We start from the raw sequence: 209,442 nt of genomic DNA, 5'->3' as shown, positions 1-209,442 counted from the left end.
GTTTTAATTGAGAGACCATAGTGGAAGTTACACAGGCCACAGTGACTTTAAGATGTTATATAGCTAGTAGGCTAACAGTTATGGGATTAAACGGATAAATTCTCACTGACATATCTACTTAAGGGGTTGCATTAGACACACCTGCCAATAAGCTGATACTATTACATGATTGATCAGTGTTTTGCGAATGTTTGGGGGCATATTAATGTAAAGTTCATAACTTGTGTTGTTGAGATAGAAAAGTATCCTCTGATTTTAGGTTCAAAGTGACACAAAGATTGATGTGTGATATTATTTGCCACTAAACCAAGTGATCTGATCTAACCCTAACCCTAACCCTTTACAACAGGTCAAGTCAGATTTTACACACACACACACACACACACACACACACACACACACACACACACACACACACACACACACACACACTGACGTTAAAGAGCAGCCCAACATTTAACTAAGCCTGTGCAGAAAGCAGACTCTCACTAACATGTGTAATATGAAGTCATATTAACGTGGAGCAGGTTTTCCTTCATCTGGACTCGGAGGCCCCGTCTGGACCGCTGCCAGCCCCCCACCCTCCTCTGTTCCCACATCAGACCGCCTTACAACCTGGAGGTAGGTGGGGGGCTGTGGGGGGGTTGGAATGTATTTTGCCCTGTGTGATGTGATTGTTTGCAGAGAAATGGGTTGACCTTGCCCCCTGATGCCACACACACTCGCTCTGGTCGAGCTGGAGGTGTGTGTGACAGACCTGCTGAGTGCAGGAGGTCTGGGACCGCTTCGCCACTTCCTCCAGACAGAGAACAGAGGGTCCAGTCAGCTGAAGCCAGGATGGGACAATAATGAGCCGCCCAGCCGCCACCACCACCTCATTTCAGGTATTATTGAAACCTTTGCCTTCTCTCGCTCTCTTGCTCCTGCATACACCAAACAACTCGCGGATAAGAGCCTGAAGAGTTTGATTCCAAAAAACTAAACTCAGTTTAAGAATTTTTATTCAATCAAACTGATACGATTTTAGCAACTTTGCAAATAAATGAAGTCACTTTAACCTTTATGAATACCACCTCTGATGTGAAAATCTTAATATTGAGTGTCAGCCTCTGATCTGTCAGAGTAAATATTTCATTTTGGAAAAGTGATTTTTACATAATTAATGGACAAGGTGCAATCAATGGCCCATAAACAATTAATTATCCAGATCAGGGTTTTATACTTTAGATTTTTTTGTTTGTCGGTTTTATGGAGAATTTTTTTAACATGATTTTCTGTTATGTTGGTATGATAAATCATACAAAAGTTGAATATTGAATATTTTCCATTGGCTTGTTTTAAATATTAACACCACCCCCCCTCCCAAAAAATAAAAAGAAGAATGATTAATGTTCAGCTATGTTATTATTGAGCAGGAGACGATTGTCAATTTTACATTTGTTCAAAGAAAAAAGTAAAATCGAAAAGTTTTAGTGTGGCCACAAAAACCTGTGTTTTTGACTCGCGGATTAAAAAATAAAAAAACAACCACAGGAGTTAAAACGTGCAGCGTCAACTCATGACGTAATTAGACGAGTTATAGGTTGTAGTCTGTTTTGTCGGTTCGGTTGTTTAATTGTAACGAGCAGCAGAGCGGGTTTTACACAAATATTAAATGGCCTGGAATATTAAAAACATACACATTTTAAATGAAATAATGGATGGTATCGATCTTTCGTGATAAGCTCATAAACAGTGACGTGAGTTTTGCCACACTATTCATTTTGAATTATTTGTTCAAGAGCAGTGTGTCCACATTAACCTTTAGGATTATTTTGTTTTTGCAAAAGAAATGCTCAGAATAATTCATCCATATTGTATTTATTTCTGTAAATTACTAATTCATATGTTCAACATTTTGGATGTGACTCCAGAGTCCAGAGAAAAGTTAACTCTGAACTTCGAAAGTTTTCTTTACAGCTCTTTTAGAGGCAAATCATCTTTTTTGAATTATTTTATTTTTGATGCAGTCACATAACATACACCAAATATTTAGGTCTGTGTTTTGTTTTCCCTGTTGTCTGTTTATTTCTGCTCAGTTGGAAATAATTCAAATCGCAAATTCTCAAGTAGACCTCCAACAAAAGTCCACTGTAAACACATGTAATGAATGTGATGGGCTAAACACACAATATTTTTAGGATTTTCTTATAAACTGGCAGCTAAACGCCATAATATATCCAGGCTATGGTTTGGTTGACATTGTTAAAACGAGCTACTGTATTTACTCAACTGCTTTTAAAAAACATTTAAAAACTAGTGTAATTAAGACAGGCGTCACTCTTTTTTTTCTAAATTGGATACCTCATATGTGTTTTTTATAAAATGAAGTTGTTGTTGTTGTTTTTTTTTATCAAGTCAGCATTTCTGTAACCTGTAGGCACTTAATTATCTTAAACTTTGAACTTTACATTGACCTGATGATAATAAGCAGAAGAACAATAAACAATTTACTGAGTTGCATTTAACTTAAATGATCCCGCGCGGCGTGCCAACTCTCAAAATCATAATCTTAAAAACAGCAAAGACAGAAATTGACGAAGAAAGCGATAAACTTGCGCGCGAGCAAAAAAAAAAACATGCACGGACACACGAGCACGCACACAGGTCCAATCTGTGCCAGTGGCCGCGCGCTCTCACTGCAGCACCCGCGTGCCGCGCTTTGCAGGAGAGGTTGTGCGCCGCGCGGCTGTGAACCGGAGGTCTCTCACCGGGGACCCTGAGGTCTCAACACGGTAAGAGGCGAGCAGCAGGTACCAACGGCTTTTCAAGCAAGAGATAGACACGTACATGCAGGTGCGCCAAAACCGGGAAATTCTCACGCGCAAAACGGCACATTTTACGCACAAAATGTCCCACAGGCTGTATTTGATTTCAGATTGATTAAGCCTTAATTAAAATATCTACCACTCTATTTCGTTATGTCTGTGTTTGAATTAAACAAGGACACAAAATAGCAGCAGTTTTCACAGCGGGCTATCTCACACCATGTGCACCTGCTGTGTATCTCGACATTACAGAGGCGTAGTAAACGTCACCCACATCTCGAGTATAATAATTAATCTGCGAGCACTGAATGAGCAGCTCACCCTCATCATGGGTGTGATGGGGGTGAGTGGAGGCGGAAAAGAGAGGACACGAGGCTGGAGAAGTAACGGAGGGATCCGGCATGTTGACCCGGCGGTGACCCCTTCAACCCTGAACTCTGGATGCCTCCGGGATCTACAGTAATAATCCAGTCAAAGTGATGCGCACTCGAGTCAGTCCGCTGCTGCTATATAGGCCTCTGTGCTGCGTCGAGGCTGTAATCTACTATGAGATTGTGTGTGTGTGTGTGTGTGTGTGTGTGTGTGTGTGTGTGTGTGTGTGTGTGTGTGTGTGTGTGTGTGTGTCGGTGTGTGTCGGTGTGTGTGTGTGTGTGTGTCCCTCATGAGATTAGGCCTGTGGGTTTTCACTATTTTAGATGCACCAACAAAGTCCACCTTACATCTGGGGGTATTGATAACAGGTAGCCAAACGTTTGTTTATATGAAGCCACAGTATATAACCTAATGATGACAATTCTAGCGTCCACTCCTCTTTTTTCTTTTGTCGTTTATTGCCATTTTCTTTAGGTCTAAATTGTGATTTGTCTTGTGGTTGTCTTCCTCTCACATCAGTGGTCAAAAGGTTTAATTAATGCATGAGAAATATATTCCCACTTCCAGACTCTGACCAACCAGTGAGAGTGGAATTTTTTTAAGGGGGTCGACGGTCACTTTGGGGCGTGCGTGACACAGAGATATGAAAAGACACAATGTGAGAATTGAACCTAATATTTTTGAGAAATTAACAATGATCGTCCGAGTGCGCGTGCGTGCATAGTCTGCGTGTGTGTTTGTTTGTGTGTGCGCGTGCGCGTGCGCGCGCCAGTGTAAGAGCCACGATGTGGCCTGCAGATACCGATGCACTGTGCAGACCTATTGGAGAGCAGAGGAGGCAGAAGGGGGAGGGCAGAATATCTGAGGCGGACTTGACTCCATTTGTAAGGAAGGGTCTGATCTGAGGGGGGGTTCAGATCAGGGCTGCCTCTGCGTCCGCGAGGGCAACAAGGAGAGGAGCGAGATAAATGAGGAAGAAGCTGCGGCCGCTTTGACCGGCTCTCAGCCTGTGGCCGGCGGTGCCGGTGGCAGCGGGGCGGACGAGCCGCCGTCTGCGCTCAGGACACCGCAGCGAGACACGAACAACAACCCGGTGATATTTCAGAGCTGCACGGGGGAACCGGTGGATTTTTTTTTTTGAGTCCAACCACACGGCAACATTTGGACAGCTGGATTTAAACCTAATATTATACATCAGGAAATCAAACCCAGTCTGCAGAGCGCGCAGGAGCAGGATGAGCGTGGTTTCTGAAGGGACAGCAGAGCAGTGCGTTTGAGGTAAAGGGCCTCAGAGCGACCATCCAAAATACACACGCACGCACACACAGATCCAGGATGGACTGTAGAGGCTGTAGTTGGCTCATTTGATGTTAATGAAATAATGAAATGCACTTTATGAGATGCACCCATTTTAAACACCATGCAGACTAAAGACATTAAATAAACTGTAAACACACTGGAATTTAAAGCAGGTAAACAAATCTGGCGTTTGAGATGGTCCATAATTATAATATTGTATTTACCGTAATATAAACCCACTCAAGATAAAAAATAAAATAAATAAAAAAGGTAATCCAGCCTGTTGTCTGGGATTGATAATATCAAACTCAATTTTCCATCTCCTCGAAAACAGTGTTAAAGTTTAAGTCCATGCATGTTTAATCTTCTTTTAAGTGGAAGCCTGTAATTAGGTTATTGGATCAGTCTGTAATCCATTGTAATGTGGGCGAATGTGAGCCATTATCCTTATGTTAAAGAGAAGACCCTATGTTATTAGTAGTTTTCACCAATATCAATGAGCACCGGCAGCCATAGGTAATAAAAAGCAAACATCAAAACCTAACAAAGACAGTGTCTCCACCAGATGTAAACTGTCTGGCAGTTTGGCCTGATTATTATTGTACTTCATAGATTATAGTTTGAAAATCACTGTTTTGTTCCATGCATTGCAAAAATAGCTTCATACTGAACTGTGTGTGTGTGTGTGTGTGTGTGTGTGTGTGTGTGTGTGTGTGTGTGTGTGTGTGTGTGTGTGTGTGTGTGTGTGTGTGTGTGTGTGTGTGTGTGTGTGTGTGTGTGTGTGTGTGTGTGTGTGTGTGTGTCAGTGGGACATGGCCAACGGAGGGGACCAGTTCGGCCTTGCAGAGCGTCCGGACTCGGACTGCATGGATTCCCCAGAAGAATCCAAACAGGAAAATCCCAGCTTCACCTTAAACTCACCGGCCTCACCGCAGACAGCGTCCAGCCAGCAGGTAATGTCCTAATGTTAATATTGATTTATTGATTATTGAGTTAAGACAGCCTCGTGTCTGCGCTCTTTGTCCAAACTTATTGAAGCACGAGTTTATGGATGCTTTATTTACATGCATTATTTTTTGTTAAAATTCCCCCAAATCACTAAATCATCATTTCAAATACCAATATAATTTCTATAAACAACATTTAATTTGGAAAAAATCGAGTCGAGTGTTTATTTCATTTGCATCCTGCTTTAGTTTTATTTTAAGAGGACTTGTTTATGTTTCCCTGCAGGGGATGGAGGGAATCAAAGTTTTCCTTCATGACAGGGAACTCTGGACCAAGTTTGATGAAGTGGGAACTGAAATGATCATCACTAAGGCTGGAAGGTAGGGAGAGGAAAACTGTTGACTAAAATAGTTTTGGACTGTATTTGATTTGCGCCGGGCCTATATTATTATTGTCTTTAAATGAAGCCTTGTACTTCACTAAAACTCCGTGGTAGGGTTTAATGGACTAAATTTTTTTTTTATGAATCGCAAATCTGGCCCAGCAGTTCTTCTGGGACAAAGTGTGATATATGCACGTCACAATCAAGTCCTCGAGGGACCTTTTTTCTCAGACAAGCGCGAGGCTTCTTTGTATTTTTGTAGGCCATATATTTTTTTAATATTAGGTGATATTTTTTTTTTATTTTTTTTTATTTTCTTTTATTTTGTAAATACAAATCTTTTAAACTTCTTCTCCCGTGTGCCCCAGGAGGATGTTTCCCAGCTACAAGGTGAAGGTCACAGGCCTTAACCCGAAAACCAAGTACATCCTCCTCATGGACATTGTCCCCGCCGATGACCATCGCTACAAATTTGCAGACAACAAATGGTGCGTGTCTTTTACAACACTTTTTACACCGTGTCATACAACACTTAGGCTACTACAAAAACACAAAACAAAGGTTATAACCTGATCATATGCTACGGCTTGTATTAGCCTACTAGCCTGCGTCCAGTGCTTGAGACTCCTTGGAGCTGCAGCCTGTGTGTTGCACAGGTCAGTTCTCCATCACTCACTCATCATTATTATAATATTTAACCTTGTTGGTGGGCGCACAGAAAACGAAAAAAAAAATCAATGGCCTAATAGTTATTGTTATTGATCAGTTATTTATTTTCTCCACATTTTCACGTGTGAATCCGCCGCATTGAGCCTTTACTACTTTACTGTGACATGTGGCCATGGATGTAGGTTATGTCAGAATTATAGCTGCGTTAAACAAGTCAAAGGAAATCTATATAGCTTGTTGTTGTTGTTGTTGTTGATGATGTTGTTGTTGTGGGTCTATAGCTACCCTTCCCCTGCACGCGCCCTAAAGGTCGGCTCCCTCGTGCAGACCGGGGGTGGCCTAGTTGCCCGTGTTTCCCCCTCGGTGTTTGGCCGCCGGTTGAATCAGAGTGTGAAGGGTTCACCGGGCGGACAGACACAGACCGGATTAGAGTCTCCCGGTCGGCTGTGTGTTGGTGCTGAGGGGGAAATCCGTGCAGAGCAGCGCTGACTGAGTCAGTCACAGTGAGAGCCGTCGCTGCTCTGCCTCCTCACTGCGCTGCAGCGGCCGGACACCGGTTTGGTGGATGAACTGAGTGTGACATAAAGTCCCGGTCCAGAGCCTCGGCTCGGACTAATGGAGACACGGACTGTAGAAGTTGGTGCAGGAGCCTGGAGGCGTGTTTTTCTTTCTTTTCTTTTCTTTTCTTCTTCCTTTTAATTTTTTTTTATAAGAGGGATAAAGTTGTGTTTGTGAGTGTGGGAGAATATTCCACTCAAATATATCAGACTGTAAATTACTGTTTACAAAATATCATGTCATTTTTTTTGTTTGACCTTAAGGCCTCATCAATGCAGTCAAAGCGCTGAATAGGCCTTATAAAAGGCAATAACACACTCACGGTCGGTATTTCTTCAACTTGGCACTGACTTCACCGTCCCTCAGCTACTGTGATCAGTGAGAAAACTGACCCCGGATCAGATGTTTGTGCTCCTTGTTTTAGTTCTGCGCGGATGTTTCTCTGCAAACAACAACGTCGCTCCTGCAGAGAATAAAAAGAAGCTGTAACAGCAGGTCTGGAGGACAGCGAGCCCTAACGTCCAGATGTGGCTATCTGTGTAAACTTCGACAAAAACATGGTGCATTTTGAGTCTGTCTAATTAAAGCAGCACACAACCCAGACCTTCTGCAGCCGGCGGCAGCGCACGCGTGCAGGCCTCCTCCTGCGCGGCGGCCGCTGCAGACAAACCACTGCGACCCACTGAGCGTCATTGTCTGATCGTTTCCTGATCCGATCCCGTTGTTTTTATTTATTTTTGGCTGTTTAGGTCGATATCAGGGAAGGCAGAGCCCGCGATGCCGGGGAGGCTGTACGTCCACCCGGACTCTCCTGCCACCGGGGCGCACTGGAGCCGCCAGCTCGTGTCTTTCCAGAAGCTCAAGCTCACAAATAACCACCTGGACCCATTTGGACACGTGAGTCCTCTTTACAACATTTTCTGAACTGTGCTCAGTTTCTACCTTTGCGCAGACAAAAGAAGAAAAAATGTGTGTGGATTGAAAATGTAACATCCTCTCAAATAAAAAACATTTAAAAGCTGCATCAAGCCAATATCCACAAGATTCAACTTGTGCATTTTTTTGTATTAATCGCTAGGCTATACCTGAGAAAGGTTTTCTTTTAATTTAAGAAGAAAGATCAAGTCACAGGTCCAGACATGTAGCTATAACCCGTGGGATCCAGTCACTCCTCAGCTGGCAGCACAGAGCGTGTAACTCAACAGACATCACAACACAATATAAATCACCAGCAGGGCAGAGAGGACACACTTCAGACTGAGTCCTTCCCTCCAATGTCCAGCGTGTAGCTACATACACTCCAGCAGCAGGCAGCACAGTGACAGGCCGGCTGCTGCTGCTGCTGCTGCTGCTGCTGTGCACCGAGCTGCAAAGATCAGCACGACGCGCCGGCGCTTTTTTACGCAACCCTGCGTGTGGATGCGCAGAAAGCAACAGAAACAGCATCCTCAAAGAGTGGGGGAAATTAGAGGTAATGATTTCAGTGGCTTTAAAGTCCATTAGCTAATGCGTGTCACAGGCGTACAGCGTCACTGAGATTAAACTGAGCCCCCCCCAGCACAGCCCAGCCCTAGGCTACCTCCTCCTCAGGCACCCTGGATAAACAAACGCGCTCCAATTAAAAAGCACTTGTGGAGTTGTCGGTGTCGTGGGAAACAGTTCAGACCGTGAGTTGTTGTAGTTTTACATCACTGGTACATCCAGACTGAGTTTAACAATGTTATGGCCTGTTGGGTTGAAGTACGAAGAGGTCACCACTTACACCGACCCTTCAAGACGTTACTCACAACGTGGCTGCCAAGTAAACAAGGGTGTAATATAGGTAATGTGATGTAGTGTAGTGTAAAGGCCTGAGAAAAAACCCTCCTGTGGATTCTGGTCTTACATAACCACTTGTTGTTTGGTTTCGGGTCTCAAAATGGTCACAGATGTCATATTTGATCAGTAGATTCACAACAAACAGCTTGTGATATGATTCACTAATCAGTTTCATAAGATTAAGTCTTTTTTTTGGTCATTCCTCTAACCAGAGCAGGTAAAAAAAGAAATCTGTGTGATCCATTATTCATGCAGCAGAGGATTTGATCACGGCAGCTCCAGTCCTGGAGGGAGGCCATGTAAACAGAGATCACTTGTTTGTTTTTCATGTCGACTTCCATCAGTTTCTATCCTGCTCACTTGTGAAGCATGAGTCTGGGTATCTTGACCTAGGTGGGCCCGTACCCTCCACGCGGTCTCCAGGTCAGCCCAGTCCAGGTCCCAGCATCTGCTTCTGCTGTTTAATGAGACTCAGAGACAGCTCTGTCAGCCTCACCCTCTCAATCTCCTTCTCTCCCTCTCCGTAGATAATACTCAACTCCATGCACAAATACCAGCCTCGTCTCCACATCGTCAAGGCCGACGAGAACAACGGCTTCGGCTCCAAAAACACGGCTTTCTGCACCCACGTCTTCTCCGAGACCGCCTTCATCGCTGTCACGTCCTACCAGAACCACAAGGTACAGGCGCTGCTCACTGCTGAGACGGTGTCAAAGGTCATATTTTTGAGAGGAGCCACTTAAAACTCCTTTATGGAGGAAACCACGGGAAAATATTGGAGGTTTCATAACGCATAAATACTAAAAAGATCGCTTTGAGTTTTAAATAACACACACACACACTACAGGCCCCATAATAATTGATGTTTGTACATCAATCTATGTTTGAATATGAAGCGTAGTTATCTTCCAGGCCTGTGTGCAGATTAGATCTTTTCTGATGTCAGATTTGTGACCGTTTCTTTGAGAGCATGACATTTTTGGTTCGTTCACTGGACACATTCAAACTTCAGACACACAGACACACAGACACAGAGACAGACATACACAGACACACACGGACACAGACTCTTTCTCTGTGTGTATCACTGTCTGTATTTTGTGTCCAGAAAGTCAATTTGCAACTTCTTTGTTTATGTGTCCTATTCAGTATTTGTAAATATGTCTAAAAATAAAGTATGTGTGTGTGTGTGTGTGTGAGAGAGAGAGAGAGAGAGAGAGAGAGAGAGAGAGAGAGAGAGAGAGAGCAGGTTTTTAAGTGTCGGTCTGTAATGACCTGTTTCTTTCCCTTGATCTTGGCTTCCCTTGACCCAGTTTCTTTTGATATACATACGTACATTTCAACTACAATTTTTCTACAACTTTTTCCATGATTTTTATAGCTACGTTAAACCTACTAAATATTGTATTTTAATCCTACTACTTCTTTATATTTGCATCAGTATCTGTGGCACTAAGTGAATTAGTTTTAGGTTTTAAAATTATTAATAATTTCAAACAGTTATTGTATTTAGTTATTGTGTAAAAAAAAAAAAGCTCTACGGTTGTATCTTACATACAGAAACACATGGATGTGATACCACTTTTATTCACTAATAATAATACTGTAATCTTGCACAGTATAGAAATGGTAGCCGTTGAGCCAGTGGTGTGACATCAGTATTATTGACACCTCAGAATTTGTTTGGACCTGAGCTGGTGTCAGGTCTCCAGTCCACTCGCCTGCTCTGTGGTGGACGCGGTCTTTGGCCAAATGAAATCCTTCAAAACGCGAAGGTCTCCCTCCATGACATCAATGAGAAAAGTTTGAGGACTTAACATCAAAGCTCTCAGCTTTGGACCTCTAAAAGCTTTGGCCTGAAATCCTTAAACCTGGCGAGTGTTTGGGTAAACAGTTTATTCAGTGTCAGCTGGCGAGAACACTGTCCACTCCGTTAGAAACGTCAGCGGCTGAGGAATGTTGGCCGAGCACAGTTTCAGCGGAGCTGCTTTTAACATCTGCAGGGCCTCGGACTAATAGTAAACTATTGACTTTCAGTCAATGGAGAGAACAGTGGAAGGCTGAATATGCTTTTGCGCTTATGTGTTTGTTTGTGTGTGAAATGGAGCATTGTCTAAGCCTGTGAGCGTCCTGTGGTGTAATACCAGTGTTGTAGTGAAAGGTTTTATGTGCTTCGTCCTCAGATTACGCAGCTGAAGATCGAGAATAATCCTTTCGCCAAGGGCTTCAGAGGCAGCGACGACAATGAGCTGCACCGCATGGCCAAGCTGCAGAGGTGAGTGCAGCTTTGTTAGCGTGTGTGTTGGTGTCTGCAGCGTCCGTGTGCGTGTGAACATTTAAAGGAAACAAAATCTGTTCGGCTGTTCCCTCCCTCCTTCATCCGGGGGGAGGGTCGTTATGATGGGGTACATATGGTCTGAGATGCGTGTGTGTGTGTGTGTGTGTGTGTGTGTGTGTGTGTGTGTGTGTGTGTGTGTGTGTGTGTGTGTGAACAGAGCTAAGTGATACAAAGAGATGTGATCCACTGTCACCTGAAGGTTGATCTCAGCCCCAAAACTCATCCAAAGTCGTGAGCGTGGACTCCTGCGCTGCTCTGAACGCTCACGTTGCTGTTGGTCTATCAGTCACTGCTGATCAGCTGATGGCCTTACATGGTGTCTGCTCGCGAGCCGAGCTAATCTCCATTCAAGCGCCATTGTGGCAGGCAGTTTAGAGATTTTTAGCGAGCCAATGGGAGAGGCTTTTACTGAGCGGAGGGAGAGAGGGTTGGCATTAAACGTTGCAGCCTTGTGTTGTTGTGCTGCTGTGGCGGAGAGGAGAGGAAGTCTATCTGAAGTGACACACGGATGGATGTTTATTTTTAGAGCAGCGAATTATCTCACAAACAGCACTGACTGCGTGTGTGTGTGTGTGTGTGTGTCACTGTCTCAGCGAGAGTCAGGGAGATGTGGCCTGCTGTCCCCTACATACCACAGAGTTCACCAAGAGGGCAGTGTGCACAGAGATAGAGAGAAATCAGAGCTGAAAGGATGGAGACTTCAAAGAAAAAAACAAACAGTACAATCCTGCACAACTGAATCCACAAAAAAAAAAACCTGCACAGAGTTGAGGAAGAGTTTTGAGCAGCGTACCTGAGGCTGTAACAACAGATGCAAATTGTTGCTCCCGCTGTTATTCTTTTATTAGAAGTAGTAGTAGTTTATTCGATCTTTTACACAAAATTGTTTACAGTTGAGCATCAATCACAGTCAGTCAACCTTCCATAATACCATCATTTGTTCAACTAGTTCATAAATAGATCGAAAGGTGTAGGCTGAAGTTATATAGCTTATAAATGCCTACCCTTTAATTCAATATTCCATTTAATCCATTAGAGCTCTTCATGGTTTCAGAGTCACAGAAGGAAATAAGTATCCAATAATTAACAAGTGTAGCCAAAAAATAAAAGGAATAAATAATTAAACAGCATTACAGTTGCAATCAACACCCAATTAATCAATCCTGTTTATAGCTTTCTATCTACATCTACATCTGTACTACGTTTGAATCTATTTTTAAATTGTGTTATGTTTTTGCATTGTTTGAGATCCTCTGTCAAGCTATTCCACAGTTTTACTCCCGCCACATTCTCAACCCACCTCTCCCCGTTCTGCTTCAGCAAGGACTACCCAGTGGTCCCCCGCAGCACCGTCCGCCAGAGAGCCTGCTCCGCCGGCAGCCCGTTCAGCGGGGAGGGGCGGGGTCTGAGAGGCTCCCCAGAGGCCGTCGGGTCCCCCTACAGCTGTGAGAACGGCATGAACAGCAGCAGCAGTCCCCAGGAGCTGCTGAGCGCTCCCCCCACGCACTACACCCTGCCTCAGCCTCCCCCGCAGCACGGCCAGCAGCCGCCGGTCTACCACTGCGCCAAGAGGAAAGGTAGGAGGGAGAAAATTACCGCCCAAGTCTCAAGATATAAAAACAAGATACGGCCCATTTATTTTCATATTACCTTTTAATACTTTTTCTGTTCTTGTGGAAACAAACGGTGTTATCTCACTTTGGAAATGATTTGTGGATGTTATTACACCCCCTAATGTTTCCGTGTTCGAGCCATAAAACTTACTGGTCTTTACAAACTGATTACAACATTACTGCTATTTCTCACCTGTGGTTAAGCGCCAAAATATACAGTGAAAAAAAGCTGCTGTGGGTAATTAAGTTACTGTGTTCAGGTTTCTATAAGGACCATTACAGTGGTTTTACTTGTTTTTGCCCCATTGCTAATACACACAGTGACTGCTGACTATTACTGTGTGTCAACTTTTAAATCATCATCTCTATGAGTTAGGATTAAAAGTTTGGATTTTCCTCAGTCAACCACAAAAGTAATGATGGTCTTCATATCAGAATTAACTTTTTTTTAGGGTTGGGGTTCATGCTCTTTAATAGGCCTCCAAAATGAATGATAATCATACACAGGAAGCCCTCATTTGGCGTTTATGAAGGTGGTTTGATTGAAACACAGATCAGGCGATCAAGTCAAAAAACAGATTTATATCGATTAGTGTTGTGGCTGGTGATGGAATTAATTCATTTTCGTGTTTGTCCATGTATTTACACACACACACACACTCACATGGTTTTACATTATTCAACAACAAAAAGACAGTCAACAATGAGGCGCCACACGAATAATACAGAATAATGACTGACATCAGAGACATTAAAGGTCAAAGTTCAAGCTAATCAATAAACTAACAAACACATTTTCTAAGTATGCAACTAAAGTCAACTTTGTGTTACTCTTGATCATCCAATCATGGGTCTGACACCCAGATGTCCGGTAACCACTGATCTCAGGCCTGTGAGATTGTTTAATTAAAAGAACATGAGCTCTGCTCCTCGCCAGACTTGGCTACACTCAACATAAGTACAGCCCACACAACTTTGTATTTAATAGAGCTGGGTGTTGTTGGAAATGTATTATTGCAAAACAATTTATTCAGTTGGGAATAGCAACATTTTATGATCAAGATCAAAGAAATCTATTTTTATTACCTCATTTTCAGATGGAAAATTTTACACAAATTACATAAGACACACACACACACACACACACACACACACACCCTTTTCCCATTTAAGAAAACAAAGCAAATATTTTAGATATTAAATATCTAAATATTTTTGATAACAATGAGCTGTACAGACAGAGCCCTCATATAAAATACAGTAAAATAATGATTTACAGATGAAACTATGACCATGGAATCAGTAAGTCATCAAGTTGAAGGTTATTGACAAGCAACAAGAGACTTTTCTACTTTTCTAAATCAATTACATAAATAGTCTCAATTTAGCCAAGCTCATTCAGCTTTCTTTGTGTGCACATTTTGTTCTTGTCTCAGCTACTATAAATGTCAGAACATCAGAGCGGGAACTTTTCCACGTCTCCCTGAACGTCACATGTGAAACCAACACAGTATTTTCTCTCTGTCTGTCTGTAGCGGAGGAGCACTGCCCCTCAGGAAACCGCCACCACTCATACAAGAAACCCTTCACTGGTAGCTCGCCAAGTGAGGGCGAGTCTTACTACCACCCCTCCTCCTACCCTCCTCCTCCACCTGGTCTGTCCAGCAACACTGCCCTGGGTCTCACCGACTCCCCCTACAGCTCAGACATGGGACAGCGTCAGGCGTGCATGTTTGCCAGCTCAGAGCCCAGACTGGATGAACTCAACTGTACATCCTGGTCCTACACCTGTCCGCTCCCTCCTTCCATGACCCCGATGGAGCCCTACCCACCGTACACCCCTCACCCTCCCTACAGCTCCAGCCCGCAGGGCTCTCGACTCAGCGCCATAGCCCACCAGAGCTCTCCGCCGTTGGGAGAACACATCGCCCACGACCCCTATCAGAGCCAGAGCTCTGGACCTCCATCTCAGAGCTCCCAACACATCCACAGCAGGCAGCTCAGCCCTCCTCTTAGAGAGTATCCTCGCTACACGCCCAACCTGTCTCCTCCTCTATACCACACACTAGAGACACACACACACATCAGGTGTGGGGTACCAGAGTGGAGCGCAGCCTCTTAACTGACCCGGAGGACATGGCCAAGAGACTGATCAGTGGACAGCGAGTCTCAAACTCAGTGGGCCTTCTTTCTGCTCCTCTGGAAGATGCTGCAGCGAACACAGACTGAATATGATATTACCTTTGTAACATAATTGTGAAAAGTGTGATTTTGTGCCATGTGAAGAGGTCTCATGTATTAGCCATGTTTCTCCCCTGTGCTGGATGGAGCAGTGGATTGTTAAAAAGACTGGACTTGGACAGCCATATTGCTTCGGAAGTTTGAAGAAAAAAAAAAAAAAAGGGCAGCACAAATACAAAAAGTTGTAGTTTGTCATCTTTTTCATAACTCAAAGACTGGTGTCATCCAAATGTTTGCACTGTGAGCCCCGTTAAGGCCTGACTGTGAACAACATTAGGCTGTTATCCTCTCAATGACTCCCACTCTTTGCATTGTCAAGGATGTAAATTGTGACCCAATGTCAGACAGGCAGTAACATTTACTGACCAAAATAATCTCAGCTCTCACAGCAGAGCCCGGGGGAGACATTTTTCTCTTTAGTGGAGCAAAATACAGCTCCATGCTCAGTCTCAGTGAAGGAGAAAAGGCATGAGTTGTCCGTGCGTGCGTGCATACGTGTGTGTGTCTGTGTGCGTGCGTGCGTGTGTGTGTTTGTTTGTATGTAAAGCCTATGTCAGCTCAGCTCAAGGATGCTATGAGTTAATTTCCGATGAGACAGGCAGTAGTAGCTGCAGGCGCTGCACCGTGGAGATAAACAGTTTGTTTAGACCATGCTACAGGCTGAAGGACCTGTAAACACTGTTTCCACTGCATTCTGGGTAAATGCACAACTCAGCGTCACGCAGCTGTCACCACTGTCCTCTCAGTCACCCCCAGCTTGACCAATCAGCTTTCTCCGCTCAATGACAGCCAACCAATGAGCACGCACCACTCTTTTATCCTTAGCTGACCAGTCAGAGCCGGAGTGTGGCGTGCTGTGTGTGTGCGTGCATGATGGCCCATTTTTTGTTTGTCTCTGAATTATTCATGAGTCCAGTGTTGACCCTTGACATGCAAGGATGTCTCAGCAAATGTGAAGAAATACAGTGCAGTAAATGTGCTCTTTATTAGTCTCCTAATTTAAATCCTAATTGGTCTCTGTCATATCCACACACCATTACTCTATTCATTGCTTTGACCAGACTGGGTTGAGTACATTTCCTCTGCACATTTGGGTTTTACTTCCATCCTTGTAGCGAACTGTAAAGCTCCTCTCATGCACCCGAGCTGAGATTTTATTTTTTATTTTTGTGTCATGAAGCAGTTTTGATATTTCTGCCCAGGTGTTATACATGCAGTAACATGTGAGAAGGTGCTCTATCACTGTGTAGAGAGCAAATCCTCATCATTCCTTCTTATGTATTTGATGTGCGTGTGTGTGAGTATGTGTGTGTGTGTGACAGTGAGCTGTAAAGATGAAAATGTTTGTGTTTTATAGACTTTTTTTCTCCTGCCAATAGTATTTATTACTCTAGATTTGTAAAGATGACCTTGTTGTTAACTTGTGAAACAAGACGGTAATAGAGATATTTGTTTCTCTTTGAAGGTTTGTTTTTGGTTTCACCCTCCATCTCCAAATGGTGATAAGTAGTCGTGATAAGCAAACATTTTCTGTTCTATGGAAATAAAGACAGATTTATATACAGAACTTGAATAAATTTTAGAGAATTTTGCGTAAGTCAATTGGTTGTAGTGCTCTTCTTTGTGTTTAGACGACAAACACAGCAGAGACAAACTATTAACATTCCCAGTGGGTTATTTAAAGTACGCTCAGCACCTTGGGAGTGGAAACTCTTTTAAGTGCAGTGCCGCTTATCATTTTCAATGCATGTGTGAATATGAAGGACCTGATAAAGACACTAGCCTGCACCTTTCCCCAAATATATGTTCCTAAAGTGTCCAACCATCTCATTCTACAATGAAAAGTATCCTTTAAAGCCCTATAACAGAGTGCACCGTGCTGTCTTATCAAGTATAAGGGTCCTCACCGTCTCCAGCTCTTCCATTTAGCAGCGAAACCCCTCCAGAGTGGTGTGGGTGCTGGGGTGCTGTGTATACCCCGTCCGCCTCCTCTTATCTCTGACAGGTTGTTTGGTATCTCCAGTCTTCAGCAGCTGGACCCCCTCACTGACGACCTGCTGCCCAGAGAGAGGAGGGGTCTGCTGGGACGGAGGACAAAGAAAGGTTTGGGGTGTGTTGGTGGTCCCCCCCTTTCTCTTATATTCCCCTATAGGCCGCTCCTCTCTCTCTCCTGGCATCTCATGTTGTGTGTCTCACAGCAAAGCTAACTTGTCATGCCGTACACCTGCTCAGAGTTTACAGCACACATATTTCTAAAGAACAGATGGACGCTAGCGCTGGAAGATTTATTTGCAAAGGTTGTTAAATCATTAAACTTCAAACCCGGTGTATTTACATTTAATTACACAGCTCTGTGTGTGTCAGAAGTTGTCAGGTCTCCTCTCTCTTCTTTTTCTCTTTCTTCCTTTCTCTCTCTCTCATACACCATGAGGTCAGAGGTTAAGCAGGCAGCTCTTCAGAGGGTCTGTTCCTCCTTAACCCTTCGTCTCCAGTCAAACCCCGGGCAGGACGAGGAGAAGGGGGGAGAGGAGGTGGGAGAAAGAACGAGATCTCAGGGGCCTTCAGCTCAAAAGATGGATCGCATTGCTTCATGCTTGCTTGTACAGTAACAGGGCTCTTTGATGACCTCTGTATGGCTGGGAGTTAGCTGGGAGAATAAAGCTTTGGGTAAAGTGGTAAGTAATATTAAACACAGCCTGCATTTGTGCGTGTGTGGGTGTGTGTCTAATCCATCTATAGAGGACTTTCTCAGACATACTGGTGGGACAGTAGATTGATGAACCTCTGTGATCAAAGAGCCTAAGTGGTGCTTATCGTTATCTCCCTGACACCCCCCCTCTCCTCTCGCCCGTCACCCCAACATACACACACAGTCCTAACCCCTCTGGCTGCCCTCTGCATTTTCTTCTTTTCTCATCCAAAATTACTAATCCGTGATCGTTTCTAGCAGGCACAGAGCACAGACGACGTGACGTGTGTGTGTGTGTGTGTGTGTGTGTGCGTGTGCAGCCGAGGCACCACATGTTAAAAAAAGAAAGACTGACATTTTTAAATGTCACTCAATTTGGCCTGCAGACCTAAATTTTTGTTTAGCTAAACCAGGAGTGCTGCTGAAGACGGCTCATGCTTCTGCTGTTTTGTCTGCTGAAGCTACTGCGCTGCTATGCAGAGCAATTTCTCTTGCCAAACAAGCTTCTTTTTTTTTTTAAAGAAGAAGAAAAAAAGACTTATTTAAAGCTTATTTCATTACAGACTGAAGTATTGGTTTGAACATATAAATGTGTATTTGGAGTCCCTTGTAGAACTCTGAGAGGCACTTGTGTGATGTCTGGCATTAGTGAGACCATTTTGTGTGGAATAAGTGGTCTGAGATGGAGTGTAATTGGTAAAGTTGATTATGGTTCCTCTCTATAGGTCTGATGGTGCTTCGTCTCTATGGCAGTAAAGAGAGACAGCTCCTTACTGACTAGTTTGGTACTAGTAAAACAGCAATTACACTGACATGCCGCTTTGAATAGAGCAAGCTCGACTCTATATAATTTTCTTTTATGGAAATTAATATTAAAATTGCATCTGTTTGAGTCTATAGGATATTTTGTTCTGTCTTCAGCGGATTACATATGTTACAAGTGTTTGCTGTTTTTAGAGCCTCATCAGACCAAATGCAGTAGAAAAGCTGAGAGGACACCACTGAAAAATAAGTTGATGCGTGTTTAAAAACCATTTTTTAGCATATCTTTACACACTAAACCATAAGTATCTGTAATTAGAATCAGTAAGCACAGTATAGCACTAAAAGGACAGCACAATGGCAGCACAATTATGGAAAACAATGGATGCTTGGCCATTACATATGGAGCAACAAAGTAGGATGGTGGAGGTTTATTTGAATGGTACTATCCATCCTTGTTGTTATTTAAAAGCCAGAAGAATGGTCTGATGCTGTTAAGCACAGTTTAGTAACAGGACTCAGGCCCGAGCTAATTTCCTCCTAAATGAGAGTTTATTGCTGAAACAGCCCTGAAATCACTGAAGTAGATCTTAATATGAGCATAAGAGCTGTCAAGGATAAGAGGCCAAGTGTGTGTGTGTGTGTGTGCCTGTGTGTGTGTGTGGGTGGGTGGGTGGTTGTCCTGCATGTTGCGTCTGAAAGACAAAAGGAGAGGTTAAGGGTCAAACTAACAGCAGACAGGCCAGTCCAGGGTCAGAGGGCTCAGACTAACTTGATCAGTGATGGTTGTTTATCTGACGACCCTCAAACCGTCACCCTGAAAGAACGGCCTCATCGTTCCCTCTCTTGCTGGACTCTCACTTTTAGAACAATTGAATAACAATATTAGCTTTGATGAACAACCCATCCCAGTGAACGAAAGAAACATGCAAAGATCGTGTTAGAAGAATATCACATGAAGATTGTTGTCTCCCTGATTTCCCATCACTCTCTCCTTTGGAAGCCACTTTTTATTTAAAGAAAGCACACAGTGATGTGAGCAAGAATAATTGTTTTAACTCCTAACATACTGCAAAGGTCCCAAGACCGGCAGCCAAATACACATGACAGGGTGGAGGGGATAGAGGCCCTCCCACAGTGGGTGGTGGTGGGGGTTGTGGACCGTCATGGAGCCAGTGTCCCGTCTGATTACGGCCAGAGGACTGGAGAGGCACGCTAATCCTCCACACACACACACACACACACACACACACACACACACACACACACACACACACACACACACACACACACACACACACACACACACACACACACACACACACAAATATGGATGCACACATATGCTCTCTTGGAAACAAAGACACACAACCAGCAGGGCAGAAGGACACACACACACACACGCACAAACCTATTCAATGAAGAGATTACACCCCGTACCCCCCTGACCTCACTCTGGTCCCCCTGTCCAGACAGGGCACACAGCATAATGATATCACTACCAGCAGGACTTCACTTTGCAGCTCTGCTAGTTTGCTCACTGTACAGACCGACTGCAGCCCCTCACTGGTTTCTAGTTTTGAATAAAGGACACGCTGTTAGGTCAGTGTTGTGCATGTGCCCGGGCTGGGACCACAGCCAAGATAAGAGAAAAAAAAGAAAAGAAAAAAAAAACATTATCAACATTATCCAGTTATTAAGATTTTAATAGATCATAAATAAAATAAAATAAAAACTACCTCAGTGTGAGGAATTAGATTCTGGTGGGAAAACACTTAATACTAGTTTGCTTTAGTATATTTTTCATTAATAATGCATCAAATGACAATGAGGTAGAAATTAACATACAGATAATTATCAACTGCTTCCTTCAGGGTTATAGACTATTTAGTTACTCTACCCATAGCTCAGCTGTTTGGTTCACACCATTACACTTTTGATCCACTCTCATTTCTCCCACAAAGTCATCCACCATGCTCCACCATGCAGCATGTTTTCAGTTCAATAAAAAAAAAGAGAGAAAAAAAGAAATCAATGATCACAAACAACAGACTGACTGCTGGTGCTTTGCAACTACTGGATGTGTAAACATGCACATGTTTGCTAAAAGTTCACCAAACCAAAGTGATGAAATATCAATATTGTTTTCACTTGTTTCTGCTGCCCCCAGGTGGCCACAAATATCAGCTACTTTAAGTTGTGGAATAGCCTATAGATTCAATACTGGAAGCAGTTAGCATCATATTCAATTACTCAGGAACAAGGCTAAGAGTCCCGGCTACTGCCCTGTTTACCCTGTGCTGTGCTTAGCCACATGCCAATGATAGAAAGCTAACATGTTGCATGCTAAGTCTGGCTATTTAGCAATAAAAACAATCAATTGCTGGGACTGATGGAAATGTAAATCACTACTGTATTGACAGCTTGATATTTTAAACTAAGCTGCTATAATTTATCCTTAGGAGAACATGAATGTTTCAGTTGATCTGGACCATGGCGGACTGACCAGCAGGCCAACATCGTCATGACTCTGGAATATAGATTTGACTTATTTCTGTGCTCTCCGGCCATTTGGTTGGTGATCATCTAAAATCATAGAGCTATTACAGCTTTTCAGAGATGTACATTTTATGCAGTTACACATGGTTGTCTTCTTCAGATCTGAGACAACCAGCCAAATACAGCATACAAAAAACACACACACACACACACACACAAATGAAAAATCCATTCACAATCAAAAAAAGAAATAAAAAATGTTTTTAAAAAAAAAACAAAAAAAAAAACTACATGAGTCATAAAAACCACCAACCTTTGAAACTGACAAGGGTAGTGACACTAGGAAGCAAATAGAACATCCCTGACTCTTTCATTTGAAGGTTTTTAGTGGCCTAAAGAGGTAAAAAGAAAGAAAAAAAAGTAGTACAGAAACTAGTACAAGGAAAATGGCAAGTGCTGATTCAGAAGTAATACCACATCATGTCTAAATTGTTTTTGTGATCTTTTTAGTCATGACCCAGGTAAATCTTATAAATACAATCAAATGGCACACATGTTTTTTCAGGGACCCTAAACAGTAGACTATGTTTTGAGAGCCAGTGGAAGTCTCATGTGCCTCGGCACCGCCACACAGGCTTTCCTCTCTCCCTGCATCTCAGTCGCTCGTGTCCTCCTGTTTGTGGCTTGTCACCACTTGTGTACAAGCGTGTTTGCAAACAGGCCAGACAAGACCACTGCTGTGAGACAAACACAAACATCAATAAACAAACAAATCCATTCATACTCTCCACTCCCTCCAAACACTGCACACACACGCAAACCGATTTCATAGCACTCAGTCAGCCCGCTGTCAGGTCCCACTGTTTGCCAGAAGCAGCATTGTTTGGTTCATACCCAGTGCACTTCTGTAATCTTGTCTCATTATTAATAGATGGTGTCAGAGAGTCACTGGCCTCTCTGTCTGACAAGGCATTAGCATAAACACAGACTTCCTCTCAATATCTGTTTGCACCACACTGTTGACCTTTAATTATGGATGGTCTAAATGTTTGTTACCTGTCCACTCAACTGTGTCACCGTGCGTGCGTGCGTGCGTGCGTGCGTGTGTGTGTGTGTGTGTGTGTGTGTGTGTGTGTGTGTGTGTGTGTGTGTGAAAGCTACAGTAAAGGTCTTTTACTGGTATAAGTATTCAGTTATGCATTTTTATTCCTATTTTATTTTAAAAGAAACATGACAATTAGAGCAATAATAGTGTGCAACATTGTGTACGATTTTTCCAAGCAAATTAAAGCTGTATAAAGACAATCATCTGAGAAAAGTGCCAAAAAAGAAACAGGATAAGTTAGGAGCAGCAGCACATATAAGCAGAATATGCAGAGGGGGGGCCAACGTCAGTACAAAAAGGGACTTGAGAGTGTTCAAAGCATCATGAGGTAACTCACTGATCAAGACGCATCAGTCAAAAACCTGCACAGAGATAGAAATTAAACATCACATCATCCTGTCCGTCCAAAAAAGACACATAAGACCACAGGACGTGATCAAGACATCTTAAAACCATGGCTAAACAACACATCAACTTTACGTGTTTAGTAAAAAGTTTTTCACATTTTCTATGCATGAGATCAAAAGATATCATAAAGTTATTAGGTTTTTTTTTTTTTGGGGGGGGGGTTGCCTTTAATGGATAGGACGGTTGAGAGAGAGAGACAGGAAATGGGAAGCAGAGAGGGGGGGAATAACACGCAGGATAGGGCCGCTTGACGTGGGATTTGAACCGGGGCTGCCTGCAGCGAAGACCATAGCCTCAACACATGGGGCGGGTGCTCTACCAACTGAGCTAAACACCACCCTGTTGTTGGGGGGTTTTGTGCAGTAAAAATGTCAAGGAGGACATGGGTGTTGCACTTACAACAACTTGCTTGTGTTTATTTACACAATAAACATATTTTATGTCTTGTTATGCGACCATGTAATATATCATGTTATACACCAATCAGGCATAACATTATGACCACCTGACTAATATTGTGTTGGTCCTACTTTTGCTGCCAAATACCCAAGAAACTACCATGCACTGTCTCATTCTATCAGAACCAGCATGAACCTTTTCAGCAATTTGAGCTGGTCTGTTGGATTTAACCACAGCCTTCGCTCCCCACATGTATCGATGAGCCTTGGCCCTGACCCATGACACCGTTGCCGGTTCACCCCACAAGAGCTGCAGTTTTTCAGATGCTCTGACCCAGTTGTCTAGCCAATCACAGTTTGGCCCTTGTCAAACTGGCTCAAATCCTTATCTTGTCCATCTTTCCTGCTTCTACCAAATCAACTTTGAGGACAAAACGTTCACTTGCTGCCTAATACCCTAACCCCACTAACAGGTGCCATGATGATGTGTTATTCACGCACATGTCAGTGGTCATAATGTTATGCCTGATCAGTGTATAACTTTTAAAAATAACAGAGGGATTGCCTAGTTTTCAGATGTGCTTTATGAGCCCAAGTCCTCCCTGTGTTCCTACTTCCTGCTGTATATTATCCTTTTATCCTTTCAGTTGATGAATGTCAATATTTAGCTTCAGCACCACCATGTTTGAGGGTTAGTCTATAACTGCATCCTTGTGTGCTGTACAGACAAGCTCTGTTCAAACCAGCAAACCTTTGATTTAAGTACAATCCAAGATCCAATTATAAACACTCAAAATATTGTGTGCAGTAAATGATGCAGAGAGACAATATTATCTTTACATTTGATGCCATTCATTAGATTTTTGTTATGCGCTAATATATGTGGAACTTATGGGACATTTCAGGGGAAAATTAGTAACATTAAGGTTAATAAAGATAAACAGTGCAACCGGTAAGTCTTATTGTCTTAATGGGCTTTGAATCTGCCGATACAGAGCCTGACCTATCTTCTTCTCCCTGCCCTCTTTAGCTGTTAAAAGCTCTGCTGGTGTTTACATGGGTGTGATGCCTCCATATCCACAACCTCACACTGTACCCATCACCTGACACAACACGCTTTTATTATAATAGCATCACTCCATTAGTATTAATAAAGTACTGTGAGTGTGTGCGTGTGTGTGTGCAGCAAGCCATTAATTCACTCATTCATCAAAAATAGATACAGCAGCATCTCTGCCTGCAGCTATCTGTGTTGTTGTTTTTCCCCTTCATTGCCTTTTGGTCATCTCTCCCTGCTCATTTTGTGTGCGTGCGTTTCTGCGTGTGTGTGTGTTTGTGTGTGCACGCGCATGCACGCAGGCATTCGTGCATGACACACATTTACATCAGATGCATTTATCCGGTTCTGCTACTGTCTCTGTCAGCATCACCATCTTTGCCACACCTGGCAATTGTTATTCAAAAATAACAGGACACAGTATTTCCATTAAGTGCACTAATGCCCCCTGCCTTTGTCTCCATGTGGCCCTGTGCTCCTGGTGTCAACATGAAGTGTCTAAGAAGTCAATGGGGATATTTGAGGTGTGAACAAAGTCATGAATGTCCTGCTGGAGTGCTTACATGATGATATTTGTAGGTGGATGAGACTGAGACTGTTTTCATGAACCCTTTTAAGATTGATGGAGTAAACAGTCCCACCACCACAAAGTTTGTTCTAGTAGCCGTTCAGTAACTGTCACTCAGATCTCAGGGTCTTCATACTGAGCACCAAACAAAACCTCTCATCCAAATTGGCTCAAGAGCTGAGGTTCAACTTTTGCTGTTGACCCAAAATGAAGAATCAGTAGCTGCTCTATGCTTTGTAGGCTATCTCACTGAGGTCAGCTTCTGTTTCCAGTGTGAAGAATGAGCTTTAATCCTCAGTTTAGAAGATGCGTTGTCTTCAGGGACTTTTTTTGGCCTAGCCTATGAAATCATCCCTCCTCCCGCATTTCCAGTGGCCCATCTCATAATAACAGTAAAATATGCTGATGTTTTGGTTAGACAGTATGACCCAGTGACCGCTCAGTGGGGTTTTATTTCCAAACATGTTTCAGAATGTAAACAACTTGTCAGACTCAAGTGAATCTTCTCATAAATTAGGCCTACATATTTTGATCCAACCTGGCCTGAACAATCTCACACAACTGATCCGGTTTATGACATGTTTACTGCAAAGTGTCATCATGTGTGCCTGTGTCTGTCAGTCTTATGTATGGTGGAGGAGCACGGTGTGTAACCATGCACTGTCCAGTGTTGTCAAAGAGCCAGCAGGCCAGAGGTGTGATTCAAAGTGTGAATTTTGTGCTTAAAGTGGAAAAATCACACATCTCCCTGTGGTAACACTTGTCAATCAAATGTCTGAAAGATAAAAGCCCCCCGCAGGCAGAGCCATGTTTCTCTGAGTAGTTTTTGTGTTTTGAGATTTTGGGGGTTGATCATAGTTGAAAACTGCATGTGTATTTTCTTCACACATGAGATGAGGAGAGGCTAAGGAGAGGCCACAGATAATCTACAATGACACTCATCCCCACAGACAAATAAAATACTGTGGGACAATGTAGAAAACACTCAAATGAAGCTTGTAATAAAGGAGCAGAGATACTCAGCAGTCAAGCTCATAAATTGCTTTACTGATTTTGACATCGCCTGAAGTAAGCATAGACAGTGTTGATGTATTAATGTAGATGGTAAGATACTCAGTATAAAAGAACTCAGATCAAATCACAACTAATGAAAATTAGATCAAGCCTTCTGCCCCCCCCCCCCCCCCCCCCCAAAAAAAAAAAAAAAAAAAAAAAAATCCCACAGGCCTATGCTAGTGCCTGTTTGGTCTTCATTCATGGTAGTTAATTCCTGGTGGTATAGCCTATTGATGCTATTCAATAATGCCCAGCAATTGATTTGCTGATTATTTTTCTTGACAAAAACAAGAATACAACACAAGAAAATGGAGAATCCAAAACCCCAAGGATGATCACTTTACAATAATATTAAACAATATTAGACAGGCTTTTTTCAATGATGAAATGCTTTCTGCTGAATAGAGAAATTGTTTGTGCTCACATTAAGTTGGAGACACACCTATAAATAAATTGATAGATTTTTAATTGTTATTCACACCATGAAACATGAGGAACAAAATTCAGCACTCAAGTCTCAGTGCTATAGCTTGTAATAAAATAAATTAAAGTAAAATTGAGTTAAAATATATTTGATTTCTCATCAAGTGTTAGGTCAGGTGTAAGTTCAGAGGTGTGGGAGTGCGGAGCAACAGTCTCACAGCAACCAGGAACAAGCTGTTATTGAAACAACATTAGCATATTTGCATATTCATAGACTCTGAATTGACCAAAGGGGGAATTTTTAAGGATCTAGTTATCTGAACGTTTTTGTGGGGAAAATATAAACCAAGAGCTGAGTAGGCGTAGGCCTTTTGCCTATCATAAAAATGTCTGAAAAACACATTTGAACATGGGCTAATAAATAAATGAAATGTGTTCAAAGTGATAAAGAATATGTTTGGAAATTTCAAGTTGTTACATTCATTTTCTGAACTCTTTGCACTTAACATTTTTTGTTATTACTAAAACGTTGCATTGTGCCTTTAAATGTTCCCCGATTTGTGTTGCCATGGAAACAAATGGTGGTGGAACGCTGCTGGGGGCGCACGTTCACAGAAAAACTTTCACAACAAACTTCGGAGGGAGAGCTCAAACTTCAACCAGTGTGTCCTATGTATCGAGAGTCTTTGAGCCAAGGAGCCATGAGTCTGTCCAAACCTCTGCGTGACTTCTCCGGGTGAGTTGTTGGACTGTGTGAATGTAACGTTATGTGTGTGTGTGGAGCCACAGTGGCTCTCGGAGCGACCACTGTCAGCAACTTTGTACCGTGGTTGTTGTTGTGTGAGCAGGCAGCAGCAGCTGGAGGGAGCCGGTGGCTCGGTGGCTGGAAAACACAACAAGCTCTCCGTCTTCTTTGATATACAGAAGAAACGCCGGGAGGAGGAGGAACTCACAGCCGCCATAGAGGAGCGCAAACAGGTGCGACAGGAGCTGGTTTTTAAACTCACACCAGGCAAGCAAACCGACCGGCATGATTTTAGCTTATGACAAAATATGTCAAATTCTTTCAAAACATTGTATGGAATAGCAATAGGCTATCAATAACAATTTATTACAAATTTACAACAATTTATTTAAAATTTAGCTAGTAAGGAACGGTCTAGGTGTTGGGAGCGATCACAGTGATTCTCTGTCTGTCAAATATATTCTGGTCTGGGGGTTCCTGATTGGTTGAAAGGCTGGCCCTACTCTGTCTGAGGCCCTACCTACTCTGTCCTACCGATTTGAACAGAGAGGGTTTTTTTATTAGGCTATTATTTAAAAAAAAAAAGGCAATTAATAAAATTAGATCAAGTTAAAATGCCATCATCTTCCCTTTGGTGATCAAAGATGTGGAAAGAAAACATCTTTAATAGAAAACAAAAAAATCCAGTTGAGAATTAGCTTGTATTTGACCTATGAGTGTGTGTGTTTTTTGTGCAGAAGTTGCAGAGTTTGCACCAGAAGCTAGATGAGTTGCACAAGGACCATGTGAAAATGAAGGAGCTACATATGAGCTTCGATATGTTTCTGAAGGTACGGTAGGATACCTTACTTCACACAAGACTCCTGATGTATTAGCCTGTAGATATTGGGCTGCAGTTTCATGACTAGAGCTGGAGGACAGCAGCCTGCTAACTACCCCTCTCTCTGTCTACTTCTGTGTATAGGATGAAGACGCTGATCAAGTGGTTCTGAGAGCAGAGAGGGAGCGTAAAGAGGCAGCTGAAAAAAAAGCGGAGCTGGAGAGGCTGAAGAAGGAGAAGATTGAGCTGACAGAAAGGAACTGGCAGCTAAAGCTTGAAGTTCAGAGTCACATCCTGTACAAGGACATGATAGGGCAAATGCAGAAATTTACTCAGGTACCGTATGTAGGCTGCTGTGGGGATATTTTGGCAGAGAAACATGTAACTAAATCATAAGCCTTTTAAAAAAAAAAAAACTCCTAGGACCACCTAACATGTCAGCTCCTACCAAAGGAAGGAAAGCTGTAGGCCTAGTTCCTAAACTATCACAAATAACTCTCTTTTGTTGCTCTACAGGAATTAAATGCACAATGGCTTTCCTCACACAGTCGCTTCAATATAATGAAGGCCGAAGTGAAAAATTCCACTAAGCGCCTAAAGCTCATTTTGACCTCTGTTGATTTAGTCATGGTTGTGATTTTGATTAACCTTGTCTTTTGGTGATGACTGAAACAGTAACCTACAAATTAGCGTTTTATTTTAGAATAGTATCATTTGTGTGATTTCATTAGGAGCGGTCCAGTTTCAGATGACGCTGCCTAACTCACATTATGGAAACTCTTGGTGTTGTTGTTGCAGTTCAAAGATGTGGATGCAACCATGGAGTATATGAAGAGTCTTATCCACTGTAAAGAACAGCTGGTTGAGAGAGAGCGACGGGCACAAGAGCAGGTTGACCTGATGAGAAAAGAAATTGGGGCAGTGAAAAACCAGCATCAACTGCTGCAGATGCAAAGAAACAATGAACTGGCCCGGCTCAAGACCGAGCTGGACGACACCCGTGCTGAAGCTCTACTCTTGGTACCACACAAATCCCAACTCATAGTTCAATGTTAGAACATAAAGAATCAAATGTTGAACTACTATGTCCCTGTCTTCATACAGGAAAGGCAATGGAACCACATTCAGGAAACGGCTGCGCAGAAAACTCTTGAGCTGGGACAGATTAAGATCGCAACCTTCAACCTCTATCAAATGATATGTCACGGATTAGACGAAGAAGAGGATGTTTGGATGAATGACACAGAACAACATCTGGACAAGGTATGTTCCCTGACAGCGCAGCAATGGTGATTTGGTGACAAACATCCATTGAAACAGAAAATGATCATCACAACACTCTGTTTCCCATTTTCTCCCTCTCAGATCATAACTTTCATCGACGACTACTCAGATGCAGTGAAAAAACATCAGGTTTCCACAGAGACACTTGGCATTGAATTTAATTTTGACAGGAATACCAAGCGTGTCGGAACTCGCTCCAAAAAACGATGACATTTCAATTTCATATGCTGCTTTAAAACAGGATTTACTCAATTAGGATTGAATAGTTGATAAAACGTTGTTGCTCTGTGAGATAACTGAACTTTAAATTTGAAGACAAAGAACCTGTTGACAAGGATTCCTCTGTGGATCTTCTTTATGTACAATTACTGTATATTTATTCTGTCAGTGTCAAAGAAAGATGTCAAGGTGTTTTTTTTGTTCTAAAAGTGGATATATGCCTCAATTAAGATTTGTTGTAATAAAGATCTATGTGTCTGAGACATCCTTTTTTAAAAATTCAGGATTTAGAAACTTTGCTTGGTTGTATTCAAGTTTGAAATCCCCTTCATAGTTTTCACACAGCAGTAGTCCAATGTTCATGTAAAAGAAGAAATGTTTTTTTCAACATCTGTGTACTGGAAAGCAGAAAACAGGAAAAGTTGTGTCTTGTACTTGTCATCACCCACAGGAAAATTCTACAGTTTTCTCTGTATCTATAGACTACACAGACATCTGAGCATTTCTTCTCTCACTGTGTGAGAAAAGTTCCTTTTCAATAAATACATACTTGACCACTAAAATTGTTTTCACATGCAGACTTTCAGGTTTATTTAACAGATCCATAAAATTTTGTTTAAACTAGTAACTTTGGAAGTATTTATATATTGGGATGGTTCAGTCTGAGTGACTGACATCACACTCATATGGGTAATAGTGAAGTAGTGGTATCTATACATTTTGAGATGACTGGTTTGAAACTGGAATAACACTGTCTTTCTGTTGTCATTATTAAGTAACGTTATGTTACCCTAATGAATGTAATGTACTGTAATCTAAAGCCAATACTGTCACCCTGTGGGCATTAAAGAAAACAGCAACTACCAAATGACTTCACCCCTGTTTTGTTTCAGTTTAAAGTTAAATAGGAAATTTGATGTGGTACACCCCAAAACTGTGCGATCAGTTTAGCCCAGTGTTTATTTTACTTATTTGGTCAAATTATCATCAACAGATTTCCGGGGCCTGATATTACCTGTAATAATAAAGGTGACAGTCACTTGTGTAGAGAGAGAGGGTAAATGTGAGTCAGGTGGAATGGAAAACCCCTGCTGTTTGACTGTATTTCACAGGTTCGTAGTTAGTAAAACTTATTCAGCATTCACACTAATAATATCTGATATCATAGATTGTGTGTCACACAGTTTTGAGGTGTAGCCTACTAAAAAAGAGAATTATTAGGCTATTAATTGTTCCCCCATAACAGGTTTCAAGTATCGAAGTTGCTTCAGTAGCTGCTGCTGCTCAGTTAGTCAGAATTCAACAGCGCCACAATATCCAAATATACTGTATAGTAGTAGTTCACACAAACAGAATATATGAGTTTAAAACATGAACGACTTTATTTTTGACATTAGAAATAGTCATGTTGAACAGGTAGAGTGTGTATTGGTGTAGCAACAATGTGACAAATGAATGTGATGTCTGTGGTTTATTTCTTCTTGCCTTTGCCCTTTTTGGGTTTTGTGTTTTTGCTTTTGTTCCTCAAGGCCTTGCGAGTAGTATAGCCCCTCCACCAGGCTTGAGCGAGAATAGCAGCTTTGGTCTTCAACTCCAGCTCCTTCATCTCCTTCTGTCTCTTTTCCTCTGCCAGTCGACGCTTCTCCTGGATCTGGCGGCACTCCTCCTCCAGGGTGGTAAAGGGTTTCTCCAGCCTCTTAAATTCCTCTTCCTCTTTTTCATATTCACTTTCATTTAGGTCCAGGTTGTCCTGAGAGTGGTGATAGTGTTAGTTATGGTGACAAGGAGTGATAAGGATAGAAAAGAGAGATGAGGACAGAGGAAGTTAGATACGAAACAGTGATAGACCCCATTTTTATTCCATCAGAATCTTTATCCATTCAATTAAATAATCTTTTACATGTTACAAAAAGTGTGTATGCATCACACCTGGATTACAAATCAGACCAGCTTATTTAAGAGTTATGCTTGAATGCTCTGCAAAGTGCTGATAAATGGACTTTGTGTTAAGAAAATTTGTTGAACTACTGCATCTGAGATTTACTTCTTTTTTTCTTAATTTTCTTAATTGTATAATACACTTCCTATTTTTCTAGTGTCTTTGGACACCTTGTGGGGTTTGAGTGTGTACCTGGAGTTCTTGTATTTCAATGTCAAACTTTTGGAGCAAGAAATCAGTGTCAGTCTTCACTTTTTCACATTTCTGCCAAGGAAGAAAAACAGTAAACATGTTACTAACAACTGGATATTAAATATGTACTGTAAAATACTGCAGAAACTAAATTTACCTCTTGGATCTCTTTCTCTGCTGCTTTGTTCTTAAGGACCAAATCGTTGAGTTCAGTGTTCAGTCGTTCAGTTTCCTTTGCCATATTGGCCTGTTTTTCTGATATGTCGGTATCTACTTTGCTTTGGGTGGCTGCTAGTGACATATCTGCCTTTTGCATTTGAGAGTGCAGAGAGTGCTGCAATTTTTCTATTTTAATTTTCTTCTGAGAAATCTGTGATTAAAAGAGAAGGAAACAACAGGTGAGACAGGGAAAGGGTTAACAGTAGAGCATATTGTTAAAATGACATGTTTCTGTGACTGTTGCTGCATCTAAGCAAATTATACATGTAACAGACTGGATTTGGTAAAGTCTTATTTTTCAACACCCATTGTGGCACTGGTGCCTCACCCTTGCATCCACTTCCTTAGCGGTTGCGGCTATGCCCTCCTCCTGTCGAACCATGTGCTCTGTATAGCGTGCAAGGGATGGAGTTGCTTGTCTGCGCAGGACCTGCTGTAGCTCTTCTTCAAAACCCGTCAGCAACTCTTCTACCATATGGCTGTGAAACATCTTAAGCCCACTTATGAGTTTGTATTCACTCTCCCCTACTTCCATGCCTCTCTCTCTAAAACTATCAATGGCATCTGGATGCGCTCGGAAAAGCCTGAGCAGGTCTCTGACAGAGTCCTTGATATCCTTCTCAAGCTGAGCCATCAACCTCTTCCTTATTTCTCCATCTTCTCCCTGTGCCTTTTGACCCTCTAGCATCTCCAGTCTTTCACCTAATACTTGATGCTTTTGAAGTGCTACTCTCAAATCCTCCAACTCCGCAACACAACATGCACTAGAGGCACTATTTAGGTGAAGGATAGCAGGCAGAGCTGCAGCAATCTCAATTTGCCTGATGCAGTTTTCTAATATGTTTGAGATGTGCAGAGCCTCAAAGGAGAGCTGCTTTTTCAGTGAGAGGTTGTGTTTTTTTTCAGCATCTTCTGGCTGGGTCTCTGCCAGCACTGTTGCATCCATGGCAGACATACTGGATGAAAGGAAGAGAATAAAGCACAACAAAACAAAACCCAAATGAATGCTGTACACCTAAAGGCTAGTTACTTTGTTTGTATAGTTATTTTCTATGATGGTCCTTGGTTAAAAGTGGAAAGTTGCTCTGTGTTCTGCTTAATTCTTTAGGCACAGCTATTTTGTAAGCCACAAACTCAATAGTAAGGGCATTTTAGCAGATATTTGACCAATCTGGGAACTAAATCCTTACCAAGAAATTTCTTCACAGTTGTCTTTAGGAACATGCGTAGTATGACGTCTTAAAATGTTGAAATTCAACTCCCGTGGGAAACCCCCTAAAAAACGACTCAAAGTTGGGGTACCCGGTAACTGGATTTTTGAACATTCCGAAATGTTAAATTTGGCCTTAAGTAACTTGTGAGGGGTCAAACTAGGGGTTTTTCATGATTCTGAGTTGATTGCAAACATTAGTTTTACACCCAAAACACTCCTTGGTGGAGAAAAAAACAGCCACACCCACTTTTCTTGTTCATCGGAACCCCCATCACCACCACCAATAGAATGTATTGCAGAGAAGCCATTCCTTATCATTGCAGAGGTTGTGTTACATAATACTACTAAATACTCAATATAACTTTCTACCCTTTTTTCTATTTTTTTTTTCTATTATATTTCTACAGACCCTCCAGGATTTTGGGGTGTCGCTAAATTTATTAAAAAAGTTATTATAGATGTAATATATTATGCAGATCGGTAGCAAGCAGCGAGAGAGAAAAGACAGTGGACATGCACCAGATTTCACATACCAGCAACAACTGAAACAAGTTTGTTCGAAATGAAGATGGGAAAAGTACAAAAAATACACAGTGGTGCTACATTGATTGCAAACATGATAATGTTAATCTGCACACACACTGAGCATCAATCTCCATCGAGCATCCAGGCTCTAAGAGGTCGTTTTTGAAGAATGGAAAAAGATGTTGCAGTGTGTCACAAACTTGTTCATTCCAGCTTGGGCCTATTGCTTGGTCATGGCCGTGGTAGCTGTTGTAGTGTATTATGGGATTTGTAATGTGAGTAATGTGAATGCTATATTGGTGGGCCATTATTAACATAATAGGGCCATATAAAAGTGTCGCAGGACAGATCTGGCCCCCAGGTTTTTGACATGACATTGACGTGTGTGCTAGATTAATGTCCAACAATGTAAAAAGGTAGAATATAAGTTATATTAAATATTCAGTAGTAATAGTAGAAGTTTTTTTGTGACATTAAAGAAAACCTCTGTCATACACAGGAATAGCTGATCTCTAATGTATTCTATTGAGTATAGTAGATCACCTTTATTATAATAGCCTAAACCGTTCTGCAAAAATCCTTGCGATGACAATAGGCCTACGCCATGTTTTCCTAGCTTGATAGCTAATGGGGCAGTCAGCTAGCATTTAGGAAAATAAAATGGTCAGAGATGGTCATCAGATTCAGTCGCACATAGGAGTTGGCTAACTAACCATATTATTTACTGTTATTTACCAACTAACAGCCATTTTGGTAAGACTTTGACGCATATCTCTATAATGCATTATAACCATACTGAGTTATAATGTGGTTATAGCATTGTATAACTATAATTATAAACATTCATAAATCATCATAAGGCTTTATAACAATAATCATAACACACTATAAAACATTTTATGATGACTTATAAGGTCAGGTATAATAATACGTTATAATTGTTAGTAACTGGCTGACAATGCCCACGTCGATAATACATCGTAAATATAGTTATAATGTGTTATAATTGGCTTATAAAAGTGTATAACCATCATTATAAATACTCATAAATGATCATAAGGCTTTATAACAATAAGCATAACACATCATAGAGCATTTTATAATGGCTTAAGGTCAAGTATTACAATAGAGTTATAATGGTCTATAATATGTTATGCTTATTGTTATAAAGCCTTATGGTAATTTATGAGTGTTTATTATGATAGTTATACACAACTATAAGCCAATTGTAACACATTATAACTATATTTTAATGCATTATCAATGTGGGCATTGTCAGTGAGTTCCTAATAGTTATAATATATTAATACCTGACCTTATAAGACAAGATAAAATGCTTTATAGTGTGTTATGATTATTGTTATAAAGCATTATAATCATTTATGAGTGTTTATAACCATAGTTATACAGTGCTATAACTGCATTATAACTTTTATTATTATAACCCATTATAAGTATGACAATAATGCATTATAGAGATAGGCATCAAATAAAGTGTTACCACAATTTTTAAGTTTCTTATGCATGTTATCAACGCAATGACATGACATATTTCAAGTTCTTATGCTCTCACATAAGGTGTAAAAAGTGTCTGTCAATGATCTAAGGTTGTATATGGCTTCAACATGTCTAGCACTAGCTAACTCCAAAATTCCTCACTTTTAATGCTAACCAACTACAACTACCACTAAACAATACTTAGGCCGATTTACCATGGCAATAAATAAAAAGTAGAAGAAAGCAACCTTTTAATGTACATGTACCCAATAGTGAGAAGTGTGTGTCTGTGTGTAGGCTATGTGTATGTTTCCGTTTTTACTGGTATGTGAAATCTGGTGTGCACCTCATGTCTTTCCTTCTCTCTCGCTCCCGATCCGCATACAACTTAATGTTATATGAAAACAATAACTAGTAATAAAAACACAGACATGCAAAAAAACGTAATGGAAACACTGTGGCCACAGCTGACCACAGCTAGTAGCCACAGCGGTCTATGATAGCAAATTTGCAGAAAAGTTGCAGTGGTAAGGCCAAAGAATTCATGATTGAATTTGCATTAAAGTAACATTGCGGAGTTTTTCGGCCTTAAAATAATGTTTCCAGACTCATTGCAATGGTAGAAAAATGGTTAATAGGATGAATGGTGCTGCCGCTGCAGCCTGAGCCGGGTCGCGTCGGCTGAAACTGCACTATGGAACTTCCCTGCACCAACATTCTATTGGTGGTGGTGATGGGGGTTCCGATGAACAAGAAAAGTGGGTGTGGCTGTTTTTTTCTCCACCAAGGAGTGTTTTGGGTGTAAAACTAATGTTTGCAATCAACTCAGAATCATGAAAAACCCCTAGTTTGACCCCTCACAAGTTACTTAAGGCCAAATTTAACATTTCGGAATGTTCAAAAATCCAGTTACCGGGTACCCCAACTTTGAGTTGTTTTTTAGGGGGTTTCCCACGGGAGTTGAATTTCAACATTTTAAGACGTCATACTACGCATGTTCCTAAAGACAACTGTGAAGAAATTTCTTGGTAAGGATTTAGTTCCCAGATTTTCATATGTTGCCCTTACTACAAAGCCTGTTTAGTGATATGGGAGATATCCTGAATCAATTAGTTATAAACTAACGTTACTGACATGAGAAATGCACTCAGGGAAAGCATATATTCAAGCAGTATGTGTGTATGTGTATGTGTATGTGTATGTGTAACTTATGTGTGTGTGTGTGTGTGTGTGTGTGTGTGTGTGTGTGTGTGTGTGTGTGTGTGTGTGTGTGTGTGTGTGTGTGTGTGTGTGTGTTTTATTTTTAATAAGTTAGTGAGTATTTAATGCACCATGGCTTCAAGACACCACATTGGTAGATGACATGTGACATTAGTGAGCTAACGTTAAATAGCTATCCTTGAGAGAAGTGACCAGGGCCAAGGTCAGGACTCAGGAGTAAATTAATCAAGGGAGAATTACCCCGGACATTCTACATGTTATCTGTAGACTTCACAATAAGTGGCTGTCACTTTAGCTCATCTTCATTTAGGTGAAGCCGTGTTCAAAATGCAATAAGCTACATACCTGTGGACTCGTGCGTTGGCGACCAGTAGAAAATATTGTTGACCGATATTTTGCCGTTGCTAGGAAACCACTAATGTGCGTGCTGTGTCAAACCACTGACGCATACTGCGGATAGCACGTGGCACAGAGAGGAAATGCACGAGTATATAGTTTATTTTATATAGTTGATGAAGGAATTCATAAATCTTTGCATAATATCTTTCGATTAAAGGAAGTTACACGGAATTTCCTACAGCCACTGAGTTTTATTTTGAAAATCTGGCGACACCGAGCCTGCTCAGCAGCTGCCGTGAGTTGCTCCAGTGTCGCGAAAGTTTGTTGATGTAGCGGCAGCTAGAGCATCTGTAGAGCTTTGGTAGTGTAGTTGGTGAGGGCAGGGTGTTGTTGTTTACGGAAGTATTAAGCTATATATAAAACGGTTGGAGTTAAGTATCGATTAAATGTTACCAGAGCGCCAGCAGCGTCTGATATGCAGCAGGAAGCTCTGCTCGGTGCCCTGAAGGTGCCGTAATGGACACGGACGGACTGTCGGGGCTTGTTATCCAGGCTGACAGAGGAGCAGTTGAATCGGTGACAGATGTCATCCGTGTCAGGACAAAGACCGACTCTGCAGCCAGCAGGCCCTGCCCGCCTCACACTACTTGAAAGCCGCTAGTTTCCGCCTCGCATGTCGGTCCCAGAGACATTTAAACTTGTCCTCAGCTATCATCTGGGCTAGCAAAGCATAGGAAAAAGTACTCTGCTGGTTAGCCAACAACTAAAGGTTAACGTCGTAGCTGTGGCCACTCAAGATGTGCAGTTGTCTTGCGGTTTGTACGACAGAGCGTATGGTTATTTAACAAGTGTGCGTTACTTAGATTATCTATAACTGAACGAGGGCAAATCCAGGCGGGCTGCAGCCTGTTTATCTGCTGGTATGGAGTCCGACGACGACGTGCCTCTCATCCTGACCTGGGACGAAGCAAACAGCGGTCTGCTCAACGAGGAGACAGAGAGGGGAGACGAGAGTAAGTATCAGCTGTGATACCCTATATGTGTATACTGTGAATCTATGTGTGCTTGACGGTGGTATAGCACACATACTGTATATAATTACAACACAATACAATACACTGTTGCCAGTGACAGAAATATATAGCCTAATGATAGTAATTTTATTTATAAAGCACTTATCAAAACAATGTTACAAAGTGCTTTACAAGACATTCATTCATTCATTTTCTATACTGCTCATCCTGCACTAGGGTGACGGGTGAGCTGCAATAAAAATAAATAACAAGATGAAAACAACAAAGCAGGTAAAAACAGAACAAAGCAAAAACAATCCAAGTACAATAATGATGGCAAAACAAAAAGACAAAAAGAAAATACAGGATAAAATGATTATGTATCATAGAAGGCGATTTGAGTTCAAGTTTATGGTCATTTGTATAGCCTATATAACCCTAACCCTTTATATTAGGGTTAGGGCCAAACATTAGACTTAACATAAGTACAAACTGCATTCTGCAAAATGATATGAAACCAAACCAACACCTCCCTCCAGTTATTGTGTCCATGCATTGTCTTTGTATTTCAACTCAAGTACCATAAAGTGTTGTTTGTTGTTTCAGCAGTATATTTTGTCATATGAAGCAGATGCTCAGCTACTTACCAGGTTTGCACTGGTGCGGTCCTAAGCAGTCAAAGGCTGTTGACAGTCAGCTGCATGCATGCTGCAGGTCCAGGCCACACTGCTTTAACTGAGAAAAGAGATTGTCCACCAGGCTCTGCTGCGATCACGTGTGTGTGTGTGTGCAGTATGTATGGGTATCCATGCATCCACTCAACATAGTAATCCTGCTCCCTTTGTGTTCCTCACATATAAGCTACAAAATGACCCATCTGAGAAACTGCTGCCTCAGCAGACAGTGGACCCCCTCAGCCCCTCCCTGTTGCTCATGGGCAGCATGTGTGTGTTGTGTGTGTAAATGTCTGTAGCCTGTGTGTAAGTGTGTCTCTGTGTGTGTGAGCTTACTGGATCATTTTCTCTGGCTCTGGAGGTGAACAGGAAGAGCAGAGGAGTGTTTTTCTTTCTTTCTTTGGGACTCGGGATCTCTAGGAGTGTTGGATGAGGAGGAAGTATCACACTGTGCTTGCTGGTTATTGTTGGAGCTTTCTGGAAAGAGAGGGAGTTTGAACCTGGACACTGAGGAAGAGGGCTACATTGTGTCACCTTAGTGACAGATCACATGCTTGGACAGGAGTTTGGAGTTGAGCTTTTACTGCTGGTGGTGATAAGGACCCGTCAGATCACCGCAAAACTAGATTTTGTTTATCCTGGGAGGAACGGTCATGACTGCTGAGTTTGTTTGTGTTTCTGTGAGCCTGACCCCACCGTGTTATTGAGTAGGAGCTCCAAACGTTTTATTGTTCTCACACAAATGACGGGCTGGAATGGCACACGGCAGACACGGGGTGTACTCCTGTCAGGATAACAGGCAGGCCGCCGCCGCTGGACTGGAATTTGATCTTCACACTTGAGCTGAATTTGCTGCGGTCACGGTGGACAGGAAACGTCTGTGACTGCAATTTTTGAGACTCATAGGGTCTCCTCTGAGTTTTTTTTAATTTTTATTCCAAGGGGTTGTGCCTGAAGCAGAAACATGTGATGTGCAGTGTGTGGGAAGATCACCCAGATAGACTTGCACAGGAGTGAAATATGCAGCTGCAGCAGGACACGTGGAGGGACTTATTACTTAGAGAAAGAAACTGTATTTATATTTATGTGAGATCCTGCGTAAATCTGTAAATATAAATGATCAGAGAATGTTGAGTTAATCCAGATTTCATCTATTTTACTTTTGGGTTCATTTTTATTGACAGTCGAGGTTTAAAAGAAAGTGTCATTTTGAAGGTAGTCAGTACTTTATTGTGTCATATGGAAAACTGTTGTTGCACTGTTAGAACAAATCTAGATGTCTTCCCTGTGGTGTGAAGTCAGGCACAGTCTGTCTTGTAACACGGGATTAATTCCTCCTTTGGGTTGTCTGTCTTCTGTCTGTATCCTGTCTGTGGCAGGAAGCAGACGTAATAGGCAATGTGACATCAGTGCAAACATGGCACTTTCTCACTGACTTATTGTGAGCTCAGTTCAAAGTTCAAACTGGTCTTACTGGTTTTTAAACCACAGTTTCTGTCATCAAGGTGACTGTAAGAGAGGCTTTTTTTTTTTTTTTTTTTCAAAAGAAGCAACCAGCTGTCAAAGACGTCCTGCCTTTAGCGAAGCACCGTCAGTTGTTTTGAATGGCGTTCTGTCTCCAGTGTCACTTTTAGGTCCTAACTTACTTAAGCCTGGATATTTGTGGATCTGTGAGGACTCGCATCAGGACTCAACTTGCGACTGTGTTTCTGGAGTTTGCATCAGGCCTGAGTGGAATGTTTGGCCATCTGTATCTCCAGATGTGTGTGGATGCTGGAACAAGACCAGCGTAGTGTGATTGACACTCACACACACACACACACATACACACATACACAGGCACACACATACTTGTGCGGTGGACTTCAGGGACAATAATACATCCACAAATCCGGTCTGATCAATGGAGTGCTTATGTGGACGACGAGCAGCAGCTGGTTTCCATGAAGATCAGACCTTTAACGAGAGTCCAGTCGTGATCTCCTCCTATTCCTTAAAGACAGAACTAGACGGCATTGGTACGCACACATACAATACTCCTCTATGTACTGTGTTTGTATGAGAGACCTATATGTGGAGCTATGCAAAGAATAAGCATGGAAGCTCCATTGTGTTGTGCTTTTTTCACACAATATCAATACACTGACACATGACTGTTTTCTTCTTCCAGACGGAGGTGGGGGCAACTATGACATAGTGAACAGTGCTGTGATCTCAACACCTGGGCCACAAAACCACAGAGCCCAAAATGTGTCATTACGACAAAGCTGGGAGATGAACTACCAGGAGGCGGCCATCTACCTGCAGGTACAGAGCAGCTTGAACAGAGTAATCATGTGTATATGATGGTTTTTATTACACCCTCTACACTCTGTCACTCGTAGATGATTAAACATTTTGCTTTCACATTTAGATCATGGACAGCTGCAGAATGTAATAAAATGTTAAGAGAGAATTGTACTTTATGAAAAGGGGGGAGGCACAAATATGGAATTTCTTTGCTAATAATAACCAAGACCAGACATGATCTTGTAGGTGTTTATTTGTATTCAAAAAGGCTGAAGTTATAATTAGCTCAGTTATGATGAGATGAACTACAACTTTGTAGACAGATACATTCACCTGCCACAGTGATAACAACATGTGGACAGTGTGGGGGATGGTGTGTAGTTGGTAGCTGGTCTTAAGTCTGAGCTATAGCAACGTCTCCACCAAGCAAAACATTCTTCATATCATGTGTAAGTAATTTGGCAAAGTCTGAGGAGTCAGCACAGGAAACATTAATAATGGCTCTGTTCCAGCAATTAATGCGAAGAAGCAGTTACTTATGTGAGTTTAACTCAAGTTTCACTGCTTCATCCTACCAGTGTGTCAGATTTAAGTTCTTTAAGTAAGTTCTGCAGCGTGTTTCTCCGGCCACAGGTACTGCTTGGTTTTTCATACGCTCATGCTCGACATATGGTTCATCATGTGTGTTTTATGGATTTCAAATACAGGAAGGAGAGAACAACGACAAGTTCTTCACTCATCCTCGAAACCCAAAGGCATTGGCAGCCTACCTGTTCGCCCACAACCACCTGTTCTACATGATGGAGCTGCTAACAGGCCTGCTGCTGATGATGCTGTCGCTGTGCGAAGCTCCCGCCGTGCCCTCGCTGCGCCTGGATGTATACGTGAGTGAGCGCATACACAAAAACACACACTCAGCGCACACCCGCAAGATTGTATATTCAGTGTCCTGTGTGTGTGACACCTCTTGCAGGTCCATGCCACTCTGGAGCTGTTGGCTTTGGTCATGGTGGCATTTGAGCTGTGCATGAAGCTCCGCTGGTTAGGCTTCCACACCTTCTTACGACACAAGAGGACCATGGTGAAGGTAACTAATGCATGATGGGTAGCTTTTCTGATGGCGGTAGTCAGGGCCGTTGCTAGGAATTCTGGGCCCCCTGAAAGAATACTTAAGTGGGCCCCCTAACCCCCTGACTTTTCCACTTTTTTTCTTCTTAGCCTACGTATGTATTATCATTTTTTATTTAGCCTATACTTTGTCTATGGATATTCTCATTCATCCAGGTCATCGTTCTTTTCTGGGCAAATTGAATCGTAGGCAACTGGACTTGTATTTGTCTGGGAAGACGTTTCGCCTCTTATCCAAGGGGCTTCATCAGTTTGTACGCAACGTAAAAAAAAAAGAAAAAGAATTAGCCTACTTTGTTTTGATGCTATGCAGCATTACTATGAGTATTCGTCAGGGTCTTATACAGAACTAGAGAAGAAAGCTGCTGAATGCTGAAAGCAGAATAATTCAGTCATACTGTACAAAGATTAGACTACTGGGGTTTTTTGGGGCCCTACTACTGGGTGCTGGGCCCCTAGAGGTATCATCACCTTTCTCCCCTATACAACGGCCCTGGTGGTAGTTCAGCTGCTGATGTTGTTTGTTGCTCATGTTGCCTCTTGTACTCGCGCAGACGTGTGTGTTGCTGCTGCAGTTTGTGGAGGCCATAGTGGTTCTGATCAGACAGACGTCTCACGTGCGAGTGACCAGAGCTCTCCGGCCCATATTCCTGGTTGACTGTAGATACTGCGGTGCCGTGCGCAGGTACATCACGACCTACACAAACCCTCACACACACGGACACAGTCGGCAGGTCTCTGTACTGATCATCCACATTTAGTTTAGTTTGTCACTACTTTGCGTCAGTTACGTCATAGTTTATATGCTTTTTTTTGTTTACATGTCTTTTTGCTCCTTGAACACACAGACGCCACTGATGTAACTGTTGAACTCACTCTTCACTGACACAGTTTCTCTCATTCAATCAGAAACTTGCGTCAGATCTTCCAGTCCCTCCCACCTTTTATTGACATCCTCCTGCTGTTGCTTTTCTTCATGGTTATATTTGCTATCTTGGGTAAGAATATATAGTTATTAAATATATATTACATAAATGCTGTTGGTTCTGTTCTGACCTCTTTAAAAGAGAAGTTAGGAATCAGTTTTTCGTTTTGCTCAGTGTTTGATTTGCCTTTTTCATCCTCCAGGTTTCTGCCTCTTCTCTCCAAACACCACTGACCCGGTATGTTGAGTTTTTAGTCTGTCTGACATTCGTTTGTTTGAATTATGTAAGTCTGGGGACTTGTCCTCGGTGTGGTTCTTCTCTCTCTGAGCTTTCCTGACTTAAACCCTCTCTCCTCTCTGCAGTACTTCAGCACTCTGGAGAACAGCCTTGTCAGTCTTTTTGTGCTGTTGACCACAGCAAAGTAAGTAAAGCAGTGCACATACAACGCTTCAGTGTTTTTTATAACACACGTTGCATGCGAGCGGCACTTCTTCTTTTACATCTCAGTAGGTTTTTTTCACCCATTACGTGTGTGTTAAAGCTGATCACACAGTTTTATTTGGTATCCTCTGGTTTCCCTTTCTCACAGTTTCCCTGATGTGATGATGCCAGCCTACTCCAAGAACCGCTGGTCCTGTGTCTTCTTCATAGTTTATCTCTCCATAGAGCTCTACTTCATCATGAACCTGGTATTGATATCTTCTAAAATGTCCCACCTGATGCATTCATGCAATAATGGCAACTGTCAGTGCCAACTTGCATATGAGAAATGTTGTATTCGACTCCTGCATGGCATTTAATAAGCTGACGACTGCTCATCAGCCTCACTACACTGTCATCTCTGTTCCTCCTCCAGCTCCTGGCGGTCGTGTTTGATACATTTAATGATGTCGAGAAGATGAAGTTCAAATCCCTGACGCTTCACAAACGCTCTGCCGTTGACCATGCCTTCCAGCTGTTAGTCAGCCGACAGGTATGACTTCACTGCTCCATTAAGTGCAACACTCTGTATGTTTAGCGCAAAAGATTGATTTGCTTTACTTTACAAAGCACTCATGGCCTCTTTTTTTCTTTTTTTTTTGCTTTGCATCACTGCTTTTTTCTCTCCAGAGGCCGATGGGTGTGTCGCTCAAACAGTTTGACGGTCTGATGCGTTTTTACCGACCGCGCATGTCTGCAAGAGACCGCTTCCTCACGTATAAAGCTCTTAACACTTCAGGGGCTCCCATGCTCAGGTAACGACCACACCAGATGCGACCAGATTTTTAAAAATCTTCTTTTTCTCCTACGTCTAATAACCCTGTTACATTTTTATTTCTGCTCTGCTACAGTCTACAAGACTTCTATAAGTTCTATCAGGTCACTGGTCTTAAATGGAAGGTAAGCAGCCTTACACTTTGACTGTCTGGTCAAACTTTACTCTCCCTTGTATCCCTTTTGCTGTTTTTTCAAAACGTGCGCTGTCTATGTGTGTGTGTGTTGTTTAGGCACGACGCAGTGGAGAACATTGGTTCGATGACCTCCCACACACAACCTTCCTCATTTTCAAAGGCAACCGCTTTTTCCTCTTTTGGTTATTTGACTAAACAGATCTGTCTCTCAGTTCCTCATTGTAAGTGTGTTCCTCTCTGTTCTAACAGGGATCAACCTGCTGGTGAAGTCTAAGGCGTTCCAGTATGCCATGTGTAAGTGCAATCATTTACATTCTCCAGCTGTCTTGCGAAGATATTGAAGGCAAAGTCTCTCATCATTAACTTTTCAACCTTTTCCTGTGACTGCAGATGTGGTGGTGGCCATCAATGGAGTGTGGATCCTCGTGGAGACGTACACACTGAATAGTAAGACCTCTTTTGTCCACATGAACACACTGTGGGGGAAAAAAGGTGTTGAAATCCAGATGTCTCACCCTCCTCTCCTCCTCCAGGTGGATTTTCCTGGTCCAGATTTGTTCCATGGAGTTACATTGTTTTCCTGACCAGTGAGTAGAAACTCGTAACAGTACATATGCTGTGAAACGGTTCATAAAGACCCTCAGTTATTAATTCAAGATGTTTACATGCACTTACACTAACATGAACTCTGCCTCTGTCTTTCCACTTTTAGTTTATGGTGTAGAGGTGTTATTGAAAATAACAGGTTTGGGGCCGATGGCTTATTTCAGCTCTGGGTGGAATCTGTGAGTAATAACAGGGTTTTTTTGTTTTCTTTTTCTTTTTCTTTTAAAACCAAATTATTGTTGAAGGTGATTTGAACAGGGACCACACACTGGTTCTTACTTTGCCGATCTTTCCAGGTTTGACTTCTCAGTGACAGTATTTGCCTTCCTGGGCCTGATTGCTCTTGCCTTCGATATGGAGCCATTTTACTTTATTGTAGTGCTCAGACCACTTCAGCTACTCCGGTGAGTTTTCATTTCTACTGTTCAAATTTGTAGCAAACAATTTACATAAGGTACAGTATGTTGCATACAGTATATTCCCCTATATTTCAACCTTCGTGTGTGATCTTTGACAGGTTGTTTAAGATAAAGCAGAGGTATCGCAACGTCTTGGACACCATGTTTGAGCTCTTCCCCAGGATGGCAAGTCTGGGGCTGACTTTAATCATCTTCTACTACTCCTTTGCAATTGTGGGAATGGAGTTTTTTGCAGATGTGGTTTACCCCAACTGCTGCAAGTGAGTCTTACTTTTCCTGTAGCTTGACATAGGAGGATGATTTAGATTGACTTCTATTCTTATCACACCATCCATTTGTTTCTTCCACAGCACCAGCACGGTGGCAGACTCCTACAGACTGATCAACCACACACATGGCAATAAAACAGTGCTGGAGGAAGGCTACTATTATCTCAATAACTTCAACAACATCCTCAGCAGCTTTGGTAAATCATCTCTTATCGATGGTATTGTCTACCACAAAAAGACCAAAACACAATCTATAAGTCCGTCTCCTTGTAGATCACAAGCCCATTTGTTCCCACTGCTACTTTAGGTCCATTAATATATCAAATATTTATTTAAAAATCTAAATAATAATAATCCTTTTTTGGCAAATCTCAGGTTAAACATGAGTTAAAGCAGAAGTAAGCGATCCGGTTGTTTTGGCTAACTTCTTGTCAGCCAATGGAGTTAGCAGTCCCCGCCCTCGTCCCTACGTCACCACATTCACTCGCATCCCTTGGCTGCACACACAGAGAGGACCGCCCCTTTATGCCGTTCTCTCTCCTCATTGGATAAAGGTTGTAGGATACAAGGAAAGTTTTCTCCTCGGCTTACAGCAGAGCAGAGTGACTGACAGACCCGTGTTTCAGACCAAACACTCTATATAAGTGATTGCCGTCGGAAGATATAACTATTTAAGACTTATATTAACACAAACATTCCGCTTACTTCTCCTTTAATATTGCATTTTAGGGGCACTATTTAAGCTCTCCAGTCCAGGATTAACAAATGTCTTGTTTTTCCTTCAGTGACTCTGTTTGAGCTGACTGTGGTCAACAACTGGTACATCACCATGGTAGGATTGAGTCATTTGTCTGTGCTGTCTGTTGTCAGTCTCCACTCTGCAGTCTTGTCATTGGTCGTTAGGTGTCAGTGTTTGACTGCTGCTGTGTTCACTCTGCCACAGGAAGGAGTCACCTCCATGACGACCCACTGGAGCCGCCTGTACTTCATGACCTTTTACATAGTTACCATGGTGAGACCTGTGTGGCCACATTGGTCACATTACACTGCATTTTCTGCCTTTTTTAAATTCTCTATGCGGGAACGGGTCTGTTGACATGTGTGATATTTTGTCCAGGTGGTGATGACCATCATTGTGGCGTTCATTCTGGATGCTTTTGTGTTCCGCATGAACTACAGCCGCAAGAACAGGGAACCACCACTGGAGAACCCAGAGGGTTGGTGTTTACAAATCTTATAGCACTGAAAAACATCGTCAATTATGTTTGAACATTTGTGTTACTTCTCGCACAGGTAATTGGATACACAGCTTGGATTTGATCTTTAATCCATACTGTGTTTAGCTGCCAGTCTTGTGTAGGAAGGTAGATTCGCCTACAAATTAGGAATCAGTAAGTCATTTTAAATTCTGTGTGTGTAGATGAGAACGGGATCGTGTTTGAAGTTGAGGTGAGCCGAGACGAAGCTCTCGCCACTTTAGAGCTGTACAAGCAGACGTGCCCGGGACAGTCCTCCCTCAGCTCTCTGCAGGGGGTCCTACAAGCTATGGACAGGAGTGGGGTAAGAACACACACACACACACATAATAAATAACACATTATAAACCCCTTTTCCTGTGTGATCTTCACTTGACGTCCCACTAATTAACTTTCCCTCCTGCTTGGATGTGTGCAGCACTCGTCTCTGGTGTATCTAGGTCGCAGGTCGAGGACAAAGAGTGACCTCAGCATGAAAATGTACGAGGAGGAGATGCAGGTAAGAAGCTGTAGAAATAATCCTGAATAACGTGTCAGTAGTTTGTCGGTTCTTCTTGACCTTTTTCCATTTCAACCCTTCTCTCCGTTGTGTTTCCCCAGGAGTGGTATGCCGAGTATTCAAGGGAAAACCTGCCTCAACCAGACCAAAGCCCGGAGCGGAATCTGGACAGTCCCGTCTCTGACCCGTCTCCCGTCCCCGAGCCGCAGCTCAACTCACAGACTGGACCTCACAGCATCAACTAACACACAGTTCTCAAGCGGGACATGCACACCACCATGTCAGCATTTTATTCATTCTCAGAAACCCCATCACTCCTGGTCTCGTCCAGTTTCCCCCCACTCACTGTTTGTAACAGTGGAGAACTTTCCTGGGGCCTTTTGGACTGATATGAGAGGGACACGAGTTAATGTCACAGCACAGACACGAAGGCAGCAGTGCAGGTCTGTTGCTCTGATGGGAGCGTTGAGCGTTGCCCTTTTTCCTGGCCTTTTCAAAGACTGCAGTAAATGTCATGAGGGAGCCTGTACTACTACAGTATGTTGTGTATGTGTACTGCTGTAGGCCTTTTGTGAATTCTAGTAAATCATGTAGTACTTAAACCTGATGCCTTAGATAATGGCTCATCTGATCAGTATTAACACAGACACTACAAAGTTGTCTTAAGACCAAAAGACTAAAGACTCACACTCCTTTAAGCTCAAAACAATTACAGTATATCTCCTCTAACCAATGTCTCAGCTGACTCAAAGTGTTTTACTTTTATATAACTTCTTATTCTGTAATGTATTTGAGTTAGTTAATAAGGGATTTTAATAAACTGTTCAAATTGTCAAGTGCATTGATGTATTTCTGCTGTGCTATAATACTGCTGGTAACATTGATTAACACTGTTTAACAGAAAACAAAGTATTTGACCTGTAATTACAAATACCAAACCAAAATGATTTAATTCTCCAAAAGCAGCTTTTTTACAAAGTTATTTTTTACATTTTGATTTACAGTACATTTGGTTTCTTCTCAATATTTTAAAGTATAAATTTCAACAATCTATGTTTTCCCTCTAGAGTCAAAAAAAGTAGCTTCTCAACTCCAATGAGCACAAACAAGAAGTTGACTTAAGGCACAGTGTGATTAGTTTCAGCTCTCCCTGAGCAGAAAACGGTAGTTTTTCATTAATTTCCCTGCTTGGTTCCACAAACCACTTACAGCTCGGCTCTGGGTTGCAGGCAGGTGTACTGTTGATTCTTTTATAAATAGTGTGTCAGTATTGTGTGTAGATGACTTGGTCAGTCCTCTGCATTCAGTGCAGCTTCTGTTCCAGTGTGTAGTTTTGCATTTCAGGAGGATGTCCCTCATTTTCAGACTGGCCTCAGTGTTGGGTCTATTCAATGCTGATCTCGCCAAACTCTGTGAGTAGCGCGATGAGAAGGAAGATGGCGTAGAAGACGAGAAGAAAGACCCCGTAGGTTCGACCCAAGTGGAACCGGCACAGTGGAACAATGATAAATGACAGGACCAGAGACAAACCCAGAGATCCTGCCAGAATCCACGTCAATAAACCCTCCGATTCAAACTGAGGAGACAGAGACAGAGACGCATGTTTACTGGTTACAAAAAAGTCTGAACAGCAACATGTATTTTGTGTCTCTTTAAATTTGACCAGAACTGTAACATCTTCTTTTGTGTGTTTAAGGAGATGATTACCTTCACATCAGAGTGTGTTTGAACCATCTGCATCAGACATCCCAAACCCACTCCAAAGAGCATGTCTCAAAGAAATATAGTCAAGGATTCAGACAACAGCCTCAACATGATTTTATACTGGAAGAAAACAAGGATACTGTTCTTTTCTGGGCAAATTGAAAAGTAGGCAACTGGACTTGTATTCATCTGGGAAGACGTTTCGCCTCTTATCCAAGGGGCTTCATCAGTTCGTATGCAACAAGTCTCACTAGTCCGCACTAGCGAGACGACCCAAAGTTCTCAGCAACATAGTTAGTCTAGCTAGTGCGGACTAGTGAGACTTGTTGCGTACGAACTGATGAAGCCCCTTGGATAAGAGGCGAAACGTCTTCCCAGACAAATACAAGTCCAGCTGCCTATGATTCAATTTGCCCAGAAAAGAACGATGACCTGGATGAATGAGAATATCCATAGACAACAAGGATACTGAAAATGATGCCTCCGAAGCAGGCGGATATGGCCATACGTGGGTAACCCTGCCGGGCGATGGTGATGTCAGAGAAACAATCTGAAAACCAGATGCATACAGATTAATTGTCACAGGTTATAACTACATCATATATCTGCAGATGTTTTTGGATAAGGAAAAAAAAACGTGTTTGCAAATATCACCTCCTATGCTGTTGCCCCAGGCCAACAGAGTGAGCCCCAGCACGGTGTTGCTGAGACTTAGCACCACACCGAGCATGTGCAGGAGACTGACCACTTCAGAGGCGGCTGCACTGATCAACACTGCGCTCGCCACAAAACCCAAAAGAGCAAACAGCTGCGGAGACAAAAAACAAGACAAAAATTAAAACCACATGCAGAAACAGAACAGAACATCTTTCACCATCACAGCATGAAACAACACTACATTAATCCAATCTGGTGGAAAAAATGTTTTAGGAACAGCGGTTTTAAGTGAGTACTATATATCTCTAATATAATTTTTATTTTGGCCCATGCTGTAATCTGGACTTCAGTATCTCAGACATTCATGGTCCTCTGAGGAGAAATCCTACTCACTAAAGTAAGTAGGATTCATGGCACCATTGTTATATTGTATTGTAAATTAATTTATAATTCATGACCCAAAGCCTGTACAATTAATGGCATTCACAGCATGTTAACACTGTTGTGGTTCAGTGGAGCCTCACAGCTGCTGGCATGGCCGGCTGTAGGAGCTTAATATGATGTAATGCTACCTTAGTTATCATTACATTGTCCTAGGAGGTGAATATTATGTGGAAAGGGTGACACCACATTAATCTCAACCCCTCCACCCTTTAAAACAGACGCATGTCCAGCATATTTTGGAAAGCATTTTTTCTTTTTTTTTGAACATCCACAAACACATACTGGATGATATTTGGGCGGGCAGTCATTGGTGGTGGTGAAGAAGACAATGCCGGCCACAAAAAATCCCAGCAGGAGAGTCAGCACCCAGACGGGAAACTCCCCTTGGATCATGTGACCTCCATCTGGACATTAAGAAAAGCAAGAAGGATATTGTCAGGTGATGATTTAACCATCTATTTGATCTGATTCACAATGCCACAGAGTGTCAGGCTGCCTTTATCTTAAAAGGTAACGCACTTACATTTCCCAGACTGGAAGGTGAGCACACATGCCAGTGGAGCAGTGATCAGCTGGAGACAGTTGAGTGGGCGTCTCCAGTTTTTATCTTCTTTATCGGGGTCGACTACAGGGATGCAAAGCAGCAGCAGGACCTCCAGAGGCGTCTGATGAGCAGGGTGCACAATTACAGGATAATTAACATGGGGCGAATAGTTAGTAAGCAGCTTTGACTCCCAACTCCAGACATTATTGTTTTTTTTTTACACACACACACACCCTTAGTACTTTGAGCGCTCTCCACCTCCATGATTTCCTCCTCCACTTCCTGTGGTCCACTGGGTTCAGAGAGCTCAGCAGGATCTGATTTGTAGACTCAGCATACGGTAGAAGTGGCCTGTACTCTGACTCTGAAACACCAACACATACTGTACATGAACCCACGTGCATGTTACAGCCGCGATCACGCAGAAGAAGAATCCTGGTGTTCATTAACTTTTATTCTAGTTCAAACAACGCTGCTGAATGCCTACCATATTCCTGCTGAATTGTCCCGTCCGCCAGGCAGGGAACGTCATCATCAGATGAGTCAGATGAATGAAACTCTGAGGCAAAGAAATAAATAAATAAAATCCCTGGCAAGTATGGAAACATGCATTTTTGTTTATGTGTATCTAACCTGGTATTTGAGGAACATTTGGTTGGACACTTGCGTTCATCGAATGTTTTTGCCGGTTGTAGATGTACGCACTGATGATAACAGTCAGTACATACACCACGTAGAGGCTCAGGTAGCCTAGAAAAGGGAAATAAATACTGTAAGTTTGAAATGAAACGGCATTGAAACTTGGTACAGTTGCTGTAAAATGTATATAGTCTGTTTATTCCAGTTCTCTACATAATTTATGAGAACAGTGAAGTTACTGCAAACAAAAAAATGTTTAATTCTTAGATAGACACACACAAGAGTGACTTTGCAACCTGAGAACCACATCTCAGGGTTATTTTCAGTCAGAAAAACAGCTGACTGCAAGATTGCAGCTGAACTGTTGACATTGGCACCAAAAAAAGAAAGACATTGTTTGTATTTTTCTATCTTGACTGGTTTGTACCAAAATACACACAGTGATAGAAAACCACAGGACAGACCCTCCAGCGCCAGATATTTTTTTGTGAATTATATGTTTGGATTTAAATGATAGTGACTTAAATGTATAATATTATATTCACAATAATTAAAGCTTAGTTAGAATAATATCATTATTTTGAGTATTGAATATTATTTTATTTTATTATTATATTATTGTTTAGATACATTTTTACATTTTTAAATTAAATTCAGTCATTTAAAAATGTGATTTAATCAGCATATAAAATCAACAAATTGCAGTGAACCACACCAAGTTTTTTTTATTTTATTTTTATTTTTAAATTAAAGTAAATATAGTAATTGAAATTCAATCAAACTGAGTTGCATCTATAACTAAATATTTCAAATTAAGTCACATTTTGTTTACAATTTCTTTACTAAAATAACTTAAATGACTCACTTTAAATAAAGTTAATTTAAATGAAGTTCCCTCCTCACAAGTGCTCACAAGAATAGGATTAATGTGAGGTCAGGTGACAGTAACCTTTAACCTGTAATCAGTTCATCCCTGAGTCTCGGTCAGTGTAGGTACAACGTTTTAACAAATTCCCTGTGTGTGTTTCAGCTGTGGTCACAGAAATGGACTAAGGTATGGTGGTATGGTGTGTGTGTGTGTCGAGGATGTACCCAGTATTTCTCCCAGTGTGGTGGTTCCTCTAAACAACATGAGGAAAGTCCAGAAGACTGCCACCATGTAGAAGACGACATCACGCAGGAACGGGCGGGAGGCCACCGCAAAAGGTTTGACCAGCGCCACGCTGCCTGCAACGACTGTGGTGACAAATATACCAGCTCCTGTGGAGGGAGACGGAGAGATCAGACCAAGTCCAACCAGGTGTTCACACTAAAAAGCTTGATATATTTATTTATCTTGGTGTGTATGTGTGTGTGTGTGTGTGTGAGTGAAATAGAGAGAGAAAGAGTGTGTCTACCAAACAATGCTCCAACAGCGAGTCCAGCAGTGTGTGGGTGGGAGAAAGCTGCCATGGCACTGAAGATGTCTGGAGCTCCGTTACCAAGAGCTAGAAATGTAACGCCCTCGGCACGAGTCAAAGAAAACATTCCTCTCAAAGCAAGAACTTTGATTGATGTAAAATGTCAGAAAATCCAGACAGGAAAAACAGAGATAAAGGATACAGCCACGTTATGTGTGAGGTGCAGACTGGTGGAGATGGCTGACAGGTTGGGACAGAAACTGTGGGGAAATTATTAAAAACAACCAGTGAGTACGTTCCTGAGAAATATAAAGGGTAGAGTATTTTCATAACATATTTTTATTTAGTTATTAAGGTTATTCCATGTAGAATATACAACAGTTTACTGTTTTAGTCCGTGTTTGGTGTATGTGTGAGTGTGTGAGTGAGCGAGTGTGTGGTGGAAATGCAGAACCACCATGCTTCCTTTGAGGAAATCTCACAATCTCACAACTCAAGTGAAAAATCATGAGAAAAAAAACTCTCCACAGTCATGTGACTTCTTCATGTGACTGCACTGAGTTAGGGCATGAATGTGTATGTGTGTGTGTGTGGTCAGCACGTGTGAGGCCTATAAATGAGTTTTTTTCACTTGAGAGTTAACTGTGAAAATGAATTATTTATGCAAGCTGCTGGGGGCTCCTCTGACACATAAAAGGGGAACTTGTGGAGCATGTATTGACACTGACAACATAAAAAAAGAAATACTTACAACTTAGATGCTGTGAGTCCAAGAATGACAAACAGAAAGAGCAGCCATATAATCTGTGGAGAGGAGGAAGAAGGTCAGAGTCAGCTGCATTCAGACACACACGTCCCCTACACAAAATATTAGGGTTGAACAAGTTCAGCCTGATAAACCTGGCTTAGTTTGAACACAGTGATCCTATTGTTTCTAATCTCTAACTGCAGATGATTAATTTTTTTTTTTGCACAACAACATGTTTCATGGGGAAATCAAAAAGTTCATACATCCTTATAAAAATCCATTATTTAGCAAAGAGTGAAAGAACAGAGCCTGGTAAGTCAGATATGTGATCGTCACTGCTTCCTCAAAAGATCAGTGGTGCTGCAGCTGCTCACACACACACTCTCACACACACACTCACACACACACACACACACACACACACACACACACACACACACACACACACACACACACACACACACACACACACACACACACACACACACACACACACACACACACACACACACACACACACACACACACACACACACACACACACACACACACACACACAGAGGTCTTACACAGAAAGTGATGGTCAGGGGCATGAGGTTTGGAGAAAGCAGGCAGAAGGCCACATGAAGGTAGTTGATGAAGCCGTCTTCCATCTCACAGTCTGGGGTTTTCTCCACAAAGGCACAGCGGTCCACGGCACTGAGGTTCATCACATCATCACACTGACCACAGACACACAGACACACAAACACAGATATTAGTTTGCCTTCTTCTTCCTTTTAACACACAAGCAGATTCATATTGAAAGTGTCTTTCTCACATCTCTTTCTCGCATCATCATACTGATTTATTAAGGCCAAAAGAACAATGACTTAGTTGTTAAAGCTTCATAAATTCAAGTAGAGTGAAAGTCATCAGCACCACAGTAACTTCCTAGTGGGCAAAACCGATCAGCCGATCTCTACTGACCTCATATTTTCAAAGTGCATGCACAACACACTGCAGACAACATGCAGCAACTTTGACATGTTTTCTTAAAAATGTGTGAATGTGTTTGGGACATACAGCATATAAACATAACAACAACAATATTAGGAGTCGCCAACAAGGATTCAATTATAATTTAAGCCTATTTTATTCTAGTGAAAAATGTCTATGGATGAAATGATCATGTTAGATTGTCTGTTTTGTTGTTCCCAGAAAAATAAATACCTGTCAGGAAAGAGGAACTTCATCGCATTGTTGCACAAAAAAAAAAAATCCAAAATGGCCATAAAGCAGTCCTGCTCACTGATTTGCAGCATAGCTCAGTCTGCTCAGATGTAGTGAAGGAATTGCTGCCACAATGACACGATTGACATTGATATGATGATGATGATTAATACTGTCTCATTGTATATACAATAAGTAATACAGGTATTTATATGTATGTTTATTATTAAAATTGTAGTAATTGCAGTGGTGTTGAACTGATCTGTAGTAAATTGAGAAGTGTATCAGTATTACGTCCCTGCTGACTATGACCTCACGCACTGAACATAAAGTTGAATTAACACTTCTCGTAAAGATTTGAGACAGTCTGTTCTGATCATAAACTAATGAAATGCATTCAGATAGATGTACCCAGTGAGAAACCAGGAAGTGTACACCATGCCAGATATAGATCTAGATGAATAGATCTTTAAATTAGACACAAGACACTGAATGTGACAGCACCAGCTTGACATCAGGGAAGGTTCTGACTTCACTTTGCCATGAATAGTAAACTTCAGTGGTAGTTAAATATTGTCTAGCAACATTGTTAATCAAATGACCTACACAGGTGAACCTCCAGTAGGGCTTTCCCTTGTTGAACAGGGTTGATGAAGCAGGATGGGAATGTCATTTAAAAAAAATTAATACTAGTCTCATTAACAAAAAGCAAACATACAAACAAACATTATGGCCTTCATCATCACATGTAACATTACCTACATTTACATCTTCAGTCAGCACAAGAAATGACACACTGTCACCTACTGTGCATCCCCCGCCCTCACTATAGATTATCAATAAAACACCTCTGCAGGGTGTTGACACTTATTTGTTCTGATGTGCAAATGCACACATCAAATTAAACACATATATGTCAAACTTAATTCATGTGGCCACTTACCATGTGACAGCTGGGAAATCTGCTGACAAACACACACACTCTCTCTTAAACACACACACACCTGACCACTGACTCTGACAGTATTTCATGTTCATGTAGCGACCCAGATCTCACCCACCTGGTCGCCGATGCTGTTCGCAGACATCATGGCCAGTGTGTTGGGAGCAGAGATCTGTCCCGACCGGGTCCTGAGGACATCGGAGCCAGAGGTGGCCCGGTGGTGACACGACAACACCAGCAGCAGCAGAAGTGACAGGAAAGCGTCAGGAGACATGATTCACTTTATCCTGGAGCCGCGTCCATTCTGGAGACTGGGCTGCGTCGATCCGGACTCTCGGGTTGAGTTTACAGCCACAACGAGCTGCACCCCGCCGCTCTCTGGAGAGGACGTCTTCTCTCTGTTGTTGTTGTTGTTGTTGTGGCAGCTTCACTTTAACATGAGCGCTGTGTTTGTTTGGGGCTCTCTACATGTCTGTGCGCTCAGATTCAGTGTCCGTGTACATTCTGTACACCTTCGGCTGAAGCCCCTCCCACTGTTTATCCAACCGGGCGTGTGCTGCGTTCAGGGACTCGTCGTAAAGTCGGGAGTGGACAGATCCTCAAATGTCTCTAAAAACAAAAACAAAAAACTACAGTTAAGAGCAGAAATAGAAATAGTGTGTAATTTAACGGGGTTTTATTTATTAATTTGTGTAATTCTATAGCACTGTCAGTTAGCCGTCATTTAATTTCAAATGTACAGCTCCTTGCCATAATATTACATAGTAGGCAAATTATACAATTTTGAAACATGAGATTTGATATAAACTGTAAGAAAATGTATCAATTATACAATAAAGAAATATTTTTTTCCTACAGTTCTTGAAGGCATCATGTACCTGCGTCAGTTTGGGCTCCTCTTGCCTCTGACCTGTGCTCTAGTTAATTCGTGGTCTGGTGTTTGTCACCTCTGAAGTCTGTAAACTATCAGAGTGAGTATCACAGTTCATGTTTTACTAATCCACATCACAGGCCTCCACAAATTATTGTCATATTGAAAATTGTGAGTCAATAGTTCCATATTTATTGCAGCCAAAAATACAAATACATTATATACATGTGTAATTATCAAAAACATGAAACAAACTAAATGTTTTACAAAAATACATTCATTGTAGTAGAAGCTTCATTTTTAGATTCACTGCTCAACTACAAAAACAGTGGGGCACGGTTGTGAGTTCGGCCATAGAAGTAAAATCAGGCATAGAAATGGCAGAAAAACAAGTGTCACGTGTATCTCAGTGAGCGTTCAGTCTCAGGTCGGACGGTCATACACCAGCGCAGCATCAAGAGGTGGAGTGTGAGGTTCATAGCTGCCTCTCGCCTGTTTAGTCACCACAGGACACAGATCCTGTTCACACCATCTGGAAAAATAAAAACATAATATGAATGAATGCATTGTTTTTTAAGTGAACGTTTATTAATGTATTTATTTATTTATTTTTTACCTGATTGCTGCATAGTTGTCAGATGGGGAAGCTCCTTCCCAACAAGCATGGTCAATGAGAAGGGCACCTGTTGACATGTTGGTGTATGAAGTAAAACATGATTTTGTTTAGGACTATTACTAATAACAGGTTTTATTTCTCAATGTATCGCCTTTTTGGTTTATGAAAAGTCAAAAATATATAATCTATGTTTTAAAATATCATCCTAAAACTAAATAATCGTTGCAGCTGTGAAATATATACCGGTATGTCTTAATAGCACCTATACCTGTGTAGATGCGAGCCAGGCTGTAGGCCAGGTCTCTGGCTGCCAGCTCCAGGTAGCTGGGTCCTCTGGTAGCTGCTACTTGAACAAACTTCTGCAGCTCAGAGAGGGCACCGTCAACCGTCTTTACTGCTGGGCCCAAAGAGGAAACACTAGATGCGCCTGCGAGCAGGGCCTATAAGGAGAGGAAAACAAGTGCACCTCATATTTCTGTTCAGCTCTGCCATAGATTGGCTACTAAACCGGTCAGACAGGGTCGTTTCCTGACCTTGACATGGTTGAAATATGCATGAAGAACCATTCCTGAGCTGCGAGACACGCAGCGCAGCACGTCCAGAGACAGAACATTTGTTGTACCCTCCCAAATACTCAACACCTACGAGAGAAAGAGATGTTTGAAACTTGAATAAAAATTAACAATAAATTTGATTGTTTTTGGTATTGACCTCACCTGTGCATCACGAAGCAGCCCAGGCAGCCCGGTGTCCTCGATGTAGCCCTGTCCACCGAAGCTTTCCAAACCCTCCGACACTACAGCCACCGCCTGAGACCAAACAAACCACATACAGTCAGAATCGTTATGAGGAAGACCAAGTGACAGTTTATTACGTGAAAATGTACTTGAACGAGCCGTGCACCTGCTTCCCAGTGTACAGTTTGACCACAGGAGTGAGCAGACGCAGGAGGTGGCTGTCCAGCTGAGTCGCCATGCCGCTTTCCTCTCGGCCCAACAGACGACACACATCCATCACGAGAAGAAACGCCGCACGAGTCTCCACCTGTGCATGACAGAAGTGAGCGTGGGTGGGGCACGAGGGGGAAACAGGGAGTAGAGTTTGGGTAGTTTGTTGGCTTACCTCCATCCTAGCCAGAGTCTGCATGTGCAGTGGGTGGTCTTTAAGCAGCTTTCCGAAGGCAGTGCGGCGGGTGGCATAGTCACGAGCTAACTGGACCACCCTGTGAACGCAGCATGTTATTAACAAATCAGCTTATTTGTGTCATGATTTTTAGAAATGATTGCAGGATGCTGCGCAGGGGTACGAGTCGTATCCTGCCTTCTCATCGCGGCTGCCGCAGAGACGCTGTTGTGGATCCTGGTTACGGTCAGCATGTTAGCGATGGACGCCACACCTCTTCCTTCCTCTGAGAGCTGTCGATGTAGGGAGGGAATACAGTTGTCAAGGATTTCAATTTCATGAATCTCTCTATTGTGTTTCCAGATGAAAATGTGACATGTCACATGAATTAGACTCCAGACACTGTGTCCACTAGAGATGGCTGATTTCTGATTGTGTTGTCGATTGTGGAAAGATAATTCAACAAATTCAACAAATTCATGTTTGCAAATCTATGATATAATTTCAGTTAGCAGCTTGATTGACATCTGATGACACACATATTGCATAATTTCCTGATTGTAAAAAAAAAGGTCAAGTATGCTGATTTTTTTTAAACAAACTGCTACCACAGTATAATGTGACAAGTATGCAATATATATACTCTATAAAGTTAGAAGGGAGTTTTTATGGATTTCTCGTTATACTATACATTAAAGGGCATTTCCAGTCGTAATCAATGTTTACCTCAGATATCAGGTCACCTATGATCAGTTCATTTCATACCATCCATACTCCCAACTGAAGCCTGTGGACGTTTATATCCGTTTTTGTTCAAGAATCTATTGTTTTTTCATTGTTCATTAATGGGCTCCAGACTCATTTTAAAATTGTTCTGTGGTCGCAAGTAACGTCCTTTTGACCATCATTTAAATTTTAAAATTTGCTTTACAATTAAATTAAATCAAAATTCGGACTTACCGCAGCTTCTGCATTGTTCCTTTCCGGGTCAGAGAACAAAGGCCTCAGAGTCCCTCATGGAGTCTTTCTACTGTTGTGTTCTCTGACCCGGAAAGGAACAACGCAGAAGCCGCGTTAAGTCCGAATTTTGATTTAATTTAATTGTAAAGCGAATTTTAAAATTTAAGTGATGGTCAAAAGGAACGTTACTTGCGACCACAGAACAATTTTAAAATTAGTCCTGAGCCCATTAATGAACATTAAAAAAACAATAGATTCTTGAACAAAAATGAATATTAACGTCCATTGATTACGACTGGAAATGCCCTTTAATGCTAAATATCGAGTATTTCAATAATGTATTAATGAGTTATTATCAATTTCAAAATAAGCTCTAATATTTTTGATATCAACACTAATCAATGACTAATACAACTCGATGCATCTCTACACTGCTGTCAGCTCAATGTTCTGGTTTGTTTGTTCTGGTCTATTTGACTCCCTTCATGTGAACTCTTGTGTTAGTTTGGTCTATTTGTAGCATTTGTCAGAGAAGATTAGTAAACAGGATTACTGTGAATGTTGCACTTAGTAGGATAACACCAGAAATGTTCTGTTTATTTCCACTGCATTTGCCTTTAGTGTTTTAATAAAGTGAGTTGTATGTGACCCTGTAGCTTTGCTGTAAGATGAATCTGCTAATTAACTCTGCATTAAAAAGCAGAGGGAATCTGAATCCGGTGATGAATGATAATGTTAACTGACCCTGTGTGCTGGTAGACCATCCAGCAGTAGCTCAGCGGTCGGCATTTGTCGTGTGCCCAGCTTGTCCTTGAGTCTTTGAACCTCTATGCCCCTCAGACGGCCATCCCCATCTCGACCCACCTCTGCGTAGAACAGAGACAGACCCCTGCTGCCCTGTGGGACAGAGACAGACACACACACATACACTTTGCAATGGAAACACACTGATGTATAAGGAGTCCAGGTGTGAGAAGAAGTGAGTCGTACCTGTGTGGTCGCACCCGTTCTGTCCTGCACTCTGGCCAGTGTGAGGGTCATGTCCGCATCTGTAGCAGAGGTAAACCACTTGAAGCCGTGGAGTTTGTATGAACCATCTGACTGGGGAACAGCCACTGTTTCTGTGCCGCTGCCTGGTGACATGCGAGACAACAAGTAGAACATACTCATGATGCATTAAATACTTATTCTGCATGACAAAGCCAAAGAGTGAACTTAATTCTTCAACAGATAATTTTGTGGACTGGAACAAAAGTTGGTCCAATCCAACTCATGAGCTATGAGCTCTTCCAAATATGGGACGTAACCACTTCAGAAGTAGCTTCTAACCTACAGCACAAGGTTATGAGTGAGACTACTGACCCACATCCGATCCTCCCTGTCTTTCAGTCATCCACTGTCCAGATGTCCAGAAACGTTCAGGCTGACGAGTGGTCAAACGACGGTAGGCTTCATCCACTGGCCACGATGCACCTATGGACTGTGGACAGAGCCAGACAATCACTCACTTCAGTTAGAGCTCAAAAACAGCAGGTTATTGGGAGAATTAAAGAGATAGTTCAACATATTGGCAAATTGGCCCATTGCCATAATCATAATATACAAGACAGAGTTGTTTTCGAGGCAAATTCATGCAAAACCGCTGATGTGCATTCCCGGCAGCAGTTTTCCGGCAAGCGGTCTCTGCATTTGTCTCGAAAACAACTCTGTCTCGTAACGTTCCGTTATTATCTCATGGCGTGGTGAATCTGCAGGTCACAACTTGTCCACGAGAGCGTTTTGGAGTTGTTGGATTGTGTATTTCAGGAGTTTGATGAGGGAAGCCAAGAAATCCCATTAGCCTCTGTAGATTAGCTCTGGGCAGATCGCGGCTCTGCTCCGCTGTTCTAAAAATAGCTTGCACCGACAATTAAAGGTAATGAACCTACTGCTATGACTATAGGGATTATGGAAATGGGCCAATTTGCCAAAATGTTGAACTATCCCTTTAAGTCTAATTTCTTCAAATCCTGGATTTGAATTTTGGATACACAAACTAAGAAGGATCTCATTTTATTTAAAACACAATGGCCAAAACAATGAATGTACATACTGGTATATAAGACAAAATGTACTCAGAAACTTAATTTTTCTGTCACACCTGGATGACTTTAGCAGCTCCATCGGTCATGGCCAGAGGACAGGTGTAGAGACCAGAGGAGGGAGAGAAGATGTACAGTTTGCTCATTTGGTACACACGACTGGAACAAGAACACACACACGTGCACTCTTTGAGTTTCCCATCTGCAACAATGTATTCTCATGTGAACTGAAAACAAAAACTGTTTTCTGAACTGAAATATGAGCTTGGAGGAAAAGTGCAGCAATCCTCTCACCTCCACTCCCCCATGGGCCTCTCGTATCCAATAGCAACCAGTCCCTCCTGCGCTGACAGGTCTTTCATGCGTTTCCAGGCTGGTGAGGTCACTATGTGGTCCACTCTGCGACCCCACGGGTCAAAGTGCACCAGCCGTGGAGGGGTAACCTCACACTCTCTTCCCCACTCGTCCACCTCATTGGCCACACGCTCTCCGAATGCACACAAGTCTGAAAGAGCTGCCTGTAAAGTGTACACAAAGACATTTAGACAAACAAGAGAGATTCTTCCTGGCTGTTTACTACTGGAAACAACAGAAAGATAATCACGGCTGTTTTCATCTCCTGGGGCAGGTGTCTCCTCAGGTACCCTCTGAGCAAGGCATCCTCCAGAAAAGGGTTCCTCAGCACGGCCCTGTCCTGAAAGAAAGACCCTATCCTGGCTCTGGAAAACAGCACATCATGGCTCACTGCTTCCCACAGATGCTCTTCCTCAGATCTTCTAGAGCCTGACTCACCTACACTGGCTGATCTGATGAGGACGAGCGGTTGGGGAACGTGACGCCACGCCCTGCAGCAGCCTCCAGCTATGCGGGAGTTCAGGAGGGCTGTGGGCACGGACATGGCTCAAGACCTGCAGTTTGAGATGAGAAGATCAGCACAGATACAGAATTTAGCTGATATTGCTTGAGGAAAATGATTGATTTCATTCAATCAGTCAGTTACAGGAATCTAAAATATAGTGTTTTGTGTCTGGGACCTTAGACCTTAGAAATACCTTTTTTCTAATGCGACATTTAATGATGTTTTTTCCCCAAAATAAATTATTCAGCTTGAGCTTACGTTTGTAGCAGTGTTTTCCCATATTTGTAAACATTACTTATCTGACTATTCCCTCAACACAAATTATCTTCACTCCATCAATGTGAAGACTGAAAGAATGGGCATATTTATTTATTATTTATTGGCTTTAGGGTAGATCACAATTGTGCTGACTGTTACATGTGCTTACATTTTTAAGGTAATAACAATTACAGAACCCAACCAGTGTTCATGAACAACACTGGAGAGCAACACATTGTCACTGGGTGAAACTCATGGGCACTGCGCTAAATGACTTTTCCTCTTTTTGTAACCTGACATTATAACAACCTGGTTGGAGTTATGAAGACACTTCTCAGTGCTAGCGTTTCACATTCAACTGGTATGAAGCCTTAGTTTTAAGTATTTTTAGAGAATTTATTCATGTGAGGCATGTACAGTGTTTAAAGTTATAGTAGCCTACATTTACTTCCATAACACAATTAGGCTAAGTAACTTACCTACACAATATCAGATTCAAACATGAAAATATTTAGCTAATTTAAGTTGAAGATTGTTTCCCTATTGAGCCAGAGCGAGAATAAGAATAGGATCAAGTAATCTAAAAATGTACGTAACTAATACTCAGTAATACCTCCGTTAGGGATCATCCAGACTGGTGTTTACAAAACTGGGTTAAAGTTCATTTGATTCCGCTGTGCTTTTTTTTAAAGCGGATATTAGTCTTACTTTTTAATCAGTTATTAAATGTTAAGGCATTTTATCATAGTCTATTCTGGTTACTGTGGGGAAAGATGCCAATCTCACTGTTATTCTTGCACTTCTCAGTCAGACAGCCTGTATCGATCAATCTGCAGACAACCACAACAGCTACACACAAGCTAACAAGCTATCAGACCACACCGGGTTTCATGGCTGCACATTTTACTTTTTGCTCATTCGCACTGATAATTCACTTTACAACATTGATTAATCCACACATTAAACCTGGGTGTTTGTAGCTGTAAAGGAGAAACTCAGTCGTACCTGTGGTTTGCTTGGCAGTGTTTACATGAGCAGAGGTTGTCGGTGGATCAGTTGTCAGCGGATGGACGTGGTCGCTGCCTGAGACCACCAGGGGGCGCTGGCGCTGCAGACAGCAGGGTGAGTCGGTACTGGTGTCTCCCCTCTCTGGACATGCCTCAGTCATTTCTTCTCCGCCATCAGAAACATGACACTGGTGGAGGTTTTCTTATCATATTCTACGTCTCAGTTTATTTATATTGTCCAGAGTTGGTTAAAGGCTCAGTTACTATGTGACTTATGTAAGTGAAATACTTTAAATATTCCCAGTAAATACAAAACAATATTTGTATCTCTGCATCAGATACTTTGGCTTTTATTTGCCACATGTTACTGTGATTTACTCCCATCAGTTTAGGTGAATATAAAAGCAGTCGAGTTACTTACGACACCGAAAACTCACCATGATAGATTGATGTTATATACAAGAGGCACTGTTGGATTTACAACTTCATCTAGATTTCCATTCACTTTTATTTTAGTGGGATGGTGTCAGAAATCTCAAAGAAAGCTTTTGAGACTTCCTGATTATTAATATTTATTATAGACAATCCAAAACTAAAATGTTAATTCCCTAAAACCTAGACCAATTTAGCAAATATAGACATACATGCGTCAAAGATGTTACTGATCCTGTTTTATTGTCTTAAGTAAAGATTTGTCAAAAATACAGAATCCTTTGTTCCAACCAGAACAAGAAGACTGAAAGCATGCACCGTTTCATAAAACATTTCCATGACATGTTAAAAATCTGCTCAAAAGGAAGAACACAGGCACTGAATAATTATGAACACACAACTTTTGTATTAAAGTGAGATTTTTTTTCCCCCTTCAAAAAATAAACACAGAACAGTCATAGATTAAATGCAGGAGTGATTTGGGGGAATACTGATAAAACCCAGTAAGTAGTTCTTGTTTGTGGGTGTGGTACATCACCCAACCATAAAAGATTTACTTTGCTTACCTAATAGTCAGACCAGGATGGAGGGAGGTGGTGGGCAACACTGATGTGTTTTAGTGTACAAAATTAACAGTTAAAGTAAAGGTTGCAGCTCAGAGCACGGCCCAGTCAAGCCCAAGCTCTGCTTACCTCCAAGTCTCACCTGATAATCGACTAAAACAAATACAGTCTGAAACAAATGTAGTCTGCAGTTTGCCACAGCATTAGTTGACTAAATAAACGGAGCATAAATTCTATTAAATCTACACAAATCATTTCAAAGGTCAATCAGGACAGGATGGCTTAAACATAGCTTAACATACAGTATATAAGTGAGAATATAAAAAGGACTAAAAAGAAAACCACAGGCCAACAATGTAGAAACACTAAAGAACCTGCCCAACCCAAAGGCATGCTGGTGCTGCCTCAACGCTAAAACAATCAAAACAAAGACGAAACTCATGACGATCTGGTAAAACAAAGACCAAACTCTTGACGATCTGATTTAACATGTGGTAGAATCAACAATGAAAATTTCCCTAAATATTCACAGCCGACACTGCAAATGGCGTTGAGTCTTTCTGGAACCGTCAGCAAGTAAGTGGCTGGAATTACAACTGCCAGTTTGTTTATGTGCATGTGTATGTCCTCTTCTTTTATATTTGTCTTTCCTCTTCTTTAATCGCCCTTGGTGAGGAGGTCCTCTATGTAGGCGTCAAGCTCGTCATCTGTGTTAATGTCAATGTCCTAGGAGTGTGATAAAAGAAAACAAAGAAAAAAAACAAACATTATTTACCTTTCAAAATGTTGTGCTCCTTGAGCCACCTATAATGTGCAGTGAGCAATCTTACCTCTTGTACTTTCTGAAGAAGTGCTACAATGTTTGTTCGTAGTTTCTGTAGTTTCTCGTCTGCCTCCTTCAGTTTTAACTCGGAGCTGCTGTTCTTCTCTTCCACAGCTTTGGCCCTGGCATCAGCTCTGCTCTGGTACGAGTTACACAGTGACTGGAGACCAGACTCATATTGCTGGAAATACTCTTTCTACATGGAGGTAAATAAAAAATACACCATTAATACACCAGCAACACTAAATAACACAAGAGTAAGAATTAAGAGGTCAACTGACCATGGATTTCTAAACTGCAATATCATAATGATAGATTGGAGCAGGAAAAGGCTGATTATCAACCGAAAAAAAAGAAGAAGTTCTAAATGAACAGTCTTGGATTTTATTTTGAACTTATTTGAACAATAGAGTCTTCATAAATGAAAAAAAATAACAGAGCACATCAGGACATTTTTAAAAATTTAAAATTTAAAATCGAATGCAACTGGACTTGGTTATTTGTCTAGGAAGACATTTCACCTCTCATCAGTTCATGTATGCATCTGACTGTCGTTGGCATATGGAGCACAAAGGGTTCCCCACTGACATCATCGGTCTTGTGAAAGCCCTCACAGAGGTTAAACTATCCACACCAGATAGTTGGACCAGTCTCAGCCTGGTCAGATGCGTACATGAACTGATGAAGCCTCTTGGATGAGAGGTGAAATGTCTTCCTAGACAAATAACCAAGTCCAGTTGCATTCAATTTAAATTTCCTTGAGATAACTATGACCTGGACAAATGAGAATATTTACAGGCTTAATTCTGAGAACTATTAAAAAAAAAAAAAAAATCAATGTATCAACTCATCCACAATCTATCTCACCAAGGGAAATGCCACTAACTCCTCGGCCGTCATGCTGGTAACATCGTCCTTTGGAATCCGGAAAGCGGGAGGGAAGAAGTAACGAAGCATTGTCCTGAAAACAAACAGCACAGTGAACACACCACACAGGAAGAATCAGTAATGGGTCCTGCCTATCTTGATTTACAAGGTGGCCTGCTAACCTCAACATGGTGACCAAGCTGTCCGTCACTTCTCGACTGGTTCCAGGCTGAGTGGTGTCTGGCTCCATGGGTGCCGGCCCCCTCTCCGTCTCCTGTTGGGTGTCAGGGGTCTGAGAGTTCGGGGACGGCGGCCGCATTAACCGGACTTCATCGCTACCCTTGAACACCCTGCTCAGAAACACAAACATGTATAAGATGTTTATCACCTTGCATGTCAACCACACGCGCTGTGAACTCAGCAGTGCACAGTATCTCACCATCTGTCTTTAGGGGTGGATCGAGGCACATAGTCAAACTTCACTTTCCAGCGAACACTCTGTTTATTTGTCTCCACAGCGATGACCTTGCCTGTGTACCACTCCTTATTGACACGAACTTCCACCAGAAGACCCTTATCTGTATATGGAAAAAAATCATGGATCAAATGTCAGCCTTTCTTTCATGTTATGTGCGATCCATCTTACTGAGAGCAGCCCAGCATCTCACCTTTGACAGAATTTTTATTGTCACTCTCTGGGTCCTGCTGTGGAGCCTTCTCAGTCGCCTGCAAGCACAACAACCGTTATCACCACAGCAGGTACAGAAATGCCACTTGAAGAAAAGAGAATGAGGTTAAGAGGTCTGTTAGTTGAGGAAGTGAAAACCCGAGTGTGACCTCAGTCATTGGTTGAGAATGGCATGCTTGGGTGCAGAGAGCCGCTAAAGAGGAACGTCTGTTTAAAGAGATTGTTAGAAGGGAGAAAAATTATTTGACAGAACACCCAGATCAGCAGAGAGATTAAGTTCCCGTGACTGTTAGATGTTGTGAGAGCGGATGCAGCCCAGAGTTATTTGGGTTAAGTAGAAGAGCGACTCAGCGATGCTACCTTGGCTTTAGCCCCATGCTGTTGTGTGGAAATGGATTTAGGGACAGAGGCTGGTGTGGTTGGTGTCTGCCGTGTGGGAGTAGACACCGCTTTCTTCTCAACGTGGGAGGGTTTTTTAACCTGTAAGGTCGACAGCAGACGAGCTCTGATTGGAGGTCTGGTAATTGATGTCGGCACCCAGGAATGCCTGCACTTTCTTTGACATTATGAACCTGAAATTTATTTCGACGCCATTATCTCACTAGCCGTCCAAATAGTGTCGGAGACTTGTGAAGCAGAGCTCACTGTGGTTTAGTTCAAAGTCTCCTGTTAATATTTGCTGACAGAAACGTGGGAGCATCCAAACACAAATGCCCAGATAACCTGATATTTTGAAGCTGTACAAATGACCTGTAACAAATGAATACAGGTCAATCTCTGCTCTGACAAACAACATGGCAGATAAATAAAACTTTGCATTATCCAGGTCTTTCCAAATGTTTTCTAAATTAATAAAATCTTAATGGTTGATAATGCCCATTTATACACATATAACTGTACTGAAGGTTGGAATCTGACTAACGTTTATCAGCCAGTTTTAGTTTTTTATACACACACAAACACATAACGATGCTGCCAGCAGCCTCAGTTTTGTTCTCTGACTTACACAAGCAGCGCTGTGCGTGGCAAGGCGACACAGTAGAGGAAGCAAAAAGACTGCAGCACAGTTAAGCACAGATAAGTTGCACATATCAACACCGTAACATTCAGGCCGATTCACAGTCTGAAGCCGACAGAATGTAGCTGTGTTTTAGAGTTCTCACAACCCGAGCCCGACCCGAGTGACGGGTAGACAACTAATGCTGGTGTGTTGGGCTTGGTCGGGTCCGGGCTGAAAAACCTGCGGGCCGGGTTGGGTTGTAATGTTCAGGCCTGTTGAGAACTCTACCATGTTTCTTTCGAGTGTTGTGTGAAAACGTTACTTCTGCTTCTGATGTATTTTCAGTTACATTACAAATTTGTTGAAGAGCATTTTTAGCCTGATGTCAAGAACAATCCACTCTCACATGAACTCTACTGTGCATTTACCTCGTCCAACTTGCCACGCTTAGGGGGTTGGACCTTCTCTACCGCTTTCCCAGAGATACCAGCTGCTGCAGCCATCTTAGATTTCTTTGTCTGTGGTTCTTCCTCTTCACTCTCCTCCTCTTCCTCCTCCTCCTCCTCCTCATCCTCCTCCTCCTCCTCCTCCTCTTCCTCCTCACTTTCCTCTTGCTCTATAATTCTCTTGCGTTGACCAGCAGTTGTTGCTTTGGCGGGTGATGCTTTGGCAGATGCCTATGAAGGGTTAAAAAAATAACTTATCACATAGTTGTTTTGAAGAAGGTTACCTTTGGTTTTGGTTTTGTGGAACAAGCGACTGGCTTCCAAAAAGCCCGTAACTTACCCGTGAGGTGCGGCTGGGTGGGGGTGTTTTGGCAGTAGTTTTGGGTGAGGGCTTTGCTGGAGGTGGAGGCTTCACTGAAGCTCTGGACCTGGATGGTTCAACTCTGGGTGGTGGAGTGGGAGTGGCAGGTGAGCGGGTGGTCCTTTGAGAAGCGGCACGAGAGGGGGGGACACTTGGGGCATTTTTGAGGTGAGCTGGTAGCGGTGGAGAGCGGGGCCTTGTAATGGTCCTCTCAGAAGATCTAGTTGCCTGCACCAACAACACAGACACAAGAGACAACAAAAACATGTCAGGGAGAGAATGAATTAGAAACAAATTCGGCTCCAGCAGCACTGTTGGGAAATGCTGAGGATGAGAATCCATTATGAACGCGCCAGACAAATCTCAGTCCGAGTTTGTTCCTACTTTTTTTTATACCAAGAAAACTATTTATTTTCTAATGTATTCATTTAATTTAATGTCAGTGTAACTATGGTGAACAATATCGTCTTTGAGAGAAATTTTGAAGCTCATCGTTGTCAGCACAGATACCGGCGAATATGAAAGGAAAGGAATATGAAAAGTTGGTTTATCTATTAATAATGGACTAAGTGGCCTTTTCTGCTTGTTCTTGCCAAATCAACCAAAGTGGATATAAGTAAATAAATGAAGAACATTTTTAATAGAAAATAGAAAGGTAAATAAGCACCGAAGCAAATGCACAGAAATATGAGTTTATCACGTTTTATTAATCAACCAATGCATGTAATTTTATCTGCAGCGTTTGAATGTGTATAAATCCATTATGTTGTATATTTTTAATTTATACGCTTTTATTTTGGTAGTTTTAGTCTGCCACATGGTAAGTAGAGTTAGTACCTGAGAGGAGCTCTGTGTTGGTTTCATGCTGACCTCCATCGGTAGCTTCTTTATATCTGCTGTAGATTTGACAGTGCTGGTTTTCTGAAAGGGGAAAATGTAACAATGATGTCTTGATAAACACAAAACAGAGAGCAACAGGGAGAGATAGTGAAAGACAGATAGGGTACCTGCAAGGCCTCTAGTTTCTCCTGTTGCAGTTTGATTTTATCCGCCAGCTCTTTCTGCTTATCCTCAGCTGACTGCTTGTCTTTTTTCAGGACACCACATGGCAAATTCTGTTTCTGCTCAAGAGCATCACACCTGAAAAAAACAAAATATACAAACCATTGCACTCATAACAACAACGAAGGGACAAACCTGACATAACTATGTGAATACTTTAACTAAAATTAAAACCGGGGTTGCAAAATTCAAGCTATATCCAATAAGACAACACTGTGTGTACCTGTCCTGAGTGCTGTCAGGGTTCATGAGACACACCCAACTGTCTGGGTAGCGTTTGTCCACAGCATCCATCTGGAATGGTAGTGTTCTCCACTTTAAACATTTGTCTGAAAAAAAAGAGCACAACCAATGAGTATGTGGTAATAAGCTGGTTTGTTGGATTACAGTACAATTGTGTGTATGGATCTAGTACTAACCACACTGAATAGTAAGTGGTATCTCCATGGCTCGACGTCTCTTGTATCTTTGCTCCGATGATGGAGGTGCAGACCAGCTGGCAGACAGATATCCAAACTCATCCCAGAATTTCACTATACCTTTCTGGGCTGCAGGGCGGACACAGATAATATAATGTAGTGTAGTGTAAATACACTTAGTAAATGTTTACAACGTAAGCATCTATAAAGTAAACACTTTCCTACTTGATCCTTACTGCACCTGCGACAATACTTTTACTTACACTTCTGCTCTTGCTCAAACATTACACTACCTCTGTCTTTCCCTCTCTTGATGTCTGACTCGCTCATGCCACCTGAATCAGACGGGACAGTCATTGGTTACAGTTCGGGGTGGGACCAAATCCCCTAAACGTCTCACGATGCTTCAGGCTTTTTGCCCCGTCTTCCAAATATGGCTATACAGAACAAGTAAGGACCCGATTCAATTGGAAAAGGACCCTGTTTTTTCTATCGCCATATGACAGAAAAGTCTATCATATGCAACTCCTCTTTGTTGCAAGACGCTGGACACTGATTGGAAAGAAATCAACCACATAACTACAAATCATAGCTAAAGCTAATGCTGCATTACTAATGAGACGCTATAACCTCTTCTGGCTGATTTAAGACAACTGCATTTTGATTTATATAATAATTTTTTTAATAATAATATTTTGGTGCATCAAAAGCACAGTGATTTGAATGCTTCAATACTGACTCCCAACAACTCGACAATCGGTGTGATGACTTGATTTTTCTATTGTAACTGTATAGATCAGTTGTTGCTGAAAAAAGAAAAACAATAACGGTGACACTCACCAATGTTACTGTCCTTCCAGTACTGAGCCAGATGTTCCCCCATGGATTTCAGTAAATGTCGATACTCCTTAGCATCTGCAAAGTCCTGTTTGTTGTGAGTAGGCTCTAGAACTACATATGGGACATCCACTACTCCAACCACACCTCCACAGGCCCTAAAACACACACACACACACACACACACCATGTAACTTCAATAAACTTCAAAAAACAACAAAAATTTTTCTGTCATTTTAACATTTTTCAATTTGTGTACATTTTACTCACATTCCTCCCTCCAGCTGTGGCCCTGTTTTCTCATACATCTTGATCAGACGAGAGCAGTTGTAAACAAACATCCCATCCAGATCCCTTTGTTCAATGTTCACTCCAAATATAAAATTCAACTCCTTGGGCTCTTTTAGTGCTCTGAGGGAGAAGAAAGTATATGAGTCTGTCAGAGCGAGACAGAAAAAGACTACTGCCTTCGTTACATGCAAGAGCATGCAAGAACATATGCTTCATATCTGAAAACATTCAAATAAGCATTATATTACATTTGTGTTCATCAATCACTATCCTAATTTCTTATATTACCAACATATGGGAGGGAGAATAAGATCCTGATGTCAGTTGATTATAAAGCCATTCACAAATGACACATATTTTACAATTGTGTTAATCAGACCTTTGTTTGGCCTCAAGAATCCTTTTCTTCAAGTCAGCATCGCGCTGAAGCATCATGGCTGAATCCTGAACCTTTCTCAGAATTGCCTAGAGAAAGATAAGAGGGGGAGAGACATCACAGATTTCACATCCCAGAGCAATACCTGTCAATCAGGTTTTGTTTAAGGTATGGGTTTAGAATTGCAATTAAACCTTTAGAAAACTTTTTAAATGTATGTGCCAGTTGGGGCCTTGTTTATTTCAACTCATCCGTATTTGCATTTCAGAAATTTACCAATTTACCCTCTTTGGCTTACCCGGGAATCTTTTGAGACATCCTCTCCTAATCTGGCCTCCAACGCCAGGCGCTTACTCTCCGCCTCTCTGGCTTTCTCTTCCGCTGTGATGCACAACACAAACCATCACACACAATCAAGTCAACTAAGGTAAAACATAATTGGATACACCGCAGACTTACCAAGCTTAGCTTGATGATCTGCTTTCTTGACCTCTTGCTCAGCACGAGTTTTAAAACGAGTTGATGAGTATTTATAAACCCTGTGAACAAAATGCCGGTGAAAGGTTAGTTGTTGAAATACAAAGGTTTAAGTTATTAGGTTTTACTGTGTTATTTACATTACCTTGGTTTATAAAGACAGCAGGAGAGTCTTTTAGTCCTGACTTTATGTCCCTGGATAAAAATCCTCATGCGTGGGTCAATGTACAAAACAGCCGCATACGCCCTGAATGACCTCCGCTCTGGTTTCCTGTGAGAGCGGGAGGAGCAATCAACATCAAATAAATGTACAATATGTAATTCCTTTGACCACGGGGCTTAGTTTTGCTTTACAGAGGACTTTTGGCAAACCCACATATGGTAATGGGCATACTTACACTCCTTCGGAAGGCGTCCCTGCCATTAGTATGTCTTGGTGATCTGTCTCTACATCAAGCTCTGGTTCTCTGTTGTCCATCAGCTTCAGGTTATAGACGATTACAAGAGTACCTTTAAAAAAAAATGCAACACAATAGTCAGCATCGCAATCATTGTCACATTAGAAATAACATAATTGACAAGGACTTTTTTACTTATTTTTTCTAAGCAGTCACAATAAATATGTCTAATTGACATAACAACATTTCATTACATGAAGGCACACATTAATATGCTTACCACTGCTGCTCTCTATTTTGTTGAACTGCTCCATGAGCTGCTGTTCATTTTTAAAAGGCGAGTACTTGAAGATCAGCTCGGTTTCTATGGCATACCTCTCCGGATCAGAGGTCAGTGGCTCCTTGGTCTTCAGATCCCAGGAGGGAAGGGGCACTATCACCTGAAATTAGATTTTTAAAAGTCATAAGTGCAAAATCCAGAAATGTTTCAGAAACTCCAATTACAACAAGCTCCTATTACACTCATGTGCACTCACAATAAATAGCAATGTACTAATGTGATATAACCAGCAACCAATAATTTTGTTATTTGAACTCATCCTCTACACAAGACATCCAGTATTAAATAGCTTTGTCTAACAGCTGACTCTAACCTCATCCAGCCCTTCTTCTTCATGGAAAGTTCTTGACAGGAAAAGGCAAGTCAGGGAATTGCCCTTTTTTGTGAACAGGATGAAGTCCTTGCCAATACGCATAGAGCCACTGTGAAACAAACAAAAATGATAGTTTAATTGTATCAACACTTGTGTAAAAACTGCAAAATGTCATAATTACATGGGAATTGTGTTATGGTCTTACGATTTCAGTCCATTTCCATACTGGCCAATCTGAGTGGACTCAGGTGAACGTTTGTTAGACTTTCCAAATTGAATCACATGGGTTGCTTCATCTATAAAAAAAAAAATAATAATAAAAAAGTACATAGTACACACACAAAACAAATAAACCATCAGAAAATCCCACAAGGAGCACATTTAAACATGAACCAAACTCTAGCTTGAAGTTATTTCTCTGCTAATAAGTCACACTCACTGGGGTCCATTCCGATACCATCATCCAGAAAACAGAGCATGTAGCCGCCCCGCAACTCTGGTCTTTTTTCTGTTAGAAAAGTAAGAAGGCCAGAGAGCGCCATTAGAAGCGAGGAAAGGATGTGCATGTTTCAATTGACGTGAACCAGGCGAGTTATTCTGAGGTGTACCTGTGTAGATGTCTATTCGTGTTGCATTAGCATCTCTGGAAAAGAAATAAACCAACTGTGAGACTTTTTATATACTACAAAACAGATATCTGACATACAAATAGTAATAGGCTGTGTTGCAAATCATCATGGGTAGGTACCTTGAATTGTCAACAAGCTCTGCCAAGGCCCCGAATAAGAACTCGTGGGTTGTCCTGAAAAAAGATAATTCATTTAACTTATTCATTATTATTTAAAGTTTATTCCATGTGAGTAAACAGCTATAAGATGGACAGAGAACTTACCTGTATGAGAGATACTTAATGTACTACTGATCTGAACAGTACACTGATATTCTGTGTGATATTATTAATGTATTTCCTTGAGTCTTTTGACAGACATGCGTCTACATTCACTGCTTTGCTTACAACTACTTATTTTCACACCCTTTAAAAAAGGATCTTACCAACTGTCTGAATCTCCTATTAATATGACACCTAAGCCACTTCTTTAACACCCAAGGACATCTTGATGTGAAGGAGGAAATGACAGTAGGAACCTCGCGAGTCTAAAATCACACTTATTCTGTATTGAAGAAGTATTCAATTTGCTTCTCTGGGTGCATTTAACAATTAGCCTACATGTATAGTTCCCCCCACTACTAATAGTTTACTCCACCAATTAAATAAATGTATTGGTAAATGTCCACCACAAGAAACCAACATCATGAGCTCCTTGATTTAATGAACTAAGCTCTAAATAGTTTCAGTCCTGCTGTTGGGGCCCTAGGACCTCTGTTTCATACCCAAGAAATAAATTTGGAATTGGAAATGAGACCATTACAGACTTTATAAAGTATTATTGAGTGAAAATTATTACATGTAAACTGACATGGACAGAAATCACAGCATAGTCAGGTTAAATGAACTTTTCAGTCTGGTTTAAGGGAAATCGATCATGTTCAGGTCTATCTGTACAAACATTAAAGTCACACAATACTAACATGGTAAATAAGCTGGTATGTTGCATCAAGTTGGCGGTCTGTAGCGTATTACAAATCTGTGCAAATAGTAACTCCCAACAAACTGGTACTTACGAATTCGTGTGCAGGTATTCAAAGGTGAGCTGAGCCCTGCTCAGGTTGCTGTAGCTGGAGTAGGCCATAGCCACCTGAAAATCTGTCCTGTTTACTTCCTGGTATCCTGCTTATCTTTTTCCTGGTGAGCCGAGCCCTAGTCCAGAGGTGTCATCCTAAAAAGACAAGTCAACTATCACACCTCATGTGCATGTATCCACAGAGAGCCCCCACTAGTTTACACGCGACATCGGCGGGTATGGAGCCTATGCAACTAAACATGGTTGGCAAGATAAACACCCACAACTTATTAAACCCCCCGCCCCCGGACAAGGGGGTACCACGTGGGAGGCCTGCTTGGAAACAACAAAAAATTGAAGCTAAGAGCAAAGAGCGCCTGTAGACATGGTGTTAGCTAGGAAGACGTTGCTGCATGTTAGGCACAGTAACTTAACTGTGGTTAGTCTAACTAGCGAGGTCGGACCGTGGACATGTCCGTACACCTCAGAGTGGAAACACGACACCACCGTTAAAGACGTTATGCAGCGACTGTTAACTAACGTTTAATATGAGGCTAACTGTTGCTAGCGGACATTAGCGTCTTCTCTACGGGATGTTTGTAAGATAACAGCAACGAGCTAGCTTCACACTGTTTTAAACATGAAGTGGGCCGTAATTTTCACCAACTTCGCAAACGCTCTCCAGCAAAGACGGCGACTCAGCGGGCGGCTCCGCGGTTGTCTGTTAATTCGTCCAAACAGAGATATAATTTTGTGACGTTACGTTTCCTTTTCCTTGACATGAAGCAGTCCGCCAGGCCGCGAAGAATCCAACTACCCAGTCCTCTCATCTGCAGAAATCCCGCCTCTAGTTTTCTAACTCGGCCAATGGGAGAGCACCATGTAGAGCTTCTGGATGGTGATTGGAGGATAAGTCTTGCTACGTCACCGGATAACATACCGGTGGTGGTGCAGTCAATGGACAGTGGTGGTCTATGGGGTAACACAGAGCGATAGATATAATCGCTCTGGGGTAACATGGACAGCGGTGGTCTTTTGGGTAACATGAACTGAGTTTATGTAACGACTTAACGACCTTAAAAAAATAAAATAAATGTCAGGTACATTTATTTGTGTAGGCTTAATGAAAAAAACACCTTACAAAAGATCAAAATTATTTATTTTTTAACGTAATTGATTATTTACACATGTCTTCATGTCTTACTTCCTCATGATAAGCATCACCCCCCCCCCCCCCCCCCCAAAAAAAAAAGAAAAGAAAAGAAATTACATTCATTAAAACATCCAAAGCAAATACCCAGGTTTCGTTCAGTTCATTTCCATACATACAGCACACAGAAAAGAACAGAGCAAGTCTTGTCAGGAAGACAGAAAAACTACACTCAAATACTTAAAGGTGTACAGAAAAGAAAATTGAATTTGAGCCCACTTTGGGTCATAAAATTAATGTGATAACTCATCTTTCAGACGTTGTAGGCCAAACTTTGTGCAAAATTCTATTTTTGAGTAAATCCGGGATGAAAGTGTGTATTTTTTTTTTCGCATTGGATAATGCAGGCGCACGGATTATACGTCAGCCTGTACACGATTCACCAGCCACTGCTATTGGATCCGTCATCCGTCATTCAAACGTCTGAGACACGCACACACACACGGAGCTCGGGCTCGCCCCAAGCTTTGAATATCCCGCCCGCTCGATAACGACCAATCAAATTCGTTTTCCTTACTCGGGTAAACTCGTGTTGCAGCTCGTGACAACTCGGCGCGACAAACAGGACAAACGGCCATTTCTGTACACCTTTAAATTAGCAGTCATTTGAAAAAGTAGAACAAGCATTTAGGTTATGGTATTTCTTTCTGGTCTCATATAACAGAACATTATAACCACACATGAAAATACCAACCCCTTTGATTTCTCAACTAAAACAGATGAGGCCAAATCAGTAATTAAAATATAATTAACATTTAAACCAGAAAATGAAAAATGTTCATTAATATCAGTTGCGTATGTCTGTGTGTATCAAGTCTGGGCTTAAGTATTACATAATGAGCTTTTCTTCACTTCGCAGAAACACAAACTAAATGTTAGGTTACTTGCACACTCCAAAAAAGTAATTCCTACTTAAACAAGGTAACTGTGTCCGCCAGACAAATCATAACAGTTCATAAACAGTTCATAACAATGCACATCATTTGCTGTGCTTAATGTGGCCTTTCATGAGATTTTTAACAATGGTCTCTGTCCCTTAAACGACAAACTGCTTATTTACTGAATCAACAAACAAGCAAGAGCTAGAAACATTTCAGTGTTTCTCCAACACTCAATTCACAACATTGGCACTGTTATGCAAGTTCAGATGTATCATACTGCGTTGTAGTGCGCTGCAACACTACTTAACCTGTGGATGTGTATATGTGGCATCTAGGTTCAATCAGGTTTCAACGTCACACAATGTAAATTCAATTCATACCTGGTTATTGGACTATACTGTAGCATAGTGTTACACAGTATTACACCAAAACTTTCAGTTTAAAACAATATTAGATTTGTATTTTATACTAGGCAAACACTTATCCATGTAATAAGCCCTCACTCTGTGGAATTCAACCAGGTAGTGTGCATTTCTGACAAGTTACTGAAAATAATGGGAACTGGGAAATGTATTGTGGGAAATGTTGGAACTTGAATAGACACGCAAGTTCAAAGAGAAAGTCACTCCAGGAATGTACTGTGTATGGATTGAGTGTATGACCAGTAAACAGTGTAAGCCAAGTGAAGAGTTGTTCCCATTACACACTGGTCCAATTACAAAATGTACTCCTTCTTTATCCCAACCATATTTCTCATATATCAGAGGGATGCTACTGATTAGTATTGCACATTCATTAAGTTGGCCCCTTTCAAGGCAGTAATACATGGCTATTCTTGCAGCCATCAACTGATCTTTTCAAGATGCAGAGGATGAGAAATGTTCAGGAGTCAATCAATGGGTCCTGCAGATGAAGTAAAAGAGTGAGGTTATTTAACAGCCATTTCTCACAACATTTCTCAAAAATCTAAGATATCTATATGTGGTACAACAATCCTGGTAAATGTAAACAGATATCAAATATTGGTAGGACAGCATTGTAAGAAAATGTTATTACATTTTGGAGATCCAGTCCATTCCAGTGGTGGCGGCGTGTGAGGGAACGTGTCAGACTAGCAGCCAAACAGAGGACCACACAAACTCCAAGCAGACACACACTGACTTCCAACACATGATGCACTGCCACACCCTGCTCCTCCTAAAGAATAAAAGTAGAAAATGACTGACATGGGGACAAGAGGACATCTACATTATGGCTGTTATGTTGTTCACTTGTTACACTATACCTGTGTTAACATGACTGTGAGTGTAGGGTCATCTGTGGCCTGTAAACTGTAGCAAGTTTGAGATGCTGTAGGCAGCCGGTTGCTCGCCTCCACATTGATGGGGGGGATTTTTCTCTCAAATGCAGGACACTCTGGGGGAAGTCTTCACACACACACACAAATAGTACAAGGCATTACAGGCATTCATTTAGGCACCTAAGCATCCTGTGATTTAAATGAAGGAAGCATAGCAACACACCCTTCAGAGAATTAACAAACTTACAAGCTCGTAGGCAAACAGTGTGTTGGGGCACTAATGGTGAGGCAGGTGTGGGTACTATTTCCAGGTAGAAAGTCTAGAGTCACATTAACAATCTCTTTCCCTGGAGAGTAAAACAAATGTCAATGGGTGAGAATGCATGGTTATATACACTTTACAACACAGCCACTAGTTGCAACACCAACCTCCAAGATGTAGTTGACTGGCTTCCAAGGTAGTACGTAGACTAAAGTCTTTTGCAGAGTCACTGGCTGAGCTAGAAGTCACAGTAAGAGGGACGCTGAGTCGCAAATGGGTGACCGAAGAAGTCTTTGTAGAATTAACTGAAGTGTCTCTTTGCTGTCCCTGCTTCATCGGAGGAGAAGGAACTGGTGAGACAAGCTCAGATGAATTTGCGTTGGCTTTCACGCACAGCTGGAACTGTGATAACGAAGCTAGTAGATGGTTCCAGTCCTAAGAGAAGAATAAAGCACACAATTTGCGTTTGTATATCAGCTCAGTACGCACATAAACACATGTATTCATGCAGTCACAGCATGTGCAATATTTTTATTCACCGGTATGCATCATCTCTTCAGAAGAACACAGTGGAATATATGCACACCCTGGGACATAGCTACCAAATGTGTAAACTTTCATAGTAGGAGATTAACTGGATTAAAACTACAAAAAGTTTTCTCAGGCAACTTCCAATTTTTTCAACGACTTATGCTCCATGAGCCCTTACCTTTACTGTGTCAGGGTTAGGCAGAGTGTGAGTGTAGCTGTAAGAGCTGAGGCAGATGAAGGAGATGGCCAGTGTCAACAGACACAGGAAAAATGTCACCACAGGAGGATTATGGGATATATAATCTCTAAGGTTAGTGACTGGCTGCCAGACAGCCATCATGAGTCAACCTGTAAATAGGAAAGAGTTGCTTTAGTTACTTTGCTTTTGTGTTTCTTGTGTGTTTTTCATATTGTTGGAGCCAGTTTGTGGTTTATCTATTACTTGGATAAAGACGTCTGTTGAATTTCAGCAAGCTCTGTCAGCAAACATTGTCTAGACATGTTCAAGATTAAAATTACATGGTCAAGACAATTTCAACGAGTGGTGATTTCTAAATCAGCGGAACTAAACATCCGCTAACCTAACTGACTTGAATACGCGTGAATACACCGCTTTTATTATAGTGTAACATCGCACTACAGACGATAGATAACAGTGTGGGCAAAACTACGGAGCCACAGGAGACGTGTGACACATTAACCAGCTCCACGGTTCAGAGTTGAGTTTACGTTTACTTACTGTCAATGTAGTGTTGCCAATCAATAGCTGTAAAATAGCATCATACCTTGAGTCTTGTCTGATCACATCGCCGGTTTTGTTAAAACGTTGTGGCGCAAAAGTTTCCTGAAGGCATGAAAACCGGATTTCTACATAAACAGTTTAAAGTTCACTTACGGCGCCGCAAAAATAACGGTACGACAGCGCTGTCAGTTTACGAGAGTACGTTGCTACGACAACAGCCGTGACGTATGCGCATATGACTGTATGCGAGAGCCCAGAGCCAAAGCAGAAAGTAAACACTTTTTCTATCTTATGAGTTTTATTCTATTAAGAATGAAAAAAAAATCATACGCATCTCTGTAAGAATGACTAGAAAATACGTCTTTTGCTATTATTTTTAATTGCAACGTCCCAATCTTCACAGTAGTGCTCCTGTTAAATGTGAAATTCCCAGCATATTCAGAGAAGACATAGCCTATGTTGACACAACTGATTATCTAATAATAGTCACATTTTCTATCCAACACTGTTTACAGGCAACTTTTCATAAAAAGTGCATTAAATATTAACTACATGTTGATTTTATTTTATTTATTTATTTTACATGGAAAATAAAACTGATGAGCATTACATGGACTGGGCAGTAATACAAAATTAAAAAACAAAACAAAGGCAAGGATCAGTGCATTTTTATTCAGAAAATATTTTAAAATGCTTCTTGACAGAATTACATAAAAATAATTTTAAACTCATGATGGAGACATTTTCCATTAGTGTTACAGAAAATCTGAATTATTATTAGTTTTGGTGATTCCCCCAAAGAAAGTGGAAACGACATGGTAAATGTTACATAAGCCATCAGCATGGAGATTATTTTCATTCATATTTTCAAACATTTACATCAGAATTCAACATTTTAAAAACAAAACATGAAAATCAGATATAATCTAATGTGGAAGCTCCTGCTTTACAACAAGGTTGTGAAGTTCTCCTTCACATTAAAAGCTCTCTGTAGCCGTAAGGCTTTAATTATGCAAATAGTGTAATACTCTGATATTGCAAAAATAATAATGCCACTTGCCTGAGAATCAATAACATGACCATTCTTGTTAATAAAAGTCATGTCACACACTTTCCCTTTGTCAAAACATCAAACAGCATAGAAGGCAGTATTAATCATGCCACTTGTACAGTATATACAGTGTGATAACAATTAGGGAGTCCACATGACTTTTATAGGCTTGAATGCCCAAACATCAGGGTGGCCCATGTGGATCAAGTCTTTGTAAGGGGAGGTGCTCCACTGGAAGGGAGGCACCTGATCCCAGGTTGGCCCACTCACTGCCACCATGCCATACTCTCGAAACATCTCGTAGGAGGTCATCTGCAGAGGAACACACAACATCCTTCAGATTTGGCAGCTCATTAGAATAACATAATCACTTCAAGTTGAGACAAATACACAAAAGATTGGTAAGCCAGATATGTCAAAGCCTGAGCTGAGAGGTGGGTGGTGAGGGTAGGATGATAAAAGGTGAGATGACAAAGAAAGAAGTGAAACCTTCATGTCTGTTCCCCCATGTGGTCTCTGCCTCAAGGCACCAAATGGATATGTTCCATTAGCTGGGTTCAGGTCTGACCGAGCTGAGATTGCATTCTCCCCATTTTCAGGAGGATTACAGCCTTCACACCTCGACAGTGGATCTTCTTTAAAGTTGTTATACCTGAGGAGAGACAGTGCATCTCATAAATAAAACCACATCTCAGTTGTTTGCCTACAAAAATATAAAAATAAAAAATAAAATGTGTTTGTATTATGCTAATCAAAGCAAAATCACAAGGGCACCTTAAGCCTGTGCAACAAACAGCTTGTACCTCATGAGGCGGATCATCGAATCCACATCAGTGACATCTGTCTGGTTTCTTCTGAATATCTGAGCCCGAGGATTCTGGTCCAGAGAGAACCACGGGCCAAACTTCTCAACAAGTTCATTGCAGCCACTGGCATTGAATATGTCCTCGTAATACCTACACATGAGCATGAATAAATAAAAGAAAAAACGTACACACAACGCAATCAGAAAACACACTATAATGTTAACATAGAATTCACTGTTTTTAAACTGAATACTCACGGTATGTTGAAACTGGCCCAGTACCCTTTCTCCAGCAGTTCCTGAGTTTTATCGGTGTAAACAACATGACCCCTGCAGCATCACATGATAAGAAAATGTATTCTAAGTCAATGAGCTGTCTATCATTGTGTGTACCTGCTACTTACTACGACATTCATTGATCATCTATTTTTGATAAAAGGTCAACTACAAATACTTACGGAATCTGCTCCAGGACAACAAAGAGGCCCTCTGTTATATCAGTCTTTCCTGGAGTGAAGTGATTATAGTCTACGATCATCCACTGGTTGTTATACCTACAACACACAGAGACACAGACACACAGCGCCTGAACTTTTTATTTATTTCCTTATCTGTGTAATTGAAATGACTGACTCAGCAATTCACAACAAACACTCAGCACAATAACCCCATTATAGCTGTATGCCCCAGCTGACTTCTCATGTGACTCCTGATACAAGTGTAAATTGTCTTCTTCTGCAACCTTTACTCGTCTCAGTCAATGATTGAGATCTCACAACATCATATCTAATCTCATGATGAGCAGGAATTTGGAAAACACAATACCAACAGCAGAAGACAACAGAGCCAGGAGGCTGCTCAGAAGATTACTTCTGTACGAAGCGATAATGCGGGTTTTATATAATGACACTTTGTTTCTCACCGATGTGTGACACTTACGTTCCACTATTGTACTCGCTGAAGATCTGGGCCCATTCCTTGCCGGTCGTCGCCAGTCGATTAGCGACAATGTTCCTCAGCCACTCCATGACACTTCCTATGGGCTTAACAAACTTCCAGAGAGCAGGGTTGCTGTTGCCGATGGTGGTTTCCAATGTAACCTGCAGACACAAAATGTATTAAGAACAATAAACTCCATCACAACACACAATACCATATTGTGTCTGGCCAAGTATAAAGAGTTCTCACCAAGCCACTGCTTAGGATATAAAAGTCATCTCCAGAGAATATAGATCCAGGGTAAGAGGAGAACGCCTGAGTTCCCCCAGGGAGAAGCTCATTGCCTGAAAAATATTTAGCACATTATTACAGTTAATTGCACCTGTATTCACATGTCATAGAAAACATCGCTGGTGTCAGTCTACTGACATTTGGGGAGATATGAATATTAGCGTCTATGCCGAGGGTTACATTGAAAAATTGAAACGACTCAGCAAATAAACACAATATATCTTGTTGTTGTTTTTTAAGTCTGGAAAGAAGAAGTTGTGGTTTTATGTCTTTAGACTATTTCCTGGAATCTTGTTGTTCTCATGAATTTACAACGCAAGGGTGTCAAGATTTATCTTTGGACAGAGCCAGAGTAGCAGTTTCTTGCAGTCTTCTGTCTGAATGCTGAGCTAAGCTAATTGAATGCTGACTGTAGCTTCATTAACTGTACAAACATTGAGTGGTATTGATCTTTGCATCTATATCAAGACGGCATAAAGCATTTTGCACAAAATGTTCAACTTTAATGTATTCATGCGTATGAGTAAACTACCTGAGGGAGAGACTTTAAAGGAAAAGGTGTATTTCTTCATAATTCGCAGCATGGCCTGGTAAGTGTTCCATGTGTCATGTGACACCAGCAGTTCCTTGTTGTTTGGCAGCAGCTTAATGAGAGCAGAGCAGGAACCAGACCCAAGAGGTCGAGTTTGGCTGGATTTGTTCAGAGCCGATTCCAAGTCCTCAAGATCCCCGCCCAGCTGGAAGAGTCTGGTTGGAGAGGGTAGCAGTGGTGAATGTGACACAACGGTAAAAAATAAAATAAAAATAACAGTGAGGAGACATGATTCATAAATACAAAATGCAAATAAACACTTACACAAAGCCAAAGGGGTTGAATGAGAGCGGCCCTGTTGGAAATGACAGCTCCTCGTTGTAGCTGTCCTCCAGACCTTTCAGCTGAAGCAGGGCCAGACGCACCTGACAAGAGAAAACAGATAGTGAAAAATATTCTGTTATATATCTGTTTTGTCTCCATTTAAGAAATATTATCCATCCTACAAATGCCCATTAGTACCTGATACCAGTAGGGTGAACTTGGGTTCTTCTGTATCTGTTCCTGAACCCACTGAAGATTGGTTGCGATGTAAGCCTTAAGGCGCCCGCAGTAACCGGTCTGAGTCGTGAATGGCCCACAGTAACCCACTAGAGTGTTCATCCAGTGCTTATAGATGAGCTAAAACACATACATATAAGGTTCATATCATCTGAAATAAAAAACAACAACAACATTTCAACCAGGAGCAAACTGAAGCCTGCAGAATGAAGGTTGAAGCCGACCTGGGATGTGACTGCTGCCTCCACCGCTCCTGCAGCGTAGGCCTGGAGACTGTCATTGTACTGACCACTGGTAGTGACCTCCAAGAAAGACCAGCTAAAAAGAGAGAAAATATGAAGACTATGTCTTAGTCTTTGGACCAAGCTTGGGAATCACTGCTGTATGAATGTTTTTATCATCCTCCTCTTTATAAAAACAGACATGGTACCCAGATCTGGAATACTTTAATCACTCTTATCTACTGTTTGGTTGTTTTATTCAGTGTTGCTTAACGATCAAATTCTTTTTCTTATTTATTCTGTTGCTTATCTGACTTCATTTTACCTGCTTTCATTTAACCCATTCGTGGATTTAAATGTGAGGTTTTTATTTGCACAACAGGCCTCTGTAAGTCCAAGGCTTTCCTAACCTCTCCTGTCACTAGTTTCACTTCTGCTGTTTTGATTTGATTTGCTCTTTTGTAGCTGGACCGAGTATTTTTCATCACATCACTGTAAATCCAATAAACCCGTCAGTCAGACAGGAATGTGTTATTATTATGTTATGTGTTACAGGCTAAACGAATACTGGAGAACAATAACTAATAGACTAAAATAGATGAAAAGGAACTCAAGTTGCAGCCCCGACTTTAACCAACACAGACACATTAGCAAACAATCAGGTCTGTGAAGTTTAACGACATTAAGGAACCACTCACCCTGATGTGTTAATGTCATCAGTGAAGTTTGCCCAGGCAACAAAATCTTCTTGGTATCCCTCCAGGACAGACAGCTGTCCGCTCTGTTTGTCAATCACTGCGCTTCGTATTTCAGCCCGAGCAGACGCACAGATAAAACACAACACGTATAAAATCACTGAAACCTTTAAAACGGGTGTAAAACTCCCCACAGTAAACGTCCTGCACCTCGGCGCCATGTTCACAACAGCGAGTCACATGATCACGCCCCCGCCTGGTCACCTGACCGTATTTAAGGGCGTATTTTCAAAATAAAAGACTCTGCATCCAATCCGCACATTGTTGTTCATTATTCCAGCCACTCAAACAGACACATTTTTTGACATTAAGTGACACCAACAGTTTTTATATAATGACATAAAATTTTGTATAAAATCTGATATCGGTCCCAGCATGTTGAACTTGATCATTCTATACAAAACTGTAATGAAAGGAAATACAAAAGATTTTCCACACTATTTCATTCAGTTCATCCATGTGTCATCATCATCTGCTCAGTCTGAACATCTTGGTCAAGTCCATTTTCATTCTTAGTCCAGTCTGCACAGAAAATGATGGGCAGCACCGGTCAGGATTGTGTCAAGGCCTTCACAGCATCAGTGGCGTTCAGGGACCTCAGTCTTCCACGCCCCCATCAGCTTCCATTGTTTCCATAATTCCCTCCAAAACCTCTGTCTTTCGCTGCTTTTTGGAGGCAACTAAAGTCAGGGGGAAAAAAGAAAGGTAATAAATTAATGTATACATAGAAAATGTATTTTCCTACCGGGGATCATATTTTGTAAGCTATAAAATTTGAGGATTTACCGTGAAAATGTTCGTCTGTTTTCCGCCTCAGGGTCTCCACTGTGTCCTCAGCATCAGCCCACTCCAACACGAGACGTCTCCCGTACAAATGGGTGCTGTGGCACAATGCAGCAAATGCTTTCTGTAGAGAAAACAAGGGCAGAGAATTTATGATTATAGCGCAACACCCAGCATCCTACACTGTAATGTAAAACTGATAAATCAACCACACAAACCTTAGCATCCTGTTTGGTGAGGAAATCAACAAAACCAAAGCCTCTATGGTTTCCTGAACCAGCTGCTTTTTTCGGAAGACGAACTGTTTTGAGTTCTCCGAACGTACTTAAAAAAATAGGAAAAAATCAATGCATTAGTAAATTATCACTTTATAAATATTCTCCATTCGTACTGTGAATAAAAGTGCAGTTGTGTGCATATGATCACTACCAGAAGAGTTCACGAATTTCCCTGACAGTGGCTTGGAAGGGAACATTGCGCACAAGGATCTTAGATCCTGTCTGCTTCTTCTCAGCTTGCTTCTTCTTGCGCGTCACCTCAGTAGTCCTGTACACGGAGGAAAGAGACTGTGTGAATAGTGACAACAGAGGAGATTAACATGCACCACAAAACTCAAGTAAATAAGTAAATATCTCAAAATACTGAAAAACTACCAAAAGAGATACTTTTCTTTTGTTTTTTTAATTTTGTTATTTACTCTGCATATTTCACACTTAAATCTGTATTTTCAAATTTGGTGCCTGTTTTTTCTGGTGGAGATAACATTTTATAATGTAACCATGTTGGTTGATGCTGATGCAGAAATTCCAGTTTCTATTCAAAAATCTTCACTAAAATCCCTCTGAACCAAATCTTACTTTGTGGCTCTCTCAGAAATCTTCAGCTCCAACGCATGATCATCCACGCTACAGTGCTAGTGGAGAGAGAGAGACAACTCATTATACAAGAACCAGGCTCCCGGAGAAAGAGTGTGAGAGTTTATGTGGTGAAAAGAAGTTGGTACCTGCAGCTGTCTCAGGGCCTTCTGTGCTGCCTCTGCTGTCTGATATTGGACAAAACCGTAGCCCATCGACAGCAGCTTTCCTGAGAGTAGAGAAAAAGTAGAGCAGTTAACTGACCTATTGCTCACTGACGACACAGAGGTGGATAGTCTCTTTTAACAGCATCATGTTTGTTTAGAGAAATGACATGTGGCACTAAACCAACTGTCCTGTGTCTGCAATAAGAATTTGGATGATAATGCAGAAAATCCAACAGCATGTTGGGTTTCAAGTCTTTTCTACTGTATTTTCCTTTTTAATCTCTCTTACAATTCAATAAAGAATAAACCTAACAGCCCCCTGTCAAAAGTACATCTCCGGAAATACTTTCTTCTAATATATGAATTGGTTTGAGACTTCACAAACTATCAGTTCAATATTGCTTATCATCATCACCTGTTTTATCTTTCTTCTTGGAGATGGTGCAAGATTTGATCTTGCCACATTTGGAGAATGTCTGCAACAAATGAAAAAACAACATAGCACATGAGTGTATGGTGAAACTACTTACTGAGTATAAATGAGAGTTGAGTTTATGTATACCTCTTGTAGTTTCTCCTCTGTTGTGCTGAAGTTAAGGTTCTTAACAAAAAGCGTGGATCCTGGAGCAGCTTCCTCCTCTTCCTCCTCCTCCTCCTCTTCTTCCTCCACCTTCTTGCTCTCTTCTTTCACTGCCTCCTTTTTGTCTAGTGCTTGGTAAGACACATCCAATGTGTATTCTAGTTATTCATCTTTCATGTATAAAAATACTAAACCTGACATTTGTAATTTTCCAAGTTGATAAAATTTGTGCGATTCTACCTGGTTCTGGTCTGGCTGCCACAAACACGCCGACAGGTGCCCACTCCAAATACAGCGGGACATGATGGAACTGGGGTTTGAACAGATACATACATGTCTTTAGTCCCCACTCAACACATACTACATACCGTAGACAGGTTATGAAGGAGCAGAGCATCACGCACCTTGCTGTAGGCCAGCCTCATGAAGGCTCGTTTTGCCTCGGTCGGCTCCAGAAACTCAATGATGGCGGTCAGTCCTGAGGGTGGCAGCAGCACTCGACCCAAAGAGCCATGAGGCGAGAAGAGCTCCTCCAGCTCCGGCACTGTGACTCCAGCTGGAAGGTTTTTCACCAGCATCACAGTTTTACTCCTCTCTGCTGCTGCCTGTACACCAGAAGGCACAAGGAGGAAACAATATTAACTCATTGAGTGCCGCGCTCCTTTCCAAAGTTTTAGTCAAGTGTACCGGCAATTTAGACCATTTTTGACTTTTTATGTAGAGCCACAGTGTATTCTATATTATTGCCACCAACACATACTGTGGCTCAATTGAAAGGTTTACCTTAATGCTTCAAGTGGCCACAAACCGTTTGTTTCTACGTGCCTCTGTTCCTGAGAAAAGTCAAGCTAAACATGGCTGGGTTTCACCAAAATCCCTCCTTTTTTTCTAGAAAAGGAGATGCAGCGTCTTTTATGAAAGGTGCGCTGTTTGTGTCTGTCGCTCTTCTCACACTCGCATTTCTGGATCAAAGGGCTCGTATAAGATAAATATATACAACAGTTGTTGTTCTATTCACAAAACCACCATCGGGGGCGGGGGGGGCGCCACTAAACAACAATAACACAGACGCACCGTGCCGTGTCACAGCTTCTCCCCGCGGAGCGTGAGGGTCAGTCGGCCACCGCGGCTCGGGGAGACCGGTCTCGCCGGTGGTCGCGGTCCTTCTGTGGTACGGGTCGGTGATGCCGGTCTGCTTTGGTCCAGAGACCATCAGATTTTACCGCGGGAGGACTTTGGGGAGGACACGGTGTTGCTCCAGCTGAAGACCGGGCGGACTGTCGGCTGAGAGCTTCCTGTTTCTGCTCCGAGCAGCTCGAGCAGCTGGAGCAGCAGCGCGGGTGAGAGCAGAGCAGCTGCTGCATCTGCATGCAGAACTCGTTTGCAGAAGCCGAGTTATGATAAAAACTTCCAGATCATGAGCTGTCATGTGACTTTGATCGTCATCTATTTCAGTTCTCCTCGTCGTAGAGTCCCCAAATTTACATATAATGTGTATTAAAGTGTCTATTTTCATAATTTAAAAAAAAAGCAAAAAACGTAAAATTACGTTTTCGGCACTCAACGCATGGGAACGAAAAACGAGAAATTACGTGGTTGGCACTCAATGAGTTAACCAACGCACTATAAAGCAGACGATAAGGAGGAGTTTATATGAAACTCACCTGACTGAAGGAATCCAGACAGACACCGTTGTCCAATAGGAACTGTCGAGTCTCTTGCACAATTTGTGTTTCTCCCAGAGCCATCCTCACTGCAACACTTCCTTTGGACTCCTGCAGAGGACGACAAAGACCAAAGCATGCTCAATTTGTTTCATGCTTTATTAACCACATGCTGCTGTAGAAGGATGCTGAAGGGAGCAGAAATATATAAGAACAAGATGTAGCGTCACTTACATGATCCAAAACTTGGCTTTTAGTGGTATTGTATTTTTCAGCAATGGCATCTGCCACTGCACTTGTGCCAAGAAACAGTGTGTTCCAGTTGTGTGAACTGATAGGAAGAAAAAAAAATCCACATGTAAACTTAAGAAAATCAAATCGAGAGATGCAGAAAATCAGGGAGATCATGGATACCTGGAACTCGAGGCTTTATTCTTAGCATCTTTTTGTCGTTTGTAGGTTGAAGAGCCAGGACCACCACCATCTGAGGAGTCAGTCTTTTCTTTCTTCAAGGTGGAGGGAAGCAGGTGAAGCATTCTGCCCTAAAAGTATGAGGGGGAAAAAACATAGTATTTCCAATCAGATTCAATTTAACTTTGCAGCAGTTATTTATCAAATATTACACAATTATAGGTCCTATGGGGTGAAGATTCATCTTTAACAGGAGCCAGAGATCAAATACCTGAAATATATGTCCGTCTAACTGAGCAAGAGCTGCCACAGCATTCTCTGGTATCATGTAGGTTACAAAGGCGAATCCTTTAGGTCTCTTTGTTATATTGTCAATAGGGAAGAGCACCTCGGACAAAGGACCTGTAAAGTTTGCACAATTATATTAACAGTGATTACATTTTTGCAGATAAAAGCGTGTGTGTGTGTGTGTGTGTGTGTGTGTGTGTGTGCGTGTGTGTGTGTGTGTGTGTGTGTGTGTATGCACATGTTTTCCTGAACTGACCATGTTTAGCAAACAGCTCACTGATCTCTTCCTCTGTACAGGTGTAAGGAAGGTTTCTGACGAAGAGTCGACCAGATTCTGCGACGTCTTCCTCCTCCTCATCCTCCTTGAGCTTCCTGGTGAAATTTCTGTCAATTTCTTTGTCCTTTCTGTCCCTCCTGCCCTTCCCCCCGGAGGGATCCACACGGAAGACCTCAATGTAACGTCCCCCTGAAAACACAGGCACAGGGTGAGGCTTTTTGAACCAAGGCTGGTGACTGACTGGCATTTTGTTTCTTGATAGTTGTTGTTCTAATGTTCATGTTTACACAAAATATGTATTTAAATTTGTATTTATTCAACGTTGGTTAAAAATACCAGACCATTTCAGTATTTACTGGTTAAATGCATGACTTTGGGCTGCTCAATTACACAAAAGAAAAAAGTGAATGAAAAAAAAACGTATACTTTGAATTTGTCAAATAATTATGATGTAATTTGGCTTCAAAGCAAGATGACATGGGAAATATACACCACAATCAGTGGAAGTCACCTAGCCTGGGTATACCCATGCTGCCTTGCACGTGATTTTATTTGCTCTGTAAGTCATCTCAATCTACATTGAGATGAGGTCTGGTGTTAGCCAGGCTAGAAGTCACCTTCAACGAATGTTAAAAACACATAAAAGGGAACAACGCAACCAAAAAGTACAAACGAGAGATGTTCTTACCACTACAACAAGAAGCAAGAATGGGTATAATATTGATTACCTATGTAGTCCTTATTCTTCTTCAAGGCCTTTACTATCTCCTCTTCAGAGCGCAAGTCCACATACACATAACCTGAGACACACACGTAAGACAGCACTTGTTCATTGGCCTGTAGACAGTGGACACAGGCATGTGGATGACATTTGGTGTACAATCATATATACAATATATAAATACTAAATACAATTTACAATATTTTATGTTTGCATAAAACCAAATAAATTAACATACCTGTTCTATTTCCGCTTTCATTCTTTCCGATCCTGATAGCCGCAGGCTTAAGTGGGGTCATGAACTCTTTAATTTGTTGCTATTTAGGTCAAACACAAAAACATATGTTGCTGTCAAAGATACAGACACTGAACTCTACAGGATGTTTTTCAAGCAGAGCATCTTCACTGCGCCTCTAAAAATCTGGCAGCTTGTGACCACTCACCTCTTTAACATTGAACGGGGCTCCTCTCAGCTTCACTGTGAACTCTGTTGTCGGCTCCATCTGCAACAAACAGATGGGGTTGTTGGCAAGTGCAAACTGAAAACAAATCATGTTCTGTGCTGAGCTGTAATGTACGACAGTGAATCACCTCCTGTGTGGCAGTTTTCTTGGCTTTGCTCTGCTTGGTGTCTTCAGAGGAAACAGTTTTTTTCATCTTTGAACTGTTTTCTCTGTCACCGCTCTCATAGGCGCTGTCTGTGTGCTGCATAGGAACATTATCTGCATCTTCTTCATTATCATCGTCGTCGTCAACATCATCACCCCCTTCACCACCATCATCATCATCATCATCACCCTCATCCTCTTCACTCTCTGCCATGGTGTCATCTGTCCGTGCCACTTTTGAGCGCAGGTACTCCATATCTGACAAGCCAGACTTCAGTGCTTCCTTAGTGGCACCTGAAAGCGACAACAGGCCACTAGGATTAAGTTCTGTGAAATCTCAGTTTGCCTTCACTGTACATTTATGTGACCGTAACATGGAGCATTTGTAATATGGCAACACAGATGCAAATCTACTGATCCACTGATGTTCTCTCCTAATTTAATTCCATTTAATTCTATTCTATATGAGTATATATGAGTTTTTTTTCTACAGTAGAGGTACCTAGACTGGGACCACATTACTGATTCCATTTCCATGTATTTCCATATTCCATTTTATGAACTGTTTTCTTGTCTGTACACAACATCTACTGCACGTCTGCCCGTCTTGGGTGAGGGATCCCTCCTCTGTTGCTCACCCTGAGGTTTCTCAATTTTTTCCCTGTTTTCTTGGGAGCTTTCTCAGTCGATGTGAGGGTCTAAGGGCAGAGGATATTGTAACGATGCCATGTAAAGCCCTTTGAGACAAACTGTTCGTAAAAATGGGCTTTACAAATAAAATTGCCTTGCCATTACTAACCTTCATCCTCATCTTCATCATCAATATCTTCTTCTTTTTCCTCTTCTTCATCCTCTGACTGGTCTGAATCAAAGTTGAGGTAATCATCTGAAGCAGCTTTCTTCTTGCTCTGAGTCTTTGTCTGTCCACCATCAGGATCAGATGATTGCTGCACAGTGTCATTTGCCCAGGTCGGTACTTGGCTTCGATTCTGATGCACTGACAGAAACTCCTTGAATCCCTGGTCTTCTTCCAGCTACAACGATGCAAACATACAAGGATCAAAAACCACATATGTAGAAAATGGCACTGTGTGCTACAAAAACCTTGACAACAAATTATCTTATATCACAGACAAGTATCTCTTTGATTGTGAAGATAATTCTTTTGTTTTAGCTCTGAAAACTTACAGTAGACGTATACATTTATTTAAAGGAGGATCCGATTAAAGAATAACTAGGATCTCTGATATTATATGCGCCGTCATCTTTGTACCGTGCGCTGTGCACACTTTTGCTATTTCCAAAATACCACTAAGGCGCAGTATCCAGGCCTAGTTTAATTGCATCCTGTCCACATTAAAAGTTTATACAATTAACATTTAACAGCAGACAACAGACATGGTTGCAATGCGACATTATTTACTCACATCTCCAAGTCCACTGGTGAGCTCCTTTTTCTGTTTCTTATTTTTCTGAGGCCGAAAAAAAGAGACATACACGTTATATTAGTGACAGAAGATTATGACTACATTAATAATATACAGTACCTATAGATATGATTTTGTAGACTTCTTGATGAATGTTCAGGTACCTTTTTGCTGTCAGTGTCAGCAGCAGCAGTAGAGGGTTTGTCCTGGCCCGAACTCTGAGTGTGTTTACTCCAGGCTTTTGCTTTGGTGGGGTCTCCAAACGCTTTACACAGCTCCACCTGGAGTAGACGGCACCCACTGGTTAACATAGACTAAGACTTTATTTGTCCCAGAAAGGAAATTTGTTTCCACTAGAGACTGTACATTACACAAAGGACATCATACAAATAAATCACGAACAATGTATGGCACAAACATCGTTTTCCTCTTTCTTGTCTGTCACCATGTCCGCCACAGTCAATGTCAACAGGGTCTATTGTTAGGGTGGCGATGGCTGCAGGGATTCAACTCTTTCCCATGCAAGCCTTTCTGGTCCCGACACCTACGACCTGAAGGTAGTGGGATGAGGTACTGGTTGAGTGGGTGTGTATTGTCCTGTTTCTATTGAGATTGCAAAGCGTCTTATGGACCTGTGGTTCAGTTCTGTGGGGTTGGATGTGGGAAGACCTATGATTTTGGAGGCAAGATGTTAATTTGGCCCGGTTGTGCATATGGAGCAGTAGAGGAGGGCTGGTTGAGTGATGCTGCTTCTAGAGGAGTACCAGTAGGTGGGGCAGTTTTCTTTCTTTGTGATGTGGTGATCAAGTTTACTGTCCAGGGTTATTCCAATATATTTAAAACGTGCAGGAGAAAGGGAAAAGTATGTGGGAGAATAACAACAACAACAACGTGAATAGCAGCAGCAGCAGCAGTATAAGACCAAGACCGAGACCTCACCGTGACCCTGGACGTGTCCACGAAGCTCTTGTTGAGATGTTTCAGGGCTTTGTTCGCGTCCTCCTCCGACTTAAAACCCACGAAGCCAAACTTGCGGAACTTGCCGTCCTTGGTAAACTTGAGGGAGCAGTCTGTCACGGTGCCAAAGGCGGCGAACATGGACCTGAACCTCTCCTCCTTCATCTAGACATAAGACACGCAGTCAACATGACATGTTCAGGTGCACTGGGACAAAATGAGGCCGTCACGTGCAGGCTGACACCGCCGCTGGGTACTTACCCCGTTAGGGAGGTTCTTCACGATAAGTCTCGACATGATGAGTGTTGTTATAAACCCACTAATGAAGCGTTCACTTGGTTTTTAATCAGATGTCAACAAACGAGCGTGGACTCTCCACTAGGTCGCCATGTTGAGTAGGAGGAGCATCTTCTTCTTCCTCTACTACTTAATGGGCTCGTTATCGCCACCTGCTGCACTGGAGCAGTTACTGTCCAGTGGTTTATGCAGGTTCAGGTTTACACTAAATTCTTTACCACAAATGCTACAAACTTCAGTTGAATGAATAATAGGCTATATTCATTCATGTACTTTTTCTCCACAACAGGGTGCTGCTAAACCTGACAGAAATCTGCGCAATCCTCATTATCTACTCTACCAAAGTTTCACCAGTAGGCTAGTTGTAGTGTTTTTGCAACACAAAAACAGTGTAAGTGTGACTGTGAAGTTATGAGCCTGATTCCACTGCTGTGGCCTACAACCTGAGCCTCATCTGCAACTGGATCGAGGGACACAGTAGGGTACCTTCATCCCCTCGGCATGAATAATGATAATAAACCAGAGAGGGCGTGATGCAGCAGGACCTAGAGTCCCTTATGGCAGTGGTGCCTGGTTTTTTCTGAGTGTCATCCTGACTATCAGTGTGAAGTGGAATGGTTGAGTAATAACGGGTAGTTTTTAAGAAATATGAATCCTATTGTACATGGAATACAGTGAAATATGGAATATTATTCTGAAATTCAATCATATTGGAACAGTGCTACCAGGGCTGAATTGCTGAGGTCAGCTAAAAAACAGAATCAGAAAGTCATTCTTTTGTCTAATGCAAATGTTGGTGTGTGTGCACCATAAAGAACTATTATTGAATGAATTGTCAGGTCCTGAATTATTCCTTAATCATGAGGCCCTGTGTTGTTTCTTGCATCAAATCCTTATTCATCTTATGTATTCCTAGTAGCTATTGTTGCTCATGTTGCATAGTGTTAAACCTGGGGCCATAATGTAGTATAACAGCACTGTTTCTGGAGCTAGGAAAAATATTATTAAGCGGGTCAGTTACATGTAGTGCACTCGAAGACAAGGGGTTACACAACATTGTGCACAGATATAGGGGGTTTGTTTCCACCTCATCTGTTAATCCAGCTCTGCATGGTCAATGCTCCTGACAAGGACAGCAGCAGCTCTTCCCACTATGTATGATATTGCATTCAAATCAGGAATTATCTGCACTAATGTATGAGTAAAGCTGCGAAAGACATGTCTCACCCAGGTGATTCAGTGTTTTAATGTGATTTCTCCATCTTCTCTTTTCGGTTAACTGTGACTGTCACCAAATACCACATGTCCTTCAGATGATGATCATGTTTCATCAAGGGAGAAATACCAATGAAACATGAAAATCTAATCTGATTACACCTCCCTCATGGCTTAAACGTAAGCCTATTATAAACTTTGGGGATTTGAGCCAAATACTTTACTACCAGAATAACAGTCATGGTTCTGAGTATCTACATTACTCAGCCTCATGCACAATGAAAACACAATTTTATTTCGACTAGATTTTTCATAAATGTGACACATTAATGTGAATGAATGTGTCAATTGAAAACACTTTGAATAGTAAGTAAGACTACACAGATGCTATATAATTGCAGTTATTTAAACCAATTTAGGAAAAGATAGTCCTTTTTTGCATTTTGCACCTGTGCACTTACCCTATTACTCACATGCATAGAGTAGTGCTCACACACTTTAATGATCTCTTTGTTCTGCATGCTGAAAGGTCAGGCTGTGTTTAAAACTGAAATAACATACAACTTCAGTGAATATTAATAAATTGATCTTTATTTAAAAATCTCAATAAAACAGCATTTATAAAAGTTGTACAAACCGAAATTTATTATACCAAAATATAAATCATCCCGATTCACTCTATTTGTAGGTGAACTGCAGACACAGATGACAAAGCAGTGCTTCTCTGAAGCTCAAGAGTGGTTCATAGGTTACATTTACATTTCATAGAGAAGTTGATGATAGAACGGCTCCTCTTTTGTTGCGGATGGACTGAAACTCACTCTGGATTTGATCAAAAGTTTTGTTCTTGGTTTCAGGAACAACAAGGAGGATGTATATCACCACTGTGGAGCAGACGGCCAAGAACACCAGGAAACAGTATTGCTGAAGTCCGATCTGTGCAAACACAACACAAGCGAGTCCAACTCTTAGAGACAAACAAGGCTTGCATCTTTAAATGCATCAGGTAGATAAAGATGTATTCACTCTCAGCAATTTTGGGCACCTACCACAATGAAAGGAAAGATCAGGCCGATGAAGAAGAAGCTTAACCAACTCATGAAGCCTGTGATCATGTATGCAGCAGGGCGCGCAGTTTGTGTGAATAGTTCAGTGGTCAAGGTGTTGGTCACGCCACCTTCACAGACGGGTCAGACAACAAAAGAAATGAGTGTCATGTAACAGCAGCTACTGAGGAAAAAACTTTCAAAGTGAGAGGATGTTACTAATTGAGTCAGTTACCTGGTCCGAGGCCAAAACTCAGAATAAAAGCAAAAATGCATGCCATGCTCAAGTATGGAAAAACTGGGCTGACATTCTGAGAGAAAGGAAAAAGTGTCAACACAAACTAGGAATGATACAAAATGCATAAAACAATGTGAGTGTTTTTTTTTCACATCTGGTCTTCAGATTTAAATACCTGAAAACTGAGCGTCAGTGTGAATAAAATACAGCATATGCTCATCAGTGCGTATCCTCCTGCGATGAGCACTTTCCTTCCCAGGCTTTCAATCAGTAAACCCTGTGAGACACACAGCATGTCATAAGACCACATCCTTTTACTCTGCCATTCATGAGATGTTGTCTGTTTTGTTCTGCTTTCACATGCATATCCAGGTGCAGTTATTTTATTATTTTATACATGTTCCTATGATTTACGTTTTAATATTTTCCCTTTTACTACATTGATTCTGTTGTTGTTTCTACTGTTCTTAAGAAACCTTTACATTTCTATATAAGAAAACACTAAAGCCATGCTCCTCTAACTTTCTGCGCCTGTCTCCTCATTTATCAGTTTTCTGTAGCATGAGGGATACTCTGTGGGTATGGTTTAAAATATACACATATATACTTATACTTTTACTTATATATATACAAAATATTATATAATTTTAATATAGATTACATTAAAATATTATATACTTAAAAATAGGATGTGAAGCTTATACTTACACATGTAAGAGCAGTGATGCATTCACAGGCACCAGTGCCGACGGTCACGTATGGTATTTTATCTCTAGAAATACCAGATTGCTTGAAGACGTAATCTGCGTAGAAATAAATCTACAGTACAAGAAAAACGCATAGCTTTTACTTTTGAAACAAAGCCATTTCATCTTTCTGTCACAATGGGCATTGAGGAATGTATTTAGAGAGACAACAAATGTACGTACAGCATTGATGCCGTTGAGCTGTTGTGCAGCGTTGAGCAGGATGACAGTGAGAAGCTGCCAGCGCACACTGCGGTCAGTAAAGAGCTCCCAGGGTTTCTTGGCTTGGAAACCTGCTAAATTGTTCTTCTCGCTTTGAATACCCTCCAGTTCACCATCACAGTGAGCTACACCATGCAGCTGCTTGAGGGCTGCAGACAGGAAAACACATGACACGCGTGGTGATTGTAGACTTACGTTCTTCTCATCTGATCCAGCTGTTTCCACGAGTCATACCAGAGGGTTTCAACCCAGGTTCACTCTGACGTTAGAAGAATGTGATCACATGCCATGAAGACAAAATGTTTCTGCCTCTGGTGATTCCAGACAAAGGAAGTCCTCACCGATTTGCACGTGCGCTTAATCAGTCATCACACCGATTTGGGAAGTGAAGAAACAATACAGAGGTTGTAGGAGCAGTTTACCTTTCTTGCACCCCTCCTCATCTCCTTTGTCTATGAGCAGGTAGCGAGGACTCTCTGGGTACCAGGGCAGGATCAGCAGCTGCATGATGGCTGGGATACATGTGGTGGAGAGCAAGATGGGCCAGTACTCTTCTCCTCCCAGGAGCTCTCTGTTAAATCACACAAGAAATGTCTTACCAATTCATCATAGTCTTAATTCATGTTGGTGAAAGGGCAATATCTTACGACCAGTATTTACTTGAGGCTGATCACTTGTCCTGTTAAGATCCCACCAGTGATGAAAATTGAGGTTCCCACCCCCATGGCTCCACGGATTGCAGTTGGAGCGATTTCCCCCAAATATAGAGGTTGGACACAAAGGCCAATGCCTATGAAAATCAAATGTGATTACATTTCAGATGTTTGACATACCATGTTCAGACCAAATATGTAAAGTGATGTGTTTAAATGCATCCTTCGATTAATTACCTGCATTTATTCCACTGAAAAAACGTCCAACTATGAGTAATTCATATATTCCTGTAGGATAACTCAGACCCATCAGGAGAGTAGCCACTAATACAAATATATTATTGGTCAACAGTGTCCCTTTCCTAGACAAAACAACAAACAAACACAGAAAAACTGTAAATCTTTGATACAGAAAACAAATGATAAAGCAATAATTTTGCCAATACATCATTTTATTTATACCTTCCCAGTTTCACAGACAAAGTCCCACCAATCATTGCTCCCATGAATCCTCCTAACGTGAATATGGACACAATAGTGGACCAGAGCAGGGTGAGAGTATCAACTGAGATGTTAGTTTGGTAACGCTCCATCCAGGTTTGGTTGATGAAATTTTGCACATACTGGAAATAAACCAAGAAAAATGGATGTTCATCAGGCCAAATAAAATATCAGAAAGCTATACATGTGCATGCATGGGTTCATAGGAAACATGTCATTCATCTCTAATAACCACTGACTATAATTTGTTTGGTTAGCAGGATGAAGTGTCCACACTCATGCATTCATCCTGTACAGCTCTATATTCCAGGTTGTAGAGCTTCTGTGAAGTTACGACTTTGCTGTGGCCACTTCCCAGTCATAAAATTATCATAACTGGTCACAACGACGATATTGTTCAAACATAAGTCCGATGGGAGGCTGCAGCAGGGTTATTACCTCTGTAGGTGCATTGATGACTGATATGTTATATCCATACTGAAAGGTTCCCCCTATGCAGGCAGCAAAGACAGCCAGCAGAAGATTCCTGTTTGGACGCTACGAATAAAACACATAACAAATATTTTCCACACTGTCACTGACAGAAGAGAAGACTCAGTCATTCATGTAGCTTCAAAGTCTACATACCTTTGGCTGCTTTCTATCTTTAACAAGAAGAGGTTGATATACATCCATATTATCTTTTGTCATTTTGTCACTGATGTTGTTGCTGCGTGCGGAGTATCCTACATGTAATAAATAGAGTTTCCTCCCCAACAGGACTGAACCTATGTCTGACAGGAGGGTGAGTTTATCCTGGGAATAATACAATTGATCTATTGTCATAAAATGACAGTAGGAGGTGTGGTAAATTGGCCACATTAATCCATCATAATTAAGATTTTACACCATTTACAGCATCGTCAAGCTGTTTGGCTCGGTTTCCTTGAAAGATAAAAAAACATGTCACATGTTCACTTCACAACAGTTGTGAGAGGAAACTGAATGAGACACTGTTTTCTTGTTTGGACCAATAATAAAATGTTGGATTAAAGTACACACAGTAGCAACCACACAGACTCATTGTGGTCTTGGCTCCTCCTATCTTTCCTGTGAGTTTATACCAGTGGAGTAAAGTGAACATCAACACCTTCTCTAACATTGTGTCTGAACTGAGAGATAAAAGGTGATGGATTAAGTATAACTGGTCAAACTGTCAAAGTTCACATACTGCTTCATGACCTAGCCTAAGTCTGTTTGTTTATTTCTTCAGGGAACCATCCAAGTTCACTTTATCTATTTCACAATGAAGCCTGTTTCTTTGGACCTGTTTGTTAATATGTAACAATCAATAAGTAACGAGAGTAAAGTAAAGTGAGAGTCAAACAGGTATTTAGGGCATGGCAACTTTTGTAACTGCATTTTATCAATTAGTGGGCTAAAAATAAGCACCAATCAGAGCCTATTTTTCGCAACCCCAAACTTTCTTATCAATGGTTTCTATGAAAACACACTTCATCACTTAAATGAGCCTAGATAGATAGATAGATAGATAGATAGATAGATAGATAGATAGATAGATAGATAGATAGATAGATAGATAGATCTAGCCTACATGAAAAAATTATACTATACAGAGAACAAACAGAATATGAGCAAACTGGTTTAAGTTTAAAACTTCTCAGATGGTTTTGTGGGGAAAAAAAAAAAAAAAAAAAACACGACTCACCTCTAAAAGCTGCGATGTAATACAACGTTGAAGTTGAAAAACCACGCACTGTTTGGTGATTTGTGTTTTGAGTAGGGTTTGATATGGTTAGATAAAAAAAAAAATCCCCTCGTAGTCATGATGCTCCCATTCACTCCACGAAACGAAAACAATCATGTACGGATATTTTGCTGCAGCATGACCGCCCAATAAAACACGATAGACGTTCATTTACTAATCATGATTCAGCATGTAAATCAAATTAGATGCTGGGTTGTAAACAAACCTTTTCCCTGGATTTCGCAGATCCCTCGTCGACATTCATCTTGTCAGGTGCTGTGAAATAATGCTCGGATGGACCATTTATAATGGATGTTCCACTCCAGTTGAACAACTTTGATAATGGCAGCCTGTTGTAAGGTGCAGCATATGATCTCTGCTCCAATGGGGAGGGGGGTGGAGGGTGGGGGGTCATTATAGCACATTCCTGCATGGTGCTGAGTCCGTGGGCAGTAGAAGAAAGACTGTCGACGCAAATGATGAATTATTATTGACAATTTGTTGCCTAAAACCCAATTAGGCTATGTGACACCTTAATGATCAGATATGCCTTTGGATTTATCCATAAATGTTTGTACTTCAAAGATGAATTTAAAGCAACATATAACTGCAAAAAAAAAAAATCCAAGTAGAAAATATAAGTCAAAATCGATTCATAACTCTAGAAAATGTTATAAAAATGAATGTATTTTTCTATTTGCCATATAACATTACATTGCACTGTTGCCAACATCAGTCCATAACCACTACACTGTCATGCACACATGGCCCAAGGCGTTGAACTGGCCAGTGGACAAAACATTTTAATGCTATTGGAGCCTCTGTGAGTTTGTTCACCAGCATTTGATCATTTGAGCATTACTTTGACAATCCACCCCAGTATTGTGTTATTATCTTGGTATTGTAGCAACAGATTTTGTTCTGTGAGCAGCAGACATGGGTGTGTAGTGAATAAGTGATCTTTCATTAGGCTACACATGTCCTGGAGCTGCTTCTACAGCAGATAAACCAAGCACTCACATGACAACAGTTGTTCTGGTTTCTGATCTTTGGGAACACTATCTGATTCACTGCTGTACGCTCTGAATTCAAATAAAGCCAGTTGGATGTAATATCAAATAAAAATGTTTGTAGGGTGTTGATTGTCATTTTTTTTTTAATTATTTGTTTATTACACTTGACAGATATGCAACTATTGATTATTTACATTGTGTGATAAAAGTGTTATCAGATACACTTGTATCACAGGACATTAAACTACCCATCAGGAAAAAAAAGGCTCCTCCTTTTCAATCTACATCTTTCTTGCATTGAGTATTGAGTTGATGCATTAATTCACTAGTATGATTAATGTGACGTAGCTGTTACAGAATATGTTGATATGGTGGTGTTCACTGAGGTGCATGAACTATGAACTCAATACTAGAATCGAAAGGGATCCATATCTCAGAGACCAGGACAAATAGACTCAGGAACAGTTTCTTCTCAGTCAGGACTAGACACACAGTAACACAATAATATCCTCAAGATTATTGTGCAATAGAGTTGTTGAGGATACAGATGAAGAGGTAGAGGAAGGTGATGACGAAAGTTTATATGGCTTGATGCTGTGAATTCAGACAAACACAGAAAAACACAAAGGAACAAAGGAAGTATTTATATATTACAGTACTATATGGAAACCCAACATTTACTACAAACTTTGGATGTTAATAAAAGCTGTCAGCACCTTAAGGTGTTGTCCCAAAATAAACAAGTTTACAAGGTGGTCAAAGCTGAATGTGTAATGTAATGTGTTTGCGTAATAGGCTGTAGCCTATTATGTTTTGTGACTAATTAGGACTCTGCATCCAACATCGAAACAATTCTCCAACATATGTTATAAACAAATTTATAATTTTATTTATATTTATTTTTGTCTGGGGGAGCTGTTACCTTTGCAATACATCGTTTCAACATAATACACTTTGACCGGCGATTTCACCGAACAAAATGTTTTTTATACCTATACGCTTTAATACAGTCTATGATAGCCATCATGATGATAGCCTACCTACACAGTCTATGGTGGCCATTTCAACCTGTCACCGCAGGGGGGCGCTTCATCCGCAGACTTCATCCGATTATCGGTGCAACCTTGAAACTCTTCCCCCCGGTAGTTTGCGAAGGAGCCGAGAGGCGATTGGTGGCCGGGTGCACAATGTCGTCCAGAAAGCCCCGGTCTGTGGCAAACCCCCTGGAGTCAGCGATCACCACACCCAGCGAGAAGATACTGAAAGAATGCCACAGTCTGTATGTGGACAACGAGAACGGTAAATCAATAATCAATAGGCGGCTATAACCATACACATAGAGTCAATGCTGCTGCAGTCGAGCTGGGACCACGGAGCAGGAGCAAACACATGTTGTCGTTATGTAACTTGGTGGTGCTCGGTGCGGCTGCTGCAGAAGTTTGTAGCGGCCCAGACAGTGAAATGCTGCTGGTTTAACATGAAAACAGGAGGTGGAGCAGCAGCAGCAGCAGCAGCTGTAGCTGTCGGTCAGTGTCAGTCAGTGTGACACTCATGACACCGGACACTGTGACTCTGCAGCCCCCCGAGCACACACACAGACTGGGTCTAACCGGGCGGACCCGTTTACACCCGTACCTAATGTTGAAGCAATGAAGCAGACACATGTTGTGTCATGTTGGTTTTCATGGTGCTGACTGTTTATCTACTCACTATCTACAACAGTCATCCTGTTGTACTGTGTGCATAGATGGTTCACAGACAAATGAGCCCCTGAGCACACAGGCATCCACGCCCCTCCCTCCAAAAGTACAGGAGAAAGACCCCTGACCCCCATTTTGTATCTCCTTAGAAGTTTGTGTTGCGTTTGTGGTTGTTTTCATCTCTGTGTTGCAATTAGCATGCTTTTGTGTTCACCTTTAGCCTATTTGCAGTCAGTCTGCAGCTTTCTGTTGTTTGATCGAGATCAGACTGAGGCTCCCTCATGACCCCTTTGGCCCCTGGATCTCTGCCTCAGCAGTGTACACCCATGATATTGATGCTGAGTCTTGCCTTGGTTATTACAATATATTGAGTAAATATATAATTGCAGTGTATAATTTTACCAAACAGTAGATTGAACTGAATTCCTATAACATGAACCCAGGGTGTTAATTCACTGTAAATTTAACTGCCTTCATTTCCTTGAACATTTTACCAAATTACAAGTTCTCTCCAGAGAAATTATAAATTATTTTTGAACATGAACGAACCTTTTAGGAACCATTTTGTGTTACATTGTGATGGTGCCATTTACCTGCTACATACCCCTGTTTACTGACTGTGCACGTGTGTTTTCAGGCCTGGTGAAGATTGCCAGCAGCCTCGGAGTCCGGCTCCTGCCTCCCAGGAAGAAAATCATTGTGATGATAATGGGAAACCACTCTGCTGGGAAGAGCTCCTTTATCAACTGGTAATACGCCTCGTTTTTAATGGGCTGTGCAGCATCACTCAGCTGCCTGGCCGTCACATGCTCTGCTCCGTGTGTGAAGGAGAGTTTAGTGACAGGAGGAGTGGTCATCTGATCTGGCTCACTTTTTTTTTTTAGGGTTTAACTCTTGATGCTGAATAGTTCCAAAGAGAACTCAAATTGTGCTCTGTTTGTTTACATTTTTGTACGGAATAATTTCATTTTAATGAAACAAATAATTTAAAAATGGTACAATTGTTGGGTGATATCTGAACATAGTATGATCATCACATATGACTTTAAGTTACTGATGTCGTATGTTTTAACAAAAACTTCTTTCAGCATCAAGCTATGAACACCCTCCCTAATTTTAATCTTTTTTACTTGTTTATTCATTGCACACTAATTGGTAGCGTGTCACATCACAGGGGCCTCATACAGTACAACATTGAAATACAGGAATTTCATTTTATTGCACAACCATATTGTTTTGCTTTAAAGGTTGAAACTGCATCTGTTACAGTTGAATGTTGCCCTCAGCTAGTTCATTAATGTGTTTTTGAACTTTATTCATAAGGAGCGCAGAGGTCAATCGAAGAATGTTTTAGATTTGTGGGAGAGCTGCCCTGGGGTCTGTAGATGTTTTTATCATGAAGCTGTGCAGATACTGTGAGTGTAAACAGAAATGCAAATCAGTTAATGTGAGCAGAGCTGTTGTGACCATTTTCATTATACATTTTTTATATTACAGTGTTTGCAGTGGGTTGGAGACGTTTTCATTGTCAGGACTCACATCTGTAAAATGTGTAGGCTATACTGAATGAGAAAACTCTCATCTTATGCAAATGTTACAGATGTTAACCCTAACAGTTCTCATATGTATCATTAATACAGAGAATTGTTGGATTTGAGAAGATGACTGTATATAGTTTTGTTTTGTACAGCTGTCTGTGAATTTTAAATGGTTTTTGACAGTGAGGTCATTTGTTGCTTTGCCTCCTGAGGTTTTAATTCAGGAAGACACCAGTGATCACAGACTCACAAACTGGAGTGTGATTAAATGGCTAAACAATTAATTGATTATTTGATTGACAGAAAATTAATGAACTGATTAGCAGAGGTGGGGGTAAGTCACACATCTCAAATTACTGTGGTGTCTGTTTATTTGTTGGCAAACAGCACTAAACTGATTTGCAGCAACCTTGTTGCAGGGATGGATCATAGAGAACAACCTTTATTCTGATGCAGTTCATGGGGCAAAACAGGGATGTAGGACTGTTGGGCCTTGGTGGAGGTATGATCTCTACTGAGGGCTGTTCTTCTTTTTTATCACAATGACAATATCGTACGTCTCTATCAGGAACATTTTTGTGCTGCTCTGTTTCCTGTTGTCATCCAAATTTGAATAATTTTGGACTCAATCCCTCCACATGACAGCTGGCTTTAATGTGGGCATTGCACAAGGATCTCTCCATCCTAAAAATAAAATGTAACTTATCTAAAGAAATTTCTTGAAAAATATTTAATAAAAATTCAGTGTTAATCAAGCAAATCTCAAATCCCCCCCCCCCCCCCACCTGTAATGAAGTGTATTTTTCAATATTTTCTTACATTTAAAACGAAACTATTAATTTGCTGTAAAATGTAACCGTTAAACCTGAAATGGAGATTATAGCTACAGATCAGCTTATAGAGGTGATACTGAAGCACTGATGCATTTGATGCCTGCTGCTGTCATTGTAGGTACGTTGAAGAGCACATACAGACAACAGGCGTCGCCATTGAAACGCAGGGGTTCACCTTCATCACGAGTGGTCGCAAGAGAGAATCACTGACGGTAAGAACAGCATGAAAACATCCCCAGCTCTGCCACATGAGAATCTGCTGTGTTTGAGATCTGATGTAAAGAAGCAGCAGAAACCTGGATGGCTGCCTCCTCCAGCCAGCCCTGAGTCACATGCTCCACTCCTCTGCTTTCAAACAAATCCTATCGGTGTGTGTAAACTGATAGTATTTCATATTCAGATTGCACCTCTCAGGTTTGTGCATGAGCGATGTTTTGAATTTTTCACTTCAGTAATGGGAAGTGAAGCTGCAGCCAGTCATAAAGGTCGATGAAGCGATGCGTTCAAAGTCAGTGTGTATGGAAGGCACTCCCTCAGTCAGAGGCGATTTCTTATTCTGTATGCTGCTCCAGTGAAGGGCTTTGTTGTATAGACACACACACAGAGGCATCTTTGCAGCATCTAAACAGGCTCGGGAGACACCTGCCTCTCTGTTGTCTCTCCTCCGTTCCCTTTTGCCTGCGGTGTGGTACAGGTGATGATGAAGGGGAATAATATATTTGCAGTGCAGGACTGCAGAGTGGCAGGATTATCTCACATGTACAGGAAGAGCTTAAAGCGGGCAGACTGAGCTGCAGCACCAAACTGTGAGTGTGAAGTACTGAGAAGAGAGAGGACTCTGTGTTAGAGGACTCGGAGCTCAGCTCAGGGGAAAAGCTGCTGATTAATATTTGTCTCATCTGGTTCGTTCTCACGTTGACTCTTTTCCTTCCTCTCAGGGGAATGCAACGCTACATCTCTACCCGCACTTTAGACCGCTCCTGGAGTTCAAAGGTAAGACTTTATGGTACTGTTTAAACTCATAATGGCTCACTAAAAAGTGCACCGCTTAACACTATTTGCTGTGGGTGTACTTAGTATGCAGTGTTTCTGCTGCTAAGACAAAAGCCTGGCCTCCCTACTCTCTGCTTATCCTGTATCTGATCTGGCGTGTGCATGCAGATTTTGCACAGCTCCTAATGTGATCACACAACACATCACACAACAAGAGACATTTTCCAAAGCTCTCGCACAATAGGACTGTGTGGTGCATGTTTTATGTATTCCTCGTGAGGATAATCACTAAATCTAGTGGCACCGCATCTTCCTCCCTTTGATATTGAAACTCCTTTTATTACAATGATAAAAATCAGCTCTGGAGTCTGAGTGCACAACACGGTCTCATTAACGCGTCTACAGGCTCGAGCGAATGCGAGCACCTCCGTGGTGTTTTTTTGCGCCAAAGAAACGCACAAGATATATTTCATAGATATTTTCCTTCTGTTGGCATCATGATGAGAAACATCAAAGGGCGCAAAGAGAGGTAGAAGTGTTACGGAGCAGCGGGGAGGTGCAGCATCCGTCCAGCAGCACTACAGGAATAGTGAGCAGGAGATGAATGCGATCACGGGCTGCAGACGGAGATCGGTTCCTTTGAGGTTTGAGATAGTGCTCTCCTGTGTGGCCCATGAAAATTCCCCTCCGGAGGACGCACACATAAGCTACATACAACGTTAAGTTTTCCTAGTTTAGATATAAACTCAATCTAAATCTCTATTTCTTCTATAATATGAAGAAACATCTTTGGCTGTTGAATACTGTGTGTTGCTCATGAGCTGTAACCATGAGTTATTTATGTGTTTGTCGTCATCACAGGTCAGGCTTGTCTTTTGTGATTTGAGGTCGAGTTTAGATGCTTCACCTTGATGACTCAACACTGAGTCACAGCCTCGACGTATCAAGCTTTTTTTTTTTTTGTCTTAAATCGGACCAGGCTCCAGTCTTGCCTCTCATGTTTGTGCCATTTTGTCTCAGGAGGGGGAAGAAAGAGGTCTATTTAGTGGCACATTGTTTAGAGAGAATTGGAGAAATCAGCTCTCTGTGCGTCGGCACTGGTCCGGAGCCTGTGGATGTTGAGGTGGTCGTGCAGAAAGTCAGGGTGTGCCTGCTGTCTGAGTGGCAGCATCAGTGTGGAGGGAGGGAGGGAGGGAGGGAGGCAGGGAGGGCGTGTGTGTGTGTGTGTGTATGTGTGTGGTGTTAATGTATGTGTGTGGTGTGGTTTGACAGTCAGTGTGTAAGAGAGCGAGGGTTCACTGGGTGCGGACCGGAGCGCTCACGGTATGGCGTGTGAGTCACACGCCCCATCGACAGCAGTGCAGTGGAGTCAGGAGGAGCTGCTGAGAAATGTCACAGCCATTAGAGACGGCACAGCCCAGACTCCAGCAGCAACAGCTCCACTCCGCAGGCCTGAGCCTCGCCACACCAACGATCTGCTGCTGAAATTACAAGCAGGCTTTTTTTTTTTTTTAATTTGAACTCCATCGCCGCCTCTGGAAATACACTGTATCAGGCATTTGTTTACCTGTCACAGCGACTGAGGATGACTCATCAGAAAAGCAACATATATCCTTATGTGGGAGCAGCTGCTCATCACACAGTTTGGTCTCCTTTGGAAATATGCATGGAGATACTTTGTAATATTGTTTAAAACTAGCACACAGGATATTTAACTGTCTTTCTGTCTTTATCTTGTCAACCTGTTGTGAAGAGTCTCCGTTGTTACTGCGTGCAGAGATTGTCAATTGTGTTCTTTAGCCATTTTCGTCTGGTTTGACCTGTTTAGTCCAACAAGTTCTTTTTAAGTCTTGGTCGATGCGGCATTATTACAGCCTTTGCCCTTTCCCTTGTGCACAGGATCTCCAGTGTAGCCTTCTCACTTACAGTCACTTGAGGAACTTAGCACCCATCAGCGAGTATCACTCCTGTTTCCTTTTCACCTTTCAGTAGACTTGGAGGACTTAGATAGATCCATATCAAAGCTGTTTCATTCATTCATTTATTCTCAAAATAACTTGCAGAGCACCTACTTTAAGTGGTTTATTATGTAAAAATGCATGCATGTGTATGTTTTGAAGAATTGTGACTTAGTAAAATATAGAGCAGCAGCTTTCTAGAGGTGTAACGTGAATCTGCTTGATCGTATCTGCATATATGTATGATGTTTTTTTCTGTGAAAGTCTTGGCTTCCTTTTGCGTAACATCGATGTCTCGGAATTGACAATAGGCGATAGACTTTTAAGATGCGTGATCGGTGGCAGATGTATTGATACTGTGTCCGTGCTGATGTAAGAGAAACAAATGGGAATGCTAATAAGGGAATCCTTGTGCTGCAGCAAGCAGCACAAGGATGTGATTTGTGCTGGCTGTTAACACCTGCCTCTTCCTATGAAACAGCCTCAGTGTCATCCTAGGCCTGTGTGTGCGTGTGTGTGCGTGTGTGTGTGTGTGTGTGTGTGTGTGTGTGTGTGTAAAGGGAGGATGGGGTTGTGGGTGGGGCTTATTTGGTCTAGAGTGGGGGGTTGCGTCTCAAAAGTGATCTATATGCTGGAGTATCATAACCTCTCAGTGCGTTGCCTCACAGTCGTTCTTCACTGGCTAGCTTTATGTCCCACGCCCCGTGCTAAAGCTGCCAGTTGAAGAGCTGTTGTGTGTAACCATGACAACAGATCTCTTCTTCACAGAGGGGACGGCGACAAAACTGAGATGTAACAAATATTTTTCACGTGATTTATAATTGGAAGTTGAACCTGTGAGGCTTCGGTCACATATAACATACATGTTTTTTTTTTAAATTAGGAACAAGTTTGCAGTGTGATACACGGTAGATGGTTCCTACAAAGCTGAAAAAACAAAAATGTCCTTGATATTTAAAGCCACCGCAGGGTTCCCACGCGTCCTGGAAAATCTGGAAAACCTGGAAAATGATTCACCAATTTTCCAGTCATGGAAAACACATGGAAAATGAGAAAAAAAGTCAAATGTCCTGGAAAATGATTTATCACAGCTACCAGAGCTCTATTTGACACTTCTAAGGATTTTGTTTCCAAAAAAAAAAATGTTTGTGCTGTTTTATGATAAATTTGTCATCATTTCTAAGCATTTAAGAGATTATTTAATAAGTTATAGCCATAGACTGCACATTCTTAAACCAGATTTCTGGGAGAGAGAATGAGAGAGAGGAATAAACATAGAAACAAACTGATTAAATTTACAAAATAAGGTACCATTGTCGAAAAGAACACTTCTCCAAAGCATGAATGGGACAGGGGATGAATCAGTGTAAAAACGAATGTCCGTCAGACTGTAGCAGCTGAAAATGTCCTGGAAAACGATTTCAAGAAAAGAGTGGGAACCCTGCACCGGCTCCCTCAGGTCTCCAAGTATTGACTGTACTGCAGCTTCCAGTAGCACGTAATAAAGTCATCAGAGGTGACGGCTCCTAACAGCGAGGAAACTCTCTCTCCGGAGCGTCTTTGTTGAGGTGAATTTCTCCGGGAGGTTCCTGTGTACACACGGCTTCTGTACGTTTCAGGTGTCATGGACTACCTGTCTGCCGAGATCTCCACCTCCAAGCAGAAGAAGTTCAGCCTGGTGACGTTTGTGGACACTCCGGGTTTGGTGGACGGGGACATGATCTACCCCTTCAACGTCAACAGCGCCATCACCTGGTTGGGTATGTCTTTGTCTCCCTCTAGATCTGATTGGACAGCAGCTCTTTGTGTGTTGACTGATGGATGTTGTTGTTATATTTTCTTTCCCCCCCCCCGTGCAGGAGAACAGGCCGACTTGATATTTGTGTTCTTCGACCCGATGGGCCAAGCGTTGTGCAAACGCACGCTCAACATCGTGGAGAAGCTGAGTGAGAAATGCGGAGACAAACTGATGTTCTACCTCAGCAAAGCAGATGAAGCTGGGAAGGAAACAGACAGACAAGTAAGTTCACTTGATTCATACATTTTTTTTTTTTTACATTTTCAGATTAATCTGATCACAAGAGAGTCGATTCAAACCTGTGGATCTAACTTTTTTTCTGGCAGAGGGTGATGATGCAGATAGTTCAGGAACTGTGTCGCCGTCCAGGTCTCAACAAATGTGGTTTTGAGATGCCAACAATTTACATCCCCAACCCACAGAAGGTAAAGTACCTGTATGTCCCTGTGCTGGTTATTTCACAGCATCTATGTAGTATATTGAAGTAATTCCACTCAAAAATACCATGTTTTTAGTTTCTATGGCCGGTGTCAAACATAATACTCAAACATGGTAAATTTTGCAATATTTTCCCACCTTGCAGAACCGTCGTAGATCTGTTCTCCTCAGATCTCAGGGCTGAATTTAAAGCTCTCTGCCATCCTTGGGCCTGAGCAGCCATTGATTATCCTTGAATGTTAATTTTCCTCCCCATGTTTCCCGGTGACACTCGATGGCTGGGAACAGGATGATTCATTTGGCAATATGATGACTGAGAGAGTTATCCACTCTCAGAGGGGGCAGGGGTTGTAAACCATGGCCTCAGCTCAGACACCTTTTGACAAAGGCACCCTCAGTCCTGAGTTATTGCTGCAGCATCTTGTGATCTACAGCTGCAAAGCTCTACTCGGCGCAGTAGATTTGTGCAAACCCCCCCCCCATTTTTGCTGAGCAAATGGATCTTCTAAGCACTAACCGGCTGTTGGTCAAATCACCCTCAGGAAGTTTCCAGAGCTGTTTTGAGATGCATGACGTGTTTGGACGTTGTTTCAATCCAGAACTGATGCACTCATGAGACTTTGTCCTGTTTAGCCGAGCCGGTGCGTGAACCAGATCGATGGGGTTTGCCAGACCATAGAGAAGACCATCAACCAGGCCGTTCAGAAGACTTTGAATCAGCTGGAGAAAGACTGTGACCTCATTTGTTCCACCATCAGCAGCAAACTAGAGCAGGACAGGTTTGACTGCAGCTAATTTACCCTCACATATCATGTGTGAATAAAGCATGCCATACAGTAGATATTATATATGGTGCAGTTCATATTAAAAACAGATTTCCTCTGTGTGCACATGCAGGGCTGATGTGTCTTACAAAAAAACGGCACGTCTTCACTCCTTCTTGTGTGGGGCTCTGGGCGTTTTGCTTCCCACCCTCTTCATCTTGAGCTTCGTTGTGAACACTTTCTCCAAAGAGCAGCTGGTTGAGCTGTTGGGTGAAGGCGCCACTCTGACCCTCACGGCCTTCTCAGTAAGTCTCACTGAAGGTTTTGAAGAGATCGTCAGCTGACAGGACAAATAACATTAGAACATGATGATATTAATGTGTCCAGTATTTTTCACTGACTTGTGTTCTTGCTTGTCTTCTTCAATGTGCGTCTCACAGGGAGTAGTAATGTATTTATGGGAGTGGATACCAGAGGACGGACAAGTAGTGTTTGTGATGGTTTTTGGGGCTTTTTGCTACCTCCTCCTTTTCCTAGCAAAGTATTTTGCGGGGTAAGTCTTCAAGTATATGACACGCACATGTAGAGCTCAAAAATTCATCAACTAATCAATTCCATTCCTATCAATCTTTTCCCAAAATGAGGAAAAAGTGCCACAATTATTAATATAGAAGTATATTATAGAATTAAACAGAATGTCTTTAGGTTTTTGACTGTTGAAGAACACATTTAATTGTGCCATATTAGGGGTTAAAGTCATCCCAATGGACACATTTTTCATGCCTATGCAAATGCAGCTAAAATGTGCAGTCACATGCATATACACACACATACACACATGTGCACACACAGAGAAAGTGATTATTGAAATTCTGCTCTTCATTCTCAGCCAAGGGAAAAAGACTCTGACGAAGAAGGAGAAGAGGATGATGGCCGAGTGCAGCGATTATATCCAGGATGTTGTCAAAACCAAGAAGGTTAGATGTTATTATTTTGATTTCATGTGGATATTACAAACATATCTAAACATAATCCAGAAAGTGCCCATTGTGGTGAAACACTCGGCTCTACTGAGCTATTTAGTATCTTTCAATTTATTTTCTATTCAACTCTTCTTAGTAGTTAACACCACAGCTTTTTAATACATCAGTGTTATGTTTTGCAGTGTGAATCTCACACAGTTCATTTTGCTCCACAGGGTAAACTGTATGAATGGTACCTCCAGCAGTGTGCAGCAGAATATGACCTCTGACCCCAGGGTGAGCTGGAGACAGGTTGCACACGTTCGTCGACGTGTTTGTACGCGGTTCATCGAAGCGTCGTTTGGTGTTTTCAGTGGAATCAGTGGGACTTTCCAGAGAACAGATGATCGTCCTCCAAATAATCGGTTTGACACGTGTAACCTCTGATGCCGCTGACATGATCATCTCAAGAGCTGATAATAATTACAAAGTGCCTTTTCTGCCCTTTTTAGGATAAACTGTGATTGTAGTTGTTTGATCAAAACAGATTTCATAATGTGATCAGATTTTTAATTTTTTTTGTGGAGCTTCAGTGATGCTAGAAGGAAGTGAAGTGTTTACAAATGGACTTTTTCTCAATGTCTTCATGAGTAACTTACAGCTGCTTTTCACCACCAGGCATGTCTCTGTGATGTCCACCTCCAAGTCTGTCCTTATTGTTCTCATGTTGTCCTCAAATCTCACAGCACCGTCCACAAGTCTGTCCCCTGTCCTCTGTCTCGATAACTACAGTAATACTCGGGCATTACAGTCAGTCATTTGAAGAAATATTTTTCCACAATCAGACTAATGACTACAAGCTTTCTACTGCCTACAAAGAGTCAGTGTTGTTGTGTGTGTGTGCGTGTGTGTAATGTGAGTGTCAGACAGATGATATAAGTACTACAGCGGTACAGTGAAGCTGGTGAGCCATGAAGTCTGTCACTACACTGATGTGTGTCTCCTAGTTGTGTTAATGAACCCTGGACCCTCGTGTTGTCTCTGAACTTGTCTAATGACAACAAACACCATTTAATGCCTTCACTCCAGTGTTTGTAGATATATTTATTGGGTGTTTTTAAGGTGCTTTTTTTTTTCCAAAACACCAGATCTCTGTGTCAGGGCAGACTGATTCTTACCTCTGTCAGTGGGTCGGGTACCAGCACTGCCGTGCCTCATCTGCACCAACTACGTCGGTGTCATTTCAATACTCAGTGTTTTCATTCTCACTCAGTCATGGTGGATCACTGGCTCTCAGCTTTTGGGAAAACAAAGAGCACTTGGATCAGTAAACTGTGTCAACAGAGACCATGAATGTAGGTTTTAGTATCAGTAGAGGAAAAGTTGCGTCCCTACTTTTTACTTTTTACCCCTCAAAATTTAGGAAAACCTCCACAGGGTGCATACAATATTCTTGTAAACACTGTCCGATTGTTTGGGTTAGATGCCTCCTATGTTTCTTCCTCGTTAGAGAAAATCTGTTTAATGATATATTTCATTTATAAATGGGTGAAATGTGTGTGTGAATTATCTATTGTGTATATGTTTTCCAAAAATGATTTTGAATGTTTGAAAACCAGAACTCAGAATTCAGTTTTACTTAACCAGACTTAAAGTTTACTCCAAGGAAATGCAAACTATGCTCTGTCACTTCTGTGAAAATGATTAAATATTTTCTACTTCATTCTACACGTGTGACCGCTTTCCATTTTCCTGCTCAATTAAGTCAAATATGCACACACAAACACCAGATGAAGTAACATGGACATGAAATGATGTTAAAAAGCAGCGAGTGGTTGTTGTTGGAAGACTTTTATTTCAAAGCTTTAGTTATAAAAATGCCATTCCAGGCGTCTGTAGGAAGAACGATGCTTTTTTAAAACACTGTGTCAGGGCTCAAGTACTTGGTGATCATCAGCACACCAGGATGTAATCAAGCAGCTGCTTCATATCCCAAAACACATTACAAGCATTTCTGAATGAAAATGAAAGAACCAGTGAAACTACAATAAATGGGAAAATATATATTAAAGCAACAAATTCACAAAATCACTTCTGCTTGCAAAAGGACCAGTAATCCCAGTAAGCCCAGGCCTCAAACCTCAGTTCCCTGAGTTAGTAACAAGTTATGCTGCTGTGAATGTGACAGCGAAATCGAATCAAAAAGCTACTATTGGATTTATATCTGGTGTTACATCATCTGTTTCTTAGAAAATACATGAATCTATTGTGCAAGCACTAGAGTATAATCAAAGTAAAGTTAGAATTTAATTTGTGCAATCTATTAGCAAGGCCGCCTATAAGAGGAGGTATGTAATCCTAAACGTAATTCGTCATAAATTAAAGCTGCAAATGTGTGTGTGTCTGTGTGTACGTTTGTGTGTTAGTGAGTCTGTTAAAGCTGCATTCAGGGTTTTGCTGAGGTGATTATGCAGTTTGTCTTGTTGCAGATTTAAGATTTGTTTGCTGATGCATTGAAATATGTCTGTTTTTTGTTTTTTTTAAACACCTGTTATATTTAAGTTATACCATGCAGATCTAAGGTCTGGATGCAAGCATACACCAAATCTGTTATTTAAAACTTAGAAAAAAATTCAGTTCAAATTGTATGTTCTTATTTTGTTACAGTGCATTCAGGATTATAGTTATATACAATGTTATTTGTACAAAAAAATGTCAATGCCCGTCCCTGGCTTCATATAAACAAAGTGTACAGGTAGATACATCTTGCTGCAGCACAGAGGCTGAAACCAGTATTGCTTTGTTGTGAAATATGACACAACATGATCATAAAAGACCTGCCAACACAGTGATTCAGGGTTTTCAGACCGTGTATGGCTCAGTTTGTCACGTTTAAGTGTCTCTCAGGAACAAAAGCAAGTATCAGTGTCGTCCTCAGGGAAGTGTGTCTCAGACAGACACAGTCCTGTTCCCAGCGTGTCTGTCTGTGTGTGTGAGTGAGAGGGAGTGTGTGTCCAGACCAGGATAGCTGCTCAGTGTCTCAGCACCATAAGTGTCCATGTTTAGGTGTCCAGTGGACTTATTGAGAGCCTTTGTCAATCAACCAAGAAATGTCTCCAGTCCTGCAACACAAAAGAACAAACCTGAGACACGTACACAAACACGTTATCAAGTGGATTAGTGACAACTCCACACTCGTAGTAGGTGGTCAAGTATGAGTGAAAAGAAAAAAGAGGAGAAGCTCAGGTTTGTCCGTACTTGCCAAGTCGTGCTAACATCCTTCAATTTTTTTTGGTTTGCATTGTTAGAAATGAAAGACACGGAAGACATGAACAACAGACAGACATGTATCCAACAACAACATTACAATGTCCAACACTTAACACTTAACATTACAGGTCCAGTGATTCTATACTTATATAATAATATAATAAAAGTCAAGAAACTGATACGTAAACTCTTTAAAGGTTTCTTAGGACTTTTTATATAATTAGTTATTATTTTTAATTTTTAAAAGCTTTAACACTTATTATTATTATATTATAAATAGTTTCTAACACACCATCACTGATTGTAATGAGGGTGTGAGCAGATGTAAGGACATTTTTAATGCATCTGTCAACAGCTGCAATTCATAACTGGCTTTTGTATAAACAGATATTGAATGACAATTTAATATGTAACACAAATATGTTAATATTCTATAAGGGCATGGAATTTGAACTATACAGTGTTATTTATTAATGTTGTTTAGTTTTACACAAATTATTATTGGGGGTTTTACTGTTATTATAACTTCCTTTTTTCTAGGAAATGTTTAGTGAAATTGTCATCACCTCTGAGTTAGACTGTAACCATATTAGTTAAGCCTGTAAATAACAACTGCTGTTATTGCTTTACAGGAATCTTAAGTGTCTGGACTGTGTAATACTTTCCATGTGATTAAAGTCACAAGCTCCGCAGCTCGTCGTATTTTCTGTCAGAGTGATAACATTTGTCATGTTTTTCTTCACAGTAAAAACCTGAGAAACCTAAAGAACATAACGGCTATTGTAACTGTGACCAGATTTAGGTCTTGGAAGCAGACTTACTCCACATCTCGTTTCTTAATCGTCTTTCCGGATCCTAAGACCTCTGCCACTCGGGATACAATGGGATCATAGTTCATGCTGGCGACAGCTACCACCTCCTCACTCCTATAGTCCCAGCGGAGGAAGAAACAATGAGAACTTATCACTGAACTACATGAACACCAACAGTAAAATATTACAAGTAGTTCACATAAACAGTTAGAACAACATTTTAAGAAAAAAATACAGCTTTATATTACAGTAAGTATACTAACATATTGTGGAAAAATTAACCAAGAGTCAACAGTAAATAAACTTTACCTGGTATAAAACGCTACAAATCTCAGCTCATCCAGATCCCCTTGTATAATGACATCATCAAATCCATCACCATAACCTTCACAAATGGAAAGAAAGAATAATACAATTGGGTTTATATTTCCAGTTGTGCAACTAGATGGCAGTGTAGTAGCAACACATCTGTCTCCCACACTCTTGCAGCGTGTCCACTTCAAGACACTGGTGAAAAGCTCCGGTGAAAGCAAACACTTACCTGCATAGCGTATGGTCTTCCCAAACATGGCCGACCAGAAGTAAGGCACAGTTTTGATGTCGGCGGCCCGGCCCATCATGCTGAGAGCTGCCACTCTTCCTGTCAGTGAGGTTGTGGACATGTTTGTCTTTAAGCATGTGCAGCACGTCATCACTACAGTGACGTATATAACAGCCTTCAGTGTGCAGGTGTCGTAACACACTCACCGTGTACATGAGCCATTTGCCAGTGAGGGATGTTCACCTTCTTGTTGTTGCGAGGTGGGAAAGGAAACACCACCACGTCTCCTCCAGCAAAGACCCCGTCAACATTTGTCTGCATCATCTGGGACGAAGTTTAGCGGAGTTTAGATCAAGGAAGGATCAACCCATCAACCCATCAATCAGTCAATCATGTCAATTACATCCGGTTTGCCTGTCCACCTGCTGGCTTAAATCAACATCCCTTGCTTTTTCTTTTAGTTTTTATTTGAACTTGTATAAGTATTATAAGTATTTTAAACTATTTATTGCACTCTCCACACTTTCTTTCTTTCTCTTTTCTTGGATATGTCTGCCTCCGTTACTGTTATAGTGTATGTATTGTGTATGTATGTATTGCATGCACAAAGCAGCTGTTACGACGCCACTTGCCCAAGACAAATTTCCCTTGTGGGACAAATAAAGTTAATTTGATTTGATTTGATTTGATTTGGAACAAGTTTGTGGATTTGGGATCATTTAGCAGCTTTTTGTTAAACAGAACACTTAGAGTACCTTGTTGACAGTGATGAAGCCCTTGGAGTCCATGTGCAGGCCGCTCTGTTTCAGGAAGCCGGTTGCAGGAACGCTTCCTGCACAACAGGAGACACGTGAAGGAGGTGAAACACGGAGCCACACATAGAAATAGGTGTTTCATCGTCTGCTGTGATCGTATGATTGTCGCTGCACATGTTTGACGTCACCTGCTCCGATGACGCACACGTCTGCCCTCAGGACTTTTCCGCTCTTCAGTACCACCTCTTTCAGCTGCGCGACAGGAAAAACAAAACTCTGTGAGCTCATGAACACAAAATGCAGACGTTTACTGTTTAAAGTTTTTGACAGGTGGGACTGTTCGTCATTTTCGATTCTGTGAAGTATTCTCTGTTCAGAACCTACATAACACCTTTATACACTGCCCAATTGTGGTCCAATTATAAGCAAAAGAGCATGCAGAGGCTCAAGGTAGCATACAACGATGCAATGAGGTTACTGCTTTGTGTCCCTAGGTGGCATAGTGCCAGTCATTTGTTTGTGTCTAATAGAGTGCCAACTTGTGAGGCATTCTTAAGACAGCTGATGATTAGTTTTATGTGTCGCCTAGACAAATCAGAGAACCACATAATTGAAGCCCTAGTCAGCCCATTGAAAAGCTGCTACCGATTCACTTCTAGGCTAAGGTGGCATTGGTGCAATAGCCTGTATATTTTATAAAATGCACACTTTTCTTGTATTTTTGTATTTTCCTTAGTTTTTTACTATTTATATTGTATGATGTGAGATATGGACCTGTGTCTGAAATAAAGCTTATATATTTACATAAGAGAGATCAGTCTTTGTATTTGAGTCCTTGCTTTTTTAATATGGAAAATGAATCACAATGCCCAAAATTTCAATCATGTTACTATTCGGTGTTGTCTTTATTCAAAGGCCCAATAAAATGGTGTCATCTTTGAGGCATTTGAATCAAAACCTGATCAAACTAGATCACACAGTCCTGATAAAGCAGACTGTGTGACTCTTATTAATACTAAAATTTGGGATGTTTCTTCTCAATATCCAACCTCAGTTGCACGTTAAGTCATTAAGATAAGGAACACTGTCAAACCAAACTCTCAAGGAATTTAAAGTCTGCACACATTTCAAATAGCACATTTCCTGTTTCAATCGTCTTCATCGTATACTGTATCAAACAGGAGAGAATAGAGCCTCTGAGCATCATGTCATGCTGTTTCTCTCACTTTCTGAATACCTGTCCATGATGGCCAATCATCTCCGACACCTCGTTCAACATGTAGAACTTCACCCTGTTCACCTCAAACAGCTGCAAAGACAAAACACAACACGGTCACAGCAAACACACGAGAAGGTAAAGAGCAGGGATTCAAGGCTGAATTTCCATACATGTAGAATAGATGATCAATCACTGCTAATGAGAAGATTGTCACCCTCCTCTGTGGCAGCTGCAGTATTGACCAGAAGTACACTATTTGCATTTTAACTAGTTTGTTATTTCCTCCTCTCAGTAAGGGTGCTGATGACAGTATTGTGAAGATTTCCCTGGGGTGTGAACCTACCTTCATTATGGCTTTCCCTACTTTCTCCCCAAGAGCTTTTTTGAAGGGGACTGTCTCAATCCCGATGATGGAGACCGAGTGGGCCTTATCCGTTAGAGCTGCAGCCACCTCCATACCTGCAAACACAGGAACACATAAAAGGCTAAATGTAAAAAATAAAAAAATAAAAACATATGGAGAAGTAACGCAAATGCAAATTATCCCACAGTAAAATGATAAGCAAAAACCAAACATTATACACATATATAATTACACAAGAAACATGTCCTGTTTCTTAAAAACACTGTAAATGTACCTTGTCTCAATTTTAATTTCACTCAGTCTCTTTCTATTATGAATACTAGATATTAGATCATTGCCACTGGCTATAGTAAGGATTCAGCAGAGATTAAAAAGTGTATTACAGATCTTCACATTCAGAGAAATTACTTTTAACTCCAAAATAGGCTCCTCAGATCATTATTAAGTGTAATTCTTTAGGGTTTGAAAGACCCGGATTTCCAACCTAATGAAGAGTTATTATTATTAAAGATTTTACACACAACGTGATGGGAAAACAGAATACCGTCTTTCAAGTTTTTGAAACTCCAGGAGAGTTTGAGAAACATGTAGAATCACTGCCGAGCCATGATGAAACTTCACTCACTCTCTCTGTTTTTTTTCCTTTGACACCGTCTTAATCTGGACAAATGTGTTTATAAATGTTTCTCTGTCTCACCAACAAACGATGTTCCCACAATCACAGCATTCTTGTTGTTGGCCAGCCTCGCTATGCTGTTAGCATCCTCGGGCGTCCTGAGGTGAAATACGTTCCTGACGTCTTTGCCTTTGTAAGTCATTGGTTTGGGTCTTTCAGGCGGGAAAAGGAAACAGTCAGGTTATAACAGGTGTAAGTTATAATCTCTGCTGCTTGATTATTGTGCAAAGTGCAACGTTTGTCCTTACTTGCTTCCTGTAGCAATGAAGAGTTTCCTGTACTCCATCCTCAGGCCGTCTTCAAAGGTCACTGATCGTGTTTTCACATCTATTGCCACAGCCTAAGAATAAACACGACAGAGAGACGGTCGGGTCATGCAAGTCGGAGTTTTGCTCAAATTTCAGTATTCAGTATAAGAAGCCGTATAAATTAATCATTTATTGATCTGATGAAAGAGCTGACCATTTACCATTACCAATCGTTACATCATTAACCATGATGAATCAGTCATTACCACCTCTCACCTCTTTCTCTGTGAGCAGTTCAATGTCGTGGTCTTGCAGGAAGTCGATGGAGCGCAGTCTCAGCTGCTCGGCTGTGCTCTCTAGTGACTAAGGGTTGGCATGTTAGTGCTGAGTACATCAGTTAAAAAATAATATAAAAACCCTGAATCCAAAAACAATCTGTGCTTTCCTTTTTAATTTACTGCTGTTGCCAAGGCCGAGCATGAATTTTCCCTCTCAATTTTTAAGCTAATGTGGGCGGGGAGTCCTTGAAGTGCTCAAAAAACAAACAAACAAAGAAAATGATTTAAACATCAATATTTCCATGAACTCCATTTGCTGAGGAAGATCATCTGATAGGATCAAAAGCTCCAGGGGAGTCACTGAGTGGACCTTGAGGGTGAGATTGTTTTTGTCTGTTGTTTCCTGCTTTATCTGTAGGAATCTGATTTTATGATTAAAGGCTTTAGATCCAAAATGAGTCCACGATCAAACCAAGTGATACTGAACTGTCCTGACATGTAGATAAGGGAGGCAGTCAGCTAACAGTAATCTATCTAATCTTTGATTATGATGTCAAATAAATCCACTGCTGTATTTTTTAAAGCTTTTTTAGGCAGCAATAATATTCTGTCTCATCTACTGTCAATTTACTTGAGCACAAGCTTCTTCAAAGCTTTGCTGCTGCAGCTGTTTCCCAAAGAGCTCCTGCTTCAGCACCTCTGCAGTCTGTTACGTAACTCTCTTGGCAACAACTCTGTCTCAGTTTTTAAGTGATCGGGGTCTGTGTACAAACCTTACTCAGTTTAGGCCTGTCATACGGCGGATGTCTGTCCATGGTGCACATGACGATGCGATCGGTGAAGCCCTCCTGCCTCAGAGTCTCTGCACACACCAGACCTGCCGGACCTGCAAACAACATTCACCAGTTTACCACCACAAAGAGGTACAAGGCTGAGATTAAGACACGGAAAACAAACAGACAAAAACACACTGACCTGAGCCAATGATGAGAACATGGCTGAAGCCAGTGCTGGAGTTAATGACTGCTGAACATCGAGCCATGGGCTTTGACCTTTTCTGTGACTGAAGAGCCTGGAAATGTTTGAAGAAGATCTCAGATCAGCCCTGGTGGTCCCTTTATATCCCTTTCACAAATTCTCCACATTCTTTTTTTCTTGTTACCTGCTTGTTTGCACGAATGATCACCTTGTCCTTTTCAACTCTGACCTGGAGCAAACAGACATGAGCCATGTGTACACGTTTTGATGGTTCTTAGAGACAATGATTAGGCAGGGGATGTGTTAAAGAGGAACTATGCAGGATTTGTAGCTTAACTATGCTACATTTTTACCTTAATTAAACAGCTTTGGAGTAATTGTGATGGTTTAATAAATGGCTTAACTTGTTACGAGGCAGAATGGAGGCTCTCTGCCTTCCATGTGCATGTCAATGCAACACAAACGCGCCCCGTAACCCGTAATCTCTTGTTTATGACAGATTAAACTACACAGATATACACGTTGTAACATCGTATATAATATATATTGTTATACTGCTCTATTGATTGATTTGTCACCGGCTTCATTGTAAACAAATGCACATGGCCAGAATGAGGGTTAGCAAAACAACGGAAAAGCGACCAGACTTGCATAGTTCCTCTTTAAGAGACAGCACCGGCGGGGAAGGTCACCTGGAAGGTAGGCAGGCTGTCCAGACCGGGGAAGTCCTCTAAGTCTCCTGTTGCAATGTTGAAACATGCACCGTGCCATGGACAGCGCACGTGTCCTTTTGACAGCACACCTGCAATGAAATGCACAAGCCAGTCTAATGCTGCTGGTGTATTAACATGGATAATGACAGTGATAACGACATAACACTGACCTTTGACCAGGGGGGCTCCGTAGTGTGGACACTTGTGGCCCATGGCTGAGAACTCCCCGTGCTCTTTGATCAACAAAGCTCGGCCACTTCCCAAGTCAACCTCTCGCATCCTGTCAAACACAGAACAGCAAAGAGGTGTGTGTGTATGTGTATATGTGTGTGCATGTGTGTGTGTGTGTGTGCGTGCTCCGAGCTGTGTTTTGATTTTAACCTTCGCACACACAGGTCATTTTGATGCATCAGGGTAAAACTTTAAAACCTTCTGCAACTCACCAGCTAGATCCATATATCTAAGCTACGCTCTGGTAGCGACAACGAGCTGCATGACTAAAAGGGACATTACACCCAAAAGCTGTCAAAGCTGTTAGATAATGTTAGAAAATTATACATAGAAAATGACCGCATTGGGGCGGTGTTTAGCTCAGTTAGTAGAGCTCGCCCCATGTGTTGAAGCTATAGTCCTCACTGCAGGCGGCCCCGGTTTGAATCCCGTGTCGAGCGGTCCTATCCTGCGTGTCATCCCCCCTCTGCCTCCCATTTCCTGTCTCTCAACTCTCCTGTCAATTAAAGGCTAAAAAAGCCCCAAAAACATACTTTTAAAAAAAAGAAGAAAATGACCGCGTGATTGCAGTTTTGTGCCTCTATATAGTTTTGTCCCATGAAGTTGCTGTCCAGTCAGAAACATGACTGGTTCTGCTGTTGTAGCCTGTACTGAACTTCTATGTGTTTTCTGCTGGACACACTATGTAATCCTGACACTGTATATAAATTGATAAAAACCTTTTTTTTTCATCTCTGCTGCAATGTCCTTTAGCTCATAAGCCACCATACAGTGCTTCCCTGTGTTTTTCTGTGAACTGGTCCTTTAACATACTGTATGAGTTAACTGTAAATCAATCTGAATTCTTGAGATCGATTTCATGTGAATATGTTTTTCAGTCGATCGTCCAGGGAACAAAGTTGTGGTGATGTCCATCGTAACAATACACAACTGTTTGTTTACCTCAGCAAGCATGAGCCTGTGTGCTCGGTGTGGGTGGAGAAATATCAAAGTTGTATGTTTCATGTCCTTACTGTCCATTTTCCAGATCTTTAACATGACAGACCGAGGCCTCCACGTAGTCCCGTGGTTTGTGGTAGGGGGGGAGCGGGGTGGAGTCGTCATCAGAGCCATGTCCCAGGGCCCCGTTAGGTCTGCAGTCAGCAAAGGGACTCGCTTTACCGTTGGGTGACAGCCCGTCCACCTCTTTTTCTTTTTCCAGGAGAGACAGTTCCACTTTAACTTCAACTGCACAACACAGACATGTCTCACTTAGAAAATGTCTCAAGATGCACACGTGATCACAAAAAAGTCACAATGACGTTGTCGTGAAGTTTTCATAGAGAAATCTGTTGAAGTAACATTTGATACCAATCACCAGAGTATTGTATCACTGTATACTAATGCAAAGTCATTTGCCTTTCAGCCCAGAGAGAAACGCTTACAACTGTTGGATTGATTGAGTCTGACAACTCCACAACTGAAGCAAATAAAAGCAGCAGCATGTGAAAGGAAAACTGACAGTGCAACATCTCCTTTTCTTCTCTTTCCTTGTTTTGTTTTATGTTTTTCTACCCTGTAATGATCACAGCTACTATTGGATTCTTCAACATTCAATGTAAATATAGATTTTCTAAATGCTATTAAAAACACACCACAGCTGTCCTCTAAACAGTAGGAAATCAACTTGTTACTGTGCAGAGAAAAGCCAGACAGATATACATAAATACTGTTGGAGCCTGTTCATATTAAATTGATGTGGGGAAAGACAGCTCATCTAAATTTTACACAGGTCACACATTAATCTGTCTGTCTTTACTCATATGAACTTGACTGAGAAGACAATGTGGTTTTGACAGGACAATAATGTTTTTAAATCTAGTCATAATATCCAGAAATGATGAGATTTCTATTTAAGAAACTGACATTAACACAAAAAATCTATCTGAAGTACTGCTTTCTTACAGAGACAGTTAGGACTAGACAAATCTAGACAAAACATATGAATCTGTCTTTTGGGAGACGTTTAGTTTTCCTTGATGAGATGTGATGCTCTGCCGTGGGGTTTATATTTCTAAACTTTAAGAAAATGGTTGTGTAACTCCTTTTTCACTGCAGCAGGCTTTATCTGTTGGGCTGGAAAAATGTGCTGATCATCCGGTTCTTACACAGTAATCTGGCTGGAATTTTCTCCTGCTGAGCAAGTCTTAATTAAAATCAATGGAAAATCATAATAGTGAGTGCAATTGCAGGAGAAAAGAAAGAGAAAGCTTTCAACAGCTGAAGAGAATCTCTAGACGCTGCTGCAGCAAACGGGACATCATCACGTTGCAGACGCTGCGTTTTGTCCCTGCTGAACAGTCCAAACTAAACCAAAACATTTTCTGTTATGCTTTTATTTTGATTTTTCTAGGCTGACGATCTACAACACATACTTTTTGTTTACTTGATCATTTGACCCTTTTGTATAATTTTGCAGTTTTCCACACACGTTCCCATCTTTATGCAAATGAAGCGGGCAAAGTGCCGTGTCTACAAGCTCTACCTCCCTCGCAGAGCTGGTCACAGTGCCACTTTACTCCCACTTACACTTAAATGTATACAGTAAGACCACAGTACACAATACTGTCAGAAGAGGCTGTATTTATATTTTAATGGAAAGATATGAATGTAATGTTTTTAAATCTAATCCTTGAAGACTACAGTTCAAACCTATAAGCAACTTCAGCCCTGGAGCAGTGACCCCGACGTCCCATGTAAAAAACCTAGAAAGATTAAAATGACTCACTGAGTCTATTGTCTCCTATAGAGGAGCTTGGTCTGCTCTATTCACATACGTTAACATCTTTGTTTAGCTATAGAATATGATTTTTTGGTAACACTTTATTTGATGCCTATCTCTATAACGCATTATAACCATAGACTGTAAAAGATTATAACCATACTTAATTAGTTATAATGCAGTTATAGCACTGTATAACTAAAGTTATAAACACTCATAAATTATCATAATGCTTTATAACAATTATAACGTATTATAATAATACCTGACCTTATACAGTAAGTCATGATAAAATGTTTTATAGTGTGTTATGATTATTGTTATAAAGTATTATAATCATTTATGAATGTTTATAACTATAATTATACAGTGCTATAACTGCATTATAACTCATTATAAGTATGGTTATATTGCGTTATAGAGATAGGCGTCAAATAAAGTGTTACAGATTTGTTTTTTGTTTTTTTTTTAAATAATTATGTGTGCAGCAATTTGGTCAGAAATTGATTTTGACTATTCATAATGTCTCTCCTCACACCATAATGAACCATACATTTTGAGATGCTTCCTTTAATAACATTTTAAATATGGGTTGCTTTATTTTCTGCATATACTCTGCAGCTCCTCCAGACATTGTGGTAAAACACATGCTTGGTTCACTAAACAAACTCCCACTGTCTCCTCAAAGCATCTCCTCCAGCAGCAGTAGATGGAGACAGAGAAAATGAACTTACTGTCAGTGCTAGTGGCTCATTTCAGAATTCATGCCTATGCACAGATTTCTTCTGTGAATCTATGAAATATAAAGAACAGGCTTTTACCATTGTGTGGAAGACCTTTTTAATAGATACTCCTCTCAAGTTTGATTTGTCACAGATTGTTAGTAGCTTGAGGTCCCACTGTGACAGACACTTTAGTCCTCATGGGCCTGACAGGCAGCAGCCTCCGTTCTGTCGTTTGCATCACACATCTCAGCCCTCGTCTTTCTCACTTCACCTCAACGTGATGCAACTCAACGGCCGATTTGGTCTCAAAGCTAAAGATGAACACAGAGCAGCACAGAGTGTGATTAACACCTGCAATACTGCATGATAATGCTAATCCCCCAGCCATGCTGACACAGAAGTGGATACATATGTAATCCTCTTGACCAAAGATACCACAGAGAGCATTAAAATTCCTCCCACACGTAACACTACACATAACTGCAAACAGAGGAGGCTGGGAGGAGGACATGTATAACAGGATTTGGAGGCAGTAGGCTGCTTTGAAAATGAGTCAAACTGAACAAACTGTCCTGAAATATATTTTTAAAAACACCACAAATAAGCACAACTGGCCTCCACACAGACAACAAGTGTCTTCAGCTAGATGGAGGGACAATGAAGTATGTCAAGCGGCATCACAGATTAAAAATCAATAGACTATCATCTCTGCATTAGACTTATATTTGCCTTTACCTCATGCTTCCATGTCATGTGAAACCTTTCTTTCAAATACGCCAACAGCAGAGAGCATGTGTGGGAAAACGCTTTCTTTCAAACCACACTGAACAATCAGCACTCTCCATATCTAACATGATATACTCATCAGACTCCAGCTGTCATCCACAAACAGTAAACACACTTTTAAAGTTCTTGTTAAAAATGCTACCTGCACACAATGCTGCAAATGATGGGCTTGGTAATAATAAAATGTTGTCATTTATTGACTGTCAGGGGAATCATAATGTCATAATGTCATTTTTTCACATTATTGTTCCGCCAGTGTCTGTTTTCCACATTAATGTTTCAGGGCAAGATGAGCAAACATAGATAAACATAAGAAACAAGACAAGTATTTACCATCACAGCCTGTTGTGTTGCAGTGCAGAGTGAGAGCGTTTCTGTTTGAAGATGATTTGCTGTTTTCATTAAGACTAAACTAACCAGGGTGACGGAACGAGAGACGGAGCAAGCACAGGGAATAAAAAACATCTGCTGTGCTGTTACCTGGTTTGGGTTTGGAGAAGCATCCTCCCATGGTGGGCCCAGGATGGAGGGACACCCAGGGAGAGGGAGGGAGGGGGGAGAGGGAGGGGAGGTGCGGTCAGATCCTGGGGCAGGGCTGCTTGGTTGGGAGGTAACGACAACACAGGACCGTGTGTATGAGAACCTGCAGGTCCAAGCTGGCCATCGCACGCATCAGCTCCTCCACATAATCTGCATGGACGGAGGGAACGACATTGTCATTGTCGTCGTCATCATCACCAACAACAACAACACATACACACACACAAACAGACAAAAACACTGCTGTTACTGCGAGTCAGGTGTGATCCGGATATAAGAAGTAAAAAAGTGACATTTATATTGATTTTAGAGAAATGTACTTTATGTTTGATGTATTCAAATTGCCCCCAGATGTCTGTTTAAGGTCCTGATTAATGAACACTGATTGTTTTTGTGTTATTCATCACAAAAAACTGCGAAAAAGGACACAGTCATCAGGTACTAAAGAGAACTGTGTGTGTGCGTGCGTGCGTGCGTGCGTGCGTGCGTGCGTGCATGCATATGTAACATGTTAGTGCTTGTAAAAAGGAAGCAGTTGTGTTAATTAGGAACATTTCCACACACATTGTTACCTTTGTTCATGCATATTGCATGGGAAAGCGTTAAATATTAACAGCACTCCGACACCTATTAACTTTCTCGTCACACTGCACTTTAAAAGGAAGCAGGGGCCCCTTGAGTTTCAAAATCCCCCTTGTGTTTGTTGCCATGTTGCCCTCACATTACTGCCAGCTCTGGTATTTCGCCCTCTCATACAGTAGTCAGTTACTCACAGGACACTGGCTGCTATGAGGCCGAGCAGGACGCAGGATGGAAAGTGTAGCACTCGACGTGGTGCAATCCATCACCAAATTATCCTTTTGAGGTACAACCAAAAGAAACTGCTTGATATTCTGAGCACATCTTAGTGTCCTTGAACTTCAGAAAAAAAAGTGCGCAGTGCTGAATGAAGCGCTGCTTAGAAAAAGTTCCTGAGAACAAATGAGAAATGGAAAGAACTCCTCCGACTGGCCACAGCGCTGCAGATGAAATGAAGCTGTTGTATTTACCTTTACAGGCACTCAAACATACTCCTTTCACACTTCTTTACACTTTTTTAACCACATTTATTTGAAAGCTATTTTTGCTGTTGACTATTTATTTTTTTAATGATGATGATACAAGAGTTCACAAAATATCAACACACTGTCAAAAGTGAAATCAGTAATTCCCAACACTTTTTGTGACTTCTTACAAAGAGCAATGTGTAGCAAGGATCTTTTACACATAAAAGACAGAAAAAGGTAGTTGTTGATAATGTAATGAAATCAAAAATAAATTGAAGTCATAATTTCATGACTGCTGTATCAGATTTATCACATTGAGCGTCACATGCAAGTGGAAAAGCCACTTTTTGGACAATATTCCTGGATTATTCATTCAACTGTCTGTGCCAAACACTGAGTAAACAGCCATGATCACAAATGCTCCTCGGCTTATTTTATTCTTACCTTCAATAATTGGTCATAGTTTTGCTTTTTTTCTTTCTTTAAGTGGGTGGGAAGGGCTGATGGGTAGTTATGGTTCTACAGATGTTCTTCAAAGCCGTTCTGGCTTATGTTAACCCTGTGTAGTGCAAACATCTTAGTACCTGCCAACAAAACCACCTGGATACATTGCACTAGTCAAGTGTGTGTGAACTAAAAATCTAATTAAAGGTTTTATTTAAAAAAAAAAAAAAAAAACATGATCATCACACAGCAGAGCGTTTTAATGTGTGTGTTGTGTGTTTGACCAAATACACAGAGCAACACATGAAATCCCTCAGAGGGGTGGTGAAGGATCATGAGAAGTTTTGCCTCACTCTCACATGTTGTCCCTTTAATTATTAGTCAGCAGACTCAGCACTGAAAATTTGATGAATGACAAATTGGATCGCACAGTGCTCCAGCAAGTCCAAGATATTTTATGCAAAACTAAAGTAGGTTAAGCAGATTTGGTCCTCACAACATATGACGCAGATCCCACTCTCTCACTGTTGGGCCTGTCCCCAAGCAGTGCTAATAATCCTGCCTGCAAACAAGCTGTCAGTTTCACTCACTCCCCTACAAATGTAATACCTGTTACAGGAATGCACCGGGAGAATTAGCAAAAATGCAGCTCCTGGTTTGTGGTGAGGACTGAGGTGGCCGATCTAAAAACAGGCTTAAGAGTTAAAAAACAAAACAAAACAAAAAACAGCAATGTAGCTGCACTCGTCTACTCTAAAATAGACATGTACAGTAAATACCCCTTATTCCTTACACCTAGAAAGAAGCGGCAGAGGAGCAAATGCTGCAACATCCTCATGAAGTAAATGGACTGGACATTTAAATGACTTCTTGCTAACTACATGTCACTTCTCAACACCACCGAGGCTGCAGCACCTGAGCTAAAGAAGCGCTGCTGGTTTAGCGGCTCATTCGCTCCATTACAATCAAAATTGGTGATCTCTGTTTTAATTCAGACACCTGCTTGGTGGGTATGTTAACCTGTAGTTAATGATTAGGACTCTCTGATCCTCGGCTGATAAAGGACAAGTGCTCACTCACAAGTCTTTAATATTTGACCACACCTCTTCCCTTCACTCAGTTCTTCTGGTTTGTGAAATACAAGATAAGCCCATGGAGTCATCCCCAGATTGTGTAAACCAGTTGCTGAGCAAGTGCCCCCTTACCAAGCTTGTTTACGATTGTCTTATTATAATAGAATGGGCCAAGTTTTTAACACTGGTTTAATCTGTTTTTACATGTTTTATAGTTTGTTTGTTTTTTACCATGGACAGGCACAGAAAGATCTCAAGACTTTTTGTAGTTAAGATATTTACCAATCTGGCTTCCAGCCTGAAATGCCAATAAGCTCTTGACTGACTTCTATTTACTCCACCGCCTATACGTCTTTCGCTACAAGAGCAAAAAAAGAGCAGATTACAGTTTGCATAGCCCCCATGACGAAGCTCTAGTGCGTGTGACAGAGCATCATGAACAAGTTCATTTACATCATTCTTGACCGGGACTGTGAGAAGTCATAGGCTACATATTTGTCTGTGGTGACTTCTTTGTAAAGAGGTTAAACTGTGAGACTTGACAACTTGGCTCCATCTGGCTCCAAACAGAGTGTAGGATGCCATCATTGAAAAGGATGTAACATATCACATGTAAACCATGTGTAGATCTGATTATCACAGGTTGTAGTTCAGCTTTAAAATGCCACGTGGCTGTAGACAACAAAGATTACACCACCACACACACACTGTTTGCTGGTTTAACACAATGCAAGTCATCGAGCAGGTTAAATCTGAGTCGCTTAGATACTCCTACATCGAGTTGACCCAAACCTCAGTACGTTGTGTTTGTCTGCGAAGCTTAAAGCTGGATAACAAAGGCACTGCTGACGTGTGTCAGGTCATTTTGCTGCTGCTTTGAGCGATAACCTCTCCGTGATGTCATGGAAAACTGGGATTGTGGTTTACAGAGGGGTGTACCCCCCTACAGAGGAGCTGTGCTTCCTTCCAACAGTCGACCAGTTTCCCAGCATGCACACACATCATCATCAACAACAACAACAACAACAACAAATACACACAGCTGCTGCCACAATCAATGGCAAAAACTCAAATTTGAGGTGTTTTCCCAAGACATTTACATTTTTTTCAGCATTTTACTGCTGTAGACTGACTATTATCAACTTGGACAGCTCAGTAGAAGAGTATTTGTTCTGATCCTGTTCCATAAGTGTGTAGCAGAACTAATCAGAACTGACACACAAATCACAGGCTCTGTCTTATTTTTTTGATTCAAGTCAGAGTATTGCACCACAAGGAGGAGAGCTGGTACCTGACACAACTTCCATTCAAGTAGGCTACGGTGTGTGCTCTTACAGTGCACCAATGCAGAAACAAAGTCAGCATCACCTAAATACACCGTGTTAACAAAGTCATCAAACACAAGTTGCTTGGTTTCATTGTCTGTAAAAGAGGAAGAAAACATCATCTTACCAGCAGTGAGCATGGAGCAGGTGCATTGAGATCCTGTCAAACTCCCCGGTGCTCAGCTTCCCCCTGCGGGCCACGGTAGCATATTAGCATAAGTCCAGTCCCTCTCCGGGATTGGCTCTGTCTTCTGGAGTATTCCCAGTTCAGCGTGTCCCTCAGCCTGTACCCTCCTCTCCTCGCTCTCTCCTCTTCTGCCTCTTGATGCAACAGAGGCTCTGCTGTGTGTGAGAGAGCGTGTGTGTGTGTGTGTTGCGCGCGCGCCTGTGTGTGCACGCGCGTTGCCCCTTGCAGAGCCCCCCCACCACCGCCACCTCCACCTCCTCTACCCTCCAGCCAGCAGCAGACTTGAGCCGAGCGGTCGTGGGAGTTGCTCTCTGGTCGTCGGTCGAGCCCGCAAATGCAGCACGGGGAGGAGGAGGAGGAGGAGGGGGAGGGAGGGGGCCCTTTGCCAGTTTCTCAGCTGTATGCAGTATTGATGGAGTTGCTGAGGGGATGCTAACACAGCATGAATTCTCACCGTTCTCTGCTCTTGTCCTCCTCCCTCCCTCCCTCTCTCTCCCTCTCTCTCTCTCTCTCTCTCTCTCTCTCTCTCTCTCTCTCTCTCTCCCCCTCTCCCTCTCTGCTAGACGCAGCTTGCTCCCTGTTCAGGTCCTTCCAGCCTCCCCTTCAGATGTCAAAGACCTGACTTGCCAGTTAAGCCTGATCAAAGCTTTGCTTGTTTCCCTACTGCACCGGCTGGTCCGACTGCCCCTCTTATCATCATCCTACTGCCTTGCTCACATTTGTGCTGCATGCCAGTGCTGCTGCTGCTGCTGCTGCTGCTGCTGCAGGACCATCAGCTATAGTTAAAACTCAGCAGTGTGACATGTATTGTGTTCACAGGGACCCCCAGGAGCCACTGAAGAAAAAAAAGAAAGCTGTAAATGTGTGTGTATGTGTGTGAGTGTGACACTGTGTGTATGTGTGTGCTACACTTCTTTCAGTGTGTGCAGCAGAGGGAGAAAGAGTGAAAGTGCAGTTGGTGCAGTAAATCCAAGTTTCAGTCAGGGGGTAGGGTGGAGTGGGATTAAAAAGGTATACGGAGTATTATAGAAATGAGCTCCCAAGATATTTCCATTCCTTATGCTCCCACTGTGGGAGCAACTGTGCTTCCACTTTGAATAACTGCGAGGATAAGGCCATTCACTTTATAATCTCAAATTTGTTTCTATTGAAATGATGACAGCATCCACACAGGGTGATGATTGGGATGCGACGTTGAAAACCTTCCTACTGTTTTCAGGATGGTAATGTCAAAGCAGATGTTCAAACTTCAACTAAAAGACATTTCTGATAATAACAACACTGAGTAATTGTGTTTCTACAGTGTACTGACAGCTGACACGTGCACATGTGCTCCAGTGTCAGCGTGTTTGTGTTGCTCTCTGTGTGTGTTCGAGCACATGTAAAAGCATGTTTGAGTGCATGCCAGGGTGGGAGGCAAGCACATGTACAACAAAGATGACTGATCAGACTCAGCCAGAGAGGGTCGCAACATCCAAAAACACAGATTAAGAGGCGAGGCGAGAGAAGTGAATGTCATCACAGACTAAAATAACACAACCAGCACTCTGCCAAAATATTAATGTCAGGGGAGATTCAGGCTGACTCTTAAATAGATCTAAAAACATGCCATTTAGGCAGGGCATGTTAAACACAACCAGCTCCATATGACAGTGATCTCAGTAATTTATTCTCTCTCTCAAAAAAAAAACAAAGCTGACACAAATGTTTCCAACTAGTTCTAATCACCACTACACCAGTTATACCAAAGCCAAATTGTGCATTAAGGTCTAAGAGGAGCTGATGGTGCCAAGTCCCTTCCCTGAAAAGAAACTCAACAAAGAGGAGCTGCAGCACTGGAATACACACCCCTCTTAATTTGGTTGATGGTTTATTTCTCTTAAGTCAACCTACAGATAAGGGAATGCTTCCCTGGATGTAGATACATAATGTTAATGTTTGATTTTGCACTGCAACAGATGTGAAAACTAAACTTGTTATTCCTACTTCTTCCATCTTCTTATACTATTTATCAAAACCCTTTAAGTTTAGAGAATTAAGAATGACTACAGCTGCTTATTGACTCATGTTACTTTAATAGTTTTCCATTTTCATCACAGCATCACTTCATGGGACAATCTGTTTGCTCTCCATGTGACTTCTGTCAGAAATATGCTGTTCTTGTACTTCACAAAAATCATTATCTCATTATGCAAGTTCACAAGCTGATGGTGACAGGTGTTTGACAAAGGAAATCTATAAAACCTCTGTCTTCAGGTACTGCTGTGTCCTGTGCTTCAGCTGCGGACTGTCTGGGACCGTTGATACTCGCTGGTCATAGTCCCCCATGCAGACAGCTACAAAGAACAGGGTCCCTCCGATGACCAGAGCCAGACCTCCGAACCATCCGGAGAACATTGCCTCTCCATACTCCCAGCGCGGCATCACATCAGGAAAACCCTCGTCCCAGAATTGCACCGTGGTTGTGTAGGCCACAACGGAGACGGGCACCAGGGTGGTGAGCCCCGACAGCCAGGACAGCACCCCGCTGAAGATCAGGAGTCCTCTCTTCACTCCAGGCTGCTCCACACACACCTCAACGCCCTCCAGACCTGGGAAAGCAGCCAACACAGCTAAACCTCCAGTACCTATAGACACTGACATGAGCACCCTGGAGATCTGCAGGTCCATTGGGAGTCCAAGGATCGAATCGAAGGCCTTACACTGGATTCCCACCTCCTCTGTGTAGAGGCAGGTGTGCCACAACCCGGAGAACCAGTTCTCCACCTCGTTCAGGTCAGAGTTCATCGTCTTCCACAGGGGAAGGAAGGTGGTGATCAGAGAAGTGACCAAACCCCCGAACGTCACAAACAGCGCAGTCCTTTGCATTATTTTAGTTGTTAGAAAAACCATTTTTTGTCTCTGTGCATACGCACACCCTGTGCTGATCAGGTCTATGTTAGAGGTTCGGGACCAGAGTGTCTCAGCAAAGCCCGTCCCACCTGCTGAGGTAGCAGGACAAACCTGGACAGCCCACTTATTCAGCCTCCTTAATAAAATGCACCAGATAAGTGTGAGATAATCCAGACAACAGACATACTGTTTAGTTTCAGTGTTCAGTATCTGCACAGTGAACAATGAACTCAGTTTTTACGTGAAACTGGATATGTCCAGTGGGATTCTGGGCTGCGTGTGGACACATAGCTGGACTTAAATGAATGAAACATGAGCAAACAACAAGCTGAGCGTGTGTGTGTGTGTGTGTGGGGGGGGGGGGGGGGGGGGCACATGAAGAAGAATTAAGCACTAGTCCAGGTATGACTATAATGACATGTTTCTGTGTGGCTGTGAAATTCAGTCCATCTTTTAAAGTAGCAATTATTTCAGTGTCATTGATGAGAACTTCACTTTAATTAAGACGTTACGACTTCAGAGAAATCAAAGGCACAGCTTCTGATTTGCCAAGTGTCTCAGGTATCTGGTCCATGAAAAGCACTTTGTGCTCTCTACAACGGTTCTTACAACGGAGTCAAAGTAGTCCAACACTTTGTGAACTCCACTGTGGGTCTGTACAGATCTTGCACTAGCAACTAACATCTAGTGCGTCAGCCTTTAGGTCCACTTTTCTTTCTTAATCCCAAGAACGCATTTTACTATACAGTCCTCAATAGAACAAGTATATTTGTAAAGTTGTTGCTATGAATAAAATAAAATACAATACAAAAGAACTGACCTACAAAATGTATGTTGTGTGTGTGTTGCTCGATTTGACTCTTAACTGAGTGAGTAAATGCAATAATCTTGCTGAGGCTGAAGGAATTCACCCTCTTAAACCAAGAAACATTGTTTGACCTTATCAACCAAAGATCTGTGGAAACTGAAACCCCTGGAGGACATGGCTAATTTGATGAAAGGTCAAGGATTAACCTTAACATTTTTCACAGTGTATAGGTTACAATAGCTTTAATTCATAATATCTGATATATAATATTTATAAAAACTAAATTGAAACTATAAAGAATTTCCAGAATAACCTGCTTAAGTTTAGATTTTAAAACCTAATATCTTACATTGTTTACATTATACCTCTAATTTGAATCCAAGACATCATAAATGCCACATAGCAGGAATGATGGAGGCACCACTAAGATGAGCAGATCTAAATCCCTTTCAAGCAGGTGGCTGGCTAACTAACATACTGCAGTTTAGTAAAAGCAGATACAATATGAACACTGGGTTGAGTTACCTGCAGGATTTAAAGGCATCTGAAAGGTTTGTTTTGCTCTGTACTGAGAACTGCCACATGATGGAACTGAACTGGAATTACACATCCAGGTAGCTGACTCAAAGCAGACACCTACAGAAACACAATGACAAAGACATATGACATATTTTGTACGAGAGGATTTATTAAGGCTTTAAATATATGAAACTCATGTGGGTAAATATTTTACACCATCATACTGATGTCACTAAATACTTACTGCTATATTGTATCATTAAAGAGAGCTTGCCTGTTAGTAATGGTATGAGGTGATAAGTATTACAAAGATGTGTGCCAAGGACATTAAACAAAACAAACAGCTGTAAGACAGACATACATTATCATTATGTTCATATAATAGTCTTGGTTCCTTACAGCAGGTGTGTTAACTGTGACAGAGCTGAGAATAATACAGGGGATGAATATGTATTTATATAAATAATGCATGTAATGGTGGTGTATACTTTAATTAAGTTGTATTTGAATGACTGAGAATGTATCTGAGCAGATATCGTAGAAGAAGACAGCTGAGGGCAAACTATTTCAGTGCACTGCATATCTTTACCTAAATGCAGCAGAAATACTGAGCAGAAAAAAAAACTGCTAAAGTTGTATAGAATTTGGTTTCTTCACTGATTTCACTCCTCACTGAGATGCAGAACTGAGGACATTTTGATACTGCATGTAAAAACCTTCCACTGCGTGTGTGTGGGTCGAGACATGCAAGGTCCAACATAAAGACAAGTACTGTGTGCTGGGGGAGGAGGGAATGACTAGAAGTAGGTGGAGCAGAGGTGTATGGCCTCTGTGAGAGGACAAAAGAGCCCGGCTCTCGGCGTCATCCTAAATGTCGGAGCCCATCTCAGCACACTGTTTGTCTGATATGTGTGTCGCTAGAGACTCAATGATGTCCAACAGCAGCAGCTGGCTGAGAGACCGCAGGTTGGGGAGCTTGGATACCTTTGGGAGGGGAGGAGAGCAAACAAAAGGGAAAAAAATGAGCAATAAATTAAGAAAAGACAACGATGAGTCAAACAGAGGAATAAGCAGCATTTGATCGCTCGTGCACCAAAAATGAGGATAAACTGAAAAAAAAAAAAAGAAGCTTAACAGAAACATTAACACTCCAGCAAAGTGGGGTGAGAATTGAGTGCCTGGCTGTCTCTTTGAATAACAAACAATAATCAGAGTGACACTCTGACCCTCATCGGTATGTGATGAGGTGCTTGTTCAGCCGGCTGGGCTGTAAACAGTCTCCTCTCTATGTAGAGGATGGAGGGCGATCCACTAAGAGGCCAAAGGTGCCAGCCTCCCGCTAAGATGACGAGGCTACAGGGTTAGCTCAGCTGCAGTGAGTGGGCAGCAAACCCCAAGGGCTCCGGATACAAGCCCACCCACCTTAATGAATTGGTGGACAATAATGTGCAGGCAGTGCTTTTTCATGTCCAGAGCCTGGGTCTTATCCGCTGCCTCCAGAATCTGAAAAGGGGAGAAAAATAATTAGGGGAGAAGTGAGTGAAGAAATGATTCACACTGTACAAAAAACAGTCAGGGACATCATTGTCACAGTGGGTCACTGCCTCCCCCCACAGTGAAAACATAAATACCTGCAAGACATTCTCCACAGTAACGTTCATCTCCAGATTCTGCTTGCAATAAGCCTGCAGCCTGTTGTTGGAGAACCCGTAGTAATATGGTGCCGCAAAGAGATAGCTGTTTTTACAAGAGTCAAGGAAATTAAGAGTTTTCTCTCTACACAAAACTGCATTAAAATATTTTTCATTTCCTTTTGCTTGGAATGCATGATATTGTGTTTTGACCACCAAGCAGTAACTTTTACCTTTGCACAGATCTTCTATATGAATATGGTCATTATGAACAAGTCAATACAAATTTCCTGAGGTGATAATGATGGTATGAAATAAACGAGAGTGATACATTGCTCTCTGACTTGTATCTTGCGGGAGCAGAAACCACAGTGACTCACAGTTAAAGCAGCAGTGTATTAAGATGCAGTTCTGTAATGGCCACTAGATGGTGTGTGTTGACAACCTATAGTAACCCTAAACTTGACAGAGCCAACCCATTCCCCCGTCTCTGATGTCCTTCATCTTCAACACATCATTTTCCAGGTTTATCGCATTCAGCCATTGTGATTAAGACAGTCATTGAACTGTGCCACAGCTTCACTCTGCTACCGAAATGTGTGTTTTCTGACTCAAATAATAGAAGCAGTGTCTGATCTCATAAGATGCCTTCAAATGACTCATTCTTAGTTTCATTTCATTACATTTGCAAAACTCTTTCCGAGATATTTATGAATTTTGAGTTAAGACTTTTAATCTCAAGAATGAAACCGTCTGAATTTGAGAAGGATACAGTGAATCCTCTGGAGGCATGTTGACATCGCCGTAGTAGATATAACGCAGCATGGACTCAAAGGCCTGCTTACTTGGAACCATCTCGCCGATGGAGATATTAACCTGACCATCCTCGGGCATGAAGGAGCGGAACATCGCCTCAAAGTAACTGGGGAACAAAAGTGCAAAAATTACATTATGTCCAACCTCTAAACACAGTTAGTTGTACAGTTTACATGTTGTCATTTTATTTTCTGACTGCTCTATGTGCACAAAGCAGATGGTAAAACCTGAGCTGTCGCTACCTGGATCGGGCTGCCAGTATGGCTTTATGTGCAGGTCGGGGATGTCCGTCTAACAGTAGGATAATGTCGCAGAACTCCAGGCCGCCTCCCTCAAGGTAAGCCTTCATGTCCTGCACCAGGGAAGTCCCAATGTCCACAGGCTGGTCTGAGTACAACCTGAGTGGAGGCTGCTGCTTCCGCCGCACAATCTCCACTATCAGAGGAGTGGACAGATGCTCAAACTCCTTCGTCATGATCACCTGGTTGAAGTGCGATTCCTTCACCACGAAATTAAGGCAATGTTCCTAGTGGAGACACACACAAAAATACACCCTGACCTTCAAACACTGGTGGGCAGTAAGATTTAAGATGTGCAGCTCGTGTAAACTCAGTGATCCATCTGTACCTTGAGCTGGTCCAGTTGCAGCTTGTTGGCGTTTTCACAAACACTGAGAACGTTCTGCAGGTCGACCGACGCCTCGATGTACTGCACGCACAGCTGCTCCAGGCGGGAAAGCTTAAAACTAAGAGCGAGTTTGTAAACATCCATGATCAGGAGGACATCCTGGACATGACCTATGTGGACAGGTAGAGACAAGAGCAATAGTCAAGACATTTGTTTTTCCTCTTTTTAACTGCTCCATCCAAATATGACATGCATGAGGAGAGAGCCGTGTACCTCTGCGTGGATACTGGATCTTGTCTGTGTAGAGGAACTGCATTAAGACTTCAAAAGGCTGGGCCTCCGCTTCCCTGATGGCCACCTCTAGCATCGGCTGTGAGCCCGATGGCCTGTTGCCTGCTGGGATATCCCTCGGGCCTCCAGCTGCCCCTTCATCACTCTCCTCGCTGCATTCCTGTTTAGTCTTCTGCACACAGAGACGGCAAATTATGAAACTCTCTCTGTTTGACATTCCAGCTCTCTGCTCCAGTGTCCTCTTACTTACTGTTACCACTGTTCATATTAAAGTTGATCTGTGTATGCTGTTGAAGTAGTTGGCATGTTAACTCTGTATCCCACCTGCCCTAAGCATGGCGACTCTCATACACAGTTTTACTCAAGCCATTTTGAACAAAAATATACTTCAGGAGCTCATCCATCTTTTGCTATTTGACTAAAGATCATCCTGGAATTCGAATAAACTACAGATGCCTCCTGTCTCACAGATACATAATACATTCTGACAACATCCAGTCTCCCTTTGTCTCAGAGGAAATGGGGTGTAGCGGCTGTATGGCTCTCACCTGTCGCTGCCTATCCCGAGCCTGCAGGATTTTCTTCCGCAGCCACTGACATCTTGCAGTCACTATGGCAATGTGTCCCAACACTCTCTCCTCCCTCTGTAAATAAAACTAATATGGCATCAGACACACTGTGTTGCGGTTGTATGTCTATGCCAACCAGCCAAGTTTCAGGAAATGTGGTCAAAACCTTCTTTTTCCAGTGTTGAATAATGACCAGAAGTATTTTTGCAGGACATTATGAAAATGACCTTGGACCATTTGGATACAAACTGTCATCACTTAATAGTTGTTTTTCTATTTAACATATGTGTCAAAATGTATCAAAATGAGTGTAGGACTTTGTGAGTTAGGACAAAATAGTGTTTTATAACTCCCGAGTGAATATCTGTGCCAAATCTGAAGAAATTCTCTCAAGGCAGCCTTAAGACGTCACCTTCAAGATGCCAAGAAATGTTTTGTGAGGTCACAGTGACCTTGACCTTTGACCTCTGAAATCAGTTCAAGTCCAAGGAAACATTTGTACTGAATTCAAAGGGATTCACTTAAGGAGATACTGTATTCACAAGAATGACACCAATATACATATGAATGGACAACAAGTGGCTCCAATCATGTTAGGATAACATAAAATAAATGTTTCTGGTTTCCTCAGCTGCATAGACCAACTCACCTCTCCCAGAATAAACTCCACATCACAGAACTGGCGGTTCTCCCACAGTTTGCCGTAGTCTTCATGGAGAGTACACTTTGGATAGCATGAAAACTGAAAGCAGGAGAAAGTAATTGTTTTAAGTAATCAAGTAACTACTATATGTATTCTCCAAGCAAGCTAGAGTAGATTAAGCCAAAAAAAATTTCTTTGAGCAGGGAAATCGTTGATCATGATGATGAAATGATGCCAAATATGTAAAACCAAAAGTTTAGACATTAACCTGGAATCTGTACATCTCCCCGCTACGGACATTGTTGTCAACCGTCCCTCCAAAGATGTACATAGCATCCTGAATCACAGCAGCAGCATGGAAAAGTCTCCCAGTGGGCATCTGAAGAGACCAACAGAGGCAAAGTGAGCTAATTCAGCATTTACTATACAGTGTTATGAGAGTCTTTATCAGCACTTCTTTTAAAATCTATAATTTGATATTAATTAATGCATATTGAGGCTGGCACTAAAGAATAACACAACAGTGTTGTGAACTATATCTCAGCCAGATGCACACAACCACCAGGCTTTCTAGAGACACCTTTAACAATAAAATAGTGAATTATGTTGAATTAATGGCAGCGGAGCTTAAAATGAGGAGATAGATATTTAATATAAATTAATAAAAAGTTTTACATGCATATTTTATTTAGTAAGTTCTGACCTCACTGTCCAGGCTGGGGTGGATCACTTCCCAGCTCTGAGAGTCAACATCGTAGCAGTGCAGCTCGTTTGGCAGAGTGTTGTCAGCAGCACCGCCAAATACATACAGGTGGCGGTCAAAAGCGACCATAGTGTGGCCGTAGCGTCTCTGCGGGGGCGGAGGGGAGCCCCGCAGTAAATGTTCAGTCGGGATACGTGTCCACCTGAGAGTAACAGGAATGATTAGTGCCATGAAACTAGAGCAACTACAGGGGCGAGTGTCGCTTGTTTGCAAGGAAAAGGCTCTGCTCACATGTGGCCCTTGAACTCGAACTGGAAGAGGTTGTTGGTGATCTTGGCTCCACTCTGACCAGAAAACACAAACATCTTATCTCTGCACACGGCTACGGGGAAGTTACAGCAAGATGGAGGAATCTCACCACTCTGATCGATCTGGTGGACAAAAAAGGCAGAGACAGAGATGTTAACACACGGCACGTCTGAGTGTCTTTCTCTTAATAAGATTCTCATTAACTATGGTCACACTAGCCTCTTCCCAACATGCGTGTTCTCGATCCTGCAGGCTGATGGTCCACATGTCGTTCAGCCTGCACGTGGAGAAAATCTTTTTTAATATTACGCGCAATAAAACAAAGTGATTGTTTGAATCTTTTGTGGCATCGACAAACTAAATATAAATACCTGGCGTTTCCATCGTAACCAGCAAATATCCACAGTTTGTCACTGTACACGGTGGCTCCATGTGCAGACCGAGCCACTGGTAAGCTAAAACAGAGACAGAGAACCATTTATTTCCACCAAAATTTATTTCAGTTCCTCTCTGGATGTGAAACACTGATGATTGGAATACAAGATAAAAATCTTCAAATATATACATTACCTCCCCTCCACTTTCCACTCGGTCCACTGCCCTGTGGCAAACTTGTACTCAAACAGGTCATTCTTGTTTTTCAGATTTGAGTTTGAGTAAATGTCTCCAGTGTAGCCCCCTGGAATATAACCGTGCACCACAATACAGCATTAATATCACGTGAGTTTGAAAAGTGTGAAACTGATTTGGAAGATGATATGTATAAAAATGTTTTACCAAAAACAAACATGCTGCTGCCATAAACTACAGCCGAGTGGTGATATCTGGGGGCAGGTGGAGTCCCTGTGGTGAAAGCTCTGCAAAACGCATCACAAAAAGGAATTAGGTCATGTCCTACAGTTTATATGTATATTATGAATACTGGATTACAGTGGCTGAGGCCCTACCGACACCATGAGCAGTCCTTCACATCAAAGCGGAGCAAGTCGTTCAACATGTTCTTCCTATTGGGTGACAGAATTTAACCGTTTATAGCAGACAAGTGGAAAATGCATGTTATTGACAAGGAGGAATTGTATCTCCTCTGCTTTTTAATGTATGTATGTATGATCTCTCAAGACAGTTAAATGAATGTAAAACAGGTTGTACTGTAGAAACTCATGTGGTCAACCATCTCATGTATGCAGACGACTTGGTTGTACTCTCTCTGTGTGTATACTGCTGGGTTACAACAATTGTTGAGGATCTGCACACAATATGGCAAAGAATATGACATTAACTATAATAATAAATAGAAGATAATGGTTGTAAGATCTATCGGAGGACAGAAAATCAATTTTTCCTGGCCCCTTATACATGTTGAGGGAATTCAAATATCTTGGGCATATCTTTTCAGATGATCTTATGGTCGGCAGTGTTGTACAATATACACTCAGGCCAAAGTGCTGCTGAGAAAATTCTCTGTGTGCTCTGCAGATGTAAATGTGCTCTGTTCAAAGCCTGTGTCAACCCTCTGTATACAGCTCACCTCTGGTCCTCCTATAGAGTGAAAAGCATGCAGAGGCTTTGAGTGGCATATAATGATGGAGCCATGAAGCTGCTGTCCTAGCCTTCCTAGGTGGCATGGTGCCAGCTAGCTGTTTGTGTGTCCTAATGTACCAACATGTCAAGCACTGTTATGAAAGCTAATGTTTAATTTTATGTGTGGACTGGAAGTGTCTGAAAATACCATTGTAAATAGGCCCCATAATGGGCTACCGGTTCACATCCAGGCTTCAAAATGCACTGGCATGTTAGCTTGACCCTTTCTTAATAAGTAAATGCTGTCTCATACATGCTTTATGTACATGTATGATTTGTGTATATGAAATGTATTTTTAATGACAATGGTAACTTATGGTTAAGTACTGTACAATGTACTTCCTCCCATTCTTTGTCTGTCTTTTGATTTTCTTAATTGTTATTATGGACTACCAGTATGTGTCTGAAATAAATATTGTGCGCTAGTACTCACCCATTGTCTCCCCCAAACACGTAGATGGCGTCCCTGTAGGCCACAACAGTGTGCTTGCTGCGCCTGTAGAGGACCACATTGAGTGCAATAAGAATATGATGATGATACATGGTGAATATAAGACATAATATATAGATAATAAGACAGTAAACAAACAGCCAAGTTGAGTGAAGCTGTGTCACTGCTCATCTGTCAACATTACGGTACCTTGCGCCCACAAACTCGTCACACGGGGGGAGTCTCCTCCAGCGATGGACGGTCTCAAATGGGCCGAAGTTGAGCGTCAGATATTCCACGCTGTCGGAGCAACTGTGGTCGAAATCAACACTCGGTGCCACTTTGGTTGACTTACAGGACATTGTTGCTAACTCATGGAGCTGAATCACTGCTCAGGCAGGGCCACTCATCTGCGGGGGGCGACGTCCACTGCTAACGCCATCGTCAATGTCAGTCCTCCGGCGTGAGCGCTTGTGTTTCTGCCCCCTTTAATCAATCGAGGTGGGGCATCTGTGTCATCTGTTTGTGCTCGACTACAGTCCGAGTTTCACGTTAAAAGGACCGAGGTCTCTTAAGCTAACGACTAGCTTCCTGTGATGCTAAACATGAACATGGCTAGCTTTAGCGGGCTAACTAGCTTCGTGCTACCGCTGAGCTGCAAAAACTACAACTACTACAGCTAAAGTCTCCAACGGTGAACTGAAATATCTCCGAAAACAACTCAATATCCAGGCACCACCACGTACACTAATTGAATAGGAGCACAGTGAGGCATGAACCTCCGAAACTACACCAGCAAAACAACAGTGCTGATTGACATTAAACACTGTTGTCCAACCACGCCCCCGTGAGCCTGGTGAGTACTTCACTTCCTCTCTGAAAAGTCAGCATCAGGGCTGGACCGGGCTGGACCCTATCCGGCAGCTGGTTTAACTTCTTTATCTATTTGCCTCGCTCATATTTTCTAAACATATTGTATTTTAATACAGCTGAATTCCTACTTAAGATGTTTACATTTTATTTAGATGTTTTTTCAGTTTCTGAAATGGAGACAGAAACGTGGCTCCTCAATGCAACACGCTAATCATCAAGCTATTTCCGAGTGGTTCTGCAAAAATACTGATTTTATATGTTTGCTAAAATCACCACAAATATAAGGTAAAGCTATGTTTTGCAATGTGGCCTAAATCATGAGTTTTATTTTTTATTTTTCTCATTTTCTAATAGGCTAGTCCATTAGACAAATTTGACTTATTTGAAATTTAAAATGTGAGTTATACGAATTACTTTATTAATCCCCAAAGGGAGATTCTTTCACTAAAGGGCCTCCCCCTCCCCCCATATCAATCGTTCAAGTCAGCAGATGTAAATTTTAATGAGCTGTTAATGCATGACTCATGGTGCATCCAGCTCATTCAGAGGCGTAATCCGAGTGAAACCCTTCCTTGGATTATTCATGTTTAATTTTTACAGCACTAAATTGCAGCAAGTGATTCTCAAATGTGGAAAGAAAACAATGCTTATGTGTTTCCTTTACACAATCCCTTTCAATCCAAGCACTTTGTAATTTTAATTTTGATAAAGCTATACAAATAAAAGTTATTGTTTTATGTTGTTCATTCCCAGAGGGCACTGCCAACACTTCAAGAACTGGTTGTTTATCATCATGGACCATACCTTCAAAATTAGATTTTTCTTATTCTAAAATGTTGGGATGTCTTATACCTTAATACATGATAAATCAAGCACAATCTTGTCGTGTGTAAATGATTAAATCACAGACAGATATAAAGGGAACTGTCAATCTTTATGAATCATACATTTAATACATACAGTATTACATGTCATTTTCACTTTATTTTGAGGATAAAAAGATTATCACATATTGCTGAGGGTGATGGGATGGGTAATGTATGGAGAACAAAATCAGTAAATGGGAGATAAATCATTCATGAGCTGAATCTCTCCATAAATACAAAAGACAACAAATGAAATATTAAATGCATAGAAAACTCAAAAAATATATAGGTAAATGTACACAAATTAAGAAATAAACCAGTGATACAGTGCATTATCAGGAAACCATCCATTTATTTCCTTTATTTCTTCAGGCTTTGATTACGATGCAGTGCAAACACACTCATTGCCATACTGCCTCTCTAGCTATGATTTACCCTACTTGGCTGACAATGAGTTTATTTTTGGATCGCTACACAACAAAGTCCCACTACATCATAATTGTTCCTACCAAGACACCTGGCAAGAGCAAATGCTGTTAGGATTAACATTGTGATATCAGGAGAAAGAACAGAATTGGCTACAACTGAAAGTCATAGAGAATAGAGGAAAACGTAATGACGTAACGAATAACGAATATATCATATTATATAAAAACTGATAAGGAAATTAAATGAATAATGAAATTATGTTCGTTCTCGATTGCATATTGCTGCATTTTGTATTTAATTTATTGGTAACGTGATAATGTCAAGAAATAGCCTAGAAATAACAGTCAATAGTAATGTCATGTTTTTCATAAAGGCAAAAGATTACACACGCTTTTCACGCTTTGAATTTTTAAGTCCTCGCAATTGACCGTTATTTCTGGGCTATTTCTACGTAATCAATCGTTATTTCTTTGCAAAATTTCTCAACATTAAAGGGTTACCAATTTATTCACTTCGTTGAATATTATTCAGCAGACCCTTTCCATTTCTCATGTCACTGCAGGGAAAGCACAGGTGTAATTAATACCAATAATTATTATGCTCACATTTGATTTAGAAGATGGAGTTCCAATGCCCTGGAACAGAGTGATCATTAATGCTACTAATTGCGCCTCTGCTTTAGCTGTTAAAATAAGAAACATGTCCTATTGGAAATGTCTGTTTGCTGAACTACATTTTTCTAAGTGATGGCTGATTTTGTCCTCCATAGACAATTATGAGCGATGGAATATTTAAACATACATTCACTATTTTCACATCAGTATTTAAGCTGTTAGTGGGGATTCAGTCTCTTAGAACTGAAATGTTTCAACTTTGGGGGATGGACACCAAAGAATTGGACAACATTTAGGTCACAGTGAAGTATGATTTGTTCAATGTCTTCAAAAGACCTTCACAATTTGGCAGGGATGGCAACAATGAGTCTTGATTCCATCAAAGGGCTTATAGAATTAGTCCTGAACGTCGTCGTTCACTCAACCACTCCATTAGGACAAGGTCACACATACACGAGGAAGAACATTTTAATGTCTGAAAATTGACTCATAAAGACAGAGAACATACTAGGCCTCATTTGCATACTAATTGGTTTGGTATTTGTGGATTGTGTGGTCAACAGTTTGTTTTTTCTGAAGCACCCATCAGATACATTTCAGTGCACAATCATATGAAACACAAAATGAGACAGGAATTGTGAGAGAAGCCATTATGCTCTCTCTGTCAGCCACACACTCAGACTTCTCTTCTTTGAAAACAATCTTTCAGAGTTGAATTGGCCACTCGTGCTCACATCTAGTCACCAGTTAATGATATCTCGGACATGGCCCCACAACTTGGTGATCCACAGATTCACCCCAAGCTCAGTTAAGTACTGAAGCTCTGGCATCAACATCTTGCGGCACAACTTCCGATGTGCTTTGTCCACGTTCTTCTTCAGGTTGTAGCCCATGATGGACTTCTCTCCGATGGGTTGCCAGGGCTGCATGGCTGTCTCCTGGATGCTGCCTGCCTCTACAGCACGACCCCCCTCGATGCAGATGGACGCCATCTCTGCGTTCCTCCTCCGGAGCTCTGCCACATCCTCAGCCATCCTCTGCCGTCCATACGCATTTACTTTCTTCCAAAAGGTGTTGTTGAAATGCTGGTATAGCTTCCAGTCAATAGCGTTCCACTCAAGAGCCCTGGCTCTCAACTCAGGGGTAAGTTTGGACACAGTGGATCCCTTGCGGGCGTTGAGCTTGAAGAAGAGCAAGTCATCCGTCTCCCAGCAGAGGGCATCCTTGAGCAGGATGAGTGATTCCTCAAAGTATTCCACCAACATGACCAGCTGAAAACGGTCAGTGATGGATTTGATTCCTTCCTCTACCCGTGGATCGTCCAGCTCTAGGGTGTTGTCCTGTCCAAAGTCAAAGAACAGCAAATTCTTGAGGTAGAATGAGTTGAAGCCCTGTGGATCAAAGTAGCAACTGGGGTCACGTAGGAACTCGGTCAGCTTGTCATCACCCGGTATCTTCCAGGTAAAAGGCACCAGCCGGCCAAAGTAGTGGAAGGACGACTCAAAAAGCTCTGCAGGGTCTCGGAGAATAGTGATGTAGGAAGTATCCAAAGGGAGCAACTTGGCCACCTCAGGTGCATTGAAGCGCATATGATTACAGATAATATTGAAACACATTCCAGGTCTGTAGTCTTTTACCTGGGAGCGTTCGAAAAGAGACGGATAGAAAAAGTCATTTCTGCTGTCAGGAAAGGCAAACTTGAGGCGGTGCTTCTCTCCAAAGCGGAAAAGGATGTTGATGAAGGTGCTGCTGGCTGTTTTGTGGGTTTTCATGAACATTATGTCGACTTTCGGTGCACAAGTCTGGCCATAGGTTTGGTGTGAGCTGTTTGTGGTTGGTTTGGAGTGGAGCTGGGATGGACGATGGGCACAGGAGTAAGGCACTGGAACCCTACAGAGGGGAAAATAGTGAAAACAATCACATAATTAATGCTCTGATAATTCTAATAAGGTTAACTTCCACACAAGAAGGTAACATTTAATCACATTTAAGTCTGGAACCTTTAAAGATGTTTTTTTTTTCTGTCAGTCAATTAATTGATTCACCTCTTAACTTTCTTCAGTTATTACTGAAGAAATCTGATAGAGTTGTGACAGTTGAGGTTCCTGTCACTATGCCTCCAATTGATCATGTGCCCTGGCTACTTGGCCAAGGGGTTGTCCCTTTGGGTGACTGGCAAGCGCGCATGACTTTTACCCGGGAGGTGTGGGTTCAATCCCCGCCCGGGCCCTCTTCACCTTGCCACAGAGTGAATGTTTTACGTATACTACGTGCATGTATGCAAGTATGGTGGATCTTACTCAGGCAGGCTGAAGTGGATCTGTGGTGTTGAGAGGCAGTAGAGCAGGATCATGCAGCTGGTCAGGAAGGTTCCCAGGACCAGGCCTTTGCACATGGACCTCCACTGCCTCCCTTGCTTTCCAGTCATGGTGCAGCAGAGTCAAGGAATACCTGAAAAACACAGAAAGTCCTCATCATCTGGCTACATTACAAGACAAAAAGCAACACTTTAGAGATTGTTCTCTGCTTTGTTGACACACTGACAACACTGCAAATCATTAATTTAGAGTAGACAGTTACTCGATTAATTGAATTAAAGTGTAAAGTGACTCCACAATCTTCTCTGGTGTCTGAGTAGAAAAAACAAGAACATCTGTAAAATTTAAACCAATTCAGTACAACGGTCTGTGAAAGATGTGTGTTGGTTCAATATTATATCTCTCTGTTATGTTATTATTTTATTCACAGAAGGAAATATTTAAAGGTTGAGTCAATTTCCCTAAAAAACAAAATATAGACTTGAATGAATCCCGCTTAATCATCACCTGGGCTTCAACTCATGTGTGGTGGTGACTGTGCCTCCCCCCAACCCCCACCACTCTACCCCCACCCCGCCCATATTTTGATGTAGTCGGGACGTTTCTGGGCAGAGAGTTGATGTGAGCAAGTTATTTGCTCTATTTTTTTGTTTAGAGTAACTAATGTCATCAAGAATATTTACCCTCAGGGTTACTTAATAAAGACTTAATCTCACTTCATATGGTTTTCGTCATCAGAAACATTGGGTGTAGGAAACACACACTAGGTGTAAGAAAAATTCAGTTATTATATGAACTACAAATTTACATACTTGGGACTTGAAATGACAAACCCTGTGTTTCTCCACTGTCCCATAAAATAAATTATGCACCACAGTGGAAAGTGATATTGCATTCCCCCTTGCATCCTGCAGTAAGACGAGCCACCTGCTGACTAAGCTATACACGTTACAAAGTGACACCACCTGGAATTTGTGACATCATGTGACCCGAGGTGACCGCAGTACAGAGCAGAACCAAAAAGTACAACAACAACAAGAAAGTATTTGAATTATAATTTTGTATTTGAAGAATGTTATTTTGAGCTAACTTCACCACCAGAGGCCCCCGTTCACTCTGAAACTATCATGAACAACGTCCTGCTGCTGCAGGAAACAGAACAAAATTATGGATTGAAATGAGTTAAAGTCCTTGTTGAAGGAAAATCTCTGATGGTGGAAGTATTTGTCTCTGGGTTTCAATAATAGGACCAGTACTACAGGTTCAAAGTTCTCTGTAGTAGTGTTTAGTAGTGTAGTGATAGCTATTTTTGGTAAAACATACTCATGTAGTATCAAAAGTAAGGGTACTAATTCTGCAATTAAATGGCCCTTAGCGACTGATTAACCAGTGGGTTTGGCTAATGGAGGTAGGTTGAAGTTTTAAGTTGTGAGATGGATAACTGGAGAGGAAGGATGTAAAACCAGATTTCAGACAAACAAATCCTATTAATTTTTCAGACTTTACTCTAATTGTTCTTCTTCTCAAAAAATAACAGATCTATTTGCTCTTCTGGACATAGAAACAGTTGAAACAGTGAAGCAATCTGAGAAGTTTAGAGGGGAAAATGTTTCCTCTGTAGTTTTGCCAACAATTCAAAGACAAAATGTGACAAGTGTCCCACAGAATTTTTTTTCTTGTAGAAGTGACAACAAAAGAAGTTCAGAACAACGACCCGTTTAGTTTGAAACTTTTTTCTCTTTTGGAAACTTTTGTTTGGTTTGTTTGTGCTGGGGGCAACACAAAGTGTAGAGATTTGGTTGACAGTGACATACAGATGAAATGAAAGTGAAGTTACAATACTCTTGACTGTGTCATGTTTGTAAATCACACAGAGAATTGTAAATGTGATAGCCTTTTAGACCAAGTGTCATTCATTATTTATTTTTGGATTTAGTCCAGCTTTGGCCTCATGACTTGAGATAGATGTCTGAAACCCTCATGCTGGCTTGAGTTACTTCTGTAAACTGTGGGGTTACATTCAGGTTAGGTCCAGCCTTATCGGAGCATTATACAAACATTACTCTTCAAACGCGGCTACAAAGACTTTTCCTGCTCTCCATCTGGACTCCATAAAGGGGCTATTATGGATGTGAGAGCACTTCCTCTGCAATGAGAACCAAGTCTAATGAGAGACACTGGAGGAACATGCTCGCTCAGGTGGAACAGTTTGGTCTGCAAATGTAAAGTGAGTTATGCAATATTATTTTCCAGTATTAACCTAAAAGCCTGAGTTCTTAGGTCAAATAAAAGTCATTGCCATTTTTTTAAGACTATCTCATACCGTTTGCTCAAGTTTTCCCCTCTGATTGCCTTTGAACATTAATGAATGTCCTTGCTGGATATAAACTATTAGATATACCACACCTGTTATCACAAATTGTTCTTCCACTGACACAGCATAGCCTACATGCAATATTACAGCCCACATTTAGCCTGGAGTGTGTTTATCCTAAGCTTTGCTTGGCTGCACACCAAACCAAGGGAAATTGTTCTTCACTTTGATATTATAACAGGAACAAATAGTAAGTTTAGTTTTAAGCAAAAGTAAACAACTGGGATAAGAATTATTTCAAACTGATTTCCTTGTTTGTGTTTTATGACAAACTCAAGGCATTGACTATTATGTATTAATCATTATTATTATCAAGGCAATGATTGACATTACAAAGCACACAATATTATTTTGTAAGGAAAACTTTCAATAGACTTAAAATATTTCTTACCTTCATATATAAATCCAAAGAAAAATTAATGGTAGAGTTTCCTGTAAAACTGCATCGTCTTCCTCCTTCCCAATCAACCTTCAGATGACCAATGCAAGTCGTTCTCCCTCCTACGGCTGTTCTTATGTCTGATCTCGACATACACATACTGTTATAGACCCAGCACCGGCCCTCGCTCCCCTTATCACATGTCCAGTGCTACGGAGCTCATTCATCTGGTTGCTGCTCCTCTTCTCCTCTTTCGCTCTACCTCTCTGCCTGCACACCTGATGCCTCGGGCTTCCTGCCGCCTCCCCCTCAACTTTCAATTCCAAAACTGCTCTCGCTGAATAAAGCACTGCAGGGAGGCTCATCTAGCCACCAGTGACGTCAAGCTCTCTGTCAGGGGATGTGCACTTGTCAGAGTGCAAAGGAGGGGGGTTAGGGGGGTGGGAGAGAGGCTGTATAGTCGCTTTTCTGTGTCTACATACAGAGGGCTATTGAGTAGACACTGGAGTCTGAGCTGCAAACTGATAGGAGGGGTACACAGCATAAAAAAAAAACAAATGCAGAGAGCCAAAGCACAAAGGCTCTAATTGTACCACTTGATCAAGACTGTTTTGTGTATTGTTTTGAAATGATTATTTAGCAAGCGGTGTCTATATGTGCTGAGCCTAAATGTACACAGCACAGCTATTAATCTGGCATTTCTGCTTTGAGAGACTTGCTCGACAAACTGGCAAACACTACACACCCTAAACTGTCACGTGATCATAGTATACATACACAATGGAAAGTTTTTAATTTACATTTTTTTCCATCTTTCCTCACAAATCTTTTTCTGCAGTTTGTGTGTTTAAGGTACCATGTTCAGTGTGTCAACATGTCAGACATGTAATGTCTGATGCAGCAGACGGTATCTTATACTTGGGACACTGCCATTCTCAGTAGACTCTCTTCTGCAAGACGGCAGATTTCAATAGAGAATGAAATGAACAATCAACCACAACTCACAAGTCTATTTGGTGCCGTGCGCCAGGATGTAGCAATATGTGGTCATAATGCTTCAACAATTACAGTACCCGTGAGCTTGTCTCTCTCTTCTCTATACACACTGTGGCCCCAATTCCTGAAAGGCACAGTGGATTTGTGCAGCTCATCCCACAGTCGTCATGCTCAAGCACGACACTGGTTGCTTTTGTTAAGCAGAGCGTGCCTTGGCCTGCAGGCACCCGGAGTGCCAGGCTGAGACCTGGACTGGGTGGGCATGCGTGGAATGCAGATCAGGGTCCGAGGGGAGGTGTGAGAGGGGGCAGGGAGTGTCTCGGGCTGAATGGGGAGATTGAGGAGTGCCGAGCATGACTGGCCTGGCCTTTGCCCCACCAGGATCACAGCAGCATCTCAGGGGGCAGACGGACTTATGCTCCATCGTCATCGACTCCCACTGCTTGTGTGTGGACCAATCAGTCAAGACAACCCACTGAGAGTGGCGCAGTGACCCGAGCCTCTATTCACTGCACGAATGTGGACTCTTGGGGCTTTGTGTGACATATTTTATCTTTTGCATTCTTCTGATCCATGCACAGCTGTGAGACGTGACACATGAGGGCCGTTCGCCTGCCATGGACTACCCGCTTGCTTCAATGACAATCCTTGAATGTACCACCCAATGGCGTAATGTGAAGAAACCATACAACAACTTAGCAACAGCCATACAACTTTCATCTGACGCAAGACCACAATCAACAGGCTTAATACACACCGTCTTTACTTTAAAATACAGAGGCTTTGAAGTAGGGATTTGAAAAGGGGGAATATGTTGTGTAATGTAGAACAGTAAATCAGAATTCATACAAGCAAAATGAAGACAACTTTTACATCGATAATTACACAGCTGGCATGTGCCACATCCTGCATTTCATCTTGAGGTTATCACACCCACATCATGGAGCATGTGGCTCACACACAGGGCGGTCTAATGCACATACAGGTTTCATGACGTGTCGACCTGTAATGCACTCCACCCTCATGAAGTTACATACACAAAAAGTCAGTCTTAAGAAGACGTCTTCGTGTGAGTTACTTGCGGGTCTTTTTCTTCTTTGCTTTTTCAGCATCGTCATGGGCCTTCCTCTTGGCAGTGAGCTTGTTAGCCTGTAAGAAGAAGCCAATGAATGCAGGTTAATGAACAGATGCTCGGCACCAGTCACACAGGCATCTTAGAGGTTAGTGAACTCAGGTCATCTCTGGGTATTCGTGTTTCCTACACATTAACCACACAATACTGTTAGACATTCTTGGGTGGAGATAAGGCGGCAGATATTGAAAATAAAGCATTCAGTGTTAAGATTGTTTGTGCAGCTTTGTGAAAAGATAACAGTCTGACATTTTTATCTGCATGTGAATCAATACTCCATCAATAGGAAAATTAAAAACAAACCTCTCTGATTTTTCTTTTCTTTCCGAACATGATCTTGTCGTAGAGGTATTTTTCCTTTTTCTTCATCATCATGATGGCAAGACGTTTCTCCTCTGCTTTCTCCTCCTGCTCCAGGCGTGCTGAGTTTTCCACCTTCACTTTTCCTGGCGTCACCTTGACTTGCAGAGACTGAAAGGAGGAGAGGAGTTGTTAAAGCTCCACTAGTTTACAAAAACACAGGATGGCGAGGGAAAGGGATCAGAAAGCCGTTACCTTGCCCTGGGATCGCTGTTGTTCCATTTTCTTTAGGTTTTCCTCCTCTGCCTCTTCCTCCTCATCATTGTCTTCTTCGTCATCTTCCTCGTCTTCATCCTCGTCCTCCTCCTCTTCTTCTTCTTCTTCTTCATCATCCTCCTGTTCCTGGGCTATGATGGAAGAAAAATGTATACATTTTGTGTTTATCATCTCTGAATCCTCTGCCCATATAAAAATTATTCCTGAGTAGCAAATATCCATTAACTTAATTAATTTATCACTTTGTACAACCGATTTCTATTAGAGGTTGCATAACTAAAGAGCCCTCACCTATGCGTAAAAACTAATTATAATTACTGTGATTCAATATAATATTAAAAAGTGAGTGAAAGGTTTTAATAGAGTTTGAAAGCTGGGATGTCAGAGGAATGTCTCTGTTCGTACCAGGCTTTTCTCCCCGCTGTAAGGCCATGATCTTCACTTTTTCGGGGGGCACGTAGTCGCCATCCTTCTCCTCCACAAATGGAGAAAGATGAGGGGGCAGGGTCACTCCGATGAAGTAGTCCTCTACAGGCAGGCGGAGTTTGGCGTTCACACAGTCGTACACCCACTGGGGCTGAATGTAGTATCTGAAACATCAAATAAAGGTTATAATGCATCTTTTTGTGGTCCAATATTAAATAAGGAGCAAGTGTGTCACTGTCTGGGAAAAAGGGGGGGCTTTTTCAGATTCAGATTCATGATTTATTGTCCCCGAGGGGAAATTCATTTCATCTTGCTAAAGTAATTTGAGTAATATGAGGGAGCTGTCAAAGAAAGAGGACAGGGTCTGTCAAACACAATGAATGGGGTTGCTTGGAGGCAAGAGAGCAGATAGATGACTGAAAGGATGCATTGTACAAGATATGGAAATGTACAAAGGGAGAGGGTCACAGTCTGCAGACACTTCCTGTATTCAGGATTCAGAACTACAGTCTGATTATCATTTACAGTGTAAAAAAAAGGACAGTTGAATAGCATCAATCTATTTTTACCATCAGAAGCCAGTTAAATAGTTACTATTCCTTTAGTTCACATACATGCTTTATGCTTCATGTAGTAACTTCTCATGTACATGCCGTTAACAGGAGTGAAAGTACAAAGTTACCTGTTCATATACTGTTTGTCGACGTTGGGTCTGTCAACTATTTGATGTGTGATGGTTTCATCCGTCTCCTCATATGTGCTACCAATGCAAACAGACTTGTCCCAGGACACCTCACCACCGAAACATCTGGAACAAAGCAGGAATAAACACAGTATTTTATAAAATGACTTACATCAATGTTGAGTTTATAACAATCATTATATGCTAAGTTTATTTTGCAGTCCTGACAGAGTTTCACTGCAGCAGACCTCACTCACCTGATGATGAAAGCCAGTGACTCTCTGGGCACTTCCCTGTTGAGGTAGACCTTGATGCCCTCGAAAAGTTTTTTCTGGGTTTCCTGCTCTTTCTGTTCCCTTTCTCTGGCCTCCATCTTCTCCATGTCTTCCTGAAAGAAAAAAAACACAATACAGAAAAATTGTGAAATTGTGAGAAGGTGTTTGTTTATTTTGCTTCCATGAATATACTGTATATCAGTCAAACTCTCTCAATGAGGGCAGTTCTTTCATAACAATGATCCTCTATCAAAAGGTTTCTTGGCACCCGCAGAGTCTCTGTGATCAAACGAGGCCAATAGTTGAGTGTCTCAAGACTGTTGGGTAAAACAAGCTTCCCAGGGTGGAGACGTCTCATCTTTAGCAACCAGACACCGGTATCAATCCCCAGTTTCACACCTTCAAAATCTGTGAATCCTCCGACAATGTGGCCTCTTACCTCAGAGACCAATTACTTGATCTAATGTTGTTTTTCTGCTTGTTTGACAAATCTCAGCAGTATGACTGTGGCATCAATGTTTTGTCCTTAGTCTATTTAAAAAAAGAAAAGAAAAAAGGATTTCTTACCCCTTCGTCAGGGAACTGGTCGAGTTCAGCCTCCTCCTCCTCTGCAGAAGAAACCACCCGCGACAGACTGGCACTCAGAGCTGACAGTTTCTACAAAGTCAGAAACAGGGTTCAAGCAGTGATCCTTTATTGCATTATTCAAATGCACACATCATTAACCCTCTACACTAATATCTTATATTTCCTAAATAAGAGAACACACCGATAACTGTTTTTTTTTTCCATTTTGAAGGATGTGTTTTTACACTTGTTGCTAACTTTATGTTTAAAAATACTGTTTTCTATCAGGTGTGATGGTGCATCAAACCAAAATATGCAATCAGAGACAGTGATAAATAGTGACAGGGCATACATAAATATGTATAATCATCTGTAATGAGACTCACCTCCAAGTAGCACTCTGAATTCATGGCGTAGTCATCCTCATTCTCTTCCTTCAGCTCTGACTCTGCTTTACTGTCCAGCTGCAACAGGAAGAATGACATCAACAACAAGGTCAATACTACTAAAATCTGTTACAATAACAGATTAGAAATGCTTATAAATATACACGTTTTGGAAATATTATCATATATAATTCAAAATATCCATTTGAATCAATTAACTGAATGTGAGCTATGAATGTACAGTATTTCTTAATAATACGATTTTGAAAATTAATTTTGTCTATACCGATCACCCACAACTAAATGCCTTAATAGGCCTTAAGAGAAAGCACATACAGTATATAGAGAGAAAAAAGCAGTCCAAGATACCTTTGGTGGGTAGAGCAGGTTGAGGGAATGGTAGATTCTGAAGTTGACGAACCCCAAAAGAGTGGTGTACATCTCTGTGAAAGTTGCCATTACTCTGTAGTCGACATCTGTTGGGTGCTGCAAAGACAAAAACCAATCAGAGTTGAACTAAGTGTCAACGGTATAATCTATACAAGAGCAGTCAAAATGTAAAAAATCTGTAATTTTCTGATCTACAGGGTTCACACACAGCTGGAGCAGTCAGTTAACTAATCTGAAGAATATTTTATATAAAAGGTAGAGTAATACCACTACAGATCAGTGACACTGTCTTGTTGTCTTGTCATGATGGGTTTGAATGCTGACAGGGCTGTGCTAACCTTCAGTGTAATCCCTTGATAATAACACAACACCATAATCACCACGGACTGCATTTCATCATTCTGCACTTACATCATGGGCGAACTGATATGGCACCAGCCATGTAATGAGCTGTCCCATCACCTCGGCTTGATAATATATTCCCTTGATGGAGATGAAAACCTACCGAACAGAGAGACAAACGTTTAATTCACTGCAGGACAGTTAAGTGTGAGGTCAGAGCTTTGTGGTCTGATGGTTGGCACTGATACCTTTCTGAGAGCACGAGCTGCGACAACATAGTTCATCCACTCCACAGAGAGGCGTCTGCACAGCTGGATTGTCTGGACGTGGCATTTTCCCGTTCGTGCGAAGGTAGAGAAGAGGAAGCACATGCAGAGAGCGTCGTCAATATCACGCAGGGCATCAATGAAGGAGGGGTACCTGTCACAGAAAAGAACATCAGTGAATTTATACAACGCTACAAACTGTTTTATCTCTTACCTAAGTCTCTCGACTGTCTCACCTTTCTTTGATGATGTGGTCCAGTTTATAGGTAGGCTTGTTCTCCTTCAGTCTCTCCACTGCAGACCATTCTGTTTTTCCATAAGCCCTCTTGAGTTTGCGAACGAATACCTGTTAAGATAAAACATTTTCAGTAATAATTCATACTGCACTGTATTACTGAGCAAAATTCAAGAGCATCTTATAACAGGGAACAAAACTAATTACAAAAAAAAAATCCATCTTCAACAAATAACTTCCCTCAAGCTTAAAAGCAAATGATTCACATTGTCTGTAAAGGGGGGGAGCCCTGCTAAGTAATACAGAAAAGTATGCCTGTACCTTGTAGTCCCTGAACTTCCTGACGATCGGCTCATGCAGCAGAAAGCGGATGTCTTTGAGCAGGTAGAAAGTCCTGGCTGCTGTGGAGCCCTTGTTCACCTTCTTCTTGTGCTTGGGCTCATGAGGGTAAATGCCTTTGAGGATGCATAGTCGTCTGACAATCAGAGGAAAAAAAGGAATAACTCATCTTTCTCACAGCTGCTTGCTGAGTGCATGTTACCAACCAGGTGATGAAGAGTAATTCAGATATTGTGATGACGAGCATGCACTAACCATGACAAATATTAATAATCTATTAGCTACTGTCAGCTCAGGTCTGAGGTTTTAACAAATTGTGATGGTCTCCAACTTTGCAGCAACAGAGTGAATGACCACTTGGCTTTTCAAGCTAATTAACTAATTGGATAAGTTAAAAATTAAATATTTAATCAACACCTCAGTTGAGAGAGTGAGTAGCATATTCTTCGTGACAGTGGGATTTATTACAATAGCCTGTAGTGTTGTTAAGTTAGTACCAAATAAACAGTGTTTATTACAGTAAACAGATTGCTTTTGTCAGTACAACATTACCTGAAGTCCGGGAGGCTGAGCTGTAACTTCTTACGAGCTTTATTTCTGGTGATGTAGTTGGTGGCAGAGCCCCTCTCATACTGAAAGACAGAAACAGATGTTCACGTTATATACGCTCGTAATGTAATAAAATACCTTATTTCAGAGACGGGACAATGAAATACTTTATCCTAAAATGCTCAACCGCATCAACGTGGTCAGAAAAACAAACTGGGGCTAGCTCCGTTAGCTCACAGCTAGCCAGGTTGGTGTCGTGTTAGTGTAGCTGAGCCTGACATCGGCTCCTCGGCGGCTCTCACCTTTTTCTTCTGAAGACCCCCCATTTACGACCTGTACGCGACCGTCCGCACAACTTTAGGTGGATTAAACTGTCAACAAATTAGGCAGTTCACGGACGTATACAACGCTCACTACCTCGACCAGCACCGACACACGTGTCGTCTGACATGCGCTGTGGAGGCGGAGCCACGCGGCGTAGGACCCAGAGGCCGCCCGCCTGTCCGCCTGATCAGAAACAGAGCAACACCCTATGGCAACACCAGAGCCAGTACACAGAAAGTAAAGCCATACATACACTGTAGTTTCACTGTTGTTTCAACCATAGATCCATAGATCCACACCGAACCCGATTAATTAATTCTCCTGAAATTTGACATGGCATAAGTCTGGACATTGTGCACTACATGGCCTCTAAAAAGTATTTGATTTAATTGCAATTTAATAAAGAAAGGCTGATATAAAAATAATTTCTATCCAATTATTTTTATATCAGCCCCCCTTTTATTTTATTTTTTATTTTATTTTTTTTTACAGTTTGTCTCATCATTAGCTAGCCTACAATATCCTCTGCCCTTAGACCTTCACATCAACTGAGGAAAAACTCCCAAGAAAACACTTTTTGGAGAAACCCCAGGGTGAGCAGCAGAGGAGGGATCCCTCACTCAGGCAGACGTGCATGCTGTACAGACAAGAAAACAGTTTATAACACAGAATATGGGAAAACAAATGGTAAGGGTTGGTAGGCCATACAGGAACAGCAGGGAGAGCAGACCAGCTTAGCTACTGGTTGACAGACTGGTTCATGAGCAGGGAGGGCAGGCCGATTTAACAGCAGGGGAAAGGAGGTGATGCAGGTGGCTGTTGATGCAGAGGGATGGAGAAGGAGAGGGCTCCATGTAACCTGATGAGTCCCCCAGCAGTCTAAGCTTTAGTCTAGATTTGCTTGCAGAACTGCAAGCAAAATATCCATAATTTAATTGATCAACAACAAACAAAAAACCGAAAACCTTTTCAGTCGTCAGAGTAAACTGACATGAAAGAAAGAGCATGAACCAACCACGTATAAACCCCACCCCCTAAATCTCCCCCCACCCTCACCAGTGCCTGGGATGCTTGAGAGAGATGCGGACTGGAGCTGAGCAGGACCAGAGAGTGAGAAAAAGAAACAGTGAGAGAAAAAAGATAGATACAGAGAGGAAGAAGTATAGCCGATAGATACTGGACTTCACAGAAGCATCTTAGAAAAATGTGTGAAATACTTTACAAGTTCAGCATGGGACTGCGTGAGTTTATAAAGGATTATTTTATCGGTTTCTGGGACTATGAGACACCGAAGGTGATGGTGGTTAAAAACAGAACTCTTGGAGTCATTTACAGAGGTGTTCAGTTTCTTGTGATCACCTATTTCATCTGGTAAGCTTCATGTTTGTGTATTTGCATATCCACTAAAGTGTATGATCTATATCTTATCTTATGTTCTCTAGTTCAAAGGCTTAATGTCAATCTGCTTATATTTCCACATCAGTTGTGTGTTTGTTGTGTTGTGGAATAACAGGAAAATATAAACAAAATGTTTTTGTGTGGAAAAAGACTGTATTATGACTGAGAAATGCAGTGTCACTTTAAATTCTGAAACCCATTAATTGTGGCTTTGTGGAGAGGAAAAACCTCCCATTTGCAATTAGCTCAAAACAAATAAACAGCATAATTGATGGAGGCATTAGCTGATGACAAGAAGGAGAAAACAAGGAAGAAAACATGCTTTTTTTTTATCTGAGCAAACAGTTTTAACAATAAAATAATTGTAAAGACCTTATAATCTTTTTGTCATAGTGCTTTTATTTTTTCTTAGATTAGATGTCTTCTAAATGATTTTGAAGTGCGCCATCTTTCCTTTCTTTCCTTGGCTTCAACAAAGAGGGCTGAACAGATCCAGGGGTAATGTGATACCTCCAATAAAAATTGACATCACAACACAAAATCTGATATTGCTTCTGTCTGTTCTATCATCCTGAAGGTATGTCTTCATAAGTCAGAAAGCATACCAACAGAGTGAAACCCGTCCTGAGAGCTCTGTTTACACTCTCATGAAAGGAACAGCAGTTCATGGAGATGACATCCTGGACACTGCAGAGTACGCTCGACCCTCAGAGGTGAGTCCCACCAGATATACTCTGTAAGCATCATTACACCTATATCTTAACGATGGAGTAAACACCACTGAGGATATTTGTTGACATTTTCCTCATAGGGTGGTGATGTGATTAGTACGATATTGAGACGAGAAGTCACGTATGATCAGAGGCACGGGACCTGCGCTGAGGTGAGAGGTCAACTATTACCTAGTATATGGGAAAATACAAAAGAATAAGTGTGACACCTTTCTTTTATGACTGAGCATCTGTCTTATTTCACATTAGTATTTCAAAGTTGCCAACGCCAACTGCACAACAGATTCTGACTGTGTCCAGGGGGAGGTCGATTTTAATGGCCATGGTAATGTTTATATTTCTCACCAAATCTTTCTTCAAGCCTGGCTGGTTTGAAAATACCTCAGTTTTTGTCTGTTTGAACACATCCTTACAGGCAGAAGGACGGGCAGATGTGTCCAATACTATAACTACACCTTCAAAACCTGTGAGATCCAAACTTGGTGTCCAATTGAGGAGTATGCTGTGGTGCGGTAAGGCAGACTTGGCTGGCACCACTAAATTTGATAAGTCAAGGTTAAGTCAGGTATATATTGATCATCCAACAGTACAGTGACCTGAAGGATAAGGAGAAGTCCACAAATACCTTAATGCACAAACAAAATATGAAGAATAATTCAAGTGTCAATAACAGTGATTACATAACAGGAGTGATCAGAAAAAAATATAAATATATAAATATTCAATTATTTTCTTATTTTTCTCTAGTCTTTGCTTCTTGCTTGTAAATTCCTGAAATCTTCTTCTTTCTTTCTTTCTTTCTTTCTTTTTTTTTTTTTTTTTTACATTTGGGCCACTACAAAGTATCTGAAAATCTATAATTTCAGAAGGAAATGTTGGTTAAATTGACCACTGTATGTATTATCTGGCATTTTCAACAGTGAACCAGCATTAGTGGAAGCCATCAACTTCACGGTGTTCATTAGGAACTCCATTCACTTCCCCAAATTTAAAGTGCTGAGGTAAAGTTCCTCCACACACACACACACGCGGTCAACCCTTATTTCATTTTTAGGAGAGATTCAGAGGTAAATATTATTACATTTTTCTTCTTATCTTTGGCAGGGGAAATATCAAAGATGTCTCGAATAAGCGTGACATGCAGAAATACCTCAGTCGGTGTCATTATGATGAGGAGAAACAGCCCTACTGTCCAAACTTTCGCCTGGGCTACATCGCAAATAAAGCCAAGGAGAATTTCACTGAGCTCTGCAGGACTGTGAGTACGATTCACAAAATGGTTTAATGCATGAAGATGTCTTTAAACAATGTCCTTTTTTAAATCTGTCCATGACATTTTAAAGTTGGGACACAGATGTGTTAAAAGTGGCCTGCAAACCAGCATTGAATGATGTGTGCTGTTTTTGCTCAGGGAGGAGTGATAGGGGTTTTCATTAACTGGAACTGTAACTTGGACCTAGATGCTTCACATTGTAAACCCACATATTCCTTCCGTCGTCTTGACCTTCGAAAGGATCTGGCCGACTCTGGATATTATTACAGGTGAGCTCCATCTCCAAACACTGACTTTTTCCACTCAGTATTTCAAACTGCGGTCTTTGGTTTGCTTGTGGTCAGTCTTCAACCCTGTGATTTCTGTGTATCTGTCCAGATTTGCCAAATATTACAGTAAGGACGGGGTAGAGTCCCGCACACTTATCAAGGCCTATGGCATCCGTCTGGATGTCATTGTTCATGGACATGTAAGTGCATCAGAGCATCACTCCAGGTTACTTTCTGCTAATCATGGTGACATTATATAATTTGTCTGTCATTTCTTTGCAGGCTGGTAGATTCAGCCCCATCCCAACCATCATCAGCACAGTGACTGCCATGACTTCAGTTGGGATTGTGAGCAATTGACATTTTCAAGTGACAGCTAAATGCTCTTTGCACCACAACCACGTCTCATGTCTTCTTCTCATGTCTCCCACTCTAGTGTACCATCATCTGTGACTGGATCATGCTGACGTTTATTGACAAGAATGAAGTCTACAGTGACCGAAAGTTTGATGAAGTGAGCAAAACACATCATATATTAGATCTTAAAACATGGTTTCGTCAGTATTCATGCAAGAGATATTGAGATACTGATCATTAAAGGTTTTATATCTATCAAAGAATAGATAATGAGACAACTTTAAAACCTTCTCAACAATCTGCCTTTAAGTATTCGTACAGATCTCCACAATCTGGCTACATTATGACAAAAATGTTTAACAATAACCATGAAAGTTAAAATCAAATCTAACTTATTATGAATTATTTATTAATATGTAGTACCCGAATAACCCAATCACAGACTGCCAGCAGAAAATCAAACAAAACTAACAATTACATGACATTTTCCAGTATAAGTTACTCTTGTTATTACTGTATTCATTATTTCATTATTGCCATATCAGTATTTATTTTCTCTCTGAAAAGATAAATAATATACCATTATCAGCACAAGTGGTTATTGAATTATTATGCACTAATAACAATCACAAAAGTCTTCTCAACTATTAGATTTTTGTTTTACTCTATTATTTTAAGATTTGTCTTATTACTATTAGCTCTTTATTTGCCCATAACCCATTTATCAAAGCATTGCTCTGTATCTCTTTATATGTCTTAATCTCCACCATAGAAACTTTTTTAAAACTGTGGTTTAAATGTATCAAAGGAAAAAGCAAATGAGAAGAGTTATTTATATCTACTTGAATGACTTCTTTGGTGAACAACATCATTTCTAAATGCAGGATTTTGTGTCCTACACAGATTGCAAAGGAGCCCACAGTGCCCATCCCCACAGAGCTCAGCTACATCAGCAGCTACGGCTCAAACCACTCAGACCTGTCAGACGGTGTACCACTGTGATGTCATCACAGCTGCCTCAGTCCTCGCTGGCCAAGTGTATGTGTGTGTGTGTGTGTGTGTGTGTGTGTGTGTGTGTGTGTGTCGATTCTCCCAGAGTCAGCTGACTATGGCAATGACAACAACTCTGATTGGTTTCTCGGTTGTCTGCAAAAACCTCAGGGATGGATGGACCACCACTGACTTTGTGGGTGTCAATGGGAACATACTGATAGAGCACCGACCACAGTGACATGATCGGCCTGTTTTCTGCCTGTGCAGTGGACATTTATCATCTCAAATCTTGATGAAACTCTGCCTGTTTCTCAGACGACACTTAGAAGATGTGTTTATCGCAACAATATGGAAACAGTATAGTATTTCATACCAGATAAATATTTGAGTACACAGCCATGAGATTCACAAACAGTACACATTTTGACAAATGTATTAAAGACATTCAGTTCAATAATAAAAGTAATCTGCAAACTCAGAAGTAAGTGTTATTACAGCAGCATGACACTAAAATACAGTAGATTGTGCAACACTGACTCACACCGACTGATTCAGTTCCTCCTCTTTTCAACCTGACGCGTTCAGAATAATGAGAAGACACAGGAGGAAACCGCGAGGAGAGGAGCAATGAGCGGTAATCAAATAACACTGGCATTTCCCATAAGATGGTTTTCTCTAACAAGATTGTGGGGAAGTGTGAATCCATCCAAACGCCTGAGAGCAACAGAAATGTCAGCGGTGAAAAACAACAACTTAAGACTAAGTTCTAAAGGATCAATATTTGTTATGATGGATGAAGGAGCACAAAGGACAGCCACATGTCATTTGGGGAATTGTGCTTATGACATGTTGAAATGTTATAGGTTGTTATATCTTAAAAGGGTTGTTTTTATGTATTATTTCATTTACTCCACCATTAAGCTCATAAAATCTTTCTTGTATGATACATTGAGAGGCTAACAAGAGAAAATGTAAAGGATTTCGTCATTGTCCCACAAATAGGCATTCATTTGTCAACTGACATGTACAGTATGTGTCAATGGGAAAGGTCGGAGGAGCCAATCTAATTGTGCCTCAGTTCAGAGTCTGAAATGTGATTACTTGTCTGGGAGAAGCCCATCAGCAGACAAAGTGAGTCATTTATGGGGCAATAAGGTTAAAGAGATGGAGGTGGATGAGTTAAGATCATTGTGATCCAGGCAAAAAATGTATCCGACATGCCAGATTTGTTCATATTATCTCCATGAAAGAAACTCTCAACTGATGAAGACCTAGACCCGCTTTACACTGTATTATATTTGGTTTCGTTGTTTGGCTTTGTTGTGTTCTCAACCCCTCCTAGCACAACTCCATAAAGAAACCCTGTTCTGGTCTTTGCATTGCTGCATCTCCATCCATTTTATCCATCGTAAACAGTCCATCTCACCTAAATTTATTTAATTGCACTATACTCCCTGTTTTTTGTTTTTATTTTTTATAGTAGTGTCACGTTAAAGCAGATATCAGTGGAATGTTTTTGTTAATATAAGTCCTAAATAGTCCTATTTTCCGTCAGCAATCACTTACATGAAGTATTTCAGCCTAAACACGAGTCTCTCCGTCACTCTGCTCTGCTGTAACCCGAGGAGAAAATTTTCCTTGTGGGATACAAGTGTTATCCAATGAGGAGAGAGAACGGCATGAAGGGCTGTGTGTGCAGCCAAGGGATGCGCGTGAATGTGGTGACGTAGCACGAGGACCAATTGATGCCTGACAAGGGCGGGGGCTGCTAACTCATGGTGCGTTCAAAGAAACTCGTACTTTGTGTTTTTCCTTCCTGTGAAGTCATACCAGTTCGATCTGGTACGAGTTCACGGGTCGGAAGTTACGAGTGGCCGTTATAGGGAACTTTCACAGACAACAGGATGGTAAAAACACGAGCTACGGGTTACCTGGAACGCTACCAAGTCGTAGTTGTGACTTGAAGCTGTAACTTACGGTTTCAAAAGCCTGCCTTGAACGCAGCATTAGCCGAAACGGCCGTGAAGCTGATATCTGCTTTAATTGTCTGTCCCATTTTGTAGTTTTATTGTCTGTTGGTTTCTGTTTGGATACGTTCCAATTTTTGTGCTGATCTTTGTGTTTCTTGTGTTTTTTCCTGCTTTTATGAATCATGTTCCCTATGTCTTTATTTGTTCATTTTAATGGCTTTTAACACAGTCTGAAATTAGCCTTTGGCTAACACTGGCACCTTTACATTTATTAAATGTTCATTAATGTGCACTGTCCTCCTTAAACAAATAAAAAAAAAAAAAAAAAAAAAAAATAAGAAAATGAAATAAATCCTCAAAGAAAAATTGAAATCACTAAAAGAAATAAGATCTTCCTCTTTGCCACACCAGAGAAAAACTAGACAGTAACCATCATGGAAATACGCAGCATCCGATACGTCTCACCCATTTATTGCACATTTGAGATCAGATTAGGAAATGAAGACATTTCAGGTCACAAGCTGTGCACAAGCCACAGACACATTAGCATCCATGAAGAGGAAGCTCAGACAATTAGTGACTTCTGATTAATGAGGGTCCCAAGAGTGAGTGGAAATCAGGATGTTTCTGCTGTTTCCTTTGTGGTAGAGTCCGACTCAAATGACTGACAGTCAGAACAAACAGGCGCACAGTTAAAACACTTGAAAAGCTTTTATTGACAGTCAAAAGTTGTAATCATTACAAAATATTAATATGAGAGATTGAAATATATTTACAGTTCACACATTTCTTATCCAACCTGCTCCAGCACATCAAACAGCACTGAATCAGACTTCATTGAGTGCATCTGTCGGGGACGTTTGAGTGCTGAGTGTTTTTCAGGCCGAACAGAATTAATAGTTGAAAACAGATGCAGCCTAGGGAGCGTCAGACCTTTGTGGAAGTCACATTAGTGAGTGCTCTGGCTGATCTGTGGGCTCATTGCAAGCAGCCAGTCAATAGTCTCCTCCAGGAAGCTCATGCTGTAGTGGGACGCTATGTTTCGAAACACCGTGATCTGCTCGGAGAAGCTCTGTAAATACAAGGAAAAGCAAAACAACAGCTGTGAGAACACAGTCAAACAGGAACCATCATATGATTTCATCACTACTCTGAATGATGTAAAGAATTTAAAAGTAGAAACCTTGGCTGAGAAGGTGAGGTCAAAGTCTCCAGCACATCCACAGTAGACGGGCATGTTTGCTTCCTTGACTCCTTTACATTTGGTACACACCTAAAAAACACACGAGTTTAAGGGGAAACATTTGTGAAAATTATGCAGTTTCCTCACAATGTTCTGCTACATTTACCGGTATCGCTTAGACAAATGGCTTTGCATTATATAGTTAGAGTATGTTTCTTTGACACTGATGGTACCAGTGAAATCTTGAGGTGCTTTTTCTCCTGGAACTTTTAGTTTACTTTTCTGTCTTACCCTTTTCAGCAGAGGAGATAAATATATAAAAAAAAAATCTGGCAAAAAAACCCCAAAAAGGGGCGGCGCGTGGTGCAGTGAGTAGAGTGGCCGCCCCATGTGTAGAGGTTATAGTACTTGCTGCAGGTGGCCCCGGTTCGAGTCCCGCGTCAGACGGCCCTATCCTGCGTGTCATCCCCCCCTCTCTGCCTCCCATTTCCTGTCACACTCTGAACTGTCCTATCTAATAAAGGCATGAAAAGCCCAAAAAAATATACTAAAAAATAAAATAAAAGGCAAAACACCAAAAAAATATATACTTTGAACCCCCCCCAAAAATCTGGCAAAAAAAAAAAAAAATCCATTGGGGAAAAAAAAAATCTTTCTTGTGGCGGATTTATTATTATTTTTGCCTGTTTTTTTTTCTTCTTGTGCCTGATTTTTTTTTTGGGCTGGCCCTAATACTCCTTTTGCCCGACATTTTTTTCTTTTTTCCTTGTGGCAGATTTTTTTTTTTTTTGCCTGGCCCTAATACTTTTTGCCCGGCTTTTTTTTTTCTTTCTTGTGCCGGACTTTTTTTTTTTGGCTGGCCCTAATACTGATTCGTATATAACGCTGTTTGAGTTTTTTTTTTTTTTTTTAAGATAATGGGAAGAGAACCAGGAACATTACAGTTTACGCTGTATGTATGAACCGCCAGGATAAGTATCACAATGGTTTTTTTTGACTCACCAGGTCCTGCAGCGTGAAGCTCATCAGTTTCTTCTTCAGAGCTTCTACCAGGGCCATCTCGATAGACTCAGTCTCGTACTGGGCCTGACAGTTGGAGCAGAACCACTGAGGCAGGACAGACCCGTCCTGAGAAGAGGAAACCTCAGTTTAACAATCTGACAGTTTAATAAAGCAGCTTCAAACAGGAGGGAGATCAGTGTCGTTATCAGTTGCTCCTTCGCTTTTCTGGTCGTACCTGTGCGACAGACGGGTCCTTGCAGAGGTCGAGGTCACGACAGAAATTACACTGGTGGCAGATGACTTCTGGCAGGATGTAGGAGTTACAGGGGTCACGGAACTGGGCGTCCTCTGCAAACTCACCGACGTCCACGAGACGCAGGAGGTCTCTCTTCAGCTTGTTTACCTGGTTCACGATGTTGGCATCCAGTGAGAGGACCTGAGGGGGGGGGAAGAGACAGTAAGAAACTCTCATCAGTTTGAAATCCTGCTAAATTTACAACAGGAGAAATCATGTCTACATCCAAAATCTGTTTGTCCATCTCTCCAGGTCTCGGCTTGTCCCATCAGTGACGTGGTATTTGAGTGTATATACCTGGCAAACATATTTAATAAACTCCAGTGCTGGGTTGTTGAGTGGCAGGTGGGATCCAGGCAGGACAGGAAACATCTCCGAGGGCTGGGTCACACTCCTCGTACCCGTCACCTTCTTCTGGATCTTTTGAGTGATGGTGAAAAAGTTCTGCGTCAGCTCACTTGACACATACTCCTGGGAGAAGGAGATCATTCCTGTGGCAGAGAGTTGAAAAGAAAAAAAACACATGTGAGAGGAGATCTATCTAAATATGATTAAAAACTTCCCCTCGGTGACTTAAGTGTAACAGACACTAGTCCGTAGTCTGTCGTGACTCTAATGTGTGTAATGTGACGTTCCTTAGAGACACAGGTTAAGTCTTTAGTAACTGAAGCAGCTCCCCAAACGGCACCGTACCAGGAAGAGCACTCAAGTCTCCCACTGCCTGCTGGGAAGCCTGGCTGCCTCCACGTCTCTTGACTGGTGTGGCTCCGGGAGCGTTACGCCTCAGCTCCTCTTTCATGCTGTGGTACACTGCTGCGATGTACGCTGGGGTGGAAGAGACGTGCGTGTGTTAAGTGTCGACACAGAGACAGGTGAAGAAAAAAAAAGAGAGGCTGTTTTGTGTAGATTAGTATTATTTGTTTTACCTGAGACGATCATGAGGAAGTATTTCTGACAGGAGGCTGTTTGGGGCAGATACTGCATGATGTTCCAGCTGCTCTCAATCAGCTCCTCCACCTCATCCGCCGGCACATCAGCATCCTCTTCCTCCACACCAGCTTCCTCCTCATCTTCATCGTCGCTGCCACCCTCATCACCATCACCTTGTTGGTTTTTCTTCTGTTTGGCTCCGTCCTAAAAATGGCAACGGATAAGGGGGGGGGGGTGAGCTCTGTATTCAGAGATATTCTGATATACTTAAATTAAAACAAGTAAACTAAGTTTCAGTGTGTGACGTACCTCTCCATACAAGAGGCTGGAGGGCAGTTTGCCCTTCACACCACCGTAGTTGGCGGGATCCATCCACAGCAGGAACTCCCAGCATCGGGAGAAGGACAAGGACAAAGAGTGGAAGATTTCTCTGGAGTGGATGCTTGAAGAGGAAGAGTTAGGGAGGGGATTTGTCAGATGTTGGATTGACTCAGAATATGATAGACAGACTGCAACAAAACAACAAAAAATCTCATACAGATAAAGTGCCTTGATCTTAATAATATGCTATTTAGGAGAAGGCTTTCAAGAGGAAATGCTCAGATGTGATTATCTGTAATATTGACTGACTGTATTTGTTGTTTGTTCGACCTGGTTAAGAAATGCTGCTGTAAAGTCGAAAAACACTGAGAGCTGGCAATAACAATAAAGCAATGCAGAGACACATTTCATTTCACTTAGTATTGATTGTACTGCGTATAGTACATTGGCCTAATTCACTAATTAGTTTTTCTCTTGTTATTTCAATAGGCAGCTCAGCTTTTTATGCTTGCTTAATAGAAACCACAACACAATCTCCAGAAAACATTGAAGTGGTGTAGTGGATGATTTTTATTGAGCGAGCAGTCTGCTAATGTATAGCCTAGTAGTTGTAATATAACATAATGTATCTACATAAATATGCAATTATGTCAAGTACTACAGGGTATTTAATTAATAAATACAGAGATTAAATGTAAAGGATAAAATCTCTATACAATACAGACTGGGGAGGTTAAATGTCGGACCTGTTGGTGATGTATTCCACGTAGCCAATTGCATCATCTGTCCTCCGTTTTTTAGTGCACAGGATGATCCTGTTGAAGTTTCCATACACAACGGTTGAGCCAAGGCGTTTGAACTCTGCAACCAACCTGAAAGCAAAGTGTGAGGGTGGTGAATGGAGGTAGAGGAGTTCTGCATTTAACATAGAGCAGGGGAGAACAAGAAAAAAAGATGAAAGCAAACCAGACAGTAATAAAGACAACAACAACTAATTTTATTAAAGCACTTTGGCTTCCAACTGATTTGTAGTTATTTTACCAAATGATGGGACCGGAACTAACTTGAAGCTATTATTAAAAAACAAACTAGCAAATACCAGTGTTGCCTCTACTGGTGAAAAATGTCCTTTGAGAGTCTGATAACCCACTGATATATCGGCACAGGAACTAATGCCATCTCATAAGACAAGAACGAGATTTCACCATTCAAACAAAGACTAACTATGTGACCAAATAACTGATGGATAGTTGCAGTAGTGTGGCACTCACTGTAGAAACACCTTCTTCATCATGTTGTGCAGGGTGCGGTGCAGTGCAGGGTCGTAGAGCAGAGAGCTCGGGGAGCGCAGCCAGCGGTAGAAGTGCATCACCTGGTTGTCTGCGTACACGTTGTGGTACTGAGTGATCTCCCTCACCCATCCGACCACCATGCTCTTCAAGATCCTGCCCGTACACCACAGAGGAAACCATGTGATGAGGAACATAGCATGCAAGAAATTGGCTCTTTTTATTGTTTTTTTTTTCCCACTGTGTAAGCGTGGGTTTAAATAACCATGCACAACAGATGTTCACACACCTGAAGGTGTTGGAGCAGAGAGCAGTCTCATCGTAGCTAGCCAGAGCGCTTGCTCCCTGATTTCCTGACATCATGTCCTCCAGCGAGGCCTGCTGGATCACATCAAAACTGACGCCCAGACTGGCTCCGCCCTCCATGTCATTAACATGCTGCGATTGGAGGATGGTGTTCACCGCCAGGCTCTGCAGGTCCAGCTCCAAACACACTGGAGGAAGGAGGATAACCCATTAACACAGAGAAAGACACCTCAAAATGTCTCGTCCTGTAATCTTTGGCTTTTTTCACATGTGCGTTCCTGGTGTTTATGTACCTGTGGAGTAGCATCCCTGAGCGTTGATCTCCACAGAGCTCCTGTCATCGCTTTCCATGACCAGGCGACTGTCGTCAGCCTCTTTCCCTCCGAGGTCAGGTCTGGCCGTGGGTGAAAGCCACAGCAGGTGGTTGTGTTTGCGTAGATGTCTTGCCAGGAACAAGTCTGACCCAAAGATAGACACATCCTGAGGCAGGTTCCCCACAGGTAAGTGGTAATACCTGGAGGTGGGAGACATCATGTGAGGTTTAAAACGCTCAGATTTCATGCAGTTAAATGCTGTTTATTAATCAACCATGGTAAAAACGACAGCTACAAAGACAGCATGTTAGACCGACCTGAGACTCAGCAGCTCATTATAATAGTAAATATTATTGTATAGTTTATACCTGGCCATGTCAAAGGCCTGTGACAGGCAGCTGTCCAGATTGAGGTAGTGGCGGATCATACGTCGGGCACCGTGACGTTGCCAGTCCAACACATTGTAGCTGATCTCATCAACCACATGCACTGGCACAACCGGGAACTCCTCAAGCACGGGCATACCTGCCGCCAAGCGCCGCAGGTCCCAGTTCGACTGCACGGCAATGAGGGTGGGTCCACGACGCTCCTCCTGGAAAACAGCAACAGATGCCGTTTACTCACATGAACATAAGCAGTAATGTCTCTGAGTGTAATGCACTACAGGACAACTAAGGATTCAAGTGGAACAGTATATTTAACCTTGTAGTTCAGCAGTATGCGCTGCAGAGCGCGGTAGATGGCCTTCGCATCGTTTTCAGCTCGGACTTCAAAGTTGTGTTTCTCTGGAGGAAGAAGCTCCTCTGTCGTCTTCTCCAGGAGCGCAGTGCGTTCAGCCGTGTAAAGGTTACCCAGGTTGGGCATCTGGTTGCTTCGAACCTAGAAGAAAAAAAATAATTTAATGAGAGACCATGAAAGTTATTCTCTGCAAACAACAACACTACAGTGGAGGAAATAAAGAGTTGTATTATTCTTACTGTGTCCAGGACAAAGATGCTGGCTTTACGCTGAGAGGGGATGAAGAGGCCAAACAGAGCCTTGTGACCTTGGCTGTGGTGATACAAATACATGTGGCGAACACTCCCTGAGAGGAAGGCAAATGTGACACAGTCAGACTAAATAAAACAAAATCCATGGGTCCTGCCCAGTGAATCCCAAAAAGCCGTTATGTAAGAATCCACTGTTCCACTTTGATTTAAGTCTCCATAAACATGAAGGTTTTCACATGATCATTTCTAGATGGGCTAGCTTTAAACTGTAGCATCCCCAAAACATTGAAGTACACAGAATAACACTGGAGATATAAAATGTGACCATCCTTAACATTAGGGAGGGAGGGAGGGAGGGAGGGAAAGAAAATTGGAAATAACAAAACAAAAAAACTCTATATGATCCATTTTGACATTCATTTCAAATAACCGGTGCGTGAGACTGGTCTTACCAGGCTCCAGGTAGCTGAACTGGGCCAGAGACCTCATCTCTAGATGCTCCAGGTCGAACGTGTCGGCCTCCCTGCCGGCCAGATCCCTCACAACATGTTTATTGACCATACACATACATCCGAGCTGCACCAGGGCACGAAACAGCAGGGGGACCTGAAGGAGTGAGAGTAAGGAGATCACATTAACGCTGCGTTATCCATTTACAAATGGCACGCTGCGGTGGACCGATACCGAAAAGCTGATAACGTGGAGCTGGTTTAGTATGTCATCAAACATCTATGCACTATTAGATAAACCCATAAATGCATTTGGAAGTGTGTGTATACACGATACCTGTGTTTCATAGACTCCTTCGATGTCGGGTGCAGAGAGGTCTGCGTTGATCTCGTTGATGTGCTCCTGGTACATGTCCTCTGGTACACAGTACTCGTAGAGATAGTACACAATGTTGGAGCGAGGCAGCATGCGGTTCACCTGAAACCAGTGTTTTAATATTTAAATTTACATTGTTAAGTTATTATGACATCACATGCTTTCAAACTATTTACAGTGACTTTTTTTATATTGCGTGCCTTTTTGTATGTGGCCCCCTCCTCTTGTTTTGGGACTTTCTGATTGACGTAGAAGACACGGGGGATGTTGAGCTTCATGCAGTGCAGGTCGTTTCCGATCACAGCCCACAGCTTGTACAGACCAGGGTGACTGGTCTCTGCAATCTGCACGATCTGCCACGGCATGTCCAGGATGCTGCGTGCCGTTCTGCGGAGGAAGCTTCCCAGGCCGGTGGTGGGGCCGCCTCTGATCACTCCTCCTCCTACGGGCTGAGCTTCGCCGTCCAGCATCCGCCTCCTCTTCTTCCTCTCCTTCCTCTGCTTCAGCTGCAGCTCCCACTTTTTCTTATGGTAGCGCAGCCACACCAGAAGCTCCTCCTGTACACACACACAGTGGTTAAAACAAGAATTTACTTGGGAGACACTTCACTGCCACAACAAGGCAGGACTCTGTTGGTTCTCCTGCTTCCCTACCCGTGTCGTTCCCTTGGGGGGAGGGGGTCCCAGGATCTCCCTCCAGGACTGAGTGAGCTCCACATCCTGAGACTCCACCTGGCTGTCCTCGCCCTGAGAAGCCCGCTTCCGCTTGGTGCTGATGAGGATGGCCGGCTGCAGAGGTCTGGGTGCCACACCGAAGTCCTCCATGTCCGCTGCTTGGCCCGCTTCCAGAGGCTGATGGGCCACCTGAGAGAGAAGGAGAAGACATTTTTAGCAAAGTGTGCAACTGGACATCAGAGTGAGATAAAGAGCTGGTCAGCATGTACCACAGAATATGTTCAAGAAATCTCTTAACCACACAATAAATCATCAGATGGGAGCAGAGGAAACAAGTGAACACACCTGTCTCTTGCCCTCACTGGTGAACAGCTCACTGATCTTCTTCTGCTTGTAAATGTCATTTTTCTCCAGGAGTTTCTTGTGAAGCCAGTCAGGATGCCTCACTCTGGGTACTGGGTTTTTCACCTAATAATGAAACAGACCAAAAAAACATTTACGTACTTTCACGTGTTCTAGATATACTGATACACACGAAACGCACTTTAAAAAAAAATTGTTGTGGTTTTTGTTACCTGTTGCAGAGCTGCAGGGATGGTGATGATTTTCTGGATGGCACTACCCAGCCGCTCTATGTAATAACTCCAGTCAAGTATCTAGAAACGCCCACAGTGGAAATTGTGGTCAGATGGATCACATGAGCGAATGCACTTAGGAAACCAAAGCCTTGTATCCGAGTGCATAATTCTTATTTAAAAACTCACAGAGCGGATGTCCAAGTCATGCAGGCTGGGCATCTTCAACCACTTACGAAGGAAATGTTTCTTGACACTGGGCTCGGCCTGGAAAATGGCCAGAGGAATGGCTCTGAGAGAGAGAAACTTCAAATGGTCAGTGTCAAACTAAAGGCTTTTACTTCTGGACATATAACAAAGTGCTTGTTCTCAAGAAAACCATAAACACTGGGAAAGCAGCAATTTTAACATAATTTCATTCAGTGCTGCCAACACCAGAAAATCTGTGTTCAACATGTTTGTTGTTCTGTTCATGGAGCGACTGTGTAAAAGAAAACTCTTTTTGTCAATTTTTGTCACCTTTTATAATTAAATCACTCTATTAGATACTATTTATATTAGTTTATATTTAGAACCTTTGATTTAGTTTGTTCTACGTTTCATTTAAACATAGTAGATGTTTGTCTACTTTTTTACAGCTACTTATCCATGCATCTGTTTTTGTTCTTAACTAATTGAATATTTAATTAACTATATAATTCTAGCTATAATACTTCTGCTGAGGAAGAGAGATCCCTACTCTGCTGTCTATGACACAGCAGGTGCCTTAAACATTAGAGCATATGGAAGTTTTTGGTTTTTTCACCTCTCCGTTACAGGTGATCCCTCTGGTTTTCTGGAGATGACGTAGCGACAGCTCAGACCAGCATCTTTCACCATCTGGTCGCCAAGGAACTCAGCAAGTCTTTTGGCAGTGCTGATAGAGGTGGACTTCTGTTCTCCGTAGTCCTCCAGCTTCCTGGACATGTTGCGGTTTTCTGAGATCAGCTCGAACAGCTCTGCGTCCGGCATGTTGGCAGCCTGGAAAACAAGTGAGACAAGGTTTGAGAGCACCTGACCTTTTTAAAAAAAAAAATCATTGTATTTGATAAATGGCTGGTTAATCCACTTTACTCAAAACACATTTGAAAGGATCATGTTAATATTTTGTAATCCTTTTTTTTTTTACCTTGCTGTAGAGAACATCCAGCCAGTAGTCGGCCACTTTGGCCACAGAAGCGTAGACCTCCTCCAGTGTGGTACCTTTGAGGAAAGCCTCAAACACTGAAGACTGAAAAATCTTAATCAGCTGGAGCTCTCCTCTTCTCTTCACTTCAAAACCCTTCAGCTCAGCAAGAGAGCCATCTTCATTAAACACAGCGTACCTAAAACAAGACAGATCACTCTACAGCTTAACATGATTGTAACCAGGAGCTGATCCCCCAGAATCTCTGGTACACATCATCCACTATATGGTTCGTTTACACAAAGAGTTCCACATGTGACACACCTTTTCTTCAGTTTCTTTCCTTCCTCTTTAGATGCAGGGAGGATCATCGCCAGGTACGGGCCGTCCACCTCGAAGAAGATGCTGTTCTCAGCCCTGGTGGTGTAAGTGAGGGACGCGGGATCTACCAGCTCGTGGTACTGATCGTTGGTGAATCCCTCCTTCACCATGATGTTCAGCATGGCCCCCGGGTAGGAGATGGTCACCTTAGGCTTCTTCTCGTTGCTCGTCTTCACCACAAAGTTCTCAGGAAAGGTGTTGGGGAGGACACACCAGATACCATCAGTGTCCAACTCAAGGGGCCTCCTGCATCACAGAGAAGCAGTGATGAAAATACTGAAGCATTTTTACGTTTATTAGGAATTTTACAGATGCCTCTCTTCTCTGCGGCAACTTGGATAAAGTGAATGAGTGTACAAGTACAAGTGCAGTTCAATGGGCAAAATATAAAAATGAGAAATAAAAACCATGTTGCATTCATGCCTAAATGTTGGCATCTGCTGAACAAATCAATGGATCCGCTCCAATTCATCCATACACTCTTAGCTGCCTTCTCCCTGACCGAGAAAATAACAATCAGCATAACACTCACCCTATTTGTTCAATCAGCTCTCTGGCCTGAGTGATGATGTTGGCTCCAGTGTAGCACACAATGCCAGCCATCTCCATGGAGTACCAGCGCGCCCTGATGGAAACACAAAGACAGAACAGGCAATGTCAGGACCACAGCATCAAAACAAGACTGAATCATTTTATAAAACAATCTTCAGCTGAAACTGCACAGCAGTCGACTCTTACCCTTTCCTCATGACGTAGCCGTAGAAAGAGTTGAGAATACACTTGTGAGCCAGCTGAAGAGACTCGTACAGAATCTCCATGTTCTTGCAGCGTTTCACTTCAGCTGCGTCTCCATTGTCCTGAGCTGAGGACAGTTTCTTCTTCCACACCTGAATCAAAGAAGCATGAAAATTATTTCATTTAACAGGCAAAACAAGAGTGAATATATAATAAATGAATTGTGCATTTAAAAATGGATGAATGTGTGTATTTAATGGCTGAATATTCAAATCACATTTTAAGGTTATAGGTCACGTTTAAAATTATGCAACTTGTGTAGGGATAATTTTGATTTTGTTTAATTGCTATTGATGCCAATATGTACCTTGTGAAGTCCTTTGAATTCGTAACGGCGATCTCTGAAAGCCCTCACAGTGTCGACGTAGAAGGAGTTTTCTCTCTGACAGATGGTGGTGACTCGCTCCTCCCGCCTGGTGACGTGTGTCTTCTTGTAGGCTCTCTTACAGTAGTCTGGGATGTGGAACACATGCATCAAGTTTTTGTTACAAGCCCATTTCAACTCTTGTAATCAAAGCCGAAACCCAGAAGAAGCCAGGCTGGCTTAACGTAACAACAGAAAACAAAAAAGCAGGCTGGAAATGATAATGTACCTGCCAAACGTTTCTTCTCATGTTTGGCCTGCTCCTCTCTGTTGAGGGTGTGGAAGGCCCGGGGTGGACCGTTGGGGAAAAATGGTGGGAACTTCTCGGACTCAAGTTGCTGCTGGATGCGATGAAACTCACTACGACTGGCCGGCACTGCAGACAGAGGCAACAACTTACTTGACAACATATTATGAAGCTTGATAATTGTTAATACGTGACATTACAGCTACTTTTTTTTGCAGTTACAGCTTTGAGTCTTTTTGGATGCATCCATCTACGTTCCTCAGCTCTTCATCATATCCACAGCAACAACACATTATAAACACAGTGACTTACTGATTTCCCCTCTCCACTGCCAGGCCATCCTCCTCTGGCAGGTGGCTCCGGGCTTGTTAAAGTCACAGGCAGCACAAGTTGCTTCATCGACCACGGCAGACGGCTGTAAAAACAAAAAAATAAAGTTTTGAGTTTTATGCTTTTGTTCATATTCATGTGTGTTGTTTTTTTTTTTTTTTTTCCTTTTTACCTGCAGGCGGTTGGTGAGAATGATGTTGGGGTACATGGCCCCAACGTCCAGATGGTAGATGAGAGGACATTCGATCCTGTTTGGAACCTCCTTTAGAGAAGTCAACTTGTCCTTTATTTCATCGCAGACCTGAGGTGAAACCAGGCACATTTCAGTATTCAAGAATACTGAGAACAGTTTTCAAATACACAAAACTGAACGACAAAAATCAAACCTCATTAAAGTTTGTGACTTGCTCCAAGGGGATATTCTCTTCCTCCTCAATGGCGTGACGCATCGTCATCTCCACTCTTTGCAGCAGAAAGTCGAATGCAGCCGGGTTCTGTCAACAGATCATACAGAACTGTTGCGTTAAAAGCATCAACAAAAGTCAGACAGCACGGAGTGAGCGTAAAGTGCAACTTGTGACCGACTGTACCATTTTGAAACGGCAGGGGATGTCACTGCGAAACACTCCAGACTCCAGCGCTTCCACGTGACCTCCCACGTAGGTCTCAGAGTCCATGACGTGGCCGTCGCCCGTCAGTTTGTTGAAGACCTGCTCCTGCTTGTTGGGGAAGATGATGTTGGCGTGGAAGGCCTGCACCATGAGCAAGGCCTCACACAGAGTCCCCGAACCTTTACGCAACACCTGGTAACGGATGGAAAACAAATGGAGAAAAAAAAAAGAATGAATAACTAAAAATCAATGTTATTTTTGAGTTGATTATTACAACACCATCAAAAACAAACCTCATCTGGCTCCATTGGGATGATGGTGCACAGGGCGAAGATGAAGGGATGGACATACTTCATATACAGGTAATATGTGGCCACAGCGTCTGACACAGAGTAGGTTGCTAAAGTCTGACAGAAAGGGAGAGAAAACAAAACATCAATTAAGTCGTAGTTGCTGCCATTTAAAACATGCTACCTCATTATTTACCAAGCTGTAAAAACTGAAGTCTATTTCTGTACCTGTGGCTCCTCTGTAGCCATGCGACACATCTCCTCCGGGTCCAGCTCCACTGGGTCGTAGCTCAATTTAGCCTTCGCTGCTGCTTTTAGGTTATGACTTCCCACCGGCAGGTAGCTGTCTCTCTTTACCCACCTGCCACAGGAGAAACAGGTTGATTGAAATGAAATAACCTTAAATTATCACCATAAATGCAAGCTTATGTTAACCACAATGATGTCATCGTAACAGTATCAGAGATGTGCAGACCTTAAACAGTCCATGTGGATGGCCTGACTGGCCTTGTACTCGCCCTGGTTATCCTTCTGGAAACCAATCTCCCTGTGCATGTTCAGTCCATGGAGTGCGGCTCGAGTCTCAACAAAAGGCCTTGAGAGAACGAAGGAGAAGAGATGGAAGGTAAACACTACAGTATACTGTACAGTACTGTATGTGTAATACATGAAATTGTTTTATAGAGACAGCAAAACAACAGCTCACCAATCAAAGAAGTCTCCGTTGTACGTTACGAAGATGTTGGGTTTGGTTTCTTGAACGTGGTCAAAGAATCTCTGAATGAGTGCCGCCTGCAGCCAAAGTCACATTAACACATGTTAATGCATTGATGCAAAAACACTACAATGTAGTACAGGTACAACCATGCAGCTACACACCTCATCATCCTCATTGAACACGGTAAAAGGCCCTTCATATTCAGGTTTGGGAGTGAACTCAAAGTCCTCGATGTTCTCAGAGACAATCTCTCTGTTTGTGATTAGAAACCCCTTTAAAAAGTAAGGTTGGAGACATGAATGAAACTCACATGTACAGTGTAATAGAAAGTAAAGAACACAAGGTTGTAAAGTAAATAAAACGTACCTGTCCGTCTATCATGTAGGAGATCATCATTACTTGGTCTGTCTCTGCATCTGGGAACTTCAGTGGAAGTTTGGTGGTCTCGATGTCAAAAGCCAAAACAACAGGGTCCTGAAACAACATGAACCAGAGTCATCTTCAAAGTTTCACCTCGGCCCATTCCCATAAAACACTGACAACACGACGGCTAAAGAACAAAATCCTCATACCGGTCGTTCCACAAGATCGTCTCTCCGTACGATCTCTGGAGGGTAAGCGCTGCCTCGGTATCGAACATTGTACCAGTGAGCCTGAGATATATAAAGACAGTAAACATTAGAAAGGTGAACACATGTAACAGAGAGGATTACTGAAACACCGAAGCGATTGAAACAAGTCTTTACCACATGGATTTTCAGGTCGATGGACACTCGCACATGATAGGGCACGTCATACTCTCTCATGTCCACTATGTTGTCCAACTGGTCTGAAATACTCTTTGACATCACTTCTTCATCCGTAGAGGTCACGTTGCCACCAGATAAGGCACTGAAAAGCCAGCATAGGTGATCAAAACGGGAGCAGAAATAACTTATATATATATTAAAAAACAGGTAATGTGACTGGTGGTTTGCTGTTACCTTGATAACATTGAAGTGTAAGCGTCATTGGACTGCTCTCTCTCTCTGTTCTTGCGTACCGCTGGGGCGATCTCACGCTTTACTTTGATAAGGTCGTCCACGGTGTTGAATGACAGCTTGATGTAGCTTCTTTTCAGTCCAACTAAATGGTTTGGCTGAAGAGAGCAGAAGTATCAGCATCACCGACAGTCATTACCATCCAATACTGAAATCTAAACACAAAACAAAAACTAAACTCTCACCAGGTCCAAGTCCTCTTTTGGGAGATTTTCCAGCTTCGCCACCTTTCCTTGGAACTTCTTCGACAGGTACGAGATGACTTCTCTCTCACAGTTCTGCAAACACAGTTGCTTTCAGTACTTTGGTCATGATTTGAACATGTTTACATGACATGAGAAGCAAATGACAGGTGCTGCCTTACCCTTTTAGTGGCTATGTAAAGATATGGCTTGAAGGGAAGGGCCACCTGCAGATAAAATAAATATTAGGGAGAGTATGTTCGTGTAGTGGAAAGTGCATAAGAGGTGTGCTGTTTTCCCATTGTCCCACAGATTTGTTTTTTCCCCCTTCCAACACACCTTAAACCTATTTCCATCCTCCTGAATGAAATAAAAGTCCACAGCACTGATCATCCTCTTGTCTTCATCCAGGATCTCCGTCTAGAAATGATAATAAGAAAGCAAAAATAGTTCATAGTTAGTGTCACTGCTCCTTTACAAGAGCTCCCAGCAGACCTATTGTCACACCGTGTGGACCTACAGGGTGCATGTTGATCAGCCAGCCCGTCTTCTCCCCCGGCTCTTTCATCCTGTCGAAGCCGAAGCGAGCGTCCATCTCGTCGGTGAACTGGCTGCGCTCCAGGCGCTTGAGAGCGGACATCGAGGATCCATCGTCCCTGGTTCAAACACACATCGTTTATCTTTGGCCTGCTTAGCAAGTATTATGTGCAATATAATATCCATGTCAAGACTCTAGAGACTCTATAGACTCATTTCTATAGAAAGTGAATGAAGTAACTCACTGGTTTTCCTGATCTCCTCCACCTTGTCCTCGGTCCGCTCTGTAGTACCGTCCACTGTTTTGCAAAACCATCTTCTATCGCCGGCACGAAGTCACAACACGGCGAGATAAATCAAACACCCGCTCTGTTTTTATAAAACTGTGAACACAGCCGCATTACAAACGCGTTTTAAAGTTATTTGTCTCCTACGTTTCTCTGTCACTGTCACTGACGGGCTGTGTTTTCTTATTTTGGCGCGTTGCTGCAGTTCCCGCGAGTCTTGCGTCGAGAGGCGGAAGAACGAAGATCGTTTATTGAACAGATGAATCACTCGGGAGCTCCTCACGATCCGTGAAGATGCTACGCTGCATTCATATGGAGAGAATCGGAAAACAAAGCATTCATTTATTTATTTTTTAAATCGATTTGACTATTTTATTCCTGTTGATAAGATTTTGTTTTCTTTTTTGTTGTATGTCTTCTTAGACACTGTTGCCTGTACTGATGCATCGTACACATATACGATCTTTCCGTCTTCCCAAGGCCCTCCCCCCACTATGTTTACTATGTGAGGGAGGAGGGGTCTCTGGGTCGGAGGAGGTGACCAGCGGTGGTGTGGAGGTGGAGGGGCTGCTGTTGGTGGTGGTACCGAGAGAGACTGGACCGGTGGTAGGTAGTTTTGACATTTGCTGCAGCTGGCATGAGACATTATTAAATCCTGACCCAGTGGTCCGTTAACTTACAGCGGAGTTTGAACCAACGGTCGAGTCCAACAGGCTGCGAGGAAAGTGTTTTAATTCAAAAACAACGGACCACTGTGAAGTTATGAGGAAACACAGTGGTCTTCCTGTCAGCTAGCTCGTTAGCCGAGCAACAATAACAACGCCAGAGCAATGTTGTCCTTTACCTGTAGTGGTAAGTTTAAGTAGCGTGTTTTTTTTTATATATAGTTTATTACAAATTGCACAATTCACTTCAACAGTTTAATCCTCAAATGCGTCTGGCTGAAACAAACTGGCCCAACGTTAAGTCTCTACAAGCAGCTTATTGCTGCTGACTGAAAATGTATTGAACTGTAGTTGTTCTCTCAGATCTGACTGAGACCCTGCAGCCTTTTAATGCCATTCAGGGTGACAAGTGTTGAGAGAAGAGGTCAGCGCATGTATTTAGTTATTTGGTTCAGTTTTGCAGGTTTAAGAGGCACATGCAGTCTGATAACATATGTGTCCATTTGACAGTTCGTTGAGGTCATCATGTGGTGCACTTTAACCTAATTTATCCTTATTATGAACTGGGGGTTTGGGGAGTAACTAACCTCTAATTTCAGTGTTAATTACTGGAAGCACTGATTTTTAATGACATGACAATATTTTGATGAAAGGAATAGAAAAAATAGCTACATAGTAAAAGCAATGACATTCATGTAAAAGTGATGGACTCAGTCTGTCATTTGTTTCTTTAAAAGATCAAAGGGGCGTTTGAGGACAAATGCCTCCCTGTCTGCTGCTTTCACATGGGCTGCATATTAATATATTTGGGTTTTATTTGACATGGGAACTTTGAGTAACGTGAAGAATCTGTACATTTTTCCACATGGGTTGCACATTGATATGTCCTTTTTATTTTTACTTCTAGATTTCTGGTACCTCCAGGTGCTCATTAATGCTGTTTGTGTGGATGTTTTTGCCTCCTCCTCTTCAGCCTTCATTCCCTGGGTGTTGACCTTTACCCCATATGAAGCAGCAGCCACACTTGGCTCTCATGTCAGCTGTTACAGACAGGCTGTTTATGAGACACTGGCTGGAGCATGTAGCCTGCCAGGTCCTACTGGCACACTGAACTGTGTAGCTGTAGTCCTTCATTGATTTCTAAGAATCACAGTCAAGAAAAGTGTGAATATGACACATTTTAATCATTGCTTACAATGTAAGCATAATTAATTGGTTAACTTTATTTAAACGACTCTTTGCACTTCAGTAGCGTTTTTAAACTGAACTGATACAAAAGTAAGAATTTTGAGCTTCCTTCCTCAGTCTGTTGCTGAGTTGAGCCTAACCCACAGACCTTATCTCATATTACCCAGAATGCCCCTGAGTCCTGAGAGGGCAACTGACCCTCACCTCAGGACAAATGTCCTTGGACTAAAATAGTGAATGGAGAGAAATGCTATAGAGATATAGAACAAATAGCCTAACACACACACATTGGGTGATTAGTGTATAAAGTATGTAAAGGCGACACTGTTTAAGTTCACTCTATCAAAATATTACTTAATTATACACAATAACTGGGTTGTCTGTCACAAATTAATCTGATTTGATATTTGATTGATAAAGTGCTTTTGTACATCTTTTAAAAGACTGCTCCCCTGATTTAGTGTTGCTCTGCCATGACATTGTCAGACTCATGATGTGCAGTTTCCCCCCAGAGGTATAATCTAGTTTTATTCAACATATTCTTCTTGCTCATCAGAACTGTAAGTGTATATTACCCACAATGCAGCTCTACCCAAGTCACTACAGGTTTGGATGTGTTATTTTGAGCCACTACTTCTCTAGCAGAGATGAGAAGCAGACTTGTAGACCTCAGCCCCAAACAACACTGACTCATGTGACGTCGCTTGAGGCAGTTCCTCAGATTTTGGACAGCTCTGTCTGGAGCCACAAAAATCTTTACCCAACTGTTATCACATAATGCAGCAGTGCTCCCCTGAGGTCAGACTTTGCTCCCCTTTAAGATGTGTAGATTTATTTTCTTGTGTGGTATAGATTATAATTGTTGTTCTTGTTCTTGTTGCAGTCACAGGAAGATGTCTGAATGCTCCTGTTTGCAGTTTTAGGATTAATCCTATGGATATTTTTGCTGCTGTGGAGGATTAATACCAAGACAGTGGAGATGCTCGTAAAAGGAGTGGGATCTCTGTCTGGAGGTGGTCCCCCTGCAGCCGAGGAGGACACGTCTGCTGCGTGCTCCCCTCCTCCAGATGAACATTCCCTGTCGACGGCGCCCACTACCTCAACACACAATGAGAGTAACAGTCCTCTGGCCGACGGTGCGTCTGCAGGGCCCGATGTCAAAACAGTGGATCCTGAGCCTCTGCAGACTGAAGTAAATTCAAACGCGTCATCTGCGCCGCTGACCACCCAGAAACCCTACAAATCCAAAGGGCCAATGTTCAGCTCGGGGCCCGAGGCGAGGGAACGCCTGAAGTTCATTCTCGGAGCATCGGAGGATAACTCGTCAGATGAGGAGCCTCTGGTCACCAAACCTCCAAGTGGTACATCTCAGCCCCCGAGCGCCACCCTGAAATCTGCCCCTCAGCAGGCGTCCTCTGCCGTCCCACAGTCCAGCTCCACAGGCATCAAGTAAGACTGGTTTTTATTTGTGCCAATTTAATGTCAGCTTGGTAGGGCCTGGCAGGTTTTCAGGACTCCCCTCATGTGGCCACACATAGGTGAAATGCTTCTACGTGCCCTGTCTCCACAAGCTGTGCATTATCACCTGACTGCATCGAGCTGTTATTGTCGCATGCCAAACACCTCGGCTCTATTATTGGAACAAGAGGTGACTTTGAAACCTGTAGTGTGACGCCAGGTCACACTACGGCAAACAAAAACACTTAGAAATCCTTCACGAATTGTTTTATTTTTTCCCCCGTTTTTTTTTCTATCCCTCTCGGCATAGTTCAGTTCCTTTTTTTCTACCCAGTGATGGTATGTGATATCATGGAGGATCAGCTGCACACAGCGACGTGCTACACTTCATAGGCTTAGTTGGATTGACTCGTGCATGGGGGTATGTGTCTTAGCGGGACTTGTGGGGATCATCATGAAAGGCAGGACGGTAAGAGAATTTTCTCTGCAGCATTAGAAACATCTTAATAGTTAAAAGGAAAATGCATGTTAAAAAACCTTTAAAAAAGTCTTGTGGGTTCATAAAGGTTTCAGTTTCTCCATGCCCTTATCTTTGACTGCATATTTTGTCTGGATACTTGTTGCCTTCTTTTGTTAATGAAGTAGAATAAATCCTTTTGTGCCGGTATTAACCTCAGCTCGTTGTGTATTTGTAAAGAGCAGCCTGTGATCTGTCACAGGGAATCTGTTGATATTTTGCTGCACATGTGGGAGGAGAGAGGGGAGGGAGTGCCTGGGAGGAAGCACTTTGTAACGGTCTCTTTGTTTTGGTCTTAAATGTAGAAATTTATCTCTACCACTAAGTAGTGAGGAACAATACAGTTGGGTGTATCATGGAGGAGAGTGGCTGCCAAAGTCTCAGCTTGTTCCCATATCTCCAAAGGCAAGTCACAGGAAGAGGTTTGAAGCTGTTGTTGTTTGTAATTTGATACTTTCGCTTCAATGTTTGTTCTTTAGACAGTTATCACATGCTTCATTTCAGAGCGGCAGGAATAACACTAAAGTATGCACAGTTATCTTGTTCTAAACTTCGGCAGATGTTGAAGCAGCTTATGCAGACAAATTCTTGAACAGGAAGAATCGCTCTGCTGGTTGTTATGCAACAGTCCGGCGCTCGTCTTGGCACATGTAAGTTTGAGGAAATAAAACAAACACTCCAGCAACGTGCAGTCTCTAATGTGGGGAACAGTGAAACACACCAGAGGACCAGGGCAGTAATGTGCTGTGTGAAAGCAAGTTTGACCCTTTTTGTCCTGAAGTCATGTTTTTAAATAGATACTTACTGATTACTCGGTATCTTATTGTTTAATTTCACCCTGTCATATTGTGCAACACGTGCTGGAAAAAGCGGATCGAAGGTGCATGACACGGAGCTGGAAAAGGTTATCAAAAACTACCTCAATAACCAAGTGCAATCTGGATTTCCACAGTGGACTGTACAATACAGAGTTAAGTTTAAAGTTCATATCAGCTCCCGGGTTGGAATTGCTCTCCGGCTCCACAATATACTGTAGCTCACTGATGAAACACGGTTATTTCTCAACGATAGTTTTACAGAGCACTGAATTTCTATGAAGGTACAAGTGGCTTGTGGTGCAACTGCAGTGAGATACTGGAATGAACAGGACAGATAATGATGGTATGTAAATTACCTGATGGTCTTATTCTGTTTATTCAAGTTTTGCACAACATGGAAAATGCAGTGCCTTTGTTGCCTTTGTGTTACGGTATTTGTAATGATAAACAATAAAATAGCCAACTCAGTGTTTTCAGTTTTACTACTTTTGTATTTAATGATGTAGCTGTTTTTATGTTCTTGAAGGAATCTCTTGTCAAACAGGGAGCTAAATTAGATTTCATTTCATTTCATTTCAGTAGCATAAAAACTGAGTTTATGTTTTCGGTAACCTGTTATCTTATATGATTACATTATTACATTCACTGAAACACCCAGCACAGTAAAGAGGTACATTCATCACTTATATTCTCACTTGACTTCTGTGTTGATCGAAACTAATTATACTTAATGGATGTAAGTGTTGAATCAATGGTTTCTCCAGGGACTGTTTCAAACTACAGTGTACACCTGTTAGCACACAAAGTTGGGCGAAGGTATAGTGTGTATGACACATTTACTTTTATTGGCTTGGCTGTCGTGAACAACTGATAAAAAGGGACAGTGAGACTGATTGTCTTGGTCTAATTTCTGATAATAAATAATAACAGTTGGCTGGAATGACGCATTTCTGAGAAGAGCGGCGGTAAAGTGCCATTTTGAAGATAAAGGCAGAAATAAATGGGCTTGTCCGTAGCCTGTTGCAGGGGCAGGCTGAACTTTGACTGATATTTTGATTTTCAGTGCTGTTGTTTAGGCTACTTGTTGCTCTCATGCAGTTTGTGATTGCTGAAGAGCTCTGTAGTCTGTGTCTCTCTTCCTTGTCTGGTTCTAACTTTATGGAGATTGATATACTGTACATGCTTCAGTTTTCTGGATTGTTTAATATATGTTGCAGCTTATATGTAAAACTGAATAGATCCAAGTGTCTGTGTTATTGAGGGGGAAAACTAACCACAAGCTCTCCTCTGCAGGCCTAGCATGTCTGGCCTTCACTTGGTGAGAAAAGGACGTGAACACAGAAAAATGGATCTGCAGAGGGACTTTACTGTGGCCTCTCCTGCTGAGTTTGTCACCAGATTTGGTGGCAACCGTGTCATTGAAAAGGTAACAGAAAAAGTCCTTCCTGTATTTTTGAATCTCATTGATTGATCACATTGCACTATTGTCCCATTTCTATCTGTTTTAAGCCACTAAAGAGGTTTCTGACTCCGTCACAGGTGCTGATAGCGAACAATGGCATCGCTGCGGTCAAATGTATGCGTTCAATCCGTCGCTGGGCCTACGAAATGTTTCGCAATGAGAGGACAATTCGCTTTGTGGTCATGGTTACCCCCGAAGACTTGAAAGCCAATGCAGGTCATTGTGAGCTTGATGCAATTTTTTATTGGCCAGTAATCGGTTATCTGGATGATGACTGGAAACAGTCAGCTGTTTGATCAAAGTGATTCTTTGTGAACATTAACCGAATGAATATTCAAAGTGTCTGCTTTTTTCTCTTGTAGAATATATTAAAATGGCGGATCACTATGTGCCTGTACCTGGTGGGCCCAACAATAACAACTATGCCAATGTAGAGTTGATAGTGGACATTGCAAAAAGAATCCCAGTGCAGGTACGGTTCAACAATCATCTACACAGCTGTTCCCTGTGTCCTCTGAGTTGAACTTCTCCTTTTTGACTTTACTACTTGTTAATAAAAAGCTGTGTAAATGATTATTCTGTTGGTTTGTTACTCTTTACAGGCGGTTTGGGCCGGCTGGGGCCATGCGTCAGAAAATCCCAAACTGCCCGAGCTCCTGAACAAAGCAGAGATATCATTCTTAGGTATATAGACATATGTTATATCAAAACTCGGAATATTTGTATTATTTTCATTTGGCTGTTTTATACCTGTGTCAAAACTCTTTACTTAATTATGCTAATGCTTAACGTATCTGTCAGGGCCATCCAGTAAGGCCATGTGGGCTCTAGGGGATAAGGTGGCTTCATCCATTGTTGCCCAGAGTGCTGACATTCCCACGCTACCATGGAGTGGATCAGGTGATGTGTTACCTCCACACACCGTCTCACTTCACATAATGTGGGTTTGGACATATTGTGCTGTCCACACAGGGTTAGATGTGGCGTGTGTTGTATGTAACAGCGTTTTAATGTTCTTACTTGGCGTGTCTTTGTGCTCCAGGTCTGAGAGTGGACTGGGCAGAGGAGGACCAAGGATTGGACAATGTGATCAGTGTTCCTCCAGACGTCTATGCAAAGGGCTGTGTTCATGATGTGGATGATGGGCTGGCAGTAAGCATATTAAGCATTAAGTCGTTATATCAATATCGTTACATTAGCTTCTTTTTTTCCTAAAATTATAGTTTTCAAGCAAGTGTCTTTTGATAAGCTATATTTTATGTTTTGTGTCTTTGCAGGGAGCTGAGAAAATTGGTTACCCAGTTGTTATCAAGGCCTCGGAGGGCGGTGGTGGAAAGGGTATCCGAAAAGTAGAAAGTTCTGAGGATTTTGCAAGTTCCTTCAGACAGGTTCCTTCTTTACATTTTCCAGCTTAATACCAGATTTTTTTTTTGTAATTTGGCATACGTCTTCTTAATTCTTTGATTCTTGTGAATGCAGGTTCAGACAGAGGTACCTGGGTCACCCATCTTCATAATGCAGCTGGCTCAGCATGCAAGACACCTCGAGGTTCAGATACTGGCTGATGAGTATGGAAACGCCATCTCCCTGTTTGGACGAGACTGCTCCATCCAGAGAAGGCACCAGAAGATCATAGAGGAGGCTCCGGCCACCATAGCTGCTCCCTCAACGTTTGAGCAAATGGAACGGGTTAGTTTGTGTTAATGAATATACCGGTATTACCAATCTAGTTATCTGAGCTTTACATTTAGTCACCTCGTTCCTTTTGCGTCAGTATGCAGTGCGTCTTGCCAAGATGGTGGGCTATGTGAGTGCGGGTACTGTGGAGTATCTCTTCTCTGAAGATGGAAGTTTCCATTTCCTGGAGCTGAACCCTCGACTGCAGGTTGAACATCCCTGTACGGAGATGATCGGGGATGTGAACCTGCCTGCTGCTCAGCTTCAGGTAAACCTCTGTCACTGGACACTCACACAATAAATAGTAAATCCCTCCGGTTATAACTCAGTGTTTCATCCATAATAGATTGCGATGGGAGTTCCCCTTCATAGAATTAAGGACCTCCGTTTGCTTTATGGAGAAACTCCGTGGGGCGACACCATCATTAACTTTGAGACTCCAGACTGCACACCAAGTCCAAGAGGGCACGTCATAGCTGCTCGCATCACCAGTGAGAACCCTGATGAGGTAAAGCTCAGTTTCATCAACACTTTAAAACACACAGTTTCATTGACATGCTATAAAGTTGCTTCGTCCATTTGTCATCAATCACAGGGGTTCAAGCCCAGTTCTGGCACCGTGCAGGAGTTGAACTTCCGCAGCAGTAAAAACGTGTGGGGTTATTTCAGTGTGGGCGCCACTGGTGGTCTGCATGAATTTGCAGACTCACAGTTCGGACACTGTTTCTCCTGGGGCGAGAACCGTGAAGAAGCCATTTCGTAAGCCTTTTCTTTTTATTTTTGAGGCTGATTTATCTGATATCTGATATTTAGCTATTACAGCTGTCGGGTGTCTACGCTTGTCAGCTCTGAGGCAACAGGCAGTAATGCCAATCTGCTTTTATGTTGCAATTCCTCATGATGTAATAAAACTACCGGTATGTTGAAAAAGCAATGACCTGCCAACAGGACAATAAAATCTTAGAAGACAAAATGCCATACACCTTTTCAAATAATCCAGTTGTCCTACATTTTCAGTGTTGTTTTAAATACGCTACTAAAGTTTCCTGAAGGAAATACAAGAAATCTAATAATTGTATTGTTGATTAATTCCTAATCTCAGAGAACATGTTTGTTTATGTTATATTTTCCATATGCTTCAGGAACATGGTGGTGGCTTTGAAAGAGCTGTCCATCAGAGGCGACTTCAGGACGACGGTTGAATACCTCATTAAGTTACTGGAGACAGAAAGCTTCAGAAACAATGACATTGACACTGGATGGCTTGATCATCTGATTGCAGAGAAAGTGCAGGTAAAAGACTGAAGATCTGATGCCAGAGTTTGTGTGGCTTCTCTGTTTTATTGGATCATTTGAGTCACGTGCTCTCTCTGCAGGCTGAGAGACCAGATACCATGCTGGGCATTGTCTGTGGGGCTTTACATGTTGCTGATGCTAGTTTCAGAAAGAGCATGTCTGACTACCTCCATTCCCTGGAAAGGTCAGTCGACACAATCTCTTCTTACCAATGCCCTGCAGTTCTTACTCATTTAATTGACTTCTAAAATCATTCTCTGCTGCATCCCTAGAGGCCAGGTACTGCCTGCAGCCAGTCTCCTCAACTCTGTCAGTTTGGACCTAATATATGAGGGAGTGAAGTTCTGCCTCAAGGTATCTGCTTTATTTCCTCAACATGTTCCTCATTCGACTCAACCTCTTACCCTTCTTAATCAATAAATGGTCATGAATGAATGCTGCCTGCAGGTGGCTCGCCAGTCCCCAACAACTTATGTCATCATGATGAACGGCTCCTACATCGAGATAGATGTTCACAGGCTTAGTGATGGAGGTCTTCTGTTGTCCTACGATGGCAGCAGCCACACCACCTACATGAAAGAGGAAGTGGACAGGCAAGACTGTGACCATGCATCTCACTGAATCACTTTTTTCTTATTTTCCTTCTGGTTATTTACTCATTTCTAAAACCATTTGAACCCTGCAGCTACCGCATCACTGTGGGCAACAAGACCTGTGTGTTTGAGAAGGAGAAAGATCCCACGGTGCTAAGGTCGCCCTCTGCTGGCAAACTGCTGCAGTACATCATTGAGGATGGGGGTCATATTGTTGAAGGAGAGACCTACGCTGAGATTGAGGTAAAGATTTACCGTGCCTGTGATTTCACATGTGTCTTGTATTTTGGTATTTTCATTGACTGGATATTTGTACTGTGGATTCAGGTGATGAAGATGGTGATGACTCTGACTGTGCAGCAGTCCGGTTGTATCCACTTTGTCAAGAGACCTGGCGCAGTGCTGCAGCCTGGCTGCGTGGTGGCACGCATTGAACTGGACGACCCCAGCAGTATACATCGGGTATATTATCCCAAAATCACTGTTAACAGTAGAGATGAGTCTCCTAATTGTGCCAATCTCTTACACATCCTGAAGATGGATATTCTTCTGTCCCACATTGTAAATACTATATACAGCTCTGGAAAAAAAGAGACCACTTTCACAAATGTTTCTTAAAAGCATCTCTACATGTATGACAGTCGTTCTTTTCTTTTCTTTTTTAAATACCAACACAAACACAACTCAGTCTACTTAAAGCAGAAGTAAGCGATATTTTTGTGTTAATATAAGTCTTAAATAGTTATATCTTCCGACAGCAATCACTTACATAGAGTGTTTGGACCGAAACACGGGTCTCTCAGTCCCTCTGCTCTGCTCTGAGCCGAAGAGAAAACTTTTCTTGTATCCTACAATTTTTATCCAATGAGGAGAGAGAACGGCATGCAGGGCTGTGTGTGCAGCCAAGGGATGCGCCTGAATGTGGTGACGTAGGGACGAGGACTGTTATGGTGTGTTCAAGGCAGCCCGTAACTCGTGTTTTTCCGACCTGTGAAGTTGTACCAGTTCGATCTGGTACGAGTTCACGGGTCGGAAGTTACGAGTGGCCGTTATAGTGACTTTCACAGGTAAAACAGGTCGGAAAAACACGAGTGGGTTGTCTGGAACGCTACAAAGTCGTAAATTGTGACTTGAAGCTGTAATTTACGGTTTCAAAAGCCTGCCTGGAACGCAGCATTAGCCAAAACGACCGGATCGCTTACTTCTGCTTTAATGAGACACTGATGAGGTCATCACCTGAACCACATCTGATTTTATAGGAAGATTATAAAAACCACTGCTGGGATTAAACATTGACATTATCCCACAAGAACTGATTTATAAACCTTTCCTGAGTTAAAATATTCTTGCTGTGTTCTTTAGGAATAAATATGAACATGTTTTCTTTGCATTATTATTATTATTCAAGATCTGAAAAGACTTGATATTTTTGTTATTTAGACTAGTTTAGTCATTAGCCAGTAAAAGCTCTAAATGACAATATTTTTTTTCAATTTTTGGAGAAATGTTGTCGGTAGTTGATAGAATAAAACAAAAAAAATGTAATTTAATTTTACTCAAACACATGGTAAAACCAGAGAAACTGATCATTTTGGGAGTGGTCTCTTAATTTTTTCCAGAGCTGTATATTGTTGTTAATTCCAAATAATAATTGACAATGTTCATTCCAATTTCTTCCTCTGTCACAGGTGGAGCTCAACACTGCTACGCTGCCACCCCAGCAGCCACTGCCCATGACTGGAGAAAAGCTTCACCAGGTGTTCCACAGCGTGCTTGAAAACCTGGTTAAAGTCATGGATGGCTACTGCCTGGAAGAACCCTACTTCACCAGCAAGGTGAAGTCCATCCGCCACCATAGGATGCTGCACTACAGGCATCATTAGGTTTTATTGATTTATTAATGAGCATTTGGGGGTTTCTATGTTAATCTTTGCAGCTAAAACAGTGGGTGGCTACTTTGATGAAGACTCTAAGAGACCCCTCCCTGCCGCTGTTGGAGCTCCAGGAGATCATGACGAGCGTGGCGAGTCGGATTCCACCCAGTGTTGAGAAAGATATCCGTAAAGTCATGGCTCAGTATGCCAGCAACATCACCTCTGTCCTCTGCCAGTTCCCCAGTCAGAGGGTAAAAACCATGCAACAACACAGTGCTGCTTGAAATTGTGCCACGTAGCAAGTTGTTTAAATGCAAACGGTCACTTTTGTCAATGTATCACAATGATTTTTCCCTTGTTTCATTCCAGATTGCAAATATTCTGGACAGCCATGCAGCGACACTACAGAGGAAGGCTGACCGAGAGGTTTTCTTCATGAACACCCAGAGTATTGTACAGCTGGTGCAGAGGTTTGTGTTTTCATTTTCATCACATGCAGCTTGTGCTGTGGTTTCAACACATGAATGATATCGGTGTTGCATCGCACACATGGTTTCCTCAGGTACCGCAGTGGAGTCCGTGGTTATATGAAGTCTGTGGTTCTCGATGTGCTGAAGCGCTACCTGCAAGTAGAGATGCAGTTTCAGCAAGGTGACATAAATACTCAACCTTAACTGACAACTCCAAATGAGGCATTTTCTTCCTCCTAAGTGCAGTTGAGCTTTAGTCGAATTATTTTTACTGTTTTCTTTCTCAAACAGCTCACTATGACAAGTGTGTCATCAACCTGAGAGAGCAGCACAAACCTGACATGAGTCCTGTTCTGGAGTACATCTTTTCTCATGCCCAAGTCTCCAAGAAAAACATCCTGGTCACAATGCTCATAGTAAGACTTCACTCATGTGGGCACATCGATCATTCTTCTTGCATGAATTTTTTGTGATGTGATGTGTGTCTTTAACTTTGTGTAGGACCAACTGTGTGGAAGAGATCCCACCCTGGCGGATGAGCTGATGGCTATTCTGAATGAACTCACACAGCTCAGCAAGATGGAGAACTCAAAGGTGGCTTTGAGAGCCAGACAGGTAAAGACAAACCTCATCTCACTCAATCACCTTTGAGTATATAGGTGAAGCACAATGATCTGCCAGGTCAATCCAACCTTAAATTGCATTGAAGGGATATTTTATGAGAAACTGATTGTTTTTTCCTGTGAGATTATCCCACTTATATCGATTGATATTGTTTCATAGGTCTTGATTGCCTCCCATTTACCGTCGTATGAACTGAGACACAACCAGGTGGAGTCCATCTTCCTGTCAGCCATTGACATGTATGGCCACCAGTTTTGCCCAGAGAACTTGAAGGTCAGCTGTGTGTGAGGACTGGTTCAACTGTGATCATCTATTGATGGCAGCCAAGCAGCGGTGGTCAAATGAATTTAACTTCTTCTCATTTCCCACAGAAACTCATTCTCTCTGAAACCTCCATTTTTGATGTATTGCCCAATTTCTTCTATCACTCCAATCAAGTTGTGTGCATGGCTGCCTTGGAGGTATGGTCGACAGATTCACACGGATGGATTTCTCTCTTGTACATTTTTATTGCTCAGTCAGTGATAATGACTCACTCTGCTGTCGTAACTTTCAGGTGTATGTGCGCAGAGCTTATATCGCCTATGAGCTAAACAGCATCCAGCATCACCAGCTGCCGGATGGAACATGCGCCGTAGACTTCCAGTTCATGTTGCCATCATCACATCCAAACAGGTAATGTTGCCTTCGCTGCGCTGAACTGCAAAGACTCTGTAGCCACAGACAAATGATTGGGCACATTTTGACTCAGCTCTTCTGTTGATTGAGACCTTTAAGTTGTGCTGATGACCAAGCAGCCTTCAACTGATTGAGCAGCTTTTTATTAAACCAAAGTATTCCTATTTTTAAAGTGTCCCTCAGCTCTTGGGCATCATTTCATCTTAAATTGTCCTGATTTATAATTCAACAGTATATCAGTATAGATCAAAGTCATCCTCAGTACAGTGGTGCAGAGCCCTCTATAAATGACTGCTATAATATAACAGCTCATGGCTAACTGTGAATGCAGTGTTTTTTCCCCACTGGACATTAATATGAATGTGCAAAGCATCAGAAACTGCTTATATCTAATCATAATGCCTCGAGCAAGGGGTGCAGTTTGATTCGCTGCTAATATTCACCTGTCAATCATCTTATTTCAGAGGGAGCAGCCCTACTCTGAACAGGTAGAGTAAAGCTCCTCCCAGCCAGCCAAACCTCCTGATTGCGTGTACAGTATGTCTCACAGCAATGCATGCTGGATGCACTGTGTTGATTTTTCCTTCCGTCCTGTGAAACCAGAAATATTCGCCTAAGGACTCCTCTAACAAGTCCTTCCTAATTCACTGTTTATCTGAGCTTCTCCATTTTTTTTGTGCTTCTTTCTACTTTCAAAGCTACGCTGAGCTTTTTGACAGGAACATCTTTAATGTTATTCATGTTCCTCTTAAAAACTTCAAGCCTGAGATTTTATCGATTGCCACCAAATGGGGAGCCTGTATTCACCAGCACCAGATTTTGATTCTTGATTTGCACCTCAATTGGAAACAGTAACAATTATTCATGGTAACAATAATTCACTATTCCCTCCCAATTCAATATATGAATGAGTCACCTCAATGTGACTGTGATATAAACACATAAGACTTCATCCAAACTTGCTTTAATTGCTCTCTGTTCCAATATTTGTATTCTTGGCTGTTCAGTGTTTTTCCCTAAAGCAAAGCTTTCTATATGATAATTCAGTGGTCCTATCTTCTTATCACTGCCTGTGTGTGTCTCTTTTTCAGGCTTCCCCTGCCAGTGAATGCATCAGGCCAGTTGAAAATGAGGCGACAGGGCAGTGAGCTTTTCCTGGAGGGAGCTTTGTCTCCACCCTGCCAACGCATGGGTGCTATGGTGGCTTTACAGTGTTTTGACGACTTTAAAAGGTGAATTTGGCTATTTATAAATGTCAAAGATAAGTAGATCAAAGTAAAAACTTGTTTTTTTCATGCTGATGTGTTATTTCATTTTTTGCAGGAATTTTGATGAAGTTCTCTCCAGCTTTGCTGAACCACTGTTGGAGAGTGCTCCGTTCCCAGAGTCCTGCTCCAGTCTCTATGAGGAGGAAAACGTCAAGGTAAGTGCTGTGCAAGTGTCACTAACCTGTGAATAAAAAGGCTGTTTTCATCTGTGTCTCTGCAGATTATTTGTTTCTCCTCTGCCCCGTACAGAATACGAAGGAAAACCCAATCCACATCATTAATGTGTCCATAAAAACAGCAGACACAGAGGATGACGATGCCTTGGTCACAGCCTTTACTGCTTTCGCCCAGTCAAAGGTCAGTCTTCAGATATAGTATAAGACACAGCTGATTCTTATGAAAGTTAATGACTGAAATGAAAATGGTGTTTTTTTGTTTTTGTTTTTTTACAGAGAACAATCCTGTTTGAGTATGGAATCAGGAGGATCACATTTTTGATTGCGCAGAAGGTAATTCACCAAGTGAATCATTTTCACTTGACCTGCTATTATTATTCATACATGTGTATATAATCTTTTCTCTACAGCGTTTATGACCAAATTTTCATCTAACTTTTTCATGCACAGTAGACTATAGATGGTCATCATGGGAAAACACGTAGAAAATATTTGTTACTGTGATGAAAACTGAAGAGAATGAACCAGTGCCTCATTTTAAGTTTTTTGTTTATACTCTACTACTTGTACTTATGTTAAGCTTTTATGATTTCTTTTGCCAGAGAGAATTTCCCAAGTTCTTCACTTTTAGAGCTAGAGACGGGGTGAGTGTTAAGAAACCTGGATTCACTTGATGAGCCATGCTGCTCTCTGAGGAGATTGTTGACCCCGGCCCCGTCTGTGCTTCTCCTCAGTTCCAGGAGGATCGTATTTACCGCAACCTGGAGCCCGCTTTAGCCTTTCAGCTGGAGCTCAACCGCATGAGGAACTTTGACCTGACAGCTGTTCCCTGTGCCAACCACAAGATGCACCTCTACCTAGGTGCTGCTCGGGTTCAGGAGGGTGCTGAAGTCACTGACTACCGCTTCTTCATCCGAGCCATTATCCGCCACTCAGATCTCATTACAAAGGTAAGAGGGTACAGCTTAATAACTGTCTCAAAAATAGCCTTTTGATAGCTTGATTAAAGAATATTAGATGGTGCTGTTTCTAGCTGGTGTTTTATTTGTTTATTTGAGTGGGGCAGTGCACATTAATGGACATAACATGTAAATGTGCCAGATTATATCAAGATGCTAATTTCTGTCCGTCAGTATTAACATGCGATCAAATCTCCCTCCATAAACAACCAGGAAGCCTCCTTTGAGTACCTGCAGAACGAGGGAGAACGTCTCCTACTGGAGGCCATGGATGAGTTGGAAGTGGCCTTCAGTAACACCAGTGTCCGCACAGACTGTAACCACATCTTCCTCAACTTTGTCCCAACTGTCATCATGGACCCATCTAAAGTCAGTGTCCAGTACATACTTTATACGCTACCATCTATGAAGTGTTTATCTGTATTTCACTTCTTTATTTCACTCATTTTTGCTTGATACTTCTTTGCTTGTGATTCCTGTAAATATTTTACTGTTGTTAACAGTTGATATTTTTTATGTGGTGCTAATGTTTTGTTGGGATTTTACCTTAAAAAATCCACATACATCAAACTAATTGAATCCTTGAAATTGATCAGATTCCCCACTCAGTTGTCTTGTTAACATCTTTGTTCTCTTCTTGGGCTCCATCAGATAGAGGAGTCTGTCCGCTCTATGGTGATGCGCTACGGCAGCCGTCTTTGGAAGCTGCGGGTCCTGCAGGCGGAGCTGAAGATAAACATCCGCCTGACGCCAACAGGAAATGCCGTTCCTATCCGCTTGTTTCTCACTAATGAGTCTGGCTATTATCTGGACATAAGTTTGTACAAGGAAGTCACTGATCCGAGTTCTGGACAGGTGAGGACTGTGTGTGTCGTGTTGTGTTGTGTGTGTGTGTGTGTGTGTGTGTGTTTTTATGGATGCTTATTTAGTGCCATATAAACATTTACTTTACTCACCTCATTGTCTTTGGCTTTGCAGATCACGTTCCAGTCGTATGGAGACAAGCAGGGTCCTCTGCACGGCATGCTGATCAACACTCCCTATGTGACCAAAGACCTGCTGCAGGCCAAACGCTTCCAGGCTCAAACTCTTGGCACGACATATGTCTATGACTTCCCTGAGATGTTCAGACAAGTACTGATAACTCATTCAATTTGAAATATTTTTGTCTTTGATTTTCAAAGGGGTCTTACTCAACTGGAAATCTGCTTTTAGGCTCTATTCAAGCTGTGGGGTCCAGGGGACAAATGCCCTAAAGACGTACTGATGTGCACCGAGCTTGTCCTGGACCCACAGGGTCGACTGGTGCAGATGAACCGTCAGCCTGGAGACAATGATGTGAGCTTTTTTAGGACATTTACATGAACTACTACACTTGTACTTCATTCCTGCTCAGTGTGATGATACTGATAACCACTATAACCTCATCCACAGATGGGAATGGTGGCCTTCAAGATGAAGATGAAGACTCCAGAGTGCCCAGACAGCAGGGACATCATTGTCATCTGTAATGACATCACTCACATGATCGGCTCATTTGGTCCCCAGGAGGATGAGCTGTTCCTCAGGGCATCGGAGCTGGCTCGGGCTGAGGGCATCCCCCGCATTTACATCTCGGCAAACAGTGGCGCACGCATCGGCCTGGCTGAAGAAGTCAAACACATGTTCCAGGTGGCATGGATTGACCCCGCTGACCCCTACAAGGTAACTGCTGAGATATGTTTCTCAACTTTGCAGTTGAAGAGGAAATGGCAATGTGTATGTGCGGTTTGACATTTCTTATTATAAGTCATTTCCACATCTTTCTGCAGGGCTTCAAGTACCTCTACCTGACGCCACAGGACTACACACGCATCAGCTCCACCAACTCAGTTCACTGTCAACATGTAGAGGAAGGTGGAGAGTCCAGGTAGAGTTTTTATTCTTATGACGTTAATGCCCACCTGATGCTTTTCCCGGTGGGGCAACAGAAGTTTGTTAATATTACCAACATGCCCATCTGTTACAGGTACATCATCACTGACGTCATCGGGAAAGATGAAGGTCTTGGGGTTGAGAACCTGCGAGGGTCTGGTATGATCGCTGGAGAATCTTCTCAGGCCTATGAAGAGATTATTACAATCAGTATGGTGAGAGTCTGGATCTGACTTCCCTCGACAAACAGAGTCAGTCAACTTCTCTGACTTCTTTTTTTAAGCAGCTTTATACTCTTGCAGGTGACGTGTCGCGCTATTGGAATCGGAGCTTATCTGGTCCGTTTGGGACAGCGGGTGATCCAGGTGGAAAACTCTCACATTATCCTGACAGGAGCAGGAGCGCTGAACAAGGTTTGCTGGTTTATCCCACCTTGTTGTTTTTCATGAATATACAATAAATAAGAATGTGGACATCACAGCCACTGTGTTTAGCTTATACTGGGGGAATTTGTAGCCGTTTAATGCAGCAGTGAAAGCAAACTATTGAGGCTAAAACAGGGGAGACTTATTGGTATTGTGAGACAAAATATGCTGTCAAAAGATACAGATAAACATTAGCAATAATATTTATGTTGAAGCATTTTACTTGTTTCAAGCTTTTACACATTTTAGAAATCTCAGCAGGTCAAACTTGTTCAGTTAACACACAATTTAATGGATAAAGTAAAGTAATATTTCTCCCTATTTATTGTTTTCCCTTCATTTTTGAGAGCCAAGTTCTTGCAGTGTGTTTGAAAATTATAGCTCCAGACAGATGACAGCTGGTGAAAAAATGACTTCGGTGCACCACAGAAAGAAGTGGTCACACAAATGATGGCTTCAAAATTTAACTTGAACTCAACTAAAGAAATGTATCTCCCTGTATCTGCACAGGTTCTGGGCAGAGAGGTCTACACTTCAAACAACCAGCTGGGAGGAGTCCAGATTATGCACAATAATGGAGTCACTCACACCACCGTGCCAGATGACTTTGACGGCGTCTTTACGATCCTCCAGTGGCTCTCCTACATGCCAAAGGTTCATATATTGTTGCATCCAGATCTATATACTGTACAATCACTGAACCACATCACTCACTTCCTCTTCTCTCCTCACAGAACAAACACTCCCCTGTGCCTGTCATAGCGACGACAGATCCAATAGACAGAGAAATAGAATTCACTCCTACAAAAGCACCGTACGACCCTCGCTGGATGCTGGCGGGGAGACCTCACCCCAGTGAGTTGCATGATCTAAACTCCCACATTTTCAGGTAATTTTCCTTAGGAAATGAAATAAATAAGATTGTTATAAATATTCATCATTGGTGTCATTAGCGGTGAAAGGCGCCTGGCAGAGCGGATTCTTCGACCACGGCTCTTTCATGGAGATCATGGAGTCTTGGGCTCAGACAGTCGTAGCGGGAAGAGCTCGGTAAATGTGTTTTATATTCACAAAACTATTTAGATGAGTATATTAACCCTCAAGTCTATAGCTGAGTTTTAACACTGCTGAACCAATACAGGTTAGGGGGAATCCCTCTTGGTGTCATTGCTGTTGAAACACGCACAGTCGAGTTCACCGTCCCTGCTGATCCAGCCAACCTGGACTCAGAATCTAAAGTGAGTGAATCTCTCCACATGTTTACATCATACAAAAGACTTTTCTGAGTAGAAGAGATTCTCACTTCTTCTGATGTTGGTGTCAGGTTCTGCAGCAGGCGGGCCAGGTGTGGTTTCCAGATTCAGCCTTTAAAACGGCTCAGGCCATTTGCGACTTCAACCGTGAACGTCTGCCTCTCATGGTGTTTGCCAACTGGAGGGGCTTCTCTGGGGGAATGAAGGGTATAGGATTAAAGCTAAACACTACAGAGAGACTGTACAACATAGAGATCATGACACGGTCACAAAACAACTTCTTCTTTTGCCAATTTCTCTCTCAGATATGTATGACCAGATATTGAAGTTTGGGGCCTATATAGTTGATGCCCTGCGTGGCTTCCACCAGCCAGTGCTGGTGTACATCCCACCTCATGCTGAGTTGAGGGGAGGGTCTTGGGTGGTGATTGACCCCACCATCAACCCGCTGTGTATGGAGCTCTATGCTGACAGGGAGAGCAGGTACGTGAGTTTTAATAGTTACAAAAATAGGTTTCTAAACTTAAAAACAGATTTATGATGATAAGTTTGTGCTTTTTATCTCCCTGATGTGTGTTTTTTTGTCCAGAGGGGGCGTGCTGGAGGCTGAGGGGACAGTGGAGATCAAATTCAGGAGGAAAGACCTTCTGAAGACCATGAGAAGACTAGATTCAGTCTATGCCGGTCTGGTTGAGCAGCTTGGTAAATGCTATTCATCCTAACTCATATGGTCACTTCTTTCTTGTTTTCTTGATACGGTAGTTGTATTATTGCTGACTCAGAGCTCTTCTTCTTTTTCATCAGCTTCACCGGAGCTGCCTGACAAACGATGCAAAGAGTTGGAGTTGAAGCTCAAAGCAAGGGAGGAATTCCTGTCGCCCATCTACCACCAGGTGGCGGTGCAGTTTGTAGACCTGCATGACACTCCAGGGAGGATGCAGGAGAAGGGAGTTATCACTGTGAGTGAACACTTCATGAACACACTGATGTTAAGTGAGGGAATACGTGTGTAAAGTATGCTGCAGAAAACTAAACTGCACTCGGAGGAGAATCAAGCTGCTGTAACTTGTTTTACAATGGGCTTCTTGACAGGATATTTTGGATTGGAAGAACGTGCGGACTTTCTTCTACTGGCGTCTGCGTCGCCTCCTGTTGGAGCAGGTGGTGAAATGTGAGATTCTGCAGGCCAACAAGGACCTCAGTGACGGGCACATGCAGTCCATGCTGCGACGCTGGTTTGTTGAAACAGAGGGAACTGTCAAGGTAATGAAACGACACCAAGAGTGTATTTTTATCTTCTTTGCCAATACCCAGCATGCAATAGAAGCACTGAGTGTAGCTTTCACAATAGTTTTTCTCTCTGCTGCTCCGTGTTTATCTACCTGTCATTCTTAGAGAGACCCAAAATCCTAAAGCCTGTTTCATGCTCGTCTTCTCAGTGCCCAGTGACACTTTATAACTTTTAACAATTCATTTTTAAAAACTGAACCGGTAAGAGATTTGAAGGTGTGTCTGTTTGGATTCCCAGGCTTACCTTTGGGATAATAACCAAGCAGTAGTCGAGTGGCTTGAGAAACATTTGTCCACAGAGGACGGCGCTCGATCAGCTATCCGAGAGAACATCAAGTACTTGAAACGTGAAAACACTTTGAAGCACATCCGCAGGTATGCAGACACACACACACACACACACACACACACACACACACACACACACAAACATTTTGAGGACCATTAACAGCATGATTGATGTGTTACGTCTTAATGAACTCGGGAATCAGTGAAGGGGAAATGCTATCCTAAGTCACCCAGTAGTGACACAGTCAATCGCTCAGTGAGTCACTTTATCTCTTCAGCCACGTTGAGCTAAAATTGCCTGTAGAATTTTAATTTCACTGACTGTTCAAATAAATCAAGGAGTTTCCCATATAGTCCTCACTGCTTTTCACTGAAACCTCTCTAGGATGCTTTTTGGGTTTGGCACACTCATTTAATATAGATAAGAGTCATCATGGTGGTCGGAAACCGAAATTGAGTGTCCTCTGTATATCAGGGGACACAGAAAGTCAAATTTTCTTCAACAACAAAATAAAATTGCAGAACAAAGTGCAGAGGGATGATTGTAGAATCGGTTACTTTCAATGCAATTTCACTGGATAGACATTCGTACTGTCTCCTCACTCTCACCTATTATGTTTAACAGCTTTGTCTGTGTCACTGTTTTCCTCCTGTGTTGTAGCCTGGTGCAGGCCAACCCTGACGTAGCCATGGACTGCATCATCCACATGAGCCAGAGCATCTCCCCGTCCCAGAGGGCCAAGCTTCTGCACCTGCTCACAACTGTGGACAACACCAGCGCCAGTTAAGCTGAGGGGCCTTATCAGGTTTTAACACTACAGAGAACAAATAATAAAAGATCTGTTCTGGTTGATTATATTGAATAGGCTGAAAATGGTTTTATAGGATTAAAGCTGGGGCAGTTCTTTGCGATAACGCACACAACCACAAAGTGACTTATTCCTCAGTGATCCCAAAACCACAACAGTGCTCTGTCTGTTTTTTTGCCGGGGTATTAATCCGTTCTACTGCGTGTGTTTTTTACGTCTTTGAGATAAGCTGTCAGTCATTTCAGCAGACGAGTCCAGGAACTTTCTGGTTCATAAAAACTGTATTGCTGTAACGCACATTTCACTCCACTGCATTTGTACATAGTGGTGTGTCGGTGTTAAATTGGCCTTGATAGGCTCTGTGTAGTCTACTGAGGTCAGGGTTATACAAGCTATGTGGAATGGGAGACTCCATACGTAGGCGATGGTTGTAACTTTTATTTGAGTGTATTAAATGTTTGAAAAGTTTGAATGTAGTGGATAAAATGCAATGAGTCCAGACAAGTGATCAATTCTTTGATCCGTAAAACACAAAGAAAATAATATTATTTCAAATGTCTGACCAGTAAAATGGTGAATTAAAGTTTCAGTTTAATTTCTGCATGGACTGAAAAATATATCACATTTACAAGTGTTATAATGCAGAAGCACATTTTTTTTTCTAATACAGCAATATCATGAGTGCAGTTGTGTCATTTCACTGTTGACGCTGGAATAAGGCGTCAGTCATTTTCTTTGTCATTGTCTGTTTGTTTATCTGCGCTGTCTTGTTTTTGTCTGCTGATGACAATGGTGTGAACGACATGAGATTGTTTAGACACTGTATGTGATTCTTCTGAGTTTTCTTTCATTTTTGTCAGAATATCTCAGACATAAAGAAGCTATTCTTAACACTCAGGTTTTGCCAGAAGTGGACATTATTTGCCAAAGTGGTCCCCAGCTGATGTGTGGATTTGTCTTACCAGAAATATCAACCATGACATTTACATTTGAATGTATATAATCTCTTTCCAGTGTGTGGCTTTCTACTAAGGACTGTTGTTAATAAATGTCATTATTATATTTTTGGCAAAAGAAGCCTCCTTTATTTTTTTACCCATTGATTTTTATTATGGCCAAGTTAACGAACATAATATACATCTGACTTTCGGACATGCAGTGTGTAGAAGAATAATTTGTAAAATCTGGAAATGATGGCACACATTTGCATTTTGGAATGAAGTGGGTAAATACAGTCAAAAGAAAGCTTTTCTGTGGCAATAGCAATTTGAAAACATTCAAATATATACAGCAAAAGACTGAGAGTCATCACCTCCTCCAGCTGCTTTTCTTTTATAAATATAAATAAAACATCACAGCAATAAAGTCTAGCACAATACAACAGACAAGAGACGGGGAGCTACAGTATGGAAGGGCCTTAAAACGCAGAGTGAACAGTAGAAAAACTGGTGGATGCTAACTTACACATACTTCTCCACAGAGTCCTTGTACTCATACAGGCTTTGAGTCTTTGCTTGGCAAAGCTAGATATTTTCAGTCTTACATATTATTATTTTTTTCTTTCTTACAGCCACATCGTAATTCACCAGCAGTTTTAGTTCTTAACAAGCAGTTTTCTTGTGGGCTGTATGTGAAATGATTTTCAAACATCCTCCTCCAGGTAGTTCCCAGGTGACTGTAGGAAAAACTGTGTGATTTGCACAAAAGAAACCAGACTTGAGCCCTCTCCAGCTGGCGTCCACAGTTATCCACACAGACAGTTGAATAAATCACCATGTCTCTGTTAGGGACGGTTTAAAGCAGGGCGATGGGCTTGCTGTTGGCCGGTGCGCCCATGTACTGGGAGGTCAGGGGATCCTGGGAGGTGTAGGAGGTGTAGAGGCCCGTCACCTGCACATCTGACAGCGGCAAGTTTGCTCCAGTGGAGGCAGGAGTGAGAGTTCCCAAGTCACAGTCTGATAGTCGGAGGGGTGAGTTACTGAAGGTGCCCAAAGCATCCAAGTTAAAGCTGTCGTCTTTCATTTCCTCCCACAGGTTACCTGAGCAGACAAAAAGAGAGGTTCATGTGCTGATCAACAACACTTTATCGATTTAGTAAACAAAAAAACAAGCACTTTATATTTAAAAAAAATTACCTTGAAGGGCAAAGTCCATGATGCTTGGGTCCAGCGTATCCACCTCTGTGTGTGTATCACCATGCACGCTGTAGAAATCTTCAGGGGGTTTGCTGGGCTGCTGGGTGAGTGGACTGTGGCAGAGGTCGGGGACCGTGTGGAGGGGGGGTGTCTGGGCCGGGGCGGGGGACATGGGGGCCAGTCGAGCTTGAGCCTGTAGCTGAGCCTGGAACTGGTGGTGCTGGTGCATGGGTAAACATGGCAGGGACAGTGTGACTATCGGCTGCGGCTGCAACTGGGCAGGGACGGGCAGGGGGAGGCCGGTCTGACAACTGGGCAGCCGGGTCATACCGGGCTCTAGAGCCTTACGCCTGCAGTTCTCTGGACGGTCCGTGATCAGTTTGTCCAACTCATCTGTGGGGGGAGCAAGACAGAAAATCAGACTCACTGAACATCGTCATTCATTCTTGACTCTTGCCTACTATGAGCATTAGACCTTTAACTTTTGTGTATAGGAAAATAGTTTTCTGACCGGGGTTAGCCATGCTGCGGCGGATGGCTGGCAGGTCTTTGCGTTTCCACTTCTGCATCTCTTCCTCCATCTTGTCAATTTTGGCAGGGTTCAGTGCCCACAGACAGCCCTTACGGGACGAGCTGCTCGTCTTGTTCTCCACTTTCTCAAAGCACTTGTTTAAGGACAGGTTGTGTCGGACTGAGTTTTTCCACCCATCAGGTGCAGTCTGCAGAGACAGAATCAGTGTATTATCAGTCCAGTTATTTATCTACAAGCTCCTTCTCTTTTAGTCCATGTGGTAATATTTAAATATTAATATAGAGTATCATACCTTAAAATAAGGAAAGTGTTCCTTCATAAAGCTATAGATCTCACTGACTGGGAGGCTGCCAGTTTTGCTGTTTTTCAGAGCCATGGCAATCAAACAGCTGAGAAAAAAAAGATTAAATCATTATTTAAATGCAATTCAGAGCAGATGGTTTTAAATACATCATTGAAATACATATTTTCATCCAATATAATTTATCCAAATACTTGCATCCTGACCTGTAGGAGTAGATTGGCTTGGGAAAGGACTTGGGCTGCAGCTCCTGGTCTTGTGGAGCCAGCCGAGGTTGTGTGAATAGACTTTGGTCATTGAAGGAGACGTTGCTGTAAAGCCCACCAGTCGAACACTAGGAGAGAGAGAAGAGAATATTGAATATTATGTCTTGTCACATTTTCTGTTGATCAATCCAGGCTCGTCGCTTGCTAAGTCTGTTACCTGTTGTCCTGTTTGGGTTAGAGAGTACACCTGCTGGGGTGTGGGCTGGTAGACTGAGGTAGGGCACTGGTATCCTGGAGAGGGCAGCCCATTCATGGAGAATGGAGACATCTGTGAAACAAATACATGGGGAATTTAGAATTAATCTGTCGGCACCATATGACATAAATGACTTGTTATTGCATTGCTACTAAAACTTACACTTCCGCCGTGGGTGTTGATGATGCTGATTCCCAGAGGGCTGTGCTGCATGTTGGTCTGGAGTTGGAGCATGGAGCCTTGTCCTGCTGTCATTGTCATGCTGCTCAGCTGAGCTGTAAAGATAAATATCAAATTAATTTTAGTTAAAAGTATAAAAACAAACAGACGAACAAACGTATTTATACATGAGCAACTTTCTATCCATCTTGATATCTGTGATGTTATTTTTCATGTTTGCTATGGCTTCTCAGAGTGATGCTCAGTAGCAGAACCTGTCTTTCTTCAGCACATTGACCGAGTTGAATGTGGTAAATAAGTTTTTCATTATGTTTGAAAACCTGAGCTGTTACGGAAAAATTCACAAAGCACATCCTCCATTGCACTGTTGTCTCTGATGATAATCCTATAAAACTGTCTTCATGTCTGAAAGGGCAAGGGAAATCCAGCAGAATCCAGCAGGCGTGATTTATCCAATCAGAGGGATGATACGGTTTTTGAATGTTGCACTGTCCCCCTCCCTGTCACCTCACCTGCCTGTTGCTCCAACAAGCTGCCCTGGGAGGGCCCGTTACTGTGGCCCCGGCTATCAACCATCTGCTGCAGTCGGGGCACATCCACAGAGGTGAGCCATGACAGAGACTGCAGGTCCCCAGGGAGGTCCTCCTCCCTCAGCTGGGAGGGGTCCGTGGTCAGAAGCCTTCAAGAGAGGAGGGGAAGGGAGGGGTAGGGGGAGATTTTTTTTTTTTTTTGGAGGGAGGAGGAGAGAGAGGGGGGTAGAGGGTTAACACGGCTGTCAGCACAGACACACACACAGACCACAAGTGGAATTTAAATGTAAACACTTGATAGAAAATTGTGTCTCTCAAAGTCAAAACCAGTGATGTGACGTGGGTGTATTTGGGATGAAAGCTGCTCCGTGGAGCTGTGTATTGGCTGAGCCATCCAGCATTTCCCATAAGAAGATTAACTACAAGTGCTATTTAGCAGTGACAGTTTTAATCAACAATGAGGGAGTTAAACAAGCTCTCCATTCAGAGTAAATCATCTGTTGAGATTATTGTTTTTTCCCTCTTCCAGTCATGTCACACTGATCTTTGTTTTTGCTTATTTGCAGATTGTGACTAGAAATATGAAAAATAAAGTAAACAAAAAATATAAAAATTTGTTTTACATAATTTTTTTTTCATAAAATATTTTTTTCCAACCCATAAATTTATCAATGTTGTGGTATAAACTGGATTAGATGCAGGCTTTTGGTTTAACCAGTGCACTGCCAGTGCCAATCAGCCTTCAGTCATTTGGTCTTTATGTGGAGAGCCACGAAGAGAAAGAAAGAAAAGCGAGGAATCCTCTTGAATCCTCTCCAGTCTCCTCGGCACACACACACTTACTGGGCAAGGGTTTAGTAATTGGGGTCGCTATGACAACACATACTATTCAGTTACTTTGTGGGTCTGTTGACATTGTAGGAGAACACCCCCCCCCACACACACACACACGCACACACCCCACCCCTCCTTCATACACACACACACACACACACTACAAATCTCCTAATAAAAAATCAACCCTGTGTCAGGTGACCACGGTCTGGCTGTAACCATTGGCTGAATCATAAGTAAACAACGCATGAGATCGTTTGAAACATGGGACAGCAGCACATGTTGCCTGCAACAGTTGGCCCTATCCATTGAAAAATGATCACCTATTGTGTCCCAAACGACAAATCTGCCCAGTGGCACGTGGCTCTATTGTCTTCCCCAGACCCTTCCTTGATTGTCTCTGTCGTTTCTTTTCTTTACCCAGCCCCTGCATTAATCTGTTGGAATGACAGCCCTCACATAAGAGGGACAAATAGGATGCCATCTGCTTCCCTATCCCTTTCCAGCCTCTATCCTCACTGCCCCCCCCAAAAAAAACTCCCCCTCCATCGCCCTCTGCCCACCCCCCATCCCAGCCCCCCCCCCCCCCCCCCCATCCTCTTTAAACGGGGAAACCAACGTTGCCTCAGGCCAGAGGGGGTGGGGTGGGGGGTGCAGACGTAGTTTGAGGTCAGGGCTGTGTGTCTGCCATCTGAATGGGTGACATCATTGCAGCCAGGAATCAGCAGCAGCAGCAGCACATCCTCAACACCTTGCATGCGCCAGTAAGTGGTTTTGAGCGATCATCCTTTAGAAGCATGAGGCGACGTGAATTTAACACCCGGTGAAGTATCACAATATCACAGCTGGAGCTTTGAAGTTAGCGTGTCTTTGTGAGACTGGCCATCTTTCTTCTTCTCCTCTGACATGCTGCTCTGAGTTTTCTTTTAATTCTGACAAAATGAACAAAATACTGCCATACAAGCATAACAATCAGTTACATACTGACTGATTGCTGAATGAAACCACCACAAAGCAGCTTTCAGCTTCTTGTGTGTAAAAACCAGCTGCGTGTCACTCAAGGGGAGTCAAATCATGTTCAATATTTGCTGTAGCTGGTCTTTTGCACTTTTGTTTCACAAAGGTTGCATTTATTCATGATAAATGCCTAATACATGCTGATAGTACAACTATAGAATAGATGACATGCTGGGGGTATTCCCAACCTCCCCTCCTCTGGACCAGCAGCATAGAAATTGCTCACTGATGCAAAACATGTTGAACTGGTGTCTCCATGTATCATCCGAGCCTTCCCAGAGGTTCAACAACTCTAAATATTGCACCTCCTCCTTCCCTCCCTTCCTCCCCAGCCTCCCTCCTTTTTCTAATTGGGAGCCACTTGTGCACACTGGTGACCCAGAGCGCCCTGTCTCCCCCTGAGCTGGCAGGCCAAGAGGCTCAGGCTCTCCGTGTGCCGACAGCGGGAGTGTAAACAGAGCTGATGGTTTCTGACAGATCCATTCAGACTGAAAATCATTTATTCTTCAGGATTTTTTTTTCCTCTCGCCTTTTTCATGCACCCCCCACCCCACCCCCCCACGTACAAAAAGAGCTGTCCATCTACCTTTAGATTAAACATAGTGGGGTTAGACAATTTGTTCCATGACTATGTGAAAACACCTCAAGAGATTTGATTAATATAAATATGCCTTTTATCTCTTGAGGCGTCTCAGAGTTGATTACCAGACTTTTCTTTTCTTTTTGCAACAATTACTATGTGTGTTAATTGTCCCTAACAGATTCAGTACCTAATGTCCTTATATAGTGGAACAGGTTTTCAGTCAGATGTCTTACCTGTAGTCCTGTGGGGACGGATGATGCCCAGCATTCTCAATTATTCCTGACATCCTGGATGTTATTCCACCTTCTATCATTTCCTGGGATATGTGGTGCCTCTGCACTGAGATAAATAAAATGAACACATCTTAGGTCATATCCTATTTGAGAAACAGAGTGAAGCTATGAAGAAGCAGCCTGTTTGTTACAGTAATACCCAAACTAGTAAATGGTGGAGCAGCATATTCACAAAAATATGAAATAGCAGGGAAACATTTTAAACTGAAATGTAAAATTCTGTAAGAATTTAACATAAGAACAAGCAATTTCCAAACAAAATTAATTAATAGCTGCACAAAACAATTCAGTTTGGCATAAGTGCCTTTGTTGTAGTTAGAGATCATTCACTCTTTGAAAGGTTTTTGTTGCCTTGATTCTCAATGAGTGAGATTACATTTTTTTTTTAAATACACAGAATTACTCGGCAAATAAAGCATGCAATCAATAATCATTCACTTCAAATGTTTACACAACAGTTTGGTCCCATTCACTCAGCCTATAGTTAAAT

The 209,442-nt window shown here is 41.9% G+C and overlaps 21 protein-coding genes across 35 annotated transcripts; 6 read left to right on the top strand and 15 right to left on the bottom strand.

Annotated features, from left to right (window-relative positions):
• Positions 1-4,108: 4,108 nt before the first annotated feature.
• tbx5b (T-box transcription factor 5b) lies at positions 4,109-16,548 on the top strand. Its single transcript, XM_083979562.1, has 9 exons — positions 4,109-4,457; positions 5,285-5,431; positions 5,712-5,806; positions 6,177-6,296; positions 7,785-7,932; positions 9,381-9,533; positions 11,037-11,128; positions 12,512-12,768; positions 14,340-16,548. Exons 2-9 carry the CDS (start codon positions 5,291-5,293, stop codon positions 14,924-14,926), a joined length of 1,593 nt encoding a protein of 530 aa, XP_083835688.1. The 5' UTR covers positions 4,109-4,457; positions 5,285-5,290; the 3' UTR covers positions 14,927-16,548.
• Positions 16,549-26,682: 10,134 nt separating this feature from the next.
• On the top strand, positions 26,683-29,069 carry cfap73 (cilia and flagella associated protein 73; the record flags this gene model as incomplete). Its single annotated transcript, XM_083978601.1, has 7 exons — positions 26,683-26,746; positions 26,859-26,988; positions 27,493-27,585; positions 27,720-27,911; positions 28,374-28,595; positions 28,680-28,838; positions 28,941-29,069. The coding sequence occupies exons 1-7, from the start codon at positions 26,712-26,714 to the stop codon at positions 29,067-29,069; spliced, it is 960 nt and encodes a 319-aa protein (XP_083834727.1). The 5' UTR covers positions 26,683-26,711.
• Positions 29,070-30,549: 1,480 nt separating this feature from the next.
• Positions 30,550-32,383, bottom strand: drc10 (dynein regulatory complex subunit 10; the record flags this gene model as incomplete). The annotated part of the gene is made up of 4 exons (XM_083978600.1): positions 30,550-30,828; positions 31,210-31,281; positions 31,367-31,579; positions 31,757-32,383. The coding sequence occupies 4 exons, from the start codon at positions 32,381-32,383 to the stop codon at positions 30,550-30,552; spliced, it is 1,191 nt and encodes a 396-aa protein (XP_083834726.1).
• A 4,160-nt stretch (positions 32,384-36,543) lies between these two features.
• On the top strand, positions 36,544-47,402 carry tpcn1 (two pore segment channel 1). 2 transcript variants are annotated; one of them, XM_083978937.1, is made up of 26 exons: positions 36,544-37,236; positions 40,081-40,217; positions 40,907-41,083; positions 41,173-41,286; positions 41,882-42,012; positions 42,237-42,325; positions 42,456-42,490; positions 42,616-42,674; positions 42,843-42,942; positions 43,110-43,226; positions 43,364-43,488; positions 43,585-43,633; positions 43,741-43,804; positions 43,894-43,938; positions 44,035-44,091; positions 44,178-44,231; positions 44,357-44,429; positions 44,547-44,654; positions 44,768-44,929; positions 45,020-45,135; positions 45,724-45,770; positions 45,882-45,950; positions 46,056-46,155; positions 46,359-46,498; positions 46,613-46,693; positions 46,795-47,402. In XM_083978937.1, the coding sequence occupies exons 1-26, from the start codon at positions 37,146-37,148 to the stop codon at positions 46,936-46,938; spliced, it is 2,484 nt and encodes an 827-aa protein (XP_083835063.1). In that variant the 5' UTR covers positions 36,544-37,145; the 3' UTR covers positions 46,939-47,402. The 2 variants fall into 2 exon arrangements, with proteins under 2 accessions (XP_083835063.1, XP_083835062.1); XM_083978936.1 differs by lacking the exon at positions 36,544-37,236 and adding an exon at positions 39,658-39,928.
• Positions 47,403-47,660: 258 nt separating this feature from the next.
• slc8b1 (solute carrier family 8 member B1) lies at positions 47,661-55,493 on the bottom strand. The gene is made up of 15 exons (XM_083978938.1): positions 55,103-55,493; positions 53,399-53,551; positions 52,833-52,885; positions 52,284-52,341; positions 52,079-52,184; positions 51,774-51,941; positions 50,676-50,792; positions 50,530-50,601; positions 50,276-50,406; positions 50,022-50,163; positions 49,781-49,902; positions 49,052-49,205; positions 48,867-48,947; positions 48,401-48,465; positions 47,661-48,269 (listed from the first exon to the last, which is right to left on the bottom strand). Exons 1-15 carry the CDS (start codon positions 55,256-55,258, stop codon positions 48,078-48,080), a joined length of 1,770 nt encoding a protein of 589 aa, XP_083835064.1. The 5' UTR covers positions 55,259-55,493; the 3' UTR covers positions 47,661-48,077.
• A 531-nt stretch (positions 55,494-56,024) lies between these two features.
• LOC310991532 (acyl-CoA dehydrogenase family member 11) lies at positions 56,025-62,845 on the bottom strand. The gene is made up of 15 exons (XM_083979275.1): positions 62,757-62,845; positions 61,239-61,542; positions 60,929-61,152; positions 60,694-60,793; positions 59,916-60,033; positions 59,544-59,686; positions 59,298-59,450; positions 57,792-57,886; positions 57,594-57,693; positions 57,375-57,515; positions 57,188-57,280; positions 57,005-57,112; positions 56,740-56,911; positions 56,472-56,538; positions 56,025-56,387 (listed from the first exon to the last, which is right to left on the bottom strand). The coding sequence occupies exons 2-15, from the start codon at positions 61,530-61,532 to the stop codon at positions 56,279-56,281; spliced, it is 1,917 nt and encodes a 638-aa protein (XP_083835401.1). The 5' UTR covers positions 61,533-61,542; positions 62,757-62,845; the 3' UTR covers positions 56,025-56,278.
• Positions 62,846-63,418: 573 nt separating this feature from the next.
• On the bottom strand, positions 63,419-74,959 carry morc2 (MORC family CW-type zinc finger 2). Of its 3 annotated transcripts, none has more exons than XM_083980007.1 (28): positions 74,801-74,959; positions 74,135-74,289; positions 73,200-73,253; positions 73,060-73,094; positions 72,891-72,959; positions 72,657-72,747; positions 72,452-72,560; positions 72,079-72,238; positions 71,799-71,910; positions 71,546-71,671; positions 71,383-71,462; positions 71,222-71,304; positions 70,927-71,012; positions 70,527-70,667; positions 70,260-70,414; positions 69,420-69,548; positions 69,224-69,329; positions 68,946-69,078; positions 68,776-68,859; positions 67,918-68,166; positions 67,560-67,808; positions 66,492-66,611; positions 66,112-66,169; positions 65,883-66,021; positions 65,626-65,793; positions 65,444-65,537; positions 64,584-64,772; positions 63,419-64,479 (listed from the first exon to the last, which is right to left on the bottom strand). In XM_083980007.1, exons 2-28 carry the CDS (start codon positions 74,200-74,202, stop codon positions 64,411-64,413), a joined length of 3,156 nt encoding a protein of 1,051 aa, XP_083836133.1. In that variant the 5' UTR covers positions 74,203-74,289; positions 74,801-74,959; the 3' UTR covers positions 63,419-64,410. The 3 variants fall into 3 exon arrangements, with proteins under 3 accessions (XP_083836133.1, XP_083836134.1, XP_083836135.1); XM_083980008.1 differs by having other exon boundaries at positions 74,897-74,957; XM_083980009.1 differs by lacking the exon at positions 66,492-66,611.
• Positions 74,960-75,275: 316 nt separating this feature from the next.
• LOC310991170 (transmembrane protein 248) lies at positions 75,276-79,219 on the bottom strand. Its single transcript, XM_083978782.1, has 8 exons — positions 79,103-79,219; positions 78,496-78,665; positions 77,954-78,221; positions 77,772-77,871; positions 77,510-77,651; positions 77,281-77,421; positions 75,932-77,127; positions 75,276-75,522 (listed from the first exon to the last, which is right to left on the bottom strand). The coding sequence occupies exons 2-7, from the start codon at positions 78,655-78,657 to the stop codon at positions 77,107-77,109; spliced, it is 834 nt and encodes a 277-aa protein (XP_083834908.1). The 5' UTR covers positions 78,658-78,665; positions 79,103-79,219; the 3' UTR covers positions 75,276-75,522; positions 75,932-77,106.
• Positions 79,220-79,711: 492 nt separating this feature from the next.
• On the bottom strand, positions 79,712-84,385 carry plbd2 (phospholipase B domain containing 2). Its single transcript, XM_083979897.1, has 12 exons — positions 84,158-84,385; positions 83,463-83,556; positions 83,200-83,358; positions 83,002-83,102; positions 82,678-82,892; positions 82,104-82,198; positions 81,855-82,015; positions 81,374-81,469; positions 81,174-81,245; positions 80,914-81,066; positions 80,600-80,762; positions 79,712-80,422 (listed from the first exon to the last, which is right to left on the bottom strand). The coding sequence occupies exons 1-12, from the start codon at positions 84,373-84,375 to the stop codon at positions 80,252-80,254; spliced, it is 1,698 nt and encodes a 565-aa protein (XP_083836023.1). The 5' UTR covers positions 84,376-84,385; the 3' UTR covers positions 79,712-80,251.
• Positions 84,386-84,569: 184 nt separating this feature from the next.
• Positions 84,570-93,347, bottom strand: rbm19 (RNA binding motif protein 19). Of its 2 annotated transcripts, XM_083978747.1 has the most exons (24): positions 93,213-93,347; positions 92,934-93,116; positions 92,159-92,275; positions 91,995-92,039; positions 91,367-91,601; positions 90,551-90,861; positions 90,403-90,462; positions 90,198-90,276; positions 89,967-90,038; positions 89,218-89,427; positions 88,945-89,075; positions 88,677-88,804; positions 88,497-88,593; positions 88,263-88,373; positions 87,003-87,203; positions 86,839-86,908; positions 86,581-86,729; positions 86,434-86,494; positions 86,001-86,080; positions 85,855-85,910; positions 85,427-85,543; positions 85,216-85,321; positions 85,001-85,121; positions 84,570-84,894 (listed from the first exon to the last, which is right to left on the bottom strand). In XM_083978747.1, the coding sequence occupies exons 1-24, from the start codon at positions 93,246-93,248 to the stop codon at positions 84,812-84,814; spliced, it is 2,859 nt and encodes a 952-aa protein (XP_083834873.1). In that variant the 5' UTR covers positions 93,249-93,347; the 3' UTR covers positions 84,570-84,811. The 2 variants fall into 2 exon arrangements, 1 of the variants encoding a protein (XP_083834873.1); XR_014595606.1 differs by lacking the exons at positions 84,570-84,894; positions 85,001-85,121 and having other exon boundaries at positions 85,251-85,321; positions 86,581-86,639; positions 86,689-86,729.
• Positions 93,348-95,225: 1,878 nt separating this feature from the next.
• On the bottom strand, positions 95,226-99,881 carry slc2a11b (solute carrier family 2 member 11b; the record flags this gene model as incomplete). Its single annotated transcript, XM_083978599.1, has 12 exons — positions 95,226-95,399; positions 95,513-95,640; positions 95,745-95,820; positions 95,923-96,024; positions 96,456-96,566; positions 96,677-96,864; positions 97,138-97,286; positions 97,376-97,505; positions 97,606-97,730; positions 97,831-97,991; positions 98,308-98,406; positions 99,843-99,881. The coding sequence occupies 12 exons, from the start codon at positions 99,879-99,881 to the stop codon at positions 95,226-95,228; spliced, it is 1,482 nt and encodes a 493-aa protein (XP_083834725.1).
• Positions 99,882-101,780: 1,899 nt separating this feature from the next.
• LOC310990888 (uncharacterized protein) lies at positions 101,781-113,295 on the top strand. Its single transcript, XM_083978428.1, has 12 exons — positions 101,781-101,928; positions 102,967-103,078; positions 104,819-104,912; positions 105,639-105,693; positions 109,271-109,411; positions 109,511-109,671; positions 109,776-109,874; positions 110,521-110,666; positions 110,785-110,956; positions 111,092-111,204; positions 111,541-111,628; positions 111,850-113,295. Exons 1-12 carry the CDS (start codon positions 101,817-101,819, stop codon positions 111,901-111,903), a joined length of 1,347 nt encoding a protein of 448 aa, XP_083834554.1. The 5' UTR covers positions 101,781-101,816; the 3' UTR covers positions 111,904-113,295.
• Positions 113,296-114,617: 1,322 nt separating this feature from the next.
• aifm3 (AIF family member 3) lies at positions 114,618-126,481 on the bottom strand (the record flags this gene model as incomplete). Its single annotated transcript, XM_083978598.1, has 19 exons — positions 114,618-114,735; positions 115,705-115,809; positions 116,005-116,080; positions 116,237-116,335; positions 116,443-116,560; positions 116,992-117,068; positions 117,180-117,243; positions 118,229-118,300; positions 118,554-118,669; positions 119,272-119,402; positions 119,499-119,590; positions 119,775-119,861; positions 120,550-120,662; positions 120,752-120,848; positions 120,939-120,983; positions 121,447-121,556; positions 121,638-121,747; positions 122,712-122,925; positions 126,451-126,481. 19 exons carry the CDS (start codon positions 126,479-126,481, stop codon positions 114,693-114,695), a joined length of 1,800 nt encoding a protein of 599 aa, XP_083834724.1. The 3' UTR covers positions 114,618-114,692.
• A 6,339-nt stretch (positions 126,482-132,820) lies between these two features.
• Positions 132,821-133,477, bottom strand: cldn26 (claudin 26; the record flags this gene model as incomplete). Its single annotated transcript, XM_083979294.1, has 1 exon — positions 132,821-133,477. The coding sequence occupies one exon, from the start codon at positions 133,475-133,477 to the stop codon at positions 132,821-132,823; it is 657 nt and encodes a 218-aa protein (XP_083835420.1).
• A 1,476-nt stretch (positions 133,478-134,953) lies between these two features.
• lztr1 (leucine zipper like post translational regulator 1) lies at positions 134,954-143,240 on the bottom strand. 4 transcript variants are annotated; one of them, XM_083978302.1, is made up of 19 exons: positions 142,615-143,240; positions 142,408-142,470; positions 141,341-141,397; positions 141,171-141,250; positions 140,964-141,072; positions 140,765-140,848; positions 140,613-140,670; positions 140,376-140,515; positions 140,085-140,286; positions 139,650-139,760; positions 139,388-139,480; positions 138,718-138,825; positions 138,152-138,341; positions 137,879-138,048; positions 137,494-137,777; positions 137,208-137,357; positions 136,436-136,541; positions 136,227-136,307; positions 134,954-135,788 (listed from the first exon to the last, which is right to left on the bottom strand). In XM_083978302.1, exons 1-19 carry the CDS (start codon positions 142,764-142,766, stop codon positions 135,672-135,674), a joined length of 2,355 nt encoding a protein of 784 aa, XP_083834428.1. In that variant the 5' UTR covers positions 142,767-143,240; the 3' UTR covers positions 134,954-135,671. The 4 variants fall into 4 exon arrangements, with proteins under 4 accessions (XP_083834428.1, XP_083834429.1, XP_083834430.1 ...); XM_083978303.1 differs by having other exon boundaries at positions 138,152-138,338; XM_083978304.1 differs by having other exon boundaries at positions 138,718-138,813.
• Positions 143,241-145,926: 2,686 nt separating this feature from the next.
• gal3st1a (galactose-3-O-sulfotransferase 1a) lies at positions 145,927-150,500 on the bottom strand (the record flags this gene model as incomplete). The annotated part of the gene is made up of 3 exons (XM_083978418.1): positions 150,270-150,500; positions 147,487-147,637; positions 145,927-147,076 (listed from the first exon to the last, which is right to left on the bottom strand). Exons 2-3 carry the CDS (start codon positions 147,612-147,614, stop codon positions 145,927-145,929), a joined length of 1,278 nt encoding a protein of 425 aa, XP_083834544.1. The 5' UTR covers positions 147,615-147,637; positions 150,270-150,500.
• Positions 150,501-152,002: 1,502 nt separating this feature from the next.
• pes (pescadillo) lies at positions 152,003-157,901 on the bottom strand. The gene is made up of 15 exons (XM_083979263.1): positions 157,721-157,901; positions 157,422-157,501; positions 156,852-157,005; positions 156,532-156,641; positions 156,278-156,449; positions 156,099-156,188; positions 155,667-155,783; positions 155,298-155,375; positions 154,912-155,001; positions 154,327-154,457; positions 154,070-154,195; positions 153,367-153,551; positions 152,941-153,092; positions 152,689-152,856; positions 152,003-152,402 (listed from the first exon to the last, which is right to left on the bottom strand). The coding sequence occupies exons 1-15, from the start codon at positions 157,742-157,744 to the stop codon at positions 152,328-152,330; spliced, it is 1,752 nt and encodes a 583-aa protein (XP_083835389.1). The 5' UTR covers positions 157,745-157,901; the 3' UTR covers positions 152,003-152,327.
• Positions 157,902-158,946: 1,045 nt separating this feature from the next.
• Positions 158,947-162,772, top strand: p2rx2 (purinergic receptor P2X, ligand-gated ion channel, 2; the record flags this gene model as incomplete). The annotated part of the gene is made up of 12 exons (XM_083978671.1): positions 158,947-159,113; positions 159,718-159,853; positions 159,952-160,023; positions 160,121-160,196; positions 160,287-160,383; positions 160,792-160,872; positions 160,976-161,129; positions 161,283-161,413; positions 161,523-161,613; positions 161,696-161,761; positions 161,850-161,927; positions 162,674-162,772. The coding sequence occupies 12 exons, from the start codon at positions 158,947-158,949 to the stop codon at positions 162,770-162,772; spliced, it is 1,248 nt and encodes a 415-aa protein (XP_083834797.1).
• Positions 162,773-165,682: 2,910 nt separating this feature from the next.
• Positions 165,683-180,412, bottom strand: pole (polymerase (DNA directed), epsilon; the record flags this gene model as incomplete). The annotated part of the gene is made up of 47 exons (XM_083978216.1): positions 165,683-165,805; positions 165,917-166,006; positions 166,919-167,044; positions 167,154-167,354; positions 167,511-167,704; positions 167,907-168,038; positions 168,140-168,347; positions 168,453-168,585; positions 169,211-169,336; positions 169,736-169,909; positions 170,043-170,247; positions 170,353-170,573; positions 170,742-170,965; positions 171,076-171,252; positions 171,351-171,457; positions 171,815-171,968; positions 172,149-172,289; positions 172,388-172,744; positions 172,841-173,050; positions 173,207-173,329; positions 173,437-173,517; positions 173,626-173,728; positions 174,242-174,456; positions 174,605-174,800; positions 174,926-175,228; positions 175,515-175,607; positions 175,721-175,869; positions 176,085-176,230; positions 176,371-176,517; positions 176,701-176,803; positions 176,891-177,019; positions 177,105-177,212; positions 177,309-177,521; positions 177,623-177,736; positions 177,848-177,980; positions 178,095-178,214; positions 178,326-178,411; positions 178,499-178,609; positions 178,704-178,811; positions 178,910-178,990; positions 179,084-179,228; positions 179,321-179,475; positions 179,563-179,655; positions 179,742-179,786; positions 179,899-179,979; positions 180,080-180,215; positions 180,342-180,412. 47 exons carry the CDS (start codon positions 180,410-180,412, stop codon positions 165,683-165,685), a joined length of 6,891 nt encoding a protein of 2,296 aa, XP_083834342.1.
• A 507-nt stretch (positions 180,413-180,919) lies between these two features.
• Positions 180,920-203,115, top strand: acacb (acetyl-CoA carboxylase beta). Of its 8 annotated transcripts, none has more exons than XM_083979527.1 (54): positions 180,920-180,989; positions 183,120-183,685; positions 186,323-186,455; positions 186,569-186,707; positions 186,854-186,963; positions 187,094-187,175; positions 187,293-187,391; positions 187,534-187,643; positions 187,769-187,879; positions 187,971-188,180; positions 188,266-188,436; positions 188,515-188,676; positions 188,764-188,927; positions 189,311-189,461; positions 189,545-189,648; positions 189,737-189,818; positions 189,912-190,057; positions 190,150-190,300; positions 190,385-190,519; positions 191,746-191,892; positions 191,994-192,182; positions 192,301-192,401; positions 192,494-192,582; positions 192,693-192,817; positions 192,903-193,016; positions 193,185-193,298; positions 193,397-193,486; positions 193,582-193,700; positions 194,168-194,191; positions 194,795-194,935; positions 195,027-195,126; positions 195,221-195,328; positions 195,424-195,480; positions 195,750-195,791; positions 195,882-196,097; positions 196,320-196,475; positions 196,758-196,961; positions 197,085-197,240; positions 197,322-197,444; positions 197,541-197,810; positions 197,918-198,015; positions 198,115-198,235; positions 198,323-198,433; positions 198,956-199,099; positions 199,180-199,300; positions 199,399-199,495; positions 199,587-199,683; positions 199,770-199,905; positions 200,004-200,181; positions 200,288-200,400; positions 200,503-200,657; positions 200,791-200,961; positions 201,227-201,363; positions 201,938-203,115. In XM_083979527.1, exons 2-54 carry the CDS (start codon positions 183,138-183,140, stop codon positions 202,062-202,064), a joined length of 7,299 nt encoding a protein of 2,432 aa, XP_083835653.1. In that variant the 5' UTR covers positions 180,920-180,989; positions 183,120-183,137; the 3' UTR covers positions 202,065-203,115. The 8 variants fall into 8 exon arrangements, with proteins under 8 accessions (XP_083835653.1, XP_083835656.1, XP_083835654.1 ...); XM_083979528.1 differs by having other exon boundaries at positions 180,936-180,996; positions 183,126-183,685; XM_083979529.1 differs by lacking the exon at positions 180,920-180,989 and adding an exon at positions 181,016-181,235.
• A 764-nt stretch (positions 203,116-203,879) lies between these two features.
• foxn4 (forkhead box N4) lies at positions 203,880-208,972 on the bottom strand (the record flags this gene model as incomplete). The annotated part of the gene is made up of 9 exons (XM_083978344.1): positions 203,880-204,124; positions 204,221-204,613; positions 204,732-204,939; positions 205,045-205,141; positions 205,260-205,387; positions 205,477-205,587; positions 205,678-205,790; positions 206,208-206,374; positions 208,893-208,972. The coding sequence occupies 9 exons, from the start codon at positions 208,970-208,972 to the stop codon at positions 203,880-203,882; spliced, it is 1,542 nt and encodes a 513-aa protein (XP_083834470.1).
• Between the last annotated feature and the right edge of the window lie 470 nt (positions 208,973-209,442).

This window comes from Trachurus trachurus (genome assembly GCF_905171665.1).
Source record: "Trachurus trachurus genome assembly, chromosome: 9".
NCBI classification, from domain to species: Eukaryota; Metazoa; Chordata; class Actinopteri; order Carangiformes; family Carangidae; genus Trachurus; species Trachurus trachurus.
This window is presented reverse-complemented; position numbering and strand designations above follow the sequence as displayed.

Coding starts and splice junctions, on each gene's coding strand:
- tbx5b (XM_083979562.1), top strand. CDS start 5,291: ATGGCCAACGGAGGGGACCAGTTCGGCCTTGCAGAGCGTCCGGACTCG. Junction 5,432..5,711: donor AGACAGCGTCCAGCCAGCAG/GTAATGTCCTAA, acceptor GTTTCCCTGCAG/GGGATGGAGGGAATCAAAGT. Junction 11,129..12,511: donor CGCATGGCCAAGCTGCAGAG/GTGAGTGCAGCT, acceptor GTTCTGCTTCAG/CAAGGACTACCCAGTGGTCC.
- tpcn1 (XM_083978936.1), top strand. CDS start 39,814: ATGGAGTGCTTATGTGGACGACGAGCAGCAGCTGGTTTCCATGAAGAT. Junction 42,491..42,615: donor CTCCAAACACCACTGACCCG/GTATGTTGAGTT, acceptor TCCTCTCTGCAG/TACTTCAGCACTCTGGAGAA. Junction 44,430..44,546: donor TTCAGCTCTGGGTGGAATCT/GTGAGTAATAAC, acceptor CGATCTTTCCAG/GTTTGACTTCTCAGTGACAG.
- slc8b1 (XM_083978938.1), bottom strand. CDS start 55,258: ATGTCTCCTGACGCTTTCCTGTCACTTCTGCTGCTGCTGGTGTTGTCG. Junction 52,886..53,398: donor CCCTGACCATCACTTTCTGT/GTAAGACCTCTG, acceptor TCCTCTCCACAG/ATTATATGGCTGCTCTTTCT. Junction 48,270..48,400: donor AAACACACTCTGATGTGAAG/GTAATCATCTCC, acceptor CTGTCTCCTCAG/TTTGAATCGGAGGGTTTATT.
- LOC310991532 (XM_083979275.1), bottom strand. CDS start 61,532: ATGTCCGTGCCCACAGCCCTCCTGAACTCCCGCATAGCTGGAGGCTGC. Junction 57,694..57,791: donor GCGGCAGCCGCGATGAGAAG/GCAGGATACGAC, acceptor CTGCGTTCACAG/GGTGGTCCAGTTAGCTCGTG. Junction 57,113..57,187: donor GGCTGCTTCGTGATGCACAG/GTGAGGTCAATA, acceptor TTTCTCTCGTAG/GTGTTGAGTATTTGGGAGGG.
- morc2 (XM_083980007.1), bottom strand. CDS start 74,202: ATGGCCTACTCCAGCTACAGCAACCTGAGCAGGGCTCAGCTCACCTTT. Junction 72,239..72,451: donor AAGAAGAAGGGCTGGATGAG/GTTAGAGTCAGC, acceptor ATCTAATTTCAG/GTGATAGTGCCCCTTCCCTC. Junction 70,668..70,926: donor ATTCTTGAGGCCAAACAAAG/GTCTGATTAACA, acceptor CTTCTCCCTCAG/AGCACTAAAAGAGCCCAAGG.
- LOC310991170 (XM_083978782.1), bottom strand. CDS start 78,657: ATGATGGCTGTCTGGCAGCCAGTCACTAACCTTAGAGATTATATATCC. Junction 77,652..77,771: donor CACTGTTTGCCTACGAGCTT/GTAAGTTTGTTA, acceptor GTGTGTGTGAAG/ACTTCCCCCAGAGTGTCCTG. Junction 77,422..77,509: donor TCACAGTCATGTTAACACAG/GTATAGTGTAAC, acceptor TTTATTCTTTAG/GAGGAGCAGGGTGTGGCAGT.
- plbd2 (XM_083979897.1), bottom strand. CDS start 84,375: ATGGCGCCGAGGTGCAGGACGTTTACTGTGGGGAGTTTTACACCCGTT. Junction 83,557..84,157: donor GATGACATTAACACATCAGG/GTGAGTGGTTCC, acceptor CTCTCTTTTTAG/CTGGTCTTTCTTGGAGGTCA. Junction 81,067..81,173: donor TGGGCCAGTTTCAACATACC/GTGAGTATTCAG, acceptor GCTCATGTGTAG/GTATTACGAGGACATATTCA.
- rbm19 (XM_083978747.1), bottom strand. CDS start 93,248: ATGTCGAGACTTATCGTGAAGAACCTCCCTAACGGG. Junction 93,117..93,212: donor TGAAGAACCTCCCTAACGGG/GTAAGTACCCAG, acceptor TCTTATGTCTAG/ATGAAGGAGGAGAGGTTCAG. Junction 90,463..90,550: donor AGAAAACTGCCACACAGGAG/GTGATTCACTGT, acceptor TGTTTGTTGCAG/ATGGAGCCGACAACAGAGTT.
- LOC310990888 (XM_083978428.1), top strand. CDS start 101,817: ATGTCGTCCAGAAAGCCCCGGTCTGTGGCAAACCCCCTGGAGTCAGCG. Junction 109,412..109,510: donor CAGCGCCATCACCTGGTTGG/GTATGTCTTTGT, acceptor CCCCCCGTGCAG/GAGAACAGGCCGACTTGATA. Junction 111,205..111,540: donor CTAGCAAAGTATTTTGCGGG/GTAAGTCTTCAA, acceptor CTTCATTCTCAG/CCAAGGGAAAAAGACTCTGA.
- lztr1 (XM_083978302.1), bottom strand. CDS start 142,766: ATGTCCTGTAAGTCAACCAAAGTGGCACCGAGTGTTGATTTCGACCAC. Junction 141,398..142,407: donor GTGTTTGGGGGAGACAATGG/GTGAGTACTAGC, acceptor GTCACCCAATAG/GAAGAACATGTTGAACGACT. Junction 139,481..139,649: donor GGGAGATGTACAGATTCCAG/GTTAATGTCTAA, acceptor TCCTGCTTTCAG/TTTTCATGCTATCCAAAGTG.
- pes (XM_083979263.1), bottom strand. CDS start 157,744: ATGGGGGGTCTTCAGAAGAAAAAG. Junction 153,093..153,366: donor ACAGCGGGGAGAAAAGCCTG/GTACGAACAGAG, acceptor CTTCCATCATAG/CCCAGGAACAGGAGGATGAT. Junction 152,857..152,940: donor AACAGCGATCCCAGGGCAAG/GTAACGGCTTTC, acceptor TCCTCCTTTCAG/TCTCTGCAAGTCAAGGTGAC.
- acacb (XM_083979527.1), top strand. CDS start 183,138: ATGCTCCTGTTTGCAGTTTTAGGATTAATCCTATGGATATTTTTGCTG. Junction 186,964..187,093: donor CAAAAAGAATCCCAGTGCAG/GTACGGTTCAAC, acceptor TACTCTTTACAG/GCGGTTTGGGCCGGCTGGGG. Junction 193,299..193,396: donor TTTGCCCAGAGAACTTGAAG/GTCAGCTGTGTG, acceptor CATTTCCCACAG/AAACTCATTCTCTCTGAAAC.